Source organism: Lissotriton helveticus, chromosome 8 (genome assembly GCF_964261635.1).
Source record: "Lissotriton helveticus chromosome 8, aLisHel1.1, whole genome shotgun sequence".
Lineage (NCBI taxonomy): Eukaryota > Metazoa > Chordata > Amphibia > Caudata > Salamandridae > Lissotriton > Lissotriton helveticus.
Genome location: NC_136069.1, coordinates 1,098,896,406 through 1,099,184,763, shown reverse-complemented (window position 1 = coordinate 1,099,184,763; position 288,358 = coordinate 1,098,896,406). Strand labels below are relative to the sequence as shown.

The 288,358-nt window shown below is 44.5% G+C and overlaps 1 protein-coding gene across 9 annotated transcripts; it reads left to right on the top strand.

The window, feature by feature from the left end:
• The first annotated feature begins 58,710 nt into the window (after positions 1-58,710).
• PNPLA4 (patatin like domain 4, phospholipase and triacylglycerol lipase) lies at positions 58,711-283,008 on the top strand. Of its 9 annotated transcripts, XM_078657977.1 has the most exons (10): positions 58,711-58,828; positions 84,225-84,332; positions 118,702-118,766; positions 119,332-119,519; positions 136,020-136,114; positions 136,304-136,439; positions 184,921-184,986; positions 215,253-215,405; positions 267,084-267,107; positions 282,462-282,695. In XM_078657977.1, exons 4-10 carry the CDS (start codon positions 119,340-119,342, stop codon positions 282,591-282,593), a joined length of 786 nt encoding a protein of 261 aa, XP_078514103.1. In that variant the 5' UTR covers positions 58,711-58,828; positions 84,225-84,332; positions 118,702-118,766; positions 119,332-119,339; the 3' UTR covers positions 282,594-282,695. The 9 variants fall into 9 exon arrangements, with proteins under 9 accessions (XP_078514103.1, XP_078514108.1, XP_078514102.1 ...); XM_078657982.1 differs by lacking the exon at positions 267,084-267,107 and having other exon boundaries at positions 282,462-283,008; XM_078657976.1 differs by lacking the exon at positions 118,702-118,766.
• Positions 283,009-288,358: the final 5,350 nt, after the last annotated feature.

Genomic DNA, 288,358 nt, shown 5'->3' with positions numbered 1-288,358 from the left:
CTATGGGGTCCCCTGCAGGGACCACGGGCATCCTGCATAGTAGTTCCATCGGTACGCCGCTGCCCACAGCCTCCCCAGGACCCAAATAACACACAGACAAGGATATTGGGATGAAGAAGTTGCAGGTTTATTTGTTTGTACAAATAAAAGGATGGGTTAACTTACAGGCGACCCCCCCTCCGCCCCGCAACCCCTTGTTGCAGGGAGCCTGAAGATGAGCCAAAGAAACACCAGCGGCCATAGCCCGGTGTGGTACCTGGGAGGATAACTCCTTATACTCCTGTATACGCAGACCCTTCCTTCAGAGCTAAGCAGGCTGGTAAAGACGGACCGTCAAGGATTGTGTTGCTGGGAAGCAAAACATACCAGCCCCCTGCATCGTGGTACCTCTCACGGAATCGTTCATTCCAGTGACCGGGTTTTTGGTGTGCCGAGGGAACCGTCGGAAGTCGGAGCCGTTTTGGCACGGAAGCCTAGTTGCGTTAGTGGACTACGGAAGTGAGAACCCGAAGCAGGTCGAGGAAGTATCCGAGCAGCCAGCGGTAAGGAGACGCACGAGGCAAGAGCAGTCTCTAACATTTGCTATATATCATTTGTGCATACCCAGTGAGGAGCAACCATGTCAGAGGAGCGGGAACGGGAGGAGGCTTTTGAGCAACTGTTTTTAAATTTGCCCACAGTTAAACAGAGCGGCAATACAAGCAAAAACGCCACGGTGGCCAAAGATAGCGATGTGAGAAAACTTTTGCGTGAGCTAGAGAAACACATGAGAAGCGAACTCACAAAATGGTGGGAGATTCGCTCACTAGAAAAGTATCGAGAAGTGAACCGGGTTCCCAGGGGCCTCAGAATTATGCTGGTTCCCAGCTTTGAAAATCCGAATCCATTACTGTTGAAGGATTGGGCAGAGAGCAACCTGGAAGCATCTATGAGGCTTTTGTGCTTGTTGGTAAAATATGCGAAAATTGATAGGGACAACGACCTTTTGGAAATAACAAGGATTAATGAGGAATTGGCCAAAGATATGTTTTCAAAGGACAGTGCCCTTATCGAACAAACGCGGAAAGACATAAAAGATCGGCTAAGCAAGCACGAAAACACTATCAAACAAAGGAAAGTGTATAAATTTGCACGAGATGAACAGGATTACAAATTGGGGCAAATTTATACGTTTGCGGAAAAATATGATCATCTGCGCAAACAAAGAGCTACAGGAAACAAACAGCCCAAACCTGTGCCAGCACCCCCTCAAGCCCAATCGAACGAATCGGGAACAGGCATTCTTATTGCCTCAAGTTCAACAGAGAGCCTTGTCCCAAGCAGTGAAGAATCGGATGGAGGAGCCCAGGGTTCAGAGGAAGGGGATTTGGGGCAACTCACCCTGGAAGAAGAGATGGAGTTCGTGAGGACTCAAAGAAAGGGTACTCTACGCTCGAGAAACGCGAAAACAAACGTCGCAGAAACCAAAGACGTAGGGAACGCCGCAAATGCGCCAAGAAACAAAGGGAGGCCACAAAGGAAGAAGAACGCTGTGAACAAGTAGCAGCGATCGAGAAAACAATTGTAAATCTGACCAATGTACAACTAGATCAAGCGGAAAAACAACTGTTGGCTTTAGGACTTTCCTTTTGCCCTGAGAGCAATTTTAACTATGGGAACACGCGAGTAGATGTCTTTAAGTTTATTAGGAAACTAAAATTGCGGAAATACTATGCTATCAAAGGGGGCTCAACTCAAACTAAAAAAACTGGCCCATCTACATCCAACCCGGATAGAAGTGGGCTACAAGCCAGAGATGTTCCCCTTTTAAAATCTATGCATGGGTTACGCAACGAACTGACATCCACCCCTTGCACTCAGGAAGTGGCCAATGAAGAAAATGTTGAAATTGGCCAAAGTGAACCGAGTGGCTTTAAACCTGCATCAACATTCATTCCACCCATGCCCAAGGATGCCATAGACACCTATGCAGATTTACTAACAGATGGACTAAAGAAATTGCACACACAAGTCAGCAGGCAAAGAAACAACATTAATGCAAAAACTAAATCATACAACGACTTGATGAAGAAATTGCAATCTGATAATACCATCATAATCAACCAATCAGATAAAGGTGGTAATGTGGTTCTTTGGAGCAGAGCTGAATATATGGAAGAAGCGTATCGCCACCTCAATGACACAGTCTGTTATGAACCGTGTGACTTTAGAACAGTCAAGAATATTCAAACAGCTTATTGGAAACAATTAAATGGATGGAAACGGGATGGTCTTCTTACCAAGGAAGAAATGAAATATCTGTATAAAGAACATCCTGTTATACCGAACTTATACTTTATTCCAAAGGTCCACAAGGGGGTAAGACCAGTACCTGGGAGACCAATAGTATCAGCCATCCATAGCTTGTTTGAGAATACATCAAAGTACATTGATCATTATTTGCAAGACTTTGTGACCACTTTACCAGCATACATTAGAGACAGTACAGACTTTTTGAGAAATTTGGAACAATGTGAATGGTCTGCAGACTTTCTACTGATTACCATGGACATTGCCTGCCTTTATACCAGTATATCCCATCAAGACGGTTTGAAGGCTTTAAGGTATTTCCTCAGTAAAAGACCAGTAGAACTCCACAAACATAACGCAATGTTGTTAACCATGGTTGAATTGTGCCTCAATAATAATGTCTTTCTGTTTGACGACAAAATGTTCAGGCAGTTAAGAGGGGTCGCTATGGGGGCATGTTTCTCTCCGACCTACGCGGGGCTCCACGTGGGTTGGTGGGAGGAGCATGTCCTGAAGACGCAATATTCGACCATTTGGCAGGAAAATATTATCAAGTACATGCGATACATTGATGATATTTTCATCATTTGGCGAGGGAGCAAGGAAGAAGCAAATAATTTTGTCAATGCCATTAACATCAATGACTCCAACCTCATATTTAGCGCAGACATAAGTGAGACCAACATTAGCTTTCTTGACGTTCAAGTCAGTATAGTTAATGGTGCCATAACAACAGGCCTGTATAGGAAAAGCACAGCAGGTAACACTATTCTGCACGCTCAGAGTTTCCATCCGGGACACACTATCAGATCTATCCCTTATGGGGAGTTCCTTAGAATACACAGAACGTGTAGTTCATTAGAGCAAAGGAACCTCCACCAATTGGATGCTATGGAAAGGATGGAAGCTAGGGGTTACAAACCCAGTGCCCTTAGATTGGCAATGAACAATGCTAATAAATTGGACAGATCCAAACTTCTGCAGGCCCCCAGTGACGCCACATCTATGGTTGACAACTTAGATGGCAATAGCAACACCATTAGATTGATTACCGGCTTCAGCCGACAGGCCAACCAAATTTCCAAATTGGTCAGGAAACAGTGGTCAGTTATTCTTACAGACCCCATTTTGAAACAGATAATGCCCAATAAACCTGAAATAACATACAGGCGAGCCTACAGCATGAGAAATGCTTTAGTCTCCAGTTCCCCTGAAACAGCTAACAAGGCAGATTGGTTGTCACCACGGAAGGGCTTCTTCCGTTGTATATCATGTAGGGCGTGCAAATTCGGTACCAACACCAAATCGTATACGACGCCATTTGACGACAAACCAATCAATATAAGAGCCCATTTCAATTGTAAAACTGAGTTAGCAGTCTATGTTCTCACGTGTTCGTGCAATTTGAGGTACGTTGGTAGCACGAAATTGCCAGTGCACCAACGTATCCTACAACACCTGAGAGCAATAGTGAACTGTGATAAAAGTTACCCAGTAGCTCGCCATTTTGATCAATTTCATAATCGAAATCTTTCCCATCTAAGTTATTTTGTAATAGATGCGGTAAGGACTAGTAAGAAAGGTGGCGATTATGAAAAACGATTAAGGCAGATGGAGTCCCTGTATATAGTTCGCCTCAACACCAAGATCCCGGGAGGTTTGAATATGGGGGAAGATCTGAGTACCTTTTTGTAAATAATGGCCGTACAGTCACCAAGGTTTAAACCCCATGGGCAATCTGTTAATCATGTTGTCAAACATTTCCTGAGCATTGCATTTCTATCAGCAGCTGTATGTCAGTGTATTACTTACGTTCCACACACACCATAGGCGCCATGCATGACTACTTATCTCTATTTATGAATATATGACACTATAGATGATGATTTAGGTCAAGAATTATGGGCCGTAGTTATGCATGAAATGATATCTGTCAATCTTTTTGATATGTGGACAAAGATGTAACCTTATGTATTTACATATTTTAATTCACTGAAACAGTTTAAGTTTGGAATTTTTTCCCTTCACATCCTGATGTCTTCCTTTCGATGTAAGGAGGACATCCCAGCACTCCCTCACCTTCTGGTTATTTTTCTGTATCTTTTCTAGCGGTAGAACAGTGCATTGGTTGAATTGGATATATACTATACGCGCCGACACATTGACCATTTATTATAACAGTGGAAACCCATTTTCAAGAGCTTAATAACAGTCATCAGGATTTTCCATGTGATGAAGTTATGACATACAATGGAATCTTTCAACGTTGCCCATATGTTGTGGATACAATGTGGTATGAGTTATTGAAACGCAAGGTCTTGATTTCTGTATTGTGTATATATATGAGATGACATTATTTGCCAGTTAATGTATTTGCACAATCAAAGTATTTTGGACTTATAATGTTTGCACAAAAATGGCTGCTGAGCATTTGCACTTTATATTGTTTATATATTCAATGTTTTATTGTGTAAATTAACGTATTTATACAATTAATATGTTATGTATTTGCACAGTTAGCAATTTTGCGTATTTGCACTTGTAGTATGCTTATACTAGTGGCGGCTAAGCATTTGCACTTTATAAAAAGAATTCCTTGCTCTAGCTGTTAAAAGCTATACCACAATCCCTGGAATTATGGGAAGACCTCTGAATGCATGTTATCACCAATCAATGTCATGCAAAACTTCCAACTTGGCTCCGTTGCAAAATGGCCGTACTATTAATTACGTACAATGCAATTGGGTTTCTGCCTCAGTCCTCTCTTTAGTTCAATGTAACTGTAGGGGATTTTTGGCGCGTTTAATCAATTAACCAATGTATTTAAATGATTCATGTACCGCTTACCCGCTGACAGTGAGCAAGGGCGTTCACGCCCGAAACGCGTCTGTTTGGCAGTGTGTTGCACCTCTGCACTTTATATGCAATAAAGGACGAAGAAATATCCTAAGAAAGTCTGGCTGTGGATTTATTCATCTGTGTCTGCGCACTGGGTTTTGTGTGGAAGCGCCGCATCAACTTTCCGGTTGGAATCTATATATATATATATATATATATATATATATATATATATATATATATATATATATATATAACTCCTTATATATAATATATATATATATATATATATATATAATATATAATATATAAAATATAATATATAATATATATATATATATATAAAAAATAAATATATAATAATGGTCCACCCACCCCGCCCTCTGGACAAGGGAGAGTTAACTCACACCTTCCCCATCCGGGTGGGGAGCTATAGGCAAGCCCCCGGTTGCTCAGGCTTACAACCGCCCTAAGGACTAACGGGGCGCCGTCGAACCCCAAGTCCCCAAGAAGGGCCCCTTGGAGTATGTATGACTCTGCACGGTGTGTTTTGCACCGGGGCTTCAGGTCCTATTCCTGCGCCTGTCTTGTATGGGGATCGCCCTGTAAATCTTCCACAGCCCTGGGTGTGGTAACCGCTGCGCCCAGAGCCCCCACCACCTAGCTCCCTAGTTCTCCTCTATTTGCAACCTGTTGTTTCCAGTACTTCCACCTAAATCTAGTAGGAATATCGCCATGCCTACCTTGGACCAATGCACCCCGTCAGATTCCCACCAGCCAATAGATTTCGCGTGCAGCAAGCCGTGCCTAATGAAACCCACCCCCGCATTTCTGTAAATTTACGCATGGCTGCATTTACGCACCAGCGGGTAACTTCCAGCGCCTCCTGCGAATACGCCCCATGCCATATGGGTCTGGGGGTTATTTCTGACCACCATAAGCTGCATGATCCCAGCTCACTGCTCAGTATGCTTAGGTCCTTCCTCATTGCATCCAGCAGACGCCTCTTGCCTACTGCTGCCAAGTCATTCCCCCCCAGGTGCACCACTATGATGTTTGGCCGCCGTCTATTCTCCCTCAATGCCCTATGCAGTGTTCCTAAGAGTTCAGACCAATGCATTCCGGGGAGGCCAAACCATGATATAATAGTGTTGTTGAAGCCATGCTTCCAAGTGACTGCATTCACCCATCTTGCCAGTCTTGCGACATAAGAGTGCCCCATCACCCACACCTCTGTTCCTGCAATAAAACACAATGGTTTGCAAGTTTTTAGTTTATTGAACACTTCAAAACCACTGCAAAGTCAAACAGCCACCAAAACGTGACACATGTAATTCTACACTTCAAACACTGTACAGACAAAAGCCAAACTAGGCCACTAAAATCGTGGCATATGTAGACATATTCTTCTCTCATTGCCTACTTGTCCCCTGTTTCATTTCTGGTAGAAGGACGTATTGCACTTACAGGCCTCACATAAGTTTTGTAGCAATTGGAATCCCACCGCCCTACCCTCTTTATTGCCTCAGCCGACAGGCCTTCCCTGAAAGCTGTTGTGGCAGCCCCTATCCTGAAAGAGTGGGAGCTGTATTTGGCCCCCCTTTCGTGTAACCCGCCAGGAAAAGGCACCCCTCATCACATGCTCCACGTGGTATTTCGTGACCAGTGAGCCGTCCAGGTGTATTAGTAGTAGCCCATCTGTGCGTGGGCGGCAAGCCAAGAAGACGGCTAGCAGGGCCACCGGGCAGTAAAGGTCATTACCCAGGCGGTGCAGAGAGATGCCCCTACCCCTGCCTGACTGATCCGTTTTTGAGAATTGTAGGAATATTTCAACTGATTCAGCTGTGAGGCGCACATCCCTCATCTGCAGGGCCCTAGAGTTCTTCTCCTTCTTGGAGCGAGCCACCAGCTCTCCTATTCTAAAGGCTCCAAAAAAGGCTAAGCTGAATGTCGCTGCGAAGAGTGATGCTTCGAAAGCGGAGTGGGTGACCGCGGGGAGGGCGTCCAGCATCTTTTTTAATGTCTCATAGTCAATGGGAGCCCTTTGGTCTAATGACTTAGGCGCCACTCTTGCCCAACCCTTGAGCGCCGCCCTGGTCGTAAATAATGCGGTGGGGTCCTGCTGACCCAGCAGCCTGGCATGGTGCCCGATGGCCGACAGGTGTCCGGCCATCCACGAGTGGCTCTTCCCCCCATCTTTGGCCCAAATCATGAATGCTTGCACCCTGTCAACCTTTGTGGAGGCAGCCTGCTCCCATGGGCCCATGATTTCACAGAACTTTTTCACGCATGCCTGACATCTTCTCATGGTCCGGGGTGCCAGGGACAGCTCGACTAGCTCTCTAATGCGCTGCGCCACCGCAGCAGGTGCCAGAGCCGAGCCGGGAAAGGTGTCATCTCCTCCCTCGCTCTCGGCCACGCCTCTCGAAACCGCTGCCAATGAAAACGTGAAAGAGCGTCAGCGGCTGTGTTTTGCACCCCTGGGATGTGTCTAGCTCTACATTCCACGTTGTTGTACAGGCATACCTTCACTAATTCCCTGAGTAAGCATAGTACAAGCGCGCAGCTGGCAGACTGTGTGTTGATAGCTTGAACCACAGCCATGTTGTCGGACCACAAAACAACCATTTTTGCAGTTAATAAGGCTGGCCAGAGGTGGACAGCCACTACAATCGGGAACAGTTCTAATACCGTTATGTTAGCTGTTATCCTTTTCTTCCTCCATGCGTTGGGCCATTTCTCTGCGCACCACTCCCTGTCCAGGATCGCGCCAAATCCCTCCCTGCCCGACGCGTCAGTAAACAGCGTCAGCTCCTGGCTGCTAGTCCAGGGGTCCCTCCATATTACAGAGCCATTGAACTGCTCCAGGAATTCCCCCCACATCTTAAGGTCCTCCTTAACCCCCATGCTCAGCCTCACCTCATGGTGTCTGTGTTTTATCTTGGCAGCTGTCCTGGCTAACCTGCGCGCAAAAGCTCTACCCGCGGGGATCACTTTGGTAGCAAAGTTTAATCTGCCATGCAAGCTTTGTATGTCATCCAGTGATACCTTTTCTTGGCCCAATACTGTCCGGATCTGAGCTGCCAAATTGTTGACTTTATCTGCTGGAAGCCTGGCTTCCCCTGCCTTGGTGTCGATCTCTACACCTAGGAAGACTAGTACCTGTGCTGGCCCTACGGTCTTCCCCGGGGCCAATGGCACCCCCAGGTGTTCAGCCACTTTCTGGAATTTTGCTAGTCCCTCTGCACACTCTTGCCTCTCTGCTCTACCTACAAACAGGAAGTCATCTAGGTAATGGGTCAAGCTTTCAACCCCCTCTGGTGCCTGCAGTACTCACTGGAGGAAGGTGCTAAATGCCTCAAAAAATGCGCATGAGATGGAGCAGCTCATGGGCATACACCTGTCATAATAGTATTTGTCACCTAACCTGAAACCCAGTAGATGCTGGCTGCTGGGATGTACCGGCAAGAGACGGAAAGCCGACTCTATGTCAGCTTTAGCTAGCCAGGCCCCTTTGCCAGCCCTTCGTACTAGGTCCATGGCCACATCAAATGAGCAGTAAAAAACTGAGCACACCCTTTCCTCCAAGTTGTGGTTGACAGCCTCGCCTTCAGGGTAGGACAGGTGGTGTATCAGTCTGAAGGCCCCAGGCTCTTTTTTGGGAACTATCCCCAGGGGGGAGACTATGAAATTGGCGAGGGGTGGCTGCAAGAAAGGACCTGCTACTCTCCCCAACTCCAGTTCTTTGGAAACTTTTGCTTTAACCACCTCAGGGTTGTCCTTAGCTGATTTCAAGTTTTCAGCATCTTGTGCTAACGGTGCCCCTATGTAAGGTATGACAAAACCTTCAGCAAAACCTCCCAGGAGCAGTCTCCCGTCCGTTCTGTTCGGGTATTTATTCAATAGGGTGATCAATCTATCCAGTGTTATTGGTGAGGGCCCTTTTACTGCTCTGGTCTGTGTGGCCGGCTGGCTGGGAGGGGCAGTAGGGCCAAAGGTCCTACTGGGGCAGCTCAGGGCTGTGGGGGGGCTTTATAGGCGGGGGTTGGGGGGGATCATCAATCGCGTCTGTGCTACTTACTCTGCCAAGCTCCCCCCCTCCCTCCTTAATGTCCACCTTGCTTAGGCCCTTTAGATGTCCTACATGCTCCTGCCTGGTGTTGCCCTCCGCAATTGCTGCATGTGTTCGTGAACTTACAGGATTTCCCCCAGTGGCAATGCCCGTTGTTGTACAATCTGCATGACCCTGCCTGGTACTTCCCCCCCCTCCCTTCTCTGACCTCTCCCCCGGTGGCCACCCCGAAAGGGCGGGGTACTATGTTCGGTGTGTTGTGTTGTGTAACTCTTTTCAGTTGTTGCTACTTGCGTGTCCTGCCCTTTGCTGTTTGTCGCAACCCCTTGCAAAGCCCTGGACCCCATGTGATCCATCCAAAGTTGCACTTCCTTATGATCCCAGCGCATGTTAGGAGATCTGGACATCTTCTTTCTAAACTCCCTGTCGTAATTCAGCCAACCTACGCCCCCCCATTTCTTTGCCTCGTTATGAATTAATCTGCCGTATTGGACCAGGGCTTGGCCTTGCTCTGAACATTTTTCCATAATAACAGAAGACAATATAGCAAACGCTTCCAACCATGTGTCAATCGATTTTTCTGGCCAATGCTGAAACCTCACTTTTTCTCATCTTCTTTTAGCCCTGCCCTGCGCACGTCTGTACCCTGCTGCCCTAACATGAGTAGTGAGAAAATGTCGATGAACTCTCTCTTCCATATTAGTTCTTTTGCCGCCAGTGGGACTTCCCAGGACAAGGAAGAACGCCCTGACAACAAGGGGGTGTCCAGCACCACCTCATCCTCGCTAGGAGGCAACGCAGGTGAGGAAGCCGGTGCTGGCGTTACGGGAGGCATCGGTGCTGCCGGGAGGGGGGGCACAGTGCTCGGTGCGTTTGGCATTGTCGGTGTTGGGTGTGTAGGTAATTCCAGGGATATGGGTGATGCTACTGGTAACGGTGCCACTGTTGCCAGAGGAACTGGCAGAGGGGAAGGTGGTGTGGCTGGGGCAGTTCCTTCTTGCACAGGGGTGACAACTTGTTCTGGTAGTGGCCCCACCGATGCCAGCTGGGCCCCTGCCGGGCTGTACCGGCCGGTGCAGGTGGGCTAGGGGCTCAGCCCCCAGTGGCCCATACATTCGTGGGGCTTGCCCCCCCCACCAATATTTGATACACTTTCCTTCCTTTACGTCATAAACAATTGTAGGGTGGACATGATCTTACCAAGATCGCTCTTTGTGGCGCATTCCGCCGGGGGTCACGCGAGATCGTGCATGCCTGATGGGCCAGGCCCCTCATGCACCAATGCGACTGCCGTTTTTGCTCCGCCCTTCTTTTTTGGCGGGGGTGGGAATTCTTTGTTCGTGGCAACCCGCAACCTTTTTGACACCCTAGAGTGTCCTGCCCCGCCTGTGTCATCCTCATCCAAGGCTATAATGTCATTGTGACCACAGGGTTCCGGGGTACTGGCATTGAGCAGATCTGTGGCCCAGGCCAGGCCATTAGTTGCAAGAAGATAGCCGCTTGCGCTACCGAAGCCGACCCTGATCCTGATGCTGTTCTCTGTTCGGACATCCTGCGTGGCCTTTACACCCCTGCAAGAAAAAGTAACAGTGACCATCCTAGCTATTAACCTGCTGTGGGTCCTTCGACCCCCCCCCTCCCTTCTTGCTGTTGGTGCTCCCCGGCCCTTTGTGTACTTACTTCGTGCACTCACGCGCTGAAGGGGTTTAAAGGGGCGTCAACTAGCCTTCGACTGCGATGCGAAGGCTAATCCGACTGTGCGTCTCGCTCCTGTATCGATTGTAATAGAAACATAATTTAACTTGTGCCCCACCCTGCGTCAGGGAACCTAAGGAGGACCCAAGGAGACCGGACCATGAACACCAATCCCCCGGGGTCGACTGCCGTGTCCCCCCTATAAAGCAGCGTTAAGTCACCCTCAGCCTTTCCTCGTTCTTACCTTGTTATTTTGCCTTGGCACCGTGCTCTCGCTGTCCTGAAGAGGCTTGCCTATCCCCGCTCTTGCCTGTAATAAGGAACACGCATTATATATGCACTGGGGGCGGCACATCATGAATTAACGATATGGAAAACACACAGACATAGTTTACAACTGAACTTTGCAGGTGGCGTGCCTATGATATAACGTCCGAATGTTACTTTGGCTGACTATGAGATAATGTCCCCAAAATAGTCTCTGTTGACAGGATAGACGTCTAACCAAAATATCCTAGGTGACCAAGCGGACCTTAGAGCCACGCTAAGGAAACCCCAGACGGACCGTGCCTATGATAACGAAGTCACAACGCGAATCTGGCTGCCCGGTATAGCCTATTTTTAATACGAGCTGCGTGCCTGTGATACTGCAGCCACCAGGCGAATCTGGCTGCCAGGTAGAGCCTATCTTTATGCGAGCTGCCAGGTATAGCCTATCTTTAATGCGAGCTGCGTGCCTATGATACTGCAGCCACCAGGCGAATCTGGCTGCCAGGTAGAGCCTATCTTTATGCGAGCTGCCCCTTCTTCCCTTGAGCGGACCATAGAGTCCTCCAAGGAAACCCCAGACAGACCCCAGCTGGGCCAGCTGCACGCCCGATGCTGTGGCAGCGCTGGAGGCCGAGAGAAGAGGGGAACTCCACAGGACATTGAGGGACCTCGCCGGAGGCCCCCTCCACAACACCTCTCGCGGCCGGGGCAACTACCGCAGAAACCCCGCACAAGCATGCCCGCCCGCCCCCGTGTTCCAACCCCAGGCTCCGTCCAGGGGCCACACAGGCGCGACTGGTCAATCGGCTGCAGGGCTCACGGAAAGCATTGAACGGCCGGGGGAAGGTGTACGGTGAACCCCACTCGCCCGTCCCCGCGTTCACCCCCCGAAGCCCACTCGCCCGTCTCCGCGTTCACCCCCCGGGCACCGCCCGACAAGAGGGGGTGGGTGGGGTTGTATGGCCAAACAGCTGACTTATGGGCACAAAATAGACCGATCAGGCTACTGCTCCTAGACCGAGGCCAAACACCACCCAGGCGCGTCAATGGAGGACAGATCCGCGGCCCGACATAACAGCCCCAAGCCCGCACCTTCCATCATATGACTCGCAGCATTACAAGAGACAAGACGTAACCCGGGGGGGGGGATCTTTTGGAGGTGCGCCGGCGCCTCACACCACCCAACGGCCGGGGCCCCCGTGTCACGCACCATGCGCGTGGCTCAAGCAGTCGTGCCTTTCAACGGTGAGCGTGGCCCCAGGGACAACAAACCAACATGCCTGTACCCACAACAGCACACGCGGCCGATACGTTCTGCTAAATGGCCAGATACCCCCACTTCCACGGCGGCTTTTTCGAAATGCGTGCCACATTGCCCCGCTCGGCCTCGAATGGAGTGCCCCGCTCGGCGTCTAATGGAGTGAGTAGGCGGAGGTGGGGGGTAGCCCGTAGGCCTCAGCCCATAGGCCTCACCCACCGGCAAAGGTTGTACCGTCTGGCCCCACGACACCGCACGGTACCGTAATGCCCTCCCGCATCAAACGGGGCCCAACCCTGCCAGGAGCGGAGGGTCCACCCCCGCAACAGAAGCAAGGAGACCCACCCGGACTAACGAGTAATGTCGGGCGGATGGCGAGTAACAGACCGCCATTTTGCAGGGGGAAGGTGAGTTCGGACATTTAGCGCGGCCATCTTAGGGGCGACGCTCCGATGCAGTCCAAGGCGGCATCAAGCACCCGACCCGACGACAAATGCAGCTAGGGGGGCAGCTTAACACAAGAAAGCCCCGTGCCGCGGGGGAAATCCGTTAAATAATAACCCACCTTGTTTCCGTTGGTGCCCGCTCTCGCGCCGCGAACCAAGCCCAATAGCACCATACCGGATGGCTTTAAAAGGCTAACTCCAAGCTTCAAGCCCGTGCTGCTAACCCAACCTCACATGGCAAGCCCCACACGACACAACCGACGTGAACACGGACCTCGTGCCTCCCCGTGGACATAGCCACGGAGCCCTGTCGACTTGTGTTTTGCCCAAGGATGGGGCCCTGGGGGAGGCAATGGTGGTCCGCTTAACTTGTCCTCGTAAAGAGCTGAAAATCGCGGGTCTCGCGTCCGACGGGAAGGGAGGGGGAGGGGCAGCCTACGGCCCTACTGCAGGCGAGGAGCAGCCAGGGGTGCGACTAACTAGTGAGGGGGCAGCAGCAAAGAGGGCACGTGGTAGGAGGGGCCACCCTTATATCCCCTCCCTTAGCCCCACCCTATCTCCCGCCCCCCCTTAGCCAGCACCGCCCCACCTACCCACCCCCACCCAGGAATGGTCTGACCGGCTGCCCACGGACCTACTACGGGGTCTACCCTCCTATGGGGTCCCCTGCAGGGACCACGGGCATCCTGCAAAATACATAATTACATAATTCCATAGAGAAAAGAAAAGAAAGGACAAAAAGAGGGAAAAAAAAAAGAAAAGGAAAAAGTTATCTGAAAAATAGAGAGTATGGAAAGTCGAAAAGAAGAAAAACAAGATAAAAATAATATATACTACCAAAAAAAATAGCTACAAGAAAAGAACACACAACAGATACTTGACAGTTATTAGTGCAGAGATAGCGGTCGAACCCCGGACTTCCATGAAGTTATCGGGTACCAAATAGCATCTCCTATTTTTCTTGCCTTAGGCCCTCTGGTAGTGTATATCGCTTTTTCGAGATTAAAAACCGCAAGAAGGCGGGCAATCCACATTTGGAAGCTTGGTGGATCAGGTTCCTTCCATCGAGCTGATAGAATAATTCTTAATACGGCTGTTCCTATAAATAACATTCTTTCCTCACTAATGAAGAGTTTCAAAGAGTTATCATGCCCAAGCACATAGAATGTAGAAGATTCTGGAATTTTATGCCCAAACACCTCTTCCCAGGATTCGGACATCATTCTTTTAATTGCGGTAAGCTCCCTGCACTCACAAAACATATGGATTAATGTAGCAGGGCCTAGAAGACATCTGGGACATAAATCATTCTCCCTCTTGCCCCACGCAAATAACTTAACGGGAGTATAGTAGAGATTAAAAATAGTTTTGTACATCTGGGCTTTGAGACTGGCTGACATAAGGAGAAGCTGTGTTAGCTCTAAGCTTCTATCAATATCTACATTAGGGTTCTCTAATTTATCGGCCCAGGTAACTTCCGTTTTTTCTATGTCATCTTGGATTCTAGTCATTAATAGACCGTAAATTGAGCCAATTCTAGCAGTTATTCTAGTAATTGCCTCAATGATGTCGATTCTTCCCAAAGAAATAATGGGTGCTTTTAATTTAAGTATTGTGTATACCTGAACAAATTTAAGATAATCCCCATTAGATAGCAGGTATTTTGTCTGTAAATCTGTGAAAGTGGTTTCGTAATTTCTTAACAAAAAATCGCTCACTGTAATAATCCCTAATGATTCCCATTTCTTAGAGATGACATCGAACCCAAGGCCTGCAAGAAGTTTTGAATGCCAGAGGGGCGTGTACCTATTTATTTTCCCAATGTGCATATGCTTAATGGTTTTGGACCATACCCTCCAAGCGTTAGATATAATTTTAAATTTACTTTTTTTATAGTAGCTGGCCTCTATTTGCCTCAAAAAGAGGCCTTTTGCTGTCTGCCCAAGTGCAAGCTCATAAATAGAAGGGATTGTAGTGACTTCCATACCACCTGACGAGGGGATAGAACATAACAGCGGTACCATTTGTTGGAGGAATGTTGCCCAAAAGTAAAGTAGGATATTTGGAATTGCGAGACCGCCCCTGTTTTGTGGAAGTGAAAGAAGTTTGATGGACCTCTTGATCTTGCCCTGCTGCCATACAAATTTAGACATAAGTGAGTCTATTATTTTAAGAGTCTTCTCCTCTATAGAGAGAGGAATAGCTCGAAACATAATAAGCAGCCTGGGGAGAACATTCATTTTTAAAAAGTTACCCCTGCCTATGATTGAGAGATGTAAACTATTTACCCGCTCAAGATCTTTCTTAATATGATTGAGTAGTGGCTCAAAATTAAGTTTGGGGATACGTTTTATATCAGGGCTAATAATAACACCCAGGTACGTAGCCTTATTAGCTCTCCTTGCATCTACACATACAGTATTATCCGTACATAATATAATTGTATTTCCTTTATTTAAGGAATAACCCGAGTACCGACCATAGTGGTGAGCTAGATTTTCGACTTCACTCATGGCTTCTATAGGGTCGGGTGTAATTATCGCAATGTCATCGGCATACTCCAATACATTGGTTTCAAACTGTCCATAAACAACAGGTTTAATTGCCTGGCTCTCCACCAGCTTCAAAATTAAGGGGTTTATATATAGTGCAAATAATAATGGCGAGCAGGGACACCCTTGCCTGGTGCCTCTGGAGATGTTAATAATGCCAGATTCTGAGCCCATAATCTGCAGTTTTGCTTTAGGGCATAAATACATTGCTTTAATGGATTTAATAAATTTGGGGCCAAAATTATTTCGTGCCAGAACAGCCCATAAGAAGTTCCATGAAACACGATCGAAGGCCTATTCAGCATCAAGAAGAATCATCGACATCTGGCCCCCCGTTGTCGACATGATATCACATAGGGTAATAGCCCTATGGGTGTGATCGGTGGTACCTTTGCCAGGAACAAATCCATGCTGCCACGGGGAGACCAGATGTTCGATGACCCTACTGAGCCGAATGGCCATCACTTTTGCATATGATTTGGAGTCCGAATTAATCAAGGAGATTGGGCGATACGATGTAAGTTGGTCTGCGGATTTCCCTTTTTTCGGAAAGACAATTATATTAGTCTCATTCCATGAATCAGGGGGGACAAAATTCCATTCAATCCCTAAAAATAAATCGTGGATAAGGGGGCCCAATTGGTGGCTCAGGATTTTAAACAAATCAAGAGGGATTTTGTCAGGACCTGCGGCTTTTCCAAGAGCCAACGAAGATAGGGCTGTCTGCCCTTCCGCCAAGGTGATTTCCTTCTCAAGATCCTCACGGGAGACGTCGTCCAAAAACCTACATGCCTCTGGGTTATTGAGAAGATTGCTAAGGTACAAGTCTGAATCGTCCCCATTAACAATTAAATCATCTTGATACAGGTTTTGATAATATTGCTGGAAAGCTTTAATTATATCAGAAGTTTGTGTGTAAGTCTGACCTCCTTCCTGTATAGAGCCAATAATGTTAAATATATTTTTCTGACGAGTACGCCAAGCAAGGTGTTTGTCAGCTCTTTCGCCATTTTCGTACAGATCCTTCCGATGAACTCTATATGTTTCGGCAGCTTTCTGGCTAAGGCCTGAATTAAGCTCAGATTTTAACACTAATATCTGATGCATGGCCAGTTTTCCATCTTTACCCTGTGATATTTGTGTAATGTGTTCTTCTTCAGCCTTTGCAAGGTCCAGGATTTTCTTGCTATATTCATTATTTATTAGCATTCTAGCCCTAATTTGAAAACTCATTGTTTCTCCTCTAAGCGCGGTTTGAAGCAATCCCAAACTACATTCCTCGGGGCACTATTGCGGTTAATATCAAAATATTCTTGAGCCCAGCTGGCAATAAAGGCAATATATTCGTTATTAGCAAGAAGTTTACGGTCAAACGTCCAAGGCCGATGTTGTCTGCTTACGGTTGTAATATTAATTGTAAGGGTAAGGGCATTGTGGTCGGAAATAATTTTCGGAAGTTTAGTGATTGCGGCTTGCGAGGCTAAGTCTGTTGAGACAAGTATATAATCTATTCGGACATGCTTTCTGTGCGGACAGGAGAAATAGGTATACCCAGGATCCGGATAGTTCTTAAGGTCCCATATATCAACTAGGCCAAAACTATCTACTAGTCTGTTAATGGCCTTGAAAACATGTGGCTTACGACCCTCATATTTCTTTTGATGAGAATGTCTGCTAGATGATAGATGAAATGAAATATTTAAGTCGCCGCATATGATAAGCGGGCCCTGCCAGGCTGCAAGTTCAAGTTCTAATTTTTCAAAAATAGCAGGATCGTCCTGGTTGGACCCATAAATAGAACAAATGGTGATACCAAGGGTGAGTTTCACAATAACCCACCTACCATGCGGATCGGCTAGTTTACGTGTTGCTTCGCCAAGGGAGGATTTGGCTAGAATAGCTACCCCCCCGATTGTTAGACGTTTGTGACGAAGCTGCTAATAAGTTGTATCCCCTGAATCTAAGTAATGACCTTTTATCCCAAGAAAGGTGTGTCTCCTGGAGACATATAACATCAACTGGGGTCAGACTGATTATTTCGCCCAAACGTTGGCGCTTGTCTCTGGCTAGTAGACCAGCCACATTCCAAGTTTGGATAGTCAACCTTCCCATAACACTATAATAAATATTAACCACATCAATCTTTTATTCTGTTGTTCATATTTGTGCTGCAGTTTACTAGACATTTGATCTGGCTTAGCTACAATGATACTTAAAGCTGTACCTGGGTTAGAAAACGCAATGATACCTGTCTCAAAGCTGGTTCTATTTTCAATTTTTTCCCGTGCCCCCCCCCACTCCACCACCCACCCCACCCACCCCACAGCAACCAAACCCCCCCCCCCCCACCTAAGGCATTCAGACTCCATAAGAGTCTGGGTGATGGTGATACAGTGCAACACCCGAGCTACTAGACTAAAAAAGAAGTAAAAAGAAAAGAAGAACATATATAGCAACCAGAGGACTACCAGTTAAAGTACAATATACAATATACGGTAATCTACATAACAACAAAGCTGATACCTTTGTGCTACCCTTCTACCCCCCCCCCCCCGCCCCCCCATTCCTATAGTCAAAAAACAAAATAACAGAGAAAAATAACAAAACTCCATAAGAGAGTTAAGAAAAAGGAACCACAATCCCCCCCACCTAGACCTTATTCTGAACATTTGTGCTCTATTATATATAGTCTAAGATACTATAAATCATTTAGCTAGGAGAAAATATACATGAGTCCGAAAAAGACACAAAAGGAAATGAGATGGAAAAGCTAATGCTAAATTATTCCAGTTCCTTCTCATTTTAGCTCATCCAAAAAAGCTTTAGCTTTGATCTCTGACAAAAAACATTTTGTTTGACCGCCAAAAACAACTTTCAGCCGAGCCGGATTATTCAGATAGGCCTGGGCTTTTTTGTCCTGAAATGGTTTAATTAACAAGCGAAGTCGCCAGCGCCTTTCGACCGTAGCATGACAAAAATCCGGTCGAGTAAAATAAGAAATATCTTTAAAAGTACGCTTCCGGTCAGGTCTAGCTTTCTCAGAAATTGTCTGTCTTAATAGGATATTCCCAAAGTAGACCAAGATTGCTCGAGGGTAGACACCAGGCTTAGATGGTAAATTAAAAGGCATTCGGTGGGCTCGCTGGATCTCAGAGTCCCAGTTCCAATTTGTAAGCTCAGGCAATGAGTCTCGAAATAGGTTCACCACAAAAGACCGAACATCTTCACCGTCTGCCTTCTCGGGAATACCTAATATGCGTAGGTTGTTCCTGCGCTGGCGATTCTCGAAATCTTCGAGCTTCCACCTGACATCACCAAGTTCAGCCTCGTGCAGCTCAATCTTTTCAGAGTTAAAGGCAGCATCATTTTCATTGGAGAGCACCCTCGCTTCTATTTCGGTCATTCTTTCACCAAATGAGCTGCAGGTCCTGGTGAGATTCCGAACCACCCCTTGTACTTTGCGAAGGGCAGCTTGGGCTCTTCGACTATCGAGAGCGGTCTCCTCTCTATGAGCAGCAATAGCTTGCAAAATAGTATCCACAGATGTAGAGGGGAGCTCATCATCTGAGGATCGCAACCCGGACTGAGCGTTGTTTATACTGTGTAGAGGATGGCTAAGTTGATCAGGCAGGGAATAGTCCCACGCTAAATTCCCTGCATCATGCTGTTTGTGTTTAGGTATATGTACAGGTTTCGATTTAATAGTATTAACTTTCGCATCGTTATTATCATTGTCATTGTCATTGCTCTCGTCAGAGTTAAAGGACAGGGAGTCATCTTCAGATCCGGTCTCGCCTGACCATTCCCCCTCAGCCCCTGTTTCAGCCCCCGTTTCATCTGAAAAAGAGTAAAAATTACTTGCTTCCTTTTCAACTCGTGATTCCCTTTATTATCCATACCAATAGGTCTCTTTTCGTGAGGCCTATTCTTAGAAACAAGGGGGGTTATTACAGTGACTTGAGAAACAGAAACCAGAGGGACCTTGGGGGCTGGAGCGGTGGTTGGTACAAAGGCTGGTAATGCAAACACCGGGGTATCCACAGTAGCACTAGCAACACTAGCTGACCCTTCATTCAAAGATAAATTGGCCAGGTTTGAAACATTAAGCTCAGCAATCTGATCTAGCTCTGCACCCCCAATGTCAGCAGCTGTACTGGGAGAGGAATTAGGTTGTAAACAAATGTCCTGTTCCACAAGCTCAACAGTACTTACAATAGCAGTGGGCTCAATAGCAGTGGGCATCGCTGGCTGCGTGATATTGGTATCGACATTGTTTTGAAATTCACCTTCAGGAGCTTGAGCACTACCCCCCTGCTGATCCAAGATGCTATTCACGCCAGCTGAATTTGCGGCGTCCAATTTAGCTTCAGGCGGAGTACATGAGGAAACTGAAGACTGCTTCTTGCCTTGTACTGAAAGCGCTCCTTTGCTTTTCCGGAAAAGATCGATTACTGTGCAGCCCGGGGCTGCCAAAGCGCTTGAAGCATCTTTCTTCTGGAGCTTCCTTCGTGAAGCCAGTGCCTTCTGTCTCGGAGAGCAGTCAGCGGAGGGAGTAGGCTGATTCTTCCCTTGCGCTGCGGGAGACAGCGTGTTGCCAGGCCCGCCCCCACTCCGTGCTCCGTTCATGGTCTGGTTGCTCCGCATCCTCGCGGAGTGCTCTGGCTGCCCTGGCCGCTCTCGCTCGCGCTTCTGCTGACAAGGCCACTGCTGTCGCTTTGGGAGGCATTGAGGCAGGGACCGAAGTAAAAGCAGAGGTAGAGGTAGAGGCGAATCCGGTTTCGGAGGACTTGCAAGGACTGTTGGAGCTACCAGCTCTGTCAGCTGTGTGGACGTCGGAGGAGCCGCTCCGAGTCAGCATATCCGCCGGAGCTCTGTGCAGGAGGCCATCCGGTGAGTTGGAGAGTGCCTTAACTATAGCACAGCCGATCAGCGAGTACAGGGAGGAAACGAGCTTAGAGTCCTGGCAGATCGGCTCGTGTGGGTTACGTAGAATTTTTTAAAGACTATATTACTCATAGTCCATGATTATTACTGGAATCATCATTTGGGGTATCTGGTAGGGATAGAAGGCGGCACCCCTCTGGTCATAGTGAGGAGCTCGGGTGCAGCGCCTGCAGTGCGGTCTACAGACAGACTGCCATCTTGCCCTTAGAATACGGAATAAATTAAAATCCAAGTGTCTTGGCCTTCACTTTCCTCCAACATTACCTCCACTTCAACAATTTACCAGTCTTCATCCACCTTCTTTCAAAATTAGGCAAAGATCCCCGCAAAGTTGTTACTACCTTTTTATCAATTTACAAAGCCTAACAATTGTTACAAAATAAGGTGTTTTTGCAGCTTGTTTTTACACTAGCTGGTAGAGGCAGGAGACACTTAAAGTGCCATTTCTAATGTAATCAGAAATGCAAAGGCTCCTTTAATTCAAGCTACACCTACCAAGACTACAAGCCACAGTTCAACCCCCAAGAGGTAGAGGTTACCGAGGTCACGGACAAAAGAATCTCAGAAACAATAATCAACAAGGTGAGTATCTCTTCTGGCCTGTGGGGGGGGGCGTCTTCAGTTTTTCGTTATAAAGTGGTAAACAATAACTGTGGATCCTTGGGTTCTAAATACAATACAAGGTTATCTCATAGAGTTTTATGCACCACCTTTCCAAAGTGCATTTCCTCCTCTTCCAAGGTTTTCAACAGACATGTCCAACCTAATTTACTTAGAAATTCAATCTCACAAAAACAGGCAATTCAGGCTTCCCTTGCAGATGGGTTTTTCAGTTCCCAGTTCTTGGTCCTGAAGAAAAACAAAAAGGTGAGGTTGGTTTTGAACCTCAGACTTCTCAATCAGTTTGTGGTGTACGGCCACTTCAAAATAGAGACTATAATTCACCTTATAGACTCTTTACGTCAACACTACTGGATGGTAGGGCTAGACATACAAGATGCCTACCTTACTATTCCCATTCTTCGTTCCCACAGAAAATTCCTTCAATTCAATTACCAGTTTTCCTCTCTTCCCTTCAGTCTCTCTTGGGAACCATGGTGCTTTACAAAGGTAATGAAACCTGCAGTGGTTTACCTCTGTTCTCTGGGCACCAGACTGATAGTTTACTTGGACGCCGTTCTGTTTATGAGTCAAGACATACAGACTCTTCGCACCCACCTTCCTCTCACCTGTTCTCTTCTTTCAGAGCTTGTTTTCCTTTTAAATACAGACAAATCAATTATGATTCCCACTCAACGGATAGAATTTCTGGGCTTTCTAGTAAATTATTCAAGTGCTACTATTATGATTGTTTAAAGCATATTCACATCAATAGAAAAAGCAGTTTCAACAGGTTTACAATAGAAAGTGCAAAAAACAGAATCAGCCTAGTTAGGAAATTCCGCTCAGTTTGTGGGGTTTGCTGAGTGTTTCCCACTCTGTGCAGAGCACAGAGATCAGAAAACTCAGCGGAGAGGAGCAGAATTTTTTCCTCACTCGCGCTCGCCAATGTTAAGTTGCTACGCCTGAGCAAGAAAACTTCACTCCTTACCACCTCCCGGCGACATTTCTACACATGGGCAGTCGCAGATAGTCAATACTGCTCACATCGAATATCTACTGGTGTGGCAGGAAGAAGCAGCAACCTCTTGCACTGTGCGTGGAGTGGTCCACGCTGATTTTATAGCACGGGACAAACACTTGGTGCTGAAAATCAGCAATAACAGTGCAATGTACCACACTCCACTGTTTGCAGAGCTCCCCTTAGGAGCGTTTTGGTCACTCGCAAAACTCCACAAACTCTTCCCAGGCCTTATTATTAGACCAATCAGCTGATATCAGAACATCCTCTAGACTAGAACCAGCCCAAAAAGCTTTGGAAGCCATGGCTCCTCGTGCTGAATGGGCACCAAAAGAGGCAGTAACAATATCCGCAGGGGACATAACCCACTTAACCCAATGAGCACGAGTAGGAGAATAAACAGATTTATTGAAACTGAATAGGCTAGACCTCTGTGTAAATGACGGGTCTTTAGTCTTTAAAAGGTGCAATAGTGTAGAGGGCCTGGAAATATTGCTTGGCCGGACAATAAGAGAAGCCCCATGATCCTTGCTAAGAATCAGAGAGAGATGACAGATGTTCAAAGAATTCGGATAATTTCTGATTTTGTGGTCTTTATTTTTGCTGAGGGATGATGGTGAGTGGCTGAAGAAGAATTTATAAGAAGACCCAACTTTGTTGTAATGGAATTATCCTGTACTTTTCTGAATTGATTGGAAAACCTAGGGCATGTGGTTTGAATTTGTGACTGAAGAGAAAGAATGGACTGACTCATTAGGAGAATGTTGTCTATGTATATGATTAACCTGATGCCTTGAGTTCTGAGGAATGCTACATCTGATTTAATTTCTTTTGTAAAACACCATGGGGCTGATGAAAGGCCAAAAGGAAGAGAGGAGAAATGATAGGTCTGACCCTGCCATTGAAATTGGAGGAATGTTCTGTGATCTGGGAGAATGGGAACAGATAGATAGCCATCTTGAAGGTCCAGGTAGACCCTCCAGTCATGTTGTTGCAAGGAGTCCCTGAGATGGACAATGGTTTCTATCTTGAAGTGACAGTAAACTACAAATTGTTTGAAATGTTTGAGGTTGATCACAGGTCTCATCTTTTTGTTCTTTTGAACCAAAAAGAGAGAACTGAAATACCCCAAGGGGATGGGAGAAGTTATCTGAATTGCCTGTTTGGTGAGAAGGAAATAAAGTTGGACATCTCTGTGGAAAATTTTGGAGTAGGAGAAAACTTCTTTTTGATAAGGAGGACAGTAAAGTTCTCTTGCATTACCTTGGACAGTGTTTAAAACTTAGGGATAGGAAGCTATGGACTGCCATTTTGAAAGTAATGGAAGATTAAGGCCTCCTATAGAAGGAAGGCCAGAAGAAAGACGTACTTGTTTGGGAACTGTATCTTGAACTTTTCTAGCCTCTGCCACGGAAGCCTCTTTGTGGTTAATATTTGTGGCATGTATTCCTGATGGGAGACATTGTAGGAACCTCTGGATCCCTGATGTTGGTCGTTACAGCCAGAAAAGCAGCTCCTGCCTCTACCGCTCCTGGCAAACACATGTTGCGAAAAAAAATAGTGAGAGACTGGTTGGCCTTTTCAAGCAAAGAGAAAGGAGATACCTCTTTACTCAGTTCCTTGACTGGAGAATCCCCAAAGAGGAGCCTTCCACTTTAAATTCGCTGTCTGAGGCGGCAAGGCTAACCAGTTTTGAATCTAATTTGAGCAGTAAGCCTTTTCTGTGTTCATGAGTTAAGGCAGAATGGGCATTGCTTAACAAGGAAAATGCTCTTTGTTCCCAAAGAGATAGACCTTCCTGATATATAGAAAACTTATCCAATCTGGCAAACCTAGCCAAATCAAATATCCGTTCCAGTGGACCTTTATGCGTGAGACCTTGCCAAATATTGAGAACAAGGAGATCATAGAAGGGTCTATGGTAGGAGTAAGGGAAATTTTGTAGGGAGGGTATGGTCTGGGGTATTCTGACTTAATCTAATACCCTAGTTCTTTTGTCAAGAGGCAAACGGAGCCTAGGAGCTATGTACTCACTCACATGGTCAACAGGGAACCAGTCTGTGGGGTTAGGGTGATTAATTAAACTCGGATAAAACATAGGTGAACCATCAGAGTCCAAAATGGTAACACCAGCAAAAGGATCCTTAGACAGAGAACCTTTGGTTTTTCCTTGAGGAAGACTTGAAAGGGAATTAACGTCTCACATTATTATTGTCATTTTCAGAATCTATGTCCCCCATGTCATCATCTGTGCCATTCATGTGGGAAATATTTTATAGGAGATGACACCAACTTAGGGCCAGGTAAGGATATTGGATGGAAAGCCTCCGACCAGTGGTCGGAAGCTCTCTGCTCTACGTCCTGGGTTTTCCTCCGACCGACAAATTTCGATGAGGGCGGTCAGAAGGAAACCAGCGGGGAGATTCCGCATCTCTTCCGACAGGCTCGGTGAGCCCATCGGAACAGAAGCAGAACAGTAATGCTTAAAATGACAGCGAAGCCAGGCTTGGCTCTGCTGTCTGGATTATGATGTCGGATTCCGACAACCAATCCATGTTGGGAGAAATGGAGGCTTACAACAGCCCTATGGGCGGTCGCATCAAAATACGGCGGTCAGAACTGCCAAACTGAGGTTGGGCGGTTCCTTTCTGCAACAATGTCATCTGACCAACATTATAATAAGGCCCTTAATATTTTTTGTTTTAGCTTTACATTTAGATGTGGTTAGAGTAACCTTGTTATCGGAGTCATTATTATTGTTATTCCCCTCCTTGGTAGGAGGCCTGGGAGGAACCATGCCCTCTGCCGAGTGTGGGGGAACATCACTGCTCACTAACGCAACATTAGATTTTGACATGGTGTAATGCTACAGGCATGTATATACATATTTTGAGATCATGTGTTGACCATTGACTCCATGCTGCTTTATTTTACATTTTGTGAGCACGGTTTCATCTTATGTCTGTCTGACCCTGCCTTTCAGCTGCAAACGCAGGCAAGCCCCCAGGTTACTAGGGCACACACAGAAATGTTTATGTTTTTTACTTCACTGAGCAGGCGAGATAAGCTGCTAGAAGAGACAGTGTGAGCTGCGCAGCCCAGGGATGAGAAAGTGAAAAAATCTGCCTCAGCTCTCATCGGAGCCTGGCCAGCTCAGCTCTGTTGAGTAATCTTGACACAAAGAGTGCAGCCAGCACCTACAGTGCTGATGAAGGGAGGAGGAGATTCTCGAAGCCTCTCTCCGTGTTAGTAAGAGTATAAATATGGAGACCTCTTGGTGTTTTGTCAGGATCTCTCTTTAGGGGTGGAAGCAATACCTAGAGACCTTTCCCAGTTGAAGAGCTTCTGCCGAGACTGTCAACAGGCTCCACAGTCATACTGGAAGGATTAAGTAAGACAGTCAACCGGTGATGTATTCCAAGTTTTAATTACCTTATTCTTGTGTACATGCAGTTATCTTTCTATGCATTTATTCTTGTGTATCTACATTTACTGTATGCATTTATTTTACATGTGCATTTTTGCTATTTGATATATGGGAACTTGCTGTCATAAATATTCCTCTTTACTTGGCAAATGAGTGTTGGGCTTTTGCTTATGTTGTACCCAACTGAGTCAGTTTGGCCGCCAACTGATTAACCTTGGTTTACAATAAGGAATGCAATGCAGAGTATGAAAGAGGATGTGATAAAGATTGCAATTTTCATAGGTGTTTCTTATGATTTGATCAATGAATTGCTAAATTCATTAGTGCAAAATAAGATAAAGATTTTGGCCCCTTTGTACAAGGGTATGCGAAATAAAAATTAGTTTGGGTGGGCAGAGCAGCAACAGAATGCATTTAAAGCAGCAAAATAGGCAATAGAGCATGCCTTGGATTTATGGCCAGTACGAGAGGTGGATGTGGAACTAAATGTGACAGTCCAAGGGCAGTATGCTAACTGGAATTTGTGGCTGAAGCAAAGAAAGAAGAGGGTGCCTTTTGGATTTGGGGCAAAGAAATTACCAAATGATGTAGAGCAATACACTCCATTTAAAAAGCAGTTGCTTGCATGTTATTAGACCCTGGTGGACACTAAGCAGTTGACCCTGGGGCACAATGTGATTTTGAGACCTGAGATTCCTATAATGCAATGAGTGATGAGTTCCTCCAAGACTCATAGAATAGGGCATGCGAAGGAAGCCAGCATAATCAAGTGGAAGTGGTACATACAACACAGGGCCCGAGTAGGTCCCAAATAACAGCAGTGTTGCACGAGCAGGAGGCGCAGACCCCAGTGGAAGATACAGAGTTGTTACAGGATGTGCCTGACATGCAAGGTAAGGAGTTGTGGCAAGAGATCTGGGAAATGTTACCACAAAGCATAGTTACTGTATATCATGTAGATGCCCACTGCCCACCAGACTCATTAGAATGGTGGTGTAATTCCTTTGCAGATGAAAAAGCCAACATTTTGGATGCCGAGGTGGTGAAACAGGATTGTGATTTGGTATGAAGGACTAAGTTGGCACACCATAAATGTGGACACCTGCCAGAGAAAGCCATTAACATGTGGGCAGAGAATAGAGGGATGCATATTCTCCTAGATTTGATCACAACTGCGATTATGTAATGTCCAATTTCTCAGCCTACACAACACAGACCAGTCCCACAGGTGGTGAGAGGTCAGCTAGGTAGGGGAAAGCTGCCAGGACCGATATGGTGGACTAGATTGGGACAATGACAATTAGTCTGTGGTGTCAGTATGCATGTACGGTGGTGGATACTTACTCTGGCTACTTGATAGCCTTTCCATGTAAACGTGCCACTCAGCGGAATACTTTGAAAACATTGAATTTACTGATTTTGTATCATGGTATTCCATTGCAAATTCAAAGTGACAATGTTTCTCATTTTAAAGACAAATCAGTTCAGGGTTATTGTCTACAGCAGAACATAGAGTGGATGCTGAAAGAATTGTCAGATGGGTCATTAAAAGGTTGGAGAGATAACTTGCACTATGAATTGTTAATTTCAAGCAACAGGCCTTTGACAAATGCCAAAACTCCATCAATGCAAATGTTGCCACCAGCTTTGCAGATTCAGCCTCACGTGGCCACCAACACGATCTTTAATTTAGAGACAACTCCCAGATTGCACATACTGAAACCCAGAGATATAGCTTTAATTGAAACCGGGATTGGAATTCAGATTTTTCCGGGGCATTTTGGATTGATTGCCCCTCATTCTGGGCTTGCCTTGAAAGGCATCTAAGTTTTGGGAGAGGTAATAGACTCTGATTACAAAGAATAGATAAAAGTGATACTGTTGAACAGTGAAGACACTGATTTATTAGTGCAACCGCAACCTGGAGTTCGAGTTGCTCAGATTGTCATCTTCCCAGTTTATGGAGGAATTGTTTGGAAGGGGACTGGCCCAGCACTTCTTACTATATGGGGAAAGGAAGGGTTTGGTTCCACTAATAAAAACCCAGGAGCCAAAGTATGGATTGAATCCCCCAATAAACCCCCCTGCACTCGCTGAAATTATAACTACTGGCAAAGACAACATCTTTGTCGAAATGAGTCCTTCAGAGGAGAAATGGGAACATGTGCCTGCTGATAAATATTATTTGCGAGAATAAATAATACTTGTTTGTTCTCTGTTCTTCTAGATCACAGCATGGCATGTTTCTCTATATGGACAGTGTTCAGGATTGTACAGAGGGGACCGGGAGGGTCCTCGGATGCCCACAGCCATGGGACTCAATGGCCAGCATCAAATGCATGTTAAATTGCCCAAAGGATGGCTCTTTTTGTGTGGCAATATATCATACACCCACATTCCAGCGAACCTGACTGGGGGACCACGTGCCCTAACACAGGAGCCCATTAGGATCGCGGACGGACTTGAGTCCGTCCGCGACCCTTGAGGAGGAGGGAACGTCCGCATTGGCTGCGGCGTTCCCTCCTGTGCAATTAGGATGTGACCGCCACCCTGGCAGTCACATCCTCTATTTTTAACATTGCGGCGGGTGCGGCTGCAAGCTGCACCTGCCGCAATGGAAAAAAAGCATGCAGTGCATTTACATGCAGAAAGCTGCAGGCACCGCGAGGTGCCTGCCGCTGTCTGCATGTAAATGCAGGGGGGTACCATAGGTACCACCCATGTGCACCCCCCACCCCCCCTTCACCCTGGGGGCCCGCAACGGGCCCCCGAAGTGCACATCCATTTGCTTTTCCACGGTGGAGAACCCGCCGCGGAAAAGCATACCTGATACGCAATCCTAATATGGCTGGCGGTGTCTGAGAGACACCGCCACCATATAAGAGCTTTTCCGCCGCGGTTGTAAGCCGACCGCGGCGGAAAAGCGGCGGACATAAACCAAGACCCACCAGCCATCCTAATTTGGCGGTGGGTCTTTGGAGGCTCCGCAGCGGTTTTCCCGCATCCTCCGGGCCGGCGGTGGCTTCCGCCGGCCCGAAGGATGCGGGAAATCCGCGATCGTAATGTGCCCCACAGTTAGGAATAATGATGTTTCCTTTGCATTCAGCTTTACATTCTCTGTGCTAGAGATGCATTTCAATTGTCTAAAGACTGTGATTCTGAAATTACCTTGTTATCCAAAACTGAATATATTAGTCTAGCTACATCCATAGTAGGCGTTCCTGGGTTAGCTGTGTACAATACTAGAATAATAAACAAGTTTGCATGTTTAATGGTAAAACAAACATATAAATGAAACATCTCATGCAGTAGCTGAATTTCTATTAGATGTTCAGGGAACAAGGTGTTGCTGGTGGGTAAGGATCATGGGTTATGGAATGAGTATTGGTGGCCCAAGAATCTAGGCACCCCCCCTAAACAGGTTGTAAAGAACTTGGGGATTTGGATGGACACCTCTCTCAGTTTCCAGACCCAAACGAAGAAGGTGGCGGGCACCTGTTTCGGTTTGCTGCACGGACTTACACCTATTTTGGGTTTCTTTGATGCCCCGACCAGACAGACCATCATTCAGACCTTGATTACATCTAGGCTTGATTACGCAAAGTCTCTGTATCTGGGGGCTAACGAGGTGGAAGTACGCAGGCTACAGAGAGTACAGAACGGAGCAGCAAGAGCTATTCTGGGTCTGCGCAGAGTCTGTTCGGTGATTAACACAATCCGCCGCCTTCATTGGCTGCCTGTGGCTCAATGGATTGAGATCAAGGCTCTTTGCATAGCCTTTAAAATCTTGAAGCTTGCCTCCCCTAACATTTTGACTGATCTGCTTTCTTTTTACGTCCCCTCCCATCAGCTTTCCTCCAACATCGGGCGCTCCTTCCGGTACAGACAGGCTATTCTCTGGAACTCACTGCCCCTCCATACTTGAGGCCTCAGCAACTTCCTCGAATTCAGGAAAGCTATCAAAACTTTTCTATTTCCCACTGTGTAGGTCGATCTGGTTCCCCCCTGTGTTGTTGTTGCCTATTTGCTTTAGCGCCGGGATACCTCTTGGCTGGGGCAGCTGTTGCGCTCTACAAATCTTTTAAATAGAAACAAATAGAAATAAAATAGAAAAGCTGCTTTACAAAATAGGGCTGCTACTTATTATTTGTTTTTAAAACATAACCATGGCTGTGCAGACTTTGAAGGTTTATGCTGTTTCAATTTGTCTTACCATTCCACATCCATTCATTTGCATCTTAATGCCTTTTCATTAATTAATCAAAGGAGTAAAGTGGGATGTGGACAAGGGGTGGTGGTATTGGGTATTTGGATGGTTGCCTCGTTTTGGGCAACTTTGTTATATTTTAAGTGTCATTTTCATTATACTTTGTACTTTGAAATCTATTTGCTGCTGGTTGCAATGTGTGCCTAACATTATATCTTTGTTTCATCCTAGAACTACGACTTTTCTAATTATTAGTTAATGGTCAAAGGGTGGAGTGTAATGCTACAGGCATTTATATATATATATATCTATATATATATTGTGAACATGTGTTTACCATTAACTCCATGCAGCTTTATTTTGCAATTTGTGAGCACAGTTTCATCGTATGTCTGTCTGACCCTCCCTTTCAGCTGCGAATGCAGGCAGGCCCCAGGTTACTTGGACTCACACAGAAATGTTTATGTTTTTCACTTCACAAATCAGGAGAGATACACTGCTAGAGCAGACAGTGTAGGCTGCGTAACCCAAGGATGAGAAAGTGAAGAAATCTGCCTCAGCTCTCATCGGAGCATGACCAGTTCTGCAGAGAGGGCAGCCAGCGCCTACAGTGCAGATGAAGGGAGGAGGAGCTTCTAGAAACCTCCCTCTGTGTTAATAAGAGTATAAAGTAAGAGTATAAAAGAGACCTCTTGCCGCTTTGTTAGGAACTCTGTTTAAGCATGGACACACTGACTAGAGACCTTTCCCAGCTGAAGAGCTTCTGTGGAGTCCATCAACAGGTTCCCCAGTCATGCTGGCAGGATGATGCAAGAAAGACAACCAGTGATGTATTCCAAGTTTTAATTACCTTATTGTTGTGTACATGCAGCTATCTTTCTATGCATTTATTTTTGTGTATCTACATTTACTATATGCATTTATTTTACATGTGTATTAGTGCTATTTGATATATGGGAACTTTTTGTAATAAATATTCCACTTTACTTGGCAAATGAGTGTTGGGCTTTTGTTTATGTTGTAATTTGGTACTCTAAAGGTGTGTAGAATCCTATTCTATTCTGAAGAGTGTTCACATTGTATCCTGGTGTTTTGAAGTCTTGCTCAGGTATTCTGAAGAGAAAGCAAGACACGAGCGTTTAACAAAAAATGGTAAAGGATAACCCATCACTTTACGCTTTCAGCTTTCCCCAACAGAATGGGCCAAAATCTTTTTGACATAAGGCTAATGACCAAATTCTCAATATTTTTGGTCACTTTGTCCACAGAGGATGTAACACCCTATTCCACAGAAGACTATATAAAGTCACTCAAATTATCATTTTATTAAAAAAAAATCCTCATTCTCCTGATGTAATAGTGGAGAGCTATTTATTTTCATGATTAAAACCACAAAATATCTGGAAACCAGCACGGAGGGGGTTAATATGTGACGCAAAAACAGTTCACTGTTGGGGGCGGGCCAGAGGAAGTGCACCAGGTGAAGGCCAAACCCGGTGTGAGGAGAAAAAAGGGCCATGTAAAAATTGAGGCCCGGAATTAAGATGGAGGAGAAACAGGTTCCGAGTGAGTCGGAAGGGAAAGAGAAACAGCGGACCTCACTGGAGCGTTATTGGGAAAAAAACACAACTATTGAAGGTGAGAGAGGCTCTGTGATGCGAGGAAGACTGGGAGGCAACGCAAAGCATCTATGCGAGTCCAACTGCACCAGGGAAATGGCGAATGCGGTCCGAGTCGTGTAGCGCATAAGTAGAGCAGCGCTCGTGAGGAATGCGGCAACGTGCCGACTACACTGTAAACGGGGAGATAACACCAATGAAAGAAACCAAACTTTAAAAATAAATTGTATGGGGCATAAATTAATAAATATTAAGGCAAACTGATATTTTAATATGAAGCAGAAAAGTATAACAAAGTATAACACTTATCTTGTCTGTGAGCAGCAAGAAAAAAGGACTGTTTGAAGTCAAGTTAGGTATTATACATTGTGCTTACTGTACATCTTACATTTTTTCATCCCATTAACTATCTTCTGCTTCACTTAATGGGACTTGGACTTGTTCTTTTATATTGACTGCTGCTACTCAAATAAATCAAGATAAGAAAGCATAATAGGAGCCGCCGGTCTAGCCAGGAAATATATATATTCCTAGTACTTTACAAATGAAAGTCCAAATTTTATTAAAGACAAGGAGGTGAGTGATTAGTGTTTCTTTCCCTCCCTGACAACAGCTTCGGCATTGCCACCTGCTTCCTCTGAAGGACTTCACTGTACCTGCTAGTTTCTCAACTTCATCGAATACACATACAGATCTCCAGGGTGTTCATCCTCCTTTTCGATAGGAATCTTCTAGGAGTTTCCTTGCTCTGAACTTTTGCCAAGAACTTTTTTTGTTTAATTTAGCTTATTCTATTGTGTTAACTATATTTCCTTTGCTTTGTGGGTCTTTTGAACTCCTCGTATGAGAAAAGAGGGCTGTTCGCAGTCCAGCGAGGGTTTATACAGGTTACTGGTATCTGATTGGTACTTACTATACTTACATGTTTCTATCCCTTTGGCTAGTCTGTTGCTAAGCCTCTTGGCATTTGTAGTTCCACTGTTCTTGATTGCTATAAATATATTAAAGCAAGATTATAAAGCATAGTACTCGCCTCCGTATCTTGAATAAAACAAGCATTTGCAATGCAATAGGTCTTGCATTTATGAGACTTTGGGCTATTGGCACTGTAAATGTCAATAGCTTAAATTCTCGAAAATGCGAGATCTATTGAATTGCAAATATTGTGTTTCCATGTACCCCATGCCATTCTTGCACTTAATAGAGGCCACACCCCTTTCTTTAGACAAGCTTTGTCTAAAGCAAGGGGCGTGGCCTCTATTAAGTGCTAGCGCGGCATGGTGTGCTTGGAAACAACTCCCCAAAAATATTTGTAAAGCAATAGGTCTCGCATTTGCGAGAGTTTAAGCTATTGTCATTTACAATGCCAATAGCTCAAACTCTCCTAAACGTGAGACCTATGGCATTGCAAAGAAACGGCCGCCATTGTCTCGGCTGCTTGGAAAGTGAAAGCGCGCATGGCAGCACATTGTGTCTGCAGTAAGACAAGACTCACTAAAGAAAATATTGCTTACAGACTAAATAACACAGACGGAGAGCCCTTCAACGTATAAAGATTTGTCACCTCCGCAAAAGTTTGGCCTATTCCGACCTCATTGCTTTGGATCCGAGTCTCGTCCCGAGCTCCAATAGTGGATCGACCATTTAGAAGCCTGGAATGGGCGGACTATCCTCGCTTCGGCCCCAGATCTTGTATTAGAATCCAATGCAAGCCTATCAGGTTGGGGCGTCCGTTGTGGTCCAATATCGACTGGCGGTACATGGTCTCGCGAGGAGTTGAAATTGCACATCAATTGTTTACAGGTGCTGGCAGGCTCCATTGCAATCCAAAGACTCACGAAAAACAGAGTTTGCTGCTCCAGTCACCTTTAAATGGACAATGTTTCTGCGGTCTGTTACATAAACCATCTTGGTGGCACCAAGTCCAAACCCCTCGCAGAACTGGCGAAGAGTCTTTGGGAGTATTGCCTATCAAACAAACTTTCTCTCAAAGCAGAGTATCTTCCTGGAGATCGCAACTCCATAGCAGATTGGCATTCTCGTTACCTTCAAGACTCTAGCGATTGGAAGCTTCTCCCATCCGTTTTCCGATCTCTTTCTCAAAAATGGGGACCTTTTCATATCAATCTCTTTGCTTCTCGCCTCAATCCCCAACTGCCTTGCTTCTTCAGTTGGAGGCCGGACCCCCTAGCATTAGCGATGGATGCGTTTCTCCAAGACTGGTCCCTTCATCTCAATTACGCTTTCCCTCCTTTCCTCATGATCAATCAAGTATTTTCTCAGGTTCGCCGCCAATTGACCTCTCTGGTTTTAGTGGCCCCTTTTTGGCAATCGCAAATCTGTTTCCCGTCTCTTTTGGAGATGACAATAGACTTTCCGGTTCTACTTCCTGTCCGCAACGATCTGCTTTTGAACCCCTTGGGTCTTCCTCAAAGTCTCAGCCTGGACAACTCTTGATCCTGTCCACTTGGAAGGTCTCCAGCCTGTCCCTCCTGACCTCCTCATTTCGCCAGAAGCTTCTGTCTTTATCAGCAAAGCCTGGGCTCCAGGTACCTCCAAAGCCTACAAGTCTGCTTGGTCTCTATGGTCAAGCTGGTGTATGGAGAGGCATATTGATCCCTCTTCAGCACCTCTAAACTTCGTGGTCAATTTCTTGGCTTCTGAAGCCAGTGCAGGTAAGTCCTATAGAATGGTCATCTTGTATAGATCAGCCATTTCCCTTAATCACTGTCCTATCAATGGCAAGCCTGTCGGGGTGCATCCTCTCATTTGCCGCCTTCTACGAGGAGTTCAAGTTTCCAAACCTCCGTTGGCTAAGTATTTTAATTTAAGGGACGTTAATTTGGTTCTTAGGTTATTTTCTGATTGTCCTTTTCAAAAATACGAGCCGCGATTCGGGAGTAACAGGATGCGGAGGAGAAACCACGGGGGAAAACCAACTGTTGGAATTAAAAGCCACGTCTATCCCTAACCCCGGGCTAGAAAATAACGGACTAAATATCGCAAAACATAGCGAAAGGTGACTTTTTAAGAAAATAAATATGCGCGAAGGAAAATTCAAATTAGCGGTACGCCTACGAGCCGTGCACACAAGATCTGTATATCGTCAAACTAAAGAACATACGGTTTGGCTGCTTGAGAAGGATACACACACGTGTGCAAATGCACAGGTAACATCAATTTTTAGGAGAAAATATATATACAAACTGTCCTGATGAAGGGGGTTGCAATAATCTAAGACCTCCGAAACGCGTCGACGCCTTAGCAATTGTTAAATTTGGGATGGTCAGCAAAAGGAAGGGGGCTATCAGAAAAGATAAATTCAGCCCGTTGTTGTACCAAGTTAACCTCAATTAACATAAGAAAGACAGAATTAATTGTCTTGGCACATTTTTCTCCACTGTTTATTGATATTTTCTTTTCATTGTATTCTTCCTCCATTGCGTTTAGTCTTCATTTTAATTGTATGAACTGCACTTATGTTTTTTATTGTTTTTATAATATTGACGTTTTATACTTGTACATTCTGATGAATGTTTTTAAAAGAGTGAAATAAACACCCATTTGGAGATAAGATTAAGTGTATATTTTCTTTGCAAGTGCTTCACAACCCGTTTGAGGCCATAGTAGAGTACTAGTGACGAGTGAATGGATGATACTACTACCAAAAGGGAAACCTTTTTGTTTATTTTCTGATTGGCCAGATATCTCCGCCCTTTCTCTGAAAATGCTCTCTGCTAAGCTTACCATGCTACTTTGTCTTGTTTCAATCAAATGGGTTTCCGATGTTAAAGCACTGGATGTTTCCTCTCGCCAGTTCTCCCCTACTGGAGTTTTGTTTCAAGTTAATAAACGTACCAAGACTAATTTGAACTCTGTGTTTTATCCTTATTTCCCTTTCCATCCTAAACTATGTGTAGGTCAATGCCTCAAGGTTTATGAACAAAGAACCGTTGATCTCAGAACGTCCTCTCATTCCCAGCTTCTCATTTCCTTTCGCAAGCCCCACCTTCCTGTTTCTTCTGCTACCATAGCCCGTTGGGTTCGTTCCGTCATGTCCCTTGCGGGCATTAACGTCCCAGTTTTTGGGGACCATTTCACCAGGGGAGCCATAGCCTCCAAAGCTTTAGGGCAGGCTCTCATCTGGAGGTCATTCTAAGATCTGCGGATTGGACTAATGATAATGTATTCTGTATGTTTTATTCCAAACCAGTAGTCTCTGCTGTTTCTTTGGTTGTTGATATGCTTTGAACAAGCATAATAGGAGCCTCCAGTCTTGCCATAAAATGTAGATTTTCCTAATAATTTATGTTGGAAAGTCTAAATTTTATTAAAGACGCGGAGGTGAGTATTATCCAGACACAACACTACTAATTTGTGTTCTTTCTCCCTACCTATAGCGACTCCAGCGTTGCCTCCTCCATCTTCGTGATGGAATTCATATTCCGCAAGTGTGCTCTGCGCCTCTTTATGATGCCTCTTCTTCTGGTTTGGCTTCCTCCTCCGTGACTCCTGTGGTTCGACTATCCTGATTGGATGTTGGTCAAGAATTTTGTTCCTGGACTTTGGCCCTTTGCATTGTGTTATCTATTGTTCAATTTTTAATTGACTCTACCTGATCTTCTCGCCAGCAAAAAGAGGACTGTTCGCAGTCAGTTAAGACGTTATACCTACTTTCTCTACCGGATTGGTTATGATGTTTTGGTTTTAGTGGGTTCCCATTGGCCGGTTGTTTGCTTGACCTTCTGGGAACTGTAGTTTTGGTCGTTTCTTGGCTACTATTTGAATAAATACAAGAAAAGAAAGCATAATACTTGCCTCCGTGTCTTTAATAAAATTAAGACTTTCCAACATAAATTATTAGGAAAATCTACATTATGTGGCAAAGTTGACTACATTATACAGCAAGAAAGAGCAATTTGTGCAGAAACCCTGCACACCCTTTCCAATGACAAACAAGCATTTTCAATGCAATCGGTCTCGCCTTTGGGACCTTATGTGAATTTACCCATGCAGCACATTATTGTGGGTACAGCAACATTTTCTGTTGAAAATTCCACTTTCTCTGATGTAGGGTATACTATGAGGTGCAGCCAAATCACAGCCTTAATGCACAGAGCAGATGACAACAATGGGTGAGTAAAAACAGTGACAAACAGGTCCTAATGTTTAACTCAGTTTCAACCAGTTCTTGAAGTGGAATGAAAGAAGTCAGAGGTCTTTAAAAAGGCCAAGGCTCAAGAAGCGCAACTAAAAATGATTTCCGTGAAATGAGCAAAGGTAATTAAGGGCGTGTCTTAAAAGACAGAAATTAAAATCCTGTGAGTGACACAACGTGCCAACTCAACGGTATTGCCTCCAAACATGTCATACAACAAACATATGCCTAAAATTAAATACCGTCATTGGTTTTCACATTGCTTGTTAGCCAAATCAAATAAATAAATAGTTAAACTTTGAAAATGGAAAATGTAGCTAAGGATTACTGAGGTCTGTTGAAAGGGTAGTGGTCTGGAGTGTCTCTCACTCACTTGTGTCCTCCCTCAAACAGGTTTCTTCTGCAGTCAGTCCCTGTTCAGGCACTTATGTTGTAATTTGGCAGCAATTAGGTTAAGCATCAGCAGAAGACCTGTATTTAAAGACTATCTTGTCCGTTTTGTGAAATCCATTTTGTATTTCTGTCAGCCATTTTGTTTCCCATGTGCTCCCCATGTGCTCTGTCCTACCTTTCTGTTAACTGCTCTTGAAATCTGCCTAGAGACGAGATATATTTAGCATCTTCCACCTTTGCACTTGCTCAGTTGAGCTTGCAGCTGCTGTAGTCTGTAACTGTCAGGATGTGTCCACCAGAATTAGCAAAATGTTAGCTCCTCCCACTTGTTGCCTGTACACTTTCTGTATGACCTTATATTTACCTAAAACCAGCATTTTGTACTTGTACCGCCTTCATTTGAGCCCCTGTGTGGGTATAAAAGGACCAAGCCCCTTCCATTCAGGGTGCTACTTCATAGAATTACCGAAGGGTGCTGTGTGAATGTAGTTCCACCTCATGAGGTTTAATAAACTTTGTACTTTCTATTCCAGTTTCTGTGCCAACTTCTATTCTATGGTCTGAGGACTCTGTGCAGAGAAGGGAGAACCCCTAGCACTGGTAGGCCTTGCTGAGGCCCATCACCACACTTACGTACTTTTTCTCCCCCCCTTTTTCTCCCCCTACAAACTTCAGAAATCCTCCATCTGCATATCTCACAAGTCATCAGTTTCCTGTTAACTGATATTTTCTTACTCTCCTTCAGGATCAGTTTCATGTTCTCCACTTCACTCCCCCTCAACACACACAAACAGGTGCACGCACACACACACATGTGCACACACACACACCACTTACACATCTGTCAGCACTAGCCTTTCTTTTAGAACGATGCTGTACATTCTCGGACAGCTGTGGACTCCCACACACATTTCCCCACATTTACAGTGGTCATGTATGTGACCAGCACCTTGCTCGCTCTACACAGAGACCGAGTATTGGATGCGTCTGTAGTCTGTCCATCTTTATGAGCCCACTGGCGTGAAGTGTTGGAAACTCGTCCTCTCTTCAGCTTTAGCTCCAGAGCTCTCAATCAGCCCCATAATAAACCCCCCCAACACCCTGAGCTCACCTTGTGACCACTCTTCTCCATGTACCCACTGCACAAGATCCATAAGCTGCTTTTTTTTAAATGTATTAATTACGTTAATTCTTAAATACATAAACACAACAAGTGGAATAAGCAATTAATATTAGTGTGGGTGTGGGGGGGGGGGTGTTGGGAGTGAAGGAGGAGGTCGGGCAGACCAGGGAATAGAAAGGCTCAGTTTATGCTCATAGGGTGGGGGATGGCTCATAATGCGAAGCAGGGGTGGCTGGGGAGCAAAAACATCTTCAAGGAACATGAAGCGCCTTGAAAAAGAAAGGCGGCATGGCTTCAAAAAGTTTGTTTACCCACGCTTCTGGTGTGCACCCGTGTTAGAAATAAAGCACTGAAGGTGTTCTGGGTAAAAAGAAAATGTTTTTTAAAAAGCAGGCGCGGTGTTAAAGATAAAGCATGTGTGTGTTTGGTAAAAACAAATAAAATGCTTCAGCTACGCGATGGCCCCTTGCGTCATGCCACTCCTTTTCCTTGTTGGAAGCTGTTTAACATAAGGCATGCCTGCTGGTTTAAAAAAACACAAGCAAAAATCGCTCGGCGTACTGGATGGCAGGTTTCACCTACCAACAACAGGGGGCTTACAGGGCCGTTACTTCTCCATAGTGGCAGCCTTCCAACTGAATGGCTCTCGGCAGTGTATGAGGAAGTGGAAAAAGTGTTTAGCGGGAGGCCCAGCTGAGGAAGCTGTTGTGTTGGACAATTACCTTTGCTCCATATTGTCCCCTTCATGCCTCCGTTCCCGCACGTGACTGCCCTCGTGCTTGCTAAGTATGACATCAGCTGGCATTCTAGAATGCCAGCTGACAGTTGAGTTTGACAGTTGACAGTTTGCGATATTGATTCAGCCTGCAGCCGGTAAGGAACCCTTCTGCTGTGCTGGTGTGTTGTATTTCATAATACGTTTAAAACTTGAATAATACCTAAGCATTGCCTACCGTCCTTCTTAACATTGATGGCGACGAGGAAAACTGAACAACACACCAGGGAACCGACGAAGAGAACATTGGGAAAAAAAAGGAGGAAGAATTAGCATCACAGAAATAAGATCTGGTGAATCAACAATAAGAAGCGGACCACTGGTGTGATCTTGCGCGTAAGAACAAAAAACTGAGAAGATTTAAGATAATCGGCATACTTCAAAAGACTTCTTTTACTGTTCGAAAACAGCACCGGTAAGTATTAAAAAGTAAACGCGTGAGAATAACTGTAAAAAAAACAGAGGAGGAGGGAAAAGTACAGCGTGTGCAGGCGCATATTGAACTTTACTGAGGCAAAGTGAAATTGAAATTGACACGTGAGGAAAAGTTGGAATCTCCTCAGCACTCGAGAACGCAGATAGACAAAGTGACGTGATTGCGCAGCACGCATAGCTGTGACGTTTTGAAAGAAGGAAAGCAGCATTCTAGTCTATCTCTTGACGCACAGGAAACGTGCGTGCAGCCATTTTGAAAAAAAAACCTGTATTGTATAAAGAAATAACAGCTGGAGGCAGCGGAGCAGAGCACTGGGAACTTCGGAGAAACAAAACAAGTGGGACATTAACCACTGAAATAAAAGGAGATTTAAGCCTTCTTGAGGGGATATGTAAAATTTACTTTTGAACACTCATAAAGTACACAAGCTTAAGGTACCCATATTAAGTCATGAAAAGAATATAAATAGATTGAAAATTTTCAAATATAAAGGAGTTGTAGTGTCAGCATTAACACACACAACATGGCATCTGGGAACATTTACAACTTATCACCCCCACAATCGTTTTTAACAGGAACGGGGGAACCTCAAATAAAGTGGGAAGAATGGCGTGAGTTTTTTAAAATCTACATATCAACATTCGATAAGCCAGATGAACCCCTACCAGCGGTGGAAAAAAAAGATACTGCTGCACCGCTTGGGAGCGGGTGGATTAAGAGTGTATAACAGCATAAACAAAAAGGTACGCGAAGGAGAACAGGGAGACATATTTGAAAATGCCATGGAAGATTTAGACATTTATTATAAGCCCACTGTGTGTTTAGCGGTAAACAGATATACATTTTACAGACGTAAGCAGGGAAAAGAGAAGAGTATTGAGGACTTTGTCTCTGCATTAAAAAATTTGGCCATTGCATGTAAATTTGAAAACATGCATGATGATTTAATAAGGGACCAGATAGTGAAGTGTGCAGCGAATCCCAGTATACAGGATGCATTGTGGGCCAAAGGTTAGAAACCCCTCCAAGAAGTGATCGAGATAGTTAAAAAAGTAGAAATGACAGGACGTTGTGTAAAAGCTGTGCTAAATGAAGGTAAAGGCAAACAGGATTAACCCAGTGTAGTGGCGAAAATAAGTAGCAGCAAGAAAAAGCACAAAGTTAACAACGGTAAAGTTACTGAAGACACTGAATATAAAGGGGAACGAGAAATTTTGGACAACTTAAATGCTATCGCTGCGGTAGCAATAGACATTTAGCGAATGACTGGAAATGTCCTGCAAGAAACAGTAAATATACACATAGTGGACTAGTGGGGCATTTTCAAAAAGCGTGTAATAGGAAAATAAAAGCAAGAGTGAAGTTAGTGGAGGAGAATGATGAAAACAAACTGGATTCATCTGATGAGACAGAGTATAACTTGGGTGTAGTCAATATAACTGAAGAATCTAAAAATGACACTCAAGAGAAAGGTAAAAAGTAAAAACCTGTGTGCGTGGTTACCATAGGAGGAGTGAGCATTGAGATATTAGCTGATTCAGGGTCACCAGGTACTATTGTCAATAGAAACGTATGGAAGGAGAAATTCCAACATAAACTAGGGAAGGTATTGCAATCAGCAGATATTACCCTAAGAACATTCACGGGTGAACCCATTCAGCTGATGGGATGTAGAGAGCTTGAGCTTATTTTTAAGGACAGAACTACCACCAGCAAATTATATATTTCTGTCACGGGTCCATCTGTACTGGGATGGAAGGACCAAGGAAAATTGGGGATCAGGCTCAATCCAAACAGTTCGGAACCCGTAATGGTCTTACAAATGGACAAAGTATGTGAGTCAAACATTCCGGCTAGATTCCCGAAAGTATTCAACGGCACCATAGGAAAGTTGAAAGGATTTCAACATAAAATAAAACTAAAAGAAAACGTTATTTGGAGCATTCACAAGGTGAGTCACATTCCATTTTCACTAAGGGATGAAGTGAAGATGCAAATTGATAATTTACAAGAGGCAGGCATAATAGAACCAACGGAATCATCGGAGTGGCTTGCACCCTTGGTCATTGCAAGGAAGCCCAATGGCAAACTGAGGTTGTGCATCGACCTGCGCGACCTCACAAAAGTATCCTGGTGGACCAGTATCCACTGCCAAAAATAAATTAGATGCTTTCCCTCACTAAAAACATGAAGGTTTTCTCAACAATAGACCTTGCTGCGGCATACCATCAGGTCCCTCTGTACCCCGAAAGCAGGCATCTTACCACCTTCATTTCACCTTTTGGGTATTACAGATTCAAGAGGGTACCTTTTGGATTAGCTTTGGCAGCAGCACTATTCCAGAGGCTCATGCATGAACTTTTTAGAGGAATAAAAAAAGTACTCATATTTCAAGATGACATTCTTGTAATGGGCAAAGACCAGGAGGACCACGATCAGAAATTGGTACGTGTATTAAATATACTGGAAAGGTGTGGAATGATTGCAGAGCAAAGAAAGTGCAAATTTGCAGAAAAAACAGTAACGTACCTGGGGCACGAAATAACACCGGAGGGAATAAAGCCCAAGAAAGAGCTACTCAGGGCAATCAGAGAGGCACCAGTTCCTAAGAATAAAGATGAACTTTTCTGGGACTGGTGAAATTTTATTCGAAGTTCATGAGGAACTTTCCCACAAAGACTTATAGCATTAGACAACTGTTAAAGTCTAGGAACAAGTTTGAATGGTCTCAAGGTTGCAACTGTAGTGTGTTTATCTAGGGACCTGTATCGATACTCCAATTTCTGACCCTTGTCCGGTTATAAATCACTAATATCCATACAACGGCACAGAAACCCGTTTCATAAATTAGTCATAGCGCATGCTGTCACATTAAGCAAGAACTATTCCTCCAGCCCCCTAGAAGGCACACCGAGTTCTCTAAACAAACCAAGCCTCCAGCAGACCTGGGAAATCCCTGCTGCTATTGTTTTGATTTCGTTCGAGAACTCCTGTAAAGAATGTAAGAACGACCAGTTCTTAATTGACGTCTTATGTCCATCCTTACGTCAAACCCGGCACCTCTCAGGTATAAATATACCGACACTGCCCTAAGTAAACACACGGTGGTGATGAGCTTGGAGCAGCGACTACTTGCCGGAGAGCCCAGCTGATGCGAGAGCCCACGGACGCTGCCCCTCCCTTTTTGACGCGCTGAGGAAAGACGCTGACTTTTCTCTTGCCGAGAAATCCAGCCTCCAGCGTTTCCAGCCCACCTTCGCGGGTGACTGGGATACCGAGTCCTGAGAAAGAGATACCAGACCTCCTGCCTTCTAAATCCCAGGTACTGAACTGACTAACCCCTTACAGAGAATTATTGAGTCAGATTCTTGGCACACCAAACTTAACTTAAACTGCTACTTACTCCTTCCCATGTATTAGGCTTAGGTCAGGTACACCGGGGTAGGCGTAGTTAGAAGCACCAGTTGAGTACGATTAGTCAATGTATATATGTATGTATATCTTTTATCCATTTTAAGTAACATATGGCTAAGAAACCATATCAATGCTTTTACAGTATTATTTTATAATCCTGCTCTTACTGTATGCATTTTACCTAACTATCAGTATCACAATTGTAGCGATTCATTTCTCTTGTATGAGAAAAGAGACTGATCAATAAATAACACCTTTTATTGAAAACGCCCGTCTCTTCTTTTCTCTACAATCTTGTGAAACTAAGTATGCACGTATTGACTGAGTAAAATAGCTGTCTTTTGTTTTCACACGACTCTAGAGATATACTCTTGATCTGGGAGAGCAAAGTTGTCATGTTCTATGGTTGTCAGAAACTAAATCCCTTCTTGTCTATCCAGGGAGGTTAAACTCCTCCTCGCCTATTCGAGAAAGTTTCTAGTGAACTCTGAGCTAGCTGGCACACAAAACTTAAGTCTAATATCGTCAGTAAAAGACCTAGTTAACCTCAGTCCTACGTCTACACTACTGAAGATATTATTCCAATGCGCAGAGCCTATTGGGAATATAGAAAATACACTACATGGCGCCCAACGTTTGGTAATGCGATAAATCTAACGCAAGGCATTAGAGTAACTCAGACGTGCTTTTTCACACAGACCCTTTCTCCCATAAATACTCCAACGACGTCTGGAGTGGGTCAAAGGTTAAAAATCCGCCAAACTTAGTAGGAGGAGACTCCTATGTATGGTTTTTGGTTTATTCAACGTTGAAGGATACAGTGTTCCAAAATATTGTGCACCTAATCTTTGTTTCCTTGAAAACTTGATCTGCAACAAAAAACCTTCCTGTCAGTAAAATGTCAGACGGTGAAGGAGATAGGGAGACAGCTAGATTAGCAGCTCAACTCCTAGCGGATGACACAAGTCTCCTACAGCAAGACCCGGATGCAATACTCATCCCGGTCAGCATAAGAAAAACTATAACACTTAAACTTATAGAAAATGGACTAACACCAAGAGGTGGTACAGTCATATTCGTAATTGAGGCACACGAATATCGGCAGACAGAGGTATTCTATTCATGGATAAACCTTCCAGCAGCAAACGCTGTCACAAAAGAGTTCCACTGTTATAAAATAGAGGAACCTCCGGATGAGTACACTCCTTTCGAGGAGGTGGAAATACCATTAAAATACCAAGAGCACCTGCTCTGGTTTAAAGGCGCCCTAAAACATAATGATCACATCACCAGGCTCGGTCCACTAGGTAGACCAGGAGCAACGTGGCCGGTTCTAGCCAGCTACACACCACATCCAGACATTGAAAAAATGTCAATACCAGAACTTTTGGTACAGTTAAAACAACTGATTAAAATACATAGACAATTAGTCCAATATGTAATGCGGACTTCAACAGTCCAACCAGCTATGAAAATTCCACAGCTGACCCCTCATCAGGGGAACACAAATAAAATCACACCACAGAACATACAGTCCTGTCTAGGCAAAGTACCCATTAAACGGGAACAAATTCCATTCTGGTTAGCACAAAAAAATCACTCAAATAGAGGCAGTATTTCCGGATACTACCCCTACTGAGAAACACAGAATTCTGACTATCTGTCTTCCAATGGGGATCGCACCACATGTGGAGGACTGTGACACTTGGGGCACAGTCTTTGCTTCCATTTACACAAAAACACATGGTGTTCCGTCCATGGCGGTAATACCAGATGTGCTAAAACAGATTCAAAATGAATACGGTCCAGAACCTGCTTTAACTCTGGGTATGAAATTACTGAAAGACTTCAAGCAGGTCTCAGCTTTATTGCTATCCAACATAAAAGGAGAAGCAGCATCTGTGGCGATCTGCCAGAAGTTGAAAGAAACAGATATAGCAGAACAACCATTTGAACTTGCCAGAATCATAGAAAAATCCTATGAAGAACTAGGAAGAGATAGTTTGGGTGGGAAACCAGTGAAACCCCAACTAACTGAAAATCCTGAAAAGGTATTTATTAAAAATAATCTAACCATTCCAAAAAAGAGCTGGGATGGAAACAAACAATCCACTCCCAAAGAAAAAAGATTCCAGTCCAGAGGAAGGTCTCCTCGGCGGAGAGAGAGATCTCCGGACCAAGGACACAAGTCTCCCCAGAGGGAGCCCTCTGAGAAAAAATACAACCTTAGAAATAGGGATAATTTGAAGAAACCTGATAGATATCAAGATATTGATACACGTCCATCTCGATCTTTTCAGACTTCCTCGCAGAAATCGGAAAGAAGAGGACGGTCAGAACAAAGGGAAGAGCACTTCAAGTCCAAAGACAAGGAACCTGCTCATCAAAATAAAAAGTTACAATTTCCAAAGAAGAAGGTAGCCAGTATTAAAGTAATCAAACATGCCGAGGATCCTGAGGACACAACTGAAAAACGGAGAGTGGGCTCAGACAATGCTAGACAGCGCAGCAGAAGTGAGCATAGCTCGCAAGATCCTGATGAATCATCTGGAGACAGTGGACACGAATGAATACATTCAGGTGGAAAATGCAGACACCAGAGTTAGCAAACCTCATAAAATATACGAAATAACATTACGTATAGAGGGAGATAAGACTAGGAAAATAAGGGGTCTATTTTGGGATAACCTCTCCAAAGGCTATGACATCCTTTTAGCTGAAAAAGACTGGCCACCAGAGTTTGTCAGGGAGTGCCCTCATTGCGAAGAAATGATTATGCCTGCCTTCTCAAATCACATTCCAATACATAAAAAATATACACTTGCAAGAAAGTGGGCAGTAGCCCAAGCTCCTGCATTATATAAAAACCATGTAGGATGGGATGAGGACTCACCTCCTCACAAAATCCAGTTAAAATCTCAACCAACTGCACAAAGGCAGTACCCAATTAAGCAAGAAGCAAAAAAAACAGGTCAGGGAGATTTTAGATCAACTTGAATACCAGGGGGTGATTGAAACATGCACCTCACAAATGAACAATCCTTTGTTTCCTGTCTCCAAGCCAGATGATTCATATCGTCTAGTTTTGGACTACAGACACCTTAACTCATGTTGCAAAACTTTTGCAGTACAAAACTCACACAGTGCAGCACTAATGAATAACATAGTGCGCAAAAAATACAAAACAACATTAGACATCTCTAATGGATTCTTTTGTCAAAATATAGCACCTGAAAGCAGATATTTGACCGCTTTCTCAATAAATGGATCGCAGCAAATTTCTGTCGTTTACCACAGGGGTTCAAGAACAGCCCAGGATTATTCTCAGCGAGAGTAACAGAGTTACTACAAATATATGATGGTGAGGCATTATCTTATGTCGATGACATCTATCTAACAGATGATGACTTGGATACTCACTTGAAAAGAGTGAACACCATAATACTTGGGTTCGCAGCAGAGGGTTACAAATTCAACTTCAAGAAGTCAAGAATTGCCCATTTGACTGTCCTGTTTTTAGGATATGAATTATCAAGTGAAGGCAAAAGCCTGGCAGATAATTTCCTAGAGAAATGTGCCGTAATCCAAGCACCAAGAACGCTGAAAAACTTACAATCAATTCTAGGTTTCCTGAATTTCGGTAGAACGTACATTCTAAATTATGCAGAGAGAGTTAAACCTCTCTATGACCTAATAAAACCAGATTTTAAAGGAATCAATTGGACTCAAAAACACACAGAGATTTTGAGATCATTGCAAACAGACATGTTAGCTAAAACAAAATTGCAAACACGCGATAACACACGCAACCTTGTAATCCGAGTCATCCCAGGAAGATGCGGATTCACATACCTGACCTCTAATGAGGGAGAAACGGTACCAATAGCATACAAATCACATTTGTACACAGAAGCTGAAAAAACATTCAGCATTAGGAAAAACATTGTTCATGCGGTTCAAACAGCTGTAGCAAGAGAAACAGACCAAGCTGACGGCAGACGGATTACAGTCAGGACAGCAGAATCAGCCTTTGAGGCATTAACAAGCCCATGTAATTTAACTACTATGGCATTAAATCCAAAATGGATACAATGGGAAAATTCTCTTGCTACAGACAGAGTGAAATACTATTTTGACCCGGAAATGAAAAAATTAAAAAATATAGAATATGAAAGAGAATATCCTCTGCCAATCGACATTCTGCCCATACGACAGTATGCCTGTGTTATATATACAGACGGACATGCACAACCCTCGGTTTGGGGAAAACAAGCCAATAACGCCACATGCGAAATTGTTAAATACGTGTGGCGTGGAGATAAATTGAGACCTCTGGTAACTAAAACACATTCAGTGGAAAATAATTCAGAACAACAAACTGAAATAATAGCGTTAAAAATGGCGCTAGATAATGCCAATCGTGAATTCCCGACACTAATAGTGTGCGAATCATATTACTGCGTCAAATCATACAATAAAGATTTGCAGAACTGGGTTCAAAAGGATTACAAAGATATAACAGGTGCCACAATAAAGCAAAAATCGCTTTGGGAACAAGTAGTTCTTTTGCAGAAAGAACTACCACAGACTCACGTGATACATTCATTGAGTCATGAACGTGATGGCGTTCACGTTCCAGGGAATTTATTGGCTGAGACAGCCACAGGGAAGCAACTAAGTCGGCTTCCGTAGCTACAAAAAAGCGTTCAGAAAAATACATTAACGGGGAAACAATGCTGGCGGTGAAAACGTCATCAAAAGGCGACTGCTCAGCACTACCCATCACCTATCCACTCAATTATACATACATAATCGATGCAAACTCCGTTCCTTTTGCTCAAATCCCTGGAGTGGGGGATAGAGTAATTCCAAACACGAACAGGAGAATATTGTTAATAGCAGACGCACATATGGGTGAGGGTCTTAGACACCTTAAGCTAAAGGATTCTCTGGAATAATTGCAATCCACATACTGGTGGCCAGGAATGAGCCTGCAACATCACATATTTGCGAAAAACTGTCCAAACTGCAACAGAGACGGTGTTTTGCCATGGCGTTTCGCTCAAGATGGGATTAAACAATGAATATATAAAACCCAGTATGATTAATGCGTCAAATTAACATATAGAGACTATCATCACTAATGTAGACCCCAGCTCTCGGCTGACGTCTGAACTGTTATAAAAAGATTTGCGAGTCTATAATGGCATATACACATGGGGCATGCTACATCCTGACCATGGTCCTGCTTTAAGCTCTCGAGCTTATAAGGCGGCTATGACCAGCATGGGCATAGCATTGCGGGACTCTTATCACTTCCTTCCTGAGGGAAACAGGATGGTGTAAAGAAAAAAACCAAGGCATAGAGCAATCTATAACGGCAAAGGTATTAGGTTCGGGAGCTGGGTGGGTCAAACATTTAATAAGTGTCCAACGTAGTCTTAATTATCTGCCAAGAAATTCTCTGAGAGGTCTCAGTCCGTACGAACTATTGTTTGGGACTAGAATGCTAATCCAGGACCTCGATAGTCACATTTCAGTGGTTAAAGAGAAATGCTTTGATATCAAAGATCGTTTGGCTATTTTACAGGACTTAAACAAAACCAGAAAAGACCTGAGCAACATAAAGTTGAAACAACAGCCAACAGCCACTGAAGAAAAACCACCTGTCCCAGCAAGGCCTGTCTGGATTCCAAAAATCGGGGATCTGGTCAGAGAAAAGATCGCGGTAAAGAAGGAATTTGGGCCTTCTTACAGAAAAGCAGTACCTGTCTTAGCTATCAACGGAACAAGATCAGTTGTACTACCGCCCCTTGCTGGTAAAAAAGAGAACCGAGTTGTATCCATCGACCTGGTTAAACCACAATCATGTGGCCGATAATAAGTAGTAGGCCAAGTGGACTCCCAAGAAATAACAGAACACCAAAATTCGCTACAAACACAGAGGTTCAAACTGAGAGACTAATCACATTTGATAAACCTACAGTGAATCAACAAGGACTATGCAACAAAGCCATGGAACTTAAACCTCTTGAAACCCAAATCAGAATAATGCATCAAGAAACACCAGTCTACAATGATGTAACCACAGACTATGCTAATGAAACAAAGCAAATTCCAAAAACAAAAAGGAATCCAGAAGCAATTGAAACAATTGACAGAACAGCATCAGGCTATTTCATCAACTTCGATGATTTTTCTGAGGATCCGAGCGAACCTGAGGAACTGCCGACACCATCAAAGACTTTTAAAGACAAAGCAAAGGAACTCTTTCATCAACTACAAGAAACCTATCTGATTTCTCCATGGATTGAATTTTGGGTGGCACAAGGTGTATTTGTCCTCATACTTTGGCTCATCCTGGTACTATACTTGGGTCATTTCATTGAGGGAAAATATGTTAAAATGGACACAGCAAGTCAGAAAATCAACTTGGTCCTGAAACCACACAAGTCTTCACACATCGAGAAAAGAGAACTTTCTTCAGTAAACTTCACAGCCAATCCTATACCCGGTGGGGTAGCATGGGACAAAACTGATTACGAAATCTATGGCCCAGTCGAGCTCCTGAAGTATCCTGATCAATTCAAGATTTCACTAAGTGACTTTGTAAAAACGAGCACATTTGCTGATGATTGGGACTTTTGAAAGTATTAATGACATGATGTCAGATCTAGTGATGTCAGCTAAATTTACAGAACATGATTATTTACAGGGTTCATCTAATTATGACCAGATGTACTGTTACAACCACTATGGTAACCATTATCTGCATAAATCTGCTCAACCTAGAAATCTTTTTAATTATAACCAATGGGAACATTGTGCAACTCCACCAAAAGGTAGTTCGAAAACATTTTATGAAAAATGTCCATATTTCTCAGGGTTTAACACAAGTAATGCAGAAACGTTTTATTTCAAACTGTTAAATAAGACAGGAATGAAAACCATGCTTACAAATACAAAATTAATCTATTCAGAGACATTTTTTGACAAAATGAATACATTCGGTTTTGATTTCTGGAACAATAACATTGAAACGAAAACAATCTGGGGTACAAGAGATTGGCAGGTCAAAGGTATAGAATCATTGTTTAGAGCCTGCATGATCCCAGAACAAATTATATTCTTGAATGACACAATTCAACAGACAACCTGTTTTGGCCTAGCCAAAATTAAAGACTTGAACAAACCGTCTATTCCAAAACCAACACCTGACAGTAATAACACTACAGATGATGAGATAGACGTATCCCATATTTTAAACCAAAACAGAACACATCCTGATTGGAAAAAATGGTTGATCTGGCCCACAGACACGAATAACTGTCAAGATAGATTCCTGAACAAAAAACAGGGGTTCACAATAATCAGGCCAGACCCTAGATACTCCCAGCGACAACATCCAGGGATTGTAACTACATACAGTGTAGGGAAACTCTGCCTCGAATGGCTACGAACATCCACACTGGCAGAAATTAAGCAACACTTGACTTTACTTAAAGAAGGTGCTGACTTGCGTGATTTCATTATGGGACCACGCAAACAGCGTCATAAACGTTTCATAGCGGCCTCTATATATGCAGCTTACAACGAAGCTTGGAAAGTAACTCAAATTGAAACAGCAGAGAAAATACAGGAAATTGACCGTGTTAATTTGGAAAAAATCACTTTCTGTTGTGGACAATGGGTTAATGACTCTGTCTTCCAGAATATATTCACTGGAAAGTATTGTATCATCTGCAATCGATATAATAGAACAAGACTTACTGATGTTACAACACGGTCAGTCCCAATTGCGTTCTATTGTACAGATTGGCTGGACGTTACAAAATCTGCGTTCAGGCTACGTGCCTTGGCGTTTAATCAACACAACGTCATTATTCGGTATCTTTAACCTTACTGATACACAAATCAGCTTGGCACAAAAGGGTGCAGAGTATAAAATTCTGAGCATTGAAAGACTTGAGAGATTACCATTGACAATGTCAGAACGACCTGTCATTGAATGGATAATACATGGAATCATAACTATTCCGATAACTACTTTCCAATTTCGATACTGCCAGAAATATATACAGGCAGGCCAGTATGAAAGGTTGGGTAAAGGATACATTAAGTCAACATGGAACCTACCTTATACACACACATGTTATAGTGAAAAAGGACAGAGTGTATTTCTTAGTGGTAACAATTGTGAAAAATCACTAAGTGGTAAAATTCTGTGTCAGGGTATAAGTTTACATGGGGCCTGTGAGGGGACTTCAAATAACCTTTCATGTCACCAGCTCGGTACACCTGCAACAAAAATAGAGCCATTCTTTAGACGGCTTTCTAACGGGAGCTACATTCTAATTGTGAATCACAGATGTTGTGGCTTGCTGCCAGGAAAACCTTATCTAGTAAGCGTGAGTTCCATGGTCACTTGCTGTGAGCGAGTATTGTATCCGAATGACACTCCAGACAGGGAGGGAAAAATTTTGCCCAGTTTGAATATCTCTTCTATTCGAATTGATACTTTAAGCAGAATGAAGACTGTGCTCCTACAGACGCCAGTTCACTTGACGTCATCAAAAGAAACGTATGATCTCCAAGTTGCAAGGACAACGGGAGAGATACATGCATTGTTATCGACAAATTGCCCCCTACACTTCGCAGAAATGCTAAGCGAAATCTTAAACATTTCGGATACGAATGGTATTGCGAGTGTATTTAAGACCGTTTTTTCGGGACTGTTAACCCCATTCAAAGCAGTCCTGGGTATATTTCCCAATTTCGTCCATTCTGTCTTTGGCGGACTTCCACTCCTGTTGGGACTCAAAGCAGGCATCTTATTTTTGCTTCTCCTGCTTCGTTATGGCAAGCCATGTCACAGACAAAACTCCAGCAACAATGGAAGAAACGATCCTAGCTATACGCTATCGGGACCGCATAACTAAAGTCCTTGGATTAGCCCGGCTAAGAGATCTGAATATGACCTGGTTTCTTTCGTTCAGACCCATATGGCAGAATTGTGTCTTACCTGTATTGAGATGCATGCTATGCGGCGAGGAATGCGTGTTGGACACATGTCTTACACTACAATCAGAAGTACCATTGGATGCAGATACTTTGTTGGGTCCAGTAAAGGCTCATGCATTGTGCTGTCCCCAGCGGCTACCTATCCTGATGACGGCATTCGTGGAAACTTCACCACTACGATTGAAGGGTAGTGAAGTACAGGATGAAAGCAGCATCAACCAGGTACGGCCTTCTGTAAGCAATGCTGATCAAAACATCACTGAAAGCGAACATGCGCACGACTGCATGGTAGCGACATTCTCCAACTTGGTCGAACTTTCACCTGAAGCGGTAAACTGCTTTTTTGAAAATCTGTCTGACATGATGTTTTCCCCCGAACTGAAAGAATAACTTTAAGCAATCGAGCACACAGCATTCCCTGAACTCTGAATTTGGCCTTCGGTTTTAAAAACAAAGCTACTGACAATTTTTTCTTCTTCCCCTGAAAACGAAAACTTTTTTGGAAATCCAAAATATTTACCTTTTGGCACTTATCTTCTGCTTAAAGTAGAACTATTCTTAGAGAACAGAGCTTCTATTTTTAGGAACTCTAGAGACAATATTTTACCTCAGCCTCTAGCATATTTACAAGTAAATGTATTTATATGTGATGAAGTGGTCTCGCACCTTTTCTTCTGTATTAAGAGCCATTTCATGTGTTATTTTCGCAAATCATTCATGCTGAGATAAATTGTGCATCCTTTTTTTGAATGATTACACTGCTTGAATGTATACAGTACCTATACTCATTTTCGTGTATTTCGAATATGCCTATTTTTAAATGCAAAAAATGTATTTTGGGGTGGTTCGGTATACACATGCACTATTAGTTATGTTTACTATTGATTAGGTTAGTAAATATGGACATGAATTCGTGGAGTGGGTGTAGTGTGTTTATCTAGGGACCTGTATCGATACTCCAATTTCTGACCCTTGTCCGGTTATAAATCACTAATATCCATACAACGGCACAGAAACCCGTTTCATAAATTAGTCATAGCGCATGCTGTCACATTAAGCAAGCACTATTCCTCCAGCCCCCTAGAAGGCACACCGAGTTCTCTAAACAAACCAAGCCTCCAGCAGACCTGGGAAATCCCCGCTGCTATTGTTTTGATTTCGTTCAAGAACTCCTGTAAAGAATGTAAGAGCGACCAGTTCTTAATTGACGTCTTATGTCCATCCTTACGTCAAACCCGGCACCTCTCAGGTATAAATATACCGACACTGCCCTAAGTAAACACACGGTGGTGATGAGCTTGGAGCAGCGACTACTTGCCGGAGAGCCCAGCTGATGCGAGAGCCCACGGACGCTGCCCCTCCCTTTTTGACGCGCTGAGGAAAGACGCTGACTTTTCTCTTGCCGAGAAATCCAGCCTCCAGCGTTTCCAGCCCACCTTCGCGGGTGACTGGGATACCGAGTCCTGAGAAAGAGATACCAGACCTCCTGCCTTCTAAATCCCAGGTACTGAACTGACTAACCCCTTACAGAGAATTCTTGAGTCAGATTCTTGGCAAACCAAACTTAACTTAAACTGCTACTTACTCCTTCCCATGTATTAGGCTTAGGTCAGGTACACCGGGGTAGGCGTAGTTAGAAGCACCAGTTGAGTACGATTAGTCAATGTATATATGTATGTATATCTTTTATCCATTTTAAGTAACATATGGCTAAGAAGCCATATCAATGCTTTTACAGTATTATTTTATAATCCTGCTCTTACTGTATGCATTTTACTTGACTATCAGTATCACAATTGTAGCGATTCATTTCTCTTGTATGAGAAAAGAGACTGATCAATAAATAACACCTTTTATTGAAAACGCCCGTCTCTTCTTTTCTCTACAATCTGGTGAAACTAAGTATGCACGTATTGATTGAGTAAAATAGCTGTCTTTTGTTTTCACATGACTCTAGAGATATACTCTTGATCTGGGAGAGCAAAGTTGGCATGTTCTATGGTTGTCAGAAACTAAATCCCTTCTTGTCTATCCAGGGAGGTTAAACTCCTCGTCGCCTATTCAAAAAAGTTTCTAGTGAACTCTGAGCTAGCTGGCACACAAAACTTAAGTCTAATATCGTCAGTAAAAGACCTAGTTAACCTCAGTCCTACGTCTACACTACTGAAGATATTATTCCAATGCGCAGAGCCTATTGGGAATATAGGAACTACACTACACAACGAGAGTTTCAATACCCTCAAACAGGAAATTTGCGAGGCACCACCCCTGCAAGGCTTTGACACTAACCTTAGCAGCATTGTCACTACTGATGCCAGTGGTAGAGGTGCAGTCCTCACACAGGCAGACAGTGAAGGAAAAGAAGCTACTATAGCCTACGCGTCCCGCTCACTCACAGAAACAGAGGAAAAATACTCAGTAATTGAGAGGGAAGCATTGGCTTGTCTGTGGGGACTGGAACACTTTCGGCAGTATATCTGGGGGGAAAAGGTAACCTTACGGTGCGACCATAAACCACTCACAAAAGTGCTTACTGTAAAATGATTATATAATGCATCACCCAGACTGGCACGTCCGTCTGTGAGACTGCTAGATTACAACTATAACGTGCAGTACCTGCCCGGTGCAAAAAACAGAGTTGCTGATTTCCTAAGCAGACTACCCCTACCAGGCCAAGAGGAGCCAGGAGAAAGGGAAGAGGAATTTTGTGTGGCAAGCATCAATGAAGACTTTCCCAGCATACAAAATGATGACTGGAATAAGGCATACCTAAAGGATGAGACACTTCAGGAAGTGCACAGACTCAATGTTAGTGGCTGGCCCAGCACGAAGAGTATGAGAAATGAGCTTAGACCATTCTGGGAACTCAGAAATGAATTGTCCAGAGAAGGTGAGCTCATTTTGAGACAAGGCAAGGTTATAGCACCAGTGGCACTAAGGAAAAGAATATTAGACATATGCCATGAAGGACAACTGGGCATAAACAAAACAAAACACAGGATTAAGAGCTGGTATTGGTGGCCGGGCTGCGAGTTAGAAATTAAACGTGCTGTGAGAAACTGTGTCCAGTGTGAAAATTCAGAGAAATCTCAGGTTACGATGAAACCCCCTCTGCAATCATCATTACAATGACCTAGAATGCCATGGGAAAGAGTGGGCATAGACATTATGGGACCCATAAGGTACAAGGAAGAATATGTACACATTGTGGTCATGGTGGACCAATGTTTAAATGGCCTGAGTTTCAGAAATGCCATAAAGTTGAGACACAGGAAATAGTCACATTCCTGGATAGAGTTTTCACGAGGGAAGGCATAACAAAAACTGTTGTTACTGACAACGGAAGCCAATTCACATCAGGGTGTTTGAAAAAGTTAATGGAAAGGAATGGAATTAAACATAAAACCGCTTCTGTGTATCATCCCGCAGGAAACGGTGCAGTTGAACGCTACAATAGAGTAATAAAAGGCACAAATCAACTTGCTAACAACAATGGACTGTGTTGGATGAAAGAAGTGTACAAAATGATCTGGGCATACAGGATTGCACCAAGAGAGAGCACACACATCAGCCCTTTTGAGTTTATGAGAGGAAGGACACCTTTACCAAAGGACAATGTTGGATGGCTCAAAACAGCAAGGAGAGCAGAGAGGTCGAGTGCATCGGCAAAGGAGAGCATCCAAAGGAAACAAGGTGCATGTAAGGAAAGATATGATAAAAAACATAAGAGCAAATAAATCATTATCAAAGAAGGAGACAGAGTGAGAATGAAGAAAAGTGGTTTTGTTGAAAAGGGTCAAAATAGATTTTCTAAACCGTTAGTAGTGGAGAAAGTCTTCTGCAATTCTGCCCTCCTTAGCGATGGGAAAGTGTGGCATGCATCCACGTTATCAGCTTGTACATCTACAGAGGGAGAAAGAGACGATAGAACGAATGATCAGAGCACTGCTGGATCGCCACAACATGAGGAACAGGAGGACACTAGTAAAAAGGACAACTTTGACTGGTTGATAATGAGGAATCAGAGTCGGATGGAGAAGGGAACTGCACACCCGCATTATCCCAAACCAATGGCAATGTGGTTGGTACTGACCAGGCACACACATTGAGTCCATCGAGGAAGAGGATCCTGAGGAAGTTATTGCAAAAGAAGTAAACCCCGTCATTAGCAATGCTGAGGGTTTTACTGGTACAGAGAGCACCATTGAGTCAGAAGAAGAACAGGAAAAAGAAGGAGACACAGTGAAGGAAGCAGGATGTATCAGTAGACGTGGCCGAAGCCCAGCAAGTACAAAGACTTTGTTTGTGACTAACATACTATGTCCGTGGTTCTCCTCCTTCTCTTAATTACAAACCACAAATTTGTTTCCCTCCGTAAGGAGATGTGATGTGCTGTGTTGGACAACTACCTTTGCTCCCCATTGTCCCCTTTAAGGATCCGTCCCCGCCACGCGCGTCCCTGCCCTCGCGTTTGCTAAGCATGACATCAGCTGGCATTCTAGAATGTCAGCTGACAGTTGAGTTTGACAGTTGACAGTTCGCGATATTGATTCAGCCTGCAGCCAGTACGGAACACTTCTGCTGTGCTGGTGTGTTGTATTTCATAATACAATTAAAACTTGAATAATAACTAAGCATTGCCTACCGTCCTTCTTAACAGAAGCCTGCAGTGACACGTGGCAGATACATATCCGCCTGTGCAGGAGCGAGGCAGACACAGAGCCGCAGGCGCCCCTACCGGCCTGGACTCCCCACGAGGAACGACTGGGTGTGTTGTGAAAAGCAGCTTTTATGGTATCCTGAGAGCGGGATCTCTTGCTTTACCCGTTCCTGTTTTCATTGAGAAATGACTGCTGTGAAAACAAGCTCCTACGAGCCGGCTCTCACTGCCAATGTCTGAGAACCGACTCACCCAGACTCTTGCCCCCTCGCCAAGTTGAACGGGGAGGAGGTCGGGTTGCTTGGCGACGCCTTGCTCTTCCTTGAATTCACAGCAGCTCCTCTCCGGGACGAGCCCTTTGTTGCCGGGCAACCACAGTGCGGGCACCAATCCCAGCGCGGCTCTTCCCTGACGTCAGGGATGCAGCACACAGGGTTCCCGAGGCTCCTGGGCTGGTTTAAATGTTTAAAAGTTTAAATGGCGTGAACACAAGACCGCGGTGGTGATAACACGCCAGTGCCCTCACAGTTCCCACACAACTGGAGGCGATCCCCCTGTCCCGTGGCGGTGATCTCCTGATGAGATGTGTGGGGGGTGTGGGGGTGGGAGAGAAGGCTGGGACAGCGGGAGGGGTGTCACGGGCACAAAGTAGTGCTCAGCAAACACGCAGTAAGGGGGCCAATAGCCATGGAAAGAGACATGGCAGTGATAAGGCGGGACTGCCAGCCTCTAAACCAATCAGAAGGCAGCATTTAGAAAAAAACAAATCCACAAGCCAATTAAAAAGATAGCCGGAAAGTGGGCGGAGCTTCCCCTACTATACTACATACAGCATCTCTCGACGAGACAGCGCATGCGCTGCCTAGACCGAGACCTTAAAACAGTTCTGCAGAACAATGTAGTACATTTCATAGTAATTCTGATTCCACTCACTGAAAAGACTTTTAGGATTCAAGACATAGGACCATAAAAAGAGATTCAACATACTTGTGATTTCTCAAAAGTCCTAGGGATAGATTCAAAAAAGTATTTATCAGTCCATAAAGAGTAGTACTGGAATACTCTTTTATGCACTCTTACATGCCTTTGTGAATCACCTCTAAAACCTCCAACTGCCTATTAGTTAAAGATCAAAGAGGGGGCAGTTTTCTCAATGTGTACTAAGTGTAAATGGATATTTTCTGAATATTTCCAGTTTATTCCCATTTTAGATGTTTTGGGGCCGATTTACAAAGGTATGCAAGAGTACTACTTTACGTACTCGTATATGAGGTTGAGAAAAGGCCCCTGGTTGATCTGTTAAAATAACAGTTTTGAGAACAATGTTTGTAAACATGAGTCTGTAGTGATGGTTAAATAAAAAAATATATTCCAACAAATAAGCCATTCTAATTACCGTCGCTAAATTACATATACAAAGGAAAGGTTTTCAGTTCTTGTTTCAGACAAAAGCACATCCTCAGTCCATCAGAAGAGGATGTTTAAAAAGTATTGACAACATTGCCACTTTTTAAAAGGCCAGTTGCAGCAATCAGCAGCTGGCCATGATGGTTGTTTATTTGGTTACTTAATGTTTTAAATGTATTTCAAACAATGTTCTTGAGAATCAGATTTCTTTGCAAGCAAATGAGATCAGTGTTACATAAGCAGTAGCAGGTAGTAGTAGATACGACAGGTGTCTCAAAACACATTGCACTTTTATACATTTCACCATAATGTGGTGAAAAATGTATACCAGTCGTTTGCATGTTTTTCACAACTCTCATTGCTTAATGCCAAAAGATCCGATTCAGACTCCCGATTTCCGAAGAGCAAAATGGCTTTATTTTGGCTGTCTCCTGCCTGAATTTACCTGTGCTTCAATAGTAGTCAATGCGGGAAATACATTCTCCCGATTATTATCATTTTTTTAATCTCCCACCTTCTAGTTCTAAAACGGAGGCAATGTATGCAATGCATTTCAGGCACTTAATTGTTCACTTTTCCCTGCAGCTATTCCACTTTTTTAGTAACGCCTTCATATCCAGATGTAATTGTTGCTGACACTTAGACCAATCAAATGCTCGTCGTAGTCGTAGACAATGTAAGCCAAGATCATTCCACTTCTAGTTTCGCCCTTGCCTTACCACTTTTTAAAAGAGACCGTCACCCATTATCAACTGACGCGTTTCTCGTTAAGTGCAATAACACCAACAAATAAATTCCAGCTATAAATGTAACTGTTAGAAAACGGAATGCTAGCATACCTTTTTAAAAGCATATCATAATTGCAGGAGCATACGAATTTCACAGTATGAATTGAAATATTATCAAAGAAGAATTTTGATATAAGATAGCTAGAGCAGGTTTCTACAATTTACAAAATATAGTTAGTTACATTGAGCGAATTGTGGATGTTCTTTAGGTGTCAATGGAAGGGCGCAATAATTAATGTATTTGGCTCCTACTGCAGCACGATAGGTCACTACTCTAAGATGGCTGCCAGCTCTGCAGTATTTTTCCACTTCCGCGTTGAGTGTGAGACAAAGCTTTCGTTTTTCGGTCTTTCGAAATTGACAGCTTGGCAACCCTCGTTCTGAGATATTAGTAACCTCGGAGGCTGGGGCGCAGGTGAGAGTGTACAGGAGAGATAGGGGCTTGGCGCATGCGGAACGTTCCTAATTATGCTATTAGCCTATTTAACGTGCAGTTAGAAAATAACGGCAAGTGAAAGTGCCGTATTTCCTTGTACACTTATCTTTTACTTCTTACGTCTTACACGGCTCTTTTTGGCATTTCAAAAGTAACAGAGTTCCTGGTGTTTACATTCATCTGCACTTCTCAAACAACTTCCGCTTTAAAATCAAACACTCCCTCTCTGCATTATCGATTATTAGAATAAGTCACTCTCGTCCCGCGTACTACTTTATAAACTGACGCCTTGCTTGATTTTATACGGGCATCACTGAGGGCGTGGCCTTAGGGTTTTTCTGGGATGGGTAGTCCAGAGGGTCGAAGCACAACTTTGGGTCAAAGGGAGCGTGCGTTTTTAGGTCTCGACCTGATCCAGCGCATGAGTTGGTCTGGCTGAGACATTTAGTAGATGCCAATTAGTGGGCTTTTTTCCATGTGAACATTATCTTGAGTGGAACCTTGGTTGGCTTATAATTTTCAGACTAATTTATGATTATTTAATATCATTTTATATTTGCCTACAGCAGCTATGTGCAATCTTTATTGAGAGATTGGATGGTTGATGCAGGTGTACTACCTACAGTGTTGAAATAATATAATATAATATATCTGAAATATTATTCTAGCCACTTAAATGATGCTCCACATCAGTGGTTAAAATTGAGGTGTTGTGTTAGTTATTTGTAATGCGGTTGTTGCTCAGTGATTAGAAGACAGTTGTCTCAATTAAAAGTACTAAAATCACACATGTTTATTGCTATGTAATGCCCACAGATGCAAGGCATGAGTGTGCCCAAAGTTAAATTATGAGACTTATATATAACACCTTTTACGACATCCTTATTAGGTTTTGTCCACAGACAGCTTTTAGCTGTCAGTTGTCAAAAAACCTCTTGTGGACCACACCAAAATCTTACAGTGGGCGAAGAGCCAGCCCACTGCTTACCAACAGTTGGTTTTATTGTCACGCTCAGTTGCTTGCTTCCTATTCAATGGTTTTCCTTCTTCTTGTTTTTGTCTGTCCTCTGGATCATAGCTTCTTTATATTCCTTTTCACTGGATGACTTGTATCCTTTCACTGCGCACATTCAGGGAACTACTTTTTGTCTTCTTTTTTAAGCACGCCATGAGAGTGTGTGTGTTTTCTTGCTGTCTCTCTCGTGTGCTGCTCCCCCTGCAAATACCTGCCAAATAACAACATATGTAAATCATATGCAATAAGTACAAAAGAGTCTTTGCCCATGCAATTAGGCTCCAGTAAGTGGGATACTGATGCCACACTCCTTGTTTATGGGCTGCATTTACAATCTGAAATGCAGTTAGAGCCTGAAGCCATTCCTTGGCATAACCACCCTTCTTTCGGGCCATAGAGGAATTCACTATACAAATGCACTTGGGATGACATAACATATTTTAAATGTTAGATCACGCCCCGTTCTAAAATGTTAGCTGTCTGAAAACAAAATTGACTCTGATAGGGGCAGAACCTCCAATGAACTTTATAAAATATATCTTATGCTGAATGTAATGCACAAATCACAATAAAGACTGTCAGAAAATGTTACACTGTTGTGCGCACAGTGAACCTATTGCATTATGTGTGGTGACATTACAGCTTTTTTTTTGGTCCCCTCACCACAGGATAATTTAGGGCAGAGTTGGTTAATTTGCAATGAGTATTCATCCCATCCCGATGTTATGTTATGTTATTTTATTTTGTATTGCGCGCAGCTACCCAACAAGGGTTTCCCAGCGCAGGCCATAACAGAGCTAGAAGACAGGCGGAATGAAAAGGGGGGGCCCTTGGCCCCCCCGCATGGCGGCGCGGCGACCGCCCCCTTCTCCAGGCCTCTCGGTGGTGGGGCGTGCCCTTCCGGGCGCGCCTCATCACCGATTGGGTGGCGCCCTCCCTGACCCGGATGTCATTATAGGACTTCCGGGTCAGGGGGGCGGGCCGCAGGAGGGGCCGGGTGGGGGGCGTAGCCGCCTCCCCTCGGGCCCCTTAGGAATATAGAGGCAGGGAGCGCCCAGGAGACCCTCTTGTTCCTGGACGCTCCCACACAGCTGGTCGTGCCCCGCGCTCGGGGGCCTGTAGTTTAAAAAAACAGGTTTTTAATTGTTTCCGAAAGACAGGAAACAGCTTCTCCCTCCTCATCGCATCAGGTAAGGAATTCCATAGGGTTGGCCCGAGAAGAGCAAAGGAGCGGCCTCCTATTCTCGACAGTTTAAACCTCGGGATTTCAAACAGTTCTTCTGATGGCGAACGAAGCAGGCGACGGGGGTGGTACTCATGAACCAGATCTTGTAAATATTTGGGGCAGAGCCGATCTTTATTCTGAACATATAGCATAAGGCTTTAAATTTTATGCGATGTTCTACCTTGAGCCAATGCAGTTCTCTCAGGGCATTTCCCATGTTGGACATCCTGGGAAGGCCGCAGAGCAATCTAGCAGCACAATTTTGCACCACCTGAAGCTTTCGTGGTACCTCTCTGTTAGACCCCAGAAAGAGAATTTTACCGTAGTCCAGGCGAGATGTTATTAAAGCCTGGAAGACTGTTCTTTGGGTGTTTGCAGGGAGCATACAGATAATTTTTTTAAGCCATTTTAAGATGGTAAAACAGGTGGCTGCTGTCTGAACTGCCTGTTGTTTCATTGAAAAATTATTGTCAATGATAAAGCCTAGATTGCGTGCCTGAGAGGAAGGTGTGGGTAAAGGTCCCATTTCCTCTGGCCAATGTTGGGGGCCCCAGCGTTCATACTCTTTCCCAAAAATGAGTACTTCCGTCTTTTCCCCGTTAAGCTTGAGCAAATTTATTTGCATCCAAGCTGCAATCCTGCGCAATCCTAGTTGCAATTTAGAAGGGTCCTGATTCCCTCCTGCTGATGATGAAAAGATGATTTGTGTATCATCAGCGAAGGAAAACAATGCAAGCCCTGCCGCTTCCGCAATAATTGCTAGTGGTTGCACATAAATATTAAAAAACAACGGGCTCAAAATAGTGCCCTGTGGCACACCATACGGGGAGGAATAAGACTTAGACGTGGCCCTGGTGGAGTACACCTGGAATGTTCGTTCTGCTAGAAAGGAAGACACCCAACCAAGCGCCGTCCCAGCAATACCCAGTGCCTGTAAAGATTCAAGTAGTACGGTTTTAAGGAGCCCATCCCTCTCTTGGTAGGCAGGATTGCTGTGATCACTTATGCTCCCCTCTTAGTGGCTTAACTGCTGTTAGAGCTGGCAACTTTCAAACTGGGAAACCTGGTTCGAGTTTGAGAGTGGGCATAATATTTTGGGTTTTTTGGCAAATAAATTCCGTAATCGCCTGTGCCTACCCCAAACAAACATTGACATAGCCAATAGGTCTTGCCTTTGGGACCTTTATAAGTGTTTAGCCATGTAACACTTGATGTTGTTGCACCAAGGATATTGTGCTAGATAACTAAACACTTATAAGGTCCCAAAGGGGGGACCTATTGGCTATGCCAATGCTTGTTCTAGGAAAGAGATTGCACAATTATCTCCTACAGGCGGTCGTCACTGAGTAGGGCCATCACACATGTTCATAGAAAAAAAAATCAAAGGTTACTGGGACCTTACAGTAATACTCAGATTTAATTTGTATAAAACTATTGAAATTCAGCAGTTCTAGTTACCTGAGCTAACTATAACAAATATCTCTGCAGACATGGTCAGTGACATCACTCTTGACATCTTAAATGACATCACTGATGACATCATCAAGTGAGTGAAAGTGTTTCGTAAATGTTTCTGAGACTTAAAGATATATAGTAAGCACCTACATAAATTAAATTAATATTCATTCTAAACTAGTAATGAGTGATACTGTTGTCTGAGTGCGTGTGTGACTATCTGTATCAGTGTGGGTGTCTGGGTGCTGATTGTGTGAGTGGATGTGTGAGTGAATGTATAGGTGAATAAGGGGGTGTCTGAGTAGCTGTATGGGTTTGTAAGTGGCTTCATTCGTGATTAAGTGTGATTGGCTATATGGGTGAGTGATTGGCTGCCTTAGTGACTATATGGGCAGGGGAGTGTTTGAGTGGCTGTTTTGGTGACGGAGTGAGTGGCTCTACTGTGTGAGTGGTTCTATGGGTAAGTCAGTGGGTATGTTAGTGTCTGTATGGGTAAGTTAGTGGCTGTTTGAATGGATGTTTGGGTAAGTGAGTGTGTGTGAGTGGCTGTTTTGCACAGTAAGTGTCTGTGTTGACTGGCTGTAGAGGCAAGTAAGTTGGTGTGCGATTGCTTGTATGGATGTGTGAATGGGTATGTAAGTTGTTAACTGGATCAGTGAATTGACATGTGAGTGGCTGTATGGGAAAGTTAGTGGCTTTGTGAGTAGCTGTATCAGTGAGTGAGTGGCTGTATGGGTGAGTGAGTGGTTGTGTGTATGTGGGACTATTAGTGAGTGAGTGGCTCTATGGGTGAGTGAATGCTACTGTGAGTGGCTGTATGGGTGAGTGATTAGGTGTGCAAGTGGCTGTTTGGGTAGGTGATTTGGCTGTGTTAGTGGCTGTATGAGTGAGTGAGTGGGGGTGTTTGAGTTGCTGAATGGGTTTGTGAATGGGTATGTAAGTGGTTGTGTAGGTGTGTGAGTGGAAGTATGAGAGGTATGGGGGTGTGAGTGGGTTCCTGAGTGGTTCAGTGGATGATATCATCAGTGATGTCACACACGAGTCATGAGTTATGTAATATGTGAGGTCATAAGCAGTGCATTGCGGGGGGCGTAAGTTGTAGTTAGCTCAGGTAACCATAACTGGTGAATTTCGATGATTTTGTACAACGGAAATGTGAGCCTAAGTATAACGTCCCTGTAACCTTTGTTTTTTTCACTAAATGTCTCAGGTTTTTTGAAATTCTGTTTCCTAACTATAACTTCCCTGTAACCTTTGATTTCTTCAGTGATAGTCTATGTTTTTTTAAACTTTTTAATCCTAACTGTAACCTGTCATCTTTGAGAGCAGGTTTGTGAGTGCCCGTGTGAGTGGGTGTGTGAGTCTGAGTGGCTCTGGGAGTGCCCTGTGTGGGTCTGTGAGTGGATGTGTGAGTGGTGCTATCGATTATGGTCATTTGCATACTTAGGGTACTTAAAAAGGAGAACCATGGACTCTGCTCTCACCAGGGGACAACAAGAAAGAAATCACTCATCACAGTTAGTACACATCAGATTATGCTGCAGTATATCAGTGATGAATTTTCCTTCATTAAGGATTGTATAGAGTTTTTCCATGAGGAATATGAGAGGAAAAACACTTGCTTTGTCTTTACCAAGCCCAAGAAGATAGGATTGTTTGGGCTTTACTGAAGCAGAGCTTCAACTGGGGCACCTGCTATGTTTATATTTCTAAGTGCTTCCTGTTGAGGTTTAATTGCTGTGTAATCAGCACCATGGAAAGAATCGAAGCTCATATTTTCCAAGATGAGTCCACAGTTTTGCCGAAAACATCTACCCAACTGGAGTACTTTCGTGTGGTTAATTAGTAAGTGCTACCTCGTTGAGTAAATGTTGCATGCATATTCTGCACTACAGCTGCGTAAAGGACCATGAGGTGTGGATGTAATGTTGGCAATGTTATTATTCCTCGAGCGTCTTCATCCACAAATCTGTGCCAACATGAATCCTTGTCAAGAGAAGACAACAAGATTACAAAGAGGTGAAGCTCCACCAAACAGAGATACTTCCCCTTAACTAAATGAAGTAAGTGCTTCTTTGTTTGGTAAAGATTTCCTTGTACTCCGCTGCATCTACAACCTGTCACCAAAATCGTCAGGAAACACGCTTCAGGGCCTTTTGTTAGGCTGTCCATCAACATGGGAAACGGCGGGAAGACTTTTACATACTACTAAGGAAAACGGGTGTGGCCAAATGGGCTGTGCCTGAAGATGACTTTGTGTATTTGCATACTCAAGGTAATTAAAAGAAAGGAAGGATCTTCGACTCTGCTCTCACCAGGAGATGACGAGAAAGAAATCACTCTTCACAGTCACCCCAGATCAGATTGGGCTCCAATAGATCAAGGATGCAGTCGCTTCCATTAATTATTTCAGATTGTTTTTCAACATGGAATATGAGAGGAAACACATTTGCTTTGCCTTCCCCAAGCCCAAGAATTTAGGATCCTTTGTTGTTTAAACAGGGTAGGGGGCTGTGCTGCCCCCGTCCTCAGGCTAATTTGGTCCCGGGCCCCAATTCCCCAGGGCCCAGCCACACCTACCTGGGTGCCCCAGAGCCCACCCAGGGCAATCAGTTTGCTATGATGGTGACTGCGGGAGGAGCTTCAATGTCCCCACGCTCCCTGCCGGCTCCTCGCCTTCTGCAAGAGACGGCATTGCTCCTGCACGCAGGGAGCTGCTAAACATGCAGCTCTCTGTGTGCGGTAGCAATCTTTCATCTGTTTCCCTGCATGCATGACAGGAGACAGGTAAACAAATGAAAACTCCGCTCCCAGCAAGCGGGAGCAGTTTGACAGCTCCTGCTTGCTCGGAGTGCAGTTAGTGTTAGCTGTTTGCTTTTGCTTGCCACTCAAGAGCAATGTCCCAGGGGTGGGCACCCCAGGAACCAGGGAACCGGCTCTAGAGGATGTCCCATGTCCATTAATGGCTCCAGGAGGGGAGCAGGGTGGCCCCCTACTTTAATTCGCATTAGCCGGCCTGGGGAGGTAATTGTCCCCAGGGAAAACAATATATTGTTTTTATTTTGCCACAAGACAATGATGGTCCCTGGGGCTTCAGACAGCCCCAAGAGGGGGGGTCTGCGCACCCCCACCTCCATTTTAAAAATAAAGCCCCCAGGGAGGTGGTGGTACCTGGGTCTCCCTTGAGTCCTTGGATGGCGGTCTGTGTGGCCCCCTCCATTGTTATAATAAAGCTCCAGGGAGGTGGTGATTCCTGTGGCACAATAAAGCCATAGGAAGGGGGACTCGTGTTCCCCCTCCTTTTTTACCACATGTCCCGAGGATCTGGCCCACCGGGGATATATTATGAACAAGCGTGGTAGCCTACATAAAAAAAAAAACTTTTGACCTTGGTTCACGATTTCACGCTAAGAATAAAACAAAAAATAAAACAAAAAATGCTTTTCTGCCCTGGCAGGGTCCTAAAGGGACCCAGGGCTAGGGTGTTGAGGTATGCCTACTCTGCCCCATTTTCATTATTTTAAAAAAATGTTTGTGGGACTCGACTGAGTCCCAAGATGGCTGCCAATACTTACTGTTTGAAGTGTTAGCAACCAATCAGACATGGGGACTCTCGGATGCTCGGAGGCTCTGCGCACTATATATACAAATTTGGATTTATTTTACTGTCTCCAAAACTCCTGAACGGATTTACACCAAATAACAGAACAGCCACCTTCTGAACCAAGACCTACCTTTCTGCCGAATTTGGTGTAATGTGTGTATGGGTGGGTCAGTGAGTGAATGGATCTACTAGTGGTATATGGGTGAGTAACTGTATGTGAAAGGATGTATAGGTGAGTGTTGGAGTAAATTAATGATTGTATGTGTGAGTGAGGGATTGTGATAGTGGCTGTAAGGGTGAGTGTGTGTTTGTGTGAGTGACTGTATGGGTGAGTAAGTATGTGTTAGCATCTGAATGAATACATGAGTGGGTGTGTGGATAACTGTAAATGTGAGTAAGTGGCTGTGTAATTGACTCTATGGGTGCCTGAGTAGGTATGTGAGTAGCTCTATGGGTGACTGACAGTGTGTGAGTGGCTGTATGGGTGCATGAGTGGATATATTAGTGGCTGTATTAGTGAGTGAATTGCTGTATGAGTGGCTTTGTGAGTGACTGAGTAGATGTGTGCATAGACCTATGAATCAGTGAATTGTGTGGGTGTGTCAATGGTTTTGAAAATGGTGGTGTGGAAGCTGGAGTGGGTGTATGAAAGGTTATATTGTGGTGTGAATGGGTGCGTAAGAGATTCTGTGGATGATGCTATCAGTGATGTCATTTGATTTGATTTAACCCCTTCGCTGCTATGCCTTTCCCCCCTATGCTAAGCCTTTTTTGGGCTATTTGGGGTAGTTTGCGCTTAGTCCCCTGTAACTTTTTGCCCACATAAGGTATCCATGCCAAATTTGCGTCCTTTTCTTCCAACATCATGGGGATTTTAAAGGTACCCAGGGTTTGTTGATTTCCCTGGAGGCGACCCAGAAATTGCCAAAATAAAGCTAAATGTTTTTGTTTTAACCCCTTGGCTGCTGGGGCCATTCCCCTGCTGTGCTGGGGGGCGGAGAGGCGTGCACAGCGCCCCCATGCTCATGACGAGCTCAGCACGTCATGAGCTCCGGTGCTCTGGTGCTCATGATGAACTGCACGATCACGCCCGTTTAATGGAACGCTCAGCACAGCAGGGAAATTAACCCAGCGTGCGAGCGTTCCACGGGCCATGACGAGCTCAGCTCATCATGAGCACCGGAGCACCGTGGCTCATGACGAGCTGAGCTCGTCATGAGCATGGGAGGGGTTACAAATGGGAAAAAGGGCTACAAATGAAAGCGTCTGTTTTTTCCCCTGTAAATGGTATCAACAAAGGGGTTGTGGTGCTGAAATCACCATCTTCTCAGCTTTCAGGGACAAGGAGACATTTGTCATAAAACCAACATTTTTTACACAGTTTTGGCATTTTTCTGGGACATAGCCTATTTTTGCTATTTTTTTGTGCTTTCAACCTCCTTCCAGTTAATGGTAAAAAATGGGTATGAAAGCAATGATGGTCCCGGGCTTGGCAGCCATCTAGGGAAACCTACCAAACCTACACATTTCTTAAAACTAGACACCCAGGGGAGTCCAGCGAGGTATGTCTTGTGGGAATCCTCCAATGTTTTCCTGCCCAGAATCCCCTGCAAACCTCAAATTTAGCTGAAAAAATACAATTTTTCTCGAATTTCTGTGTGAGACAGTTCTGGAATCTGCATGCATCCACAAATTTCCTACCACCCAGCGTTCCCCCAGGTCTCCCGATAAAAATAGTACCTCACTCGGGTGGGTGGGTCAAGTACCTGCGACAGGCAAGGGCCCAAAACTTATTGAGGAGACATAAAAATGACCTATCACAAAACAACCTCATTTTGCACCTGGATTTTTGGCCCTGGTCTCGGCGACCATCTTACGAAACTACCAAACTCACACATTTCTGAAAACTAGACACCCGGGTGAGTCCAGTGAGGTATGGTTTGCCTGGATACACCAATGTTTTCCTACCCAGAATCCCCTGCAAACCTCAAATTTAGCTGAAAAAAACACATTTTACACATAGTTTTGTCCTACCCCACAGCATTCCCCCTCAGTCTCCCAATACCTCACTTGTATGGGTGGGTCAAGGGCCTGTGACTTGTAAGAGCCAAAAACATAGGGATTAAGGGTATAGCACTGAGAATTCTAAGCGCTACATTTTTTCAAAAAGAAGTTTTTAGCTAATTCTGCATAGGTCAACCACACAAGTGAGGCATCATTTTACTTTGGAGACTAAGGGGAACACAGTGGGGTAGGACATTTCTGCCGGCACGGTGTCTCCACACAAAAATATGTGGAAAATGTGTTTATTTCAGCAAGATCTGAGGTTTACAGGTGATTCTGGGTAGGAAAACATTGGGGGATCATCCCCCATCTGCTTCCTGGGGGGGGGGGGCAGAAAGACAGTGGCATTTTTTCAGGGGTGAGGCATTGGCATCCCCATTCTGGGCAGCCCCCACCCCGAACTTTGGAAAAAGAAAAATCCATGGTGCCTAGGGGGCTTTCTGACCCCCCCCCCGGGGGGGGGGCAGAAACCTATCTGCTATTGGAGGCTATTGACCTATCTGCCTTCCGGGGGGGGGGGGGCAGAAAGACTGTGCCAATTTTTTGGGGTGAGTGCATTAGCATGCCCATTCTGAGCAGGCCCCACTCCTAGGTATAAAAACCCCCAAAAAATCCTGGTTGCCGAGTGGGCTTTCTGCCCCCATCTGCCTCCTGGGGGGGGGAAGGGGGGGGGGGGCAGAAAGTCTTTTGTCTTCTTTGCGGGTGTAGGGTGGGGGCATTGGGATGCCCATTCTGGGCAGCCCAACCCTGAACTTTGGAAAAATAAAAATCCCTGGTGCCTAGTGGGCTTTCTGCCCCCCCGGGGGCAGATAAGGGGCTATTGCCCCATCTGCTCCTGGGGGGCAGAAAGACTACCATTTTTTATGTGGGGCATTGGCATGCTAATTCTGGGCAGGCTCCACCCCTACGTATAAAAAAAATCCCTAGTGCCTAGTGGGCTTTCTGCCCCGGGGGGCAGATCAGGGGCTATTGCCTCCATTTGTCTCCTGGGGGGTGGGGGGTTAGAAAGTATTTTGCCTTCTTTGCAGGGGTAGGGTGGGGCATTGGGATACCCATTCTGGTCAGCCCCCACATCTGGCCAATAAAAAAAAGAATCCCTGGCGTCTAGGGTGCTTTCTGCTCCCCTGGGGGTCAGATTGGGGCCTACTGCCCCCATCTGCACTCCAGGGGGGCAGAAAGACTGTCTCTGGCAAAAGTCTATGGGGGAGCAAAGGCCATTGCCCAAGTGGTGCAAGTGGGTGTATCCCTGCTTGGGGATCGCCCTCCTTGGATGTTCCCCTTTCCAACGATACCTCTCCCATGTGTTTCGGTGCTCGGGGGCTGAGATAGCCCCACAAGCACCAAAACTGTGAAACTGAAGCTAAGTTTCAGTTTCTTTTTCATTGTAATGACGACAGCGGGCCATGCGCGTGATCGTCATTGCAATGAAAACCCTAACAGGCCTCAAGAGGTTGGGGAAGCTCTTTCCCACCTCCCAAGGCAAAAAAAGGGAAATCCCTCTGCTGTCTGCAGCAGAGGCATTTTCTTTGCCTGTACTCATGACGGAGTGGTTCCATCTTGAGCAAACTTGAACTTGTGCTCATGACGGAACCATTCCGTCATGAGCATGGAAGGGGTTAACACTCATAAACATTTTAGAAACACTCATAGACACCGGATGGTGTCATCATTGATGTAATCAATTATGCCATTTGAGATGTCATCAGTGTTGCCATCAGTGATTTCACTGACCATGTCATGAGTGATGTAATATATGAGGTCATAAGTAGTGCATTGCGTGGGTATGAGTTTTAGTTAGCTCAGCTAACTATAACTGCTGAAATATCAGGCTTACTAAAACGTCCATGTAACCTTTGTTTTTTTCAATGAATTTCTAAGGTTTTTTAAATGCTAATTCCTAACTATAATGTCCCTGTAACCCTTGTGTTTTTCAGTGAATTTCTAAGGTTTTTTTCAACTCGTAATCATGTTGTGGAGAAAGGGGGCTGGGCCTCCAACCAGCTCTTAGGAATCCTGCTGTGTAGGACATACAGTAGGTAGCAGGAGGGCTTCTTGGCCCCTAAGGACCCTCAGGACTAAAGTGGACTTCCTCCCCTAACCAGTATTGCACCACAAGCAGAGCCATGTTTACAGAGTGGTAGAGAAAGGGGGCATGGCCTCCAAGTACCTCTTAGCAATCTCTCTGTGTGGGACTTACTGAAGGTAACAGGAGGGGTAGTTGGCCCTCAAGGAAGTCCTTTGGGGCCAATTCCCCCTCCTGTTACCTCCAGTAAAGAAGGTGAGGCCTTCAAGTCCTCTCTGCAATCTTGGTCTCTGAGACTTACTGGAGGTAAGAGGGCTTGCTGGATCTCAGAGAACCGCAGCATTCATGGGAACTTAATTCCCCAAGCACCATTGAGCCAGGAGGCATGTTTGCAGAGTGGTGGTGACGGGGGTGTGGCCTCCAGTGACTTGCCAGAGTTTTTTTTGGAAAGGGAGGCTCGGTAGCATGGTTTGAAGTGTTGGAGCCAATCCTATCTCAGGCAAGAGATCGGGAGGGGTCGCGAATCCACGGCGTCCCCAGACATTTGTGGAGCTCTTTAAATTTCTCAACAACTACTGAACTTATTTACATCATTTAACAAAAAGAGTGCTTTCTGGCCAAGAGTTACTTTTTTTGCCAAATTTGGTGTAATTCTGATCAGCAGTTCGGGCTGTAGCTGTGTCTAAAGTTTCCTATGGAAATTAACATGGAGAAAAAGCATTTAGGGACCCTCCCTTTTTCTCGGCCCCTGCTTGATAGATCACTCTGAAATTTGTAAGACAGCAGCTGACGTGACCACCCCATTAGTTTTGAAAGATTTGTCAAACAGCCACAGTTATTTACAAATTAAAAAACACTTTTTGTATGGAAAGTAGGTCCTAACTATAACTACCTACTGGCAACCGCCAGTAGGTAATGCAAGAAAGAAGCAGAGAACTCTGGGTAGTTCTCTAGTTTAGGTGGAAAACTGCTCCTGTATAGAGCACCCTTAACACAAGCGACAAATCTACATTTTCTCACCTCAAATGTCAGCTTTTCTATCGAAGCCTTTAAGCATAGGATTAGCACAATGCCATCCACTCCAAGATAGAAAGGGACAGTCTCTTTTCCCATTTCTATTGCAAAGCTTTTAAGCATAGCACTAGCACAGTTCCATCCATGCTGAGCTGTAAAATGACAAAAGCCTTTTACAACTCCTGGCACAGTATTGCAGCTTTGAATTGGTAAAATGCCAACCAAACCAACCTAAAATGAGTAAAAGCAACCACTGGCACGCGTTTTGTTCTCATTAGAGCTCTTCAGAGAGGCATAGCTTTGTTCAGACGCCAGGGAGCACCCAGTGTAAATCAAAACAATATCCTTAAGGTACAGAGTGACGTATAAATTATGCAAATAAAGAAGGGGATAACTCTGGGTAGTTCTCAAGTTTAGGTGGAAAGCAGCTCCTGTACAGAGCACCCTCAACGTCAGCGACACTCTAAATTTGCTCCCCTCAAATGTCTGCTTTTCTATGAAAGTCTTTAAGCATAGGATTAGCATAGGGCCATCCACACCGAGAGAGAGATTGCCATTTCTACAGCAAAGCTTTTAAGCATAGAACTAGCACAGTGCCATCCATGTCGAGCTGTAAAATTGCAAAAGCCTTTTACCACTCCAGGCACAGTATTACTGCTTTGAATCGGTACAATACCAGCCAAGCCAATCTGAAATCAATAAAAGCAATCTCTTACACGTCTTTTGCTCTAATTAGAGCTCTTCAGAGAGGTATAGCTTTGTCCAGACACAACGGAACACCCAGGATAAGTCAAATATATATTTCACATTCCCTACCCATTCTGTGAACAGCTCCATCTTCTTCCTGCTGATGGGCCTAGCCTTGCCATACTGGCTCTGCAGCCCTCATCCACACCTCATTAAATCCTGTTGTGCTGACTGATGAGTTGAGGCAGCACAGCAAGGGAGTCTAAACAAGGGAATTTCTGTGATTAATGTGCAGGTTCACTTGGCCCTCCCTTATAAAATGAGACATTTGTTTAATATTAGAAGAAAGTGTTGGGACGCTGGGACAGTCTTTCAAAAACCCTGACTGTTTAGGCAAATCCGGGACGCCTGGTCACCTAATGGTTAGACCTGTTGTGTGTTATCTTAATACTTACTGTTGGCTTTAGGTCAGCCTGCTGCTTACCATAGAATGGCTTAGTAGTCTCATTTACCTGCTCCTTATGCACTGGCTTTGGTGAACAGCCTTTACGACGCGGCTTTTACACAGCCGTGCCGTTACAACGCGGTCTTTTCAACGACTTGCGCTGGAGGGCGCTGCAGGACAAGGAATTTTTTAATTTACTATCCAACACCTTCCCTACTGTTCGTAGGCTGGTGTTGGAATAGTAAATAAAAAAATTCCTAAGTCCGCACCCCCTCCAACGCAAGTCGTGGTAACGACTTGCGTTGAAAAACCGCGTTGTAACGGCACGCGTTGTAAAAGTACGCGTCGTAATGCCGTACATCCACTGGCTTTCCTTCGTTGTGCTTGTCTCTCCCCAGGAAAATAGCTTCTTTGGCATTATTTCCAGCCTATGACAGTTCCCTGGCAGCTTACAATCAGGGAACTACTTTTTTTTTCTTTCAACACTCCATGTGAGTAAATGTGTTTCCTTGTGTGCTGCTTCCTCGCTTAAGTCCATACCACCAATCGGCCATGCCACCTCTGCCTTCACCTGGCATTGGTGGAGCCTATTAAAGCTTGACTTTTTTCTTTATTGGCTGCATGTCCAGTTGGTGGAATTTGTGTATGTAAGAAAAGATAACTGGGTAGTGGACTGTTCTTCTATCTCCACTAACAGGTCACCCCAGGGCTCCCTTCCTTTATGGAAAGTAAATGGATATGGTAGGAACAACAGCAAGGGATTGTGCTCAGGAGGATGTGCCTATCTGCTGTTCAGTTCTGTTTGCCTTGATAGCGGTAAGGAGGAGTGTTTGACAGTAGTGGGAGGGGGAGTATATGGGGAACAAGGTAGTCTTATTTATGTAATGGGACATCGCAAACTGTTGTATGGCACTGGGTGTTTTAATAAGCTACAGATTTAGTTGCCTTGAAGCAAGGGTCTTTAGCCAGAAGTTACAATTGCATTGGCGTGGTTACAGATGGTGTACACTGAGTCCCACAATCACAGTAGTATGTGGGGCTTGGAGCATCTGTTTACAATCTACATGACTTTTTATATTTCTCACGAATTGCAGATTCTAGAATGCTTTCTTTGCACAGCACTGTCCATTTTATTGGTGTACAATCTGCATAGGATGATGTTGCTGCTCTTTTATTTCCACTGTCCAGCTTGAAATGTAACTCCTCTCCTCCCAACCCCCACCAGCACTCTGGAAGGAGCAGATTTGTTGTGGTTCCATTGACCGACCACTGCTTAATGCCTCGTCCATTTTCTCAAGCACCATAAACCTGTTCCTATTTTCACTGCAAACCTAGTCCATTATTACTTCCTGTACTTGTGTCTTGAAGATAATCGCCTGCACTCCTTTGCTAGTGAGTAATGCTCAAAGGGTTATTTGAATCCCTGGGCTAACACAAGACCTTTATATTACTTCTTTTGTTGACCATACCTTGCATCTGATTCACTGGTGGGTGTCTCAGAACTTTCTGAAACTGAACCCTTCAAAGACTAAACTGATGGTCGTGCCTGCCAGCTCTGTATGTTCTGATTCACTGTTGTGGCCTTCATTTATGGGCCCATCTCTTTATAATGCAGTTCGCAATCTGGGAATCTATCTTGATAACAGCCTTGCTTCTAGCCCCCTGATTGATAATGGGAATATTGGGAATGGGGATAATAGGAATGTTTTCAACTCCCCAAAAATCTTTGAAAGCACTTTGATTCAAACACGCCCGCTTGCCTGGTTTGCAGAGTTGGTCAATACCAACATATCACTTAGTTTTGAAGCAATTACATTGGTTTCCGGTGTGTCAGAGGATAATCTTCAAAGCCATGGATATTGTTTAAGAAATTGGATTATTATTAGGGGCGGTTGGCTACCAATCTCAAGGAGTAATTACAACCCTTGTCAGGGTGAACCAACACATTCACTAAATTAACCTGAGCTCAACCCCATCATAGCTATGGCAAAGAGAACACAGGTTTAACTTAAGGCAATGTGCAAACAAAGTATTTATACTGTACCAAAACAATAACAAAATGCTTACTGTTGGAAATGGCCTTTTTGCAGGGTTATCCCCAAACTTCTCCTCCCTTGTTTTCCCTGACTTGTAGTTGTTGGCAATAGGACTCTGGGCATTTTACCACTGCTGATCAGTGCTAAAGTGCATATGCTCTCTGTATAAATTGTTATTGTGATTGGTTATCCATGATTGGCATATTTGTTTTACCAGTAGGTCCCTAGTAAAGTACACTAAGTGTGCCAGGGCTGGTGATTCAAATGCTACTAGTGGGCCTGCAGCACTGATTGTGCCACCCACATGAGTAGCCCTAAAATGGTGTCTCAGGCCTGCCACCGCAGTGCCTGTGTGGAGTTGCTAACTGCCATGATGACCTGACCAGTGTCCCCACTGGCCAGGCCTAATCCTTCCCTTTCTGTGCACATTGGACACCCCTATGGAAGGCCCAGGGTACCCCCCTGGGCAGGGTGCAGTGTATGTGAAAGGTAGAGCATGTACTAATGTAGGTGACATGGTCTGATAGTGAAATACTGCCAATTTCGTTTTTCACTATTGAAAGGCTATCTTGCCCATAAGCTATAATGGGGAATGCTGTGTTTAATGTTTAACTGCATATCTTCCCATAGGATAAAGATGGAACATTACAATTTGGTTTCCCTGAACTCAGAATTTAATAACACATCTTTTAGGAAAGATGTTTTTTAAATCCTGTGTTTGAAAACAGCACTTTTAGAAAGTGGCTGTTTTCTTGTCTGACCTTTCTGTGTGCCTTGGCCTGTTTGTGAGTTGTCTGTCTGGTTTGTGAGTGACAGGGGCTGGGGTGGCCCCAGGAGGCTGGATGAGTCAGCACTAGGCTGAATAGCTTCATCTGCATCTTGAATAGTGGGAGGGGATAGCACCTGGGCCTGAATAGGGCTGTGCCTGCCTTCCACAATGCTGGCTCCACCTCCTGCTGGGCGGCTGACGACCCTGCCCCTCTCTCTCAAAGGAAAGAAGGAGTCATGTAAACAGAGTGCTCCAAGACTGACCAGAACTGGTTTGGACTAGGTCAAGGCCTCTCTGCCTTCAGAGAACAAAGAGAATATTGGTATAAAAAGGGATACCCAGACCCCAGAAAATTAGATCATCCTGAAATCAAGAAGGAACCTCTACCAAGGAGACAAGCTGGAAGACTGAAGAGGAAAGACTGTCCTGCTGTGTGTTTGGGGCTGACCTATTCTGCCAAGGTGAGGGGAAGGACTTTAAGGTTGCTGTGTCCCCTTGCTTGAAGAGATCTCCGAGGGCCTGAGAAGAGCTGGCCTCCTGTTAAGAAGTCCCAGGAAGAAAAGGACTTCACCCCCAGCTTCCCACGAACTCTGCTGTGTGAGTTCTGACCTGCCTGGAGTGCTTGATCCATTTGTGGGGCCTCTGGAGGTTGTTGCCTGCTGTTTGGGGAGCTGGACAAGAAGAAAAGAAGAAGATCTACAATTTGCACGCATCTCTTGCTTGCGGATCGAAGCGTTGACAGTGCAAGAAAATTCCCGTCGCCGCGAAGATCATCGCAGCGCCTGGTGCCGCTGCAAGACGCGACGCATCGTTCACTTGCGGAGCGCATCGCCCCGATGCAGGAAGATTCCTGTCGCTGCGAATATTGTTGCAGAGCCTGTCGTCGCTGTAAGAACCGTCGCACCGCTTGCTTGCGGACCGCTTCACGACGCTGCGAACATCGTCGCAGAGTCCAAAGGCCATTGCATCGAGGGGCCGCAACTGAAGAGGATCAACGCACGCCGCGCATCGCTGCTGCACCGCATCGTCGCCGTCCCAAAGATCGTCACAGCATGCCTGTGCGAGTCGCTTTCTACCGGAGAACCTGCTCCCCGGAATCCATGCAAGGTATCGTATCACAGATTTGTCGCAAAACTCCCGCTGCGTGCAGCGGGGTTGTCGCATCGCCTCCCCAGGGTCTCAGGAGTGACGCATCGCTTGTTTTTCGATGCTGCAGTTGCGGCTAGGAACTTTTGTCACATTTACAGGTACTTTGGACTAAAACTGACGCAACTGTGGATTATTTTGACGCAAACCCTAGAACTCTTTTAAAATCATGTTCTTGAACTGTGTATGTTGGATTTTTGTCGTTTTGGTCTTGTGTAGTTTAGATAAAGATACTTTGTTTTTCTAAACTGGTGTGGAGTCCATTAGTGGTGTTTTCACTGTGTTACTGTGAGTGTTGGTACAAATACTTCACACATTTCCTTTGATAAGCCTGTCTGCTCGTGACAAGCTACCAAGGGGGTGAGCAGGGGTGATCCAAAGAGTGTATCCCCTTTACCCTGACTAGAAGCTAGGGTCCCTATTTGGACATTGGTACCTACCTCTGCCAACTAAAGACCCCCAGATCTAACACTTACAATAACATTTGCAAAACGTATTAGAAAAATTGTGTTCTTTTCTTTGAAATAAAATGACACAAATCCAATGAGAGAAACCACAGATTTGAATATTTAAAGGTTTAAGTAGGATTAGTCAAACAACAAAGACCTGGCACTCTTGGTCACTCTCATCAATTTGTGTATGGAAACCTGGGATTACTATAGGGCGATATTTTTATCTTTTCCTAAGCTCGGTAGTTCACGAACTCTGACCTAATCCCCTGTACCTAAATGCTTAATAATTTAAAACTTCCACTACGGGGAAAACCAGTCAACAGTCAGATCACTCAACCAGCACCACTCACCACTAGAGTGTATGTATACTACAAAGAAGAAATGATTAAAAAAGTGTAGAGAAATGAAAAAGTATCTCACGTGCGCACCACTGGAGGAGCTACTGGCAGGTTCTCACCAGCTTGCCCACGAAGCTGGTGATGGTTGATCACCTGGTATAAAGCCAGCGTATACAGGCAACATCAGCCCTGGCATATGTGGAAGGAGTTAATTCGCTATGACTTTTACCAGAATCTTTGGGTCGGTATTCAAGAGTCTTAGGGTTCTATAGGAGGTATAGGACTCTTCACGCTTTTCTGGGTTTCAAGAGAGAAACAACAATCACCTTTTAAAGGCCTCCTTGAACGTTGTTAAGATGTGTGGAGCAAGCAGATCTCATTATTATTTAGAAAAGTTAATTGTGAATCTGGACACACACTTTGAGTGCCATATGGCATGGTTTGATAGCGTTTTGTATTTCTGTAATTGAGAGAGGCATTAAAACCATCTTTTTATCTGAGTTTTCTATCAATGCCATTGTGAGCCTATCTAGCTCTTCATTGTGTATTCGGTATGAGTATAACAATTCCTAGTACTCTCTAAAACACTTTATTATCCCTGGGTTCTCATGAACTGTTTGTCCTTCTGCAGTTTCTATGTTGAAAATATTTCCTGGTGCGCTTTTGGGCCCCAGTATTTTTGCCAGGGCTCTACAGGGGCTCTCTCCCTCAGCTCTGGTGACCGTCTATTTCTGAAAATATATCACTTTATGTCATTTCTTCATTGTACTCACTCAGCTTAGTGTGAATATCTTCTAGTAGGGCTGTTACCTGTTGATCACTTGCTACTTCATCTTCCCACTGTACCTCCATTTACTTTTTATGTTTCAGGTAACTCTTATGTCTTCCTATTTTACTGTACTCATGCTGTTTTATCATGTCAACGTTAGTTATTTTGGTCAGCACTCTGATACACTTCTGGGTCTTGTTTGCGCTTTATAAAACTTTTCAAATAAATATCTTTAAGTAACATCATCACTGAGCTAAGAGTGTAGAACGTCCAGCCCTCTAATTTCCACCTCCAGCCTGTCTGAGCTGTTTTGGGTGGATTTGAGTGCACTAGATTTTTTGGCAATACATACCACTTGGCTATATGGTTTACATGTGTCCTGTACTGTAGTTTAATCAGTTACTGAGCCTACATTTGTATACAAAAGTATTCCATAATTGCCTCACCCACTTTAGCATTAAACACTGAGTCTAATAACTGCAGGTCTGAAATGGCTTCTTTGTCAGCTTCAGCCAAATAATGATTGTTGCATGTTCAAAGTATGCGCACACTTGATGTCAGCGTTCCCCTTACTCATGTAATGACATCTTGTATGACAAACCGGTCATCAATAGGAGAATACATATCCTGCAATGTGGAGTAGTATGTAAACTCCACAGTGGTACAGTGTTAGACCTGTCAGCCTTAGGGTGGTCTTCCCCCAGAATTGTTTCCTGCTTACCTCCTCCTCCTCTGCTGATTCTTTTTGCTGGACTTGGGATTCTGAGCACTTGACCTTTGCTGACTAGGGCTGAAGTGCGTGTGCTTCCCTCCTACATATGGTTACAGTTCTTATATCCACAATTGGAATATTCAAGTTATCTGTAAGTCCCAATTAGAGTGCACTACCTGTGCCCAGGGCCTGTAAATAAATCCTACTTGTGGGCCTGCAACACTTATTGTGCTACCCACACAAGTAACCCTTTAAACATGTCTCTTGCCTCCCACTGCAAACCCTGTGTGTGCAGTTTTACTACCATTTCTACGTGGCATTTAATACCCTTTGCCAAGCCTTAAACTCTCCTTTTATTACACATAAGTCACCCATAAGGTAGGCTCTAGGTAGCCTAAAGGGCATGGTGCTGTGTAGGTAAAAGGCAGGACATATACTTTTATATTTTGCATGTTCTTGTAGTGAACAACACCTAAATTCATTTTTAGGTCGAGCATTTGAGACCTCTTGTGTATACTTTAGTATATACTTATATGTGTATGTACTTTTTGGGCTCTGGATATCAGTCCAAGGACTTGTCCGCTTCCGCTTAGTGACTTTTTTTTCTGTTCAACTGCCTCTATTTAACTGTGTTAATAGAAAACGACCAGTAGAGGTCAGTAACATAACAGAATTGCTTTCTGTTTGTTCAGCTGCCTCTATTTAACTGTCTTGATAGAAAACGACCAGTAGAGGTCAGTAAAATGCCAGAAATGCTTTCTGCTGAGGGACTGTCTTTACTGTCATGACCTACACGTTTCCTAAGGATAAATTACATTTCATTATTATTCTTTCCTTCCTTCTTTAGAGTAGGTTAGATGCTGTTCTTTAGACCAACAGTAAATCATTACCTTAGCTTTCACGACCCCTTGTATATGTATTTGTGATGTATTCGCTTCTTTAAGTGAATGATTTACTGTTGGTCTAAAGAACAGCATCTAGCCTACCCTAAAGAAGGAAGGAAAGAATAATAATGACATTTAATTTATCCTTAGGAAACGTGTAGGTCATGGTCACAAAATCCAAGATATTGGGGATATTGATGAGAAAAGTGACTAACATGAGATAAGGTAAACCAATATTGTTTTACTATAGTGCCCCCATAGTATGTGTCTAGTACAAGTTGCAAGATGGTATCTAATGACACAGGCAGGTTTTCTTGCCCCCATTACTGAAACCATTTTCCCGCCACTCTGGATCTATCGACAGAGCAGATATATGTAGAAGCGACCTTTGTGATGGAGTAGCGGGGTCAAATAGACAAAAGGGATACCGCCCATTTATTAGAATGATAGAATCAAAAATGGTTGTGACAACATTGTATATATAAAGATAGGTTATAAGATGCCTTGAGAATGTCTTGCTAGCCAGTGAGGAATGAACACCCAAGAAAATGTGTAGTTGTAACTATGTTCCCAAAGGGAAATGTATAGTAGGAATGTGCACCCAAGAGAATGTGCAGTCGGAATAGGTATATAAAACTATATTGAAAAGGAATTGTTTAGAATCGGACAATGTGAGATTGCCGTGTTTTCTAAAAACAATTATTTAATTGTGTTTGTCTACAGGAAACAAACTAAAGTGGCAACCAACCAGTGCCTATATTAAGAAAGACATATAGAGCTGTCTTGATAAAGATGGACTATTGTTTATAAACCATTGAAACGCGTCGACGCCCTATTGCACACAATCAAGGGAAAACAGCATATCCTGTAGATATGAAAGATTGAGCATATCTAGGAAAAGCTAGGAAGTATTTTTAACCCTGATGTGTGATTTCATGACAAAAACAGTGTCTGCTTTCTGTCTCTTTTTGGGGTCTAGTGCCTATTAGTATTCAGCTTGTGCAATTTTAATGTAGGTTTGTTCAGGTTAAAAAAAACTTTTTTAATGGAATAAAGTGCTTGTGTTAGATTGATGAAATACTGTTGGGTATAAATGTAATATTACTGTACATGTTTTTAATGGTAATGAATTTTTAGTACTGATTGTTATAATGTTTAGGATGTTGTTTTTAACAAAAAAAGAAAGAAATTACAGTATTTACTTACCTTGCAATCTATGGTGTTGGTATTGGGTGTTAATTCTAATACATGGGCTGCAATCTGTGTGAAGAGTACACAGAGCACAGAGTAGTGTAAGAAACTTTTGTCCACCAAGGGATTTTCTTTTTCTACTGTCTTAAAATATAGGGTAGTGCATTGGAGAGAGTCAAAGGTTTTTCTTTTTTATAGTAGGGGTAAAGTAATAAATATATAGATACATAAGTACAGAGTGGTGGAAAAAGGGGTGTGGCCTCTGAGGACCTCTCAGCAATCCAGCTATTTAGGACTTACTGGATGTAACAGGAGGGCTTGTTGGCCCCGAAGGACCCTCTGCATCCAAGGGAACTACATCCCCCAAACAGTAGTACACCAAGAGGTGCGTTTGCAGAGTGGTGGAGAAAGGGGGCATGGCCTCCAAATACCTATCAACAATCCTGCTTTTTAGGACTTACTGGAGGTAACAGGAGGGCTTGTTGTCCCCCAAAGACTCTCAGCATCCAAGGGGACTTCATCCCCCAACCAGTAGTGCATCAGGACGCGTGTTTGCAGAGTAGTGGAGTCAGGGGACGGGGTCCCGGGCGACTTGTCGGGCAGATTTTTTGGTGTGTATTTATTACGCCTTGGGGACCCCATCACCTGGGGCAAGGCCTTTTTATTTCTTTTTTAAAGTAAGGAGAGTGGTGCCACGTAACCACCTTTTCTGGGCCGATTTCGGCACCGGGTACCCCATCTCCCGTGGCCCAGCCTTTTTGTTATTTATTTTTTATTTTTTATTGTTGTGCGTTAGCTATACTTTTCTTTTAATGGTAAAATGTTATTGTCACTAGTTCGTACTGTGAGGTTTGTGTCTTTGGTCCAGACCTCTAGTGCAGAAGTGGGTAAAGTCACCCCTGCGAGCCTCATTAACCTCTTCCATGCTCATGATGGCTCCCGGCCATCATGAGTCACGGTGGGCATGTGCCAATGACGGCCTGGAGCCGTCATGACCACTCCCGCGATTGGAATCTCAGCACTGCGACGGAATTCGCAGCGATGAGGATAAACCACCATTATCGCACCCACACTGCCTTTCCAAATGAGAGTAAACTCATCCCACCCTCTTCCATTACCATCAAACTTTTTATATGCCACTGTCTATCAGGAAAAGTAGTCATGCTTAGGGTCTAAGCAAAACAATCACATCTCCCACCTCCATAGTAGGTGGTGTCTGTGCATTAGTATACAGTGTGGTCATAGCACTCCACTTCTCTAAACATTATATTTCAAATAACATGTACAAATTGAAACTGTTGAAGTGGAAAACAAGCAAGGAAACTTCCAACCACCATATTCATTGTCGTCCATCTCATTATCTAGTCCCTCCTGAGTTATGTGGGCAGATGTTCCCTCTCTCTCCTCCATGTGCTTCATGAGGATCCTAGTGCCTAGCTGTCCGTCTACGAAGACATGACGTATGTCCTCAATAATGAATCTTTATTGGGCTGGATATATCAGGCCATATGCAGTGTTCAGGAGCAGAGATTTTTTGGACAGTGGTGAAAAAGCAACATGACTACTATAGAACAATTGTGAAAGCTAGACATAGTGATATGGGAGATCCTGGGTAAAGTTTAGATCGCTTTTCTCTTGAGCTCATCTCAATAAAATATCATGATCTCTATAGTTCAAGAGCCGGACATCGATAGGTCTCAGGAAGGCCCCATCTACTGGCCTAGGCTCTAAGGATTAATGTGGCCGCTCCTGTATAGAGGCCGATGAGAAACTGCTCCATCCAAACAGATTAGTCAACAGTGTCTCTACAAAGGTTTCCACGTTCCCTGTATTGGTGGACTCAGGAGTACCATACTTCTTATATCGTCTAAAACCTGTCCTCAGGGTCTTGATTTTTGGAGCATATTATCACTTTTTCCATCTTGAGACTCTTTTTTTTCCTAGTTGTCATATCATCCTCAATGTCTAAGTCTACCTCATTCCTTGTAATATTGACTTACTGTTGCAGGCATTAGAAGGTTTGGTCACTCTCCATAGTGCGGTTGGGATTGAGTAATATATTGTGATGCTTTTCATCTGTCTTCCTAATTTATTTGCCTGCTATTTCTTTATGATCAGCAATAGCTGTTGTGAGGCTTGGTTGTGTAAAGTACTAAACTATTTATCTTTGCCTAACTTGCTTGATATGCTATCTTTCTCTTTCATAGAGAGTTTGCCCCTTCAGTCAAGGGGGTCTGTGTGCTTGCTTAACATACTTGCCAATTCAACCCCATAACCAGGTGTTAAACATTAATTAGTGTCCAATTTTCTTCTTTTCCATTCCTTTAAAAACATTGGAGCCAGAGGAGGAAATAACCAGTGTCCCCTTGCCGCAGCACCCACAACTGATCTGATGGCCTCAGTTGGATCACTGGGCGCATCAATGTCCGCTCTCAGACCCTCTTCAAGCCTCCAATCGCAGGGGTCCCATGTAACATCTTATTTGCTGCTGCCTGGGATTGCCATCCACCTCCAGATCGGCACACTCCCCTCTGTGAGTTGGCAGAGAATTGAGACGCTGCTTCAGGCACTGTCTACCATCTCCACCCTGCTTGTTTCAGTGCACCCCAAGTCTCTCACCTATTTATAGTCTAGCTCCAGGTCCCTCTTTATCCTTATAACTCACTCTGCTGTCCGAGAGGCTCGAGGTCCACCTAGTAGGCTGATCACAGCGGTGGCCACAGTAGGAATCCCAGGGACTCCAGTGTGTTTCTCGTCGTCACGTGGGCACCTTTTGTCTGTGCTTCTGTCCCATGGTTGCACACTCCGGATAGGCAACCGCAGCCACAGCAAGGCAGTATCGCTACCGTTGCTCATTATCTGTGATAGGACAGCTTGAGGTACTAGTTTCTCTGTTTCAGAGAAGGGATGCCACTTCTTCTCTAGGACGTTTGCAGGATTGATGGTGCTGCTGGAGAAGCCACATTAAACTGCAGTCCCAACCAGGATCCCCTAGCTCCAGTTCCTGAGCTATTGCATCACTAAGCAGTTAGGAGGTAGTGCAAACCTCTGCTGAGTAATGAGCTATGGTATTGGGTCTCACTTTAGTCCTCGAATGGGAATCTTTAGTGTTTATTCTCAAGGTGTCCAGCTGCTATCTATTTTAGCCTGCCTTTTTTCCCCTGGAGTTTTATATAGTGCAAACTTGCCCCGAATGTATCAGGGATAGGAGCACTTTACATGAGCACCAGTTGCATTGCACAAGGACACATTCATTTTTGTTAGGCACATGGCGATTAAGTGATTTGCACAGAATCATAGGATGTTGAGCATGGTTGCCGAGACTCAATCCCGGGTCCCAAGATTTGAGGTCGACCGCCCTAGCCGTTAGGCGACATCCTCCTAATTACAATATTTCTGTCTATGTAACAGTGGTGTGTGGCCTGGCATCTCGACTAGTTTTGTGACCTCTGGTGCCCTTTCAAATATTATAAGATAAAGTAAATAATAGCTTTTTGACCAAGGCAAAATGTAGGACCCCTCTCACTAATGCATCTTCCTTTTCAGCTGATGGGCCTGCGGAGGGGCTGGCTGCAGCCTATCAATAGTGCTTTGTCTCCTTTGTCTGAGGGGTAGGATCCCCTGAGCCCCTGGAAGGATTCAGCACGATGAAAGGTATGTTCACAGTTGGTCAAACATCAGCTCCTCCAATCAGTTATTGTTGTGGAGTCCCTGCCCATGGGCATAGTTTACCTGAGGGAATAACATTTACTTCACACTAGAATCTTCATAGTGACAGGAAAAAAATGCATGACCGGTAAGGACTAACCATTCTTTTTTAGAGGAGAGGGTGTGTGGCCATTTTCACCCACATGCTAGAGCACGCTCTGGTGCTAGGGTATGCCAGCTGAGTTCTGAATTGTGTATTCCATTGAAAACCTTCAGGCAAGGCAGTGCACTATAACCACAGAGCAGTGCCATTTAGTGTAAAATGCGCTTTAATAGAACAGGTCTGCATACATTTTGCTAGGCAACAGCCATTACAGCTAACCATTATCCAACCTCACTAGTAAATAACATTTCTAACATCTCCCAACCCTTAAACCTCCCTGCAACAAAACCGTTTGACACAACAACAACACTCGGTTTCCTCTTCAAATCCGATACCGCATCCTTCAATCCTGTCAAAGTCCTTTCTACAGCTCCCCTTTTAAACTCTCCCTCCGCCCTTTAACTTTTTTTACCAACTCTTAGCCAAGCTTGACCTATCTGACCTGTGACACTCCAACCCCCTGTTGTGCTGATCAATATGCTTTTCTACCTTGCACCTAGCAAATCCCTATTTGAGCATTTTCCACCCCCCCTTCTTTATTTACTTTGAATCTTCTACCCTGTCAGTGGCCCACTGTTTTTGCAATCCTTTTTACTTTTAACATAGAGGATGCATTATCCATCAGCATAAAAATTAGCTAGCAGCAGTTACAGCAGTCAAAATCAGCTCTCTTAACCAGCACTCAAGTTTCCCCCCTTTGCCCTTCCCTCCCATCTTCAAATGTGAGCCACTAACACCAGGGTCAGATTGGGAACACAATTAGACCGGGGCACCGCAAGAACAATGGACCCACATTTGTTGATAACGACCTTTCATGAAACATTGCTTAGTATGGAGGGTAATTTTGGGAGAAATCTCTGATAAATTAGAGTTCTACGTTCGTGTAGTCGGTAGCATTGGCCAAGACTAGACGCACCACTAAAACGTACCATTTTTCCACTGCAACTCACCCACAGATCTCCTTGTATGATCTTCAGGCCTATATATACATTTCTCTGCTTTGGGTGCCTAAATGTGTTAGTCCCCTCTTGCTCCCTTAGTTTGTGCTTCCCCCAAAGATCCCTCAATATCCTGAATTATATCAGGCCATGAGTCAGAGAACCATCCGCATCCCTTGTGTCTGGGGCTTCTGTTCACCTTCAAGGAACCAGGGGTCTTGCTCTTTTGGTTGTTACTCAGGAGCCTCTTTGTAAGCGATGTCTTTGGGGATTGCATACTATTGCATACTTGATGTCTTTTGTATTGTGGGTAGAAACCTGATCTGAATCTGGAAAAGCTGCAGAAATTTACTCAAATGCCTAGGGGGCTGGAAAGTTGCTAGCCTGGAAAACAAAGACGGAGCAGGTCAGGAATAACATCTATTTAATTATTTCCAATGGTGTAACATACTCTACTGATGAAGAAATCAGGGAGGTTCTCCGGGAATTTTTTAGTGAAATATACCGTGAGGACAAAAATATCGAAATTGAACAAGTTGCGGATTGGTTGACGGGAGTTTCTCTTCCCGTACTCTCATCAGAACAACGTGCTGTTTTGGATGATCCAATCTCCCAGGAAGAAGTTAGATTAGCAATTATTATAGTAAAAAGGGAAGGGCATCTGGCCCAGATGGCTTGCCATCAGAAATTTATAAGGCTCTGAATTCAACAATCCTCCCTTTCCTGACCGAGTTGTTTAATAATATCCTCCAAGACGGAATGCTCCCTCCCACTTCTTGGAATAGTGCTTCAATAACATTAATATTGAAACCAGGAAAACCGGCAACTTGTAGTGAGTCATATAGACCAATTTCTATTCTGAACTCTGACTATAAAATCTTTGCGTCAGTATTAGCAAATAAATTGGGGGCAGTTGTTCCAGGTATCCTGCACTCAGATCAAAAGGGGTTTGTTAAGGGACGCCAGCTCTATGAATTGACCTATGATCTCATAGGAGCAATTGATATGGCTTCTGTAAAATCTCTTCCACTGGCTGTTCTCACCCTAGACACCACCAAGGCGTTCGTTAGGGTCAACTGGATATACCTATCGGAAGTCTTGGGGAAATTTAACATCGGCGAAAAATTTAGACGTGCAGTGAGACTTTTGTATCAAAATCCATCTGCCTCTTTGTTAGTCGATGGTGAATTAACTAACCCATTTAACATCACTAGGGGCACCCGTCAGGGCTGCCCTCTTTCTCCCCTCCTATTTGATCTATATATTGAGCCATTTGCTCAGCGGCTACGGGACGACTGCAACATCAAGCCATTTACTTTTGAGGGATGGGAGAAGAAGGTATCTCTGTACGCAGACGATGTCCTTGTTTTCACTTCTGAACTCCGTTCGGCTTTCCCAGCTATAATTGCTCTGGCCCAGGAATACGGTAACGTGTCTGGGTATGAAATTAATGCCTCGAAGACTGACATCATGGTTTGGAATGACCCGGAGCCTGTGGCAGGGGCTCAGCTGAGCCCTGTTTTACGTTACTTGGGCCTAAATATATATAACGATATAAACAAAATAGTTCCATCAAATTTTTCGCTTATTACTAAAGAGTGCCGTAGATTGATGAAATCATGGTCTTCGCTTCCTTTGTCGCTATTGGGTAGAGCCAACCTAGTCAAAATGACTATTCTTCCTAAAGTTACCTTTTTGTTTAATACCATCCCTCTTTTTTTTTAACCCTCTATGATAGCCAAACTTCAAAGTGATATAAGTTCTTTTATTTGGAATGATCACATTCCTAGAATATCTTGGAAGAAACTAAGGCGCCGTAGGGAAAAGGGTGGTTTGGCGGCCCCTGACATCCAGCTATATGCATGGGCTTTTCAATTCTCGCATGCTAGGATGTTGCTAAAATCACCCACTAACTCTGGCTGTGGGTATATGTTTACAGCACTGCTTAGAGGGGAAAAAATAGCTGAACATGCATTTTTGTTTAAATTTGGCGACCCCAAGTTTAAAAAAAAATAAAAATGAAGGTATTGCGAGATATATCTAAAACATGGTTGAAACTTAGGCGTTCCATAAAACTGGATTATTTCTCTGGTAGATCTCCACTCTGGAATTCACCTGGGTCCCCCGAGCTGGCTTCTGGATGGTCTTGCAGCACCTTTGAGAGAGGCAGGATTGGAGGAGTGGGGGGATCTCTTTGTGGAGGGTAGCTTACTCCCATGGGATGTGTTACTTTCTAGGATAGGGCCAGGGCTCTCCAAGTTTAAATACCTCCAAATACGAAGCTGGGCACTCTCACAGGTTCCTGCTAAGGACCGATTTCAGCTAGGGGGTAATAGCAATATGGTCTCCCTCTTAATTGACAAGCCTCCAACAAAGAAAGAGGTCTCATTCTCGTACAACTTACTACTGGAGGAGGTTGATGGCGAGTTTCATCTGCCTGATACATTGTGGGCCGCGCACACATTACGAACCAAAATGTGGAGAATCTATGGTTTGAGTCCTTTAAGATCTTGTGGAACATAGTAAAACCATCGTGGCTACGCCGAAACCACCTCTTTACCCTACATAGGGCATACTACTCGCCCGAGAGACTCTCGAAGTTTCCAAATAGTCCAGTGGTGGCATGCCCTAAATGCGGTCAGGGAGTAGCTTCAGATCTACACATGTTTTATGATTGCCCTTTGTTACTTTCGTTTTGGGACGCGGTCTGTCTTACACTCACTACTGCATTAGGTTCCCAAGTCCGGCCACGTTCCGCTCTTATAATCTTTGGGGTTGCATCAGAATTCCAGGGTTCAGCAAAGAACTTACTCTTCTTTGGAATCTTGTTAGCCAGACGGGAAATCTGTAAGAAGTGGAAAGACCCGCTACCCCCTTCCCTGCAGGACTGGCGTACGTCTGTGCTACAAACATCAAAAATGGACCTACAAAGATCAGGCAATCCAGATAAGAGAAACTTTTGGTCTTTACTACACTGGCCATAATTGAGCATGTAGTCGGGGTTCCCCCCCCCCCCCCCCCCCCCCCCGAAGTCCAATGATTACGCTGTTTGGCTATCTTTTTCTTTCATGTATGTATACCCAATAGGGCGATTCGATACATGATTGGGTATTTGACTGCAGCAAACTACCCTGAGGGTTATCTTGATGTGGTGCCGTGGGAGTATATTGTAGTACTGTGGGACGAGCCACCTCGTAACATCCAATGCCCTTACCAGTTTAACTGTGACAGTACGCTTATCTCTACGCACTACGACTCAGATACCAAGGGCGGGAATGAGGACACAAAAAATAAAAAAATAAAAAATAAAAAAATATCCTGAATTATATCAGGCCATGAGTCAGAGAACCATCCGCATCCATTGTGTCTGGGGCTTCTGTTCACCTTCAAGGAACCAGGGGTCTTGCTCTTTTGGTTGTTACTCAGGAGCCTCTTTGTAAGCGATGTCTTTGGGGATTGCATACTATTGCATACTTGATGTCTTTTGTATTGTGGGTAGAAACCTGATCTGAATCTGGAAAAGCTGCAGGAATTTACTCAAATGCCTTTCATTCTCTCTATACCCCTTTCATACTTGCTGTGTGTACCTTTCTTGTTCTCCCTATCACTTTTCGTCCCTCTCTTAGTTCTTCCTTTTTCTTTCAGACTCTACTTCTTTTTCTCTCCTTGGTGTCTCTCATTCTACCTGTGTGCTTAACTCAGTCGCTCATATTTCCCCTCTTTCTTTTCCTTCTTTCTCTCTGTCTGTAAATCCCCCCTCTCTTTCCCACTCCTGACTCCCCTGTGGGTCTTTTTTTAGTTATTTGTATATCTCTCAGGCCCATATTCCTCCATTTTGTATTTCTTCTTTAATTTGTATTTCATTTCTCTGTCTTGCAAACCTTTCCTTTTTCTCCTGTCTTGCTGTCTCCTGTCAGCCTAGCCTCTTTCACATCCCTCTGCCCCATGAATTTGTTTGTACTATACTAAATGTTATATTCTTATGTGTCTCTTTTATTGCTTTGCTGCAGACAGTAAAAGAAAGTCTTTATGGGCCTGGAGGCAGCATTTAAACCAAAAGAGAATCCACAGGTGGAATGTCCTTTACCATTTCATCCCTTTGATGAAGGAAATTACACTGGTGGACTGTGGTCTACATTTAGCATTACCTCCTGGAATGCCAGCAGCCTCTAAATTAAGCCCTAGACCGAGGGAGAGAATTAGGATAGTGCATATGAGCAGTAACCATCCTACCTTTTTTCTCTTGGACCAGGAAATGTTTGACACAATCCCCTACTTTCCTCTCCTCTCCATTAATTCCTTCGCCATTCATTTTTTTGTAGTTTTATATAGGGCAAACTCTACTCAAAGGTATTGAAGTGCTTTACATGTACTCATTAATTTTTTAAGGCTCCGAGTTAGTGATATTACCAGAATCACAGAATGTTGAACTGATGCCAAGACTCAAACCTGGTTCTCAAGTTCCACAGACGGCAGTGCTGGCCATTACATCACATCCTCTATCACCGCTTTCCTGCCTCCCTCTTCTTCATTTTCTTTCTATCTTTAACAATTTCTCCCCTTCTCTCCACTGCCTTCCATCACTTCTTCTCCCTAATATCTTCCCCCTCACTCCCTCCATCTCTGCATCTCTACCACTCTTATCCTATCTCCTCTACCTTTCCTTTCTTCCTTACTTGATTTCCTTTTCCTCTTCCCATATTTTTGTCATTCTTCTCGACTCTGCTGTCTGACTTCTCCTTTTGTCTCTCTCCACATTGCTCTTCTCGCTTAGTCCATTTTGTTACTGTCCTGCTAGGTATATTCTTCTTTCCCTTTGTCATTTTGGCCCCAAATGAACGTTTTTTAAACATTATTTTATGTTGTCAAAAACAAATATATATTTTGCGCATTTTGGTTGCTTGCATTATTTTTTATTTTTGTTCAGTGGTGAACCAGAGTCCCTCTCAGATAAGCAGGTGGCAGAGGGCTGCTGCTGGAAACAAAAGTAGAACCTTTTAGATGGCTGTCACATCTAACCTTTCCCTCTGCACAGACCCCTTTCACTCCACCCAAGGTAACAGAGCTGGCTGTGACTCTCAAAAAGAGGCCAGCCACTCCCAGTGGCCTCACTATCACTCTGAGAGACTGGGAATGGGAGGGGATCCAACACATGCTGTGTCTGCTCAGTTTGGCGCATTGTCCTACTGCACAAGACAATGAGCCATCCATTCTCGGTTCTTGATTATAACGAGCTCCCATCTTCGCTCTAAGGTTGCCACAGCATTTAAGCTCCAGCGCTGGAAAGTGTGATTTTATCTAAGGCTGTAAGAACGGCCCAAGAGCTGGTCTTTGCCTTAAGCCCCTCGGGCAATGCCCGATTTCCCACACTGCCAATCCGACGCTGACTAACACACTCACAATTATAAATGTCACCCATATCTTTAATTGGTGTATGAGCTTTGAATCTTGATTACCCTGAGAACTCTCTTTTCCAATCGTATTGTCAGAGAAACCCCACCTTGGAATCTCAACCTTGGAAGTAGCGCTACCACAGGAGTGCCATTAGGAAGATACAGTAGCAATGGTTTCCACTGCCTTTTAAAGAGAGGGGAGTCCCTTCGAGGTTGCTTGTGAGCTTCTCCATGGTCAAGATAGACTGCAATGTACAAAACAACTGGGAGATTGAGGGTTGTTCCTTTTCTTTCTCCATAAGGGAATTGCAAGCTTAGCTGTCCCAAGACACAGCAATGGATTTTGTGAGGTGTTGATATAGCCCTGGCCTGAGGCTTAGCATACATACTCCTGGGACAAAGAGCAGGGGGAAGCTCAACACCACTACAAGCGCTTTAACTACATTTGTCAGAATGAGAGGAGCACAAGCCACCCCTACCGCAAGTGTAGTGTGCTCCCATTTTTTCCGCATACCACCAACACAAACCGTACAATTCTGGGAACATATGGTGGAGTTTGACAGAGGTGTATTGCCAGTTGTAAACTATTTTGTAATGTAGATCTCGATTTTTAAAGCATACACTGCTATTATGAATATCTGTTTTTAAGGTAACCCATTCCCAGGTGATTATTGGTTGGCCTAGGCCTTTTCTCATTTGTTTAAGAACCTCCATTAATAGTGTGTTCAGTTTAGATATTATTCCTTTTGTCACAATCATCTTCTGACTGCTCTATCAATGGTGGTTTTAAACATTGTAACCCCATTTGTCACATGCTGGTGTATATTCCAGTAGCGGATCTGCGAATAGTGAAGTCTATCTGTCTCAACTAAGTGAAACTCAGACTTACATTGTGGGAAAGATTTTGTATTGTCACTCTGGAAGAGAACAGCAAGCATCTTCAATCCTCCTCTTTCTGATGTATTAAGGGACTAGGTAGTAATGATGGGGTAAATCTGCTGTTAAAGTGGCTCGGTGCATACAGAAAAGGAAAAGCATTAAGCTCCAGCTACTAATGTCACTTCGATAAGGTGGTATTGACCAGTATGCTGATCCATGCGCTTGAGGGTCTCTCATTTTCATGTAGCCAACTGATATTCCATATAGGTTGTCTCACTTTGGTGTTGTCCATAAATGCCAAAGCACTCTCAGATATTATTAGCTGTATCAAAAGTAATGTCTATGTAAGTCTTGGAGAATGAGGCCTTCTCTAGCTTTGCTTTGCTGCAGGAGTCACAGGGGAACCCGGGCTCTGTTTTTGTTCCATGTGAAAGTCGTGATTGTTTTTCATATACGTTTGGTTGATGTTTGGACATATATTGTCATTGCCATGGAGATAAACTGCGGCCCAAAAACCCATAATTTTCCTGGATTATGTCAAGAGGTCCAGACCACCCTGTCAAAAGCTTTTTTGGTATCCAAGGATGCCAATATGGCCGCGATTTATCTACGCTTTTTTGCAGATAAAGTTTGCATCTGATATTATGGTGGGCATATCTAGAGGAAATGAAACCTGTCTGGTTGGTGTGGATCAGGCTTACCAATATCTTCTGCAGCATGTTGGCCAAGGCTTTAGAGTGTATCTTAGCATCAGTGTTGAGTAGGGCTATACGCCTGTACAAGGTGCAGAGTTAATGATCTCTTCACGATTTAAGTGTCATCAGTTTTACAGCTTCTCTCACAGAGGGGTTTACTGTGCCATGTTGGTCCATGTGTTTAAAATGGATTTTCAGCAACAAAGTCTCGTAGGTTTTAAGAAGTTGCCTAATAAATAGTCTACACTGTAGCTTTATTATTTCTCAGTGTTTTTAGCATCTGCCTTATTAGATTTAATTTCTTTTATGTATTTCCTCTCTTCTACCCCTCAGCTGTCTCGCCATTGTCCCATGTCATATAAGAATGGAACCAGCTCCCAGCTTCCCTCTAACATTTATGGATATATGCATCTTAGTAACAGTGGGTTTATCTCTATACTCCCCTTCCTTGCCCTTCTGCTCTTGTTCTTATTTCTAACTTTCCAAAGCTCTAAGCTTATAAAGTTGCAATAGGGCTGCATTAAAGGCATCCCAGAATCCAGAGAGAGACCTCTACATTATCATTTATGGAATTATATTCTTCAGTCTACTCATCTGTTTTTTCTCAAAAGATTGGGTTTCCAACAGTAGATGGGTGCATTTGCCAGTGCCGTGCCCTTCTCTACCTCAAGCACATAATTAATTCAGCCATTACAGAAGTGTGCTTTGACATTGCTATTGGTCCTTTATCTGCATAAACAATCACAGACTCCAGGGGATTATTCATCCCTGCCGCAGGCCCTAGGCCCTGCCTCAAAAGTGGGGTAGTGTTTTTATCAGGACAAGTTGGTTAACACTGACTGGTCAGAATTTTTGTGGATACCTGCAGTTTCCAGAAGTTTATGTTACCGAAATTCAGGGAAAATGCATGATTTAAGTTTAAGTTGAAAGTTTGCCGGGCATCGTGGGTAAGATAACGTTGCGGGATCCACATGAGGCACATCACCTTGGACTCCCCTGGGTGTCTAGTTTTGTGAAATGTCTAGGTTTGGTAAGTATCTGTTGTGTGCTTCCTAGCCCAGGCCCAAAAACCACAGCTACTTATTTTTTTATGTCGCCATATTACGTTTTTAGCAAATGTTTAAGGTTTGCAAGGCTTCTGGTTAAGAAACCCTTGTGGGACCTGTGCAAGGCACTCCGCCGTGGAATCCCCTAGTGTCTAGTTTACAAAAATATCTGAGGTTGTTAGGTTTTTTCTAAAGACAATGTACGTCTGGCAGTGAAAGCCAGAATGGACAAATAGTACTGCACACGCAACCACTACTCAATTATACACACACACAAGGGTGAGTGAAAAGTTCAAAATGTGAATGTTATTAATTAATTATTTCTTGAAAAGGAAAACACAGAAATTACTGTTAATAAGATTATTAAAATTTCACAATACTTAACCTGAGCATGTGGCGCAGTTCATGAGCTAGAAAGCCACGACAAGGCACCAACAACTTTACAGGCCATTCACTCTTGCAAATGAAGAATTCCTTCCATTATATACCCTACACTTTCACTCAACATATACAGCTTAAAACCATAAAAAGCTCTCTTGCTTGGTATGTACTGTCAGAAAACCAAATTCACTTGAACAGGACCAGAGACTTGTCCACAGATATATCTTGACCTGGAATATAGATCTCTAAAACATTATCAACAAAATGGTCAAGAATAGGCAAAACTGTGAAAAGACGGTCACAGTCAGAGTGATCTTGTGGCAACACTGTAGCATTTTCCACAAAATTCAGCATCTGCTGCAGAGTCAAACACTTATCTCAACTCATGGTTGCTGGATACATATAACTTGCCATCAAATGACTATATAAAGAAAATAATAGCTTCTTGGCAGTCCCATCCAAAATGTTAAACCCCAGAACTACTTCATTTAGTGGAGGGTTGTAGCATTCCACTGGGTAGCTCTGGAATGGGTCTTAAGTGTGTCACTGATGTCCCTCAAATGCTTTTCTGCATACAAATTAGTCTGCTCAACAAAATCATCCAAAAACACAATATTAATGAAGAGTTGGAAGAAATTGATAAGTAGAAAGTTCTCTGTATTAACTCTGCTCCCTGCAAAATCGCTAAAGGGAAGTAAAAGAGGCTTTGTACCATTTTAGGGGCAACCCAGAGTTCAACACTTTCATTGTGAAGCCTTCCAGCCCCTGACAACAATCCAACTCAAGTTGTGCTGTAAGCACATCAATGTTCTCCTCTGAAGAGGCTCTCCTGGAATAACAACTTGAGGGGCACTATTGTAGCAGTACCACTTGTTTTCTTTTATAAGCCACTGACAAATAGAGGCTTGGGCCTGTCTCCTTACTTAACAAAATGATGCCTGTTTTCGCTATTCCACATTTTAATAATTTGTTGCCCTTACAGCAGGTGGTCTGACTAAATTTTCAGGCCTTATGTGCTCTTGCCAAAAATAATTTAGATTTAACATATACACCGCCTCATGCTCAGGCATGGGGGTGTATAATCGAACATCTTTTCCTCTTCCTGAGTACAGTGGTGCAAATAACTTTTATTTTACAGTGAACCCTTTATCAACTAATAATGTCAAGATGCAAGGAGATTTACCTTCTGTCCATGCTTGCGGCCTGGATAATGTAATTCCTCCTATTATGTTTCAGATAGTTAGCCCCACTGCTTCAGGTGAGTCGAATCCCCTAGATGGCTGTCTTTCAGTTTCAAGTGTGATAGAGAGAGAGTACATCACGCATAAAAATCCAATCAGTCACGGCAGTCTTTTGTGGAATATTGCTGGATTGACGAATAAATTGGGATCAGAAGATTGGGCTGCCTGCATTGGAAAATACAGCATAGTATGCCTACAGGAAACTTGGATGCGTGATATTGTACACATAAATGTTTTTTACTCAATTCATACTCCAGCCAAAGTCTCCTTAGGTGGACATAACAAAGGAGGATTATTAACTCTGGTCTCAACGACACTGAGTGGTAGACTAGGAAAAATCCAGCTTGAGTCACCACAGGTCCAGCTCATTAACATTATATACAGGAAAAATGTGACATTGGTTTTGTAAATTTTTATCATAACAACTTCAACACCTCAAACACTAGTATTGCGCATGAACTGGAAATTGCATTATCGAGACACATAGAGGAGATAAATATGGATTTCATAGTGCTTTTGGGAGGCGATTTTAACTGTATACTATGCCCCCTTTCAAAACAGTCTGCATGTCATATATTAGCTGGGAAAACTTACGCTGGCTGTCATTTTTATCGTAATCCTTGCAGGAATATTTTTTAAATCACTATTGTCAAAGTGCAAGTACACCACAGCCAAGCCTGGATACCTTTATCTTGGGGTCATGGAGTTGACGTCTGCTTTTGACTGGGTGCAGAGGAGGGCTCTGGGAGAAGATGTTGACCTTGGGCATTGAACCGCCTATTGTGCATTTTTTAGCAGCAATGCATCAGGGAGTGTCGGGGAGAGTCTGAAATGGAGCTGGTGGTGAACTCACTGCCCCAATAAAAATGGATCGTGGGGTCCGACAGGGGTGGGTTTTTGACCCCTTCCTATTTTGTTTATATATAAATGATCTAGAGAGTCACATTAAAAATGGGATTGTCGATGCTCCCCTGATAGATCGCAGGACCTTACCAGCATTATTATATGCTGATGATTGTGTTTTAATGTATAGAACGGGGATGGGCCTACAGAGGCTTTTATCCCGTTTTAATAATTTTATGAATGATCTTGGCTTAAACATTAATGTTGCGAAATCTCACATTATGGTGGTGGGTAAATCCCCCAAGAGCTTAAAGACCTGCTTCGTAAACAATGAAAAATTGTCCTATGTGCCATCTTTTTCCTATGTAGGAATTCTCTTTGATCAAAATAGTTCTTGGTCCTATTTAGGACCAAGGGATTTAACCAAAATGTGGAGGCTATCTTCAGATTCACTCAAAAACTAGGCTCCCGGCCCATAAAAGCCATCGTAGACATCTATAAAGCCCGTACTTGCGCTGTCACTTTATATGGAGCTTAAGTCTGGGGCTCGTGTAACATCATGGGCCTACAGAGAGCTGAGAAGACGTTCATGAAACCCCTACTGACAGTCCCTAAAAGCACTGCTGCTACCATTTGTCATAGTGAACTCGGTGTTATTAGCTATCTTTTCATATTCAATTGGCACCTTTTACTATGGCATAGTATTTGGGCAAAAGAAGAGGCAGTTCTGAATTGTGCCATTACTATAGATTGTCTAAAATTGGACTGTGTAAATAAAAACCCCTGGATTACCTATATAAATGATCAGTTGGAGAAACTGGAACTGTCGAATTGTCTCGACAGCCCCAGAAATATAGCTAAAATAACAAGAGCGAAGCTGAAAAGAGAATATTTAACATATTTGTATTTGATTAGAGATAATCAGGAGTTGGTAAAGAAAAGGGTTGTTGACCATACATGTTTAGTTTGTTCCCTAGGCACTGAACACTATCTTTCTTTTTATTTTACCCATGTCAAAATGTTTTATCTTATAAGGTTTAGGATGTGAATTTCCCTCTTACTGGTCTCATATCCTCGTGATGTGTACTGTGATGCTAAACTGGACTTGTGCCCATGCGATTCATAGTCAGTCCAGAGCACCTTGCATTTTATATCTTTTGTAAACTTTATATTAACCCAAGACGTGTTTTTTTAAAACCACTTTTAAGAGTTTTAAATATTAGAAAGTGCCAGGCTGCTTTACATTATCTTTTGCTTTTAAAAGACGAATTTATTTGCCTTATGGTTTATAAGTATATCTCTTCCGCTGTGCGGCTCTGGAATATCGTTGGAAAATGACTACTAGGAAAATGTGCCCAGGCCTTAAGATTTTGATATATTTACTTAAGATATTATATTGATTAATCCTGAAATTTGAAAGTGCTAACTATCCTGGGGGAAACCAAATATAAATTTTCCTCTCTTTATTCACCAATTAATCTTTGCACCCAGGCATTATGGCTCCCTGCCTGTGGACAAATCATTTTAATAGAGTGATACCTGGATATTCATAATTGTTATTGTCATGGATTCATCATCATTGCTTGTATTTATCAATTTTATTGTAGTATTTTTTTTTCTGAAAGGTTTTTTATATGATGTATTCTTTTATCGCTGGTATACAGCCGAATACTAATTTTGACTGACTGGCATTGACCATCATTATGTTTATGCTTTTAGGTGGGATCTCGATTTGTCTATGTCCCTTTCCTAAATCACCAAGGTATTTCTTTTCCAGCCATCTCCTTGTCACTCATTCCAGTGTGTCACTCTCTGCACATGAATACATAGTTGTAATTGGGTTTTTGTCCTCAGGGAGGAACTGCTTTGGCAGTTCGGGCTGGACTATTCGTATTGGAGCAGCACGAAGACTGATTTGTGTATGATAGGTGTTGGACCTGGCATCTTTTGGCGTGTTTCCCTTGTATTTTTGCTTTCTGACCTCCAGGTTTTGATTGCTTTTGCTGGTTTAGTGTCTCTGCGCACTTTCTCACTGCTGTTCAGTGTTAAAGTGCAAGTGCTCCTATTGTAAATCGTGTTATGGGTTGATGTTTCCATGATTGGCATATTTGATTTGCTAGTAAGTCCCTAGTAAAGTGCACTGAGGGTGCCAGGGCTTGTAAATCAAATGTCTGCATCACTGGTTGTGCCACCTACACAAGCAGCCCTGTAAATGGTTCTGAGACCTGCCACTGCAGTGTCTTTGTGCAGTTTGTAACTGCCATTTCGACCTGGCAAGTGCACCCACTCGCCAGGCCCTAATCTTCCCTTTTCTTACATATAAGTCACCCCTAAGGTAGGCCCAAGGTACCCCTGTGGGCAAGGTGCAGTGTATATTAAAGGAAGGACATGTACCGGTGTATGTGACATGTCTTGATAGTGAATTAAGGGTAATTTGTTTTTCTCTATGGAAATGCTATCTGTCCCATAGGATTAATGGAAGTTTTCTTGTAACATCATATAAACATATCCTCCCATTGGGACAAGATGGAGAAATCGGGTTTAGTATGCCTGAACTCAGAATTTAAAATGCATCTTTTAGTAAAGATGATTTTTGTGTTCTGTGTTTCAAAATACCACTTTTAGAAAGTAGGGATTTTCATGCTTAGCCATCCTGAGTGCTTCTGCTGGGTTTGTATATTGACTGTCAGGCTTTGAAGTGACAGGGTCTGAGGATGTGCATTCTCTTCAGACAGCCACTGGGAGAGTCAAGTGTGTCCTGCCTTTCCTGGATGAGTCAGGGTTGGGCGAAGTAGACTTAGGCTGCATTTAGAGTAGTGGTAGGAGATTTCCTTGAACCTGAATGGGCCTGGTCTGCCTGGGAAAATGCTGTCTCCAGCTCCTGCCAGGAAACCGGGCCAGAGAGGGCAGAACTGGTTTGGGCTGGGCACGGACACTTTCTGCCTGAGAGAACTAAGAGTAATGCAGTATAAATATTAGGGCCCAAACCTGAGAACTTTAGAACTCGCTGTAATCAAGGACCCTGCCAAGAAGAGCTGGAATAAATGCCTGGAGGAGTACTGCCCCTTTGTGGTGTTGTTGCTTTGCCGGGTTGGCCTGAAGTTGCTGCTTCTGCCTTGGGCAGTGAAAGGACTGGACTGAACTTTCTCAACTTGTTGCTGAGTATCTCCAAAGGCTTGAAGTAGAGCTTGCCTCCTGTTCTGAAGTCTCAGGGACTGCACAGACGTTACCAACCTCTGGGTATCGCCTCTGGAACCGTGGTGTCAGTTGCCACAGAGAGGGAAAGCAACCAACTCTGTCAGCCACTCCATGTCCTGAAGGCACCAGAGAGGGCACCACCGCATCTCGCACCACAATCCTGGTCTCACCGACGACCACTGCCGCCACCAGTGAGCCGCTGCTTGCACCGTGATCTGTGGGCACCGCACTCCGCACCACCTCGGTTCACTTTGATGCCCTGCTCTCACCGACGCCTTTGGTGCCCCATTAGTTTGACACCCATGACCCCACCATATCTTGGGGGCACAGCTTGTAAGTCTCACTATGCCACTATGCACCGCCCCGTCCCGAACAGCAGTCCAGACCGACCAATGCCAGCTCCCCGCCACCGACCCTGTCACCTGCACCGTGACCTGTGAACATTACAACAAGCATCGCCTTCACTCCGCACCGCAGCCCTGATCTGACCAACGCCGCTGGAGCACCGTCACTGAGCCTCTGCCTGCACCGCGGCTTGAGGGCACCGCATGCAGCACCAGCACCACGGTACTTCATATCGTAACCACAACGGTTGCCACGACTGGCTCACACCAACAGGATCCTCTGCAATGAAAAGATACTGTTTACAAGTCTCCCGATACCACGACCGACGCCGGCGGACGGAACTGTTGGATTCTGTTGTGTTCAGCACTGCGGTAGCACCGGACGGAGCTACCGCCTTCAAGGAACTCAATTTTTAAGGTCATTCTTGCAAAATGCATATTTTTAAGAACGGTATGTTGGATTTTTATAATTTTGGTCTTGTTGCGAATAAATAAAGTATTGGATATTTTTCTAAACAGGTGTGGTGTCCTTTTGTAGTGTTTTCCATGTGTTACTGTTGGTTGTGTGCAAATGCTTTACACACTGCCTCTGAAATAAGCCTGACTGCTCGTGCCAAGCTACCAAGGGGGTGAGCAGGGGTTGTATCCCCCTTATCCTGACTAGAAGGAAGGGCCCCTATTTGGTCAAAGGTGCAAACCATTGCCCACTAGAGACCCCCATTTCTAATAATAGGGTCCAAACTGCGGTGGCATGATGGGAAAAAGAACAATGGGTTGGAATGCTACCCTGAACTATTGCCAGTGGTTACACAAATTGCAAGCATTCCTCTCATCATCTTGTTTGTTTGAAGTACCGCCCGAAGTGCAAGGGTATGCCCAGATGTTGACCCTGTGCTCACTGTTCCACTGGAACCAAGCTACACTCACTGACAGGCCCCATTCAGGGCAAAACTAGTTATGGTTCAGGCTAGACCTGGCCTGGCAGTTAGTGCTTGACTGTTCCTGGTGAGGCGGCATGGTGGGAAAAAGAATGATGGGTTGAAATGCTGCCCAAGTGATTACCAGTGGTTGGAAAAATTGCAACCATTTTTCCCATCACCCTTTCTGTGTTTGATGGTTTAGGCCTATGTCTGCAGAAATGATCTTCAGAAGAGATATGGACCTGCATTACAACTATGGAGCTAATTTTGTTTTGGACGCAAATTGCTTACCCCACGTTCTTTGCCCACAAGTTAATAGCAGGTAAAACCAGATAAGAATCTTATTGGCAAATAGCATGAAATTCCAATATGTGTACCATTCAAATGTTTAATTGGTGCAATCTGATGTGTTTAAAGGGGTTCATATCGGAATTTCTTGCTTTGTCTTGTGGATCCTCCATTCTCGCATCAGTTTTAAAAAGAACAATTAAAAGTAGTTTCTCCTTTTTACCTTATCCACTTTATTTAGTAAATTATAGTAATTAATCCTTTTTTATAATAATCTTTTGACCTAAGCTGTCTAATTTCTAAGTACATGGGGCCAGATGTACTAAACAATGGTTGCAAAATACCGGTCACAATTTGTGACCAATATTTTGGCCAACAATGTGTTATTTTGCAAACCAGCCTATGTATAAAAAGATCGATTCGCAAAATACCTAATTGTAGTGGGTCACAATCAGAACTACCTCATGAATATTAATGAGCTGGGTCACAAACTGCGACCCATCAGGATTCACTGCCATTACAGGAATGGTGGCCTCCTGGAGTCAGCAGACCAATATGTCTGCAGTTGCTTTTAAATAAAGCATTCTTTTTTTGTGTTCCTTAAACAAAATCGGAATGCTTTTAAAAAATAAAATATCTAAGATATATAAACATATATAAACATTTTTTCGTTTATCCTGTGGTCCATAGGACCACTGCCTACTCTTAAAAAAATTGTTTTCTTAACATTCACAAAGGGGAAGGGGTCTCTTTAGGACTCCTTTCTGTTTGCAAATGGGTTACCACAACTTCTGTGTAGTTGATAGAATATTCCTGTTTTGCAACCTTATTTCGGCCACAGAACGTTGATTTATCCCTTTCCGATTTGCTTTGTGCATGGAACCCTCTAAACACTCCCCTTTCAAAGATCAACCTATCAATCAAAATATTTTATTTGTTTGCAAATAGATAATCTTAAAACTAGCAAACATGAAAAAAGAGAAAAGAGAAAACAGGACAGAAGACGGTCAGTCAGTTCACTCAAAACATAACATACCCCATCTACTTATGTGTATGTGTGCTAGAAAAATGTGTGAAGAGAAGAGTCACATACAGCCTTGTCACTTTTTTTCCGAACTATGGGGCATATTACCAAGCAATAGCGATAATTATCGCTATTGCTTGGTTAGAGACAAAATTTTACCGCTGAGCTGCGGCGATTTTTACCGCAGATAAACCTTGGTATTACCAAGGTTTATCGCAAATGCGATAAAAAACGGCCGCAATGCATGAATATCGCTGAAAAGTCAGCGATATTCATGCATTACCGAGCTAATGCTCTTAGCCATGTTATCCACCTCCCATTGGATAACATGGCTAAGAACTACTCAGGGCAGGTGTTAGCTTTTGGAGATATTCGCGCTTAGCGCGAATATCTCCAAAAGTTGGTAATAGGAGATAGCGATGTTAGCGACTGTTTCCAGTCGCTAACATCTTGGCACGCCCACTTTGCATGTCATTAGTGATAAATATCACTGACATGCAAAGTGGGGCCCAAGATGGTCGCTATCTCCTACTAGCTGTCGCTAACTGGTGTTAGCGACAGCTATGTAATAGGGAGATAATTTTATCTCCGCTTTCTTGGCTTTTAAAGCCAAAAAAGCGGAGATAAATCCCCTAGATAATATGCCCCTATGAGTCTGCACAAAGTTAAAAACACAGCATGTTGTAGACCACTTCAAGGACGGCCAAAGTGGTCTACAACATGCTGGGTTTTTTAACTTTGTGCAGACTCATAGTTCGGAATAAAAGTGACAAGGCTGTATGTGAGTCTAGCCCAATTTTAATAGACAATGCTTCAGTCTAATTTTTTTTACGAGATCTTGATTTCTTCTTTTTACGTGCTGTTTTCTTTCACTGGACACATCACATTTGCTTTTGGAGAAAGTGATCAATGATGATAAAACATGGGCATGCTGGTGAGAACCAACCAGTAGCTCCTCTTGTGGTGTGCACGTGAGATACTTTCTCTACTCTTCACACATTTTACTAGCACACATACCCTTAAATAGATGGGGTATGTTATGCTTTGAGTGAACTGACTGACCGTCTTCCGTCATGTTTTCTCTTTTCTCTTTTTTCGTTATTGTTTTAAAATCAGTGGGCATGGAGGATTTGGCCGTAGTGTGCTAATGAATAGCAGGCCGTGGGTATAGATAAACATATCTTCCTCGCTGTAATCCTACTAACAATATATAATTGGGAGAGTGCCTGCTCATGCCAGGTCTTTGCTGTATAAAGGGATGTTGATTAGAGGGTGATCTGGCTTGTTTCTGCCCTCTCAAGCTTCTTATTGAAAGCATTGAATGGATCACTTGTACCTGCAACTAGGGTCCGGGTGTTCTAGCCGTCAGTACGTAAGAAAATTATTTCATGGGTGGGACATCTTAGCTTTCAAAAATTGTAAACAAGATTTTGGTCTTCCAGACACAGAGAAAGACTGCTACAAGCAATTAAAGCATTGGATACGCCAACCAGAGATGAAGCTAGCTGGCACTAGGGAACTCTCACCCATAGAAAAGTTTGTAAAAAGCGCGGGTTGATCACAGGGCTATGTTTCGTTTTTTTATACTCACAACAACAACAACTTTTTTCTCCATTACCACAAGTCATTCAGACCTTTTCATCCGAAATACTGGCTCAGATTTAGGTTGTGCTAGGATATTTGGTACCAACCACTCCTGGTTTTGCTCTATTGGAGGTAATAGATGAGACCCTCAAATATCAGACCTCTCAAGATTGTTCGATCTTGCGGTTGTGCCTCGGAGTGCCGTGTTGGCTGCAGCCTGGAAGAGTCATGAGGCTTCCTCAATGTCCCAGTGGCATATGCAGCTTTGGCAAGCCATAACCATTGAAAGGATGACAGATGGTTTTTTTAAGATAACTATGAACATTTTTAATATATTTGGGGCCCCTGGTGAGGTGTCCTTTGACTGGCCTCACGCTGTTCACTTGCCTCACGCTTTTCACTTGCCTCACCTGTACTAGAGCCTCTACCTTTTTCAGATCTGATGATAGGAGGGGACTTCTGCCACCTTTTGGTGAATCGATCCTTTTCTCCCTTGCTCTCCCCACTTTTAGATGCTCTTGTTCTTCCCACTTTTTCAATTGATTCGTATAACTCACTCACGTTAATTCTTTTTACGCTATTTGTGGTGAGGGGGATTTAGTTGGGCAATGAATCTAGTAGACTTCTCTGCAGATGTTGACAGTGTTGTTCTACTAATGCTTCTTTTTTTTGTTTGTGAAAGACTGCTATCTTGATGTAACTGTGTTTTATCCTACCATTCTCAATGACTGTTATGGTTCACACGAATTGATTTGCTGTCAATGTACTGGTAAATGCATTGTTAAAACTCAATAAAGAAAGTTTGCCAAAAAAGAGGTTTGTTACAGCAGAATTAGGAGCAGATGTACGACGGGTTTTTGCGGTCCCAAATGGAAATTTGGCCCGTTTGCGACTACAAAATAGGTCAGCCCCATGTACAAACTATATTTTGCGAGTCGCTAACCTATTAGCGACTCGCAAACTATGGTTTGCGACTCGCTATTAGGAAGGGGTGTGCCAAGGGCGTCTCTTCCTAATAGCGAGTCTCACACCAATGTATGATTGTTTTGCGACCACATTTGCGGTCACAAAACACTCACAGTTTATCACCCTTTTCAAAAGATTGGTAAGCCACTCTCAAACTGAAAGGAGTCTCCAGGGTACTCCTTCCCCTTTGTGAATGGGTGCTTAAATATTTTTTAAGAGCAGGCAGTGGTCCCATGGACCCCTGCCTGTCCTTAAAAAAGGAAACTGAAGTTTAATTGTTCTTTTTTAAATACATCCCGTTTTCCTTTAAGGAAAACGGCCTGCATTTAAAAAAAACTGCTTTATTTAAAAAGCAGTCACAGACATGGTGTTCTGTTTACCCCAGCAAACCACCATCCCTGTGAATCCTAGCCATTCCCAATGGGGTTGCAAATTGTGCTTGCCTCATGAATATTGATGAGGCATGAAATTTGCGACCCCATTGGAAATCGCAAACAGTGTCTGATACACTGTCGTACATTGAATTTTGCGTCGCAAATTGCAAGTCGCAATTTGACGCAATTTGCGACTCGCAAAATGCAAGCGTCGTACATTTGGCCCCTAGCTTCCAAATCATGCACCATTTGGAGGAAGCACAATGCAGGTCTATAAGAGCGAGTATTATATTTTTTCAGCACCGGAATCAAAAATCTTTTGGTAAAAAAAAGACATGAAATTTACTAGACAATATATAAAGCAGCTCAGGTACAGAACTCATTACATGGGCAAACACACTCAGTACTAAGGCCCTATTAGGATGGCGGACGGACCGGAGTCCGTCCGCCACCCCAGAGGTGGAGGGACCGTCCACAGGGGCAGCGGCGGTCCCTCCATGCGAATTAGGATGTGACCGCCACCCTGGCGGTCACATTCTGTATTTTTAACATTGCGGCGGGTGCTGCTTGAAGCAGCGCCTGCCGCAATGTTAAAACTGCATGCAGTGCAGCGCGCGGTGCCTGCCGCTTTGTGCTTGTAAATACAGGGGGGTACCATAGGTACCCCCATGTGCACCCCCCCCTTCACCCTGGGGGCCCGCAACGGGCCCCCAAAGTAAATACCGTATGCCTTTTCATGGCGGCATTGCCGCCGCGGAAAGGCATATCCCAATGCAAATCCTAATATGGCTGGCGGTGTCTGATAGACACCGCCACCATATTAGAGCTTTTCCGCACCATATTAGAGCTTTTCCGCCGCGGTCTCGCGGCGGAAAAGCGGCGGCCGGTCTCCCCGTCCGCAGATGAACCCCCTGCCATCCTAATCTGGTGGGGGTCTTTTCTCTCACCGCAGCGGTGAATCCGCATCCTCCGGGCCGGCGGTGGCTTCCGCTGGCCCGGAGGATGCGGATTCACCGCTGTCGGGCGCATAGGGTGTCCAGGCAGGATACCACTAACCCCAGGAGCGAAGCTGTGCCTCAACTTTTCCCAAAGGTGCTTCCCTCTCTGTGTTACAGAGAACACAACAGCGAGGAAAGAACCACTCCAGAAAAAGAAGAGACCAAGGACAATATGTCTGCAGATGCGAGTCACAGGCAGGAAGGGCGGATAGGCTCAGACAGGACAGCGGTATAATCACTGCAGAGGAGGAGAGAACAAAACAAAAATACTTAGATTATTTAACAGGGAAGTATATATACCATAAGCTCGTTCAATGCCACCCCCCTACAGAGTGCTATCCCATACTCACCAGCGAACATGTGGCAGAAGACTTGATACCTAACGTCTTGGTCTCTTAAAAAAAAAAAGGCTTCTGGTTAATGTCACCAGCATGGAAAATCCAGAGCTTCTGCAAAATATGCACCACACAAAAGAAAAGTAATTTCCCAAAAGGTCCGAGTACTTTAGGCTCCAAGAGTTCTTGTAATATATTCACAATAACACAAAAGGTCCTTCAAATATTATCGTTGCTTGTATGTTTTGGAATTGACATAAGCAGCAACAATGTAGCTGGGCGGTCCATACGCTAGAAAACGATGCGTGATTTCCAGGCGATGCAGCAAGTAGAAAGCGCTGAGAAGACGCTAAAAAAAAGGTGCTAGACACGCGTTCCGTGTATAATGTTCGCGTAAAGTTTTCAACAAGGTAAAAACAGGCGCGTCTGCCCGTTACTCCACGGGGACGCCAAGTATCTGGTTTCTTCGATGATTCTGAAGTGCACGCTGCTTGCAGAGTGAAGGTAGCGCGTGCACAGAAGCTGGGTCGCGATGTGGGTCTCGATGGGGGTAGCTGCAGATCTTCGGGACTCACGACCTTCAGGGGTGGGGTGACGGGAGGAACAACCAACAGGGATGCAGAGAATACGCTACGAACAAGAAAACGTAGCTCTCAATGTGCGCCCCGAACAAGGGAGCAAACGCTGACAAAGGTGGAGCTTGACTCAAAGGCAGTAGGAGAAGTCAGCGCGGAGAATCGGGGAACAGGGAATCCAGAACGACATAACTCAGGTCAGGGCAGGAAAGCCAAGCGCCGCCATTACATCTCAGGTTTAAGAACCTCCCTTCGTACCAGGTGACCTATCGCAAGGCAGTATGGGACAGCACACTATTCATCCCCCTTATGAGGCATTACGGTCTTTGTAGTGCATTTGTGGTAGCCCTAGTTCGAGGTCTAAGAACCGCAATCCTAATCGGGCCCTAAATTGGCCAAGAGACATAGAAAGTAGCTGTTATATGGTACGAGGTCTAAATGTCAACCACTTTCCCAAACTCCTATTCCCATGACGAGGTAAGTTTCAACAAGCATTGTCGTCTCAATTGGGACATAGCTCTTAATGAAGATTTTTTAAATTCAGTTTCTTCGCACAACAATTGTCTTCTAGCAAGGAACGGGCTTTTTGAACTGCGTATTATCAATCTTACTTATGGGAGATGGGTTTTAAAGCAGACCCTTCCAAATAGTGATTCGTTAAGTAGTCACAAAGACAAATTGTGACTCTAATGCGTTATTGATTCACAATTTATGTTTGGTGCATACCAAAAGGCCTTTTTGCTGTCGCAAAGGGTCTGATTTTGCCAGTCTGACCCTTTGTGACCTCAAAAGCCTTCGTAAATCTTGCTCCTAGCCTTTTAACTATATTGCATTTGTGAAATATTGCTTTCTGGATTCTCCAGCACCTCTGGAGACTTTGAAACTGCTAGGTTTGTTCCAGGCCCTCCTTCATGTGAGGCAAGGGGAACTTTAAGAATATTTTTTGACCTGCCTCTTTCTAGAAGCCATTTGGCAGTAAAGGGTGTACGTGCTTGACTGAGCATGCTACTCTTTGACTAGTCACTCTCCCACTCCTGCCTTGCCAGCTAGTTGCTTATGTTTAACATCTGCTAATCATTAGTTTCAATTCCCCTAGGTTAACCCAGCTATTCACCTTTCCAAAGCTAATAAAATTAGCTACTATTTCTCTGAGTGATAGTAACCTTTATTATTGCACGGTTTAGACGGACCAAAAAGCTTTAAAAGGTGGAAAAACGCGGTTTAGTGCCCACTTATGTTGCTTGGAAATGTTGGCTCATGAAGGTAAATGGAGACTAGGGGCCTGATTATGAGCCCTAGCGGTCCATGGACAGCCAGACTCATGGTGGTTGTCTCTCTACCGCCCTATTATTACTAGGGTGGTGGGACCGCCAATGTACATCCGTAATCACCAGTGGTCAGAGATCCATGGCAGTGGCGTGGTCGGTCTGTGGGCCGCAATATGCTTGATGGTGCCCGGAGTCACCGCCAAGCATTATTCGACTTTCTTGACTACCAGCAGTCTCATGGAGGTTCTTCCTCCATGAAACTGCTGGCGGAGAGGTAAGAAAGAAGGCCCTCCTAGCCCGGTGCGCGGGGCGCATGCAGGGGAGCACATATTTTGCCTCCCTGTAGTTTTGCACCCCCAGACCCTACACAGGAAGACATGAACGACATGATGCATTTCTTACCGTGCAAGAACGTGCACTCACTGTCCCACGGCATTGCAATTTAAAGCTCACTATAAGCCTTTAAACTGCACTGCTGCAGGACCACCTCGCTACCCACCTTCTAGACCACAAAAATACTTGCAATCTGGTAGGCGGTTGGTGGTGAGTTTTGACGGTACGGGAGCCTGTCGGTGGCGTGTCGCCTGCAACCCGCACTGCCAAAACTAGTAATCAGGCCCCGGAGCTCCCTAAATTTATCACTCAGTTCTTCTTTATACTATTGTTCAAGGTAGTTTTAATGAACTGCAAAGAGTAATGTCAAATCCATAAGTAAACGCCGCTTAGGTCTGCTAAAATGTTAACTTGTTTCATTGAGGCCTCCCGGGTCATCACACAAATTTCCCATGTCTAGCAACCACTGGTTCTGTCACGTACATTGCTTTTAACTCACAGGTATGTATTTTTTGTATCATTCCCTACACCGTACTGTGAATGGAAGTTCGATAAAATTACATTAAGTGCTTAGTTTGCGCTAGTAATTTTAGACCGCGGCCACGGACACCAATTTGTCAATCTGAACTTTGACCCAGAGCAAGAGGAAGAAAGGGAGAAAAGGGAGAAAGGGGAGAAGGGAGCAGGGAGAGAAAGATAGGAAATCAGTGCTAAAGTTAGAGAACAGAGAAGAAAGAACCTGCAAAAGTTAATTAAAGAGACAGAAATGTAAAGATGGTTGAAGAAAGAGCCATAATTTGGAATAAAGAGTAGATAGACTTGGTATTCATCAAGCTTGGCATTCCAGAGCTCATGCCGGTGGGCTCCTCAGTAATACTTTAGCCTTTAGTCTTTCACTGGCGGCTGGCACAGATCGGGTGTGACGGGTAGGGAGAAAAGGGTGTAAATACATTAAATTAAATGTACCTTCACGCTGCGTCCTTCTCGTCAAATCTATACTCTGTGTCCCTCCGCCTGAACAGGAAGCACTCAGGCTCCCCTGAGCCAATCACAACGCTCCAATGCAGCATTGTGATTTGGTCTGAGTGCCATGGATCAGGTCTCAGGCGGGGACTGGGGGTATGGTCATGTTTTCCACCCAGGCTGTAATGCAGCCTGGGTGGAGAATATGCTAGGTGTGCTGGACAAACATTCATGTGCACTTACGGAGTGACAACTGCTCCTCCCCTACTCTATCAGCAGGGCAGCCCCGCCCAGGCTCGCACCCAAAAGGAAAAAACAAAATGATAATAATATTGAGTTATTATTGCAGAAAAGCAATGGGGAGACGCTTCTCCGACTTAGTGGAGGAGCCTTCACTGCAGTCTGTGCTTGTTATTTTTGTTACATTTCTTTACATATTAGGCACGGATTTGTCTATGAAACTTACTACAATATGACCACCTCACAAAAATGCAGCACAGTTAACACTGAAAAGAATTTGTCCAAGAAGTTAACTTCCTTTGCTTTATGTATTGCCTAAACAACAATTCGTCTAATTAATGATTTCATAAATTATTTATTCATCTTGAATTCATCATACCAGGTGATTAATTACCTAATTTATTACCTCAAGAGTATACATAATTGCCTATTTAACATTTTATAATTGTTTTACCAAATGTGATACCACTCCACGCTTTTTTACAAGTGTATTTTGTCATTATTTATCAACAAGGTCATTTACTTTCAGTGTGCATTATAAACTCGACGAGCACTGCATTTTTTAACATCAATTTTCTACTTCATGAGAAATAATTGTATATGTGCAGTTCAAAATAATCATATGCTAAATGCTCCCCCCAAAAATTATTTATTTATTTAAATGTATATAATTCTTTTATCAGAAGTACTGTTACAAACAAATCCGGTACATGATTTCAGTGAAGATAATTTAATAAAGCCATTAAAATCAAGCATGTTAAAACTATATTAAAAGGAAAAAACCCAACAGAAATGTTTTTTAAGGACATTTTAAACACTGTCAGTCGTGAAGGTCATTCCAAAGGACTTAAAACAGGAGGCAGAATTCGGAGACGGAATACAAATTAGGAAATCTTGACGTCAGAGCGTAAATGTTAGGTAGGTTGATAAAAATAAAGTGAATGAGAATGGAAGGAGTAAGACTTTCAGTACATTTCACTACAATATACACTTGATGGAATTTAAAAAAAAACTGGAACGTGCCACCAATGCCAATTAGATAGATAAGGTGGAGTGGAGGTTAGATTGAAGTGGAAGTTGAGCATACTGTGGAAGGTCTACATAAAGTGAACAGTCATGAAGGGAAGACAACACGAAAAATGAAATAAGAAGCTTAGCAGATGGGAAAAGAAGAATAGCACATATTTTCATAATGTGATACAATGGAAAGCGAGGCGACATGTATGTAAGTCCTAAGAAGTTTTTTTTAATGAAAGGTAAAACGAGAATTAAGGATTATACTAACAATCTGAGATCTTTCTGTGGGAACAATAGACGGCGGAGGGAAGGAAATCGAAAGAAAAAAGGGTTGCAATCAGTAGCAGGAAAGAACAAGCATTTGCAATGCAATAGGTCTCGCATTACTGATGGTTTAAGGTATTGGCGTTTCAAATAATAATACAACGCCAATAGCTCATACTTTCAGTAATGCGAGACCTAGTGCATTGCAAATGCTTGCGTAGTGAGCCAGGAACCAGCATTGTATGTCTCAATGCAGTATTTCAAGCTGCTCCTAGGGGTCCCTAGTGAGCAAGGCACCAGCATTGTATGTCTCGGTGCAGTACCGCAAGCTTCTCCTAGAGGTCCCTAGTGAGCAAGGCACCAGCACTGCATGTCTTGGTGCAGTACCGCAAGCTGCTCCTAGAGGTCGCTAGTGAGCAAGGCACCACAACTACATGTCTCAGTGCAGTACCACAAACTGCTCCTAAAGGTCCCTAGTGAGCAAGGCACCAGCACTGCGGACCTCTTGTTGTCACATATGGTACTGCATCCTGCAGAAGATATGGTAAATCCACTCTACCCATAATGCATTGCATGCAAGACAGCACTACGAGTACAATTCAATACAGAAAACAATCTGCCCAAAGTGATATAGAAAAAGCGCTCAGTTGGAGTCCCAACATAGTGTCATCAGCAAAAAACTCACTTAGACCAGCAGAAAATCATAACATCCAGAACGATAAAGTCAAAAGAAATATTCAATATTTATTTCATTTTTACATATATAGTTTGTAACTAAGTTTGTAATTGGCGCTTCAAGTCTGCCTTGTGACTCTCATCTAGTCTCGATGCCTTTGTGAGACTACACAGGACTGGATACATCCTCTACAACTGGCCATTGAAGTGTGATATGTATTGGATATATGAAGAATGTGTGAGTAGGTGTGAGTTGGAGATGATTGATTGAAGGGATGTGTGGGATCTGGATTGAATGATTTTATTTTGTATTAGTTAATCATGCTTCGTTACAAACTATAAACGTAAAAATGAAATAAATATTGAATATTTCTTTTGACTTTATCGTTCTGGATGTTATGATTTTCTGCTGGTCTAAGTGAGTTTTTTGCTGATGACCCTATGTTGGGACTCTAACTGAGCCCTTTTTCTATATCACTTTGGGCAGATTGTTTTCTGTATTGAATTGTTTCTGATTCCCCTGCCCGCCTGCCCTCCAGTTGTGTATTCAGGGGGCCCCTATATTTATTAGTACTACGAGTACATTCAAATAGTTATGTCTATATATACAATGAGTAACTTTGAAAAGTGACAAAGAATTATTACATTCATTTCGGATTACGTTGTACTCTGTGTGATGAAGGGACATTTATAGACGGTCTCATATAAATGTGAGATGTTCTAGTGAGCAAAGTAACCACTGCCAGCCTAGCTTAGAACCAAGTTTGTGTCCTACCTGAAGCCTTTTAAGAAAATAGTGCCTTGAGGCTGTAATTAAAACCTAGGGAGTAACAACACATGTAACAGGGGGGTGTCATCATGGGAGGTTAAAAGAAGAGACACGGCGGTACTAAGGAGGAACTACTATGCCCATTGACCAATGAAACACCACCATTTATAAAAGAGAGGGATCGGAGCCAATTAAAAAGATGGGCAGAAAGTGGGTGGAGCTTTATGCCCATATCCTGAATACAGCATGTCTCGAAGAGACAGCGCAAGCGCAGCCTAGGTGAGACCAAAAATATGTATGTTTTCCGGGTATTTAAGTAGGGAAAACGAGATGACAATCATTTTTGAAGGCAGATAGACAAGAAGGAAGGCGAAGATGTGAAGTACATGTGAACCTATGCAATGAGAAATAGACTTATGTATCATCTGCATACAATTTCTTATAAAAGCCAAATGAGTTTAAGTTTATTTTATTAGCATAGTTACTTAAAACCATTGCTTCAAACACATAAATAAAAAAAAATTCTGTAAAAGTTATATATTGTTAATAAATATTTAAAGGAATTTAATTAAGATAAGTAGTTCTTTTCTATTTCAGTTTGTAATTGTAAGTTCATTTACTGAACGTCTGTTTAGATCCTTTTTGTTTAGGCTGATTTTATTGCTATGCAGTCACGATGTGGAGGATGATGCAATTTAGGGCCTGGGCCTCCTCCAAGGGCTCTGGCATTTCTTTCCCCGCCTATCTCAGGAACTTCACCAAGCAGCAATTCAGTTTTGGGTCATCCGCCAACACAGTTGTCTCCGGGTGCGAATGCCTTGTCAGTTAAAAAATGGTTTTAAAAGTTGTTTCTGTTCATTAATGAGTTCCTTAAAAGTGCAAAGTAAGTGCAACATGTCCTCCTGAGCTGTGCCACATAAGCAGCATGTGGAGTCAGTTTGAGCCTTCAGCCAAAGCGGAAAGTGCTTTGTGCAGGGTAGCAGGCCTAGTCAATATTTAAAAAATTGAATTTTGATAGATTTAGCGTACCCCAAGGCTAGATATTTTTGAGCAGCAGGGGTCGAGTATGTGTTCAGAGTCATCCAGCTGTGAGTCCGTTTTGATAGGAAGCTTTGTCCTCAATCCATGATAGGAGCTTAACTGCTTTCCATACTAGCTTTTTAAATATGCAGTTGTTGTTAGGTGTTTCCCAGAGTTGAGCTAGCCCCATGTTGGTCAGAATTGTTTGAAAATAATTTGCGGCAGGTGATGAAGTTTACTGTTGTAGTTCTAACCACAAGTGATGATGAGAGTTACTGATGCAGATGTCCAGACTGTGTCCCAAAAGATGATATCTGCTCATTGCCTTGCCAGGGTCTGTTTTTGGACACCAAACTCTAACCTGATCTGTGCACGTGAGGTATGTTTTTGTAGGCCGAAGATAATTTGGTACGCTGTTATGACTGTACTGTCAAGTAGTTTAGAATCCCTGCCCCTCTGTGCCTCACTGCCATAGGTTATTTGTCAGTAGACGTTTTGCCTGTATGACTTGGGCTAGGGGACGAAGCGACTGGCCCCTCAATTTGGAGTTAAGATGTCTTAGTGAAACTGCCAGGGCAATGTCTTTTCTTTGATTGAGGTCTTTTGGATAGTGAAGTGGCCACCTTTGTCAATGACCACTCCTAAGTATTTGTATTCAGATACAGTTTCAATGTGTATGTTCCCCCAGAACCGGGCTAGTGACTTCTTTGAGTTCTTCTTGATTGTCATAGTCTTGTTTTTTTTCCAAATTTGTACTTAGGCGGTTGGCTTCAGAGTATTCCTGTGCGGTGGTTAGAAGATGTTGTAATCCCACCATGCTTCCGGCTGATTAAGACTAAGTTGTCCACGTAGAGAGGGCATGCTAGTGCTAAGCCCCCTAATCTTGGAGCGTGTGAGTTGCTCGCGTTTAGTGCCGGAACGAGATCTGCTAGGAACTGGTTAAACAAAGTTGGAGCCAATACACAACCTTGCTTGAGCCCCTTCGATGTTGGTATTTACCTTCACAGGAACGATCCATCTCCCAGCTTTAATTGGATCCATGTGTCTGTGTGCAGGTTGATTATCAAGTTCAACAGTGGCTGTGGTATTCCCCAGTTGGCCGATTTTGCCCACAGTCTCTTTCGATTTACATTGTCAAAGGCGGCCCTATAGTCAATAAAGCAGAGGTGTATTGGCATTTGTGTTGTTTCCGCCTTGTCTATCAACATGGCCATGGTCATGATATTTGTCACTGTTTCAACATATTTTGAAATGCCAGTCTGATTTAGGGGAATAATTGATTTTCCTCAGACCAGGATTGGAGCTCTTCTAGTAGTATTCCTGCAAAACCTTTTTCCTCATTGTCCAAAAGAGCTACTAAGCAGTAATTTTTTGGCAGGGTTTTATCTCCTGACTTAAGGATTGGGGAAATTACTGAGGCCCTCCAGGAGGGTGGTAGTAGGCCAGTCTCCCTTATTTCGGTAAAGAGAGGGCTGAGTGCATTAGCCGAGTAATCAGCATCTTGTTTGTAAAGGACTGGCAGGATACTGTTGGGGCCGGACCCCTTCTCTCATTCCCTTTCCTATTTGCCGTTTAATTTCTTTAGTGTAGTCACTTGTGTTTGGGGTACCTGGCACATTGCCCTCTGCTGCTAGGGTACTATAGCGCTCCCTTCTTTCTGCCTGGTATCGGGGAGGCTCTTCCTAGAATTGGTGTGGACCTTGGTCCTGTAAGCTGTGAATTGTGATTTTGATGAAAATTGCCTCCAAAGTAAGTTGCCCAAACTTCTTCTGATTTGTTGGATGATACTCCCTCGTGTGCAGGACAAGTAAGTCGATTTATTGTCCCCCAGAATCTTGCACTATCGCTCTGATTGATGTCGGCATGTAGTTTCGCCTAAAGCCAATGAATAAATAGTAGAAGACAATGGAAAACTGTAGATGATCAAACTCCGTGCCTTGTAATTTCCATTCTGCAAAAAAATTATATGTTAACAAAGAAGTTTCAAGTATGCAGAAAATTAGCAACTTAATAGACATGAATAAATTCAAGAAAGATTAGAAACTGGGATACCCAGAGAGTGAAGAGCAGATATCAGGGAAAGGGGGTCTTCTCTGTCAAAAGAAGCAGATAGATCCAGAAGAGGTAGAATGCAGGGTGGTTTCTGATGGGGAGCATGAAGAATGTCATTAGACACTGCATGTAAGGCCATCTCAGCAGGGTGAGACAGATGGAAGCCATAGTAAGTTGGAGGAGCTAAATGCATAACACATTTTTAAGATGGAGGGCAAATTATGCACTGTAATTGTTAATGCAAACTTTATTAATTCTACAGTAAATCACATTTCTAACTGTTTAATTTCCTATGTGTTTGTTTATTACTCAGTCTTTGTCATTTTGGTGTGGTTGGTTAGTCCATATGAAAGCTTATGTGTGTTTTTTCTAATTGCTCAAAATGTTGCCTCTGTTTGATAATTGCCACAAACCTTGCTGGATGCATTGGACTCACTATCTCGTAATATGAGCTAATTTTAAATTATGTGTAGAAGAACGTTCCGAGTATAGTCCTGGCCACATAAGTGGTTACATTGCAGTGTTTGTTTTAACCTGTACACGAAGGGTAGACCATGCAAAGAAAAGCCTCAAGATGCACTCACAGTATAATGGTTTGCCACACAAGCCCATCTTCCTTGGCAAATATTCACTCTGCATTTTAAATTACGCGCAAAGATTTGCACAGCTCGTGAAACAAACAATTTGTGAGATTACACCAGCATAACAAAACACATTGCATAGCCCTTACTATAACCTTGAGATTCTTTAGTTTTCATGAATACATTTATATATTTTCTGTTAAGATGAAAAAACCTACCTATTTTTAGGTTGAACCCTACCAGACAGTGCAGGTGTCTGGTTGCGAAAAGACTTCTTGGGCGCATTCTGAAAGCTTCCCTAGGAATGCATTCCGCTCATTGCTTACCATTGGCTTTGTGGTTTGTAACTCACATTTTCTGGGTTTCAATTTGCTGGCTTTATTTGTTTTGGGCTATCCAGCATTTCTTTGTTTCTTTCAAGGAGCAAAGCGGTATTCACCTTTACTCCTTGTATTCTTCCGCAGGTTCTTGCTCTCTGTAAACAGGCCTTTACATTTTGTTCTTACCTTGTCACATTTGCTGTGCTTTCAAAAACAGTGGTCAAATGTCAAGGCTCGGTCTTCCAAAATGATTGGTGTTTATTTTTCTTTCTCCGACTTCAAAGTGAGAGGCTTTACGTGCCAATCTTGTTGGTGCTGGGAAAGAAAAAGTTTTTTTTCTAGGACACAACAAAATTTAAATGCCTGTAAATTAATTTTGCAAATATTTCAGAATATAATGTAAATAAAAGGCCCCCCTGTGAATGGGTAAGAATTCCTCTAGGCATAAAAATTGGAATGAAAACACCTAGGGCAACTCAAATATATTCAATACTGACATAATATAATAAAAATATAATATATTATACCTCATTTAATTTCTTTCCCTTCTTTTCTTCATTTTATGTTTTCTTGGCGTTACCAACACCAGCTAACCCATAGACACAAAGCATTACATTCTCATTTGTATCCATTGAATTGTTGTTGGGACTATATATATATTTTTTTACTTTTTCAGGTAGTACGTATGTGTCTTTTGAGGCTTTCCCTGAAAAAAAGCACTTTTATTCTGAAACGTGCGTAGAAAGAAATTTGTGTTCTAGCCACTGATTGCTATTTGATTATATTATCTCTTGCGTTATAGACCAGCGTCTTTTGACTTTCATGAAGTGTTTATCATATACTAGGAAACGCGGGATATTATCAGTTCATCATAACTTCGTTGTTATTGTCTTGTCTGTGTACCTTGTTCTTATTTTGTAGAATGATTTTAAAGTGAATGCAGATATGATTGAACTGTGTCTGTGAATTCCATAACTCTAAATTTATATTTTATTGCTTGAATAAAATGATATTTGTATTTGTTTATAATATGGTATTGCTGTCCCTATATGATTATGTAAATGTATATTGTGTCAATGTTGAATATATGTGAGTTACCCTAGGTGTTTGCATTCCAATATTTCAGAATATATCAGAAATAGGAAAGCACAAATGAAGCAATTTTTTTTGTATTCTGTTAAGTGTGGTGGAAACAAATATTTTAATATGACCAAAATAAATCAGGACACTAGGTGATGCTTTTTCTACACATGATCGTGTGTGCGCTGTATTGTTTTATCAGTAAAACTGTATGTACAAATGTACTTAATGGTAATTTCAATTGGAAATGTGTTGTCTGTAATGACAGTGCACTACCATTACATGCATACTCCATCGTACGCCACAACACTTTACGCCGCAACACACTATTGCACTCTACCACACGCCAATCCACCACACTCCACTTGAGGCCACTCCACTCTACGCCATTCCATGCCACTCTGTGACTCTCATCTCTACAACACTCCACACCAATCTACGACACTCTGTGCCACTCTACTCCACACTACACCACTCTACTCCTCTCTGACACCTAATGCCACAACACTCTACGGCATTCCACTCTACAACACTTTAATCCACTCTACGGCCTTCCATCCTATAATACTCTACTTTACTCCCCTCTACACCACTGCACTCTACGACTCTTTAAGGTTCTTTACTCTACTCCACTCCACACTCCAGTCAACGCCACTTCACTTTAGACCTCTCTCCTCACCATTCCACTGTATGGCACTTCACTCTACGACTATACTACACTATGACTCTATCACACTCCAGGACACTACTGTACGCCACTCCATAACATAACTTAACATTTGTATTTGTAAAGAGCACGTTCACCCGTAGGTATCTTGGTGCTGAATAACAGATGTTTATGTTACCCAACTCAATGGTACTCATTTATCAACCTCAGATGGATGAAAGGCTGAGTGGACCTCCAGGATTTAAACCTGTGACCGTTAGGTCAAACGCTGTCCCCTGCAGTGAATGCATTAGTCCACTGAGCTACCAGACCCGGACTCCACTCTACAACACTTTTTTGCAGACTACACTCCTCCACCTTTACACGACACTCCAGTCTACTCCACTATACACCACTCCACCTAATGCCACTTCACCATACACCACTCTACTACACTCAATGCCACTCCTTTTTACTCCACTCCACTCCTCTACTCTACGACTCTGCTACACTCTTTGCCACTCCACAACACTCTGTCACTCCACTCTATTCACCTCCACTGTACACACCTCGAGTCTACGCCCCTACACACTACTCCACTCCCGACACTCTACAACACACTTCGCCACTCTGCTCCACTCCTTGCAACACTCCTCTATGCCACTAACCTTTACCCATTCTGAACAGAAGCCATGCTGGTGTACAACATGGCTAAAACACATCGGCAAAGCCAGTAGCTCTTGCATAGGCAAGACTTATTGGCTTTGCCAATGTTTGTTTTGTTAGTTGCTAGGTTTTCGGTACATGTATTCTTCCGTTTAATGAAAGAAATTTCACTAATGCTCTTACAAGCCTGCTGCTGGAAATGAAGTACAGCTGTTGTTCACAAAATGAACACAGGCAATGTTTTAAACAGTGATTTGAATTGCTAGCTATTAATTTTCCGTATTCTCGCTCCGCAGCTCTCGATTTTAATTGAAAGTGAGAATCCTTTGGGAAAATGTTCTCAGGAGAAACCATTTAAAACGTGAGTTCCACGTTTTCCAATTATGTGGGTTATGCTGATTGTGTAAATTGGATCCCCTCTGTTCACTCTAACATATATGATGATATTCGTTGTAATAAAGTAGCGCGTCTGTTTTTTTTAACATATGCTATTTTGTAATTAGGGTTTGCCATTCTGTCAATGGTATTTTACTATTTATCTGTGCTTTCTTACCATTCTTAATAGTGTTTATTTTTCTGCTCGTTTAATATGCACCATTCCCCCTATATATTGATTGCACTGTTCGGTCTTACTGAATTCTGATCGCTACATTTCTCCTCCTCCACAGTAATCTGTAAAAAAAATAGTATTTGAGACCTGTATTACCAATAAAATGAGCAAAAGTGTCGAAAATCGTTTTACACATACCTAAATTCAAGAATGTATTATAGTTGTGTTTTGGATAGGCCCAGAAAAGTAAAACGTACCATTAGCAAAAGCTTGAAATATAAAACTCTCATGCATCAGCGTGTAATCGTTGTTTTGACAGGTGTTTGAAGGAAGTCACTCATTGGTATATTTTTATTTTTATTGTCATTCTTTTCAGAGAAAAGCATGAACCATCTAAATGTGTCTTTTTCCGGCTGCGGCTTTCTGGGTATCTACCACTTGGGGGCAGCATCGGCTCTCTGTAGCCATGGGCAGAGCATGCTGACAGTTGTAAAGGCATTTGCTGGAGCCTCCGCCGGATCCCTGGTCGCCGCCGTTGTCTCAACAGTGCCAGAAAAGATAGAGGTATCTAATAGCATACTTTATAGATAAAGTACGAGCGGCATTATGCAGAGGAACAATTCGAGATGCCGTGGAAGAAGAAAGAGGCAGATAGGCTGATTATGCATGTTTTTTTGTTTTTGGACGTACGTCTGTTCGAGTTTGTGTCATAAAAACAGAGACTTTATTCTCTCCTTGATATTTCTGCCATTCATACGAATTTGTAAATGGGAATGGATTATTTTTCGACTACTTTTGTATTGAACTATCCTGCGGGACAACAAGGTTTAGCACAAAGTGTGTCAAATCGAGGTTTTCTTTTACTTAATGTGCCGAGTGAATAGCGGCTCGAGATTGCTCTTGATAAAAAAACTAAAACAAAGGACTGATGTCTGGGGAGGGGAACCGAACCCTTCTGTAGAAGAGTTTGTCAGAGACATAGAGGTCGATAAGCCAGCAAATTCCCACGGAGAGTGTAGGGGTGAAAGCACGGTAGCAGCGCGGCTTTTGCGCCAACCCCTTCATTTCTCTTTTTTTCTGGAGAAGAGTTTGTGGTTTGTCCATACGGGCCCTGTGCTGTCAACCACATTCACACTATCCTCTGCATTTGCGCAAACACAGGAATCATGGCAGTTCCCTGGCAGTGGCAATTAAAAAAGCCATGGTATAAAGGAGTGAAAGGGTTGATGGATAGACGAGCGAAAGGATTGATGGATGAGTGAAAGGGTGGATAAAGAGATGGATGAATGGATAGGTTTAAAGATGGATGGATAGGTTTGGATATGAAGGGTTGACAGACGGAATGGTGAAAAACTGAATGATGGATGAAAAACTGAATAGACGACAGAATGTAAAGGGTAAATGGTGGACATCAGCAGCTAAATGGTAGGATGAAAGGATGAATGGATAGATCAATGGAAGAGACAAGAGATATCTTCAGGGGAGGGTCATGATGATTTGCTTCATTTGCTTGGTGCTATAAGAGCTTTGGTTCGAAGTGGGGATATTTTCAGTTTCTTCCTACTCATGTGCTCAAAAATATATAGTATTGTGCCAAACAACAGCAATTAACAATATGGCATTAACCCCTTAATTGCTGCCGTCGGCCAACGGTCGTCACGGCCACTACCTCCCCAGTGCTGCGCACGACCGTTGGACGTCCAGTTCAGCACTGGATAATGGACAGCGCAGCACTGGGGAGGTTTGTTTACAAGCTCTAAAGGGGTTAAGAAGGTGTAACTATTGCAAAAAAAGGAAATGTCAACATATTATCACATTTCTCTTTCATTTTGTGTAATGTGTTAACCTGCTTTGTTTCTATAAACACATTTATCATGTGTTTTGGTGTGTGCCGCAACTATTATAGAAGTCGTTAAGTATCATCATGTCTTGCCCTTAGCCCCGCCCCTAGCCCCACCTCCTCACTACACTTCTAGATCATTTTAATGAGTACCTGCACTTATTTTTTCACATTTAAAGCACTGTTTTGGACTCCTTGAACGAGCCAGTGCTTAATTTGTAAAATATGAAGTCCAGGTGCTCAAATTTCTGTCAGAGGACAACACCCACTTTCCCCAGCTTCACCCACTAACTCTGTTGGCTCCACCCACATCCTCAACTGGCACTGCTGAAAGCCAGATGTAATACCTGATCTGAATTTCAGCATGGAAGCCTTAATCAAGTAAGGTTTAGGTAGGAAGTCCCCTGACAGCCAACATTTTGAAAAAGATTAAATAAAAAAAAGTGAATTTAAAGCACAGTTTTGAAATAAAGAGCTAAAATGCCTAATGCGTTAAAAAGGGGCACGTGAAATATTCCAGAGCTCTATGTGCCGATGTGGGGAAAGGACAATACTGGGATATGTGCAAAGGTGCTTTGTGTTGTCATTTTTAGCACAGAGTAATTCTGTGTCATGATTTCAAAGATGCAACTTTTACATATCTTATGGCACAAAATAAACCAATATCTTCTGAAAACTATCTCAGCAGATAAATTGAATTAAAATTCCCTCTTACAAAGCGTTGCAGCTCATGCACTAATAAAGAGAAATTCAGAGTTAAATGTCTACACTCTACTCAAAGACAATCATTTAAAACAGGAGCTCATGCTCTCTGACCTCATGAAAATCACCTGCGGAGTCCCACAGGGTTGATCCCTGAGCCCACCCTCTTCAACATCTACATGGCCCCCCTCGCATCCATCGTCCAACAACACAGCCTCAACATCGTATGCTACGCCGACGACACCCAGCTCATCCTCTCCCTCACCAAAGACCCCACCACTACCAAACTCAAGTTCCACAAAGGAATGCATGATTTTTCAGTCTGGATGACCAATAGCTGCTTGAAGCTCAATGCCGAAAAGACAGAAGTCCTCATCCTTGGTACTACCCCTTCTTCATGGGACAGCACGTGGTGGCTGACCGCGCTCGGAAGCCCACCTAATTCCCCAGACCACGCCAAGAACCTCTGCGTCGTACTCGACTCATCACTCACCATGAACCGACAGGTCAACGCCGTCACCTCCAGTTGCTTCAACACCCTCCGCATCCTCTGCAAGACCTTCAAGTGGATCCCCCCTGAGTCAAGGAAGACAGTCACCCACGCACTCATCACCAGCAGACTGGACTATGGAAATGCACTCTACGCCGGCATCAACATGTCCTTAGTCTGTAAACTCCAGACAATACAGAACACTGCCGCCAGACTCGTCCTCGGCATCCCCTGACAGGAACACATCAGCCAACACCTATGAAGTCTCCACTGGCTCCCCGTGGAGAAAAAAGGCACTTTCAAAACGCCACTCACGCCTACAAATAACTACCCAACAACTGACCCAAATACCTCAACGACAGTATCCACTTCCACGTACCCAAAAGAAACCTCCGATCTTCCAATCTCGCACTGGCTGAAACCCCGAGCATCCACTGAGCCAGTGCAGGCGGAAGATCCTTCTCTCACATTTCAGCCAAGGCCTGGAACGAGCTACCAGCAGACATCAGACGCGCCCCCTCCCTGAAAACGTTCAGGAAGACCTTCAAGACTCTTCAACTCAACAGATCTGTGGACCCCTCTCATAGCGCCTTGAGACCCTCACTGTTGAGTAGTGCGCTTACAATTCCCCGATTGATTGATTGATGAAGGTGTTCATTGACGGATAACCCAGCTGTGAGCCTAATTTTATGTGAGTGCGCGCTTTACAGCATAAACATTCAACTGGGAATTTCTCTGAGTTAGGGCATGACCTGCAGAGAGCAGAGCTCAAACGATGCGAAGCAATAAGCGCTCAGTGTTCATGAGCTGTGAATTCACTCAAGCATTAACACAGGCAAATTCTGAGTTAACTGTATTTGCTTTGGACAGTGCATTAGCGGCATCATTGACCAACAACATCACGCTCGCCCTGGGAAGCCCAAGAGCTCTGGGGAGAACCCAGGAGCGTAGGTCGGGCCATGCAGCATACGAGGTACCTTTCAGACCACCCCTATCCAGGCCCAGCTCTATCGGTTTTGCAGTGCTGCACTGTTGGCCCCCAGTAACAAAATCAGCAGACCAGCATAACACAGCACTCACTTTCGTTTCCAGCCTCCCTCCTTTTTTAAAGCAGTAGCATCAGAGTTCTTTGTATATCAAGCAACAATAAACTTGTCAAGATATCTCTGGAGATCTGTCTTTCTGCTGGAGTGAGCTGGAGTTTTGTCTTGTGGCAGTTTTAACTCATCTAAAGGTAGCGCAAAGGGTTAATATGCCTGCTAAAAGAATGTGCACCATGCAGATCATATAAATGTATTTTCTGTGCATTTCTCTGTGGGATACTGCTTTTGTAACAAAATATCATTTTGTTACTGTACAGTTCATATGCTACAATAGTAATCTACCTCATTGAGCTATGAACTGCCATCAAAGAGCTGCATGTAAACTACATGGTACAGGTTAGAAAGTTATGTTTTTTTCCAGTCTTTCATATGTTGCTAAAAAGGGTTTGTTTGGGTACAAGTACATTTCTTATTAATAAATGTAACCCTAAGCACTGTGTTATGTTTTGAATCCCAGGCCTGTGCTTCTCCAGCCCAAGCACTCTGGAAAAAATGCATTCACCTCATAGTGCCCTTGGTCTTATGTAACATTTTCTATGCACTGACTTACACATATATCATTCATCGTCTCTGTGTGTTTGATGTAAAGTGCTCCAACACTATAATCTGGTCTGAGAAGTACTGTAAAACAAAATTAAATACATGAGAGAAGGGCTATGGAGAGATGATGGGCACTGTTGGAAGGTGTTAGTGAAAGAACCATTGAAGGGCCCCATTAAAGATTGTCCTATCCTAGTACATTGTAAGCTTTTCATTTAATATTCTTTAAAAGCTAATACAATTGAATGTATATTGAAAAATGTGTTGCAGAATGCACCATTTTCCCCCAAATTTTCGTGGGGGGAGAAACTCTCCAAACCCTACTCGTGGTCGGGCTCACTCGCTACGCAACCTATGGGGGCTGGTCAGACAACATTTTCCACGGCTGCTTTGGGTTCCCAGTCCAGACCTGCTATGAACAGGGTCGGATTGGGAATGCAGGCAATTGGGCATTGGCCGATGGGCAGGTCCCCCAGGGTCACCTGTGGGCCGTTTTTTAGGGCCTCTGTAAACCGGCCCAAGAAACTTACCCTGCCAGGCCACTGTAATGTGGTCCCAGAATCACAGGCACTCCCCTGCCATGATTTAAGTTGGGCCTGGGGGAGCAGGTGTTGCTTTGGCATTTGGAGCATTGTCACTGCACCCCAATCCCCACCAGCCTTTTTATTATTATTATATTTATTTTTGTAGAGCGCAACAGCTACCCTAAGGTTTTCCGGCGCTTGTGTAACATTCCCTGCCAAAAACCGTGCCATCCCCGCCCGGCCATCACGTTTAGGCCATGGCAGGTGTCGGGAGAGTGGGAGTATGCAGGCGTCTCGCGGAAGGGTTTGAGGGGGGTGGGGGGTGGGGGGCAGGGGGTTTTATGCCTTTGGGCCATTCTAACCTTAGAATCTGCAGCTGTGTACTTTTCTTGACCATGACCCATCCCAGGTCATCGCCCTAAGGCTATAGTGAGCTGGAGAGGAGGTAAGTAAGAGAACTAGCCTCACTAGGAGCCTGGTGTTGTCACCTCTTTTGGGCCTTGTTTGGGAGGGACGGGGAAAATAAAGAGCTCTTCCATTAGCATCGCTGTGAGACCGCCTTTCCCAGGGGCAAAAAATAAATTGGATGTAGCTCATAGTCAGAGCTGCTGATGTTGGAACACGGTTCAAGTCCTGGTGTCAGGTCAACTTCCTGTGATTCTGGGCAAATCATGTAATCTCCCTAAAAATAAAATAATTTCACCTAAAAGACAAATAAATTGTATCTTGTGTAATGTTACTGGTGCTCAAGTGCACTGCCCCAGTGCCTTTGGGCTGAGTTCACGCTTTATAAAACTACAAAAACAATAACACAAAATAACCAGCCAGATTCCAATGAGAATTACTAGATGGTGTGATTCATGAAAGGGACGATCCGGGAATGTGGACCAGTTTTTTGGGAGTGCCCGAGTCTAATTGTGTTCCCAATCCAACCCTGCCTATAAATCTACCTGCCAGGCATGACACCCGCGCGAGGAACTGCTCAGGGATACTTGTCTCACCACGCGCAGCTGTTATTATTCAACAGCCCCGGCTATAGCAGAAAGTGACTAACCACAGTTTGACATTGACCGCGAGGCCTGAAATATTTCAGCATCGGGTGAGTTTCAGCCTGCCGCCTTTTTATTCAAAAGCATGAGGTTTACTCGAAAGCACGGTGTTAACAAAACAGCATGTCCGTACTTCAATAGCAGTGTTACATTATTAATTATGGGTTACTATTTTTAAATATAATCTGCAAAAACAAGTGGTTTTGTTTCTGCCAAAATGTATATTTTTTTTATATAGCACCTGGGACTGTTTAATATCAATGTATGTCAAAATTCTGCAGCACTCCACAGTCTGACTACATGCACAGAAGGGGCAAGTGCCTGTCATACTGCAGTGCCAATACACTGTAGGGCAAAAACTGAGAATGGAACTGAGGGTAGTAATTGATCCTTCAGCGCACAAAGCCTAAATCAGAGAACAAAGAAACAAAGGGGGGTGCTTTTTTTTCCAGCCATGAAACAACGTCTGATCTTCCGACACCTGTCACAGCCTTGTAATCTTGCATCCTGTAACAGTAACGTTCATGCCAACCACCACACTCAAGAAAATCAACTGTTGGTTGCTTATGGTCACCAGCTGATGCATGACACACAGCCTCAAATAATAGTGCAGAACTGCCTGTGCGTCTTTTGTGTCCTCATCATAAGGCGGGCGGCGGCATGCAATGTATAAAAGGTTACACACGTTGCCTCGGCTGCCGCAGCCCCACATGACCAAATCCAGCCGAATCAGTGGCTTGCTCAGTGGCAAAAATGACTGAAGGCATGGATTTATGATTGGCTCAGCTCTTCACGGGGACTCGGAGACAGAGTGAGAATGTGAACACTTATTTTATTATGTGATACACGTTTGCAGTCGCCCTCAGGTCTAGACCCGGCACCGGAAACCACCGGCACAAATTAAGCACTGGACTGACCCCTTTTAGGTAAGGTCTAGGCACTTTTTTAGATAACCATGGGTGGAGCTGTCTCCTGGATTCCACATGTAGATGAAATGTAGAAGGTCTGGGCATTGAAAGTCTATTTGTGCAAGTATTTTTTTTTTTTTTTAAATTAAGGTTAACTTTTCCAAACATTGACCAGCTGCCATCTATGGCTTCACGCTTTGTGAAAATTAGTGTGCATGACTGTAGTGCTTGTAATGTGACACAATAGGACACACCTAAACCGTGAACTCCTGAGAGGAATCAAGTGAAACAGCACTCTCAAAAGACGTGGCGATAAAACAAGACCCAGCACTCTCTTGAGGCAAGACAGGAAAACAAATTTCCACACATGTTAATTTATTCAATATTTTGGAAAGGAAGGCAAAATATATTGGTTAATGCAGACTCCCAAATATCAAGTAACTTAAGCACAAAACCAAAATAACGTAGCATATATACATGTAGCAGAGAGGAAAGAAACGTAGAAATTAAATACACAAAGTAAGTAACACCTCACTGATCATTCACTCGACATCCTTGCCAAATCAAGCTGCGGAGCCCTTTGGCAGCTGGGCTTGGACTCTCGACCGGGACTCAGGTACTGTTCGTTTTGTGACAGTACCTCTACTCAGCAAGTGAGCTCCAATCCACCTGTCAACATTCTCCGGCTTTAATACGTTTTACTCACCGTGAGGTAAAGGTTCTAGAAACCTCACCCCCTTTCTTCTGATGCGAAAACCGAGCTGGCCGTACTGGTCTTTGTCAAGGCCAAGACAGAAGCTGGCCAGGCTCCTGTATTTTGACTCCGAGACAGAGCTGTACATTCCGCACATTCCCTGAAAGGTACCAAGCACGCATCCCACACAACATTTTCCACTTCACTCTGATCGAAGAGCGAAAACATCCTCTCCCCACTTTGCAGCTACGTACGAGCACAGAAAATGGAGTCAGTTACACAAGATGGAGTCAGCACAGAAAATGGAGTCAATAATGCCAAATGGAGTCAATGGTCAATATATCATTCTTATTATCACTACAATGACTTATGATAAGGGATTGCGAACGTCACTCGTGTGCCTGTGTTAGTTACCTTTGTATATTTGCACCAATTGTAATAATGTATGAATGGGGTTTGCACGATACAGGATGAGTGCTGACTACCCTATTCTCCACTTTTTCAGCTTTTCCATTTTTTTATGGTAGTTTTGAGGGAATCCATACAGCAAGCAATCTGCCAAGCCTAGTGTGGAGCTCCTACCTAGTAGCAATCCCAAATAAGTTTTTGGAGAGGGAAAACCGACCCTGGCTTGATTATTTTGCCATTGTGTACTGCTGAAGTGTATGTGTACTGACTGGGCTTTTGCCTGCTGCCAACTCCCAAAACAAGACTTCTCTACAGTTCAAAGGACATTTCCGAAATTGTACCTGTGTGGAACGTTTTTGCTGATCTTATGAAACCGAAGTTTTGCAGCTTATGAAACCAAAGTGTTGTCCACTTCCTCTTGGTTGGGACTAAACTGAGGCCCTGCTCAAGCTTATATTCTCTGTTCTTGATATCGAACGTGTAGTTGAGACATTGATCACACAGTCTGGCAAGCAAACCCTTCTTTGTTTCACCTATTATTATATTTTAGGTCGAGCCTGTGCAGCGCATGCGCTGCTGTGCGGCATGGTGCATTGGAGTATGCAATTGAAGCCCCGCCCACTCTCAGCCCATATTTGTCATTGGCTTATGTCATTGCCTTTCGTAAATGCTGGCTTCTGATTCATTCATAGGCTTGTTAGTCCCTCCTTAGTACTGCATTGTCTTCATTTGTAACCTCCCATGAGGACTGGCACTTTTACTTCAGTTGTTACACAGTCTAATTTATAAGTTGGTGAGCACTATTTTCTTTAATGCTCTTCCCATATTCCACCCACGACTTCGCAGCACCCGGCCGCTTTTAGTTTAATAGTAATGTATTTTGATTCAAATTACAGCGCAGTCCGCTTTATAGCGGCGGAGCTTATTTAATTATTTTATATACAGCGCCGTCCGCTTTCACTTTAGTGGCTGCGCCTATTTAATAATTATCAGTGCGGGCTGCTTTCACTTTAGCGGCCGCGCTTATTTAATTACGAGAGCGGGCCGATTTCACTTTAGCGGCCCTGCTACAGAACCTTTTGAAATTGCTTATTTTTTTTAAAAACTTGGGTTAAAGTGACATACGTGCTTTCCCTTTAGTGTTGGCCCCCACCCCTCTGTTTAGATGCTGCTCACGGTAGCCTGAATATGCGAGCAGCGCCTAAAAAAAGGGGCATGGCCACCATTATAGTGGTCTCACATTTGCGAGAGTTTGAGCTCTTGGCATTAAAAACCACAATGCCTTTAATATGTGTTCCTCTTAAAAACACATAAATAAAATGCATTGTCCTTTTTAATGCCACTAGCTTAAATGTTCGCAATTGCGAGACCTATTGCATTGAAAATGCTAGTTTTCATTGCTCCGTTTGACCTGCCACATGCAATGGCCCAGCAATCAGTTTCTATCCAGCTAGTTGGATCTATAGATCTCTGTGGCCCAGTAACATCCCTGTGTGCTCCTGCACCTCAGAGGTTGCATTACCACCATCTTACCCCCACCTACTACCACAAACTCTGAGACACTATCCCTTTGCCTTGACACAGTTGTAGCTGTTCTGTTTCTTTCACATTCCTTTACTTCTTTCTTTTCAGATCTTAAATATAACGCAAAATTGACCCGAATCGGGTATCAGAGAGCTTTACATAGCACCAGTTGCATTACATTAGGACACATTCATTTTTGTTAGGCACAGGGAGATTAAGTGATTTGCCCAGAATCACAGGATGTTCTGTGTCATTGCCGAGACTCAAACCCAGATTCGGGGTCGACCGCAGTAGCCATTAGGCCAACTCCTCTCCCCAAGTGTTGGTAAACATTAAAATGTTTACCAACACTCAGGACTCCACAGACCTTCAAGTAACTATAAACAACACCAAGTATCCCATGTTAGTGGGCAGGTTTTAAGATCTTCCGTTTTGAAAAAGAGTCTGTATCAGTTAGAGTTTGCGAACTGTGGGGGCTTGGCAAGACCAGATCCAGTGTCTCTATCACATTTCGCTGAGCAGTTCCTGCTTTGTATGGTCTCATCCTCATCCTGAGGTTCACGACCATTAGCATTCATTAAAATTAGAACCACATAAGCATAGTCTACAGTGTTTAGCGACAGCCTTGGTTTTATCAACAGTACTATGTGATATTTGTTGTGTCTGCGTTGATTGACCCCACTTTAGACCTCCATTGGCTATGGTAATATTACAAGTATTCTGAGCTTGCAACCCTTGCCTGGGTGGTTACACTTTATACAGTGGTAGCCAGAGACAATTTAAAGTGGTGCGACATAAAAGTTGCAGCTCAGCACACTGTCGTGAGTGTGTCGAGCCAGCGTAGTGAGTGAGCTTGACTGGCATACGGGGGTTCAGGGGAGGTTCTCCCCTGAGAAAACTTTGAAAAACAAGGGGGCAAATGGTGCATTTTCAAGAAAATTTGAGAAAGCAAGAAGACTATTAAAGCAATTATGAAAGTGTAGTTATGACATCAATAAATAGATTGCATATGATAATGTAGGTAGCTGCTCATTCATTATACCACAGAGCTTCATAACAGACTTTGAGATAACAATGCACAGTATAAAACAGGCTGCTACAGAATGCACAAAAAGGTTTGAGATAAAAAGAGTTTCCAAAATACAGATATTTTGCACGCTGTACGTAGTGCAGTTTTTTAATAACTGTCTGCACACACTTCACAGCTGGTTGCTCCATTACAGTACCCCTCAAAAACAAAAAAATTGTCATAAGGAAGCAATTTTGGGGGGTAACTGTCTTTTAAAAGCACACTTTACATTTTAGGTGGTAACTCCCTTACAACAATACCTCTCAAGTAGAATAAACCTGTATCAGGAAGCTTCAACTAATTCCAACAATTAAAACCAATACTGGCTTCCTCCAGACACCCTTTACATTTGTAGATTGACTAGTTGCGCACATTTACATTTCTTTCTGGGCAACAGGTTCCCTGGCAGGAAGACTTGCTTAGCTGTCTTGCCCTCCAGCGGCTTCACAGCACAGGAGAGTGGGGACTTGTGCCTTACTTCAGCTGAAGGCTGAAGCATTTACTGTCGGGGGGAGGGTGTTGGTTGTCTTTTCACGTCATCCCCTTCAGATCATGGATCACAGAACGTGACTATAGGGCTTGATCTTGGAGTCAGAACAAATGCAACTCTAGCCTGGCCACAACAGAGGTCACACGGTCTCCATCTAGGGTCCTTTTTGCACCCGTGAGCAAACAACGTTTGGCGCATGGGGAAAAGAGACCGCATTCTTGCGGAGCCCTTAGTCGCACTAGGTCTCTGTGGAGTGCCAATAAAAGTGCAGGTAGCTCCATTTGCTGAAGCTACAGGAACAGAAGGCATGAGGGAGGAAATGGGGAAATAATGTTCGCTGGCTTTTGATTTTTAAAATTAAAAAAAATTAAGAAAAACAGTTTTCAGAGTTATTCTTTGTATTACGTACTGACAATAAAAGGGTTTCACTTAAAAAGTAGATTAGCATACATCTGATTGCCTAGCCCGAGAGGGAGGCGAGCAGGACCCATACTTTTACTAATTAATTAAGTAGTACTCCCAGGCACTGCTGGAAGTAAATGATTAAATTAATCTTTAATTCTCAGAACTGCCAGCCAAGTAAAAAGAAAGAGAGCACAAACAACATCTCAACCCAGAAAAATTACCACTTAAAACTCAGCTCACTGTCCAAATATCATTATGCTAGATTTGCCTAGTATTGGCCCGTCCCTACCACACTTCTGGCCTCAGGGTGGTCCTTGGCCTTTGCACATGACACAGGATGTTAAGCCGACGCTGGGACTCGAACATGGTTCCTCATTTCAAAGTCAACAGGTTTGGCCATAATGCTACATCCTCACCTCATAATGCGAGTCGGCCATAAGGAAGAGATGCTGTTAGCCACAATTGTGGCTACCAGCATCTCGTCCTTATGGCTTATGGAAGAAGGAGCAGTAGAAACCATTGGCCAACTGGAAATCCTCAATATAATTAATATTGCAAAACCTTGTTCAAATTATTTTAAAAAAAAGCAACCTGCCCCTAAGCTCAGCCTGTCTATGTTCAGCAGTGCAACTGAATGTACATCGGCTGCCTTAAATTGAGCAACCTGGGGGGTTACCCTGAGAATTCTGTGGACTGGTCCTGCAGATGGGTAACCCTCATTATTTGTTTATTTATTTTTGCAATTTGTTAAGCGCGAACGTATGCCCGGGGGCGTCTTGGCGCTGAGAACTCGACTCATGTCTTTACCCATGTGTTTACTACATGATTTACTGGGCGAATAGCCAGGTCTTCACATCTTTACGAAAAGAGTAAAGGGAGTGGCTTAGTCTGATTGAGAGCGGGAGTGAATTCCACAGTCTGGCTGCCGTAACTGCGAAACGTCTGTCACCCCAGGTGATAGTCTTAGTACGGGGCACCATTAATTGGTGCAAGGTCATAGATCTTAATTGCCTTGCCGGAAGATAGAGTTGGAATTTATTCCTAAGGACCTGCGGGCCAAGATGATGCAGTGCTTTGAACACCAGATATAGTGTTTTAAATTTTATACGCTTTTTTATTGGTAACCAGTGGTAGTTCCGAATAATGTGGGCAATGGAATTGAATTTGGGTGTTTTGGATAGTACTCTCGCTGCAGCATTCTGAACTGATAGGATTTTGTTAATAACCCGAACTTGAGCATTGGCAAGAATGCCATTGCAGTAGTCGAGTGAGGATAGTACCAGAGTACTAACCAAAGTTTTGCGTGCACTGTCAGGCAGGAACGGCATCATTTTTTTAATCAGTTTTAACTTGTAAAAAGCTGTAGCTGCTGTCTGATTAGCATGAGCGGAGAAGTTGAGATGTTCATCAAACATAACTCCCAAATTTCTGACCTTTGAAACAGGGTTAGGCAGGGTTCCAAATGATGCAGGCCACCAAACAGAGGACCAACGAGGGGAGAGTTTTCCAAAGATAACCACCTCGGTCTTCTCGGAGTTAAGTTTCAAGCAGCTTGAGGACATCCATTCTCCAATTGCTTGCATACCCTGCTGGAAGCACTCCGCCACCTCTTCCCCGTCGTTGTTAATGGCGAGGACTAGCTGGGTGTCATCAGCATAGGAGGTAAGGCCCATCCCATATTGCTTGATGACTCTGGCTAGGTCCGACACATAGATATTAAATAGTGGCGGACTCAGGGTTGAGCCTTGAGGAACCCCGCAGGGTAATGACAGCTCAGCTGATTGGAATGGCCCTAGCGTAACTGTAACGAAGGTTGCCACTGACTCCGCTGATACATGGGTGCCATGCAATACGACTAAAGCCATGGGGCTTAGGGAGTACAGCAGGGAGCGTGTTCCCGTCTGTAGGCTGCAAAGGGGCTTTGCAATGCGCCTCTACAGACTGGAGAAAGCACAAGGGGCCTATCCAGAATACAGGTCTTGAACAGAGAACAGTAAAAAATCAGGTTCCACAAAAAAGGATCCTTTAGAGGGCAGGTGGCCTGAAGAGAATGCTCCCAGTAACTTAGGCTAACCACTAGGAACAAAATAAGTCAAAAATTAAGCAGGTTGGCCCAACAGGGCCCGAGGAATTTAGCAACAAAGCCTCCATCTCTGCATGGCAGGGACACCTCTAATGAGTCCTGAAGTGTGTTTTGGGGGGCTGCAGAAAGTGCAGTAGTCCCCAGCCCAAGAAACGTTGAACAAAAAACCCTTTACGCCTCTCAGAGACTTGAATCCCTGACCCAGAGGGAGGCTGCACTCCTGCAGCTGAAGCTTATTTGTTGATAGGCTCTGGATGTAAGGACCTAGCACTACAGTTGCAGCTTGGTTAAAGTAGCAATACCCTTCTAGGACACTTGGTTATTACATAAATGCTTCATTGAGAATGCAGGGTTTCATGGTACAAGGAATACTATTGAATGTTGGTATTACCAGCATTGACTTCCATTGTGGTTTATAACATGTATTGCATGTTAGCACTGTTGCTTTTGGTTTTTCACAGTGTTGTAATGGTGAAGTATATTTGTTGCTTCTTGTACTGATGTGATGACACTGTGACAAATTAACCCTAATTTTATGACAAAATGAACCCCCTCATTTCCTTCCTTTTAAAAAGAAATGCTTCAAGTTCAAAGTTTAAATGCTGTAAGTATTACAATTTCGATTCCATCAAGATGGCGTCCATGTGTGCCACACTTGACTTTACTTGAATATACTAGAGTAGCACTTTAAAACATGCCACAGACCTGTCATTGTAGCCTGCATGCAGTTGTAAACTGACAGTTTGACCTGGCAAAATAAACCTAGTGCCAGGCATAAATCTTACTTTTTAATTTATATGTCACACTAAAGACCCATGGTTTAGGGTGTATTGTATTTAAAAAAGTGAGGCATGTGGGATTAAGTGTTATGTGTCCTGGTAGTGAAACACTCCTACATTTTCTTTTCACTACTGTAAGGCCTATCTCTCACATTGGATAACATTGGGTTACCTCTATACAAATATTAAGTGCTAACTTTTGATAGGTAGCAGGTAGAAATATCATGTTTGGACTCAGATGAATTGTAATTTAAAATCATCTTTAATGGCAAAGTCAGATTTTAAGTAATAATCCTGAAAATGTCACTTTTCGAAAGTTGATATCTTCCTGTCATAACCATTTGGTGCCTGCTGTCAGTGTCCTGTGTCACATGACTGTGAATAGCTCTGCTGTTGGGGTTTGTGTATTCCTGCGAGACAGTGAGACAAATGGCACTTAAGTGGGCAGGATAGGTCATTCTGCCAGGATGCTTTGGCGGGCAACTGTTCCCCTGGCCCACTTACACTTCAAAGAGCTTGCCTCCAGGCCCCACAAAGGAACCTGATATCAGCATTTTGTCACCCCAGACTTCATGGAGCCTTGGCAGGGGAAGAGAAGAGCTGTCCAAAATCAGATGAGAAGATAACCCAGGATGTTCCCATCTTCTAATGCTGGCACCAGGTATTATTATTGGACTCTCAGAATACAACTTCAGTAAACTCTTGGAACTTCGAACACTACAGAAGGACTGCCTTATTCCCCAGAGGACTACCCTGCTGCTTGAAGCCTGCCTTATTCCCCAGAGGAGTGCCCTGCTGCTACCAGAGGAATGCCCTGCTGCTACCAGAGGACTGCCCTGCTGCTTAAGGCCTGCCCTGCTCGTTGAGAACGACGACTGGATCTTCTCCCCTAATCCAAGGATAACCTGAGTAACTCCAAGGGTCAGTTGGCCGACCTCCTGTCCTGAGCTACAGGGACACAACAAGCTCCGGAGGTCTCCCTGCAACTGCCCAGCTGACCTGCTGCAACTGAACCTGTCTAGACCTGCAACTAGATCTATCTGGTCCCTGCTGGCCTCTGATAGAGTGAATTCCTGGTCCCCAAGAGTTGCCTCCCAGGTTCTCGACCCTTGATTGGCATCAGAGTGCACTACTCTGTAAAAAAAGGGAAAATTCTAAAATTATGGGCTCTTGACACCAAACAAGCCCTTTAGCGGCAAGACTCTGCTGTATTGCGAAGCTCCGATGAACCCAATTCTTCGCGCTACAGCAACTGCCAGTGATGAGTGGCAATTCCAGATCTGCAGTTCGTGCTACAACATCTACAATCCGCGCCGACCTCCAACATAAAGCTGCAGCAACAACCGTCTGCAACACCCTACTGGACCTTGACAGTACATCGACGGCCATCCACACCACTCTCCCAGCTCCTCACAGATTCCTTCACGGCGAGCTGTGCACTTTGCGCAGGACTTTGAGATGGTAAATGTTTCAGAGGGATTTTTTTATGCGGCCCGCATGTCGCAGTTGTCCATAACTAGTGACTTTCCCCCAGTCTAGCACAACCAGATGACCGTGAGTGGCGCTTGGTGCTTTTAGGCACTATACTTACCGAAAACCTTGAAATTCAATATCTCCAGTTTTACTGATTGGATTTTTATCTTCCTGGTATCATTTTATGTATTAAAATTATCTCTATTTTTATAAATTTGTTAAAGATTTTTCTTGTGGTGTGTTTTCACTTTATTACTGTTTTTGTGCTGTATAAATACTTTACTCGTTGCCTCTATGTTAAGCGTAATTGCTTTGACCCAAGTTACTATAAGTTTAAGCACAGGTTAATTTTGTGATTCGCCGTGCCATATTGAGGTTGTGCCTGAGCGGCGCGCCCTAGCCCCTCAACCAAATAACCTGATTTCCTATACTAGGCAGTTATTTTACTACAGCGCGACTCCTTTTCCTTGATGATTATATCTGAGTACCTTCGAATACATTAGCACAGTACACAACGTCTCTTATATATGATTTGATGGACTACGACGTGGCTGTATAATCACAATATAGGGCACATATAGGTACAAACGACAACTGATTGCCTTCGAAATCAGGGCTGGGCAGTTTATGACTGCTTCTAAGTTCATATTTAGAATCTAACCAGTCTAATAAAATAGACATGTATTACATTACACTCAATATAGTGATACACTTTAATGTACTAAAGTGAAGCGTTCCCACACATTAAATAAATGAACTTTTTTGAAGTTACAAGAGTCTTGATCGTAGTTTTCCAGGTTCTTTGTTGCACTATTTTCTTGCCAGATAGTTTGATTCCGACTTTAGCTCGTAGGGCCAAGCAAAACTATTTGGCTGGGCTCTCCCAATTAATGTGTTCATTATTTGTTTTGTTCTATTCCAGAGCATGCGCAGAGGAAGCTACAGTACATTGACTAAAAAGCGTATTTCTTTTTATTCTCCAGGAATGCAAGGAATTTACATACAAGTTATCAGAGGAAGTTAAAAAGCAGAACTTTGGTGCAGCAACGCCAGGTTATGATTTTATGAATAGTTTAAGGTACACATTTTGATGTATTTGTCCCAAGTTGTTTCATTTTATGAATAAGACCATGAATAAATAAAATCAAGCCAGTGACTGTGGAATGCTTTCTGTGCTAACTATATAAAACTCAGCACTCTTCCTCCTAAATATTCAGTAGCTGTTTAATAATTAAAGATGAATAATGTTTGTTTCTCTTATCTTTAGAGGAGGTATAGAGTCTATTCTTCCCCCGAATGCTCATATGATAGCCGAGAATCGTCTGTACATATCAATCACAAGAACCAAAGGCAGAGAAAATTGCTTGGTTTCAAATTTTGCCTCCAGGGACGACCTCATTAAGGTAATAAAGTTACATAGCCTATGATCATGGAAGTGAATGCCTGGATTTTATGTTTAATAGCATGCCCACATGTCCTAGATTGCCTTCTAAAAATGCCCTGAAGCACTTTAATTTATCTTAAATTGTAAAACAAATCATGTTTTCCTGCATTTTATGCTGTTTGTGTTTTTCCTGTATGCGCCCCTACTGCTGAAATAGTACCCAGGAAGATTTAATATTTATTCTGCTTTTTAAGTATAAACGTGTATTTTTTCGCCCACGGCAGAGCTAACACCCTTTTTTGCTTAATTGTGATATTCAGTATGTATACGGACTGGTGTAATAGAAGGCATTCCTTAAGAATTTTCAGAAATAGCTTCTTATGCTTGTGTTGGTGGAAAGTTTAAAAGGTAGGCATTTATTGGACATTATTAATAAACCAGGTGCCTCTTTTAGAGGGCCCTAAAAATGAAGTGCATGGTAAGTAATTCTTGCTTCTGCCCAGGTCACTTTTATCGGGAGATTTATAATCAGAACCTAAGCGTGGACTCCGGTGTGATACAAATGCCAGAGTCGGTAGAAAAACTCAAACACCATTTCATGTTTGATTGATGAAGTTATTTTTCCCTACCAGGCTAAATGTCTCGCAGACTGTAGTCTTTCCTCGTTGTCGAGTCGAAGCAGCACATGTTGAGCCCTGCAACACTCTTGTTTTACAAAAATATCAAGCATTAAAATGTCTCAAAATCAGCTATTTTCATCTCATACTTAAATGACTGAATGCTAGTGATATCCCCACCCTACTGTTCCATGGCCATAAAGTGCATACTTTAATATCTTATATTATGCCAGGCTTAAAGTACATTTATTTGCATCAGAGTTTCCTTGTTGTTTGCCCTGTGAGTAATAAACCTTCAAGAACAAGACCCAGTGGTATTTTCTTTACCATAGTGGAGGACGACTACTACACCCCTTGACACTAGTTAATAGACTATTAGAAGAGCCATACCTGATGTACTGCAATATGGCTGCTTTAGATGAACTGTGTGACGTGTCACATACATGCTGTTAAACGTCATCTGCAAATTATATTGGGTAGAACTGTGACCAGTCTTTCTGCATGAAACAAGCAATCCTGCACCAGAGATGGGAATATAGCAGTAGTGACCCACAGATTCAGTCACAATTCTGCTTTGTTTTCTACGCCACCTCCTTCCTTGCTCCTGAGAGTGCCAAAGAATGTGCTGATGTGCTCTGTGGTTCCACTACTACCACAACTGCTATGGTGGAACCATAAAGCTGAGCCCTGAGAGAGAGGGAGAGAGAGTTTTGGAGTAGCCTGTTCCAGCTCCATTTCTCTTGGTAGAGGTTAGGGGAGAGGAGGGGAGGGTAAGTCCGTTTTTCAGGGACCCTGGTACAGAGCTGTTGTGGAGTTCGTACTAATCCGTAGACTCTGCGCATAGTTTGGACAACATAAACATGTTGGCATATAGACCAGCTAGCTCAAGGTGCCACCATAAGCCCCCCTGACCTACCAGGGAGCGAATGGTTTTCTGGTAACCACTGAACACGACAACCCTGACCGCTCAGGGATTGTGGAAACAGTACAGAACCTTTCGCTCAGTCACTCGTGCTTACTCTTCTCAGAGTGATATACAGAGAACACACAGTGGGACGTTTTCAATATTTGTTGAACCAATGTTATTCTAGCATAAAGTACATGTGCTGCAATGATTAGTAGACAGAAGCAGATAAACGTGATTACAAGCACCAGAAGTGTAAATAATAGACCTAGTTCTACCATTGTGCTAAACAATGACATATAAACAAGGCAGTAATCTAGAATCCAAGAATCCCCCCAAGGGACGATCCAACCCCATTACCTGATGGGATAGAGTGAAGGAACCTGTCTTGATAACGAACTGGACCCACCTTACAAGATGTCAGACAGCTGCATAGTGATTTCTCAACATGCAAGGACCCTCTGTGTTAGCGGAAGTACCTCCTCTACTAATCTATTGGCAGGCCTCAAAAGATTCAGAACTTTTTACTAGACCTTCAGGTCTAGTGACTTAAATAATCTACTCAACCTAATTATAATTCTCTTGACCCATAAACTGGTTTCAAATTATATGATCCTGAGCAAGTATTTTAATTCACTGAGACACCATTTTCGTCTTTATCACATATGAGAGCACTTTCAAATACGCAAGTTCAACACGTCTGCTGTACAGAAAACTCTTTTGTTTGATTTAATAGACTAAACATTAGCTTCATATGGAATGCAAATCTAGCCACATATAAGATACACTTGACTGCAGACTTGCCTCTTAGTTCATTAAATATATTGTCATCAGGACTTGGCCAGGAATGTCTCTCACATCATGTTTAAACACTATCACTTTTAATAAATACATAACTAAATCATAAAGTAGCAGCCCACTGTTATTTGCAATCAGCAGATTTTACATTGAAATGGCCAAAGAATTTGTCAATGACATGTGGTTTTAAAACTATATAGTGTACAATGTATGGAAATAAAGTTTCTGCTAATATTTGTAATTTACACATCACCAAGTAAAGTGTCCTGATTTGGTTTCCACCAATTTAAATCTTTGTTTGCATCACACTTCTGAATTACAGAAAAAAAGTTCTTTCATAATTCCTGATAAACTTGCACTATTCATTTACGAGCTTTTCAAATGTTGTTTTAGAGAGAAAAAAACCTGGAAATTTTACTGCATTTTGTTTTGAAATTGTCTGATAGCTCACTTGACAAAAAGTATTAACTGTAATAAGAGAAAGAAAAGTAAACTTCATTTTCTAGAAACACATGAGCAACAAGTAGTAAAAAGACAACTGACATTTGACCTCTGACCTTGAGCAGTCTGCAAATTTGTCAAGACAAAACAAGATTTAAAGGCCTCTTTATTGCTCATTAACTTGCTGAAGGTACAGAACACCTGTTTCTTCCAGCTTAAGTTTACTCACCCGGTACAAAAGGGGGTGGTGATGGATGGAGCATCTGAACCAATAAAACACTCTCACCCAGTCAAAAGATCAGGGTTTAATCCATCACCGTTCTTTAGCCCACTCTGCCACCCCAGTTCAGACATGGCTATATGCAAATCAGTCTGACCCTGTGCCTCATGGGAACAGTCCAGCCCGAACTGCCAAGCCATGCCTTCCCTGGACCGGAAACAAGCTTCCGAGGACCGGTTTCTGGCATTACAGCCGTCTTCAGCCCGGCTTGCTTGAATCCAGTGGCAAAGTGAGCAAGGGACTCACGTCTGAGCATACCCTGCCACACTTATGGCGGCCAAAAGCGGTACAAAAGGGGGTGGTGATGGATGGAGCAGCTGAACCAATCAAACACTCACACCCAGTCAAAATATCAGGGTTGAATCCATCATCGTTCTTTAGCCCACTCTGCCACCCCAGTTCAGACATGGCTATATGCAAATCAGTCTGACCCTGTGCCTCATGGCCACTCTGCCACCCCAGTTCAGACATGGCTATATGCAAATCAGTCTGACCCTGTGCCTCATGGGAACAGTCCAGCCCGAACTGCCAAGCCATGCCTTCCCTGAACCGTAAACAAGCTTCCGAGGACCGGTTTCTGGCATTACAGCCGTCTTCAGCCCGGCTTGCTTGAATCCACTGGCAAAGTGAGCAAGGGACTCACGTCTGAGCATACCCTGCCACACTTATGGCGGCCAAAAGCGGTACAAAAGGGGGTGGTAATGGATGGAGCATCTGAACCAATCAAACACTCACACCCAGTCAAAAGATCAGGGTTTAATCCATCACCGTTCTTTAGCCCACTCTGCCACCCCAGTTCAGAGATGGCTATATGCAAATCAGTCTGACCCTGTGCCTCATGGCCACTCTGCCACCCCAGTTCAGACATGGCTATATGCAAATCAGTCTGACCCGGTGCCTCATGGGAACAGTCCAGCCCGAACTGCCAAGCCATGCCTTCCCTGGACCGGAAACAAGCTTCCGAGGACCGGTTTCGGATTCATAATCCTCATCAGCCAGGCTATCTTGAATCCAGTGGCCAAGTGAGCAAGGCAGAGTGGAAGACTGCCAGCTGCCTCCAGTTAAATGCAAGCAAATCAGAGATCTTGCAGTGGGGAGGGACACTAAGCTGTGGAGCTAGCGATGGTGGCCTTCAACTCTGGACTGTTCACCCACCCCTTAACAGGCGGTTAAAAACTTGGGAGTATGGGTCGACTCTGCCCTTAACTTTCTGATCCAAACTAAAATGGTATCTCGGACCTGTTTCGGACTCCTGTGGACTCCTCGCGGGCTCAAACCACTGTTGGGCTTCTTTGATCCCACAGGCCTCCATTCTATTGAGGCTGAACTATGCCAGTTCACTTTACCTAGGTGCAAATAAGGCTGAGATCCTACGTTTACAAAGGGCACAAAATGCGGCTGCCAGGACCCTACTTGGGCTTTCTAGAGCCTGTCCCATAACCTACTCCATCCGCAGACTACATTGGCTGCCGGTGGCGAAACGCATTGAGTTTGTCTCTGCATGGCTCACAAAATCTTGAATCTCTACTCTCTGGAAATTTTGGTGAATCTTCTCTCACTCTACATACCCACCCGTCAACTATGATCTATGGGCCAGCATCTTGCTGTTGTCCCCTGGTTAAGGAAAGTGTGAGCAGGAGGGCGCTCTTTCCACGTCCTCGCTGCGAAACTTTGAAACTCTCTTCCTGTTTGTATCCGAAGCATCAACAATCATACTTCATTTTGTAAAGCCATTAAAGCTCATCATTTTCCTAATGTATAGGCCCAGTGTTCCCTCTGTCAGTTGCCTTTTCAATATCTGCTACAGCCAGCGCTGGGACGCCCCATACCTGGGGCAGCTGTGCGCTCTACGAAACGTATAACATAACATAACATAACACAATATATAAATCAGACGATCATGGAGAAAAAGTTTTATCTGTGGTATACAGAGCAAATTATTATTCTGAAGTATGACAGTTAAAGTAAGGTAATTCCTGAAAGCAACCAACAAATGTCTCATCAATTATGACTTTATCAAGGCAGTTTATGTATTTTGGCTACTGTAGCTGGAAATAAAGATAGTCTAGTCCATGGAGAAAAATGTTTTACAGAATTGTTTTGGTGTAGTTTGTCAGCAGACAAAAGATAAACAAATGTGCTTGCAGAGTTGCTGTTCCAGCTGCTCCTCTATTTTGGCCTTTCATACCACGTTTTCTCATTTACCATGTTCATTACTTTATCCTTCATTTGCAAGGGAGGAGGGTACGAATATATGAAAAAAAAACAGAGCTCATTGTTCCTGATTTCACCCTGGCTGTGCAGAAAAAAAGGAAGTGTTCTGACAGGCTCCAGAGGAGACTAAAAGTCCTGTATTTGAGTTACATAATGCTTGTCATTCAGATATGTGTAATTGGAAAACTTTGCGTTGGATGATTATACTGTGGGATGATGAAGGTTAATAATCAGATGAATGTACAACTTTTTTGAAGCACTCTATTAATGAATACAAACAGTCAAAATCAGGAGTTGCATAGTTAACCAGTCTTTACAAACACACATGTTTGATCTGGTACTATTTCAATAGATCCTGGGCTGGACTGACCTGGTTCTGTGTCAAGAAACCCAGGAGGCCAAAACGTATCAACATTGTATGAGTGACGTCCACCATCCTTATAGCGATGGACTAATGAGCTTAGCTACGGGGTGCTCGATATTTAAGGACTGATTGAAAAAAAGTCCATCAGAACAATGTACAGGCTTCCCTTTTATTGAACCACCAGGAATCAATATACTGGTCCCAACCAATTGACATTTTGATAAGGACTTCATACATATCAATTCATTTAGTTCCGTCTACTGTATGGAGTTTGTGCTATTTGTATGTGTCTTTAATTGATGATTTGTTAAATGTCACATGTTTATTGTAATCACCATAGGCTCTCTATATATATATCACATGCAACAAAATAATGAGTAAAAGAATTTAAGAAAGAAAGTTAAAAGTAAGGATTGGTATTTGTACAACTATTTTCATTAGACTGAATACTGTGCAACGGGAATGAAAATTAGTCTGTATATAAGGTGCTCCTAATTGATTTTTGGATTGCTCAGACTTCCCTGTAGAATAATTTTAAATTATTTAAATTCATACCCCAGAAAGTGTACACATTTGTATTCTTTATTTCAGTTTCTGTCCTTGACTCTCCGGGATTACATGGATAGCTTCATGCTTGTTTTGGTTCGATGGTGTGATAGGCAATGAATTTGGTGTATCTAATGGGCAACACAAGGCTACCTTAGGAGCTATTTTTCTAGCTACCTTCATGGTTAGATAGTGTATGCACTAGAAAGAGCATTACCGAAAGTAATTGACTTATTCTCTGATCCCCTTGAATAAAGCTTCTTATTTAGAATCACACAAATAATGGGCTTTAGAGCTTGGTACATATCTTGGATCTCTCTTCCATATACTGCACCTCCTCTGATGGTTAGGGTGCACAATACGTTATCTTACAGATATTTTATTAACTAGGGGGAGAAGAGACGGAACCTACCATGTGCTGGGTTAAACGTGATCTCCAGGTTAGAGGCTTCTGGTAGAAAGATGATAAAGAATACTCTATTTGGCTATTTTGGCCCAGATGCAAAACGTACGCAGGACAGGTCAAATCCAGCCCAAACAGCAGAACGATAAGAATGCCTCCACACTACGCCCCGTAGGCTTTCTGGATTATGCAGGAGATGCAATACTAACAGATCCAGCTTAACAGCATACTACCACAATATTTCCCTAACAATTCTAGGTCCAATAGAGAAATGTGCCATAACCTGAGCAAAGTGTTCTTCCAGAAGAAAATGGGCAAGTGACTTAACTCGCCCACCATTTTGCATGTCATTGAAGTCTTCAACTATTGTGGTACTGATAAAAACCACAAGACACATTAGGGCTCATTTTGGCAGAAACATGGCAACCTGATTACCAGGCGTTGTGGTCTCATAGTTTGCCCATATCCACCCTGCCCAGTTTTTAACCTTATCCTTTTCAATTTTGTTTATGAAAAACGTTTCCATTGGACAAGAGATAATTGTAAATACATGCCACTGTCATCACCCAGACAGTCCCCCTCCTGGTGGAGGATGCACTACCACTTGTAGAATAGAATGCTCAAGTGGCAAAGACCCGATGATGGCACTATTCACCTGATCACGCCAGCACAGAAAAACATACACTGCGGGCAGTGGCAGCGTGGTTCAGGGACTCAGAAATATTTTTAAAGACTCTGGCATAAGAGACACTAGTGGTTCATTCCCCTTTTTGGTCTTCAGTCTATAAGAACAGGAAGATGGATGAGCCTCTGCTACTTTCTCCCTCCAACGTGATTTGCATTCCATTTGGCTGTATCCTGTTGAAATTGTTTTGTGCATTGTCAGTCCATGGTTCACAATACTGAAGCTATTGTCTATGCTTTGTGAATTGGGGCTATAATCCAACTTCAGTAGGTCCTCGTGACAGTTCCCCCTGCGACAGGTCTCCTGTCCAGCTTGCCCGCAGTCCTCTACCCTCTTGCTTCTTTATTGCTTGCTGCCCTCTGTTTCTGCCTTCACTGCTCATTTCTTGCCCTCTTTTTGATTCTTCTGCTTGTTTCTAGCCCTCTGTTTTCTGCCTTTTCTACTTGTTTCATGCCTTGCCTCTTCTTCTTGTTTATGGCTCTCTGTTTTCTGCCTTTTCTGCTAATTTCTTTCGATTTTTTTGCCTTTCTGCTCGTTTCCTGCCCTTTTTCTGCCTGTTCTGCTCCTTTCTGGCCCTCTGTTTTCTGCCTATTCTGGTCATTTCATGCCCTCCTTTTCCTCTCCTGCTCGTTTCTGGCCCCCCGTTTTACTGCTCATTTCTTGCCTTCTTTTTTGCCTCTTCTGCTCGTTTCTTGCCCTCTTTTTGCTTGCCTCATTTCTGGCCCTCTGTTTTCTGCCTTTTCTGCTTGCTTCTTTCCCTCCTTTTGCCTTTTCTACTTATTTATTGCTTTGTTCTCTGCTCATTTCATGCCCTCTTTATGCCTTTGCTGCTCATTTCTTGGCTTCTTCCCACCTTTCCACTTCTCCTTTAGCCCAGCACCCCCCGACCTGCTTAATGGAGGCCGCAGCTCATCCCCATTGAGCAGGTCCTCGTGCCAACTCGCCCTGCTATAGGTCTCATGCCCAGCTTACCTGCAGCCCTACCCTCTTGCTGCTTTGTCGCTTGCTGCCCTCAGTTTCTGCCTTCACTGTTCATTTTTTGCCTTGTTTTTACCTTACCTGCTCATTTCCTGCTCTGCTTTTCTGCTTCTTCAGCTCGTTTCTTGCCCTCTTTTTGCCTTTTCTGCTTTTTTCTTGCCCTCTGTTTTCTACCTTTACTGTTCATTTCCTGTCCTCTTGTTTGCCTCTTCTTCTAATTTCTGTCATTCTATTTTCTGCCTATTTTGCTTGTTTCTTGCACTCTTTTTGCTTTTTCTGTTTGTTTTTTGTTCTGTTTTCTGCTTGTTTTTCTAGCCCTCTTTTTCCTGTATTGCTCGTTTCTGGCCATCTGTTTTCTGCCTTTTCTGCTTGTTTCTTGTCCTCTGCTTTCTGCTATTTCTGCGCATGTCTTGCCCTCTTTTTGCCTCTTCTGCTCGTTTCTTGCTGTCTTCCCACCATTTCCCTCCTCTGCAACCCAGCGCCCCTTCCCCCTAACATACTTAAATTGAGGCCGCAGTGCGACTCCATTGAACAGGTCCTCATGCCAGCTTCCCCTGCAACAGTTCTCCTGTCCTGCTTGCCTGCAGTCCACTACCCTCTTGCTGCTTTATCGCTTGCTGCACTCTGTTTCTGCCTTCCCTGCTCGTTTCTTGCTCTCTTTTTGCCTGTTCTGCTTGTTCTTTCCCTCTGTTTTCTGCAGTTTCTGCTTGTTTTTTGTCCCCTTTTGCCTCTGCTGCTAATTTGTGGTCTTCTGTTTTCTGCCTTCTCTGCTCGTTTTTTATCCTCCTTTTGCTTGCTTCTTGCTCTGTTTTCTGCTTTTTTTGCTTATTTCTTGCCCTCTGTTTTTTGCCTCTTCTGCTCGTTTCTTGCCCTCTTTTTGCTTTCCTGCATGTTTCTTGCCCTCCTCCTGCTGTTTCCCTTCTTCCTTCTCCTGCCATCCAGCGCCCCTCCCCCGCCCTACTTTTTTTGTGTTGTAATTCTTTATTAGCAATTTTAAAATAAAATAACATTGTAGAAACATCAGCCACACATATACAATGACCACAATAGATATTACAGCAAAGAATTGTGTGGTGCATGCCCCTTGGAGATTGAAGAAAGTATTCAAAAAGAAGGTGGTAGAGCCGGCAGAAGAGATTGTAAGAGAGGAGGGGGGAGACATGCCTATTTTAGCATCAGTTGTTAAAGGTGTCGAGGTGTGGGGGGGAATTGACGTGTCAACTGTAAAATGTTTAAAGGGGCCATGTCGTGTCAGATTACGTTGGGGCCATGCCGGTTCCTAGGCACCGGGAGCTATGCCCGGAGAGTATAACTCCGTAGGGAGGTGTGGCAGATGATGTAAAAAAAGGAAACGCCTTTGCAATGTGTCATTTGCAGTATGGGGTGCCATGTTTTAAAGTTACATTGGCCATACCTAGGGCATAGTAGAGGCATGGGGAGGGGAGGGTTTTAAACCTCATCTACTTATGATGAGCCTTATCGTAATATCTGGGTGTGACTTAGCTAATATTAGCCTGTGGGGCCACGGTGCCAGTGAGCCAGGGGAAGGGGGAGGTGGGGTATTCGGTGTAGAAGGAGGGGGAGGTGGTGATAGGGATTATGTGTGGAAGTTCTCGCAGGAAAGGGCAGGAGTGGGGAGGGTGAGGGGGGTTTCATGACCTGCCTTTTCTGTGCATTCCTTGCCCTCTCCCTGCCATATTCCTTCCCCTGCCACCCAGCACTCCTACCCCGCAAGGCCAACTTAATGGAGCTTGTAGCAAGCCTGTCTGCATCCGTCCTCACCTGGACCATGCCCAGTGCCAGGAATCCTGGCCCTCCCATCACTACCCTGCCGAGGAGCACCAAAACAGCAACTGCTGCAACTCCTCCCGCGAGCAACCAAAGGACCTTTCACCTGCCAACACTGCCACTTCTCTTGCAATATGGGACTGCCAGTCTGAACCACTCGAGTGCATCTTGCTGAATGCCTAGGCCCTCTGCGATTACGCCACGGAAATCTGGGACACCATCACCATCCTCTCCCCCAACATTAATCACCGAAACATGGCTCAGCCCCTCCACAAACCTCCAACATCGCCACCGCAACACCCAATGGTTACAGGATGATACATTGAGACTGTACCAACAAACACGGTCAACGCATTGCTATCATCTTCAAGGACACTATAAGATGCATCGCCACCAACGACGACCCGACACCTCTCATGGAACACCTTAATTTTCAACTACAGACCGACAACAAGACAGCAATAAGAGGCACCTTCCTTAACAGACCCCCAGGACCTTCACCAGCTTTCTGCAACGCCATCTTCAACCTCATCACTCCCCAGCCATCAACACCAACCACTACGTTCTACTCGGTGATCTTAGTTTCCACTTTAACGACCCTAACGACAACTGTATCACTCTCCTGGAGAACCTAAGCAACATCGGCCTCACTCAACTGGTCATCGAACCCAGTCACAAAGCTGGAAACACACTTAACCCAATTTTCTCCTTCAGTGATAGAACCAAATTCCGCCAAATCATAGAACTTACTTGGTCCGACCACGCAATCATTCACTTCACTATCTGTGGCGCACAGCACACCATCACCAAGCATCACCGCTCCTCCCACCGCAGCTGGGGAAAGGTAAGAGAGGCACAGTGGACCCAGGCTCTCAGCATCAATGAACCTGAGATGTCATCTGACCTAAAACAGGCCGTCCAGAACTTCTCCTCCTGGATCACCTAATGCGCTGACAGAGGCTCCCAGAGGAAATCAGCAAAAACCAATAAAACCTGAAAACAAGCCGGCTGGAACCCCCCGGAGCTCAGAAACACCAATTGCAACTGCTACCTACTCGAGAACCGGCGCTCCACCAGGAACTCCTCTAACAGAAGCACTTACAAAGCAGCCCTCAGCAATTATCACGTGCTCATCAAGGAAACTAAAGGAGCAGTCACCAAAGCCTGCATGGACACAGCAGCCAATCACAGGAAATAACTATTCAAAATAGTCAAGGAATTCTCCAACCTGGCAGCCAAACAATCCACCCCTCCCAAGAACTCTTCGACATCCTCTCGGACTACTTTCAGTGCAATATTGCCACCATTTACAACACTTCTTCCCCCCACCTACTGCTCTCCACCTCAACAGCCTCGGCCAACCAGCGAACACCAGCCGAAAGATCACCACATGTTCTCCACTCACCATACAGACCACTGTGGCCATCATGTCATCCACCCACTCCAGAGCAACAACTGACCCTTGCCCCCACCATCTATGCAACCTCTGAATCAATCAAATTAGCAAGGAACTTACCAGCTCCTTCAACACCTACATCCCCACAGCCGCCTTCCCGGACAGATAGAAACATGCATTGATCAGACCCCTCCTAAAGAAACCCTCCTCTGACCCCAGTGAACTCAAAAATTCTCAATCAATCTCCTTGCTCCATTACCCTGCCAACGTACTCAAGAAGGCTATCAACCAACAGCTCACAAAATATACTGCAACAAAACTACCTGCTTGACGCCTCCCAATAAGAATTCTGAGCCAAGTACAGCATGGAGACCATACTGATCGCTACCACAGACACCATCGGAACCCTCCTCGACCACTGTGAGACTGCTGCTCTGATCGCCCGACCTCTCTGCTGCATTCAACACTGTATCCCACCACACCCTCATCAAAAGAATGTCTACAACATTGGCATACAGAAAAAAGCCCTCAAATGGATCATCTCCTTCCTCACAGGATGGACTCAGAGCAACCAGCTGCCTCCCTTTACCTCTGAATCCAAGAACATCATACGCAACGTACCCCAAGGATCATCCCTCAGCCCCACATTGTTCAACACCTACATGACCCCCCTCGCAGACATCATCACATCCTACAGCCTCAACATAATTTCCTACGCAGATGGCACTCAGCACATCCTCTCGCTCACCGAAGACCCATCCACAACCAGAACAAACTTCAGCGACGCCATGACCAATGTAGCAAACTGGATGAGAGCCAATTGCCGTAAACTCAACTCTGACTAGACAGAAATACTGATCTTTGGGAAAAACATCCATATGGGACCACAGCTGGTGGCCAGCAGAACTCGGCCCTACACCTGCGTCAACAGACCAGGTACACAACCTAGGCATCATTCTCAACAGCGAATTGACCATGAAACAACAAGTCAACGCAGTCGCCTCCTCCTGCTTCCACACCCTTGAAACGCTCTGCAAAATTTTCAGATGGATCCCAGTCAACAACAGAAAGAGTGTCACCCAAACTCTTGTCACCTGCCGCCTCGGCTACAGCAACGCACTCTACTTCGGCATCTCGAGCGAGGTCCTCAGATGTCTCCAGACCCTACAGAACACTGCAGCTAGACACAGCCTGGACCTCCCCAAACTGACCCACATCAGCCCCGCCTCAGAAACCTCCAACACTGGCTCCCCATCCAGAAGAGATGCCATTTCAAGATCCTCACTCATGCCTACACAGCCCTACATGATCAAGGACCTGCCTAATTCAACCACCGACTTAACTTCCATCAACCTGCAAGACACATGTGCTCCTGCTCACTAGCCCTTGCACACACACACCCCACATCCGTCACAGCTGGGCGCTCTTTCTCTTACATCGCTGCAAACTCCTTGAAACAAACAATGATGAGTTTCACTAATTGGGTATGAAGATCTCCAGGACCAAGGAACAATCCATATAATACAACTTTACTGTGGCGTTGCAGAGGTTTGAAGATTGTGCTATGCCCTGGGGTACCCTCCCCATATATTTGGTGTACAGAGATTCTTGATTTAAGATGATAAGTTAATGTGTACTGAATTAACACTTTTCCTAGGGGTCGAGATATTACAGACCCCCGCAGCTTGACTATGCTGGGAATCTGCGTTGGAGGTGGAGCTGTTCAGTTAGAAGACATCTCTGTATGGTTTGGGCCTAAAGTTGACATATAGGGCTATTGCCCATGAGTGGCAATAGCCACTCATGGGCATGTTTCCCCACGTCTTCATGTCACGATCAGCATTGTCATCTTGGGTGAACAGAACGTAGCCGTCGCTCCTCCGCTACCTCCTTCCACACATGTCTGCATTCCATTTAGCCAAACGAGGCGTCGTAGAGTGTGTCCAGTGTATAGCGATACGTTACAGTGCTTGATCAATGCCTCGACTGGGATTCTCGTAACATCTCACAATAATTCAAGGATCTCTATCCATTAAGTCCAGAGGTGAGGACAGTCCCAGGTCATATATGTAAAAATTAGCCGGCCCTGCTCCACATCCGGGGCACACCGAAGCCCGTGCTGGATAAAAGCGCGATAATTGGAGTGGGGTCAGGCAGGTGTGGGGCAGGTACTGAAATTTCCTGCACCTGTGTAAACGTCCTTTTCCACTCCCCCTCTGTAAGAGGTGTCAGCAGGTCCTCCAACCATCTACTCTGGACCCTCAAGACATCCACCCTATGGATCGCCTTCAGGGTTTTATAAAGCTGGGAGATCAATCCCCTGAAGGAACCTGGGTCCATGATTGTCATCAGGTTGTGAGATTCCTCTGGCTCTTCAGGGAAAGCAGTCCATATCTCACACGCAGTGAATGATAGTTTTGCTTATTGTAGAAAATGTCCCTCAGGGACTTGATAACATTCTCTTGCATCCGCAAAGAAGAGAAAAGTTCCATCGAGGTATAGATCGCCTGCAGTCACACAGCCACCGTCAAACCATCTGGTCAAGTCCATCTCCGTTTGCATGTGATGGAAGCCGTGAAGCCATTTTAGAGGGAGTGACCGGGCATATGGGGCCCTTCGCAGTATAAGATTGATCGCGTGTTCCCATGCTTAGGCAACCTGATGGACCAAAAGTGGACAATCCAGGGGGTCCGTGAGCCCATCATAAGTTATCTTGGAAGGTCTGCCTCTGCGCCCCAACCAGCCAATAGTTTCTTCTCTATATTTGGTCCCTAGGCACATTACTGCATATAGAAGTAGTCCAGCAAAGTAACAAAGGCGAAGGTCTGGAAGGCCTAGGCCTCCCTGGGCCATATCCAAGTTTAATATCTTTAGCTTCACCCGGCTGCATTTCCCGGCCCTCACTAGGGAGATGAGAAGGCTGTTTAGGGTGGTAATGGTGGCATTGGGGATTCGGCAGAAGACGTTTTGCAGCGTGTAGAGGCTGCACGGTAGAAGGACCTTTTTTGCCAGGCTACTCGCCCCATAACAGATAGAGGTAGGCAGTTACAGAAGTGTATCAATGCTCCCAGACCTGAAAGGACTGCTCCCACATTCAAGGCATATTAGGCCTCAGTGGTATGGGCAAACTGGATACCTAAGTAACGAAAATGGTCACCTCCCACGCAAATGCAGAGGCAGGTAGATCCACAATCTCCTTCCCAACTAGAGTCGCCAGTGGGAACATAACAGACTTCTGGCTATTAATAACCAACCTCGACACTGCCACAAACTCTGACAATATGTTCAGGAGGGCGTGCACAACCATTTCAGGATGACGGATATAAAGTAGTACTAGTATCAAAAACGCGTATGGCTCTGATCAGTAAGGCTGAGCCCTATGCATTATACAACAAGAAACAATGCCAGTACTGATTATTACTCAAGACTATTTTCCCTAAATGCATAGACCATACGCATTTGGAAGCTCATTAGTAGCTTTTTTATTTAAATATACACTATTTTTATCTTAGAAAGGTTCAAAACTTTTTTTACAATATAAAAAAGACAAGACAAAAAATCGGATGAATTGTGGACAAGGGGGCTGATAGAAAATCACACAACCATTCTTTCACTCAACCACATTTACTTTTACACAACATACCTTTCACATACAACCAACTAGGTACACACACAACAGGGGTAAATGAATAAACCAATTGAGGGGCACCTGGACTGCCAAAAACAAACAATTACCAACAGTACTTCTTCTTATGTACAACAAGTGCTAATCAATGCAACTGTACACTTTAAACACAAGATCATCTTATTAGTTCAGTGTGATACTATCACAACACATTCGAAAAAAGACAATTTGGCAGAACCGATGGTCTACGCGTTTCGAGTCCCTACAGTCTTGGGATTCTCCTCAGGACCACAACAATCTGAAAATAAAAATAAAAAAGAAAATATGTCTGACTCAATCCTATTTTGAAAATCACAGAGCACTAGCCACTGCTCTACCGCAACAACTTACCAGTATCACAGATACCGCAAAGGCTTTTTTTCAAAGTGATATTAACCGGTGATTCTATAAGAGAAGAGAGAAGGGGATAGAAATAGCCAAGAAAGTCAAATAAATGCCACCGTCCATCAGTATGTGCAATAAGCAGGCATGACCCTGCTTCTCTAGCCAAAGTTTATTTTTAGGTCAAACTCTTACCTAATTACATCCCCCTAATGTCCAATTTATTTTTTGATTGGAATCACTCGAAAGACACAGTCAGGGCAACAGCGCCTTATCTAAGGATAGAAGAGACACGGATTGCGGCCTCATGGTACACAAGTATAGGCTTGGTGATCCCGTTGTTTATGAAATGTTAAAAAAGCATATCGCCCCTCTTACCTCCAGCCGCCTGCCGGCGTGGAGATTTTTAGCCTTCTTTTCTCTTCACCGTTTAGTAGAGCGTCATCTGCATACAAAGATATGACATGTGTACGACCATCCACAGTTACGGCCCAACGGGCCATATCCTGCTGCAGCCGGATCGCCAGTGGCTCCATCACCAGTGCAAAAAGGAGTGGGGAGAACGGGCATCCCTGCCTCGTGCCCCGCTCTATAGTAATGTGTAGAAACCACTTCACCACTGCACACTCTAACAGTTGGCTGACAATACAGTAGATAAACCCATGAGATAAAATCTGGATCTAGGCCCATTCTTTCCAAAACCTCCTATAAGTAGTCCCACCGCAGGCTATCAAAGGCTTTCTCAAAGCCCAAGGTGACTGCAGCCACCTGCACATCCATGCCTGCTGTGGAGTGTAAGATATGAGGAAGTCTCCGCAAATTGATGTGGGTTTCCCGACCCGGCATAAACCTGCATTTATCTTCGTGAACCAAGTGTGTGACCACCCTTCCTAGACGCACCGCTTGTACCTTAGCCAATATTTTTATGTCAACCCCCAACATGGATAAGGGTCGGTAAGAGCCAGGCAGATTTGGCTCCTTGCAAGGTTTGGGGAGCATAACTATCTGGGCCTCCCGCATGGAGAAAGGGAGAGCACCCATTCACTTGCCCTCATGTAGAGTTTGTAACAACCTAGGGAGTAATAAGTCTGCAAACATCTGAGAGTACTCCACCGGGAGACCATCTGGACCCGGGGCTTTGCATCGTGTCATGCTCGGCACCACGTCCCGGAGGTCTTTGAGTTGAATTTCACCCCCTAGCTCATCACCTAAGCCATCCGTGAGGTGTGGGAGTGCCAGATCGTCGAGGAATCATCCTATATCAGATCTATTAAACACCTTGTCCTCCCTATACACAGTTTCCAAGTGGCAGCACAAGAAGAAGTTGATGGCCGTCTGTGTGGAGATGAAATCATGATCTGCCCAACTTAATGTCAATATAATCGGCTGGTCCTTGTCACACGACGAGCCACGGAAGAAGCTTTACCGATTTATCTCTTTCTTGGTGCAGTAGCTGGCGTTATTCCTGGCAGAACAGGCTGTCTAATCTGTCGTATATTTCCCAATCTCTGCGCTAGGATTGCGGCAAGGTTTGACTGCGCGTCTCAATGACAGAGACCCTATCTTGTAGAGTGGACAATGTGCTCTCTGCCTTTGTAAGGTCCTTCTCTGATTGTTTCCTCATACCACCCACTTTAGACAGGCCTACCCCACACGTTACCACATTCAGTACATTGCACTCAGTTGCCCTGGCTGCAGTAGGCAGCCAGTTAATGCGAAAATAGCTGCAAGTCACCTCCCTAAATTTGTCTCTGAATATGCATCCGGATTCTAGTGACATATTTAATGAACAAATAACATCACCAATTAAAAGTTTGAATCGCCGTATACAGAGGACCAGGTCAAGACTTAACATTCTAAACTACCAATACCAACAGTTAATTGACAAGCTACTGAGGAATAACCAAATCGTAATCTGAAACTCGGACAAAGGCAGGAACATTGTCATCTAGCCCAAACAAGATTACATGCAAGAAGCTCTGCTTCAGTTAAACGATAGGGACTGTTATAAAAAAAAAGCAGTGTCCTGGCATGCCGCGTAACTTACAATGAGTTCTATGCGAAGCTACTAGCATAGATAAGTGCCAGTCTCATAAGTCTGGATGAGCACAAAGTCCTCAAGAACAACAATCCAGTAATGCCCGCGATTTATTTTATACCAACAATTCACAAAAATCTGGCCAAGCCTCCAGTTAGACCAATAATCTATGCACGAAAGAGTCTATTAGAAAATACATCCCAGTAGACTACATTTATACGTGAAGAGATTACCATCCTACATACAAGATACAAGTGACTTCCTTCGGAGGATGTGTGATTTCACTTGGCAAGAAGACAATCTCCTTATGACATTATACGTCACATTGTTCTATACAAGCATCAATCATAAGGATGGCATTAGAACACAGCATGAATACTTTCTCAACAATAGATCTATGTGGTTGTTGCAACATAGTAGAATCTTAATTAGCATGGTTACTTTCTGCCTTAATAACAATTTGTTCATGTTTCAGAATCAGATTTACCAACAAGTGCGTGGAGTTGCCATGGGGGCCAGCTTCTCCCCCATATATGCATGCTTACACATGGGCTGGTGGGAAGAGCTGGTCTTCAGAACAAAATATGGGGCAATCCTAGATGAGCATGTAATGATTTGGTTAAGGTTTATTGATGACCTATTTGTGGTTTTGAAGGGTACAAAGGAAGGTGCTTTGGAGTTTGTATAAACAATTAATGACAATGAAATTAATCCCAATTTCACGGCTACAGTGAGTGAGAAAACAGTTCATCTTTTGGACGTACAGGTCATATTGTGAACAATAGAATTTAAACCAAATTGCACCGTAAGTAAACAGCTGGTAACTCCATACTGCATGCTTCTTGTTATCATCCTAGGCATCTGATAGAGAGCATTCTGTAGTAGGAGATCTCTGTGTATAGTCATAATCATGTGAATAGTCCCGCCCATGTGCGTGGACCCCGGAGCAATCGAAAAAGTCTCTTAAGTTGTCCTTTTCTGCAGTCCTGCATTGACACTTAAGAGAAAATCAAAGACAAATAATGCAGCCTGAAGTTAACAAGGCTACACTGGCCAGTACTTCTTCCTGAAGTGAAAAGGATAGCCAGAAATATCATAATTTAACATTTTGTTAAGTTTCACACCTAGAGAAACTCCCCTTCACAAAAATCCTTTGTCGTGATAGAGAGGAAGGGTTGGACAGACAAGCCCCATAGGCTGCCATTATGTATCTAATTGGGTACCGTGCCTTTAAGGAACTCGCCAGAGACCCTCGGTATCCCATGATGCACAGGCAAAGGCAAGTTACTTTCAGTTCTTTTTTCCCGGTCCTGCTAGTTGGACCCTGGAGCATTGAGCTCTACCTTTATTGGTATTTCTTCAAATCTTTGAGCTTTTTTGTAAGTTTAAGAGTTTAATTCGACGTCTAGGGCCTTTCTCTTCCCTTTGCTGTCTTTTTTTGGGCAGTTAGGCCACTGCTTTCTTGTCAAAATGCCAGCTTTATTTGACAAATGCCCTCAATGTGGCAGGAAGAAGGCCAAGTCGGATTCTTACAGGGTGTGCATACTCTTTCATCTTCTCATGTTCCTGACTCCTTTGTCATCTGCAAGTCATTCTCCAGAAGGACCCTGCGTGACAGGGAGAAGATCTGTCTTCAAGGCCTGGAGCAGAGGAGACAACAGGTTGCAGGTAGGACCTCTGGGCATGGAGAGAGTTTTTCCTCTACCAAAACCCATGCATCGGCCTCTGGGGGGCTCCCCAGTCAGAAGAAGGCCCAGAAACGGCACCGGTCCCGGTCGACGTCGATGGCTACGATGTCGAAACCAGGTATGACGACAATATGCTTTCTGTCGACCCAGGGCTCTGGGTCTAAACAACGTCGAAGATCTGATGAGGGGAAGGACATCGAGACCTCGGACGAAGTCGACATCGAGGACATTACAGTCGACGTCGACCAATCATCGTTGTCGATCTGTGTCCCGAAGGCTTCGGCGCTCGCCGTCGAGGTGACACCGCCGTTCGCCGTCGACGCACAAGTCGCTGTCGACGAGGAGATCGTCAACGCTACGGAGAAAGTCAACATCGAGAGGGGATACGACGTCTAGAAAGTCGATGTCGAGAAGCAAGTCGATGTCGAGAAGGAAGTCGATGTCGAGACGCCGTCGGAGCTCGTCTTCAAGAGGCTCTTCACCCTCTGTGGTCAGCATATACACGTCTGACAGCTCTAGGTCACAGCGGCACTGCCGTTCGCCATCACGGGACACTGCCTCCAGAGCTCCCTCTTCAAGGCCTGCCCGCAAAAGGAGGAAAGTGATTCCCACATCAAACTATGAGTACTCAAGGACCTATTCACCATCTAGGTCGCCAGTGCCAGACCAACCCGTGGCTCCGCCTAGGACGCCTACGCCTCCTCCTCCTCCTCTTCCTCCACCGCCTCCACCGCCTCCACCGCCTCCTCCTCCACCGCCACCTCCTCCTCCTCCTCCTCCACGCTTGCCGACGCCGACACCTCCGCGGCCTCAGCCTGTGCCGCTGTTCCCAGACATGCCCAGAAGGCCGAGATCTCGGTCCCGACCGAAACATTGCTCTCACAGCCGGCACAGATCCTCTACCAGGTCTCACCGTCGTCATCGCCACGAGAGGTCACGGTCCAGGTACACTAGGGACACAGATTCCTCGAGTGGTGGACGGTACTCACCAACCTTGTCAGACTCTCCGCCTACGAGGGTGTCACCTATCGATGACGTTGCCACTTTCCAGGAGGTGCTGTTAAGGGGTGCAGCGAAGCTGGGTATAGCGCTGTCTGTGCATACCCCTTCCACGTCTGTGATTTTTGAGACGCTGCAACGGAAACAACTCTCTCGTCCGCTGCTTCCTTTATTGCCTGGTTTGGAGGAACCGGCTATGGAACTGTTTCTGGCGCCTGCCACAGTGAAGTCGGCTCCATCGAGACTTCAAAAGAAGTACAGACCCCTGGACTCGGACCCGGCATTCCTGAGGGTGGATACTCCTCCGGATTCGGTCATCATGGTGGCGGCGAAGATGCAACACTCAACGGCCCCATCATCCACCGTTCCACTGGACAAAGAGAGCCGAAGATTGGATTCTGCAGGGAGAAAAGTCTTCAGCACTGCAGCCAGTTCAATGAAGGCAGCAAGCTTGACTGCTCTCTTGGGCCGCTATGACCGCTCCTTGCGGGAGTCTCTCTAACAGTTTGTTAAACTCCTCCCTAGGGACAAGCGTGAAGACTTTCAGGTGGTCCTCGATCAGGGGATGATGGTTTCAAACCAGATCATCAGTGCGGCTGCGGACACCTCCCTCCTACCATCCCATGAGTATTGTCATGGTTTGACTCTGCGGCGTCACTCATGGTTGCGGCTTACCTCCCTGAAGCCGGAGGCCCAGCAAAGGATTGCTAACCTGCCCTTTTCAGGATCTACTCTCTTTGGTGCCCATGCAGACGAGGAAATGGCTCGCATGAAGGCGGAAGTAGAGACACTCAAGGCTGTTGGCTTGGGGAAGCCTAAAGAACAGCGCAAGACTTTCCGTCCCCACCAACAACGCTATTCTTCACAGCGTTTCCAACGTGGGCAGGGTCGTCAGGTTGGACAGCAGCTACAACAGCAGTTTTAGCGGCAGCCCTTTCAGAGGCGTCAAAGGGGGAGAGGTGTTGGCCTAACAGCTAAGGCGCTCGACCTCGGACCTGGGGATCTGGGTTCGAGTCTCGGTAACGATGCCATAAACCTCCTGTGATTCTGGGCAAATCACATAATCTCCCCGTGCCTAAAATGAAAGTGTGTCCTCATGTAACGTAACTGGTGCTATGTAAAGCGCTCTGATACCTGATTCGGTTCGGGTCTAGTTCGCGCTATATAAAACTCAAAAAAAAAAAAAAGGGGCAGAGGCAACCAACAGTCCACATCAGAGAATAAGGGTCTAAGCCCTGAGGGGATTACTTCCCCCTCGTTTGTTACCCACTCCGGTGGGAGGAAGCATTCAGAACTACCTGGCAGAGTGGAGAAAAATAACTCAGGACAAGTGGGTGCTGAACATTGTTTGCAATGGATACAATCTACGTTTCGTCAGCCCTCCACCAGCTATTCCACCAGTTTGTTCACAATACTTGTTGCGTGAACTTCAAGTGGAGGCCGATACCCTGTTAAGAAAAAGGGTGATAGAACTGGTCCCTCCCCAACAAAGGGGAAAAGGACTGTACTCCATGTTCTTTCTTGTGCGCAAAAAAGACAAAAATGGGTTCAGGCCCATTTTGGATTTGCGGTAAGCGAACAAATGGATTTGCAGAGAGAGGTGCTGCATGCTGTCCCTGCACCAGATTTTTCCGCAGTTACATCAAGGGGACTGGCTGAAGGCCATAGATCTGCAGGACGCGTACTTCCATGTACCCATTGCAAGGAAACATCGGAAATTCCTGCGGTTCCTTGTCAGCGCGAACCATTACCAGTATACAGTACTGCCATTCGGACTGAAGTCTGCGCCACAGACTTTTTCAAAGTGCATGGCGGCAGTTGCGGCACACCTGAGGGAGAACAAGGTGTTCGTCTAGCCATACATGGACGACTGGTTAATCAATGCATCCACGTTCCAGGAAGCGCAGCTCCATTTCAACAGGACGACCGTTCTGTTGAACCAGCTGGGTCTCCACATCAACATGTCCAAATCTGTACCGACACCAGTTCAGTATCTGCAGTATCTGGGAGCCTCCATCGATACGCTCAGGGCAAGTGTGTGTCCTTCAGAGGAGAGACGCTTATCAATCCTTCGGAAGCCTCAGGCTCTGATGTCCATTCCTTCGGCAGCGGTGAGGACGGTGTCCTCTCTCCTGGGGTTGATGGCCTCGTGTATCTTTCTCACTCCGCACGCCTACATATGAGGCCGCTGCAGTCATGTCTGGAGGATCAGTGGGACCAGAAACGAGGGAGCTGGGAGGACAGGATCAAACTGTCGCAACAGGCTGCCCAGTCTCTGAAGTTGTGGTGGTAACCAGTCAATCTCCTCAAAGGTGTTCCGTTCCACAAGGAGATACCGACTTAGACCATTGTGACGGATGCGTCTCTCCACGGCTGGGGAGCGCATTCGGACCATCTCCAGATACAAGGCACATGGTCCCAGACGGAGTCCACGTATCACATCAATTTTCTGGAACTCAGAGCTGTTCATCTAGCCCTGAAGACCTTCCACCCGTCCTTTCAGACCAGTTCCCTGCTTTTACAGATGGACAACACAACAAAAATGTATTACCCCAACAAGCAAGGGGGCTCGAGAGCACGCACACTGTCTCGGGAAGCACAAGCAATTTGGTACTGGCTGTTGGCCAGGGGACGGACGATAACGGCGACCCATGTGCCAGGTGTGCAGAATGCTCAGGCAGACGCGCTCAGCAGGCTCGTTCAAGAAAATCACGAATGGGTCTTAAACGACAAGGTGTTAAGAGACTACTTCGTAAGGTGGGGCACTCCAGACATCGACTAGTTTTCCACCGCAGAAAACAGCAAATGCCGAGACTTCACCTCCAGGTTTTACCAACCAGAGACGCTGGGGAATGCACTGTGGATCAACTGGTCGAACAGCTTTCTCTACGCTTTTCCGCCCATTCCCCTGATTCCGGCAGTGTTGATCAAGCTGCCCCAGTCTAGGGCCAGGATGATCCTCATTGCTCCGGAATGGCCTCGACAGTGGTGGTTCACTGATCTCCTACACCGGTCTCTCCTGCCGCATCTTCGACTTCCATGTCGGAAGGACCTTCTCACGAAGTTCGGAGGGCAGATGGTGCACCCCAACCTCTCGTCACTGAGTTTGGCAGCATGGCTCCTGTGCTTGTGCAGTATGAACATTTAAAGCTTACTCAGAATTGCATGGAGATCTTAAAGGACGTTAAGAGGCCGCCTACTGTTGTATGGCATTGTAGGAACTGAGTGAATTTTCCCGATTCATGCCCTTACATAGGTACAATTCACATTGCCCTAATATAGGCATAGAAATCATTCCCTTATTTAGACATAGCCCATGCAGTCCAAATACAGGCATGGCTACTTCCACCCGTAGCAAAACGTCACAACGATTTCTTGTGAAATCGGCTTAAGTAGTCAGGGACCTTCTCTTGCTTGAATATTGATTTGTCCAACAACTCATGTACTTTACAAAGAACTACTATTCCCTTGGGGTTCTTTCCTGTCGTTATTATGCCCGACTTTGCGTCAAACTAGGCACCTTCAAGGTATAAATATGCCTTCACTTGCTCTAGCAAGACACGGTGGTTCGGAGCAGTTCAACTATCTACTTGCCCGACGCAGCTCGCTACAGCAAGTGCCGAAGGAAGGAAGCCGACCCTCCAGCTGATGCACTGATCGAGAAGCTGTCCTTTCTCTCGCTGAGAATCCAGCTCCAGTGTTTCCAAGCTCCCCTTGCGGGGTGTTGGGAAATCGAGTCCCGAGACAGAGATACCAGACCTCCTTCATTCTAAACTAAGGTATGGAGCTGATTAGAACCTAAGAGAAATCTTGGATTGATTCTTGGCAAAGAAAACAAAACCTATTCTACACAATACTTACTCCCTCACGCGTACTAGACTTAGGTTAGCTACATTGGGGTAGGCGTATTTTAGAAGCACCAGTTGAGTATTTTTAGTCATTGTTATTTATGTATGTATTTTTATATGGCTTATAAACCATACAATGCTTTTACAGAATTATTTTATAATATTGTTCGCGCTGTACGCACTATACTTTTCAGCCTGCATTATGATTGTAGCAGTTCACTTTACTTGCATGAGAAAGAAGACTGTTCAATAAATCCTTTTATTGAAAACGCCCGTCTCTCTATTGAAACAAAGCTTGCACGATTTACTGAGTGAAATTCTTATCTATTTTTTCCACGACTATAGAGATACAATTCTTATTCTTGGGAAACAAAGTTGTCATGTTTATGCGATTGTCAGAAACTAATCCCTTCTTGTGAATTCAAGAAAGTTTCTAGTGACCTCTGAACTAGCTGGCACTCACTATTAAGTTTAATATATTCGATAGAAACCTAGTCGACCTCAGTCCTACGTCTAACTAACAGGATATATTATGCCAATGCGCAGAGCCTATTGGGAATATAGGAACTACACTACACTACAAGGACTTCCTACGCATACAAATGGAAGAGATTTTGCATTTGGTGCGCCTCTAAAGATGCAGACCCTACATCCTGCAAGGAGGATGTCATTCTACCGTATTTACTGCATTTGGCTCAATTTGACCTTAATTTTCATTCTATTAAGGTTCACTTAGCAGCTTTAACTGCGTATAGGAAATGCCCTTCACAAACTTCCTTTTTCCAAATCCCGGTCATCAAAGATTTTCTGGAAGGTTTGAAGAAGTTGTTTCCTCCCATCAGGCATCCTTTGACTCCGTGGGAGCTGAATGTAGTGCTATCCAGACTGATGAAGGAGCCTTTTGAACCTATTCATAAGGCTTCTCTCCATCATCTATCCTGGAAGTCGGCTTTCCTTGTGGCCATAACACCGGCTCGCAGGGTGAGTGAGATCCAGGCTCTCTGTTGCCAAGAGCCCTATACTGTGTTTCATTCTTCTAAGGTGGTCATGAGAACTCACCCTAAGTTTCTACCTAAGGTAGTGTCAGATTTCCATGTGAAACAATCACTTTGCCCATGTTTTTTCAGCATCCCTCTACGGCGGAGAGGTCACTACATTCTCTTGATGTGAGAAGCGATTTGTAGGTCGGATCAATTATTTGTTAATTATGGTTCGGTCAGGATGGGTCTTGCTACTTCTAAACAGTCCCTTTCTAGGTGGATTGTGTCCTGTATATAACTGTGTTACCAGAAAGCTAACAAGACTCTAGGGGGTGCCTAAGGCTTTCTTGACCAGAGGCAAAGCTGCTACAACAGCTTTGCTGCGGGATGTTCCCATTGCAGACATCTGTAGAGCTGCCACTTCGAAGTCCGTCCATACTAAGCATTACAGCCTGGACTCTGATGCCAGGGGAGATGCTCAGGTTGGGCAGGCTTCGCTGAGAAATTTGTTTGCACAGTAGTGGTTCTTTTTGTTTCCTCCACCGCTGGGGTTGGTTTGTTTGGGATGGGCTTGCCATTCTATTCACATGTTTATGACTATACACAGATATACCCTACTACAAAAGGAGTAGTTTCTTACTTGTAACTCCAGTTCTGTAGTAGGGGTATCTCTGTTATAGTCATAAACAACCCGCCCTCCTCCCCGGTGGATGAAACAATAATATCCAGAATGCTACAGGCCTGGCTTTATACACCTTCAAAAAGAACTGAAAGGAACTTGCCTTTGGCTGTGCATCATGGGATACTGAGGGTCTCTGGAGAGTTCCTTAAAGGCACCGTACCCATTGACAGACACATAATGGCAGCCTACGGGGTTTGTCTGTCCAACCCTTCCTCTCTATCATGACAAAGGATTTTTGTGAAGGGGAGTTTCCCTAGGTGTTAAACTTACCAAAATGTGACATTTTGATATTTCTGGCTATCCTTTTCACTTCAGGATGAAGTACTGGCCAGTGTAGCCTTGTTAACTTCAGGCTGCATTATTTGTCTTTGATTTTCTCTTAAGTGTCTATGCAGGACTGCAGAAGAGGACAACTTAAGAGACTATTTCGATTGCTCCGGGGTCCACTCACATGGGCAGGACTATTCACATGATTATGACTATAACAGAGTTACCCCTACTACAGAACTAGAGTTACAGGTAAGAAACTACTCCTACCTGATGGGGAAATGCTTAGGTTAAAAAGGATTTGTAGCAATAAAATAGACCTTGAGATGGCCCAACAGGAGAGTAAACTCAGATTCATAGCACAAGGCTAAAATCTATAAATTTAGCAATTACCAAAACAAGGTTGCTGAAGAGATCTGAGCTTTTACTAAATAAAAATAAAAATAGTTGTGAATCATCCGCCAAAATTATCAAAGAGTAGGGTTAGAAAAAAAACCAAACCAGACTGATACTTACATGCAATAAACAGGATAAACTAGGAAATATTATCAGATTAAATTGGCCATTAGTGTTAGAGGACCCTACCATTGGCCACCTTCTCCCTAGAAACCCTTCCATAACTTACAGAAAAGCTCTATCAGTCAGTATAGCTTTATTCGATTTTGGTTTAAAATCATAAGAGCGTACAAATAAAATAGATAAAAACATACATACAATAACACATAATATCTGAAGTTAAAAAACTTATTCTCGACCTGTGGGGATAAATATCTTAATTATAGTGTATTTTCCGCAGGTTGGGCTTAAATCAAACAGTAATTAGTAGGGATTCCAATACTTAGGACTATAAAGCAGTGTTTCCTGTCTGGTATAGCTGGGAAAGCTACGGCCACTTGGTACAAGGAGACCTCTGCCCATTAACATGTTGCAGCCTACCTTTAGGCTAGATGTGGGGATGCACGGCATTCTAGGGTAAAAATCATGCAAATCCCAGACGGAGATTGGGCCGTTGCCATCTTGGGGTGCACAGGTACGCAGATATGGGACAATGTGCCTCTGCCTAAATCTAACGAGTACTAGGTCACCATCGATGTCTTTTGGGAGGGAACCCAGCCAGCCCACCCTTCTGACACTCATGATTGTACCCTCGAAGTTAGGTGGCAGGGGTCTATTTTTTGACAGCCAAAATTTAACCTTGTTCAACAGATCATGTTGTCTCTCGGTTTTCCCAGCTGTAAGCGATGGTACTCCCGCAAGGACACATACAAAGGGAGCTGCCTCCGGTGGGAGTTGGATAGGGGTAACTTTATTATACTGTGCTCTAGGAGCAGTTCGCTGTAGCAAAACGGCTTTAGAAGAAGTTTTGCGGGCTATTGGGGCTGGTGCATTAGCGACTATTGATTGGGTTGGAGCCCTTTTGTCTTGCGTAATTGGCTTGGGGCATTTGGGGGTAGTTGATGGGTGGGAACAATTAGGTGTTATAAGGGATTTATTGGCTAGCAGGTTTGACTTGATGGTTTCCTCCAATCCAGTCAGCCTGTCCCCTAGTGTGTTTATTTTTTCTATTAGTGGTGATATAATAGAGCTGACCAGTTGTTCAATAAGGGATAATAGATCCGGCTGTGTAGGAGATGCTAGGACAACTAACTTCTCAGCAGCCTCAGGAGTCGTGGAAGGATTACTGACTGGGACTGTGAGGCTTGAACACAATTTTTGGATTTTTGGTTGGTTCCCAATGTGATTAGCCCCAGTATATTTCCTTTTAGCAGATAAGAACTGGGGAGATGCAATCCCTTGCGTGTTTTCAATGTTGACGTTTTTGGATAATGGGAGGGGTTGCAAGGGGCTGACAGAATCAGGTAATAGACAGGAGCTTTTGACGGGAAGCGGTGATCCCACTAAAACATGTTTAGTTTTACACAGGCTGTTTAAATCATCTAACCATGTAAAAACGTGCTCTGTGTCTGCTGTTTGCATAGGCTGAGGGGATATGCCTTTAACGACTTCTCTAACAATGGACAATGTTGTACTATTGATTTTATCCCCCTTGCGAGTCATGGTGTGATTTGAATGTAACAAATTAGTTATCAACAAATCGTACGCGTTGGAAGGAAAAATGTTGGAGAAGGGCAAAGTCAGTAAGCGGAAGCCAAGGAAAAAGCAGATGTCTTTCGTTATCTTCTCTTAACAAAGAGCCAAGGGGGGTAGCCCCGTCCTCCTCAGGCCTCGGCGCAAACCTGCGCGCGATCCCGCGACGCGGGGTCTGTGCAGGGACTTATGCGCCTCTTGGTGCGCAATTTGCAGTCGGCGGCGTCTTCCACCGCTAGGTAGTCTGGGGGGTGTATGTATGTAGTTCCTGTCCTCCCTCCACACAGCGGCCGCTCGAGATTGAAGGTGCGGCAGCGGGAGGGAGACAGACGGGACACGAAAAAATCAAGAGTTGCTGCTCCACAAGGTAACCCCCATTGCAAGGTGTGTCCCCCGTTCCACCGGGTCTGTGCAGGGACTTATGCACCTCCTGGCGCGCAATTTGCGGTTGGCGGCATGTCCATAGTACTCAAATAGCACTCAAATAGCACCCAGCAAGAAACAAAAACCAGAATCAAACAAAGTCTAATCAAAAAGCAAAGTCTGATCCAAAGTCCGATCCAAAAGGGGGCAAGAATCCACACTCCCAGCGCTAACAAAAGCTTTTTACAGTAGCGGCATGCAGCGCTTGACTTGCTTAACTGACCAGGCTGCTTACATTAATCGTAGGTCGCCTCCTGCAAGAGCCGCCACTGCTGAGGGAGCCGCGGTCTCTGGCACAACTTCTCTCCCCGTCTCCTCTCCTCTGCTCTCACCTGCCGTGAGCCCCGTGTCAGTAAATAGCAGCACTCAGACTCCTGGGCTGGACTTCGAGATTTTTTTTTTTTTAAATCCAACATAAAAAGTTTTCCGAGCAGCCTGTAGAGTCGATCAGCCTCGGTAAATGATTCGAGCCTGAGATTTTGAGCATTTTGAGCAGAAAACGCTAACTGATCCAGGACGACAGCGGCGTACTGACTCTCTCCTCTCCCTCACTCTGGGCTCCGAGAAGTGAATTAACATCAGCAGCGCTTCTTTTGGGTTGCTTACTCAAAGCGCATCTAAGAATGGTGAAGAATCTTTTAAAACCATCTTTTAAAACCGGCAACTTGAAAGAAAAGAATCGGTATAGCATCTGCTTTGTTATCTCCGTTTGCTCCGAGCCATGTTCGGTTTCGGCGTTTGGGGAGGCGCTTCTGCTCTGAGCACACCTGTGACGTAGAACAGCATGGGTCTGCAGGGGGAGGATCTCACCGCTCCTTCAAGGGACACAACACTCTATCAATGAGCAATGTTCTTGTAAAAAGTAGCCCTGAGATAACATAAGGAGCTACCTGGCTCTCATCCAGAAATGTTTTTTTTAAATGTACATCTTGTCGAACCTGCAAGTTTGAGGTTAACAAGGCATCATACTCAACTGAATCTGACCCTGCTCACTCCTTCTCTTATCCGGTTCATACCTCTACCCTACTCCTCTCCCTCTTTTCACTAGCTCACTCTACTCCCTGATACCTCCTTCTAACTCTTTAATTCTTATATTCATCTTCCCCTTAATTATCTCACTGTCTCCTTGCCCCCTTCCCTCATTTAATTACATAGCCTTCTCTCATGTGAACTGTCTACACTTTGTTAATCGTATGCTGTATCTTAAATTGCTCTACTACTCTGTAAAGCGCTCTGATACCCTTGGGTCCAGCAGCGCTATATAAAACCTTTTAAATAAATAAATAAATAAATAAATAAATACGTGGTGTATGTGTTGGAGTGTCCTTGTGGACTGCGCTATGTGGGCAGTACCAAGCTACAGGCACACATGCTTATACTCCAATATATCAGGGCGATCACCAACTCAAACCCTACCTACCCTGTTGCCCGCCACTGTAAGGAAAGGCATAATAACAATCTGGAACAGTTGAGATACAATTTACTGGACTTTTTTCCCAGCCTTAGAAGAGGAGGTAACAGGGAAGCAGCACTAAGAAAACAGTACATATATGACCGCCGATCGAATAGTAATTCATAGCCCAGGGGGAATCGGAGTGGTAAAATTGAATTTCAAAATAACTATCGATAATAAACATAAGCTGCTACCTATCCGTTGTTACTATCAAAGCACTCCGGCACTTTATAAAGATATTAGGGGGTGAATCAATCACACATAGCTCTTCATCTTTAGCACTTTAGCACAATGGCACTTTAACAGATTGTCCAGTAATATGGTAGCACATTATTCTAATAAAGGTAATTAAAATTCATATAACATGCAAGACGGAAGAGAAATAAGGTGATTAACATATAATCAAGATACCCTAAAAGACTAAAGGAACCATTATCACTGAAGGCAACAGCAAATTCTCTGTAAAAGCATTTTAGGCTTATATTGAGAGAGTTTTTGTGAGTTCCTTTTGCCTAGCCCTAAAAGGGTCTCTGAAAATAAAGAGGTTTTCCTTTTTAGATATACGGTTTTACCCATATGTGTTCAGGGATAACAGCAATATTTTTCTCACCCCTTTTCATGTAATAGGTATGACATTATAGATTCCAATCCTACGTACTTTTAATAATATACATTTAGGTATTTTACTGAAATTGCTATAATCATGTATTTGGAACTGTGTTTTTAATTGAGATACTTGAGCTGCTGTTTATAGTGTTTATGCCACAATTGAGCTTTAAATGCTTTTGTCCCACAATGCAGTGGCGTCAAACCACCTCAACTTTGTGAAGGATATTTGATGCAGTTGCATCTGACTTGTGGGGACGGTGTGTTAACTTTACAACAAAGTATTTACATAGACTTACATTTACAATGCATTTTTGTATATCGCATGTCACTTACATGGACTTACAGTCACATCCCATTTTTTTCAATGCGTTAAATCTGAATCTATGTAGTTACATGTTTGTGTTCTATTTATAGGTGGCAACAACATGAATTTCATCATAGTATGTTGCCACTAGAGACGGTGCAGATCGTGTAAGATTCTTTTGAAAACCAAATATGCTAAATAATTCAAACATGTACTGATTCAGTTAAAACAAAAATGATAATGTAGATTTGTGTTCTATTTTGTGGGTGCAGATTAGAATATCATTAATGTTATTTAGTATTTCAATTTGTCTTTATTAGAATGTCATTCTATTGAAGACTTTTTAAAGTGATATGGGGCAAAGGATGAAAATTAATTTAACTAGAGTCTTTTTTTCCTTTATAAAGTAATAGTGTTATTTTTTGGTTCGGGTTAGAAAAATTATATAGGGTCACAATGTGGGAGGAAATTTAATTTGAGAAAATTACTTTAAAATAGTAGTTCTTTATCCAAATTACATTCCAATTTAAGCACACATTTTTAATGTGATATGGGACAAACTGTGGGAAGTAACTTAAGTAGAACATGAATAAATCACACAACTGTTTTCTGTTTGACATCAAAAATATATCCCGTTTAACAACTAGATATAAAAACTAACTTTGCCTTTATGTGAAAAAACAGGAGATGGCAGAGATAATTCTTGAAAACTTCCGCACACTGCTCAGCTTTCTGACTGTGAAAGCACTGAGAGAATGCCAACATTGAATGTTTCCAGCAGAGACTATGCGGATCTTTAAGCATTCATTTGTTAAACAACTCTGCTGATTAATTAAAACGTACTCATTCACTTAAAAAAAGATAGCATTGCAGATTTAAAAACACATCTGTGTCGTATTTGTAAGCAATGTAAATGTTATTTACATTAAATTGCAATAAATGTCGATGTAAATCTTTTCAAAGTAAAAATCACAATGATGTGCTGGTTTTTAGGTCTCGCCTGTCGATGCGCATGCGCATCGAGCAAGCGAGACTATAGGGGCTCATCCACTCTTTATCCACACTGCAAGGAATCGCCATTAGGTCTCGCCTGTCGATGCGCATGCGCATCGAGCAAGCGAGACTATAGGGGCTCATCCACTCTTTATTCACACTGCAAGGAATCGTGGCGATTCCTTGCAGTGCACGAGAAATTTAAGCTCAATGCGCATGCGCATTGAGCTTAAATGCGCGTGCACATGCCCCCAGCCGCCTGCCTTGCCTACTCTCTCTCACAGCCTCCCCCAGCTCCGCCCCCTCACTACTTGATTGCACGGCCGCTAGGCCGTGCCTCCCCTACTCTCCTCCCCCCTCCTCCTCCTACTCTCCTCCCCTGCCTGCCTGCCTGTCGTGTCGCACCTCTCCCCTCTCCGCCCCCTCCCCTGCCCGCCGTGTTACGGTGAAAGGCTTGTTATGCCCAGGCGCCTCTTTTACTGTTCCACCAGTCTGGACTGGGAGCGGGGATAAAAAGCGGCAGGCCCCGCAGTTCCTTATCTTACGAAAAGCGGGCTGGCAACTTCGATACCCCGCTCTCATTACCCTATCTGTCGCCATTTATTTCAAAGGGCACCATTGCGCATAAACATTGCGGGCATGTCATGAAACCATTACGACACACTTGTGAACTGGCTGGGACGCAGCAGCATTTCCCACCAAGCGTTTATCCAAAACCAGTTCATAGCGTGCATGATCTTGACTGCTGATCTCCGTCTATATGGAAGTCACGCTGTGGTTTTCACGTGATCAATGAGTATTGTGAAATAATCTTCAAACTGTATGTCTAATTCCCACAAGTCTTGATCAGTGAAGTCTACCTCGGGTGATCATTATTCACTGTGGTGTTTGTCACTGAAAGCGCCTCTGCTGTATACTGAACGGTTTAAATCGAGCTTCTCAGCAAGATTTCCTCTCCCTTCCTACATTAATGGAACCAGCATGCTTCACATTGCATCAACGCATCTTGAGGCAGCGTTTAAAAGATGGCATGTTGACTCTGCATCGGCCGCTAGGCCGTGCCTCCCCTACTCTCCTCCCCCCTCCTCCTCCTACTCTCCTCCCCTGCCTGCCTGCCTGTCGTGTCGCACCTCTCCCCTCTCCGCCCCCTCCCCTGCCCGCCGTGTTACGGTGAAAGGCTTGTTATGCCCAGGCGCCTCTTTTACTGTTCCACCAGTCTGGACTGGGAGCGGGGATAAAAAGCGGCAGGCCCCGCAGTTCCTTATCTTACGAAAAGCGGGCTGGCAACTTCGATACCCCGCTCTCATTACCCTATCTGTCGCCATTAATTTCAAAGGGCACCATTGCGCATAAACATTGCGGGCATGTCATGAAACCATTACGACACACTTGTGAACTGGCTGGGACGCAGCAGCATTTCCCACCAAGCGTTTATCCAAAACCAGTTCATAGCGTGCATGATCTTGACTGCTGATCTCCGTCTATATGGCAGTCACGCTGTGGTTTTCACGTGATCAATGAGTATTGTGAAATAATCTTCAAACTGTATGTCTAATTCCCACAAGTCTTGATCAGTGAAGTCTACCTCGGGTGATCATTATTCACTGTGGTGTTTGTCACTGAAAGCGCCTCTGCTGTATACTGAACGGTTTAAATCGAGCTTCTCAGCAAGATTTCCTCTCCCTTCCTACATTAATGGAACCAGCATGCTTCACATTGCATCAACGCATCTTGAGGCAGCGTTTAAAAGATGGCATGTTGACTCTGCATTGAAACACATAAATGAATCTGTCCTTTAAACAGCTGCTTCTAGAGCCAAAACAAATAAATGTCCCTTATTAGGTTTTTTTCGAGACAAACCTGCCGCCCAACAGAACCGTGTTGCAGGTGAGTTTGTGTTGGATTCCATTATCTTTTCTTTTCATTTCTTCTAATCTTTTTAACACTTAGTTCTGACCACGTCCAGTGGAATAGATGTGCTGATCAAATATTTCTCTGTGATTAACAGGTTTGCATTCCTGGCTTGACTTTTATCTCATGTGGCAGGGAGCGCACTGCAGACACCACGCCACGCAACGCCACTCATCCACGCAACGCCACTCATCCACGCAACGCCACTCACCCACGCAACGCCACTCACCCACGCAACGCCACTCACCCACGCAACGCCACTCACCCACGCAACGCCACTCACCCACGCAACGCCACTCACCCACGCAACGCCACTCACCCACGCAACGCCACTCACCCACCGCCACTCACTCAATGCCACTCACCCACGCAACGCCACTCATCCACGCAACGCCACTCATCCACGCAACGCCACTCATCCACGCAACGCCACTCACCCACGCAACGCCACACACCCATGCAACGCCACTCACCCACGCAACGCCACTCACCCACGCAACGCCACTCACCCACGCAACGCCAAGTAACCAAAAACATTTCCATGACAAAAAGGAGTCTCTGGCCCTTAATCCACCCACCATATGCAAGCGTTTTCATCAGCATAGCATATAGCATATCTACTAGTGATTTTTAGTTAAAGCTTTTACAAATGTTTATTGCTTTTTTGATTTGTAATTGTTTAGCATTGGCTACAAAAAATAAAAATGCAAAAGATTTACAACAAAAAACCCATAAACAATTCTAAATGCACTAACTCTAATGCTGCGAGACCTATTGCATTTCAAATGCTTGTTGTTGTTTATGATTAAGTTGAAATGTCTGGTATCCGAGAGGAACATCTAGCAACGACTTGAGTTATTGCAGCTTTATGATAGTTGCTTCTCACTCGAGATGGAAATCTAGTAATGGCTTGAGGTACTTACTGTAGCTATGCGAAAGGCCAGACTTTTAAACTTTGCTAATGCTTGATTTTTTTTCCTGTTTCATAGAAACAAAAAAGAATGGATATACAGTGCAGAGTTTTTCGGCTTCATGCCATAGCCATTGTATCTTTTCCATGGCGAGTGCCCTGCGCATGGAGGTCTGAGCAGTGAAATTCAGCGACTATTGCCTTGCCATAAATAGGGTGGTGCACGCGCCACTCTGATTCATTGGAGTTGTGTGGGACAGACTAATGGGCTCATAGTCAGCGGTGTCTCCACTGGCGTAAGCACAGTGGACATCTGCTGCTTTTTTTTAGAAAGCCCCTCATCAGCAAACGTCTAATTGACCCTCTTTGTCACTTATGCATGACAGCGGGCTATTGTAATATTAGCAGCATTTCCAAACGGAATGTGGCTGTGTTACTGAGTGATGGTGCAGGTATGGGTGTGTACTGATCATTATTGGGGGATGGTGAAAATCTTAAGATGCAGTAATGGTTACTGAATGCTGGTGCACATCACATGTGGAAGGGTTACTGAATGATGGTACAAAAATGGTATCTTCCCATAACTAGCATGCACCCATGCAATCAATTCATTTAAGCAGTGGTGCAAATCTTTCCAAGCAGAGATTTGAAAAAGCATTCAGAATGAATGCATGGTGTAAAATTGAACATTCGCTAAAGAGTACTGACTGATAAAGCACATTTATACACGCCCAAAAATTACTGAACGCTAAATATGCAGGTTCAATTAATGATGTTGTAAAACTGAACATACATTAGGAATTAATCAGTGATGAGGCAAACATGGGCATTCATAATAGTGATAAATCTTGACTGACATGGTCGGCTTTGTTGCTTAATGGGGCCCACTCCTGCATAATGATGATAAATCTTGTCATATTGCAAGTACTCGTAGAACAATGGTGCATACCCTTTGTGTAATACTTGTAGTGGCATAATGCTGGTAGTTCTTCACATTGAGGGTATTCTTGACAAGAGGGTGCCCTCTCCTAGTTCAGGGCTTGCACTGCCTTAATGTTGGTTATTACTTCATTTTTTTTAAAGCTGTTAGTGGTGCTGTAAGGGGTATCACCCTCTAAAGATTTATGTTACCTCTCTGCATCCATTCATGTGCTCACTTGATAATCTAGTCAAGCACCCATCAACTCATCTAGCCATTTCCCAGTTAACTCTCTTACTCATCATCCATCAATGACTCCTCCCAGTACTTTTTTTTTTGTAACTCTTTTTATTATTAATAAAGAACAAACAGACAAGGCAATAAAAGCAGTACAGTTGGATGTGTGTTCAAGGAGGAAGGAAAGTGCATTACAGTATAATACAAAGAATCATTAATGCAGGGGGGGGGGGAAGGGGAGAAACCAGAATAAAAAAACATAGAGGCTAAACAACACTAGGAATGTCGGGTCAGGGGGAAAGAGGAACATCCGGAATATCTGCAAGGGGAGGTGTGCATATATCTTCACGATAGGAGTTCCATTGACCCCAGATTTTACCCCACTTCTTAAGTCTGCCCCGCGCCACATACACCGTCTTCTCTCTAAACATACACCAGTCCATGTTCTCCTTCCATGCCGAGATCGTGGGCGGTCTCTGGGAACCCCACAACTGCGCAATGTCTCTCTTGGCATCCATATTCCCAAGGGTCGCCCACTGCGTCTGCGCCACATCATAGTCATTCGGTTCCCATACATTCAACAGACAACGCCTGGCTTCAGGCGACAGCGCGACACCTGTGTCCTCCTCCATCACAGCATGCACTCGATTCCAAAACACAACCACTTCCGAACACTCCCAAATTATATGGAGGAAAGTACCAATTAAACCACAACCACGCTTACACAACCCATCCACAGAATAACCCATACGAATCAGGCTAGGGCCAGTCACATAAATCCGATGCAGGATCTTAAGCTGGACGAGTCGGAGACGGGCCGGAATCACGACCTCCTTAGGTGAGGATATCGCCGATTGCCAGTCCTCGTCATCCAACTCTAAACTGTCACTGGTCCAGACCTCCCTGAGTTGCCCCAACAGGTCCGCTCGATCGTTGATCAATTTCTTATATATCAAAGAAATAGTGCTGTCGGGCACATAGCCATCAAGCACCCGATCTTCAAGTGGGGATGATTCCGGGATGTCAATACCTTCAGGAAAAACCGAACTCAACGCGTGGTGAATCTGCGCATAATGGAAGAATTCCCTGTCACTCAGCTTATATTCTACCTTCAACGCCTCAAAAGTCTTAATCCTGCTCTTGAATGAGAGATCACTCACCCTACAAATACCAATCATATCCCACTTCTCAAATCCTTTCGTCTTCCACAGGCTACCCAATCTTTCAGACGCATAGAGCGGAGTCGCCCGGGTCAGTCGATCCCTCCATACCATTGCCGCATTCACACAGTGCCACACTCGTACCGCTATCTTAGTGGGTCCCGAAAGTTTCCCTCCAGCAGATTTGGAGTAAAGCGCCCTGTTATAATCCCCACCCGGTAGCAACTACTTATCCATCTCGAACGCAGGATTTAACGCTGGACCATACATTCCATGATTGATCGCTCCCAGCTGAGAGGCCCAATAATATGGCCTGATATCCGGAAGTGCCATACCGCCGTCATACCAGGGAAGCGTCAGCTTGGCGAGGGCAATACGCGAACGCCCATCCCATATCAACCGCCTCTGCAAACTCTCCACCTCCCGAAAATAGCTCGCCGGAATTACATCAAACGTGTTCTGGAGCGCGTATAAAAACCGCGGCAAGGACATCATTTTGAAAAGAGCTGCACGCCCGAGGGGTGATAGCGGCAACCTGCGCCAGCCCACAACGTCAGATTTTAACCGTTGGAGAGAAGGAAGCAGATTACGATCGTAGCAAACCCCGGGGTCTAATGTTATAAAGACCCCCAGATACTTAAATCCCCTCTGCGTACCTGGATGGGACACCAGCGCGGTAAAGGATGGATGTCACCCGAGAGCACATACGCACAGAACTTGGTCCAATTAATCACAAGGCCTGAGTTCCTTCCGAACGAGTTTAGCACATCAAACAATACAATCAACGACCTTCGAGGCGACGTGAGGTACAACAAAATGTCGTCTGCATAGAGCGATATGTGATCCTCAAATTCCGGGGTCCACTGAATACCCCTCATCGATGGCTCCTATCGCAGCCTGGCAGCTAGAGGTTCCAAGGCAAGGGCAAAAAGAAGCGGAGACAACGGACATCCATGCCGCGTACCCCTCCCAAGAACAAAGGACTTATAAACCCGACCATTCACCACAATCTGCGCCAATGGTTCCTCATACAAAAGTTTCACCCAGCCAATGAAACCAGGACTAAAACCAAACTTCGCAAGAGCAGCCCAAAGGTACGGTCATTCCACTGTATCAAAGGCCATCGTAGCGTCCAAGGAAGCCAAGATGGCCGGGTCACGAAGTGACGCCGCTCTCGCGAGAACGCCATGCAAGCGCCTCAAGTTCAGTGCTGTATTGCGATGTGGAATGAAACCGGATGGATCCGGATGAATCAAGTCACTGATTACCTTTATCAAGCGGTTTGCCAACAACTTTGCGAGGATCTTAGGTTCCTCATTCAGAAGCGAAATGGGCCTATAGGACGCACAGAGATCCCGCGGCTTCCCTTCCTTATGAATCACCACAATGGCCGCAAGACGCTGATCACGAGGAAGGGAGCCAATATCTCGCGATTCTAGGAACATATCACGAAGATACAGCGCCATTTTGTCAGGACGCAGCTTGTAAAGCTCGATGGGAAGACCATTAGGGCCCATAGCTTTTCCCGAATGGACAGAACGAATAGCGAGTGCCACCTCGTCAACTGAAAGTGCTGCGTCCATCAAGTCTCTATCTGAATCTGACAGACAAGGCAACGCAATGTCTCGCAACAGCAAATGGGAGTCTTCCTTAGGTTTATCGGAGACTGGGGAATACACATCTCGAAAATGTTCAGTGAAACACTCGACAATCTCAACAGGGTCAGTCACTCGCACTCCATCAGTTCTCTCAATCACAGGAACCACACAACTCGCCCTCTCCTTTCTATCTAACCGCACAATCAGTTTCCCAGCCTTGTCCCCCACATCATACAGCCGTCCCTGCTGCTCTCTACTCATAACTTTAGCGGCGTCTGTTACCAACGCCTTATAATCAAGTTGTTTGAGACTGAGGACAGGAACCTTGTCACGAGTAATACCCAGCGCCAAATCCCCTTCCAGCTCAGCTATTTCGGTCTCGAGGCGGACCACCGCCTCATTTTTGCTTTTCTTGGCACCAGCAATTAACGATAGTGCCTGTCCACGGATAACCGTCTTAAATGCCTCCCACAGTGAAACAGAAGAGGACACCGACCCCTCATTCTCAGCAAAATACTGATCCAGAGACTTGACCAACTCAACCCGGGTTTTGGGGTTACGGAGATACCAGGGATTAATCTGGGCCACCCGTCCCTCAGCACCCATCCTCGCGTCCATCAGGAGCCACAGTGGGGAGTGATCTGAGATACCCCGAGCCAGATGTCTAACTTCCCTAACTGACGAGGCCTGTGCTGCAGGCATCAAGACATAGTCTAGTCTGGAGTGACTACCGCGGGCACCTCGCCGATTCATAGCGTAACAAGTGTTTCCGATCAAGTGTGTCTCTTGCAATAACACTACATCAGGGGAGAGGCGTCTCAACAGTTGCAACACTACCCCACGTTTTATCCTATCCCCCAACCCGTTAACATTCCAACACAGTAGTTTCAACCCCCTAACCCCATCCCAGAAGTGGATGCAGAACCCACCCCATAGCGAACACAACACCCAGATGCAGAAGTAAAACAATACGTTGCCTTGAGAGAAAATGAAACACACCCAACCCCCCCACCCCCCAACAGAAGACCGATACAACCCCCCCCCACCCTGCACCCCTGCGTTAGACTCAAAAGCCACCCCAACTTGCAGTGTGCCTGTCGCCCTAACATTAAACTACTCTACAAAAAGAAACCCGGAGGAGGTAAGAGTCCCACTCCCCCCACCACCCCTCTGTGTCCCACCATAAGTCACGCTAATATAAAAGTCATCGAACCCCAGCTCAATGTTTGGAGACCGGAAACCACTTCTCATTCTTGCTCCGACGGGCCGCCTTCAGCTCCACCAGAATGTTCCGTGCGATCACGCCACGTAGGCAATGTATCAAGCCAGTCACTCACTCTCTCAGGGCGGTCAAAGAAAAACGTCCGATCCTCATATTCAACACGCAGCCGGGTTGGGAAAAGCATCGCATATTTCAAATCCATGTCCCTCAGTCGTCGCTTCACCCCCTGAAACCCCATCCTCTGCTTCTGAACGAACTGGGTGAAGTCCGGGTAGAAGCTCACTGTAGTGTTCTCGAACTTCATGGGGCCGCCCACCCGCGATGCCTGCAGGATAGCGTCTCTGAAATTGAAAATTCTGGCGATGACCGGCCGCGGAGGGGCACCCAGCTTCGGCTTCCCACCCGGCACTCTGTGCGCACGTTCCACCGCAAAGAATTTACTCAGGCCTCTGGGGGCGAGGTGATTTAGGATGAGGTCCTCCACAAGGAGATCTGCAGCGGGTTCTTCCGATTTTTCAGGGACCCCAATAATACGTACATTATTGCGTCTGGCCCGACTCTCAAAATCCTCCGCCGACGAGCAAAGAGATCGTTGGAGGATCGTAAGTTGCAAACCTCCGTCTGAAGGTCGGACACATCAGTCGTGAGGCTGGAGGTCTTCAAATCTAAGGATTTGACCTTCTCGTTAGTCTTTGATAAGTCCACTCTAATCAAATTGACGTCGATGGCCACAGTGTCAAGCTTAAGGGCAAGAGCCTCCTATTGCTGGCCAATGGAAGTCTTCATACCAGCAATGGCGCCCATGACATCCTGTAGAGTTAAATTGGCCAACGCGGTAGGGCCTTTACTTGCCTCTTCCAGAGTCCTACTCGCGCCACCGGGGGACCCCTTGGGTTGGGTATAACGATCCATAACATTCATTTGAATAGTACCCCCCCGGTGAGTGGTCTTGGTTTTTCGTTTCTCGCTATCGGGTCTGCCCGCCATATTGGGCAATGTGCCCCCGAGGGGCCTTTGAGACCTGGTAAAAATGGCTCCTCACGATTCACCCACCGGAATCTCCAAAAGCGAATTTCAGCAGTTATATCGCAGCAACCATAAACACGTAGCCGCTGGCACACGATGAATTCACGGAGTCCGGCTGCACCTCAGGCTACCAGATTGGTCTTGAAATAGGATGAGGCCAAAGACCCAAAAACGAAACCGAAAGTCAACTCCAAGGCTGTGATCAGAGCCCCGCAGGCCGTTGTTGTTCAACTACTGCCGGGGCACTTTAACAACTCGAGCCCCGGGTAACTCGATGGGGCGGGCCACAAAAGTTCAAAGTGTCGTAGTTGCGGTTCCCGGAGTCCAAATCAATTTCTGAAAGCAGCTATTATATCAGCTTGGTTGCGTCTTCAATAACCCGTCTTCGTAATCAGGATATGATTCAGGATAGATGCGGGAGGTGGCGAGGGTCTCGGGAGCCCTGTGCTCACGTGGCCATCTTGGATGCGCGCGAAGCTCCTCCGCCCCTCCCAGTACTTATCAATGGATCCCAATCCAGTCCCTTACTCATTCGTCCATCTGAACACTCAAAGTTGTTGAGTGTTCGCTGTGCCACTGGTACCAACCGAAACCAAACTGAAGAGCCCCAATCATGGCAAAACTAGTCTTGAGTTGCTTTCGTTCTGGTTCAGCGAGGACCTGGACCTGCATATCGGGCTGAACTGTTCCTATTGGACCATGGACGAGGCTGATTTCTATGTGCCTGGATCCAAACTGAGATGGCATTGTAGGAAACAGAACAATAGGTTGAAATGTCAGACCGAGCAATTGCCAGTGTAATATTTTCCTGTAATGAATGTTTCTTTTAACTTTTTCAGTATGTATAATTTTTGTTAGCAAATTATTTCACTTTCAGCACATTGTAGCTAGGTAGTTCTAGCACTTGTTTACACCTTTTAATTAAAATAATTTCAAATGCATATATTCAATTAGTTTATTACATTCTCGGATATGGAACATGACAGGGAGTTAGCTATCCATATACGTTAACTATGAAGGCTTCAATGAGGGGGAAACAATTGTACTATGAAATGTTAAAAATAAATCGTTTATGCATTGAGTTTGAAGACCAAGTCGCCTTCAGACAGTAGAACACCTCTTGAGCTGTGCAAGAACAGCAAATCTAATTTCTAATGTAGTGAGTAACCATCTTAACCAGGTTAGTCTCATAATATTCTTGTCATAATGACAGTTCAATACTTGTCACGCATACTATGGAATATGTTTTGGGCAACACAAGTGAGAATTTAATAACAGCTCTTGATCTGTGCCTCAGCTAACACTAACATGAGCTTGAACTTGTGCTATTTCCCTGGTGGACTTAGAAAGCCACCTAAATGATGTCACCATGCCCAAGGTTAAATAATACATGTCAGTTGATCATCAAGACCTTGTGCTCCAGAGGCAAAGATCACATTGGAGCAATCTGAAAAGAACAATATGTCACACACTTATAGATCCCTGATCATCAATTCCCCTGATCCCGTCATGCATCTCAGAGAAAAGTCGACCTGAGTGCTCTGGACAATGATGGATCGAAGGCAGAACGGTCAAGAGCTCTGGCCATTTTGGCCAGACTCAGCCTGTTTCAGTCGAACTATCTACACTGTGTCTACTATCATAGGTTGTGGCTAGTGGAAAGAGTCTCATCAGCCGGCTCCTGGTTTGCAGTAGTCCTGAGGGCACATTCTTTCACACCATATTGAGCTATCCCAGCACTACCACATGCTCGGCTATATACACTCACAGCTTAAGCGAGTGCTGGGCCCTAAATTTCCATTGGAACCGGAGGTGGCTCTGCTGTAGATTGTGCATGGATTGGCAGTTAGCCACAGTGCTCCTCTCTTGGCTTGTCAGGGCTTCTTGATTGCAAAGCATGACGTGGCTAAACACTGGCGAAGCATGTCCCTACCCCCTCTTTAGTCGAAGGGAGGCATGGATAGATGCTCTCTTGTGGAAGAAACCGTGTACAAAACTAAGGCTGACCATCTAAATACTTGCAGATTTGGTCTAAATGGACATAACTTAATGATGATTAATGGGGCACTGGCGGAGGACGATACCCTGTCCTCTTTTTTGGGACTCATTTTGTGATGATCTTTGTTAGAAATTGGGTTTCTGGTTAGCAGAGGTATGCAGCCAGTCCTAGCAGGAACCACAATACAATCCTAGTCAGTATAAGTTACAACGAACCCTAATTATCCTGTGCTCACCCAATTGTAGCCTGGCACAGAACAGTCAGGCTTAACATTAGAGGCAATGTGTAAAGTATTTGTGTAACACTTCAAACATTAACACAGTGAAAACATCATAAAAAGACTCCACACCACGTTAGACAAATAAAGCTTAATTTTATAAATGAAACATAACCAAAATGAAAAAAATCCAACAAGTAGAACTCGAGAAATTAATTTTTAAAGAATAAATGTGAAATTGTGTTTAATAGCAATAAGCACACAGATGGGTCATCTGGTCGCGCTGCGCCAATGCAAAGTCAAAAGTTTCGGCCAACCACTATGGAGCGGGGGCCATATACAGGAACCCACTTAGGCCTCTGAACCTATGTACATTGACCCGGGCTTGTGTTGATGTTGAAGAAGATGCAAGGTGCAGCCAAAGCAATGCAACAGTGATGATCTAACCAGTGGACGAGATTAGTCGAAATTCCCCATACAATGGCGCTGATGCATCAGTTCAGAGTGTAAAGCACTAGGTCCAAAGGAGATGTTCTGGTTGTAGAAAAAACTCAGGCCTCACTTCCATGGGTCCGGGACTGGGGTGGCAACACTTGGCAGGGCAGGCTCACAGCTTGTAGATGCCAAATGCTGGTAGTGGAAGTCTTTGATACCCTGAGACATAGAATAGTAGGCATGCCAGCAAGCCTTTGGAGTCACTCTAGGTTCAAGTGATTATACCAAGTTGTGCCTTAGAAGTGGGGGATATTTCAAAGAAAGCTTTGAAGTGCATATAGGTCCCCCTACCTGCCCTGGCTCTAGACTCACTACAGGGGAGTATGCAGCTCTTTGTGTGTGAACAGGGACCAGCCTATTCAGGTGTAAGTGTGCCCAGCTCCTTACTCCTATCGTGCAGGATGGCCCATCAAGACAAGTCTCAGCTCCCTTTGTGTGTGGCTATCTAGAGGAAATACACAAAGCCCCGCTGTCACACCCCAGACAGAGACAGGCAGCAAGTACCAAATTGCTAAAGTAAGTAAATGCGATCTTTCTAAAGGTGGCATTTGCTAAACTGTAATTCAAAATTCAACTTCACCATCAATTGTGATTTTAAATTGTAAGTCCAGTCACACCAAACTTGAAAAGTCCATCTCTTCACAATTGGGAATTACATTTAAAATGTATAATAAGGTAATCACAATGTTATCCTGTGGGAGAGATAGGCCTTGCAGTAGTGATAAACAAAACTGTGAGTTCTACACTACAATGATATGCAAAACATAAAAGTACATGTCCTACCTTTTAAATACATTGCACCCTGCCCTGTAAGTTAGACAGGGCCTACCTTAGGGGTGATGTATATGTATGAAAACAGAATGCTTAGGCCTGGCAAGAGGTTTATCTAGCCAGGTCGAAGTGGCAGTGTAAAACAGCACATATAGGCCTTGCAGTGACAGGCCTGAGCCATGGTTAGAGGGCTCCTTAGTTGGGTGGCACAAGGAGTGTTGCAGGCCCATTAGTAGTATTTAATTTACACGCCCTGAGCACATATAGTGTACTTTACTAGAGAATTATAAGTAAATTAAACTTGCCAATTAGGGTCAAGCCATAGTTACCATGTTTCGGGGAGAGAGCACAAGCACGTTAGCACTGGTTAGGAGTGGTAAAGTGCGCAGAGTCCTAAAACCAGCAAATACAAGGTCAGAAAAGTAGATGGAGGCAGGCAAAACGTTGGGGTAAGACCACCCTAAGGCTTCCAAGTCTAACAGTCTTAGTACTGGAACTTTATTACATCTGTTGAACTATGCTTCATATATATATATATATATATATATATATATATATATATATATATATATATATATATATATATATATATATATATATATTTTCACTGAAAAAAACATAGGTTTCAGGCCTTATATAGTTAGGAATTAGCATTTAAAAAAACCATTGAAATTCACTGAAAAAACCATAGGTTTCAGGAGTTATATAGTTAGGAATTCGTTTTTAAAAAAACTTTGAAATTCACTCAAAAAACTATAAGTTTTAGTGGTGTTATAGTTAGCTGGACATTTTACTCATACAAAACCAATGAAATTGCTCCTATATAGTTAGTTGTACTAACTATATTTCGCGCACCCGCAATCCACTGCTGATGATGTCACATATTAGATCATTCATGACATGGTCAGTGACATCACTTATATCCTTATATGGTTGTAGTTGTGCATCACCTCAAATGAATCATTAAAATAAACTACCAGATCACCATTCTTTGCAAAATGGACTGCACGACCGGAGTATTCATTCCCTAGTAAGATGGAGTAATCTTCCCACCCTATTGTTGTACACTGGGTGTTCTGTACAATACACGTGCCCTCAAGAAAACATTTTAAGAAAAAAAAATCCTCACTTCACTTTTCAACACTTCTTTTGGAATCACTTTCAGTTAAAATCTGACATTAAGTGTCTGAGTGGATTGTGAGGGTGGCAGTTTCTCATTTTATTAGAACTAGTGTGAACAGTAAACAGTAAATGCAGGTTAAGTTACAGCTACTTCTTGTGAAGGCAAATAGTGACACATTCACAGTGCCCTCCCCACCAAATCTAGCTACCTTGAGTACACAGCTTGAACTGTCCTCATTCAACCCTATAACTGAAAAAGCAACCAATGATTAATCAAAGGCTATATACATGACTGTCTCATCGGTATTTTCATACCCTCAAAACATTTCCAAAAGACTCTTACTAGAACACTCAGCTGCCATGCTGAAAGAAGGACCATTAAGTTCTATTAACTGCCAAATTCAAAATTCCCTGAAATCTCCTTGCATTAAACCAGTTCTAATGAAACAGTGACTCAAAAAGGCTGACCTAGCTAAATACAGACCAACAGACAAAAGGCATCTTTCCCACAGTCGTAAGCCTTCATTCAACAAAATAAACAATCATACAATGTGGAAAATAGTCATCTGGTGCATATCTTTGGTTTATGTGCTGCCTTTAATACAAGGTCGAAAGGCAACCATCTAGCATACATGCATAGCGAGTACTGCCCTCACATGGAGGACATGCGGGTGTAATCATTAGAAGAGTGGACAAAAGATGAATATGGGGTCATGTAAACTGGGCACCGGACTGTGTATCCCTTCTGCCAGTCAGACGAGTCACAACATGCATGGGCCACCTCCTTAACGTGTAGAGGTCACTTAACACTGGCGTTCGGCAACTGGTGTGAGTTGCCTTCAAGAACCTGAAAGCCCATTTTCACCATTATATTTATAGAATTCTTCAATGTTCATCCAGTAAATTTAGAAAATAAATCTATTGCACCCAATATGGTAATCATTTGGGGTCAACTAGAGAACACCACCCAAATTCCTTATATAAAAGTTTTTTAATTGTATGTTAGTAAAGCAATGACATTCTATTTTAAGTGGTATGTCAAACAAATCAAATTGTAGTTCATTTCAAGCTGTATTTCAGACAAATCCTATCAAGTCGATACAAAAACATGAACTTCCTTACGCTTTCTGACCTCTTATAAACTATGCAACAGTATTACCAGTTTTTCATGTGTTTCTCTCACCAATCCCTATACCATCAACATAGTGGATACCTTTTCCTGGGGACATGGATTTCAGAAAAGCAACAAGGGAACTGCAATTTGATATTGAGATGTTGCAAACACACAGTGCACATCATAGTAACAATGTTGATTTGGCGCCTTTCCTTACCACATTGGCCTTTACTAGGACAGAACCCCTGCCCCTGTATTCCACCAGCACCAAGTGAGTAAAATGTCCAGTTTTCAGGGAGTACATACAACCGTCTCTCTCCAGATAGATCTTTTCACATACAATCTACTTTGGCTTTTTTCAATATTGCATCCTGGTACATCAAAGACAGATTTTTTACCAAGGCTTCACTGTCGTTTTCACTACGAAAATCACTCATATGTCACTTTTCTAGTTCCAGTTTGAGAGGAGCTAGTTCTTGCATACAGTGACATGTATGGTGAACATGCAGCCAAACTCTTTTTGAGTAGCTCACTTCCTGTTCCAATGTTTATCGTAGCCCCAGTTCCCAGACATTAGTGATTCATCTGTCATTGAAGTGAGCCGATAATTTCATCCTTACTGTTAAACCAAATTAGGTCACAGTGTTGGAGGAAGGTTATGGGATGAATTTATCAGTGGGTATCGAAGTCATCTCGATTGATAAGTTTCACAAAGGGGCCACATGAAGCAGATGGGGATGCTAGACATGATGTATTTGTCATTGCACAATCATGGTATTTATTTAATATCATACTTTCATTACTCTGCTCTTTTTTATTGATTGATTAATTAAAATCTTTACAAAAACGCAATTACTCCATTATATACACTTGAATAATATTACATCGTTAAAATTACATTTCGAATAGCAGTAAATCTTTAAAATTGTGTACATCCGTTAAAAACTGCTTAAAAACGAATTCATGTGTTCAGAATTAGAGAAAATATATAATCATTATAATTTCAAATATCATACTTTCATTAGATAATGGAACAAATATATAAAAGGTGTCATGGAATATGCCATATTGAACTGTCTATATATTAGCATTGCCCCCAGGGCCTCATCTCGGACATTTGTACATTTAACAAATGATCAATCCAAGATACACCAAATTATGTGTTGACTGTTTTTACCCCACTCTTGAGCTGGAAATAGGGCTTTTATCAAAACAAATACTTTAGGGGAGCAAGACAAGAAATGGTGTTTCTTCCAATGCTGTTAATTTAGCATTTAAATTGAGTAATGGAATTCAGAAAATTCTGTAGAGGAGCACAATTGACAATCCTATGGTAGAAGGAAACTTGTGCAAATAAATTGCTTCTTCCCTACCTTGTTTTATTCGGTGTTCGGTAAATATGTGTCCGAGTGGCTGGGGTGGAGCAGTATAAATCAACTGCTACATAAAAATTTCAAACTTTATTTGAAAACGGCACCCCAATAATCCATTTTAACGTTTGATTGCATTTATTTTCTGGTTCAATCTTAATCAGAGTGCATGCACTTTCTTGTCTCATTAATTCCATTTAACCACTGACATCACTGGACAAAAACACATATCATGAAATGTGACTTGAAATTAAATATACCAACGATTGTAGCCATGCCCATGTTGCGATGTTAACAAGTTCTGTTTGTGTTTAAACTGTAGAGAAAAAATATAATGCTATATGTTTCTAAAAGAATGTAGAATTTATGTGGGGATTATTTAATGATGGCTATTTGCAATTCATGGTGTCTTACTTCGGTCACCATAAAGTGTGAACATTTCATTCAACCATTATTTATCGCCTCCTTCTCTCAATTTTACAGCTCTTAATGACTCGTTGCTTGTTTTTTTTTCATTTTTCTGTTTAGCTTCTCTTTGTTGTGTTTAAAACGTGTTTTATTGTCTTCGGCTGTTCATTGATTTGTATGCTGACAATCTTAATTGTACAGATAACATTTCCTTTTTTCAATGTTGCAGGTCCTCCTTGCAAGCAGTTATGTCCCATTATATTCAGGGATGAGAGCTGTAGAGTATAAAGGAGAGGTAACTTTCATGTCTTATTGTAGTACTTTTAATGTTTTGAGAATATTTTAGGAGTGCATAAAGCTGGTTAAAATGTGTTGCACATTAAAAAGGTGATCACTGGCAATCCCAGAGATGGGTCTTATTTAAAGAAAAAGGGTCTTTTGACAAAGATCTTATCAGGTATCCTCAGAGGGACTTTGGAGAGGACTGAACATTCCCTTGGAGAACAGGTTTGTAGGAATCGGTTTTGTGAGGAGGATTTGGCAGTCTTGAAGTTGGGTGGCTGTGGTTGCACCTCTAAAATTCTCAAAGCTTTGACAGTTGGGTATGTTCCATTTTTGTAGTTCTCCACGAGTTACACTCTTGAGATTCTGCCATTAGGGCTTCTTGGGTGTGAGTAAAGTGGGGGATTGGATCACTATAATGAGGTTATGTTTGTGTTTGTTACATCCATATTGAACCAGTAGATTGTGTTGATTTCTTCATTAAAATCTGATGACAGTACCCTCCATAGTGAGTCCCAGATCTGCTGTCAATGTCATATTGAGCCCCGGTAGATTGTATTGATCTCTTTGTTAAAAATGTGATGACAGTAACATCCATAGTGAGTCCCAGTTCAGCTGTCAATGCCCTTTTTATTATCTCTAGGGTTGTGGCTCATGCTGCTTTTCACCTCCTTTATCTCATAACACCTTAGTCCTTGCTGGGTTATCTCTTGTTTCTTTTGTCTACATGTGTGATTTTTTTTTTTTAACTTTATTTTTGTTGCATAGCTTGACATTGTATAACCTTCCATTCTGGGTTACTCTCTAGTACATACAGTAACATTTGTCATTCTCAATATATCACAAAATAAACACAGCCAGTTAGCCCACAACCCGGAGGTCGGGCAGCATTAGGTAACATTGTTCCGACCTGCATTGATGCAGAGTACCCCTTCATTACTTTCCTCGTATATCTAGCATCTGCTTTTATTAGTCCCTACCTAGTCAGTCATTTGTGTAACCAAACCCATGTTCTTTGTAGTGTGTACCTCCTAGATACTTGCTTTGTGGAGCCTCGGCCTAGTGTCACCTACCTATCCATCGTATGCTACCATCTAGTAGCGCACTGTACCCCGCCGCACCCCACCGCCAGTTATCAGTCTAAGTCCACTACTCTACAAATCTTGGATAACCCCTCTCCTTGGGTACTAATAGGTCCAGCTATGCCACTTTAACTATAGCTATGTCCGACCCCCTAACTGAACCCCCCCCTCCCCCCCAAACTGCAGATAGCATGGGCTACTAATCTGTCTACTAAAAACCTCAATAGGAGTGGGCCTGTAGGATTCGTCTATTCTTCTGCACTTCACATGGAACGCTGCACTGTCCTTACTCGGTTTCGTCCTCTACTGGGGATAGGTTGTCATTCAACACCCTCACTAGGTCTGTCCATGCGCGTGCTGCTTCTAAACTCTTCTCGTTAGCTGCTCGGGATGCTTTGCGCAATCTGACCATGCTCTCACTATGGGCCCATTTATGGAGTTCGTTCGCCCACCTCTTACTGGAAGGGCCCTCCCTCGACTTCCAGTGCCAAGTAATTTCCCTCTGGGCCAAAATTAAGCCCAGATCGATGAACTTACTTGTCACCTTGGTTTTCCTGGTGTGAGGGAACCATAGCAACAAACAAGTCTCCATGGTATATTCCACTTGCCTCTCTGTGACCTCATTAAGCAGCATCCCCACCTCAGTCCAGTATGATCCTAGTTTCGGACACTCCCACAGCATGTGCTCCAACTCTACATCAAGCGCTAGGCATCTGGACATGCTGCCTCCTGCACGTGGAAATACTTCCTAATCTTTCCCGGTGTTAGGTAAGCCCTATGAAGCACAAAAAAGTGTACCTGCTGAAATCGTGCATTCCTGCACCCTATCCTTCCAGGTCCTCATCATGATGTGACCCCAAGTTGCGTCCGGTATGGGCTTCCCTATGCTCACTTCCCACTTCTGTTTGAGGGCCGTCAGGGGTTCCAGGCCTTCATTCAACATTCGTGCATGCAGGCATGTGACCGCTTTGACCGTTCCTTCCGCCATAACCACGTATTGGCAAGCCATCGTGGTCTGTGGTTCTGACTGCCCCGTCTTTCAATGTTTCCGCATCGCATTAGTTACAGCCATGTGCAATAGGAAGCCTCCATCAGGGAGGCCAAACTGTTCTTGTAGCGCCTGAAATGACAGCAACTCACCGTCGGCATATAGGTCGCCAACCATTTGCAACCCTGACTCCTCCCATTCCAGCAGTTGAGACCAATCCCCACCGTGTGGCAATGCAGTAAGTTTACCCAGCGGGATTTCGGGTGCGTATGGGTGTACCACTTTTGCCCTCTTTTGACTCTTATTCCAGCACAACCTCAGGGTCCTCTCCTCCAGAGTTAAATCCCGGACCGCTAGGTGCTGTTGCATAACTATGTAAGAGAGGACATGCCTCTGTATTCCTGATCCGCGAGCTACTTCTGGGCCCCTAAATTCCCATGCTACATGCTGTGTTAGGATCTGCAGCTGCGCCGCCATAAAATAAAGTTCGAAATTAGGCATTGCTAGTCCCCCCTCCTGCTTCGTCCGTAACAGCGTGTCCAGTGCCACTCGTCTCCGTCCTGTCCCCCATAAGAAATCAATGGTGAGTGTCCGCAGTTCTCTAAAATACCGAGGTGGTACCCATATCGGGAGTGTACGAAAGTAGTAAAGTAAGCGCGGCAAGACCACCATTTTGAGCAAAGCCGCTCTCCCTAACACCGAGAGGGGCAACGTTGCCCAGAACGCCATGCTTCCCCTCAGTGCCCTTATGCTGGCGTCCTATGTTTCCTTCCAGCATATCTTCTGCTGTCTGATATATCCGAACCCCCAGGTAGGTGAAGCACAAACGCTCCCACACCAAACCAACAGCCAGGCACGGTTGGGGCGTATCTGCCTTCAGTGGGAATACACATGTCTTATTCCAGTTCGCCCGCAGTCCTGACAGCCTTCCAAAGTTCGTCAGCAATTTCACCGCCCCCTCCAGTGCAACCGTTGTGTCCGCCAAGAACAGCAGCAAATCATCCGCATACAATGATATATGATGCTGGTTCCCTCTGCAAATCAAACCGTTATAAGCTGTCTCCGCTCTGGCGCTGACCGCCAACAGTTCTATCGCCAATGCAAACAACAGCGGCAATAGCGAACACCCCTGTCTCGTTCCTCTTTGCACCGGGTATTCCGGTGATATGGCCGGGCCCAGCCTTACCCTAGCAGCGGCAGAGGAGTACAACACCCTGGTCCAACGTCTGAATCTCTCTCCCAATCCGAAGTACTTCAAAACCCTATCCAGGTATTCCCATTCGAGGCTGTCAAACGCCTTTTCTATATCTACTGATAGCACAGCTGGCGTTGCCCCCTCCTCGACGTCAGCGCTTAATATTCCTACCAATCGCCTGACATTATGTGAGGTGTTCCTAGTTGGTATAAACCCGCCTGATCAGCATGAACCAAAGCAGTCATGTGAGGCAGTAGCCTTGTAGCTAGAATTCGGCTTAGTATTTTGTAGTCCACCGTCAACATAGACAGCGGCCTATAGGACGTCACGTCTTCACCCACTCTCCCAGGCTTCAACAGGGGGACGACCAGCGCCACCCTCATGGATTCGGGTAACTTCCCCAGTTCCATCGCCTCATTATAAACCTCCTGTAGCTGGGGTGCCAAGGAGTCGATGTATGTCATATAGAATTCTATTGGGAGACCATCTACCCCCGGGGTCTTGTTTCTTGCCATGTGTTTAATCGCTCCCCTGATCTCAGCTATAGTAATAGCCTGGCCTAGTTCTTTAGCGTCCTCCTCCTCCAGTTGTGGAAGCAAGATCCCTGCCAGAAAGTCCTCAATATCAGACGCTTCTGCTTCTAAATGACACTGGTATAGCGTAGTGTAGTACCTTAAAAAGCGCGAGACAATTTCAGTCTGAGAACAGATCACATCCCCAGATTCCGAGCGGATACTCAAAACCATAGATCCCCCTGCTCTTGGGTCCGCCATTCTCGCTAGGAGCGTGCCTACCTTGTCTCCCTCTGCATGTACCTTTGCTCTATATTGCTTGTAGTCATAACTACGCAACCTTTCTGTCTCAACTGCCATACGCTCCCTAGCTGCTATAAGCCGATCCTGCAACCCCTTCTGTTCCGGTCGCAGCTTTTCAACTTCCCTCAACTCCTCTTCTGCTTTCCTGACATCATTTAGTACTACTGTCCTTTCTCCCCTGAATTTACCGATGCACAGCCCTCTTACCACCACTTTAAAAGCATTCCACTCCATTCCTCTGGCTGATGTCGAATTCTTATTTACAGTGAAATAATGGTCAATGCCCTCTTGTATATCCTCTCTAAAGGCCTGATCTTCTAGTGTGTCTGGGTTTAGTCGCCATGTGGGAATCTCAGCCCTCACCTGCTGCCATTTAAAGGACACCAATTGTGGGTTATGATCGGATATTGTCCTTGCTAAGTACTCTGAGTGCACCGCCAAAGGCGCCAGCAATTGGGTACACAATATGGCGTCAATCCTGACATGTAGCTCATGAAGAGCAGAGAAGAAGGAATAATCCCTCTTACCAGGATGTTGCCCTCTCCACACATCAGTCAACCCCCATCCAGTCTGCCATTCCGCTCTTTTCTGTGCTATCTTTCGAACCTGGGAATCTCCTAACGGGGAGTGTGATCTATCTAATGCCACATCTGTGATTGAATTAAAGTCTCCTCCCAATATTACCTGGCCCGCCAAAAGATGTGCCAATTTCCCAGATATGGTGTCAAAGAATCGGGGCTGTTCCACGTTCGGTGCGTAAATACTACATAGCACCACCTCCCTTTCATACAGCCTCCCTGCCACCGCCACATACCTACCCTCAGGATCTACCATGGCATTAGTGGCCTGGAATGGAATCCCTGCCCGCACCCATACTAACACCCCTCTAGCAAACGCGGAGTAAGCGGTACCAAACACCTGGCCTCTCCATCTCTTCTGTAATGCAACACATTCCTGCTTGGTGAGATGCGTCTCCTGCAGCAACGCTATTTGTAACCCCCTCCTCACCAAATATGCATGTACCTTGTGACGCCTTGACATAGTGTGTAATCCACGCACGTTCCAAGTGATACATTTCAACTCAGGTAGCGGTCCCATTGAATCCCGCCCAGTCTCTCTCCTCCCGTATTATTTGTGTGCCCACACCAGCGCTGCTAACCCCCAAACTTAAAAAACCTGAAACACTCCCATAACTTCCCCCCCCCCCCCCAGAACAGGTCCCAATATTACATTATCAGTCCCCGTCCAAACTACCATATCAAAAACTCACTTAGTACTATCCTGCAGTAGCCACTACAGGTTGCCTTAAGGGCAGTGGGGTTGTGGTCCGGTTCCGACAGGTGGCAGCTCCCGCGCCTGCCCCCCGCCCCCAACATCCCGCAATGATAAGGCACAGTAATAAAGGTGAGAGTTGTTACCAGGTCTCCTAGTGTCATTAGTTTCCGTTCAGTAGTCGTGGCCTTAGTCAATTATCAGCAACCTATAGATTATCAGCCAATCTGGGTGTAATGTCCGGGCCTTTGGTGCTCTCGTCGTCTGACAATTCTGATCCAGAGCGTTGCCTTTCGTCTTCAGAGTCTGTCCCTTTGGCCGATCCCTCCTGCTGGGAACCAGTTATCGCGGCTGTGGCCTCCAGAGCTCCCTGCCTGTCAGCCGCCATCCGCGCCCCTCTGCAACTCTTTTTGAAGTTTGTTCTTCTTGCGAATACGCTGCGACTGGCGCATCTGTTGTGGCTTGGGTATCTCGTCTTCTCCCATAGTCCTACGATCTGTACCTGCCCTATACCTTTCAAGCCATGACCAAGCTTCCTCCGGCGTCTGGAAAAACTGTGTTGTTCCGTCTAATATCACCCTCAGTTTAGCTGGAAACAACAAAGAGTACTGTATGCCTTCTGTCCTAAGCTCCTTCTTAACAGCCAGTATGAGGCCCTACGCCTTTGTATCTCCTGGGTGTAGTCCGGAAAAATCGTCACAGCACTATTATCTACTTGGAAAGGCCCCGTCGAGCGTGTATTTTGGATTAACAGGTCCCTGTCTTTATAATGTAGAACTCTAGCCAACACTGGGCGGGGAGGGCGGCCCGGCGCAGGCGGCCTGGCAGGGACCCTATGCGCTCTTTCGAGTGTAAAGAAAGCAGATAGACCCGTTGGTGCCACTGTAGTTTTAAACCAGTCTTCCAGAAATACCACCATGTCCGTCGCTTCAATTCGTTCTGGCAGACCCACCACCCGGACGTTGTTGCGCCGATTTCGACTTTCCGCGTCCTCGGCCTTCTTTTCCAGGGTCTCTAGACGCCGCAGTGCATCATCCAGTTTATGTTCTACAGTGACAACTGCTGGCTTGAGGTCTTGCAAAAGCAGTTCGGATTCCTTGACCCTATCCACTAGTTTCGAATGATCCGCCCTTAACAGCCCAAGCCCCGTCGCCACCTGAGTTATGTCTTGATGGAGGGCCTCCTTTGTTGCCATTATTGCGTCCAGGATCTGGTCAAACCGTTTGTTTAACCTCTGTTCCGATGACGTCGCCTCACCGACTTCTCCGTCACCATGGGCCCCCGCGGGGTCCATTTCCTCCTCCTTTCTGCCTTTGGGTTTCATGATTTACAAGTTCTTAGTCCTTGTCTTCAACCCTGGATCTTCATCTGTGTGTTCTGCCCTTGCTGGTTACCCTCTTATTTATTTATTTAATGGTTTTATAAAGCGCGTAGTAACTCGATGAGCATCCCAGCGCTGGCCTGTTTCTCCTGGGGCTTCAGCCGCCTGACTGGGGTTTATGGTTGCGGGAAAAGGAGGGTCTTTAAGGATTTCCTGAACTGGAGATGGTTTGATTCTGTCCTCAGACTACGTGGTAAGCAGTTCCAGTGTTTGGCCGTGTGGACTGAAAAACGACGGCCACCGGTTTTGGCTTTTTTGACTCTGGGTACTGAGATGAGATTTACCCCGTTGGACCGGAGGTCTCTTTTCGCTTTGTAGGGGATTAGGAGTTCTTTAAGAAGGGGGGGACCGTTGTTATTGAGGGTCTTATGGGCCAGGCAGAGGGCCTTGAAGATAATTCTTTCTCTGACTGGCAGCCAATGCAGAGACCTGAGGGCTGGCTTAGCAGAGGATCTTGTAGGAGTGCCCGTGAGTAGGCGGGCAGCGGCGTTTTGAACTTTCTGCAGCGCGTTCAGGGTAGCTTCAGGAGCTCCCAGATAGATGGCGTTGCAGTAGTCTAATCTCGCCAGGATAAGGCCCTGTATAAGGAGCTTCCTTGCAGTGGCCGGGAGTAGAGGGAAGATCTTCCTGCAGGCTCGGAGGAGACCGAAGCATGTCCCTGCTGTCTTTTTTGCCTGGGTTTTGAAGCTCGTGTCCTTGTCAATCCAAACACCCAGGCTTTTGACCTCGTCCTTAGGTGCGGGGGGGCGCCCAGACAGTTGGGCCAGAGATGAGGTGGGAGGGCGGGGCCCGTGTTACCTAACAGTAGTATCTCGGTCTTTGATCCGTTCAATTTTAACGAAGAAAGATTCATCCATCGGTGGACTTCCGAGAGGCAGCTGTGGAGGTCAGAGGGGGCATGATGGGGGTGGGTGAGGGTGACAACCAACTGGGTGTCGTCTGCGTAGTTGATTAAGGACACGCCGAACGGGGTGATCCTCTTCTCTAGTGGAGCCATGTATACGTTGAATAACGTAGGGCTCAAGGATGAGCACTGCGGTACTCCACATCGAAGGGGGATGATGGGTGAGTGGCTGTCGTTCTCCCAAACCAGGAAGGATCGTCCCGCTAAGAAGGATTTTAGCCACTTCAAGGCCACACCCTTTAATCCAATTTCTCTCAGTCTTTGGACTAGGGTGGGATGGTCTACAGTGTCGAAGGCCGCACTGAGGTCCAGGAGGATCACTGCCACTGATCCTCCCGTATCCAGAATGCTTCTGGTCTTCTCTACCGCCGCCAGGAGGGCGATGTCAGTGCCCTGACCTGGACGGAACCCTGTCTGAGAGACCCCCAGCAGGTTGTTGTTTTCTAGGAAGTGTGACAGTTGTTTGTTCACCAACTTCTCTGCGATCTTACTGTTTCCTGGGAGAAGGGAAATGGGCCTGTAGTTGGAGAGGTCCTTCGGGTCTAAGGAGGGTTTTTTTAGGAGGCCTTTGACAGCTGCCGCTTTCCAGCCGGGTGGGACTATGCCTTCCAAGAGGGAGGAGTTAATTAGAGCCGTGAGGGGGGGGATGATGGCACTGGACACTTTTTTCAAGAAGCGGAGGGGTGCGGGGTCGAGGGGGGAGCCGCTTTTAATTGAGGCCATCGTTGTTTCTACCTCCTCCATTGTCACTGGGCCGAAAGCGTTCAGAGAGGGTTGAAGGTTATCGGCCGGAATGAGGGGATTGGTGGTAGTGAAGGTGAGATTCCGATCCGTATGGGCCGGTTCAGGAGGGGGTATGTCCAGAAGGATTTTTTGGATCTTTTCATCGAAGAATGTGGCTAGGTTACTGCATTTATTTTCTGCTTCCTTGGGATCGAGGACTTTGAGTGGGGGGTCTGGGGCCTGAAGGAGTTCTTTGAGAACAGAATAAGTTTCGTGGGCCGAACAGGCAGCATTTTTAATTCTGCTCTCATAGAAGGAAATTTTAGTGGTGCGTAGCTCCTTTTTATAGGATTTTATGGAGGTGCGGAATGTTTCTTTATTTTCCTCTGTTTTACTTTTTCTCCACAGACGTTCGTTCCTTTTGCACATCTTGCGCAGAATGTTGAGTTCCGGGGTGTACCAAGGTGAGGGGTTAACTCTCTTGGTATGTTTTAGCGAGTGGGTTTTTGGCAGGATGGAGTCTAGGGATTCAGTGATCCAGGTGTTAAACTCTATGTCCCCAGTTATGGGGTCTGAGAGAGGGAGGGGAGCAAGTTCCCTTAGTTTGGCTGCCCAAGTGTCCGGTTCTAGTTTCTGCCATCGCCTGGTGTGAATTTTAACTTTGGGGGGTTGAGGGGACGGAGTATCGATGTCCCACACAAAGGGGACTAGGAAGTGATCCGTCCAGGGGAGGGCGATGTGGTCAAGGGTTGTTAAGCCAGGAACGTTTGAAAAGATGGGGTCAAGCAATTGCCCTTTTTCGTGGGTGGCCTGTGGGTTTTTTAGGTCGAGGCCCATAGAAGTGAGGTCTTGAAGTAATTCATTGGCCTGCTTGTTGCCTGGGTCCAGGAAGTGTGTGTTAAGGTCTCCCAATAGTATGTAATTGGTGGAAGATGAGCACTTAATGGAGGTCTGATCAATGATGTTATTTGGAAAGTCTCCAAGGCCGCCCGGTGGGCGATATACCAGCAATCCTGATAGAGAGGTGACTGGGGAGATTTGTATAATGAAGTGACAACTTTCGTGCCCTTTGATGTTGCCGTCCGAGGTTCTACAGGAAAGGCCGTCTTTAAGGATTATGGCTAGTCCACCTCCTCTACCTTCTGGTCTATTCTGTGAGCACATAGAGTACCCAGGGGGAAGTGCCAGGACGATGTCGGGGCCACTGCTAGAGGTGAGCCAGGTCTCTGTCAGAAACAAGATATCTAGCACGTGGTTTGTGATAAGCATATTGACTTCGTGTGAGTGCTTTACGAGCGACCTGCAGTTGAGTAGGCCTAAGTGCAGGCCATTGTACGCCGGGGTTGGCTCTCCAGGAGTGCAGGAGTCGCATCCGGCGAGCTGGATGTTACTCGTCGGGGTGTTTAAGGCTAGTAGCTCCTCACGGGAGTAGGGTCGTGCGTGCTTGGATACAGAGGGCAGAGTGGCCGGGCCAGGGGCCGGCTGGGCCCGGACGGGCCCAGACGGGCTTGCCTTTGGCGCGCCTTCGGCGCGCTGACGGCGCGCCCGCTGCGCCCGTCCGCTGCGCTCCCTGTGCTGACACATGATTTATGGAGGAGATTCTGAGCGTTAAGGGGGTGGGCGTGGTCACCAGGAGTGGGCGTGTCCCGTGGCTCCTCGCGGTGAGTGATGGCGCCTTCCAAGCGGTTCCTGCCCTTTGCAGCGTTCAAAGATCGGCTGTTTGGGGTTTTGCAGGTAAGCGCTAGCAAAGTGGATGCCTGGTAATTTTAAAATACACAAAATACAGTTTCTTTTTTAAAATTGCGGTTTTAGAGCAAACAAGACTCCCGGCTTCCGCCTCAGGAGGATTACAGTACAATGCTGCGCTCGCAGTCAGGGCACGCTAATGTACTAAAAGGGGGTGGGCGTGGTCACCAGGAGTGGGCGTGTCCCGTGGCTCCTCGCGGTGAGTGATGGCGCCTTCCAAGCGGTTCCTGCCCTTTGCAGCGTTCAAAGATCGGCTGTTTGGGGTTTTGCAGGTAAGCGCTAGCAAAGAGGATGCCTGGTAATTTTAAAATACACAAAATACAATAATCTGGTGACGGACCGGGCCTAGATCAGCAGAGCCCCCTCCACTGAGTTCTCAAAAGCTGCGTTGCCCACCACCTCTCTAGAAGACACTCCAAGGCCTCCAGCCACCCTGCCACTAGTATTGCAATGGATCTCCCCGGGTCTGGTACCACTTTTTAAGGCCGCCGCTCGACTCAGCCGCCACTCCCTTCTCTGTCCAGCTCTTACGGTTTTCCCAGGAGGGACCCCCAATCTTCACATCAGCGCACTCTGTTACTCCCCATTCAGAACTGTTTCGTCACCGTCTGACCATTCGCTCAGTAGGCCCCAGTCGGTCACAGGCTATGCCCCTCCGTACTCCAGTTCTCCAATTGTCCACTCATATGGAGCCTGCTCCTCAATGCTAATTGCTGCCGCTTTCAGGCTCCGTTATGGCTGCACCTCTCCCACTGTACCGCTAACTCTTCAGAACTCCCGGTTGCCCAGCGCCGCGAGCCCGTCCCCGCCTCCACCTCCGTAGCGCCAAGAACAGGCCCGCAGCCCCGCACTCACCGGCAGCCCCAGTAATTGAGCCTCCACAACCACCGTTCCAAGTGCTCCGTTCCAGGGCCCTCCTATGGCGGCACCGCCGTCGTCTTTCCACCCGACCTCCAGGCCTCCGTTGCTGCGTCACCGCAAATGCAGCTCGTAAGCAGTGTCCGCTCTGCCGTGCCAGAGCCCTCATGCCTTGGTATCAGATCCGGTTTACTGCTCCCGCGTGACAGCGCCTCCTCTCACTCCATGCCTCCCGCCCGGGGCATTCCTCACAGCAATGTCCCTGCAGCGTTGCGCTCCTACAGCGAAGCTTTCACCGCCGCTGCCGCCATTTTGGGTGCATTGTGCGTCCAGCCGCCCTCCTCTGGGCCAGTTCGTTTCCGCACTCAGGCGCCTCCGATGGCCGTGCAGGGCTGCGATCAGTCCATCGCACGTCCGCAGCCGTCCGAGTTCCGGGGCGCGCCCTCACTCCTTACTCCCGAGGGGTCCCAGTCTCACTGCCTCAGTCAGGTCCAGCCGCCATCTTGCAGCCTCTCCCCTCGATGCTTCCACTTATGTCGGCCCTCAGCTAGGGGCTCTCGGGGGTGCTCAACCACTCCCTGGTAGGCACACAAGCCTCCGGCCACCTTCCGACGGCCGTCGCGACCTTCACCACCTTTGCCCGGGCAATTTTCAGGATAAACGGCGGGATCAGGGACGGAGCTCGACGCTCACGCCGCCTCCGCCATCGGCGTCCAAACCACGCCCCCCTTGTCTACATGTGTGATGTCAAAGTTTATTTTGGTCATTATCATTTTCAGGAAATGGTTGTTCAGAAAATAGGGGGCTCTTTCTTTCCCTTGTGTACTCTCATCATCATCTTCATTCATTGTTTCATTAAGAATGTGGGAGCAGATCTATTTAATGGATCGCACCAATGTGATTGTCGGCAGGCACAGATTATGTCTCATTGTTTCTCTCATATGTTCTCTTTAGACCCGTTCTCTCCAGTTATTTCTAATTCACATCTTACCACTGTCTCTCTGTTGTCTCTTTTAATTTTCCTTGTGTGTCGCAGAATTTTCTTACCAAACTGAAATGTTAAGGGAGTTCTAAATTCACTTTGTTTTCTAATTTTAAACAAGGTTTTATGTCTACTCTATTATTTTTTTTTTTTTTTGGTGGAGTTTTATATAGCGCGAACTAGACCCGAACCGAATCAGGTATCAAAGCGCTTTACATAGCACAAGTTACGATTTTTTGTTTACATGAGGACACACTTTCATTTTTAGGCACGGGGAGATTAAGTGATTTGCCCAGAATCACAGGAGGTTTTGGCGTCGTTACCGAGACTCGAACCCAGATCCCCAGGTCCGAGGTCGAGCGCCTTAGCCGTTAGGCCAGCTCCTCTCCCCATTTCATTTCTATTCTATTCTATTCATTTCTATAGCTAGCATCTTCACTTTTGACTTACGTGTTGTAAGTCTGACAATCTTCTTATGTACCTGTGAGGGGGGGGACAGCCGGTTACTGGTGTATCTATGATGGAGGACCACTCTAGTATGTCGGAATAGGTGTTTTTTTCTTAATATCGTAACACCACTCAAAAAAAACCAAGGAATGCGTGTCTCTAGAGGGAGAAAAGTCCTCTCAATTCCAATCCACAGTTCATATGGTGAAGATAATCAAACAAAGAAAGTCGTCGGGGTCTTCGAGTCCTTCCTGACTCCAATAATTCAGTGTTTCAGACAGTCATGCGGCTTGGGTTTTTCCAGCAATGCCATGCGAAAAAGAAAGAAGAAAAAATCCCGAGATTACTAATACATTCTGGGCTACTGATCAGGAGGAGGGGGTAACGGGGAGTGAAGGAGTCACCAGGGCCCTACACCAAGAAACATGTTGCGCCCAACACGAACTGTCGCGACTGGGGAGCGTGTTCGGGGGTGAGGATTTCACACATACACTCGTGGTCCCGTGACCTCCCTCAAGCCTCCCCTACCCCATCCCACCCTGTGAGGAGAAGAGTCCCTTTAAACGGCCCGTACCTTGTCCAGCCACACTTCTCCAGAAGTGCGGCAGGGCGGCTCGTGGTGTCCGTGGCCTCCAGGCGTGTTCGTTCTCCTGGCCTGCCCGTCTGCTTCTTCTCCAGGGTTATCCTCCCGAAGGTTGCTCGTCTCCGGCGTCTTCTCTTGTGTTCTTCCTCCGGCTTTCACGCCGTGTGGTTCCGGCCGGACTTCCTTATCCGCCTCCTCTGACTCTGGTTGGTCAGACGCGTGCGAAGTCAGGACTGTCGGCTCCGCCTCCGCTCGTGACGTCCATGCCGCATTAAAGGGGTCGTATGCATCCTGAGGACGGGGCGGAAAGGAACAGCTGTTAAAGTCCTCGCCCCGTCCACCGACGTCATCAGAGGCCCCGTGACACATCCCACCCCCGAGATTTCCACGATCGGGGGAAACTGGAAAGCGGGACAGAAAGTCAACATTCCCCTGATCAGTTCCCTTCCGATGGCGAACCTCAATCTGAAAGGGCTGCAGGGCCAAGAACCATCTTAGGACACGCTCATTGTGTCCCCGATTACGTTGCAGCCAGGTGAGTGGAGCGTGATCCGTAAACAAAATAGAAGGGGCGACCCTCAATATAGTAATGGAGCTTATCCACCCCCCATCGAACCGCAAGGCACTCCTGTTCGATGGTAGAAGAGGCTTGTTCGCGGGGAAACAGTTTCCTGCTGATGAACAAGATTGGCTTCTCGTGCCCTTCCTCATCCAGTTGTGAAAGAATGGCACCGATACCCACCCCTGAGGCATCGGTCTGTAGAAGAAATGGTTTACTGAAGTCCGGAGAGATCAATACAGGAGAGGGGGTGATAGCGGCTTTCAAGGCCTGGAAGGCTAAGATTTCCTTCGTGGAGGGAACAGGCAATTTAGAAGAGGAATGAGATTTACGCAGGAGGTCAGTGAGGGGTCCTGCTAAGTCAGCGAACTGTGATATAAACCTACGATAATACCCCACCAACCCTAAAAAGGCCCTCAGCTCTCTTTTAGTGGTAGGGTAGGGAACGGCTTGTATGGACTCCACTTTCTCAGATTGGGGTCGAATCAGGCCATTCCCCAGGACATAACCAAGATATTTAACTGTCCTAAAAGCGACCCTGGATTTCTTGATATGGAGGTCTGCTTTATGTAGACTGGAGAGAATATTGTCTAAATGAGTGAGGTGGTCTTCCCAGGTTTTACTGAAGACGGCGATGTCGTCGAGGTAGGCTGAAGCGTACTCCAGATGGGGCGTTAACAAGGTATCCATGGCCCTTTGAAAGGTTGCGGGGGCTCCATGCAACCCAAAAGGGAGGACGGTAAAATGGTAATGGCCGGAGGGGGTGGAAAAAGCAGTCTTTTCCCTGTCTGAGGGGGCTAGCGGGATTTGCCAGTATCCCTTGGTGAAGTCGATGGTGGTGATATATCTGGCCTCACCAAGACGTTCAAACAGCTCGTCTACCCTGGGGAGGGGATATGCATCTTGTTTAGGAACCCGGTTAACTGCTCGGAAGTCTATGCAAAACCGGATGCTGCCATCCGGTTTTGGCACGAGGACCACCGGTGAACACCAGTTGCTATGCGACGGGACGATTACGCCAGATCATAGCATGTTGTTCACTTCGTTGGTAAAGGCGAGACGCCTAGCCTCAGGGATTGGATAGGGCTTTTGCTTCACCACAACACCCGGGGGGGGTAGGAAGGGTATGTTCTGCTAAGTGGGTTCTACCTGGTTGGTCCGAGAATACACTATTGTGGTGAAGGAGGAGGGAGAGAACCTTGTTCTTTTGTTTCAGGGTAAGGTCCTGATTGATAGGGGTGTCATGTACGGTATGGTGAGAGGGAGAGAGAAGAGCGACCGTGGGGGCAGTTTGAGGGGGTTTACCTATCCACTTCTTTAATAGGTTTATGTGGTACATCTGGGTTTTATGTCCAGATAATTGCAATAGGTAGGTTGTAAGGCCTATCTATTTGAGGATTTTGAAGGGTCCCTGCCACTCTTTTTTTAGTTTGTGTGTGGAAGTGGGCAGCAGTACTAAAGCCCACTCCCCTACGCTCAGTTCCCTCTATTTTTTCCCTCGGTCATAAAAGGCTTTCTGCTTAGTTTGAGCAATGGCAAGATGGTCATGAGCAAGGGTTCTCAGCCTGTGGAGGCGGGTTTGTAATTGGCAGGTATAATCCAAAAGCGCCTCTGCTTCTTGTGCTCCTTCCCTTTCCCAGCTATCTTTGGTGATCTCCAGTAAGGTCCTTGGTTTACGTCCGAACAGTAGCTCGAACGGGGAGGTACCCAAACTGGCTTGGGTCTGGCTACGTAGTACAAAAAGGGCCAGAGGCAGTAACTGATCCCAGTTTTTCCCATCCCCAGACAGTAGTTTCTTCAGTGTGAGCTTTAGGGAGCCGTTGTAACGCTCAACCAAACCATCCGTCTGGGGATGGTAGACAGACGTCTTTAAATGTTTTATTCTCAGTTGTGTGCACACTTGTTTCATAAGGTGGGACACGAAAGGGGTACCCTGATCGGTAACGATCTCCCTGGGGAATCCCATTCGTGAAAACACCTCCACCAGTCTCTGTGCTATGGCAGAGGAGTTGGCCACCCGAAGGGGGAAGGCCTCCGGGTAGCGGGTGGCGTAATCCACCAACACTAGAGCGTATTGGTGTCCCCTTCCTGACTTGGGCAAAGGGCCAATGAGGTCCATACCTAGTCGGTCAAATGGAGTACCTATTATGGGTAATGGATTCAATGGTATAGGGGGAGGAATGTATGGATTCTGTCTTTGGCATATCCTGCACTCTTGACAATATTTCTGAACCTGGGCATAAACCCCTGGCCAGATAAAAAGCTGGAGTATGGCTTTTCCAGTTTTTTCAGCCCCAGAATGACCGGCCAAAAGATGTGCATGTGCAAAAAAAATAATTTGCTCTCTAAAACTTGTGGGTACTAACAACTGTGGTGCCGCATCTGGTTTTGCCACTCTATATAGCAGACCGTTTTTTTCGATGAAGGTGGGATATACCCGGGTGAGGGGGTCCTGATCCTCACGGGCTTTTTGCCAGGCATTAGTGAGGCTGGCATCGTTCAACTGTGCGGTACGGAAGTGGGTATCCTTAGCCCACGGCTCTGGTAGAAGTAGGGTGTCGTATATTTTCCCCAGGGGTTTGAGAGCTTCTAACATAAGGGAGTGAAAAGAGGGATTATCGGTCCCGATGATAACGGGTTCTGGGAGACTGTATAAGACACCTACCCTTACTTCGGTTCCCTTCCCTGACCCACTATAGAGGGTGACCTTAGCTAGGGGATATTCCCTGACATCCCCGTGAACACACCTGATGTGGACGGTCCTCCCGGGGATAAGATTGGAATGGTTGATTAATTACCTGTTTTACCACTGAGTGCTTGCACCCAGAATCAAGTAATGCTCTTATAGGTGTCCCTTTGATAGTCACACTTACATAGAATGCTGTCCCGGTTTCTTGTGCAAAAAGGATGGAGCGGGGTGCATAGCTCACGTCCATTGGCTCTTCCTCCTTTTCTTTCTTTTTTTCGGCAATATCGGGCTATATGGCCCCACTCCCCACAATCATAACATTGGGATCCTGAAGTGACTGGAAGATCTGGTCTGGGGAAACGGGGACGTATAGGCTCTGGTACCCCTTTTAGTGGTTTCTTTTCAGTCTTTACAGGAGGAACGTTTCTGGGGTGTTTCTCGGGTTCTCTGATATAAGGACGTCCTTGTGCCCTTGCATAACACGTGGCCATTTCTATGGCGTGTTCCAGTGTGAGACCTGCATGCTGCTTCAACCAACGTTGAGTGCCATAAGGTAGAGCCTCCAGGAACTGCTCCAGGTAGACTTTATTCATAACGTCTTCCATGCTTGCCTTGTGAGGTTTAAGCCAAACATCGGCTGCTTCTTTTAGTTTGTAGAACAGAGTCTTGGGGAGATCTCCCGGGGCCCCTCGTTCCTGGCGGAACCGCAACCGGTGGTTTCCTCATCCACTCCTAAGCGATCCAAGATATATTGTTTGACAACAGTGTATGCACAAGTCCCGTCCTTGTATACCATTTAGTAGGCCGCTTGGGCCTCTCCTGTCAAAAGGGGGGCGAGATAAAACGGCCATCTATCCCCAGGCCATGCACTTGCCCGGGCTGCCCTTTCGAAATTCAAAAAGGAAGCTAGGGGTTCATCCCCCGGGGCGTATTTTTGTAAAGGGACCCCCGCACCGGGAGGGGGGCGGTTGGCCTTCCCTGTCCCAAAATAGTCATAAGCTGGGTATGTCCTTCTGCCAACCTAAGTAGACTATCCGATTGGTTCTGTATCGCCTGGGTGAAAGCTGTCCGATCCGCCTCCGCTTGGGTGGAGGTTTGTTCAATAGCCCACTACAGTTTTTCCTGCCCATCGTTCATTTGTTGTATAAGGTTTTCCATCCTGTAGCGGACGGCGGTTCCTACACTGAAATCCTATCTGGCTAGCCACTTAAGAGGGGGGAGGACAGCCGGTTACTGGTGTATCAATGATGGAGGAGAACTCTAGTATGTCGGAATAGGTGTTTATTTCTTAATATCGTAACACCACAAAAAAAAAAACAAGGAATGCGTGTCTCTAGAGGGAGAAAAGTCCTCTCAATTCCAATCCACAGTTCATATGGCGAAGATAATCAAACAAAGAAAATCGTCGGGGTCTTCGAGTCCTTCCTGACTCCAATAATTCAGTGTTTCAGACAGTCATGCGGCTTGGGTTCTTCCAGCAACGCCATGCGAAAAAGAAAGAAGAAATAATCCCGAGATTACTAATACATTCTGGGCTACTGATCTGGAGGAGGGGATAACGGGGAGTGAAGGGGTCACCAGGGCCCTACACCAAGAAACATGTTGCGCCCAACACGAACTGTCGCGACTGGGGAGCGTGTTCGGGGGTGAGGATTTCACACATACACTCGTGGTCCCATGACCTCCCTCAAGCCTCCCCTACCCCTTCCCACCCTGTGAGGAGAAGAGTCCCTTTAAACGGCCCGTACCTTGTCCAGCCACACTTCTCCAGAAGTGCGGCAGGGCGGCTCGTGGTGTCGGTGGCCTCCAGGCGTGTTTGTTCTCCTGGCCTGCCCGTCTGCTTCTTCTCCAGGGTTCTCCTCCCGAAGGTTGCTCGTCTCCGGCGTCTTCTCTCGTGTTCTTCCTCCGGCTTTCACACCGTGTGATTCCGGCCGGACTTCCTTATCCGCTCCTCTGACTCTGGTTGGTCAGACGCGTGCGACGTCAGGACTGTCGGCTCCGCCTCCGCTGGTGACGTCCATGCCACATTAAAGGGGTCGTATGGATCCTGAGGACGGGGCGGAAAGGAACAGCTGTTAAAGTCCTCGTCCCGTCCACCGACGTCATCAGAGGCCCCGTGACACATCCCACCCCCGAGATTTCCACGATCGGGGGAAACTGGAAAGCGGGATAGAAATTCAACATTCCCCTGATCAGTTCCCTTCCGATGGCGAACCTCAATCTGAGGCGTTACCCCTAATACTTCCCTGAATAGCAGTCATGAATTCCTGCAGGAAGACAGGTAACAAAGTGTTGGCATCCCTATCGGCTGACTGTCCACAATTAGAGTCGCTCTCTGCGTAGATCTTCTCAAAGTGTGCCACCCATTTCTTACCTTTTATATGGCAACTGATAGATGTAATAACCTGATCTAACGATCTCATGTCTGATACAGCTCTCCTGAAGGTCCTACTATTTTTAATTTGGGTATTATCTGTTAGTATAGTCCACTGTTGGGTAATGATGGCCTTATTTCTTTTGCTTGTATCTAGTTTGTAATGCTTCCGCAGGGTCGTCACGAGTACGCGATCACAGGGATGCGTATTAAGAGAACGATACAGAAGGCAGTTAGCCAAAGAGCTGTCGTGATCAAGCCACCGTGGGGCCTGGTGTGCTTTGGTTTTGAGAAGATTGTCTAATCCTGAGACAAAATGCCACAAAAGTGGTTACTATTTCCCCATTTTTAACATTCTCCATTAAACACAGCATAACCAACTTCTTATTCTCAGCTACCACTTTTCCCAGGAATTTTGAAGGCTCAAACAGTTTTCAGTGCAATCTAAGGTTGTTCGTGGTTGGCAATGGATTGCTGAGACTAGGTATAGCTTGAGGAAATTCTCTGGGGGGCACTTCCAAGCCTATCTCAATTGGATTGTGATTGCTGAAGTTCGTACTAAGAATGGTGCCATATAGCTGGAGATTTGGTAAATTCTAGGAAATGAAAATGTAATCAATTACTGAAGAACTGTTCCTTCCCTTGAAAGTAGGTAACCCCTGCAAACCTGGCCATGCCCTCCTCTATCACATCATACAAACCAGAGGAGGCGAGCAAGATCTCCAACTCATTATCTCTCAAATCTTCCATCATGAGCGCTGCTGGCTCGTTCCTGGCTCTAGAGCTACATAATCTAGCATTAATATCTCCCACCAAACAAAGATGCATTTGTTAATGAGGTTTACTCTCCACAATAGCTGATATATAGTCAAATAATACTGCGAGTCGTTGATTTGACACATGAAAAAAATCATTTTAATAAAAATTAATGAGATATAAAGCTAATGCTGCCTTGAAAAGACGGCTCGTTAGTAGCTCCCCAGAGTTTTCAATGCCTCTGCATGACTTCTGAGTAGTAAGTTGATCCAGATAGTCAAACTAACTGAGGCATGACCTGCGCGGGCGAAACTGCCGGTAGGCTGAAACTTGTAAAGCGTTCAAAAGCTATAGAGTTGGTCTCCCAAGTTTTCTGCATTAGCAAAATGGCATATGACTTAATAAACAGTTACCAGTCAGGGTGTAATATCCTGTAGCGGAGGCCTGCAATGTTCCAACTTAGTATTTTTTATCTAAAAGGTTTTGGCGATTGAAGGCTCTGAGCAGGGTCTGTCGTGGGGCACTCCAACATTGTTGTAGGTCCAGTTGGCAAAACATTGATGAAGCAAGGAGACTTTGGGTTTGTACCTGAACAATCAAGCTCAGCTTGGATTATGGGTGCAACTAATAAGATGTGTGCCAGTTTCAGGGCTCTTGAGGTTGCATGGGGATCCAGATGCGCTCAATGCACCCCTCGCCAGCAGCCTAGGGGCTGTCTGTCAATCAACCTCAATGTAGTCTACTAAAGCTGCATATCTGTTGTCACATGTGAAGCCCTGGTATGGCTGACACCATTGATCATATAAAGGTTGTCATAGTGTTTTATTGGGTGGCTTGTAAAAATATCGCAAGGGTAATGTAACAATGTTAGTTTCAGCTTCTCTCCCCAATGTACACATGCCCAAAGGTTTCCTCACACTATGCGGGCTCTTAAGGATGACAACAATACAGTCCCCAGCTATGTTTTTACCGGAGGGACCAATTCAGCCTACCCTTTGCATCACTAAGGTTTTGTAACTTTCGATAGTGCTGAAATTCTTGTGCACACTAAGCCAATGAGTAACCTTACTTTGTGGCTCATCCCATACCTCCACCTGATTATGCTTCAAGGGCCGCACTCCTGCCATTATCAAGACATATGGGGAGGCCGCTGAGGTAGGTATAAAATCGTAGAACTAAGGTTGTTATCCATAGGCGTACCTCCTCTGCTTAGCGTGCCTGCTTGGTTCTGGTTACCAGCTGTTGTTAGCACAAGACTATAGCCAGCCGCCCCTGCACTGTGTCTAATAGTAGGATGACCCGAGGTCCCGTTAGACATAACATTTTGTGTGGCTAGCAAAACAGTGCCAACAGTCTGAGGGATTCCCCGGTTCAGGGCAGATTTTTCAGTCATGCCTGCCGGGGCCTATTGCAAGGAGCAGGTTAATCTGTAACCACAGTACAATTAGTCCCAATATTGGATGTATTGTGAGGTCTCAGCACAGTCACTATATGAGTTTCTATTACATCAAGGTACTCTTTTATAGGCCTTAGCTGTGCTTCCAGAATCATTGGAAATCTATTATGAATCTCCTTAATATTGACACTACCCATAGTCGTTGGACTTGCACCCCTTCTGGTTACTATTTGATCTGAAAGGGAATATCCCCTGTGGAACACAGGCACTTGTCTGTTTACGTTTAATTGCTGGGGGAGGGGATTCAGGCTGTTGGGCCTCGGTGGGTCCAGACAGGTGCCAAAATTAGTTATGCCAGTTGTGGCTCCATGCGCGATGGTAGAACCGTGGGGGGCATTGTCTCCCCAATGTCCCTGACAACTGCCTCCTCCATTGGGCTGCCGGGTTCAGCTGCATTAAGGAAGGACGTCTCCCACGGAACGGTAAGGAGTGGGGGACCTACTCTCATGGTGACTAGAAGTATGAGGAGATTGAACTCCTTTGGAGAGACTGGGCTAATAGCGGGACCGATACTGAAGCTACCATTTATCCCACACGGGGGCGAGGGAGATGTTAAAGTAATACGCACCTTTTTTTCCCTTTCAACGATGTGCATATAGATTGTGCAACACACAATAGAGCTGACCAGGTCTGGAAAAGTGTGTAGCTGTACTGGCGAGGGTGCAAACATGGATGCATGCATGAACGTATGGTGCTGAGAATCACTGACTAGTTGAATCCCATCAGACCACCCATTCTGGTGGAGTTTACGTCATGTGGGATGTTACTGATCATTCCAGAACACAACCGACCATGTAGTGCCGATATGGGAATGGATGTCAGGAAACTAGCCGTGATATTCATCATGAAGTGATGTATAATAAAGTGCAGTGCTTACGTGACAGTAGTGAAATAAAATTGACTACACAGGCGTTTGTAAAATGTTCAAACCACACTCCTTGTGTCAAGACTTAAAAACACGCCGAGTAATACGATTACCCTGTGGCGTTGTGCAATTCGGTCGACATGTTTCAGCCGATGGGGCATTACCCCGGCTTTCTTCAGGACCATAACCAGAAATGCTACTGCACAAATGAGTGAAATATTAGATCAATAAGAGACAATGTACTGAGGAAAAGGTACATATCTACCAGGAACCATCACATTTGAATGCCCACTGGAAGGAAAGGAGAACATCTTCTTCCCAGCTTTGTGTGGGTGAAGGACTCACCTCACCCGGCAACCGCTCGGGAGTATGAGGCCCCGCTCTGTCCGTCGGTGCCTCCGATGGTAATACGAGCGGAGGTGGAGGTGTTTTTGAGCATATAGATTGTGTTCTCGGGGGACCCTCCCGCCGGACACCAGTTCGAGTTCATAAATCAAATGGACTCGGTGAGTAATGTACTAAACATCTGTACTCTATTTTTATTGCACTTTGGTTTTTCTTCTAAGGGGTACAGATCAGAGTTCACAGTGTGAGATTACGGGGATAAGTTCGGATTGGTGGTGATGTTATTTAGTCAGTTTTAATGTTACGTATACTGGCAACATATAGTAGACTAGTATATTGATACGGGCCATCGAGTAGAATCTTGCTGACAGCCCTGGGTCACAATTCAAATAGAAGGAATGTGTTATACAGGAACCATGGCACAGAATGAGATGGCAGACAGAAAATAATGGGGGGAAGAAAGGAGAGGACTTTGGTGGGCTATTATCACACCACAATATTTTCCTTTTTGTTCCCTTAGTAAATGTGTTCCCGTACTTTGGGACAAGCCTTAACACGCAACAAGAAGGTCATGGATCTAGACTGACCGGCTCATACCTGGGGGGTCCACGAAACCGGATTACGGTAGGGCTACTAGTGAAATAATAGGCGACAGTCCTGACGAAGACCGGGGTGACCAATTTTGGCACGACTAAATCGGTCGAAACATGTTGACCACAGCAGTGTTTGGAGGGAAGTCTTGAGGGATCTTTCAGTCTCTAGCAAGACATCTCCCATCCTATTTTTGTTCTTTTAATCCTGGTAAGGGTACCAAGCAACGTCTAATAAAGCAATTCTTTCAATTGGCACCCCTAATCAGTTTTAATATTTCCCATTTACTGCACTATTGTCGCACTACTTATTTCAATTACATGGTGATTGGCACTGGTTTCATCACATTATATGTTACGTGTTGTATGTGTCTGTTGGTTTCTTGTAACGTTGTGTGGAATTTATTATTTTTCCCCTCCCTTATGCTCCGCCCTGAGTGTGGCTACACCAGGGCGTATTGTAAGCAGACCCGATGATGAAGCATGTCACATACTTCGGTATGTGAGTGAGGGCAGTTTTTTCCAATTAATGGATTTTTCTGTATTTGTCTCGTGGTTTTGATTTTGTGTACTCTACACCCCTCTTGTGTATACATCTGAGCTGCATTAATGCCATTGCTGTTTGCTAAACCTCCTAGACTGCTTCCATGCCCTAAGGATATTCTGTGTTCTGTGTTCCGTTAAGGCAGTTCCTTTTGAGACAACCTCTATCGTTCGTTTCAACATAGTGTAAATACTTGTAGGTTTCTGTGTGTATTTATGTGACGATACAGAACTTTCAGCTGCCTTGCACCTGCCCATTCTGGTATGGAGGTTACAAAGAATGCCTCGCTTGTATCTCTAAATCCGATCACCCGCATCAGAGGGGTGGCCCAGCCCAGCCTCGTCCGGCCAAAGACTGCCACAGACCTGGCCACCCTTGGCCCGAGCGTTGCCGAGGCGTGGCCAGCGCATCTCCCACTCTGCTGTAGGCTGGGCCACACTAAAAGGGCAAGGATGTTCTGGCCCCGTCCCCTCCTCATCAAGCGTCGCAGCTCCTCCAGACACTAGATTGCGGGTTTTGGAGCCTGCACAGGGTTAGTGGGTGCAAGCAAAGTCTCAAACCCCTGACTCAAGCTTCAAGTTTGCCATAAAGGGTCCAATGCTGCTGGAAGCTGGGGCATGCTAAAAGCAAGAGGATGTTCTGGCCCCCTCGTGAAGCTTTGCGATGCTTTCAGGCACTGTGGATTGCTGGTATTGGAGCCTGCATGGGTGTAGTGGATGCGAGCAAAGTCTCAGCGCCCCTGACTCAAGCCTCAAGTTTGCCACAAAGGGTGCCGCGCTGCTGTAACCCAGGATGCACTAAAAGTGTGAGGATGTTCTGACCCCATCCCCTTTTCGTGACGCGTTGCATCACCTTCAGGCACTGTGGATTGCTGGAGTTTGAGTCCTACACTGGGGTAGTGGGCATGAGCAAATTCTCAGCTCCCCTGACTCAAGCTTCAAGTTTACCACATCACAACTATCAGTATAGTACCCATCTTCCTTTCTAAGCTGACCCTATACGAGAAACATGTATAAACCATCAAGATATTGATTACCTGGATGAAGGTGATCAATTATTCCCCTCTCACTATTATTGGATTTACAAAATGCCAGTGGGCTAGACACCGCCCCTGAAATAGAGCTTGACTCGCCACATGGGCCGCCACCAAAGGAAATAAGTGCTTCATTTGCAGTGGTAATTCAGCGGGCAGGTGAGGTGCTAGATCTGAATTTGCCTTTCATTGAACCAAAACAAATATTCTAACAGACAATCTCCAATCGGGGCCAGTGTCATCCGAACTCTTGGTGCCATTTAATGATGCCATCATTGATGCTTTGATGGCCACATAGTCAAAGCCTTATTCTTTCTGCCTGCCCGTCTGCCAGTAGCCCAGTGACATAGACATGCATCTATTGTTCAGACTTCCTTGTGAAGCCCCCTGCATCTGAGAGCCTCATTATGCAGGTCTTGACTAACAAGGTCAATCCTAATTCCTTCCCGACCACTCCTTCAATGAGGAAATCCAAAAGGAGTGCATACAGGGCAGAATAATGTTTTCTTCTGTAAACCTGACCCTTATTTCCATTAATGCAGTTTATTTATTGGGCAGGTACACATATGTTCTGTGGGGCGTGGCCAGCCAGATCTTAGACCTTGCTGGTGTGTCCGGATGACCTCAGCTTCTTTAGCTCAGACAATACATGATAGAAAGTATGCAACAAAGTATCTAATCCACACAAGCTGGGTTGCTACTGATTGCCTTGGAGGGGCTGTTGGCACCAGTGCCATGCTTAGAAAGTAGGCATGGGTAAGGTTGACCAGATTTTCTAGTAATCTGCAACCATCCTTAATGGATATGCCCTTTGATGGGTCAAAACTTCTCAGGGGGAAAAACAGACTCTATGCTAAAGAGATTTAAGGACAACCGAGCCACTGCACACACTTTGAGGTTACTGTTGTCAGGGAAATAGTTCCCAAATTCACAAAATTCAGAGGCTGTTGCCTGGGACTAGCCGACAGGCAACATCAGCCTTCCCAAGTGGTGGTACAGTCGACAGTCTGGTCCTTTTGGGGCTGCAGACATGGCGCTGGCAGACTACGAACAGGGCAGCAGGGACAGGAGTCCTGTAATTTCTCCTCCTCTGCAGCAATTACAAAACCAATTTAACTTCTCCTCAACAGTTCATACCTGACCGGGTGGGGCAGGATTCAACATTTCCTCCCTGGCTGTAGATTCATTACCTCAGACAAATGGTTCTTAAGATAGTTCAAAGGAGTTACTGCCTACCATTTCTTTCTTCCAACCCAGCTAATTTCCACACCAGAATGCATTTTGGAGAAGCACTTGATAATACTGATGCAGTACGCACATCTTTTACCCTCCCAGGGGGACATCAATTTGGTACTGGAACTGGAGAAAGGTGAGGGATTCTGTTCATGCTCCATTCTTGTGCTGAAAAAGGACAGTGGCCTCAGGCCTATGCTGGACCTTTCGATAATTGAATGCCGTCCTACGAATGGGCAAATTCAAATTTACTCACGCTGGCTCAGATTCTATGTGCTCTGGATCCGAGAACTGGATGTTGTCCTCATACTTGCGGGACACATACATTTTTTATTCCCGTCCTCCAGTCTCACAGACATTACCTGCTGTTCAACGTAGGCCAAGAGCACTTTCAGTTTGATGGGTTCCCCTTCGGCCTTACTTCAGCCTCATTGATATTCATGAAAGTGATGGCAGTGGTCGCTCCTTATCTTCAGAAGTTGGGAGTACATGGTTTCTCATACCTCAATGACTGGTTACTAAAGGAGGGCTCGCTGTAGTGATTCGTGGACCACCTCCAGACAACAGCCAAACTTTTGACATAATTGGGGTTGTGCATCAATAGTTTGAAATCCCTCCTAAGCCTGTGTTAGAGGATTCCGTTAAGTAGGGCAGTGCTAGACACAGGAGCTCTTAAGGCTTTATCCACACCACAGCGAGTCTATACTCAGGATATGAGCCTAGTGTTTTAAACTCAGTCCTAGGTTTTAGTGAGAATGGCTTTGAGGCTTCTTGGTCTTTTGGCCTCGTGCTTCTCCCTCATCCTGTAAGATAGATGTCTCAGAAGGACGTTAGGTCTAAAAGGACTTAACTTCAGGGATGACTCTCTAGCACCATTCTGATTTTGCAGGCAATGACTCAGAATTTGCAGGGGTGGCTTACAGATGTCTACCTAACCTGCAGCACCCTCCTCCAACTAGAGTTCATGTTGGTGACAGATGCACCACTGCTAGGTTGGTCTGGCCACTTAGGAAAGATGAAGATCAGAGGCCTCTAGTCTCCAATGAAACTCCCTTACAAGCCTTCAATTTGCCAAGGAGAGGCTGGTACAGGTTCTCACAGTCACTACTGCCATGTGGCATTGCAACAAGCAGGATGGAGTGGAGCATTGTCCATTGTTTGAAAAAGGAGGAGAGCCTCTATTGCCTTCATCCAAAGAGGGTGTTGAGTTTTTAGATCGAACACACGAAAGATAATTGGGTGGATGATTAAGTCTTTATTCGTTTCAGGTGCAAGGAAGGTCAACGCAGTGCCTGTTCAGGTAGATAGTCCTCTGGATTAAGATCTACTATGCACTAGCCTAAAAGCAGCCCTCAGGGACCTAAGAGCCCATTCCACCAGGGCCAAGGTCACTACAATGCCATTGTCATGAGGGATTTATATTCTTGATATCCACCAGGTTCCGACACATGCTGGTACATACATTCACAAAGCACTACTGTTCACTGCCAAGTTGAATAGCTGTGAACACTGTGACAATTCCCATTTAAGCTTCTTCCATTTTCATTATTTGCCTGCTTGCAAATTCTTGTATCTTTTTAAATAGAAAAATTGAAGTTTTAGATGCACAGAAATGTTAGTATTATGACTGCTTCCTTTCTAGGCTTTAGATGCACAGACATGTTAGTATCATGACTGCTTCATTTCTAGGCTGACATTTCTTTGTTGTTGTTATGGATGCTGTCATAACATTGTGGTTGTTTATTGTATTAGCTGACATGTTTTTTAAATCATTTTTACTTGAAGGTACATCTCGTTTATATGTGAATCAAGATGACACATTTATTGTCATATTCGTTTACTCTAGATGATGCTTGCTGCAAGTACTTTTTATTTTATAAATATAACATAAAATTGGCGATCAGATTCTATAAAAACCCAGGTATCATACCATATGTTGGAGAGGCTTCGCAATAGGACTATCACGCCATGGGGTCATGCCAATTTGCAAGAGAGACATTATCTTTAGCCTTGGACTGCTTATCATTCCTGGGCAAAATAGATAGAAAACAGCACAACACATATTTTGTACTGAAAGAAGGTATGCTGTGTGGTCTATCTTAAGAAACTCGATTTATGTGCTTGCTATTTATAGCTTCTGCAAAAATGTAGCAGAGACTTAGAAACAGCAGTGGAGTGTTAGGATTCTAGGAACTTCCTAACTATGTGAAGAAGGTTCATGTTGATGTTGCTGGCCATATCTGGCACTGCTGCATTTATTTTTGCATTCTGTTTGGTTACCATTCATATTTTATGCACTAGACCTGGGTTTTAGAAATAAACATTTTAAAGTATATCCCTATTTGTTAGAGCTATTTTGAGTGTGTTATTCATTTATGAAAATGGGTTTGGAGTTCCACTCTGTCCTTCAACTCATCTAGTGGGACTGACTGTGACCAGAAAACACTTCCTGCACAGTACTGCTGAGAGGGTTGTCTATTGGTCTCAGTCCAACTGTGTTTCTACTTCATATTGGTACATTTAAGTAAGACCCTGTACCAGGGTGTTAGAAATCCTCCCCCTGAGGCTCTGGGAGGAACCCCAAATCATGACACAAGGAGAAGGTGACTTTGCTCAGTACGTTTTGGTTTTAGTCCTCTCTCAAGACCCTCCACCTTTGGGAGGTACTGCTTTGGTAATTGTTTGAATCTAAAGGTGATGAATCTGCTGTTAGAAATAGACATCAGAACAACAAGTTACTTACCCTTGTTAATGCTCTTTCTGGTGGATACTCTATCTAACTGTACATTTTTTACTGCCATCCCTCCTACTCGCTCTGTGGAGTGGCCTCTTTAACATCTAAAAATATCCCAAGTTAGAGATAAGCATGCTGCCGCCAACAGTTGTTCTACACTCTGCATAAAGGTGCAGAAAGTGAAGGAGACAAGAAACTGACATCAGGACGCAGGAGTGGTGCTTATATGCAGTTCCATCACTTCCAGGGTGGTATGGAGCCAAAGCGGAGCCACACAACTCCACCTACGGGCGCAGAGGAGCACTGGTGTTGAAGCTGTCCAGATCCAGTCTGGCTTCTGAGGTTATTTTAAAAATGAGGAATCTGCAGTTAGATAGAGTATCCACTTTAAGGTAAGTAGATTGTTCACTATACCCACCATCATACCCCAACACACTCAACATTGTAATAACACAATACGAACAGCATACACCATTCTGTATCCACACCACCAACTTCCTATGCGAACACATCTACCATCATACGCCAACACAACCACCATCAAATGTCTACCTGAAAATATAACATACCAATTTACACTCACTTACATACAACTCAAACCATTATATGCCAACACACATCATCAAATGCCAGTGTACTTGCCTCACTATTTCTATAATTACTTCTACACAAGCAACCTCATATGTAACACAACCAACATCTTATGTCCACAGAATCCATTACAAGTTAACACACTCACTATTGTACTCCAGCATACGTGAAAACTATTAACATCATACGCCAGCTAACACACAAAACATGTCTCCACACCCTACATAATACACTCACACATCCACCTTCATAAACCAATAAACCTGCCTTCATACGGTTGTATGTCTAAACAACTACTGCCTAAACCACGGCTTCCTTAACCACGAAAGCCTAACCACGAGATTTTCTCAACCACTACCTTTTTTTAACACGACTTCCTAAACCACGAAATGAAACATCTCGTGTTTGGCCAGTAGATGGCATTATTGTAATTACAATACTTCTTGTGTAAACCACTCGTGAAAAATAAACGGATCTAAATCTTTTTTTTTTTTTTTTTACAACGCATACCATTAGCTTTTTTTTTATTTTTCCTTTTTTTGGGGGGGAGACCCCCCACACCCCCCATAATGTTCCCTTAATTCTGAGGAGTGTAGTGGAGAGACTCGTGGTTCAGGGAAGTCGTGCTTAATGAAAGTCGTGGTTTTTGAAAGTCGTGGTTCCGGCTTCGTTGTTCAGGTAAGTCGTCATAAAATTATCGTTGTCAAGGATGTTTCCCCTTCATACATCTAAGATCCACCATTGTAAATGGTCACATCCAGCATCATCTACCCACATACTGACTATCACATGCTAACACATTCCTTATTGTGTCAACACACACTACACATGATTTTTTTAAATGTAGGCATGTGGATTTATTCCTCATCTATATGTTTTGAATTTTAATACATTTTTTGTATTAAACATGTAGTATAATATAGCATATAGGCTGGATTAGGCTTGACATATTCTGCAAACTTAAAATGTTTGTGATTACAGTGTGAAAAGTAACGGAGGTAGAATACATAACTGGTGTGAAATGTGCATTGTTTAGTACCTGAGCTCCAACATGAGCTACCAAACCATGTGAAGCATCCCTATTGAAAGTTTCATTTGTCAGGCTAAGTTTATGAATCAAACATCTACAATGCATACAATAATGATTGGTGCGTGCACAACATAACAGTACAGACATAATAATTATGGAATATGTACTCTACTAGTGCCAAAGAAAGACACCAACCATAGACAGTTACTATGTGTGAGTGTTTTCTCGCAACAAATACATTCAAGCATCCTGCGGTAAGCAAATAATTGTTAATGGGCTAGTTATTCAACGATTGAGTGATTGTGAATTATATGAATTGTTATATTAAAATATTATATCATTCAAAAGAGTGAATTATGATTTGCTCCCTTTGCGTCTGTCACTCAGTTAATGGCATCTACCAAAGAGTTGTGATTTAAAATGTAATCCTATGCTGAGTTTTTTGGGGTATTTTGCTTTTGTTGTGCATAATAATTTCTAAAAAGGTATCTTCTGTATTTGCAGAAATGGATGGATGGAGGTCTTACCAATTGCCTCCCCGTACTCCCTCTTGGACGAACTGTGACTATTTCACCTTTCAGTGGTCGGCAGGATATCTGCCCACAAGACAAGGGACTGTTGGATTTTCATTTTAAATTTGCCAAGCAAGATATACTGGTGAGTCAGTTAAACAGAGCAATGTTTTCTAGTCAATAGTAGCCAGCACGGATCTGGGGTGGTGAGGCGGGGGGCAAGGAAGTAAGGAGATAGAATTGGAAAAAAATAAGAAAAATTCACTTACCTCCTCTCTGCTCTGTCCCACGTAATATCTCCTCCGACGAACGTGAAGCAGCCAGGCACCCCAGAGCCAATCACAACGCTGCAATGCGGGGCTGTGATTGGTGTGAGCGCCGTGGTTTGGCACTGAGACAGGGACTGGGGGCCTGGGCATGTTCCCTAGTGCAGGCTTTAATGCAGCCTGCATGGAGAACATACTTAAGTGTGCATAATAGTTTGGCCGGTCAGGGATGGCTGGTCAAAGCATCATGCACACTTTAGTGTGCCCACCACACCTCCCCTGCTCTGTCAGCAGAGCAGCCCCGCCCTCATGCTGCCTCAGCAGGGAAGAATATAATGAAAATGAGATTGCGATATCATTTTATTTTTCCTTTCTTTTACTGCTGTACAGCAGCAGTGGGCCGACGCTCCTCCGCCTTAGCGGAGGAGCCGCCAATGTTTCTAGTTCTTTAAAAGGCTACAAGGTGCTTTGACTTGGCAAAAAATTATTGTTTCACCTTCATGCTTTCAATTCGAGTTGTGTAGAGCAGTATTCCTGGACTTTTTTTCTGTAGAAATACTGTTTTGTTCGATTGCAAGTTTTACCCAGCGCAGAATCCCCCTTGATATTACAGGGGGTGTTTCCATACAGGTAAAAATACATCTGGTAATATCATCAGCTTTTCAATATACATCGAATAAGTGCCCAAAAACACTCAGAATAAAAAAAAACATTTGGTAAAGGGATGGTCCTGCACGTTATTCCCCATTTAGACTCCAAAACTCATTATCTACTAGTAGTCTGGTGGTAATACCAGCCAGTAATGCCAGGTCCTGTGTTACCACCCCATTTCAAAGACATGCCTCATAAGTAGGGCCTAGGCCTAGTAGTAGCCAAAGGGGAAATGGCTGCATGCGCAGGAAGAGAACTGGACTAGTCTTGGTATTTCTCAGAACTCTATACGTGCCATTTACACATGTAACTGTCTTGTTTACCTCGCACTGGAAGAGGAATACCAAACTGCTTGGCCTTAATTCAAGTGTAGTCATCACACTTAACAGATATATAGGGGGTGGCAGTCATAATACTTTTTTTAGCCGTTCACTTCAGATGATGAATAATAAAACAATAGGAATGCGACTGTTAGCAGTTATCCATGTCTTTGTGTGCAGTACTGGAATTAACGGACACAGATTCCTAGTTCTGTGGGAGTACTTAAAGGATGTCAGAGTTCTGAAATTATTCTATTTAGATCTAATAATCTAAGGTATGCCCTTCAGCTGGATGGACACACTCTAGTACCACCAGTCTGCTGTTGCCGACATCTGGTTGACACTAATTTGGCTGGCATTTTTGTACTACAAAGCTGTTAATAATAATAATATAAAAGACCTCACAATTGTTAATAATATGGCACGTGTTTAGCCCTTAAGAGTGAATCATGACTCGATTCAGGCGTGATTTTTTTTACCTGACTGGCAGATATTGCACCATAGTTCTTGATTTGCAAAATACATGTTTTCATACTTTAAAATCTTTTCTTTTACTCTGATCAGGGCAAGATAGAATTCTATGGTCAGGACCAGAGGCTCGGATTATGCTTTACTCTTTCATTTATTAACTCAGCAGCATTAACCAAACATTTGTATCCAAAGACTACAAATCCCATGAGTCTTTGCAACAACCCCAACATAATAACCATAGAATCAGTCCCATAAAACCAACATCAAGGAAAAACACTTCCTCTTACTTTGTTACTCCGCAGCCATATAAGTGCTTCTCATTCATGTCTGGAATATTGGGTGTTGGTTTTACATTGTATGACGCACGCAGACCCTGGGACCCAGAAGCTTCCTCGAGACAAACTTTTGCCCGGACTGAGATCGTGTGCTGGAACTTGGTGACCCGTGGGAGACCGGGACTGCGAGTTCCATCAGGCTGTGCGTTTTCCACCTCCCGCACACCTGCCGCCTCTTCCCGTGTCTCCTCCCCTCGGTCCATCCTGCTGCTTGGCCCCTTAAGACACGACTCGCGGCCCCCGCTCCGCGGGGGGCGCTCGCAGTCGGTGTTTGGATTCTGCTATCTGCTGTTCCGTCATTTTTGCTTTGAAGGAGACAAACTTTTGCCCGGACTGAGATCGTGTGCTGGAACTGAGTGACCCGTGGGAGACCGGGACTGCGAGGCCCATCAGGCTGTGCGTTTTCCACCTCCCGCACACCTGCCGCCTCTTCCCGTGTCTCCTCCCCTCGGTCCATCCTGCTGCTTGGCCCCTTAAGACACGACTCGCGGCCCCCGCTCCGCGGGAGCCGCTCGCAGTCGGTGTTTGGATTCTGCTATCTGCCGTTCCGTCATTTTTGCTTTGAAGGAGACAAACTTTTGCCCGGACTGAGATCGTGTGCTGGAACTTGGTGACCCGTGGGAGACCAGGACTGCGAGGCCCATCAGGCTGTGCGTTTTCCACCTCCCACACACCTGCCGCCTCTTCCCGTGTCTCCTCCCCTCGGTCCATCCTGCTGCTTGGCCCCTTAAGACACGACTCGCGGCCCCCGCTCCGCGGGAGCCGCTCGCAGCCGGTGTTTGGATTCTGCTATCTGCTGTTCCGTCATTTTTGCTTTGAAGGAGACAAACTTTTGCCCGGACTGAGATCGTGTGCTGGAACTTGGTGACCCGTGGGAGACCGGGACTGCGAGGCCCATCAGGCTGTGCGTTTTCCACCTCCCGCACACCTGCTGCCTCTTCCCGTGTCTCCTCCCCTCGGTCCATCCTGCTGCTTGGCCCCTTAAGACACGACTCGCTGCCCCCGCTCCGCGGGTGCCGCTCGCAGTCGGTGTTTGGATTCTGCTATCTGCTGTTCCGTCATTTTTGCTTTGAAGGAGACAAACTTTTGCCCGGACTGAGATCGTGTGCTGGAACTTGGTGACCCGTGGGAGACCGGGACTGCGAGGCCCAGCAGGCTGTGCGTTTTCCACCTCCCGCACACCTGCCGCCTCTTCCCGTGTCTCCTCCCTTTCAGCCCGTTTCCTGTATTTTAGGTGGTCTCATCGCGCGTCAGCGGGACGCGTGTGCGGGACGAAGCCCGGACAAAGGACGGGCCCTCTGAGGCCCTCAGAGGCTGAAGAAGGCTGTGCTGTGCCCACCCCTCCTGTAAAATATTTTTACTCGTTATAACGTTTCCTTGTAGGTCTGTGCCTGTTTCTTCGTGCACCACTGTTCTACTGATACCTGCCCTCTTTAGTCTCACTCGAAATGACGGCCAAAAAGCTTAGGTCTGGAAGACTTTTGGTTGGAAGGTCGTGTTCCAAAACAAAATCGAATCCCCTTCGCAAAAAGGATAATCATGTTGTACAACTTAAGGGTACCTGTCAGTTATTTAATCTCTGGGAACGGGGAAAAAATAGAGCATCAAACGTAATACCTGCCTATGATGATACGGTAAAAGGGCCCATTTCTTTGTTGGGATTGAGTACTGAGTGTTTGGTGCATGAGAATAACACGGATAAGGGGGCCTCTTCTCTAGCTGCAGTAAAAGAAGGCTCGGTTTCCCTGAACAATTGTGTGTCTCTCTCCAAGCGTAAATCAATGGATGAAATTTATCGTTTTCCTCTTCCACCTCAATTCCCCCCTGAAGCTACCTCACAAATGGAGGGGGTGTCAGAACATGTTTCACTCCTTAAACCTAGTGAGCCTTCTTCAGAAAAACATGAACCATGCCTCTCCTCATCCAGAGAAGTGTATAATAATGATCTAGTTTTCTCTGATCTGGATTTGGATCTTTGTAGGAGATATATCGAGGTCGACACTGATAAGGTTAGGGATCTTATAAAAACTCCTATAACACCAGTTCCACCTGTCCTCCATCTCTATAGCAGTACTCCCTCGAATATTTCCCAGTTAAATATCTCAACGAGCTCTAACCTTAATATAACAGGTATTGATGTTATGCTTCCTCCCAGGTTGGATAAACCAGTCTCTGACTGCCTATCCTCTCTCGAACATCTGCTCTCTTCCATACTAGCACTATTAGAGAAATTTGTGGGTGGCTCTGACTGTGTATTGGAAACAGTAACCCAAATAATCAATCAATCAATCAATCAACAACATTTATATAGCGCACTACTCACCCGGAGGGTCTCAAGGCGCTTGGGGGAGGGGGGGTCTGCTACTGCTCGAACAGCCAGGTCTTGAGCTGCTTCCTGAAGGCGAGGTGGTCTTGGGTCAGGCGGAGGTGGGTCGGGTGGGAGTTCCAGCTCTTGGCGGCCAGGAAGGAGAAGGATCTTCCTCCTGTGGTGGCTCTTCGGATGCGGGGGATGGCGGCGAGGGCGAGGCTGGTCGATCGAAGCTGGCGAGTGGGAGTGTAGAAGTTGAGGCAGCTGTTGAGGTATCTTGGGCCTTGGTTGTGCAGGGCTTTATGTGCGTGGGCGAGGAGACGGAAGGTGATTCTCTTGTTGACCGGGAGCCAGTGCAGGTCTCTCAGGTGTCCGGAGATGTGGCTGTGTCGGGGGATGTCGAGGATGAGTCTTGCTGAGGCGTTCTGGATCCGTTGGAGTCTCTTCTAGAGCTTGGCGGTGGTTCCGGCGTAGAGGGCGTTGCCGTAGTCCAGTCGGCTGGTGACGAGGGCTTGGGTGACCGGCTTCCTGGTCTCGGTGGGGATCCACCGGAAGATCTTACGTAGCATGCGTAGGATGTTGATGCAAGACGAGGAGACGGCGTTGACTTGTCTGGTCATGGAGAGGGAGGAGTCCAGGATGAATCCCAGGTTGTGTGCGTGGTCTGTTGGTTTGGGCGCGCAGCCCAGGGCGGGGGGCCGCCAGGAGTCGTCCCAGGCGGAGGGCGAGGAGCCCAGGATGAGAACTTCCGTCTTGTCTGAGTTCAGTTTCAGGCGGCTGTTCATCATCCACTCGGCTACGTCTTTCATCCCTTCGTGTAGGTTGGTTCTGGCGGTGGCGGGGTCGTTGGTGAGGGAGAGGATCAGCTGGGTGTCGTCGGCGTAGGAGATGATGTTGAGGTTGTGTTGTCGTGCGATGGCCGCCAGGGGGCTCATGTAGACATTAAAGAGGGTGGGGCTGAGCGATGAGCCTTGAGGAACGCCGCAGATGATTTCGGTGGCTTCTGATCTGAACGGGGGTAGGCGGACTCTCTGTGTCCTTCCGGCGAGGAAGGAGATGATCCATTCTAGTGCCTTCTCCTGGATTCCGACGTTGCTGAGGCGCTGCACTAGGGTGCGGTGGCAGACGGTGTCGAATGCCGCGGAGAGGTCCAGGAGGATGAGGGCCGCTGTTTCTCCGTTGTCCAGTAGGGCTCGGATGTCGTCCGTGGCTGCGATGAGGGCGGTCTCGGTGCTTTGGTTGGCCCGGAAGCCAGACTGCGAGAGGTCGAGGGATCCGTTCGTCTCAAGAAAGGCGGCTAGCTGCTTGTTGACGGTCTTCTCGATGACTTTGGCCGGAAACGGGAGGAGCGAGATGGGGCGGTAGTTTTTGAGTTCGGTGGGGTCCGCTGAAGGTTTTATTACACACTAAATCTGAGAAGAAACCCTGCTCAATTTCAGATGTTGTGGGAGAAGACTTTGTAGAGCAGAAAATCCATGAGCCAGATAATGAGTCTCCTAATATTTCCCACCCTTCTAATTATAGGGAACAATTAGTCCTTCCCTCGAAAATCCCTACTTCGAATTGTGTAGCTGATATAGTTCCAGTAGTTGAGGTTTTACACGAAATGGGGTCAAAGGATGATATAGAACTACCTACGATAATAGAGGATCAGTATGAAATGGATCCTAAGGAAGATAAAGAACTATTTCCAATTTTTAATAAACAGCATGTTGTGGGTGACAAGGAGGTTCAGGAGCAAGAAGGCGATAGAAAAAAGGAGAATTTAGGGAAAGCTAAAAAGAATGGGACAACAAAGAGGAGATTAATTAGAAGAATTGAAAAAAATAGACGAAGAAAAATTCTTTGGAGAGAAAATTCGGAAATGCTCTCAAATCAAGAATTACATCAGGCCTCCCCGTTGGTATTAAAAGATGAAAGTGAGGACGTAAAAATAGCTGTAGATACCTCTATCCCCGTAGTACAGAGTCTGCAGAGTTCTGACCCTCTACCATCTATTCCCTGTTCTTCTGGTGGGCCCTTTATGGTTAATAGGGATTTGTCCAATTCAATTCCCCCCAAAAATGAGATCATTTCTATTGGCTCTGTATCCTCCGCTCTTAATCCTTTGGCTAGTCCCTACTCCGTTAAAGGGGATGGAGTAGTGGTTTGTCAAAAACCTCCTGAAATCTATATGGAGGAGAGCGTTTATACACTTTTTCTTGATTTCTTCCCCCTATTCGATGCTGATTGCCTTCTAAATAGATCATTGCTCCTTAAATATTTCCAGGAATCGGCAAATTTGAAATTGCTACAAACTGCTGTTATAGATCTAGTACGGATTCTGAAGACAGAGGGTAGAAATTTAACGAGGGTAAAATTCTACTCCAAATTAGTGGTAAATTTAATTTTACAACGGTCTGAGGATTTCCAGAGTAGAGGGATTGATGTTATGCCTTTTTAGGGGAATTCCCCCTTTGCCAGACCTTCTAAATCTTCAAGGCCTTTAAGGCCATCTTTATCTCTCTTGCAGGTAGCACCAGGAAATGTAGAACAATCTTGCGGTTTCGATGATTTGAAAATTTGTTTATCAAAAGATCATCGTCTTGTATCTTACCCTAAGCCTCCTATACCCCTCCCTCAGGATAAGGTTGTGGATGAAACTTTCCACTGGAACTGGTTACCCGGAGTTCTATCAAAGAAATTGACTATTAAGTACCCGCCTAATCCTCATCTTTAGCGATGATATACTGTTAATATCTTGGAATTTTGCCGGGTTAAAGAATTGCCCCGAAAAAATTCAATTTCTTATGTCTTTAAAAGCCAGTGTGATCTGTCTCCAGGAGACTTGGTGTTCGGAGAAACTTCAGATAGGAAGGGACTATTTTGTTCTGGAGGGTCACGCTGTTCCCTCCAGGAGAGGCCACGCTAGGGGGGGAATTGCCTGTCTGTTATCCAATCGGATAAAATGGAATTTCTCCCACTATTTGGATTCTTGTAACCTTTTTCAGGCAGTAACGCTGTTGGGCCAGGACAATGTTGAGGTGTTTAAACCTCTAGTGCTGATCAACGCTTATATTCCCCCTGAAGTTAGTTTTAACGTAACTTTAAAAAAGGTTTTCGTCTATATTCAGAGTCTCAGAGAAAAATCTCATTCCCCTAATATAATTTTTGTAGGGGATTTGAATTGTAAAATCTCTAATTTAAGCATGAGTCTGTTTCGCGATAAATATAAAGAAGAATCATTACAGATCCCCCAAGCCCTTTTTCCCAAGAAGATTAAAACAAACAAGCGAGGGAAGATACTTCTTAAAGAACTGTCTGCTATGGATGGGATCATAGCGAATGGAAGGCTCCCTTCTGATTCCCCTGCAAACTTTACTCATAAATCTTATCAGGGAGATTCTATGTCAGGACCGGAGGCTTCAGATTATGCTATATTCTTCCTTCGCTTTATTAGAATATTGCACACAGCAGCTCAGGAAACTAAAAGTACAACCATGCTCAAAGGAACAAAGAGCATCAAAAAACCACTTGTATGAACTAAAAAAAAACTACAAGTCCCATGATATCAGTCCTGGTCATCCAACGTAGTCCTTCCACTATGTCCGCTACCAGGGTAGAAAGCCAGTCCTTCCCTCGACTTCCTCCTCTTTCTTCGCTGCTCACGCAGCCAGTTAAGTGCTCTTACTATTTTTCTCATGTATTTGAATGTCTGTGTGACTATTTCATTGCGCGTTGGTTTCAGCGCTTGTTGGGGGCTTGCCGCGGCGTCTTGCCTTTCAGAGCCCCGACCGCGGGAGCGTTTCTTCGCTCCTTTCGCGGTCTTTGCCAGTTTGTTGTTGCGGTGCGGTAGACGCCCGCCAGAGGGCGCCCACACGTCTCGCTGGCTCCTCGGCGCTCTCCTCACTCTGGGAGACGCGCGGAGGAGTCAGTCAGCGCCGGAGCCTTGCCCTCGCCACCCCTTCACGCCCGGTAGACCCGGGTCGGTATTCTGCCCCATTTTGTAATAAAGACGCCCTGTTAAGGGTCTGTACAGCGGCCTGGACCGCGTTAAACGCCGGAAGGCGAGATTTGCACTGCTGTTGCCTCTTTGTGTGGTGAACGCGCTGTGGGGGTGGTATAGACCCAGTCCAGAGTGAGGGTCTGCGCGTTGGGGGTCGCAGTGCAGCCCCTATTGCCAGGTTCTTGGCCCATAACTAAATTGCAGCCCTAGGGACTGCCCATATTCTGCCCTCAGACACCCCGTGGGGTAGGCAGTTGCTCACCCTCCCTTGTTGGATTTGCATGGCTGGAATGGAGGAAGAGAATTATTTTGAGGACTCTAACCCCTCTTTTCAGGACGATGAATTTTACCAGGCGGTTGACAGTTCCATTTACCGCTGCGTGACTGATATAGTGGGGCCCATGGAGGACCGCCTGTCAGCACGTATTGTTGAGGAGTGCCAGAAGTTAGCGTCTGCCCATTTACAGGGTTCGCCTGCCCTCCCGGGTCCCTCGGGAGAGGGCCCTCCGGCCCATAAGGTGCCACGTAGGGAAAGTGCTCCGTTGGGGGCACAGGGGGTGGACAAGGATGCGTTCGAACGCCTTAGGGATGCCTTCCTGGCTAACGCGTCTAATGCCTCCCCTGCGCCGCTCGCGGGCCCTGACCCTTCATTGGACGTGGGGACTGCTCCCCCGTCTCCGGTGCTGTCTTCCCCTGATACGGACGACGATGGCGAATCTGTGCGCTCGTGGCGCCCCTCGAGCTCGGCTGTGGTCTTACCGCGGGATGGTTCGGGCATGTTGGACCCGGATGAGTTAGTGCATCCGAGGTCTGCGGCTTGGACACCGGGTGAGACCGTGGCAAAGTTTGTAGCGGGTCGCCTGCGCAAGCCCTTGGAGAAAGAGGCTAGGGGTTGTCTGCGTGGTGAGTGTCCGAGGCCCTCTCTGGAGGGTAAGGTAGCCCTGACCCCAGAGTTAGATGCGAAAATGGCCACCTTTTTGGCCAAGTTTATGAAAGACCCGCGCAAAGGCATTGAAGCTCCTTGACGCGGTCGGGCCCGCCACGAAAATTCTGGACATGGCGGAGGAGGCGAAAGCCAATGGTACCGTCATTTCCCCTGAGGTTTTGTCTAACTGGGCCCAGAGGGTGATAATTTTCCTTGGAAACGCTAACTGCGCCCTTTCCACTGAACGTAGACGTTCCCTCCTCATCAAACTGGATCCCAAGTTGGGGGACTTGGCTTCGTCGGAAGCAGGTGTGGTGGCCCAAGGTGGTCTTTTTGGGGAGCCCTTCATCAGAGAATTAGGTAAATTTGTCTCTACCTTTACCTCGTTAGACAAGGCGCAGTCCACCATTAAACGCGTCTTTCACCAGCGTTTTTCTGGAAGGGCCGGTCGCGGAAGGGGCCGCGCGCCCGGCCGAGGGCAGAATGCCAATAACAGAGGTCAAGGCTCCGGCAGAGGACAGTACCAGACCTCTGCCAACTTCAACAATTTCTATCCCACAAGAGGACAGCGCTTTGGCGGCAGAGGCTTCCGCAAGAACCCTGGACCCAACAATACCAATGGTGAGTGTCCTTTCTTTGGACCAGGTTCCCATAGGGGGGAGGCTGGCAACCTTTTACGAGGAGTGGGCATCGCTCACTGCCGACGCATGGGTCTTGCAAACCGTCCGTGGTTTTCACATCGAGTTCTACGATCAACCTTTTCAAGAGGTTTTGCCTCGGCCGATTGTGTTTTCGGAACCCGACGCGCTTTTGATCGACGGAGAGGTTCAGGACTTGCTCCGCAAGGGAGCCATCTGTCGATCAACGCGCCACCCCGCTGGTTTCATCAGCAATGTGTTCCTGGTGGACAAGACGGACGGCGGCAAGCGCCCGGTGATCAACCTCAAGGAGTTCAATGGGTGGTTGGTCTACCGGCATTTCAAGATGGAGGGGATCCACCTCCTTCGGGACGTGCTTCTCCCTCTGGATTGGATGGTTCGGTTAGATCTCAAGGATGCCTACTTGGTCATTCCTATCCACCCTCCACACCGCCGTTTTCTGCAGTTCTGTTGGAGGGGCGCAGTGTTCGAATTCACCGCCCTTCCGTTCGGACTTTCCTCAGCTCCGTGGTGCTTCACGAAAGTGCTGCACCCGGTGGTGGAATACCTGCGAGGTCAGGGTATTCGGATGTTGGTGTATTTAGACGACCTTCTTTTGATGGGCCAGTGTCCAGTGGTCCTGGCGGGTCAGCTTCGGCAGACCGTCTCCCTACTACAGCGGTTGGGGTTCGTGATCAACGGCCCCAAGTCTGCTTTGGTTCCCTCTCAGAAACTTACCTTTCTAGGCTTCGTTATAGACTCAATCGGAGCTACGCTCAGTCTTCCCTCCAGGAAAACGGCCAAGATCAGACATTTGCTTCGACAGACGATCGCAAAAGATCGGACGTAGTTGCGTCACATTGCCAGGGTGGTGGGCCTCCTGTCGTCTTCCATCCAGGCGATCTTCCCGGGACCGTTACACTACAGGGCGCTTCAACGCCTCAAGGCCCACCATCTGAGACGGGGTATGCCCTACGACCAGATGGTGCCCCTTACGGAGGAAGTGAAAGAGGAAATGTCTTGGTGGCTCACGCACATGGAGGCGTGGAATGGGCGTGCGATCTTCGGATCGGTCCCGGATTTGGTCATCGAATCCGACGCCAGCCGATCGGGCTGGGGCGCCCGATGCGGGGATTTCTCCACCGGCGGCGCCTGGTCTTCCGACGAACAACAGTTACATATCAACTGTTTGGAGCTCCTAGCGGGGTCCTTTGCGGTCCGTTGCTGGACCAAGGACTCGGCGACAGCCTGTGTCCTGCTGAAAATGGACAACGTCTCGGCGGTACGCTACGTGAACCATCTGGGAGGTCCGCGCTCTCGGGCGCTAGCGGATTTGGCCAAAACTTTTTGGGACTATTGTCTCTCCCGGCACATTTCGGTGACGGCGGAATACCTACCGGGCCGAGTCAACCAGGTGGCGGATTGGCATTCCCGACACTTGAGGGATTCCAGCCAGTGGATGTTGGATCCCCGTGTGTTTCAGTGGCTCGCCGACCTGTGGGGTCCGTTTACGGTGGACCTGTTTGCGTCCCGCCTGGATCACCAACTACCACGGTTTTACAGTTGGAGACCAGACCCTCTAGCGGAGGCCACGGATGCCTTCCTGCAAGATTGGAGCCGGGACCGGCCTTATGCCTTCCCCCCTTTTTCGATGGTGGTCCGGGCGGCAGCGCAGCTGCGCCGCCAGGGGGCGGACTTGGTGTTGATCACGCCACTTTGGAGATCGCAAGTATGGTTTCCGGTTCTTCTGGAACTTTCTTGGGATTTTCCAATCCTACTCCCCCAGTTTCCTCACCTCCTGCTGAATCCGAGTCAGGAACCGCATCCTCTCATCACTCGGAGCTCGCTCCGCCTCATGGCGTGGAGGCTTTCCGGGGCCGTTGGTCGCTCCCAGGCCTTTCGGGATCGGCTCAGGGCCTCCTGTCAAAAGCCTGGGCTGACAGCCCGACAAAGCGGTATAAATCCGCTTGGCTTCGGTGGATGCGTTGGTGTCTTCGAAGGGACCTGGATCCCCTGGTCGCGGGCCTCGTTCCCATTTTAAATTTCTTAGCTGAATTGGCGACGAAAGGTCTGGCTTATAGGACGATCAACGCTATGCGTTCTGCGATTTCTGCGGGTCACCAACCGGTGGAGAATTCCCCGGTGGGGGAGCACCCCTTTGTGTGTAGACTCTTGCGAGGTATTCGCCTGACGTTGCCTCCGGAACCCAGGTATTCGGTTCTTTGGGATGTCAACGTGGTCTTGAATTTGTTTTTGTCCTGGCCGGCTAATCGTTACTTGTCATTGAAAGAGATTTCGGCGAAATTAGCCATGCTTCTATGCCTGGTATCTTGCAGGCGAGTTTCGGATGTACGCGCGTTGGATGTTTCCGCGCGGGTTTTTTCTCCGGATGGAGTTACCTTCACGGTGGGGCGTCGCACGAAATCCGCAACGCGATCTATTTCGTACCCGGCTTTTGTGGACACCCCGAAGTTATGTGTTGTGCATTGCTTGAAAGCTTATGAGGACATTACCTTAGACATTCGCCCGGCGGGCGAGCGACAGTTACTAATTGCCTTGCGTAAACCACACAAAGCAGTCTCCTCCCCCACTATTGCAAGGTGGGTGCGCTGGGTCATGCAAGAGGCAGGCATTGATACGAAACTTTTTGGGGCTCACTCGGCCAGGGGGGCCATGGCCTCGAAGGCTTTTTCAGTGGGAGCTCGTTTGGAGGATCTCATGCGTGCAGCGGATTGGTCCTCGGATTCCACGTTTAAGAGGTTCTATTTCAAACCGGTAGTGGACCTAGCCCAGTTGGTGGTGAGTAAGCTTTGAACTAGCATAATCTGAAGCCTCCGGTCCTGACATAGAATCGAAATTTGCCTAGCTTATGTAACGGTAAGTTTCAATTCTATTAAGGACACGGAGGCGAGGATTATCCCACCCAGCTGACCCTCCATAGTCGGGACCCACCCGTATGGCAGTAAGTAAAGCGTTTTCGGACTGTTCTACATTGTAGTTCTGTTGTGCCAGTCTTACGATGCTCCTCTGTTCGCATGTTATGGCAACGGGTTTACGCTGTTGTTTTTCTGCTAGGAAACGATGGTGTCAAACAGGACCAGTGAGTGAGGGGTGTGATCTGCGCGAAGAAAGAGGAGGAAGTCGAGGGAAGGACTGGCTTTCTACCCTGGTAGCGGACATAGTGGAAGGACTACGTTGGATGACCAGGACTGATATCATGGGACTTGTAGTTTTTTTTTAGTTCATACAAGTGGTTTTTTGATGCTCTTTGTTCCTTTGAGCATGGTTGTACTTTTAGTTTCCTGAGCTGCTGTGTGCAATATTCTAATAAAGCGAAGGAAGAATATAGCATAATCCTCGCCTCCGTGTCCTTAATAGAATTGAAACTTACCGTTACATAAGCTAGGCAAATTTCGATTCTATATTAGATTATGTAATAGTTGACAATTCCACCTTTGCCCTATTAAAGGATCTTAGGGTTATTGAAACGGTTTTTAGTGACCACAAATTAATCTCTTCCTCATTGTACATAAATCCTCCAAAACCTGACCAATGGTCCCTTAATGGTGACATGGTAAGTTTTGGAGCGAAATCAGGAAGATGTTATTGGAACACAAAAGCTGTACAAGTTCTGGAGAGTGTTCTTGACGCTGCAATTGACGATCTTTTTATGTGGCACGGTTTTGAAATTGTGTGCTTTCAAGATTTTATGAAATTAGTGATTTCAATAGCTAAAAAAACAACTAAGAAAAGGTGTTTTGCAATACCCTCTTGTCCCCTACGTTTACTTAATATAGAAATAAATAAGTTAGTAAGGGAACAATATTTGTGTAAATCGGCAGAAGGTTCACACAGAGTAACTTTACTAAAAAGAAGGAGAAAAAGGTTACAAGTGAAATTAAAGAAAGAAGGGGAGGACAATATTTGGATAAAACTAAGAGAGGCAGCCTCTAAAGGAGAAATGAGACAGTTCTGGTCCCTCATAGGCGAGAGCTGTGGATCAAGAACAAGATCGCTTCCTATCCCCATTGAAGAACAAACATGGGTAGATTATGTCACAACCCTCTATGCAAATAATGGAGTAGCGGTTTCCCGTATAAGTTTTATTGAGAGTGATCCGCCTTTGGCCCCTTTATCTGAAAAAGACATTGAAACAGCTATAAAGGAAATGCGTTCATCTGGGGCAATGGGGCCAGATGAACTTCCAATTTCTGTATTAAAGCAAAGCGGCGTAAAATGGAGCAAATTGTTATGCCCTGTGTTTAACATTTGTTTCTCTAGCGGAAAGATTCTTCCTTCGTGGAAAGGGAGTATCTTAGTGCCCCTTTTTAAAAAGGGAGACCGATTATCTCCTCAAAATTATCGCCAAATTGCCCTTCTTGATGCAATTGGCAAAGTGTTTGCAAGCTGCCTTTTGAAACAAATCAACGATTGGGTGGATCAAGCAAATATACTCCCCCTAGAACAGACGGGATTCCAAAAGAACCATGGTACCTTGGATAACTTAACTGCTTTGAAAGTAATAACTGATAAATATATCAGGGTCCGTGGAGGGGGGGGTCTATGCGGCCTTTATAGATTTCTCCACGGCTTTCGATAAAGTTGACCGTCCTTTGCTGTGGAAGAAACTTCTCAATTTGGGTATGCCAGTAAGGCTGTTAAATCTAGTTCAGGAACTCCACTCTGAGACCTGGTGCAGAGTATTGTTGGGTGGAGAGAGAGGCCTATCCCAAGCAATTCCCTCAGCTAATGGTCTTAAACAGGGTTGTTTATTGGCCCCTTTGTTGTTTTCCCTTTTTATTTGTGATTTACCCCAGATCTTATCCCTAAGCGAAGGAATTGCTCCTACCTTAGGGGACAAATCGGTTGCATGCCTAATGTATGCAGACGATATACTCCTTTTAGACCTTACTCCGAAGGGACTTAATAATCGTCGGCACGCATTATATTTATTTGCTGAACGCCATCATTTGAAGATCAACATGTTCAAAAGCAAGGTAATGTGCATTATAGGGAAGAAAAAAACAAAAACTGGAAATTTCAGTTGGTTTTTAGGCAACGAGAAACTAGAAATTGTAAAATCTTATGTCTTCCTGGGGAAAATAGTATGTGGCAACTTGAGTGACAAATCTCATATAGACAATAACATCAGGAAGGCCAAGACTCAGGGAAATGGACTGAGTGCTTTTTATAAAGCCACTGGCAGAAGACATTTTGTCTATCTGTTAGAGGCCTTTCGTGCTAAAATTCCAGCTTCCCTGCTCTACGGCATCGAGTTAATTGATTTGAGTCAATGGGGTTTCCTAGATAATAATGAGGGTAGTCTCTTGCGACATATATTGTCGGTCAATAATGCTTGTAGAGTGGAATCCCTCAGACTTGAATTGGGCATACGAAGTAGTTGGGTTCAGGCCCTGGCAGGAGTGATACGTTGGGTCTTTCATTTAGCCCAGGGTAAATCGGCTACTTTAAGATTTCTGATTAAAAAGGAATTACTGGGTCCCATGAAAGAATATTCTTTACTTATAAAGAATTTTAGAAGGGCGGTTGCTTTATTAGATTTGGAGGAATCAACTCTTTTTTCATTATATCCACATCAGCTAAAGCTGTCATTAAAACGGGCTACTTGGGAGTTAAGTTTTAGGAGGGATAGAGATGTCCTCATTACAAAGAAAGGTGTTACTGCGGTTGTTAGTTCTTACTCATTTAAACATATACAACCTTATGCATCCTGGACTCTCCCTCATGGCTTACGCCGTTTCTGGTTCCTCTTGAGACATGATCTTCTCCCTTTAAATAAATTATTAGCTAGATGGCATGGTTGTTCCGACAAATGTAATTTATGTAGCAATGACAACTCAATTCAGGATATTGCTCATATCCTTTTTATATGCCCTGCCCTAATGGTCCATCGTCGAAAGTGGGTGAGACCAATATGTTTACAGTTAAGCATTTCCTCTGCTAAATCTTTACTTGATGCCATCTTCAACCCTCCCAATGAAATGTTCTGTTTCAGAATTTTTAACTTTTTTAAATGTTTTTTAGAATTATACTTATAGTTATGATTCTCACTTTCTGGTCTTTGTATAAATGGAATGTATTTTGTTGATTTTATGTTTTTGTAAATTTCCGTTGTTTATTATGTTTTGTTTATATGTGGATCTCAACTGAGTTCCAAATCATATTGAAATAAATTTAAAAAAAATTGTATGACTTGTTGAATGACTACTGTTGACCATTGTTCATACTGCGGCATGTGTTGTGCTGTCACTTTTTGAAACTGGCTGCTCAGATGCCATAGCTGCAGCTTTGCACTACGGTCGTGTACGACGAGTCACATTGCAGCCGGGGACTTCAGGACCTGAATTCCAAGATGTGGGTCCTCCGGCCTTCCAAACAGTTCGCTCTGCTTATTACTGGCACATCTCGCCATTGCAAAGCGAGACGTGCAGTGTACAGCAGCATTGAAGAAGGTGCGCTGCTCCACACAACCTCCACACAACACCTGCATTCTTGACCTGCGCGGTGACTGGATATCCTCATTAGGGGGCTTGGAAGGAGACAGAAGAGAAGGAGACGCGCCTATCCCTGCCGCATTCCACACATTCCTTACTGTGTGTCTCGGCGTCTTGAGGTTCTTTCTTCCTTCCGCTGTCAGAGAAGGGCAAAGAGCATACATAGCAAACACACACGACGTTGTGATTCTGCATTCAATACATATTTTTGCCTTAGTTTATTCTCCAGCTAAGTGGTTCCCTCTACACAGCATATCCCCTTGTGGCCCATAGTATTTAGAGGGCCAGATTACAGTGTTTCTCTGTGAGCAGTCAGCAAGCATTGGCTAAACTAAATTTGCCTGGGTTGGCCAGGAAGTTTTATTACCACATTTTACTTCATTTTTTCTGCCTATGGACCTAAAATGTAACCTGATCAGCCATGGCAGGTGTCATTGATGAATACTGGGAGTCCGTTGAGGAGTAGCAGTTGCTTCTACCTATCCATGAGGAGCTAGTGGATGCCATAGACGCATACGTAGAGCGGACAGTCTCTTTGGCTCTGGAACCCATGAGTTAATGTATTAATGAACTGACAGTGAGATGCAGTTTACTTCCCTTCCAAGAGGAAGGCCTGAGCCTCTTTCTGATAAACTGGAGGCCCCTGAGGACAAGCGTAAAACCGAACGTCAATATTTGGGTGATGGCTGCCTCATCTTATGTTTTTCGGAGGCTTTGCCTGGCCTTCCCGAAATGGTGCCAGAATACCCAGAAGGTACTGGATGATTCCCAGCCTTGATATACCTCTGACGACAATTCCTGCTCTCACAAGGGAACAGATGACAATGCCGGGTACGGTTCAGACGTCCCTGATGGGGACTCTGCAATAAACCAGGCCCGAACAGACCCTGGCAACCGGAGGACGGCCCTAAGAAAGCCAGGCTAGAAGACACAGGCAAACAGGACTCTGCAGGGATGCCGGGCATGGTGAATCAGGAAGAGACTTATCTTCCTCGCTCTGCGGAATCGGTTCTCGCATCCTGATGGGTGCTAGCCACATTAGGTAGCCCAAAGACCAAGAGGTCTGAGGGCTGCGCACTCCGGACCCTCCTTGGCTAACAAAGTGGTAAGTACCCCAGACATCGATGCCATAATGGCAAGGTACATTATACAATTTGCCACAGACCCTAAGAAAGGCCTGGTGATCTGTCAGGATAAGGTCTTAGATGTGTTGAGGCTAGTCACCAAAATATTGGATGTCACCGGAGTTGCCAAGGAGTCGGTAATATGATCGATCCCATTATACTATCAAGTTGGGCTCAATGGACCCTATGTTTCTTAGGCAATGCCAACTGTGCCTTATCGATGGAGCATAGGGCACTTCTTGCTGATTAAGATTGAACCCAGGTTGGGCGAGTTTGCCACCCCAGAAGCCGGCCCAGTAGCGAATGGAGGTCGTTGGGGAACCCTTTATTAAGGCGCTATTGCACTTCGTAAAAACCTTCTCAACTTTGGCCAAGGCCCAGAAGTGCAGCAATAAGGTCTTCAACCAGCAAGTTCTTGGTGGGCCAGAAGAGGTAGTGGGCGCTCCCCCGGCTGGACTTATAAGTCCAACCCCCCCATAAACTCCATACAAGGCGCTCCATCCAGTGGCAAGACCACAAGAAATTTGGAGGTTTCTACCCCTCAAGAGGTCTTGGCAGATTATGTGGCGGCAAAGGAGCCTCCAGAAGAGCCAGTAAGCTGCCAGGTGGCCCCAACCCTAAGAGATATCCTTTCTTCCCTACTAGGGGTAGAGGGATGACTACAGTGGTTAAGTTACAGTTGGACGTCCAGAACAAGGGACGTGTGTGTACTTCAGACCCTGAGCGATTTCCACATAGAGTTTTACCGCATACCCCTTCAACACTCCAATCCCGGTCCCTTTGTTCTCACGAGAAGGGACACAGGTTGTAAACCAAGAGGTGAGAGAGCTTCTCGAAAAAGGAGCTATTACCCCTTCTGTCCTTCACCGAAGGGGATTCCTGGGCAATATTTTTCTAGTGGTACAGAAGGACAAAGTTTCAGATCCGTCATAAATTTGAAAGATTTCAATCGATGGGTAGTACATCGCTATTTCAAAATGGAGGGCATCCGCCTCCTGCGAGATGTTATGTTACCCAACGCCGGGTTGGTACGGCTCGTTTGAAAGGATGCCTACCTCACTCTTCTGATTTTTCCTCTCCACAGACGGTTTCTACAGTTTGAGTGGAATTGCCAGATTTTTGAGTTCACATGCCTGCCCTTCGGACTATTCAGTGTACCTGGATGGCATTCTCCTAATGCACCAGGAAAACTCAATTTTAGTCTGCCAACTTCAGATGGCAGACTAACTACTACACTACTACAAGAACTGGGATTCATAGTAAACGTCCAGAAATCGGACTTTGTCCCGGTGCAACAAATTGCTTTTCTGAAATTTGAGATCAAGACAGTACCTCAATTGCCTGAGAAAAATATGCCCTTGATCCGTCTGGAGTTGCTCAAAACATTGGAGAGGGATAACATCTCCCTACGTCATCAAGCCAGGATTGTGTGACTTCTGTCGTCGTTGATCCAGACGATCTTTCTGGGTCCACTGCACCACTGGGCTCTGCAACGCCTGAAGGGGCACCACCTATGAAGGGGTCTGAGGTATGCGCAATGAGATATCCCTTTCTCCAGAGGCCCGATGGAGCTTTAGTGGTGGCTCAATCGCATGCAGGCCTGAAATGGCAGAGCCATCTTCGGGTCAGACCCCATCTGAATATCGATTCAGATGCCAGTCGTCAGAGATGGGGCTCACGCTGTGGAGATATTAGTACAAGAGGACAGTGGTCAGAGCAACAGGAGGCCCTCCACATCAGTTGTCTGGAACTCCTCGCAGGATCTTTCACAGTGCGGAGCTTAGCACCCAACAAAGTGTCTTATACCATCCTGTTGAAGATGGACAACATATCAGCAGTCAAATATATAAACAGCCTGGGAGTACCCGGTCCAACGTACTGGCAGACGTGGTTAGGAGCTTCTGAAACAATTGTCTTGAACACAAGTTGTCATTGATGGCGTGATACCTACTGTGGAAGCAGTCAGTAGAGTAGCAATCCAGACACCCGAAGGACTACAGTGCATGGAAACTAGATCCATCTATGTTTCAGAGAATTGTGGATCATTGGGACCCTTGCCAGGCAGATCACTTTGCGTCAAGTCTCAACCATCAACTTCCACATTTCTTCATTTGGCGCCCAGATCCTCTAGCAGAGGCGACTGACACCTTCCTGCAAGATTGGAGTCAGTTTCGGGGATATCCGTTTACCCCAATTTTAATGATAGCCAGACTCACAGTGTAGGTCAGGCGAAAAAAGGTGTAAGTGATCCAGGTGACATTGTTTTGGAAATCGCCAGTATGGTATCCAGTTCTTCTGGAACTTTGTATGGATTTTCCAATCCCATTTCCCAGGTTCCTCATCTATTGATAGACCCCCATGGGAACTTTCACTAATTAGTTCAGGACAAGACAATCCTACTGAAGATTTGGAGGATTATCCTGCCACAAGCGCAGTATACTGAGCACAACATTAACATCCCAAAGGGAGAAGTACTACGGCTCAGTGGGAACGACAGTCTCATACCGCTTATGAGATTGCCATTCTGCTTGCGTTGATAGTGCGTTAAGCCAATCTCTTGTCAATCAGTTCAGACAACAAAGTGCCAATATGTACTATATCTGCCCCCATGGGATCAAGCTCCCTTTGCAAACACCAGGGTGACCATCTCCTCCATGCCGAACCATATCACTTAGCGGTAGAATCTGCCCTGGCTCTTCTGATAAGCGAGAAAGGCCCCAGACTTCCCAAAGTCCTCTATAATCAGTATTTATCTTGTAAGGAGTTAACTGGTAAGCTAGCAATCCTGTTATGTCTGATTTATTGCAAAAGAGTTTCTGATGTTTCTGCCCTGGATATTACTGCACATATGTTTACACCAGAAGGGGTGTCATTCACTATTTCATGATGCACGAAATCCAATATCAGAGTGGTTCACTACCCAGCTTTTCCACATCATCCAAAGTTGTGTGTTGCCTGTTGCTTGAGAGAATATGAGACTAGGACTGAGGAATATATAGACCAGCTGGAATGGTGCTGTTGTTTATATCCCTCAAGAAACCTTTCAAGCCAGTACCGGCGTTGACTGTCACCTGATGGGTTAGATGGGACCTGCAAGAAGCAGGAATAGCTATGTCTTCCTTTGGGGCTCATATCACTAGGGGAGCTATGGTGTTGAAGGCCTTCTCCCTCGAGAACCACCTGGAGGATATACTCAGAGTGGCTGATTTGACTTCTGATTCAACTTTTAAGACCTTTTATTTTAAGCCGATCACTGACATGGCTTCAGTGGTGGTCAACCAGCTTTAAAGTAGCACGATCTGAGCCTCCGATCCTGACATAGAATAAAGAATTTCCTTGCTATCGTGAAGGGAATTTTCAATTCTATTAAGGATTTGGCAGCGAGGATGATCTCTCCCGATTGGGAACAATCTATTGCCCTCCCTGTGTCTGAAGAAGTCTTCGGGGTTGGATACGTATGTTGTGAAGGTTGTTGTCAATTCTAATGTTCATCAAAGACTCTTACAATATTTAGTTCCAAAAAATGTCCATTATTATGTTTTGCATAATCTGTAGATATAATTGCTACCAAGTCTGTTGATATTGATGATTGGATTTGGATATAATTGATGGGTCTGGGAAAATATCCTTTGTAGGTTGTAGTTTTTCTTTAGGATCAGACCAGAAGCAAGAATTCTGAAAGAAAAGTCAAGTTTAGGATGTTTTGCTCAAAGAAAGAGAAAGTGCTTTTTCCTGATGTTGGATATATGGGACTGTCTCTGTGGTTATTATGTAAAGATTCATGGGATTTGTAGTCTATGGATACAAATGTTTGTTTAAGGTTGCTGAGTTAATAAATGAAAGAGTAAACCATAATCCTTGCCTCTGTGTCCTTAATAGAATTGAACCTTTCCTTCATGATAACTAGGATTTTTTTTGTATTCTTCTTTGCAACACTTTAGACGTTCTTTACTTATAGGTATAACTACTCTTCATGCTACCAAAGATTTGACCATTCGTGAAATAATTATTTTACAAAGTCCTTCACCTTCAGTAAGGATAAAAGTACACAGTAGGCCTCATTTGCTTCCCACCTCTTTAGATAACCTGCTGTTATAGTTGATACTGGGTTCATTTCTGTAGATGGCTACGTTTAATGATGTGCACAATTGGAACATAGGTAAGCACGTTGTTAAGAATCTTCTTATAAACCATTGCATTTCTTGACTTACATTTTCTGTTTTCAATTTCCCTACTGCAGCACTTGTAATTCTGCCAAGTATGATGCTGTTAAAGCTTTCTGTGTAGCAGAAATACTTTTGTACTGCAGAGAGAAGCCTTACTCTTAGGCCCTCATTAAGAGTTGCATGGTACTAGAGGGTTGCAAACCCATAAAGTAGGGTGTAAACGTGCAGCTGGCATAAAACCTAATGGAATTCCCAACTGGTTGAAATCTCTCATGTAGCACTTCCAATTAGCAGGTGGTAAGTGGGAGCAGGAGCTTCCATGCAAGGAGAGGATGCAGGTAGGCAGGTGTGGAAGGTGGAGTAGGGAAAGGGAAGAACAGATCTGGAAGACGGAGAACTGCATGCTCCTCACTTGCCAGAGAAAGAGGTCAGACAAGGCCTGGCCGCTGTTGCAGTCAAAGCCTAAAACTATTTTACCAGCCATTTTTCTAGATGGTAAAACTGGGTCTCGTGGTACTGTACCTGAGAAAAATGAGTGCAAAAACACTGAACCCTTCCTGTGTGGGATGCTTTTCAAGGAATTTTTGGGTATAGTAGACAATACCTGTAATTGACGCTCAGATTTAATTTTGGGAACGTCTCTTCAACATCCACCTCACTACATCTGGTTTTCCTATATGTGCTCACTTATATCAGTGCTTCCTTAGGACACATTTCCTCAGGATATTTTAGCATTGCTGACTGATCCTCCATGGCTTTAATTTCGATATATCTTGTTTAAGACTATCAGCATTTGTTATGCACCCTAATTGTTCTTCTGAATCCTGTAGCTCTCCTGCATCATCAGGATGTGTTAGAAATTTAAAACAGTTGCACCAAATTAGAAACTCTTCTTGTGCAAGTGTAGCAAATATTTATGAGTGGCTATCCTGCGCCTTCCTTGTGTCATCGTCTTATTTGATTTCAGTAATATTCTCCTCCTTCTTGAATGTTAACTGTGCCTCACTTCTGCTATGCATAACTGGCCTTCTAATTCTTGCACAAAAATATATTTATAACACAACTTTTGATAAATGCATTCAGGCAGTCGACTTCAAATGTAATTTGCTGTCTCTTAGCAGATCTTTTTGTATTTCCTAATGTAACTAGATACCGTGTGAAACTTTTCTGAACATTGTTATCCCAGGCACTCATTTAGAGCACCACTGTAAATCAGGATGTACAACCAAGAGTGTAATTATGCTTCTTTTTGCCTGTACCTAGGTTCTGCTTGTTAAAAAGGGTCGAGACATACAGTAAAGTATTACTGCTACTTTTTACAACCTTGTGCCTGCCCGACTAGCCATTTGCTGTTGGTAGCATCGCGCAATTTACTCGTACTGTGTTGCAAACGTAAAGCATTACTAATGCGGTAACAACACATTGCATATTGTTTATTACCAAATGTTAAATCCATATAAATTATAGAATGTGTGGATCCTTCATTTCTGCACAATTTACTGTTTGTGTGGGTGACTGAATGATCCAGTTAGTATCATAGCAGGTCCGCAGATAAGCCATAGTTTGCTGAATGCTCTCCAGATGTTTCCTGAAAGGGTGAAATTACTCAAAAAATCATATTGATAACTAAGAGAAGAGCAGAAAAACTAGATTATGGGCGACTCTTATGTGGAAACTGCACATATAGCTCAATACTGGTAAACAAGCAAGCAATCTTTTCAGTTCTGTTAGGCTTTAATAGGAAGAAATGGCAGATCTAATTTCCACTGTTGATTACTTATTATTCGCTATTGACTGTAGTTGGGCATATCTGTATATGACGGATTAAAAACATAGGAAGAAGCTATAGGCCAGGTCAAATTATATACATGTTTGTTTATTTTATGTAATTGTCTATAAATACAGTTCACAGCAATTACCAAAGTGTAGCCAATAACATAATAATACTTAAGTCTTAATCAACTATTTGCAGAACTCTCTCATCAGTATTGATTTGCAGCTATAAGAGACTTTCATACCTCACATTTAGGAATCAAACATCAAGCCCCAGTAAACTACCTCACCCACAATAAGTGGGTCAAATTGAGCTGAAGTTCCAAAGCTGATCAGAAGTAGGCAGTAAGGGTTGGAGGATGCATCCAAAGTTCCTCTCGATCAGTAGAGCAATTGTGCATGTGCAAGCCTCACCTTAAAAAGACCTCTAAAAGCACTGAAACAATGTGGCTGACCCATGCAGGAGTTTGTACTTCAGTAACATGCTGCAAAATGAGTGAATATCACATGATTCATGTGAGAGCACACTCCTAACTCAACACTCCTAATACCATTTTGATGTCAACCTTAGTATTTTAATGCAGTGAATTGGAAGACCCCAGGGAAAACGGTTCTTGGTCCACTGTGTGTCTCCCTAGACTGATAAGGGAAGGAATGCTTTGACCGTTGAAATATAATTACATAGAACAGTGGTTCTTGATGAAGTAACGAAATAAGAACAGAAGGTAAATATAGAACAGAGTCGATTGTATATGATCTATCCAGCCGGATAGAACATTTAATACAAATAAATGAATTTCCTGTCAAGGGACAGTTGCAATATCCAGTAGGATACAATCCTGTATCCAAGACAATACACAAACAAGTGTGACAAGGTGACAAGGTGTCAATTTTAACAAAAAAATCATAGAAAAACCAAAACAAAATTCAAAACAGTCAGGCGAAACAGAAAGATTGCTTGTTCTTAATTATACATGATGCAACAAGCATGATATGTAGCAACAAACATAGAGGTAAAGTTATTTGTGTGCACGCTGTTTTTTATGGTCGACAACGTTTCAATCCCATTCATGGGGTAACTGGGATCATCATCAGGACAGTAATACTGTTAGCCTGTGATAACACTTTATACAAAACCAACATCATACTAAAAACATAAAGAAATGGGGAGAAAAAGAAGGGAAGAAAAGACATAGATGAGGGTCATACTAGGTTATTAAAAACTAGTAGTTTGTACTTCATGTCATTTATATAGTCCCATATTAAAGGTCATATTAAGGACAACATTTAGTATTACTGCGAGATATAGACGTGGAAGGAACGCCTAAATCATTCAAGACTTCCAACAAGGGTCAATGTAGTGGTGGTGAAAAACCATGCACGATGTGCAATGAGGTCACAAGCGAATTGCACAACTGTGCGTGGTAGTGGAAAACGCCGAGTGTGGGGGATTAGAATTCTCAAAGGTAAATCTTAAGTTAAAAAGTTAGCGTCAATAAGCCTAGAAACGAGGATCAAAGCATAGTGACTGAAGTGGAGTTTGGTGAGGAAACCGCAAGTTGTTCAGAAGGTGAGATTGCCCGGTGGGGGAGGCATAGGAGCGGACGATTTGAATCCGAAGAAGGAATCAGCATGTGAACACGAAGTGCAATGACTGAAAAAGGCCGTGGACATATATTACCTTAAGCGCATGACGGAAGGACACAATGGTCCATGGGGGGAGTGGGTGGATCCAACTCCTGGCGTGGCCAATGGAGATTCTGTGAAAGAAAATTGTGAAATGAGCTATCAGGGAAAATCGCAGAGTGCGCCCTAAGGTGGTAGGGGAGGGGGCCGGAAGTTACCTTGTCTGATGCTCAGGGAGCGTGTAAGGGGGTCCTGGCTGGGAGGCCGGTGACCTGTGGAAAAAGAATACATGCGGGGCTGAAGCCAGTGTGCTTCACATGACAAGGGTGATAGTGTGGCGGTTGTGAACTAGTCTTACCTTCAAACTGAAGTGAGCTGGCAGTGCCGACTGGCGGGGGGTCCCTGGATGAAAGCAGTCGGCGCCGTGTGATGACGGGTCCGTTAAGGTTAGCGGTGGATGCCGCGTTGTTGCCGGTCTGTAGATCACGAGTACTGAGCACGATGGCTCTCAAGGATCTGAGCTCCGTGGTTTGGGGGAGAGGAGTAAACCGCTGGGATCGCGGAGGGGCGGGTGAGTGGTGCATTAGACCCGGAAGTGGTTTTGTACAGGAAGTGTGTTGATGGCAAGCCGGCGGCCATCTTGGGTGTGGACCGGAAGTTGGGGAAAATTAGTCTTAATGCATGCAAAGAGAGGTGCAGACATTCATAAAATGTAATCTGAGGAAACTAAAGGTACATGAAGGCACACAAAACAACTTAACTAGTATACTGTATAAATTTGAGGACAGCATAGTACACAGCAATACTATTAACAGTGTGGTAGAGACACCTTAATAATAACATTTGTTCAGAAAGCTACAGGTGTTGATGTTACAGAAGGGTTGTCCAGTCCTCAGTCCTATTCAGGCTATTTTTATACTTGTAAATGTAAATGTATTGCGACTTATATAGCGCACGTATCACCCGAAGGCATCAAGGCGCTTGCTTAGGGAACCCGTCCTGGTATTCCCCTGTGAGATACCCCGGCAGGGTATCCACAAGGTGAAAGCCAGGCATCCCACCGCGAGGGGCCGTAGTGGAGATTAAGCAAGCTATTGCCCAGAGTCGCAGAGAGTGACCCCATGAGTCGAGTAGGCACCGGAGCGAGAATTGTCGAGTCCGTGGAATTTTTGAGCCCGAGACCCGCCGAGGCGGGGAATCGAACCCTGGTCCACGGCCGATCTCAGCTTCCGGGTCTGCCGCCTCTAACCACTGAGCCACGCTTCTCCACTTTGAGTGCACAAAATCCATCTAAGCTCCTCTTTGTTCAATAGACTCCCAATGTCCGCACCCCTAGGAGGAGGTTTAATCTGAGTGATGATTGTCCATTTGATATTGTTTTCATTGTGTCCTTTACTTGAGAAATGTTCCACCAGAGGTGGATTGGGCGGTTTGCAGCGGACACAGCTTCCATGTTGGCATATCCTGATGCGTGCTTTCTGAGTTGTTTGACCTATGTAAATTTTGTCACACGAACACTGTATCACATAAACTACATTACAAGAATTGGAATTGGTGAAGCTGTTTGATATGATATTTACACCATTAAAAATGAAGTCTTGCCCTTCAATAGTAAACTCACAAACACTGCAGTTACCACACTTCTTGTGTCCCATCAGAGGAGTCCGTCCCCAAAGTTCAGTGAGTGTGGAAGGTGGTTTTGTTGTAGGGTGAGCTGATCTAACCAAATGGTCTTTTACGTTGCGGCTCTTTCTGAAGGCAAACAAAGGGCGATCAATTTTAAGGGTACCGGCATTTAGTAATGGCAAATGTTTGAGGATGGATTTGCGGATGGCATTTGTCACCAGTGAAAAAGTGGTGACACATACCATGCGATTCTGGTCAGTCTTGGATTTGGGATTGAGCAGTACTTCCCGTGGGCAATACCAGGCCCTTTTGCATGCATTGCGTACCATGAGTTTGGGGTAGCCGCGGGCTTGTAGCTTGGATGAGGGCATGGATTCTTCATGGAAATAGTCTTCCTTATGGTAACAGTTCCTCCTAACTTGTAGAAATTTTGAGTAAGGGAGAGAGTCACGGAGTGCTCGGGGATCGTTACTATCGTATCAAAGTAGCGTATTCCTTTCTGTGGGCTTACGGTATAGCTTGGTAATGAGTTCGTTATTGAGGTGGTAGATAGTGAGATCCAGAAATGCTATGGATGATCTATTGTGTGTGAGTGTGAAGGTAAGGCCCTGACAGTTGTTATTGAGCCAATGAAGGAACTGGGAGAGGCTGCTTTCTGTGGAATGCCAAATTCAAAAAATATCATCAATATAGCGCTTCCACATGGTGATGCCTTCATAAAAATTTATGTTTTGAGTGAGAATTCTAGATGTTTCCAAGTGATCCATATACAGAATGGCTAAGTTTGGGGCAAAAACCGCACCCATTGAAGTGCCCTTCACCTGCTGATAAAATTTGCTTTCAAAGGACAAGAAATTCCTGGTAAGGCATACTTCCAGCAGTTGTAGTATGAAGATGGTGGGAACATTATGTGGATGTCGCCTTTTATCCAAGATTTGTTCATTGATCAGCAATGCTTCTACTTGTGGTATATTAGTGTAGAGTGATTCTACGTCTAATGTACACAAGATGTCAGACTCAACATTAAAGGGATGGTGCTCCACCAGGTTTATCATAGACATACTGTCCCTGACATAACATTCCGTAAGGCGGACATAATCTTTTATGAAGTAATCTACATACTGGCCCAAGGGCTCCAAAATGGAGCCACAACCAGAGACTATGGGACATCCTGGAGGTTTGGTTTCATTTTTATGGATTTTGGGTAAGGTGTAAATACAGGAGTGCAGGGAGACTTGATGTTGAGAAATAGCAACTCCTTTTGAGTAAGGAAGCCTTGGTTTTTGCCGTCAGTAGTTATTTGCAGGATCAATTTCTGGAGTTCAGTGGTGGGATTAGTGGGAAGCATACAGTAATGATCTGTGTTTGTAAGTTGGCGTAAAATTTCGCCTCTGTATGTGTCTCTTTCCTGTAAGACAATCCCGCCACCTTTATCTGCAGACTTGATTATCAATGATACATTATTCTTTAATGTATCATTGGCCTTTTTCTCATCGAGAGAGCTGTTATATGGAATGAATCGTCTGGTGTTCTGAAGTAAGGTTAAATCTTTCAGTATCATTTTTTCAAACATGATTACTTCACTTGGGATCATGTTAGCACTTGGGGAAAAGGTAGAGGGTGGCCGGAGTGGTGTATTACTGGTGACCATGGGGGAGGGATTTTGTAAAAAAAAGGCATGTAGACGTATGTGTCTAAAAAACCTAAGCAGTTCTGTTTGAAGCGCAAGGAAATTTGGTTTAATAGCGGGTACGAAAGATAGACCTTTGCTTAATAAGGAAAATTCAGTCGGGCAGATCATGTTTAGAGAGATTAAAAATGGGAATGGTTTGTGGCATGTTAGTATCCGTTACCACTGGTAGAACCTCCGGCGTGTTTGATGCTCGCCTGGGGGATTGTATCATTGTTGTTTGCCGCGACCTCAATTCTGATTCTATCCTCGGCCTCTGCCTAAAAAAGTTTGATTCAATGGGCGGGTGGAGGTGCCCGGGGCTTACCCTTGGTCAGAGCTTTCTGAGGATTCAGCGGAGGTGTCGGAGAAACCCACTAAATTGTTGCGCCTGTTGAATCTGCCCCAGGGTCTGGTGTTTTGAGGATTAGAGAAGGTGCGATTGGTATAGTAGTCTTTCTGTAAGTAGGGGTATGTTCTTTCTAATACATAAAATTAATATCCTTTTTGACTTTAACTGACTTATTGTTCTGTTCTAGTCTGTAGAAATCTTCAGTTGTTTTTTGTACCTGCTCTAGTAATTTTTTACCGTCAGGGACTGCTGAGCTTGTGTCTTTTATTTGTTTTTCAATATCACCTATTTCTTCCTCAAGGACTTTCAATGCTTCAGTTGCTGTGTCAATTCCTAGAACCATCCAATGTCTGGAACAAGTTGAGCCTATATAAATGAAACTGTTAATTTACTTGGGGTTATCAGTGAAAACTCCAGGGTTATTACACACCTGGTGGCCCACAGGTATTACGTTAGCTTTTAGATATTCCGTGAGCATACGGATCATAAGTTCTAATCTAACAGCCTTCTTTTTGCATTTTTCTAGTTGTTCAGTAAGGGGTATAGTAGTTCCACCACCAGTTATTGTGGATTCTGTGAAAAGTGAGGGACCTTCAAGTATTTTCCTAATGTAATCGTCAGTATAGAGGGGTGCGTGATCTGACATAGTACTGAATAAGGAAAGAGAGGGGGGGAAGGGGGGTCCGGAAGTACCCACTGGAGACCAAGGGAGTAGAGTTTGTGAACCCTTGCAATCCTGTGATTGCGCTTAACACGTTTATTTAAAGACAAGGGAACCCTAAAGGTAACCAAGGACCTTTGGTGTCAGTTAATTACATAGAACAGTGGTCCTTGTTGAAGTAACAAAATAAGAACAAACGGTAAATATAGAACAAAGTCTATTCTATATGATCTATCCAGCCGGATAGAAAATGTAATACAAATAAATGCATTTTCTGTTAAGGGACAGTTGCAATATCCAGTAGGATATAATCATGTATCCAAGGCAATACACAAACAAGTGTGACAAGGTGACAATTTTAACAAAAAATCATAGAAAAACCAAAACAAAATTCAAGACAGTCAGATGAAACAGAAAGATTGCTTGTTCTTAATTATACAGATGCGACAAGCATGATACGTAGCAACAAACGTGACACATAGAGGTAGAGTTATTTGTGTGCACGCTGTTTTTTATGGTCGAATACTTTTCGATCCCATTCATGGGGTAACAGATCATCATCAGGACAGTAATACTGTAAGCCTGAGAGAAACTTTATACAAAACCAACATCATACTAAAAAGATAAAGAAATGGGGAGAAAAAGGAGGGAAGAAAAGACATAGATGAGGGTTATACTAGGTTATTAAAAATTAGTAGTTGACCGTTGAAAGAGCAATGCCGCCTACTGGAATTCCAGTGCAGTGGGACTACAGTTTTTTCTGACTCTTTGGTTCCTGATTTGTGAAAATTCATTAGTATCCCTTATGTTTTAGTCCACTAAAGTTAAGTGGTGGTTACATTTGGTAGCTGTCTTAAAACTCTAGTGAGTTTGAAATATGACAGACAACCGCATCAGTTAATATATCAACTAACTGTTGCATCCTGTGAGCAGTTTTAAACTGCCATTTTAAATTGCCTATTTCCTATTGCTAAGCCTAAAATAAACTTCCTAATACTTATAATTCACCCCAAGGGTATGCCCTTAACAGCCCATAGGACAGGGTGCATTGTATTTAAAAAGTGAGACATATACTTTTAAGTTTTACTTGTCTTGGTAGCAAACAACTCCCATATTTGTTTTTTATTAATGTGAGGGCTACTTCGCCCATCGGATAACATTCAGTTACATTATTATATTTAATAAATGATGACTTTTGTTTGGAAGCTGGTATAAATATCATGTTTGGTTTGTAAGGAACTGTACTTTAAAACCTTCTTTAATAGTAAATTCGTATTTTATGTCACAATTCTGTAAGTGCCACTTTTAGTAGAAGTGTGGCTCACTGGTTAGAGCAGGCAGACCCTGAAGCGGAGGTCAGACCCGGGACCAGGGTTCAATTCCCGACGCGGCAGGGTCTTGAGCTCAAATGTCCATGGACTCGATAATTCTCGCTTCGGTGCCTGACCTAATCATGGGTACACACTCTGCAACTCTGGGCATTAAGCTTGCTTAATCTCCACAACGGCCCCCCTGCGGCGGGATGCCTGGCTTTCACCTTGGGGATGCCCTGTAGGGGCTATCTCACAGGGAAAAGCCAGGACGGGTTCCCAAGGCAAGCGCGGAGATACCCCTTCGGGGGTCGATTCAGGCGCTATATAAGAAACATAATAATAATAATAATAATAGTTAGAATTTTCTCGTCCTAGCTATTTGGTGCCTTAAGCCTTTTTCCTGGGTCACATGACTAGGTGAAAATGTGAGTTGGCCTTTGTATATTCCTCCCAGACAGTAAAAAAGGGGGATTAGGTGCTGGCACCAACCACCAAAATCAAAAACTTGTGACTTATAAAGTTGTGTGCCACAAAGTGCTCTGAGAAGCGAGAGGAGACCGAGACCTACCTGCTCGCCGATCTGCTCAAGGTGCATCGCCGGTCGGCCTGACTTTGCAGTAGCTCCTGCTACCTACTTCTCCATAACAACAAATCCTGTTCAGCAACATCTCTTTGGAAGGTTATCCGGTCTCCTCGCTCCCTCATCGGATACAGTCTGCATTTTCGTCCCGCTGGAGATTTTTGATTTCCCAAAAAGTGTATGTCCCAACAAAGAAATCTTACCCTCTACTTCATCCAGCTGCTCCCCGATGACAATGCCTCCTCCTCCTGAAACACTCCTGGCAGCCGTGTCCCACTAAACTTCACCATCTCAGGCATTTTTCTTTGACATATCTTCTAAGTTCGAAGGTAAACCGAGACCTGGCCCAATCCACTTGCATCTGCACCGCACAACAGTAATAAAGTGAAAACACAACACAACACAAATTCTAAATCAGTTTAGAAACATTTTGTAAAATGTAATGAATTAAATGACACAAAAACTAATTAAATCCAGTCAGTAGAACCGGAGTTATTACATTTGCAAGTTTTCAGTGCAAAATAGCACTCAAAAGATCAAAGTGCCAACTTTGGGTATCTGGTTGTCCGAGAGCGGGGCAAAGTCAAACGTTAAGGCCAATCGAGATGGAGCAGAGGCCAGATACACAAGGTGGATTGGGTCATGTCTGAGCCTACCTTCAAACTTTTTGATGAAAAGTTTTGGGGAACGGAGATTTCAGCGGGGCAAGACAGCAGACTGTGTCCAAGGAGTATCCCCCATCTTCGGTAAGCTTTTAGGCCGAGTTATGTTGAAGATTTCTACCTTTGGACCCTGTCACCTTTTGGGAAGTTGAAAATCTCTAGCGGGACAAAACTGCAGGCTGTAACCAATGAGGGCTTCACAAGGCCTTAGACCTTTGCTGAGGGGTCCCGCTGAACAGTAACTGTTGCTGCAGAGAAGAACATAATGAGAGTTATCGCGAGACTGGCCAACTGGCGATGCACCTTGGGCAGATCACTGGTGGGTGGGTCCCGGTCTATAGTCGGTTCTTAGGGCACTTTTTTATGAAACATTTTCTCATTCCTAAGTTTTAGGGTTAGGCAGGAGCAGCCCCTCTTACACCACATCCAAGAGTACAGTGCCTGGGAGGCACCATTTGGGATGTTAGGACTCACTCCAGCAGAGGCCAGGGGCAGGATTTAAGGTCTCTGAAGCTTGATATACCCCTGTATCTCACACAGTCAATTACCTCTTGGAGTTACTTCTGAAGTCTTCCACAGGTCCAGGAGTGTAATGATGAGTAGATCTGGATTTCCATTATATATCTGGTGCCAGCCTTTGAAGTAGGGAGATTCCCTATACTGTCCATACATCTCTTTCTGGAAAGTTCTTCCCTTCCTCTTTCAAGGCTGCAAGAAGTCTGGGTCTCGAAAGTCTAGGGACAGGTTCTTTTATGTGGGCTATGGGCCAAACCCTTTGAAATGTAAGTGGGGCTGGGTTCAGCTCTACCCCAAACATCCTGTACGCACCTAAATCCCTTGTTGTCACTGTGTAGAATTAGTACACAAATCCCCAACATCAGAGACATTCACAGTCATGTGACCCTGGGCACAGACAGTAGGTAAAAATGGTTGGGACAAGAAAATGTCAACAATAATGGCTGTTTAAAAGCGGATTTCTATAGACCAATCTCCCTGCTGAATGCCGATTATAAGATCTTCATGAGTGTTCTCGCAGGGAAATTGGTCAAGCTGGCCCCTCAGCTGATAAATTCCCCGGGAGATATATTCAGGAGCAGATGGAACCAGCTAATTGGTAACATCGACTTGGCTATGGGGCTATCGGAACCCTTGGCCGTAGTGGCACTAGACACCACCAAGGCGTTCGATAGAGTCTGCTGAGTATACCCCTGGGAGGTACTTAGGCAGATGTGATTTGGTCCTATTTTTGTTCAGGCCTTGATAAACTGTTACCAAGGAGCCTCCGCAAAAATCTTGTTAAATGGCATGTTAACCTCTATCTATCTCTCCCCTGTTGTACCATATTTACATAGAGCCAATGGCACAAGTAATAAGATCAGATGACCTAATTTCCCCCTTTAAATCTCAGCAACATAGTAGCTAGTAGGCTGTTTATGCCAACTATTTGTCACTTTATACAAACGATCCGGGGGTGGTTATACCAAACGTGGAAGCACTGTTGGAAGAATGTGGCTCCCTTTCAGGTTATCTAGTCAACACCTCCAAAACAGAGGTGATGTGTTGGAACATTGACAACTGGGAGGGTACCACGAGTAATGATTTTGAATACCTGGGTATTACTATTGTTAAAGATCTTGTTAAAATCCCCCAGATTCATCTGAATAACACCATTAAAGAAGTGGACCATCTATTTACCAGATGGAAAAATCTCTCCTTAACAATTTTCGGTATGTTCAACTTGGTAAAAATGGTTATTCTACCTAAGTTGACATACCTGTTTAATGCGATCCCTCTTGATTTCCCCAGTAAAGATATCTGTAAAATCCAAAGTAAGATTGGAAGTTTCATCTGGGCAAATAAGACACTAGATTGTCGTGGAAAAAGCTGAGATGCAGGCTCACCAAAGGGGGGGGGTAGCTCTTCCAGATAATGGCTGGTACTCTGTTGCTTTCCAATTTAAAAAGATTTGGATCTTACTTGTAAAACCTGAAGAGATATCCTGGGGGAGGCTATTGGGGAAAATGGTGAAGGCAGAGGGTGGCGGTGGAGGAGAAGGCTTTCTGTATAAATGTGGGGCACCTAGGTTCTTCAAGCAGGTGCGTTTGAAAGTTCTTAGTGCCGCCCTTAGCTTATGGTATAAGGTCAGATGTAGATGGGGGATTGGGTACTGTTCAGATTTTGCCCCGATCTGGGACTTCATAGGGACCCTGTTGTGCCTGAAAGGTAGCCTTGCGATGCCAATACAAAGGGTGGGGATTACTACCTGGTCAGAGCTTATATCCTCAGAAGTAGTGTACCCCTGGGAGGTTTTAAGAACGAAGGTTGGAAGTAGCCTTTCGAGATTTAAAAACTTGCAACTAGCCTCTTGGTTCATAGCAGAAAAGGAGGACATACGGGGAGATTGGGGGACGGAGCAATCTTTGCAAGAAGTACATCTCAAAAGAAAGGAAATTTCTATCTGGTATAAAAAGATCTTGTAAGTGGGAGATATGGAACATCCCCCGCAGCATGCAGCATGAAATCAGGCTCCCTTTGAGTCTGATATTGAAGCCCTGTATGAACCCTCCCTGAAGCTTCTTTATAAATATGTTAAGCCGGCCAGCCTAAAAAAGAACAATTTTGTTATTAATAGGCTTTACTATACACCTGCTAATATTGCTAAGTTTGCACCACTATCCTCCAGTTTGAACAGGGGGTAGATATTGAGAGTGGTGTGAACATCTGGCAGGCCCTAGTGTCCTGGGGTAGGGAGCTGAGTCTGGTATAGCTCCTTTTTGGTTCCTCCTGGTCCTATGATTACACCAAGCTCCAAACAAAGGGGGTGGTCTGGTTTGGCCTATGCGAATGCAGCAGCCATAGGGTGCACAGTCTCGAACAACAGTTTCTTTTTAAGTTTTGCAGATGCTTATTGGTGAGATGAGGACAAAAAAAAACCCAATAATGGCTGTTAAAAATTGGGTCTCTAGTTGGCAGGGGTATGTACTCTGTCCAAGTAGGGACCACAATCCTCGTCAGCGTAAGTCAGATATACACCGTAAATTAACTTGTGCTCACCCTCTGGTTGCTTGGCACAGAATAGTCAGGCTTAAGTTAGAAGGCAATGTATCTGGAACTCTCCCACCTGACGTCTGCAGAATCCCATCCACAGCTGCCTTCAAACATGAAGTAAAAATGATCCTAATGAACAAGTTCTTGCCTTAATTGGTCATAGCTCATCTGCTTTCTCAATGACCCTCTTACCACATTCTTTTGGGTATATCAACGGTAAAGCTCAGGGTTGTCTGTTATACCCTACTAAGTACTGTTTGCTTGCATCTTGGTACTCTATGGTATTAGCTAAATAAGTTATTTTCTGTTACCTCCTTTGCCATTTCCCTGTAGTATGTTATTCCTGTTCCGCAATGTGAAGCGCTCTGATACCCTTCAGTGTCATGTTCGCGCTATACAAAACTTAATAAATAAATAAATAAAATAAATAAAGTATTTGTGCATCACTTGCAACAATAACACAATGAAAACACCACAAAAAGACCACACCAGTTTAAAAAAACTGTACTCTTTTTACTAGGCCAAAGAAGACCAAATTGACAAAAATCGAATGAATACATTTTCAGTTATGCACATTCAAAATATGTTGGCAATTCCCTATTGAATACCGGTTCTCAGTCGGGTAATCGTGGTCACGCTGGACCAATGTAAATTGACAAAAGATCCCAACAGGGGATCTACTAATAAATATACAGAATAACATTATATTATAAAGTCACCATACAGGAAAGGCTGGAACCGGACAGTGGAGAACGCTGTGACCGCTCGGTTCTGAACACCCGTGATATCGTGGGTAGAGTTACAGGGACCTTGCCACTCCTGGGGAAGGCACAGTACCTTTGCTTGGGAGCGGGGCCGTGTTGGCATGGTCTTCCTCGTGGGCGCAGAGTCGAGCAGCTCTAGATGCAGGTACAGCGGTTGGGATTACTGCAGCAGACTCCCAACATCCGAGTATCGGTGCAGTTGGCCCTCCTTCATCATAGTGAGGGGACTGGGGCGTTGGGCTTCTTTTGGGCATTATGGCTGCTAGGAACCCCTTAGATATGGCAAACTTGGTCTAAAAGCGCAAACACAGCAATACTCGCTGGTGCACAGAGAAATCGTCCATGTCTCTCAGGAAACAGCTGCTTCTCAGTCTGCAGCTTGGCAAGGGAAATGCATCCCTTTTGTGCAGCGAAGCACAGAGCTCACCTGTAGCTCGGGGCGGTTCTGATCTCTCAGTGAAGCACTCGATATTTCATAAAACAGGGCGCTCAGTCTTTGTCACAGTTGAACTGCCACATTGAAGAGTGTCAGAGTTCCATGGCAGTGATCGGAAGCTGAAGTCTTTGATGGCGCTGAGACTTCATGACCAGGGGCAAGCCAACATGTCCTTGGAGTTACTTTGCAGTGTTAAAATGTTGTAGCGAGTGGATCCAATCTTTCTAACTGTTAGATAAGAGACAGCAGGCCAACATAGCATAGCAAGTTGCAAAGTGGCAGTCCCTCCTGCCGCACAACTCCTCTTGGCAGAATCTCCTCAGGACACAAAAGTGAACTGATTTGAGGGGTCAGAGACCCAGTACTTATACCTAATAGTGCCTTTGAAGTGGGAGTGACTTCATAGGAAAGTTTTTTGAAGTGCGCTTTCAGCACAGTCCTGTCTGCTAGGCTACCGCTGGGGGGCCGGTCAGTGCTTTGTGTCAGGACAAGGCATTACCTATTGAAATGTAGGTGTCAGCTCCTCTCTTCCCTTTTGCCCAAGAAGACCCATCAGTATGCAGATGAAAGCAGGTGCTCTGAAGTATCCTGTGTTTGTAGCTGTCTAGAGGGAATGCACAAAGGGTAGCCATCACCCAACTCATATGTGTATTGGAGATAGTCAGTAAATCACACACAGAGCTAAGAGCAGAGAACTGCCTACTGTCTAATATTGACATTCCTAGTAATACCAAATCCAACTTTTCAAATAAAGAAGATTTGTCATTACCTATCCACAGATATGAAACATAAAGCAGCTACTCCTCTGCAATCAGGAATGACAGCTTAAAAGGGTATTAATGAACTCTCAGCACTGGTTAGCATTGGTAAAGTGCCAAGATTCCTAAAGCCAACAACGCAAGGTCAGAAAAAAGAGGAGGAGGTAGGGAAAAAGTTTGAGATAACCCTGCCAAAAGGGCCATTTCCAACAGTGGCATTTTCAGAATCGAGTCTTAACATCAAATCTTACCAATAAAGAGCATTTTAAATCACAATTAATTTGAGCAGCAGTAGCATATCTCTATCTGCTCCAATCCAACGTTATCAATTATCAAATGTAATAAGGTAACCCAGTGTTAGTCAATGGAGAGATAGGCCTTGAAACAATGCAAAATGACAAGGGATATTAAGCTAAAGGCTTCTAGTTGACTGCAGCACTTATTGTGCCACCACTACAGTGACAAGATGAAAATATGGATCTAGATCTGCTATTTCAACTTAGTGGGGCAGATTTGAAATTGCCAACCCAACTTGGTATTCATAAGTCACCCCTAAGGAAAGTCTTAGTATCCCACACAGCAGGGTGCTAAATATAAAAAAGGAAGATATGTTTCTTGTATCTTTGACATGTCCTGGCAGGGAGAAATCTTTTTCACTGTGGCAAGGCTTGTGGTCACATTGGCTAACATTGAGTTATACTAGCCTACAAGCTAATTGCTAACTTCCATTGGGGATCACCAAAACAGTACTCTGAGGTATTACATTAAATGTTACATCAAACCAGGTTCCCAGCTGAAGCCAGATTAAAGGTAACTTTTAATATTAAGTTGACTTTAGAAAATGAAACGCAAGGAGATGATGGATTGAGCACTGGAACACTAACCCCCAGCCAAAAATCAGGGTTAAATCCATCATCATTCTTTAGCTCACTTCGCCACCCCAGTTTAGACCAAGCCATATGCAAATCAGGATTCACCCTGTTCCTCATGGGAACATACCAGCCCAAACTGCCAAGCCAGGTCGTTCCTGGACCGTAAACAAGCATCCTGGGACCGGTTTCAGGGTAACACCCCTCATCAGTCAGACTTGGTTGATTGCAGTGGCAAAGTGAGTAAGGGACCCACATCTGAGCATACCCTGCCAACTTAGTTGAGCAAAGCAAACACAAGGAGATGATGGACGGAGCGCTGAAACTTTTCCGACCCTCACCCCCAGTCACAGATCTGTGATGAATCCATCATCATTCTTTAGCTCACTTCGTTACCCCAGTTCAGACCCAGCTGATGAGGGGTGAAACGCCCAAACCGGTCCTAGGATGCTTGTGTTCGGTCCATGGAGGACCTAGTTTGGCAGTTTGTGCTGGACTGTTCCCATGGGGAGCAGGGTCAAGATTTGCATATGGCTTGGTCCGAACTGTGGTGGCATGGTGAGCAAAAGAACAATGGGTTTAACCCAGATCTGTGACTGGGGGTGAGTGTTTGATTTGTTCCCTATTCGGACTATCATTTGTGTGTCTTTTGCTTTCTTGCCCTAGTGCGCCTGGTAAACCCAGAAGTGGGTCCCAGGCTCATTGTGCCACTGGATTTAAGCTAGCTTGCTTGGTGAGAGGTGATACCCCGAAACCGGCCCCAGGATGCTTGATTTTGGTCCAGGGAGGACCTGGCATGGCAGTTTTGGTTGGACTGTTCCCATGAGGACCAGGGTCATGATTGATTTGTATATGGCTGGATCTGAACTGGGGTGGCACGGTGAACTAAAGAATGATGGATTTAACCCAGATCTGTGACTGGATGTGAGTATTTGAAAGTTTCGGCACTCCGCCCATCATCTTGTTGTGTTGCTATGTTCGTCCTAAGTGGCCAGGGTATGCCCAGATGTGGGTCCCTTGCTCGCTGTGGCGCCGGATTCAAGCTAGCCTGGCTGATGAGGGGTGATACCCCGAAACTGGTCCCAGGGTGCTTGTATCCGGACCAGGTAGGACCTAGCCTGGCAGTTCGAGTCGGACTGTTCCCATGGGGAGCACGGTCAAGACTTATTTGCATATAACTGGGTCTAAACTGGGGTGGAATGGTTTGAAAAAGAACAATGGATTTTACCCAGAACTCTTGACTGCGAGTGAATGTTTGATCTGTTCCGCATTCCATCCATCATTTGTGTGTCTTTTGCTTTCTTGTCCTAAGTGCGCCGGCTATACCCAGACGTGGGTTCCAACTCGAAATGCCTCTGAATTCTAGCTAGCCTGGCTCGGGAGGGGTGATAGCCCGAAACCGGCCCCAGGATGCTTGTTTTGGTCCAGGGAGGACCTGGCTTGGCAGTTTTGGCTGCACTGTTCCCAGGAGGAGCAGGGTCAAAATTGATTTGCGTATGGCTGGGTCCGAATTGGTGTTCCTTGGTGAGCTAAAGAATGATGGATTTAACCTAGATCTGTGTCTGAGGTGAGGGTGTGAAAAGTTTCAACATTCCGCCCATCATCTTGTTGTGTTCCTGAGTGCATAGACGGATACAGTGGTTACTGAGTGGGTTGATGAGTTAATGATGAATGAGTAAGTTCAATATGTGAATGGCAGCTGCAGCAACAAATGGCGAAGCATGGGCTGACATTTGTATGCTAATAAGCTAATGCTGTGTTTATTTAGACTTAAAATAATTACAGTGGTAATTTCTGAATCGATTATATTTGTACTTTATATGGACTATTTTAATATTAGGAAGCAGTGTTTCTGTGATTTTATTGTGTGTTTCCATAGGTAAAACGTTTCACTGTGAAAAGCACTCATGTTCCTATTTTTGTATTTAATAGCGTAAAAATGATAATCCTTTCAGTAGAAACAGGGTTGCTGCCTCAAATCATTTCTCTTATGTATCTCATTACTGAAGATTTAATCTCTGTCTCCAGAGGGTGGATCAGGCACGTGTGCTCTTGTAATGATAACCTAGCTCATTACCAGTTCGAAATTCCTAGAACGCTTGTGGCCTGCTGATTAGTGTAGAGCAATAGTTCACAGAGCAACTTGGGAGATTCTCTAAAGTCGTGCTTACCAGTGTTTATGCACGCTGCACACCAGTCAAGTCCACTCGTTGAAACTAATTTATCTAATTATAGAATGGTCTCTCACATGTGTCAGACCCATATGCATGTTTTATAGGTGTCATTATTTCTCCTACTTGACATCCGGGCAGTTTTCTCCCTAATGAATAAAGCATATCCATTCTATGAGGTTCAAACAGACATTTCAGAGGTGCATTGTGTAAAACATTTACCTTTTTCAATCAATCAATCAATCGAGGAATTGTAAGCGCGCTACTCACCCGTGAGGGTCTCAAAGCGCTGGGGGGCGCAGATCTATTTAGCCGAAGACCCAGGTCTTTAGGGTCTTCCTGAAGGTGTTCAAGGAGGGGGCGCTTCTGATGTCTGCCGGCAAAACCTATGGGATAGTCATCTGGTTTAGCAGAGAAAATTGTTTCACTTTCTCTGACTGAAATAACGTTCTGCATATAGGCTTGTAGCCAGAATTTGTGGGGGCATGGCCCCCAGGTATGAGCAAACGTTAAAGTTGTAATCTTTAGGTGCATTCTTTCCCAAATATTGGTTGCACTACTAAATACCAGCCCCCAGAATATTGTGATACAAGAACATTCAGGATAGAATATTTAAAGGCAAATGCCTATAGGGAAGTATAGATTTACTACTCCTAACTCATCATCTACATACCTTGACAGTATATATATCACATAGGTACATATAAGCGGAGTACGGTGTAGAAAGCTATACTTATTTACCTGTCAATATTTTTGATACTTTGTCCTTGATGTTCTGTGCCATCTATATTCTGGTTTCAGTATTAAGGTGAACACCGTGTGATTCTATGTGAAGGAATATGTGGATTTTCTAAGGTACATATTAAAACACACTCAATCAACTTTTCACAATCCAACTTTAAATCCTATCAGTTCGATGAGATATAAAGTAGAAGAATGTAAAGTAGGCTGTATCACAACTCTGGAATTTCTAAACTGTGCACGTTTTGTGCAATATAAAACTTAGCAATATCTTTTTTTGTTCTTTAAAAAAAGAAATAAGCTGGCCTCAGCTCAGAAATCTCCCTTCCACACCCCTTCCCACAGCTGGTGAAAGTCCAACCTCCACACTCAAAATTATTTTGCTGCAGTATGTCCTACCTGGGACATTCTGCATCAGGAAATGATCACACCTGGAAAGCCCAAAAGGATAAACCTTTCCTCACAGAAAGGTAGGAAATTTCATCCGCTTCATAAAGCATGGATTTTCCTAATTCCGAACCATTTTGTAAGTGAAGTTTTAGTTGACTGCCCACTAATTTAAAATCACCTCACAGAGAGCTGAGAAATTAGTGTCAAACAGTGTGTTTTAAACACTTTAGAGATGAGGCAAAGGTGAAAATGAAATGCCATTTTCCATTGGAAGTTGGGAAGGTTCCCCGATGAAATTCATGGTAAGATTGTTACAAAAGTTGAATAGTTCAATTACATTAGATCAAAAACACCAATCAAACTACTTGTGCTTGAAACAGGCTCTGACATTGGCATACACCCCTCGTAGTTACAGGCAGGTTTTGCGAAAAGTGTTGTATAGAAGGAGACCTTTGTTAGAAATCGACCAGCAAGATAGGTAGGTATGGTACAGTCCCACAAACATGTTCATTCAAAGTTGTTTGCCTCATCTTTAAGGCCTTGCAAGGTGATAGCCCAGAATTCATATCCAGAATTGTTCAGAAATACTTACCTGCACGGAGCCTAAGCTCTGCTCATAAGAACTTTTTTAACCATCCCTTCCCATAAACGGAAACAATTAGGTGGTTGCAGGTATGCAGTACAGGCACCTAGCTTTTGGAACACTCCTCCTTTGGACATCAGAACCTGCACCGAATTCCCTAGATTCCGTAGGCTTCTTAAGAATTGGCTATTTATCCAAGCCTATAGCTAGATTCTGCAGGCAACTAAATATATGGAGCTCCAGCATCACTTTAAGTCAGCGCCAAGAAACCAATCGGTGTATGTGCGCTCTATTACAAACTTTAACATAACATAACAAAGTATAGATGATTGTGCAAGCCTGGGATGGGTCCATTTGAGGCCTGTGGCCTGACTAAGGATACTAGATGCAGCATTGCCTAATGCCCTGAGTGGTGATTTCACAGTTTGAAATTAGGAACATATTCTGTGATAATATCTCTGTTTGATGCTTCTTCCATGGTATCTCCCATATGGATGGTGCAGAGTCCTCCACCTCCAGAATTATGGACATTTTCTAGGTGCAGTAGACTTCTTGCTTAGAGTCCTGAAGGTATCACCCTCTATGTGGCTGACAATGCTTGGATGAGCATGGGTATTTCTAGTTGTTGAAAGTAGAACACATTTACGCTTGCCATGTGTACTAGAAATGGGAAATATTTTATTGCAGAGTGATTGTTATGCATTACTACAGGTGCAGATAAAAGTCAAGCATCATGTTATGAAGCATTTAGGAGACTGCCATAATTAAATGTACATTACAAACTCAAATCACTTCCTTAATAGAACTTTAACTTCTTAGCCAGTAAGTTGTACTTTCCAGCGACTACACCTGCAAATGTACACATGGCTGATATGTATTGAAAGAGAAAGCATCAGAACTTCTCATCAAGAGCATATAGTAACAGTTAACAAAGGGGTTCTATTGTTAAGTAATTAGCAAAAAGCAACTTGGATCAAGTAACAACGATTAGACCTTATTAGGAGTTTAAAGACCACTATTCAAAGTGATTTTTGGATCTTCCACTAAGATCCCTCTTAGAACATAATGTGCACAATTGTGCTTTGAAATTACATTGGGCCAATTGTATTGGCCAAAATAAGCCAAACATTCTACTTAAATCATCCACTCACCATTAATCTGCAGGCACCTAGATCTAATGTTGCTCATTTAGGCTCTCTCTTACTTTCTCTATTCACACTCAATCTCTGCTCCCGCTTTTTCTCTCAAACTTTTCCTCACTGTCAATTTCAGTTTACTGCTGTATCTATCTTCCCATTCCAGTCTCTCCTGGTCTCATGCGTTTTCTACTTACTCTCTTTTCTCTTAATCTCTCTTTTTCTAGAACCTCTTGTCTCTATATTTCCTTTTATCTCCTTTGTACGTATCAATATTTTTTATTCTCTCTCTAGCACTCCTCTACATAGTCTATGTATGACAACTGAAACGTTCCCTTGGCTGTGTATGGCCATGAGCAGCACCTGCCACATTTCTTTGACCACAATGCTTTTTGCTGTTTCCCAGTCCCTGAAGCTTACGATCCTGGGGTCCTCTTGGAACTGAAGAAATACCATACGATCATGGAACAAAGAAGTTAGTGCAATGTGACCTTCATATCCCTGCAGCTTGTTGTCAATTCTTGTTAGACAGGACATCAGACTGCATAGATTGGGTGGGTTCTAACTGCTTTAGGGCAGTTGACGACACGTCGACATCCACCATACTACTTTCACAGTGTGCTGGACTTTAGTGGGTCATCCACAGTACTTGAAAGGAAAATGTGTCAGGTAAAAACTGTTTTGTGCAGCATACTGTGCAAACTGACATTACACAGCGCCACTAACGTGAGAGCAGTTCACACTAATGGATTCTGTATGAATCCACAAATGCCCTACCACACAGCGTTCCTACACTTCTCCCGATAACAGTAGTATCCCGCTTATGTGACTGACCTTTCGCCCATGAAAGAAAAAGCTCCCTAAGACAAAAGGAAAGATCTAGATTTTGCCTTGCAAATTGATTAAATCTGGCAATGTGGGTAGCTGTGGTATTTAGGCCAGGGCTCAGTCTGCACTGAGGGAAACCTGCCAGGCCCAGGCATTTCTGAAAACAAGGCAATTAGTGAAGTCTGGAGGTGGTGTAGTTTGCGTGGATCCCAAAACGTTTTCTTAACCATAATGCCCTTCAAACACCAAACTTTGACTAAATCGCAGATTTTCCTCATATTTCTCTGAAGGAAAATTCCAAAATCTGTGAGGATCCATAAAATTCCTGCCATCCAGTGTTCCCACACTTCTTCCAATAAAACCACAACCACAAATGTTCACCAAATAATATGTATTTAGTACATTAATTACATAAGACCTCATAACAACAGTGCATTTGCTATGATCATACATTAGATAAAGCAGAATTTCAAAGCAGTCAATACTCAATTTCAAAAAGCAGATTCAAAGTACACAGGTCTTAAAAAACAATATAAAAAAAATCCCAAAATGTTAGTTGATGGTCTGTGGAGATGTCTGGAGATGTCAATTATTATATAATCGCTTTCAGCCTCGGATACCCTGATTATGATTCCCAAAATGTTTGGTTCAAGGAGATGTATACTCAATGTGTTGACCCTGGCAGGGTTACCTAGACATTAAAACATTTATGAAAGATAGACTGTTATTGAATCCCTTTGTGACATGGCAGGATATATCGGGTCATTTCAGCTTCACACTACTGCTAGTTAGGGTATTTTCATTCCTATGCAACAAGCACATTAACATAACAAACTATCTGACTTCTGCAAACAAAATAACAGTCTGTAGAGCAGATACCATATCGCACCAGGTTATATTTCACAATAGGCTGGAGCAATGTCAATACAATATAAATCGTACTTGACTTGTGATAACTCTGCCCTAGCACAACAGGCTAATCAAATCAGTGTCCCCATATTGGAATCAGGAGTTTCCTGATTAAAGATTGCTTCTGGATTACTGGTAGGTTTGGGTAGTGGCAAGCACTTATATAACAGCAATAGGAAATGTCATGAAAGTTACTGGCTTAAGAACAACATGACACAATGTCCTGTACAGATGTGCAATCCCTTCATACAGCAAATTCTTTATTTGACATACCATATGTGAAAGGTGAAAAGAGAGTTCAGCTAATCCCAATTTTTCAGATAGACTTTATTTGATTCAATTGTAACCATAAAAGCACAAACAAAATAAATTCTGTTAATAAATACAAAATACAAAAACACTAAAATACTACATTCTATAAAAGCAAGTAAAATAAGTAAATGGTGCACAAACGTTCCAACAACAGGAATGGAACATAGTCACACAGCAGCTCACATGATATAAAAGGGACAACAGCAATTAAACTATAACTCAGACATGGAGTCTCTTGCTCTTGTGGCAGCTCTAAGGAAACAACACACATTAAAAATAACATTGGTATCAGATAAAAGTTTAATAAACAATGGGGCCGGGCACGCTTGTTTAAAATTCAAAATTCCCAATAGAGGTTTAATATATATATTCCTCAAGCCTGTAAAATATCAGTCGAACAGAATAAAATGAAGGGTATCCTTAGTAAAATTTAAGTCGCAGCCACAGGGACCTCCAGTGCCCAGGCGGCTCCAGCCCTTTGGAACTGCCAGAAGATGGTGTATCATAATAAGTATAAATCTGGCCAATAAGAATCTTTTCATGTCATTCTCCAGGTTGCATAAAGATGGCTCTAACCCAGGTACAGTTTTAAGGAGCAGGAAGCCTCTAACCATAGGTTTCAAGATCTCCACCTGCTCCCTGCTAAGTGCCGTTTGATGAAAGGAAGTGTGTTTGGCGCCTGTTATCTCAGCAAGACTCATGGACCCAGAAATCAGTCCTCCCTCCCCGAGTTTCTCAGACCTTCTTTAATGTATGCAATCCATGGGATCTTCGTGGCATGCACCATTGACAGGCAGTCTCTCAAGATCAGCTTATTTATCTGTAATTTGCTGCCTGCCCATATTTTAATCCAACAAATTACTACTTGAGGAGGGTAGGACCCCAAGCACTGTGCAAATCCCTGAATGGCAGTTGATGTCTTTAAAAGCTCCAGTATTTTTTGATTCCACCAGTGGTTTCCGTTTTCTCTGGTGGTCAAACAATAACCCCAGGTATGGAAATGTTGAAACATTAGTTAGTATATGAGATCCCACCTTGAATATTTTCAAACAGGTATTTCTGGGACCCGCAACTATCACACGTGTTTTGGGAAATTGACTGCCAAATCCGGAGTCACCATAAAATTAACAAACTTATCCACCGAGAGTTGTAGCCCCAGTGCAGTCCTTGCCATCAGGAACGCATCGTCTGGACAAAGTAATGCACGTAGTGGCCTGGTGCCCACCCTCGCACAATCGGCTCCCACCGACAGAAGAGCCTACTTCAAACCATTTATCTGTAAAATAAGCAGAAAGGGGGCAAGGATGCAACCTTGCTGCACCCCTCTGTTCATGCCAAATGCTCGTGTGCAGGCCCCCCTGAGAATATCTGACCAAGCCTGAGGTTGAGGCATGCAAGTCACGCAACAGGTGCACAATGTTAGGATCAATCCCCAATGTAAGTACCAGAGTCCACAGTTTTACCCGGTTGACCCTGTCGAATGCAGACGGTAAGTTCATAAAGGCAAGATGGATAGCTTCAGGCCTGGCCACAATATACTTATTAATAGTCAGATGTAGGTTGGGGCCTGCCAATTCATTATTAGCCTCTCAGCTGCCACAGCAAACTAGTGTTGATACCACCTTTCAAATCAGTTCCTCGCGCACAACACTGTGGTGTCCCACAGGGGTCTATCATATCCCCTCTACTGTTCAACATCTACCTAACATCCTTACCAAACCTGATTAAATCATTCAAGCTCGCCTGTTACCACTATGTAGCTGACACTCAAATAATTTTTTTTAATTGGATGGTCTGGAAAACCTCTACAATTTAAAACTTGATGACTGACTTCGGGCCATAAACACATGGATGATTAATTACCTTCTGAAGCTAATTACCGATAAGACAGAGCTTATGATCTACACACAATGACATAAATACCAGCCTACTGCCATATGGCCTAAGGAACATGAAGCCCCTCCACCAATGTCAAGAGAAATCAGAAACATAGGAGTAACCATCGATTCAGACCTATATTTCATACCACATTAACAACATAAAACAGTGGGCCTTCTACACAATGAAAAAACTATATTGCTTCCTCTCATATCTTGGATACCAAAAGAAAATGCTTGCCATTACCGCACTGGTAATCTTCAAGCTTGACTAAGCCAACATCCTATGCCTTGGCACACCCTCATTCATAATATGAAAAATACACCACAACAGAACCTGGAAAAACAGTTGTACCCTCAAACTCAATCTTTAGCTTACAGTCCACAGATTGGGAACAACCCAACCAGCAAACTACTTTGGCTAAAAAGGTAAGTTGACCTGTGCCTCGCCAGTGGATTTTGTGCTTCCTCTGATTTATTAAAGCTAGTAAACCTGGGAATGTGTCCAAATGCTATGCCATCCACAGTTAGGCATGATGAGGAGAAATATCTTTATTTCTCCTTTTTACTTCCCGATTTATTTTGTGTGCTGCATTCTGCAGCACATATAGAAAGACGAAGATGCCTCTAAAGATTGTTTTTGTGCAGGAAGGTGCCCCTCCCTACATAGTAACAAACCCAGCCTGTATCGCAGGCACCCTTGCACCATGGTGAAAGGGTGCCTGCATTGGTACATACAGTGGGCCAGCGCTAGGAGACAGCAGAAATGTGACATATCTTTGTAAATATGCCACATTTCTGCTCTCTGCCTTTCATGCAATGCAGTGCAGCAAGTTACCTTGCTGAGTTTTGTGAAAAGTAAGTCAATCTGCCCCAAAATGTCTGATTGAACAACCCAGTGCAGTAACCAGCTAAGCAGACTATAATATGGCTGTCGTAAAAAAATTCCATAATGGGGCCTGCAGAGCTGTTCAAAGCTGCCAGCGTACTGGAAAATCATAAACTGTGTATCTGTGTCTTCCACACCTCATCATCCACCACACTGCTACACATTGCATCCCATTACATTATAACCGCACATCGGTGGTCATCACGCACAACATAGAAATAATTGCCACATTGGTTCACAAAGCAAAGACAACACCCTTCTAACAACACACCACCCTATGGTGTAGCTTGCTGCCCATATAGGCAAGCTCTTCAGTGCCACACATAGGGTTAGATTTATTTTGATCCTACAAAAATCTTTGTTTCGATCACACTTCAGATTATAAAACAAAATGTACTTCATTTGTGCTTCCATAACTGCTGGTGTATGTTGAAATATGTGTACCATTCATTTACAGGTATTTTAAATTTTGGAGAATTAGAAACAAATTGACATCTTACAGTATTTCTGTTAACTCTCCCTGTACACAAGGCGACTGGAATTATGAGATTCTGTGGCCAGGGATCTATGCTATTTTGTGGCTGCTTCGTTTTCAGCATAATTATACATTTTTCGCTTTTGCCACATAATCCATCATCTGCTCCATATTCTGCAGGTTTTAACAAAAAACACATTTTATTTTCAGCTGAAACAGATTAAAATGTACTAAAAATGGTGCAACACATGCTTCCGTGCAGTGACAGGTCCATCGCAAACGTTGAATGGTCACTTTTCAGTTACTTACAGCTGTTTTGAGATGTGAAACTGGTACTAATGAAGTGAAACCTTCGCACAGACAGTGCTAAAGTGTAAAAATGACAAAATAATGAAGTGATAATCAACACTGCAGTCTTTTAGGCCCATATCACATAAAGCAAACACTAGGACGTTGAGTTATGACTGAGGGTCAGATTTAGTGGAATGGAATGCAACGCAGCAAGACAACTTTCTGTGTGCGTGACAGGGAGAGAGCAGGAATGCTCCTAATCTACTAATATATGATGCAGTCCTGATCCCTGCCTTTGCCGACGCACTGTGTGCTGCCTAGCGCCAAAGCAGGCACCCATACACCGTGTTGCAGGCGTGCCTGCGTTACAGGCAGGATTATTTTTGTGCAGGAAGGGGCATTTTACTGTTTCTATGTGTGCTGCAGAATGCAATACAAATAGAAGGAGGAAATAACGAGAGGAAAAGAAGATATTTCTCTGTTAGGAAGATGTACCATTTTGACACAATCGCCGGTTCACTACCCTTAGTACATCTGGGATTGTGTCGAAATCCATGGGGGATGCATGGGAAAACCCAAGCTCAACTCATTGAACATCTGCCTAATGCAGTGTAACGCATCGCAGCAATTTGCACTACCGTGTGTTACTCTTGATTTACTAAGCCATGCAGAGCAATGCAAGGTGTCTTTGCATGGCTTAGTAAATCTTACTTAAGCCCTTGTGTTACTTTGTGACACGTGCATGACGCAAGGGCTTCAGAAATGTGGCCCTAAGTCTGTGCACAGTTTTGGACTAACTGGTGTCTTAAATGGTTGAAGAGCTGCGACAGCACTATTTTACCATCTAAGTAGTTGTTTGTTATAGGAACTTTTAAGGCATTTGCTCCTTTTGGCTTGAAATATAGCAGCATTTGTTGACATATCTCAAGTAAAGAACTGAATATAGCACAATCCACATATCAATGTAAGACACAATTAAAACATAACATGGCATATCTCATCAAAACAGTAAAAATAGAATGCAACGCCACAACCCCAGTACAACACAACAAAGTTGCATTGCATTAATGCTGCACACAAACATAGCAGCACCGAAAATACAACAGAACATATCACCCACCTATAACGAATGTCACACAACAAATGTGCACAAACATTCTTGTCACAATTGCCATCTCCAGAATCCTGTTTTCATAATACAGCGGTAAAATGTGATTGCAACAAGCACTACCATAACATACTACCCTAGATGAACTGGCACAGCCAAAAATGTTTTGTTACTAGCCCCTGGTCATTAAAACTGAAGCAGGGGAGAGAGTAGAAGTAAACTGTGCTTGACCCCATGTACAAAGTGAATGAAATGGGAATAATAGAGTGATATTGTGTCCCTGACCATTCCGCTAGCAATGCATCACCTCAAATAGCAAGAGTCCTACAGACTGCTAAACCTTTTGACTCTTTAAGAATGCTTAATTTTTCCAGTGTTCTTAACATTGTAAAGAAATCATGTGACTGCCTTCTTCATGGCTAAGTGTGATGGTTATATGTGCTGACCTACCTGTAGATACAGCACTCTGATGCTCTCTGTAATGAAGACTGCACACACCAGATTTAAGTCGCAGCTACCGCCACAATCCATTACCCATTTCAATGAATTAAAACCTTGGGAGTTATTTGAAAACTTATCTCACTATAGTTTCAGGCCTCAGCTCCCCATAAACAAAAGTATGTGTCTGCTCACTCCAAATTGAGGACTATATTCCGTTTGGAATGAAGCCTGCACAATGCATTTCTGTGCACATATTGATTCTAGGGTTTGACACAAATTCTGTCCCACTGAAGTCAATTATAGCAACATAAAAAGATGACGGACGGAATGATGAACAATGTCAAACATTCACCTTCAGTCACAAATCTGGGTTAAATTCATCGTTTTTTTTCTCACCATGCTCTCCCAGTTTAGACCCAGCCATATCAAATCAGTCATGACCCTGCTCCCCATGAGAGCAGTCCAGCCCGAACTGCCAGACAAGGTCCTTCCTGGACCGGAAAACAAGGGTCCAGGGACTGGTTGAGGGGCATCACCCCTCATCTACCAGGCAGCTTGGATCCAGTGGCATAGTGAGCATGGGACCCATGTCTGGGCATACCCTTCCCACTTAGGGCAACTATACCAACAAAAAAAGATGAAGGACGAAATGCTGAGCATTGTCATACAATCGACCCCAGTCACAGATCTGGGTTAGATCCATTGTTCTTTTGTTCACCTAGCCACCCCAGTTTGGACCCAGCCATATGCAAATAAGATGTGACCCTAATCGCCATGTGAACAGTCCAGCTGAACTGCCAGGCCAGGTCCTCCCTGGACCAGAAAACAAGCATCCAGGGACTGGTTACGAGGTATTACCCCTCATCTGCTAGGCTGAAGACTGGAAGCAATCACAATATATTTGAACCCATGCTTTATCCTGGTAAACTAAACATAAATGAGCTCTGTTTCCCTGGTTTTGATTGCAAATCTACCAAATAAGCAATATGACTTGTGAGTCTAACAGAGCCCAAATATCAGTGCCCTTAAAGCAATAGGAAGTGCGCTTTACCTGCAGTGAAGAGATGGTGCTCTCTTGCTCACTGCGCAAGAGTGCCTGATCACTTTTTGTGATAACATAAAAGTATTCCTTAATGCGGCATCGGGGTAAAATGTTTCAGCACCCATTCCTTCACTACTAGAAAGTTAGGGCTCCTTCCACTTCATGTGTGAACTGATTGTCGAATCTACTGGACTAGTTGACTAGGAATCTCGTTCTGCTCTCTGCCATCTTTGACTGTTCCAATGTGAAAACAGTATTTGTTTAGCAAATGGAAACACCTCAGTTTCATCTATTCCAGGAAATCAGTTTAAAATGTCGACCTCATAGTTAGTTACTTGGTGCAGGAAATATGGTTGCTAAGCTATGAGAGAGAGAGGGAGAGAGAGATGCCACAGTCTTGCTTTGAGCTGTAATGAGCTGCTACAAAGCCCAAGCAAGCTGGCCTATAATTAGTAAATAGATTCTGTATTTTCTGTGGCTCTCACCTTTAGAAGCTTAAGAGAAATGTTAGTGGTACATATGCAACTATATCTAAATAGCAATAGAATTAGGAAATATATCATATAAACTATCCAAACCAAGTTAGATGACATAAGTAGAATGAATAATGAAAATTGCACAACACTTACATTGGATGCAAGAATAAGTAGTTATTGTATAAACAATCATTCTCAAGAAACAATTTTAAAGACAATATCCCATATCATTATATCGCCACCATTAGAATGCTTCAACCCTCAGTTTAAAAAAATATATAAGTTGCTGATTTGTTTACTCTATTTCTTTCAGCCCATTAGCACCTCTGGCCTATATGTAAGTACCAAGCCAAGATATAGTAAGTCTTATTTTCTGAGATTAATTCCCCTGACCTTATCCTAATTTATCTCTTTCGTTCTTCCTTTTAAACTGTTCTCTTGTGCTTTTGAAACAAAATCAGTCCTGATGATCGTTGCCCCACTGCCTGGCGCAGAGCCAGCAAATGAAAAATATAACAATAGTCTATCATTGTTTTATTTTTCGTTTGCCGGCTCTGAGCCAGCTTGTGCCTGGAGAGGCGGGGCATGTGGGTGAGGAGGAGTGTTTGTGCACTCCCTAAGTATGCATAGATGTTTGTACGGCCATCTCAGGCCGACCAAAACACACATACGCACTTAGGTTTCTCCAGCCTGGCTGCATCCAGCAGCCGGACTGGAGAAACCCCACAGACTCCATGACCACAGCGGGGCATCTTTCCTGCCATCTCAGGCTGATTGGATGGGAGTATGCCCAAGGGCTGCTGGGCCCAGGAAGAGGCCAGCAGGAGCGACGCGACACAGGAGGCGTCCAGCGGCGTCAGGTGCGTTTTTAAAAATATTATTAACCCGCCCCCGCGCACCGACCTCACCACCCTTTATTAGTAGCTGCCGCCACTGTTGACTTTCTCTCTATGAGTCATTTTCTTCGTATGTTCGTAGTTATGTATGCATTCTGACATTAGGAGACACATGTCAAAAAGGACTCCTTCTCCGGGCATTTGGAGTCAACCGTACAAAGTTTTTTATTTACACCGTTACTTATTGTTTATAATTGTTGTGTGTCACATGTGAGCACCAAGCAGTGCTTTATCCCAGTCCTTCTATGCATCAATTTATGAAGCTCTGACTATTAAAAATGATTCACAGCACTGTATATCCGGCATGTCTTTCATTGGAAATAATGTGTTCCTTTTTATAGACTGTGTCTTATGTGGCAATATTTGATCTTTGAAAGAAGTATTTACTAAATGACTTCAGAAACCACTGTTAATATAGATACTGATTGCCCCAGATTCTTTGGGTACACAACTATATTTATTTTACACTAGCAGCCCACATGTTTTACTCCTTCTGCCCCCAAACTTGACTACCTATTATGCAGATCATCCAGGTAGATCCCTGACTCTTTCACTTATCTACTTCCCTGTGCCTCCTTCCTCTGTGTGCCTATTTGTCACACCTCCTCCCCATCACATATGTGGAGCTGGGTCCCAAAACAGGATAAGAGCATCTCTATGATCACTCACGCAAAACACTAAATTGCTTCCGTCCAACGTAGTATCAAAGCATATGCAACACTGCTGATCATGCACTCCTCATTGGTGTAGCATGCTTGCTGACCGATTATGCACTTAACAGCCAATCGTAGGGTGCGTAGCGGGAACAGCGTTTACAACGCTGCTGTTACCACGCAGTTAGGTAACAAAGTGGTTGTTACAACGACTGCGTTGTTACCACGCGTGGCTGTACATCGCAAGTCGTTTCTACGACTTGCTCTAGGTGGCATGCAACACCAGGGAATGTGTTGGATTTTAAATCCAACACATTCCCTGCTGTTGCGCTAACTGGAGTAGGAACAGTAATTTATACTATTCCTAAATCCAGCGGGCCATTTAGCGCAAGTCGGAGAAAAGACTTGCGATGTAAAGCCATGCGTGGTAACAACTCGGTCGTTGTAACGACCGCGTTGTAACCTAAGGCGTGGTCATAGCATGCGTAGTAACCATACATTCGCGCATAGCAATATATAAATGTTACAATACAATATAGCGAATAATATATTCATGTAGGATCAAACTGTTGGATCCCAGAAACTTGTTGGTCAATAAGCGCTCCACCATATTAATTACATTTTAATCGGACAATCAAAATGTTGCTCGGATTGGAAACTGTAGATGATAATCTTTGCTTTCCTCAAACCGAGAAGAAGCTACAGAGGAGATAAAGAGGCTACATATTTCTTGTTTTTGTTATTCCAAGAACCAGCCTAACATCGGGTAGAAGATCCAGATTAGTATACTTCGAAGAAGGTTGGTCCTCTGAGATCGAGTATGATATGTGTCAGAATTAACAACGGTCCACGTTGTTTTTATGTTTCTGATAACGTCTTGGTTGAGTTAATGAAAGTGGCACAAGGTAAGATAAATACTATTCACATTTTGTGATTCTTCAGTTACATTTCTGGTATTCTATCTAATTGATAGCAGGCGCAAAAACTGGCCCTTAAAATAAAATTATTTAATTTAAGATTGAAACCATGATCTACCTCTTTAATGAAGCAGTTCCTTCACTCTCTTTGAGCAGATATGACAAAAGCGATAAGCGCTTCTTATTTGAAAGTAAATGTCTGCGGCCTTTCCTAAGAAAATGCTTAGCAGGCCTATCCTGGCTATCAACCGAGCTTAAAGCTGGCCATTACCAGTATAGTTTGAGTGTAGCCTGGTTTCCGCCTTCCCTCTGAGTCAAATACGAAATCAACCCTAATACACCTCTACTCTTAAGCAGTCTACAACCATGGACCACTACATGTTCCTGAACGAGTAGAAGAGAGGGGAGACTGTCTAGATCTGCCCTGGTATGAATCGTACCCTTTCTTCTCAACTGAAGCCCAAAATCACAAATTGGGTTTGCGGTAGTATGCTATACATAAGGTGGCATGCACACTGTCCACTCACTCTTGCCTCCTGTTTTGAATTTGTGTGTGTTTCCAAGCACAGATATGAGACAACTTCTTAAGTGCTCTTATACATTTATGCCTGTGATATCCAAATTCACTTTTGGCTTGAACTGGACCCAGGATCAGATGCAAGCCTACCTTACACCTGCAACACATAGCTCATTGGCTGAAAGGCTGCGTCCTCTGCATGAACAAAGACATAACCATGATAATGTTCGTGTTTCTGGGACAGGCAGAGTTTAAACAGTGCCATTTGGCTAGCCTCTGAACCTGAAAATAGCCCAAGTCAGCTCAAAGAAGGAACATTTGAGAGTCCTATTCAAAAGCAATTTTTCATTCACGCATATCATATTGTAGCAAAGGATGTCACTACTTGCTGTGAGAAATTTCTTCAAAATAAACACTGCGAATATTTGACAAGAGCTCCCAAATAAACTACAGTTTGCAAAGATTACACAATTGAGCAACCAGAATGTATCTGAAACAATGAAAATGTGACCATGTGAAAGTAGATCTGAAAGTGCAGTGCTGGCTCCTGGTGGACACAAGCAGCACGCTCAAAGTCTTCTGCACAATGTGCATGGCCCATTAGGGAAAAAAGATTGGTACTTGCAGACACTGGAACCCCTCTGTGGCCAACATTATGAGTTGGCTCTTCATTCTGACAGGGATAATAATGGCTAATAATGGCAGTTAACAGTCCCATTACAATTATGAGATCCAAGGGACCATCCCAAATCTTTTTCGTTTATTCTGTTTGTGGTGTTCTGGATGCGTTAGCGTCCGCTGGAATGGGAACGTTTTAGGAAGCGTGGAACAGACATGTATCAATAGTTGGAGCACTGTTGTGTAGTATGGATTGTGGGGAGGTTTTCACAGGAGGTAACAGTTGGAGTGAGTGAGCATACTCAACACACTTTGCCTTCATAGCTCCTTTGATATTCATTACCTGTTCCTCCAATATTTGAATAAACTTTTCCTGTGAACGGGCTTTGAGTCCTGAACAATCTTTGATCACAGCCAATGATCTGGCAAGGAGAAGGGGTCAGCATTTCTGTCTGCCACCCCGCAGAGACTGCCACTCTATTAGACATCAAAGTGTTCTATAAGTGAACCTGCAGTACTTTACCACAATTTGACCAGCTGCCCCATTGAGAACTTCTCCATTTGTCTATCCAATTCGGTGATCTGTATAACATTTAGGTTTCACTTCCTACTCATTCCGACATCCTGCTTCGCTACAATTCATCCTTTACGAGTGGAGTACAAAATATCATGAGCAGCAGCATTGTGACTTTAGAGTTTTCTGCTTTGCTATATCACAACAGTGCTGGTAGAACACCGCTGTGTGCGCAAAGGGAGAATATGATGCCTCCTACACTCAGAGTAGTACAGTTACAACCAGGATTCTTCCAAGCATAGGAGCCCAAGCCCCGGGGGCACTGAAGTAAAGCTAGCCATTCAGATACTGTGAGAAATTAAAGGTGTATCTCAAAATCTTCCTGACCTGGCCCTGCTCACTGTTATGGCATAGTATGCTTACGAACGGTATACAACCTTTACCACGCAATACCATTACAACGCTGGTATTACAACGCAAACCATTAAAACGCATTGCGCTGGGGGGCGCTCTAGGATAGGGAATACGTTTAATTTTCTATCCAACACCTTCCCTAGTGTCCACGGGGACTGGAGTTGGAATAGAAAATTATACTTACCACTATCCAGCACCTCTAAGCGCTATGCGTTGTAAAGGTATGCGTGGTAAAAACCGCGTTGTAAAGGTATGCGTGGTAAAAGTATGCGTTGTAACGTCATACATCCCTTACGAACTTGCATTATCGCTAGCTTTACTTTAATCAACTCCCAGAGAAAAGTAAGTTTAGAGACCATTCATCAGTAGAAAAATGGTGACTGTGTTTAATATTTTCTTTTGTTATGAAATTATCTCAAATTCCAGTCGCACTGATGTATATTTCCAAGTACTTAAAATATCTAGTATTCAACACCTCCGTTTTCCGTTCTTCTCCTGGAGGACCACCCGTACAGTAGAATATCTGGTACAAAATGTTTGTAGCAAATGTAGAAGTGTTAGAAAGAGATGATGGGTTACCCCAAAGAAACAGTACAGAGTTTGGACTGTGGCTAAGCGGAGGACTCCAGGACCCAGAATTGAAGCCGCTGGAGGGGGTAGAGTCAACTTCCTCTATGTAGCACTGCCCCTAGCCCCGCTGCGTGGGATTGTTTGAACTGGGGCTAAAGTAGGGACTCCAGGTCCCAGAAGATCGTGCAAACCAGCGCGGACTGAGAAATTGATTCAGCCGGAGTGGATGGAATCAACATACGCTATATAGGGCTGCCCCTAGCCCTGCGGTGCAGTAGTTTGGACTGTAACTGAGGTGCGGACTCCAGGTCCCAGAAGTCTAAAGGAGCCAGTGCACTTGGAGGAATTGACGTGCAGGAAGGGGCGGAGTCAATATGCACTATATAGCACTGCCTCTAACCCCACTGTGCAGGACGTGGGTGTGTCCGTCTTCACTATTCATCGCCCAGTGGAGGCTGGGCTGAGCCACACATCTTGGCTGGTGGATAAAGCTGCTTTGAGGGTTTGTGGTCACCAGCAGCAATGCAGGGGTTTCCTTAAGAAGGTACCTATCCATGGCTTGAAGTGTCTATTTGGGTGTCCTGCTGAGGTCATCTGACTAATATTGTATGTCAGGCTTAACCTTCTTATAGTACAATCTGGTCATAATAGATGCCAATTTGTTTTCTCTCGCACCATGGGGAAACAGAAGTGTCTGGGAGCTGTAGACAAAGCAAATCCTTCTACTGGTCCAGTAGGTTCCTCATTGAACACCTTAATGGCCAGAGCAGTTGGGGTTATCACCAGAGAAATTGATGTAGCTGGAAGGCGGCTGTCCCTAGATCAAAGTGAATTATTGACCATCTCCCCTCCTACCTGAATCCTCCCAACATCTCGGTGCCACATATAACCAAATTGTTCAGTGGCGGGTGAATTCGCTAGGAGGGCTGTTACCGCCATACAGGATATATCTGACCATGATTCCTCACACATTAGCGAAGGGGGTCCTTCCGTTAAGACGAAACAACAGAGTTAGAGTGTCAGTAATTGTATGAGTGATGTGTGAGTTATTATGATAAATCTTGGGAATGCATGATGGTACGAGTGTGATGTATGAATTAGGTGTGTGGGACTTGATTTATTGATTTTTGTTTTATCAAATTATGGCGTGGTTTGATAACCATTCTATGTATTTATAAATTGAAGAAATGTTTGTTTAAAAATAATTAAAACTAATATATATTTTGTAAAACTTGATGTGATTATTTATCTTCGCCCTTGATTTGTTCAGGTGATAGTGGATTAATCTAAGGACCCTGTTCTAGAGCCTTGTTTGAAAGTACGGGGCAGGTAGTTTCTTGTCTTTGGTGTTGTCCAAGTTATCTACAAGACATGACTACACCCTACACCCCCAATAGAAGCCTAAGATCTGAAGGAAAGTCATTGGTAATAGTACCCAGATTTATGAAGGCCAGGCTAGGAGGCTGCTCTTTCAAATACCTGGCAGCAAAACATTGGAATTCATTACCAATGGATTTGAGGAAAGCGCCATGTGAAGCTGCCCTTAGGTAAAGGCTGAAAACTTGCTTTTTTCCCACCTATAAACCTGAATAGACCTTGAAACATTACAGCTAGGGCTCTCCTACCTATCTCGTGTCATTTCTGAGTTTCTGCGCAGCGCGGGTCAATACTGTGATGGAGTGTTTCAAACTTTTTTTCTAGGAAACAAGAGTTAGGAGAATAAATTGACTTTTGGTTTGCTTGTGTTTGCCCTGGTGCTGTTGCTGTTTGCTGCTGTCTGGGACTCTCGATCCCACAAGCCATTGCTGGAAACCTCCTGGGCCACCTACAAGGTCCCATTCAGAGGGGTGGCTATGCCCCCCCCGGTTTTGGAGTACGGGTGAAGATTTTGCTACAAGCTGTTCGGCTGGTCCATTCCCACTACTAACCGGACAGTGGAGCTGAATTGGAAGGTCGCTGCCAGATTCAGTGTTTCACCTGCTTCAGCCGGCATTAAGGGGGCCATTAGGAGATTTGCCCTCATTATTTCATATCTTGCCTGTTTCAGCTGGGTCTTACTTGTCCTATTTGCTCTATTTGTTTATCCCTGAGTGACTTGTGTAACTGTGGCCAGGTTATTGACAGGTTATTGAAGTTTCCCTGGCCCATGCAATTACCCAACTTAAGAAAGGAGCGACTGAGGTCTAGCACAAGTCATTTTATTTTTGTCGAGCCAAAGGATGTATTGGGAGATTTGGTATCACTTTAGTCCCGGTGAGAAAAGCCTATGTTAACTTAGGGGCTTGGCATGGGGAAGCATAAGCCCCCTGCCTGTGTTTCTAATGCTGGCACCAGAACGGTCAACACTAGGATGCTTTTTTGACAATGGCGGTGGGCATTATTGTTAAAGAAATCAAGTTAGTTGCTCGGAGGCTATCCTAGTCTCCCATAGCTACCCTGTCTTCTGAACCACACAGCGTATCCTTGCCCGCTACCATCGATCGGGCCCTGGGTCCCCATCCTATTCACCTCCACTGAGCAAAAGGCAGGAGGATTCCTCATTTGTGTCCTCGGCCCTAGAAGTCTCTTCTTTGGCTGCGCTAGGTGACCGTGGCAATTTGGTGGCGCCCGCTACTACCAAAGACTTGGGAAGGAGCATCAGAGTGGCAGGGAAGAGGAAGAGAGAGGAGCCTGATGGCAAATCTAAGCGGCCTAGGATTAATTTGAGTCAAATTACAAGGGACACTATCTCTGCAGCTACACAGAATTTTAACCTTGAAACCCTAATGCATTCCTTTGATGCTACCGTAGTCGCAGTCTTGGATGCAAAGCTGGAGCCTATTTGCTCACATTTAACCGCAATTGAGGCAGAACTCTCGAAACAAAGCTATTTAACGCAACCCAATGGAGTTTCCATGCCAACCCTTATCCCCGCTTGTTCATCTACCACTGTTGGGAGGTGTCTTACACAGTATCTAGTTGGGGCCAAGGATGGGTTAAAGGGTTTTGAACCAGGGAGGACCCATGGCACAGCTGTTATTGCTGGGCCTTGTATTTGTCTGGCTAGGGCTAACCCAGCTTAATTAGCTTTTGCAAGGGCTAAAGCAGAGAGTGGGGAATGCATTCAGCCCCAAGGATCAAAGCCTGCTGCTATTCCTAGGGGCTATAAAGTCAAGCAGCAGACACTTGGAAGAGAGAACCCCCTTATCAAAATATGTAATGCTAACTTGCCCCCTGAAGCCAAGCCTTATGGTGCAATATTGGTAACGTGCCTCCCCTTGCGGCTGATACTTGAGAACGCTTTAATCAACTTAGGAGTAAAGTTGTGCATTGGCTGTACATGAACACGGTTTTTGGGATGCAGGTTGGAGCCTACATCAACATGGCATGCCGGGTGAACTGGCTAGGTGAAGGCAAGAAAGCCCTGGATGGTGACTGTGTGATTATGAATTTTAACCGATCGCATGTGGCAGGGAGGATTTTAGCCTCCATCAGGCCCCTCTCTTTGGATGGCCCTGTTTCTTCTATTATGGCACTCCCATTGGGCATTTTCTACAAGTCACCGGTTGATGTTCCTCTGTATGATCAATGGCAAATTCCGAGTCAGCATGCCACAGCCAGGGCTGGTCAGATTTCGAATCCACAGAACAGTTTTTTTCTAACAGATTTGCCCCTTTATCTACATAGGATGCATGTGATTGACTGACTGGGGATGCACAATTGAACACTCAATAGGTGGAAGTGGAGACAGCCACCTCTCCCCCACTAAATTCAGGTTTGATGGACTCCAGTAATGGGAAGGCCTGTAAATTTATCAGCTGGAACATTGCCGGTTTTGCGGGGAAGTTCAATGATTTAAAGTGGCTGATCTTTACTAAAGGATGTGCAGTAAGTTGTCTCCAGGAGATGTGAGTTACTGTGAACATTTATTCCTCAGAGGGTTATTTAACTTTTTCTCTTCCAGCATTAGAATGCAGGGTGGGCAGACCAAAGGGGGGAGGGATAAATATTTTTGTCTTAATGACAATTAACAATGTTTCTTCCCCTGGTGCTGCCACCCTGCAGGCTACAAGATTCTCTTCAGGAGCAAATAAGTTGTCATCGTTTTTTTTTTCTAATGCTAATCCTCTCCCGCAGGAGGCCTGAAATATTCAAAATTTGGGCTCAATTGTTAGGAACCGAAAAGGTTTTAAAGTCTTAACCGCACATATTGTGGTAGGAGGAGATTTGAACCTTCACCTGTGTGGGGATCCGAGCGTAAATGGTATTAAAATGTCCACTGCCTTATAATGTCTAGCATACATCTGGAACACAGCCAACAGGGCTCAAGCCTAAACTCATTGCTAAATTAATTTAATTTAGTTCACACAATGGACAAGATCTCCTTGATCAGAAAACACTTTAATCCAACTTTTGTAGGGAGAGTTGTGAATTTGTTTAATAGATTTTATCTTTGTTTCTGCACTTTTTATTAATTATCCCCGATTTTGGGATACCGATGAGCATCTTCAGCGATCATAACCTAACTTGATGTCAAATCAAACAACATACCCAGGTAAGACAATGCCGTGGTCTTTGGACGGGTGCAAGATCTGAAGTTAAATTTTGATGATTTAGTTGAGCATGAGCCAACAAGCATCACTAACAATTTCTTCTCATTGACTCCATCATAAAATTAGCTAAGGAGCTCAGTTTCCAACTTGGCACCCCCTAATGAACAAAAAAAAGAGGACTTTATATGCACAAGCGCTGCAGTTTTTAGATTTGCCTCAAGGATGGGCAGTAGACCACCCAGAGCCCTCCTGCAACTTTATAGCACCAACTGTAACTCAAAAGTCACCTATGGGAGTGAAAGTTGGGGATATGTTAACCGGGTTGAGCTGCAGACAGTGGAAAATACGTTTTTGAGGCCGTCATTTGTGTTCCCCAAAGAGCCCTCATCTTCTCAGTACACAAGGAATTAGGAGCAGGCTACTTAAAGGACACTGTGGCCTTCCATTCTTTCACTCTTTGGTTAAATATTCTATTAAGGCCCTGCATCAAGCTCAGCAAGAACATTTTAAAAGACTGTTTACCTCTCGATCATGCTCTACACATTCCTTGGCTTAAGTACTTCAGGGCCTCCAACCGTAATTCGGGAATGAGAGGCTTATTTAGCAAACCAGATACAAAAAAAGTGGATTTTAAATGGGTGAAAGACATTTTTTTTAGATTGATGTTCATGGACAGAGCATGGCTTGCTTTAGCTAAGCCCTGTGCATGGTGTCACTTTATGTTAAAGACGGTGTCAATTACAGAGCCATAACTTCTTGTTGTCAAAAGTAGGTATGACCGTTTTCTGCTAACCAGGTTCCGATTTGACTTATTGCCCTTCTTGTTAGCTTGTCCTCAGGGCAGAAACAGATGCTATAAACTTACACCCTGTGGTTGTGACAATAGATCCCCGCAGGATATCCTGCATTTTACCATGTTTTGTAGCTTTTAAGAAATGCCCAGGAAGGAGTATATTGTTCCAATCTTGAAAAGGGCAAACTTCCCCCAAGTCAGACCAGCTCTTATGTTTTTACAAATGCTTTTTGGAAATATTATCTTTAACCTACTCTGTTTTTTAAAGTTGCTGTAAGGCTGAGAAATCGCAGCGACCAGGTATCCCACGAGGGTTGCCCCTTCATGTCAGATAAGCCATTACTCTTCTGGCATTCATTCTGCACCTCATCCCTCAAAAGTGGAGAAGAGACTCCATTGCTTGGACCCCAAGAGAACCTGGAGATTGGAAATTGATTGCACCAAGAAACATTTGGTGGAAGATCAGCTGTTTGTTGGGTTCTCTTGAACAAAGAAGGGCAAGGCAGTGGAAAAGCAGACCATCTCACTTTGGATAGTCCTCAGAATTAAGATCTGCTGGACAGTGTCCTTGGCATAGAATTGGGATAGGGCAGGAATTGTAAGCACCAAGTAATATATTCTTGTAAGACATCACATGTGTTATGGTCCTTTGTTGTACATAGTACAACTCAAGGAGGTCCGAAATGACCCGTGTCATAGAGGCATCATAGTTTATTAAGTCGTCTTCTTGGGTCGCCTCAGTAGTACATTTTTCTTAACAGTTTCTGGAGATCTGCCTCTTTGTATCGATGTACACAGGCTGAATAATGCCATCTGAATAGGCCATTCCTTATTCCCGAACATGCATGAAATGATATTTACTTTGACATAGACGCAATTTTTTTCTGCTGTGGACCTCTCAAGTTTCTATCATAAAATTGTACTGAAAGCTGGACCAAAACACTTGATGGCCAATGAGACATCAGGGGGCATGTTTCAGTACAAACGGAAGCTCTTTGCCTAGCGAGTGTTTTGTTGCCTTTCAGGATGACATACTTATATTTGGGAAGGATCATCACTAGTATGACAGGATCCCCAAGATAGGTCTCAAACCACTCTCAGAGAAAGCATTAACACTAAAGCTTGAAAATGTAAATTTGTTATAATAACGTTGAATATTTGGAGCATACTATTTCCACATATTGGATAGAGCCGAAACTGAGTAATGTGAAAGCAATTCTCTAAGATTCTGACATCCTTCCTGGAGCTCACCAAATTCTAGGCACAAATCTTTGCTGATTCTTCTTCTGATGAAGAGCCTTTAAGATAATTACTTAAAAGTGCAAAATTTGTGCAGGATTAAAGCAAAAAAGAAATATTCAAAATGCTGAAAGACGAAATTGTGTTTCTACCGTCTCTGAAACCTTTTGTGGTGGGTAAGCAATGTATTGTGGTGACTGGTGTCAGCAGTTGAGGTTTGTGGCTAATCTGAAATAGTGTGATGATAAAAAGAAAGAGTGTGTACTGGCACATGACTCCAGGGGTTTATATGAGACTGAAAATCTCTCTACAGTCATTAAAAGAGAACTGGTCCCTTGGTATTAGGGTGGCAAAAAACCCCGGCCCACCTACAATGTCTCATCCAAGGGGATGGCTATGCCTGGGGAGAATCCACCATTCACTACCTGGGGGCAAATATACCTAGATATTTCGGGCACTATACAAATAGAATATCTCACCACTGATCACAGCTTTATTCAAGGACCTATATAGATAGGGGAAACTGGAAATCTCTTGGATGGGTCTGTTCAATAGTTTTAAGATTAACATTATGCCCCGCCTTTTATATGTTTTGCAAACCCACACCCTCACCCTTCGAAATTCCACTCAGCCATTACCCAGCTGGAAAATGCTTAACTTTGTCTGGGGAGCAAATACCCTCAGGTGGCGCAAGACTCTCTACCACATCCCACACATGATGGGGGCCTTCCCAACAGTGGCCCCACTCCATCCCTCCCTCGATTAGAATCATGACCCCGAGAGTAAAACATGGGTACAGGTGGAACAAACGTTTTCTCCAATGCCACTTAAGGAACTCCTGTGGTTACTGGAGAGGGCCTGGTCATGTGCCCCTCCTCTCCTGCCCTTAACGTCCATGCTTCTGTCCTATAGGCATACAGTGCGTAGCAGGTATTTCCGGCATACCCATTCCTCCTCACAACTCTAACTAAAAATCTAGATTTCCCAGTGGGGAGGTCGGATCCAGGCTTCTTACCGAGGAACCAAGAATGTCCACCTTGCTTGAAAGAGTTTTACAGGGAAGAGGAGCTAAGACCGAGGGAGGCTCTGATTGAGGACTTTGGTTTGACTGAGTGAGACACATCAGCTCACGCAAGCTCTGCATTGGGCTGGGAGCACTCTTGCTAGGAGGGTGCTTCAGGGGGAAGAAGTGCAGATTGAATCGTTGCTCACTAGCAATTTCAGACACATTTCCTGGCTTTACCGCTACATTCTTAAAAAACATGCTTACGTGACCCAGTGGGAGAGGGAGACGGGGTGGAGATCTCCTAAGAAATATGGAAAGCTACATGGTTGGGAGCGTTATAAAGAAAATGCTTATAAACTGTTAACAAGTTGGTACTTCACCCCCATGAGACTGCACAAGATGTTGGGCAGCACTGCCACGTGTTGGAAGGGCTGCAGTAGGAGAGTCACATTCTTACACGAGTGGTGGTTCTGTCCAAGCATCCAGTCTTTTTGAGAGGTTGTCTTTTTAATGATACAGGCTATTACGGGGGTTACACTATCTCATGACCCATTGCTAGTCTTGTTGGGAAGCCCTGGGTACCAAAGAGTATATCCCATTTCTACACCAATGCGGATGCTGTTACCTCATTTACTCTCAGCTGCCCATCTGAGTATGCCCCAAATGTAGAAGCAACCTCAGGCACACTCTCTCAATATGTGGTGGGGCAAGGTGTGGTCAATTTTCGCAATGCAAAACCTCACAGCATTAGCTCATGACAGGGCCTCCAAATTTGACTAAACCTGGTACCCATTTATTAATCATATAAAACAGCTGCAACACTCGGGAGGCATACACTTTATGCGTGTTTCTGGTATTTGCAAAATGTCAGCCTCCCATACTGAAAGCCAGTCATCCCAAGCAACACAACTGTTCTACCTCCATCACCATTTTGACTGCCCATGGGAGATGTGAACACCCACTACCGCATTTTGCCAGCTGCTTCCCACCTATTGGACAAGGTTGTCAGGTTCAGTCAGGATGAACTACCTTTACCTTGTATAGGTATAATTTACATGATGTATGCTGGTCCGTAATGTGATGTAGCAATGCGTGACTTTTCCATGTTATGCTTCAAATAAAGTTGTAAAAAAAAAAAAAGAGAACTGGGCAGCTGAGCATTTTGAATGTTTCTCTGAAAGACTAAGTTAATACGCTGTATAAACTGCACACTCTTAGGGAACATGCTTTTACTGGCTGGGGGTGGAATTTTTACTTCCATGTCAGCCATTTGATAAACAGGTGGATGAGAATGATGTATTAATCTGAGGTACCCTTTACTGTTTACGATAGGAGACATCCAGATTTTTTTTGAGAATAGCATTGGGATTGTTCTAGAGAAGCAGACTCTGTTTTCAGGAAAGTCAAAAGTACACCCTTTTGGGTTAGCCAGAAGAGTGGAAGTTACAGGGTGAGTTGAAATCTGTCATTAAGGTCCAGGATGAATTAGTGTGGGAGAGTGTATCCTTATGAGGGGAGAAAAGACTGTGCTTCCTTTGTGTTTGAGTAGTAGCTTTGTTAACAAGGCCTTTAAGGGCATCCGGGTATGTCATTAATTAAAAGGAACATTTGTGATTACTTTTAGTGGATGGGGTTAGGCAAGATAGTCAAAAAAGGGTGCAGCAGTGCTGTGTTTCAGCGCGACAGATCTGCCAAAGCTTCCATGTCGGACTCTCTACCAGTAGGTTTTCTAGGATAGCCTTGTTGAAAGCTTGGGATCAGTTCTTTCCATGTTCCTGCGAAGAGAGTTGTCCATGTTATAGTTCTAAAAGATTATTATCCTAATTGACCAGAGTTGAGAATCGTTCAGAATGTAACCTCTAATTCTGTGATTAGCTTCTTGGAAGACATGTTTCTTTGGGAAAGGCTGCTGGAGTATTTAGTGTCTGATGACGATCCCCAGTTTGCAAGTTCTGATCTGGTGGTGTGGGCCATTGGGCACAAGAGAAAAGCAGGTTAGCACTCTGAAGCCAATGGGTAGGTGGAATGCTTTAACTGAGTTATTAAGGAGGTAATTTAATTGGCAGTTAATGGTGAAATTATCTGGAGTAAATTTAATTCCTAACTTAATGATAGGTTTTAAGCTCAGTGGGAGATGCAGACCTGGGTTACCCTCTGTTCCGTCATTGTTGAAAGGGAAGTTGGGAACATCAGAGAAACCTGGGGGAAGAATTACAAGGATATAAACAAGAGAGTTCTTGAGTACAAAGAGATGATGTGGCCTATATGCTTAAAGAGACAAGGCTTCCCTTAAGACTCTTTGTAAGAAGATTTGGTTTGAAAGAATTTGATTGCCAAACATAGAAGATCTGATACATAAAGGAACGGACCCTGTTAGAGTTATCAACGTATGTGGTGGTAATTCAGGACCTCTGCTGAACCCTTCAGTTCTCCAAAGAGGCTTAAAGGGTCATAAAGAGACACACAACCTTTTGAATAGTCTTACACATAGGATTAATAGTTGTAAGTGGTGAGAGAAGGATATGACAAAATGAACTATAATATTATGGTTCTTAGTAAACATACAAGATCATTTTTTAGGCCAACAAGCAATTTAGACTGAACCAGTTTAACTGTTACTAAATCGATTGATATTATCTGTTCACATGTGGTATAATTTGGGCTTGAAAAACAATGTTATGCCTGTGGTCAAAATTGTTTGTTTAACCAGCAGTCAGTTCCATGAACAACATCTTTCAGATTAGGCCATCAAGGGTGTCTAATGTAGGCTCCCGAAAGCCAGATCTGTGCCATATTTTCAGGGTACCCACATAAGATATATTTACAAACAATGAAAACTCAGTCAAACTAATATACAAAGTCTGAGGTTATCCTGAAAGTATGTCAGTTATCCGGTGCTCCTGTCTCCATGTTGAAGACCATGATACCACTACTGATCTACTAAATGTATTAAGTCTTTGGTGTTTTATGGCAACTTTGTAAAGCACATGCCCTCATATCCATATTAATCTGTCTGTTTCAGCTGTCTCCAGCAAACCTGCACAGGTTCAACCAGGCTTTGTTCCCACCAAATCGTGAAACTATGGAATCTGTGTTCCAAGCTGGGTTTAATGACACACTGCTCTTTCTACGAAAGGAGAACTGGTGTGAGTAATCCAGCAGAAGTGTCCATACCAATGGGCGTATTTCTGAAATAGATGGATGGAGGATGAATGTTACCTGTGCCTCAAAGGATATGAATGTCTACGGATGGACACAGGTGCCTCTAAATCCATCAGTGCCAAACAAACTCTACTTTGAAAACTTCATCAGAAAATGCAGATTATTTTGAATGCATTTTGTTTCTCACAGACAATGTTACCATTTTGCTGGTTTAAACTATGTTTCTCTTTTAAGTAGGCTTTTGCTGTAGAGGATCTGCAACTGTTGTTGGAAAACTGATCAATGGAAGGAAACCAATGAACCAAAGCATACATTTACCTTGATTGTTTGGGCTTGAATTGAAGTATTATTATTGTGTTTGTTAGAATATTTTGTGCAGGTAGAATAAACATACCTTATGATTTGAACATTTAGTTTTAAATCTTCAAATACTCTCTCTTGTCTTTCCAGCAAACACTGTTGGTATTATCTCTGAAATGTAGTCGGAAAAAAAGAGTGACTAGACAACATCAGTTGCTTCCAGTCCGCACGAGTCTTTGTTTACAATAATACTATGGTTTGGGATGTCCCATAGCAGTTTAGGTTCGGTTGTCAGAATTAACGGATCATATTCTCACAACATCCAGGGGCTTGATTCACAAAGAATGGGAGGAGATGAAGGAAATGTATGTGTAAAAAGTCTGGAATGGCAAAAGGATGTGCACACATGCATAATTGCACTCTCCAGCTTCAGGAAGAACAAAGCGCCGGATAATTGTGAGCCCACTGTGAAGGGAGGTGAGCGACCCAGAGAAATCATCGGACACGGTAAAATCCTGGGAAAGCGGGGAGGAGGAAAGGGCAGGAGACGGGGGAAAGCCTCTGCGCTCCAAGTCCTGTTTCAAAAAAACTCCAAGGGTAAGAAAACATTAAACAACGGTGAACCTGCAATAGAGTGTAAAGGACAGCAGGGAATACCCGGGCTAGAGGCTGGGGGTGAGTGAAGTTTTCAATCATCCGCTCCATATTCTCTCCAGGGGGACACAGCGGAAAGGGGGGCTGCTCGACCGAAACACAATACAAGCACCAACAGGCAGTCGGTAGGCAAAGAGAAAGCTAAGGGGTTGCGAAAGACCACAACCCAAGTAACGCCGTCATTGAAATCCTATTTCAAAGCTTTACCCCAGGTTCTTGACAAGCTCTGAGGGGGAAAAAGCTACCCTGATTAAGAGTAAGAGCACTTCCAATGCCCCTATGGCTGTTGCCTCCCAGGAGGATATACCCTCTGACCTCGCGGGCACAAGAGAGGCAGATACAGATGTGCTTCCAGGAAACCCTGAGGGTGAGCCAATGTTGGTGGAGGCCATAAGAGAGAGCGGCAAGACCAGCGAGTCTTGTGATCCAACCTCAGGGGGTAGCACGGGGGGGGGTTCCCTTGAGGTACTGCTATCAGCAATGAGGAGCGAGATTAAAAGTGGCTTTGCAGAATCCAAGCAAAATCAAAATGAGATCAGAACTGTGTGCGAAACCCTTGGAAACAAAGTGGACGGTCTCTATGAGAGAACTGAGACCCTGGAAGGTGCAGTGGGGGAGCTTAAAACTAAGCTGGAGTTTGCAGAGGGTAAGATTCAGGCTTTGAGGAGAGACGGGGAAGCTACAAAGGACAGGGTCGAATCCCTGCAAAATTATTCCAGAAGGAACAACCTCAGACTCCTAAAAATTCCTGAGGGAAAAGAGGGTGGGGAAATCAAGGAGTATGTTGTCTCATTATTAAAGAACACCCTCAGCCTGGACGAGACTACTGCAGAGCTGTTAAAAGACATTCAGAGGATACATCGGGATCCCTTTCGCTTGAACCCAGCGAGGACGAAGCCTAGGAAAATCCTGGTGAACTTCCTTACATACTCCATTAAAGAGAAAATCTTGAACCTTGCCCTTAAGGCAAAATCATTGAAGGCACCTGATTTTTCCTTCGAAGTTCGATCTGATCTGTCGAAAACTACACTAGACAGACAGTGGGAGCTTGGTCAGAAAATGGACAAGTTCAGAGCCCTGGGGGCAACTGTGCAGATGAGGTTCCCTGCTTTTTTGAGGGTAATGTTTAATAATAAAATGTATAATATCTGCTCGCCCCTAGATGCGGACGACCTTCTAGCTACTATCAGTGATTACACACAGGGGGTAAAATAGATCACCTCCACGAAGACATAACCTCTTCTCAGCTACTTTCACTATTTTCTGCTATTTTACAAAAATAGAATAGAGAATGAGAAAGGGGGAATAAGGGGGGACAAGGAATAAGGAATAAGGAATGAAATAAAAACAAATAAATAAATAAAATAAAAAAATGGAAAATATTCAATATATAACAAAAAAAATAATAATAATAAATAATTATATAAAAAAATATATTGAACATAAAAAAGGGGAACACTTCACTTTAAGTTATATATCTTTTAAATCCCCCTCTCTGACACAATAAGGGGATGTTCCTTACCTATCACCTATCCACCTGTCTTATGGGGTCAATTATCTAAACGCAATGCGTTGGCTGGTCAAAAATCTTTGACTTAAAGTAGAGAGGGCTAGGTCAGGGTCATGTCAGAGACGCAATCTGGCAATCCATCTAGCCAGGTCAAGTATGGGGGGGTTTTCCAGGGTTTGGGGTGGGAGGGGGGGTAAAGCACTAAAAAGTCCTCAAAAGTCGGTTCTCTGTTTCTTTGTTTATTTATATACCAGCTTCCACCTACACTGCCATAAGTGTTATTCTATCCAGGTTAGGGGCAGTATTCCTTGGTACCACACAAGCTCAATGGGCAGGCGAGGGGTATGGGATTTGAAAAACTTCAAATACTCTCTCTTGTCTTTCCAGCAAACACTGTTGGTATTATCTGTGAAATGTAGTCGGGGAAAAAAGAGTGACTAGACAAGATCAGTTGCTTCCAGTCCGCATGAGTCCTTGTTAACAATAATACTATGGTTTGGGATGTCCCATAGCAGTTTAGGTTCAGTTGGCAGAATTAACGGATCATATTCTCACAATATCCAGGGACTTGATTCACAAAGGATGGGAGGTGATGAAGGAAATGTATGTGTAAAACCTATGCATTGTCTAACTTTCCCCAAGTCCAGAATGGCAAAAGGATGTGCACGCATGCATAATTGCAATCTCCAGCTTCGAAGCATTTGCCACAATAAGGGAATGTCTGCAGTTGTAAATGTAGATGGTGGATTTAACGAGTTCACTGGGTGTACCACTAGGTATGGCTTTAGTGTGCCAAGCATTCAGCTCACATCACCAATTATATGTGTAAATGCTGTAGCACACGTTACCATATTACAGGACACCTATTCTTGAAGCGCATAAAAAAGAGTTCAGAGTGGCCAATCCACTGCTGTTGTTCCTGGGAAATGGAGATAAAGAAAAAGCCAAGACTTTACAGGTTTACTGTTACAGCAGGGAGAGTAGCTATCTTCATACAGGTAAACAGCAGGCCTCACATGGTTGCTCACTGGCACCTCCTTAGCTAGTCATACGAACAATGTGACTTACAAAAGGACAAATAGTCGGTTGCTCAATAATTGCATATTTGTTACAGAACATCCCCTCACCTGTGTCTCTAAACTCTAGACCTTTTCCTCTACACATTCTTTATTGTAATTCTAACAATGCTTAGCAAACCATGTATTTACTACTTTCGTATGCATGTGTGTGCATGTGTGTTTTATTGTTCGGCTCCCAAGCCTTCTTATCAGATTCTGTGTACCCTTGGCTAACTCTATCTCCTGCTCCTATTCTTCAATCACATTTGCAATTCACTGAGAACACAGAATATGCGCTTGTTGTGCTGTGACCATCAATTATTTTAGGCTTGCAAACATGAGTTTTTCTTTATCTAACACCTTGCTGATCTTGCACTCTATTTCCTAGTGAACTCTTCTCCTATTTTGCCTCATTTTTAAACTTGGGCCTGCTCTTTCACCATGTATAACTCTGTGACACTCTCTGCTGATGTCTGTGGTGACGTAACTTCTTCACATTATGTTTTCCTCTCTAACACTGTTCAAAAATAAGTTTAATCAGAGAGTTTGTCACCAATTCTTTCTAAGTGATAATTTGATAAGCTAAAGAAGTGTTTCAAGAAGTGTTGGAGTCTGCCATCACTAGATGCTCCTCTTGAATCAGACAGAAGTCGTTGAGGAGTATTCAGAAGATACATTACTGACAGACTTGTGTACATGTTACTCTTAAGTCCGGCACAAGTCCTTGACTAGTATGAAGGTGCAATACTGAAAGAAGTTTCTGATGTCACTCATGAGGCAGGCACAATTCTTTGGAATTCTTTCAAAAAGGTGAACGTCTTTTTTTGATAAAAATTAAATGGAACAATGGAAAATACTGAGCTGCACTTTTGAGCATGGCTAATCACACAGAAGGCACAGTTTCATCACATACATTTGCAGATTCACTTTTTTCTAGTTTCATGTTGTTTGCTCCCATTGTGCAGGCTACAACATATGGCAATGGTGGGTTATGATGCTGGTAGCCATTATCACAGTTTTCATTGGAACTCCTGGTCTGGAGGAAGTAGGTGAAGACATTGTTTAAGTATGAAGTGCTGTCAGTACTACTTACTAAGTGACCTTGTGCTAAACATAAATCAATTTTCCGTTTTAAGCTTCCAAGAGATCAACAATAAAATGTTTGCCTCGTGGGCAGAGAATTTCTGTCTGGAAGTTCATAAAATGTTCTTAGATGAGTCTGTGTGATTCCTGAAAGATACTGCAGCAAATAACCAATGCAAAATGTAATGCCAACAATGTAGTGTGATTCCTTCATAAAGGGACAATACTGTAAGCTGTCCCTCTTGAGTGAGGCAGTAGCCCATGAATATTCTTTCACAATGCTACTGTGCAACAAGCTGTCACTAGCTAGTCCTTGAAAGGTTTTTAACAAAGGTGCAATACTGTAAGCTGTTACAACTAGGCGTCACTCTAAGCTAGAAGTTCTTAGTGTACCAAGCTGCAGTACATGAGGCAATTACTAGAGAACTCACATGTTACCAATTAAGCAAACATGACCGCTCGCTCAATGTAAGAAGACCAACAAATTATAAATGTAATAGACCCCTTTGCACAGCTCCTTGTGTTGAAAATGGAATTCAGAAATTGAAAACTAACTAGTTTTGTGGACAGCAGATACAGAGAGGGTGGAGCTTCAACACATAAATTTGCATATTCACATTTACATGTCTAATGATTTTTACTTCCTTTCTATTGGCTTAATAAATATGGTAGTGCTAGGTTATGATGGTGATAGTCATTATCACAGCTTTGAGAGCATGTGCTGTTGAAGAAGCAGGTAAATACAACCCAATATTTATTATCAGTTACTTGAACTTAGAACTTGCCTATATTCTTACCACACCACGCTCTTTCGTAAATATGAAGCGGCTGGGAGCTAAAAAACAAAAGGGGCCACACAGTTGTTGTCCGGTGTAGCCAACCACCTATCAAAACGTATTTCACAAAACTACTCCTAAGCTGGGTCCTTGGAGAGTTTTTGACACACTGTAAGCAGATATACCTATAGAGTCCGGCATAGGTCCCTGCTGTATCAGGTTTCAGTGCCTTAGGCTATTATTCGTGGTCCTGTAGGCATCAGCAGTTAAAACAAACACAACTGCCCCATCTCAGAATACCAGAGATTTATGAATAGAGCTGGCCCCGTGAAATATCGCCTTCTGTTGACAGTGAATGTGAGAGGGTCTGACTTCA

Coding starts and splice junctions, on each gene's coding strand:
- PNPLA4 (XM_078657976.1), top strand. Junction 136,115..136,303: donor GATTTTATGAATAGTTTAAG/GTACACATTTTG, acceptor TCTTATCTTTAG/AGGAGGTATAGAGTCTATTC. Junction 267,108..282,461: donor TTAGCACCTCTGGCCTATAT/GTAAGTACCAAG, acceptor TGTCTGTTTCAG/CTGTCTCCAGCAAACCTGCA.